Source organism: Anolis sagrei, chromosome 3, assembly GCF_037176765.1.
Source record: "Anolis sagrei isolate rAnoSag1 chromosome 3, rAnoSag1.mat, whole genome shotgun sequence".
NCBI classification, from domain to species: Eukaryota; Metazoa; Chordata; class Lepidosauria; order Squamata; family Dactyloidae; genus Anolis; species Anolis sagrei.
The window spans coordinates 15,452,607-15,740,964 of record NC_090023.1 but is presented as its reverse complement, the minus strand read 5'-3'; the positions used below and the strand labels follow the sequence as shown (position 1 = coordinate 15,740,964).

At 40.7% G+C, this 288,358-nt stretch overlaps 1 protein-coding gene across 1 annotated transcript; it reads right to left on the bottom strand.

Annotated features, from left to right (window-relative positions):
* Positions 1-65,777: 65,777 nt before the first annotated feature.
* On the bottom strand, positions 65,778-272,639 carry TMEM135 (transmembrane protein 135). Its single transcript, XM_060771135.2, has 15 exons — positions 272,320-272,639; positions 256,969-257,096; positions 251,851-251,943; positions 231,838-231,871; positions 208,050-208,115; positions 145,276-145,322; positions 94,642-94,683; positions 93,212-93,358; positions 88,434-88,503; positions 77,962-78,129; positions 75,119-75,182; positions 74,297-74,373; positions 69,133-69,231; positions 68,366-68,433; positions 65,778-66,932 (listed from the first exon to the last, which is right to left on the bottom strand). Exons 1-15 carry the CDS (start codon positions 272,458-272,460, stop codon positions 66,794-66,796), a joined length of 1,383 nt encoding a protein of 460 aa, XP_060627118.2. The 5' UTR covers positions 272,461-272,639; the 3' UTR covers positions 65,778-66,793.
* Positions 272,640-288,358: the final 15,719 nt, after the last annotated feature.

The following is a 288,358-nucleotide window of genomic DNA, read 5'->3' as shown; positions in this document are numbered from 1 at the left end:
GATCTGAAGAATGCTGGAGTAGCTATGTTTATTGCTGAACAAAATCCAAAATACATGTATTGTCACCTTGTTGTGGTGACAATCCTCGATGGGTTATCACCTTGTCGTGATGACAGGGCTTGCATGTGCCAATGAATCTGTGGGCATAACCACCAGAGTCATGTACTCCCAGAAGGGGCCACAGGGAAGGATCCAGACCAAGAACAATCCAAAGACCCAAAGATCTCAATGGCAGAGCAGGCAGAAAATAACAAATTACAACAGCTGTGAAAGCATAAGAAGGCTGCAGCAGATTGAGAGCCACCATCGTCATGTTAACCATGCCACTGGCTGGGACTCTCACGCTGTGAAGATTGTGTGTTGATCAACTGTGCACCAACCACTACACATTGAAAAAACTCACACAGACATCCTCCAAAAATAAAAATAAAAACAAGCCAACAAAAGTCACGTGGTCATCAGCAAGTGGCAACAGGGGGCAGGACTGTGAAATCTGGAAGCCCTTAATCACAGACTGGCACGTAAGCAGTGGATATGGTTTCAGTCATTCTACCTCAAGGTCTGAGGCAGTTGAGTAGTCCAGTAGTTGTATCCAAGGCTGAGCAGCCCTTTTTAGGATCCACTTTGCTCACCCCACATGGGGAAGGGGCTAAAAAAGATGCCCTAAACATAGTCTGCCTTTCTTCTCCCTGACTGGACTGCCATGTCCAGAGGATTCACCACCTGTGGCCAAAAAGGAAAAATAAACTTTGGAACATGGATCGTATGGACACTGTTGGATAACAGGTGTAACAAGAATTTCAATGTGCAGATTTGACAAATATGAATTTAATCTGATGTGTGGGAATGAATGGAAGAATGGAAGGATGTGTAGAGTTAATAATTTTGGAAACACCAGTATAATATTAAGGCCTGCAATAACTACCTGCTTGCTGGACTTGCTAATGAGAAACCCTGATAAGAACTGGGACAGTGATAAAGGAAATGTTTGCAGCCTTCCTTATCATAGAATCATAGAATCATAGAATCAAAGAGTTGGAAGAGACCTCATGGGCCATCCAGTCCAACCCCCTGCCAAGAAGCAGGAATATTGCATTCAAATCACCCCTGACAAATGGCCATCCAGCCTCTGCTTAAAAGCTTCCAAAGAAGGAGCCTCCAGCACACTCCGGGGCAGAGAGTTCCACTGCTGAATGGCTCTCACAGTAAGGAAGTTCTTCCTAATGTTCAGATGGAATCTCCTCTCTTGTAGTTTGAAGCCATTGTTCCGCGTCCTAGTCTCCAAGGAAGCAGAAAACAAGCTTGCTCCCTCCTCCCTGTGGCTTCCTCTCACATATTTATACATGGCTATCATATCTCCTCTCAGCCTTCTCTTCTTCAGGCTAAACATGCCCAGTTCCCTAAGCCGCTCTTCATAGGGCTTGTTCTCCAGACCCTTGATCATTTTAGTCGCCCTCCTCTGGACACATTCCAGCTTGTCAATATCTCTCTTGAATTGTGGTGCCCAGAATTGGACACAGTATTCCAGATGTGGTCTAACCAAAGCAGAATAGAGGGGTAGCATTACTTCCTTAGATCTAGACACTATGCTCCTATTGATGCAGGCCAAAATCCCATTGGCTTTTTTTGCTGCCACATCACATTGTTGGCTCATGTTTAACTTGTTGTCCACGAGGACTCCCAAGATCCTTTTCACACGTACTGCTCTCGAGCCAGGCGTCACCCATTCTGTATCTTTGCATTTCATTTTTTCTGCCAAAGTGGAGTATCTTGCATTTGTCACTGTTGAACTTCATTTTGTTAGTTTTGGCCCATCTCTCTAATCTGTCAAGATCGTTTTGAATTCTGCTCCTGTCCTCTGGACTATTGGCTATCCCTCCCAATTTGGTGTCATCTGCAAACTTGATGATCATGCCTTCTAGCCCTTCATCTAAGTCATTAATAAAGATGTTGAACAGGACCGGGCCCAGGACGGAACCCTGCGGCACTCCGCTCGTCACTTCTTTCCAAGATGAGGAGGAAGCATTAGTGAGCACTCTCTGTGTTCGTCCACTTAACCAATTACAGATCCACCTCACCGTAGTTTTGCCTAGCCCACATTGGACTAGTTTCCTTGCCAGAAGGTCATGGGGGACCTTGTCGAAGGCCTTACTGAAATCCAGGTACGCTACATCCACGGCATTCCCTGCATCTACCCAGCTTGTAGCTCTATCGAAGAAAGAGATCAGATTAGTCTGGCATGACTTGTTTTTGATAAATCCATGTTGACTATTAGCGATGACTGCATTTGTTTCTAAGTGTTTGCAGACCGCTTCCTTAACAATCTTTTCCAAAATCTTGCCCTGTATCGACGTGAGGCTGACCGGACGGTAGTTGTTTGGGTCGTCCTTTTTTCCCTTCTTGAAGATTAGGACCACATTGGCCCTCCTCCAATCTGCTGGAACTTCTCCCGTTCTCCAAGAACTCTCAAAGATGGTTGCCAATGGTTCCGAAATGACTTCCGCTAGTTCCTTCAGTACTCTTGGGTGTAGTTGATCTGGCCCTGGGGACTTGAACTCATTAAGAGCGGCCAGGTATTCCTGGACGACTTCTTTCCCAATTTGGGGTTGGATGTTCTCCAATCCCTCTTCCACTCCATCATGCTGAGGTTGAAGACTCTCTTTTTGTGAGAAGACTGAGGCAAAGAAGGCATTAAGTAGTTCTGCCTTTTCCCTGTCCCCTGTCAGCATTGCCCCATCTTCTCCTCTAAGAGGTCCTATCGCCTCCTTGTTTTTCCTTTTTCTACTGACATAAGAATAGAAGCCCTTTTTATTGTTTTTAATGTCCCTGGCAAGTATGAGCTCGTTTTTTGCTTTAGCTTTGCGGACCTTTTCCCTACAGGTGTTGGCTATTTGTTTGAATTCTTCTTTGGTGATTTCTCCCTTTTTCCACTTCTTGTGCATGTCTCTTTTGTGTCTTAGCACAGTTAGAAGTTCTTTGGACATCCATTCTGGCTTCTTTGCACTTGTCCTATTTTTTCTCTTTGTTGGCACGGTTTGCAATTGCGCCTTGAGTATTTCACTCTTGAGAAATTCCCATCCATCCGTAGCTCCCTTGTCTTTTAGTATCTGTGTCCACGGAATGCTGCTCAGCGTTTCCTTCATTTTTTGGAAATCAGCTCTCCTAAAGTCCAAAATGCGGGTTTGACTTGTCTTAGTTTCGGCCTTCCTTTGTACCTCAAATTGCAGGAGCACATGGTCACTTGCCCCTAAGGATCCTACCACTTCAACCGCATCGATCAGGTCCTCCGCATTTGTTAGGATGAGATCAAGAGTAGCCAATCCCCTTGTTGCCTCTTCTACCTTTTGGACCATGAAATTGTCTGCAAGGCAAGCGAGGAATTTGTTGTACCTTGTACTCTTGGCCGAGTTTGTTTTCCAGCAAATATCGGGATAGTTGAAATCGCCCATGACTACTACATCTTTTTTCTGTGCCTGTTTGGTCAACTGTTGGCAGAAGACTTCATCAAGATCTTCCTCCTGGCTTGGGGGTCTGTAGTAGACGCCTACAACGACATCTTTTTGAGTCCCAGTTCCCTTGATTCTTATCCAGATGATTTCAAGCTGGTTTCCCAGATTGCTGTCTTGAATTTCTTCTGCAGCATAAGAGTTTTTGACATATAAGTCTACTCCGCCTCCTCTCCCCTTTGTTCGGTTTCTGTGAAAGAGGTTATACCCCTCGATATCTACATTCCAGCGATAGGAGTCATCCCACCAGGTTTCAGTGATGGCTATGATATCATATTTGTGGTGTAGTGCTAGAAGTTGGAGTTCGTCTTGTTTATTTCCCATGCTCTGTGCATTAGTGTAAAGACACGTGAGCCCCTGGGATCTTCCCTTGAGCTGTTTAATTGGGATTATTGTGCTTTTGGTACTTGGTCCTTGTTGTGTTTGTGCAGCCCTCCGTTTAGCCTTCTGGCGATTCCCAGACATTATGGGTAAAGTAGTGTTCGCAAGGCTGTTGTCCCCCTCCCCCGGTGGACCTAGTTTAAAGTGCGTCTAATGAGGTTTGCGAGTCTGTGAGCAAAAAGGTGTTTTCCTACTTGTGTGAGATGCACCCCATCCCTTGCCAGTAGGCCATCCTCCTGGAATAGCAGGCCATGGTCGAGGAAGCCAAAGCGTTCCTCCTGACACCATTTTCTAAGCCAGTCATTGACCTGTACTATTTTTCTGGCTCTTGTGGGTCCGTGTCTTACAACAGGGAGGAGGGATGAAAAGACCACCTGTACATTACATTATGTTAAGAAGGAAGTCAGCACAAGCCTTGTGTTTTTCAACACCAATCAAGAAGATCAACATCTGGCCAGGAAACTGGGATGGATCCAGGATGGAAGACGTCTATCATTAATTTACAACTTTGGGACTATATCAGCAGAATAAAAGACTCAGTCTAATAATGCTGAAATTGTGGCAGACAGAGACGCTGTTCACCCGCTATGGTCTGCTCTATGGGAAGGAGAGAGATAGTGTACCTATGGATAGTGGCAGATTTTCAAGGGAGCAGTCTGGTCACTTTGGGGATTCTTTCTCAAGGGAAGAGGCAGAAGTGCGCTTTTGGAGTCTTAGATTTTGTGCAGGGAGTCAGGTTCTGTGGTATGGAAAGCAGAGATCTGGTCCTTGACATTGTTCTTGGGGAAAGAAGTTTTGGCATTTCAGCGTTTTGAAGTTTTGGTGTTGTGGAAGTTTTGGAACTATGCGTTGGCACGCTGCAGGGAAGCAGGGTCTAGCCTAACAGGTGCTTCTCCAAGGAGGAAGAAAAGGATATGGTAATACTTGAATGCAGGAGGATAAATGTGAATGTTGAGTGAAAATGTAATTCCCCTTTGTAACTGTAATTGTAAATCCAATGTAGTTGCATAGAATCTGTATGTCTGTATGTCCAATGTCATTCTTTGTCTAAATGTTTTTCTGTAATCTGGTATGCCCTCTCACACTGGAAATTGCAATAAAAAGAACCTATGCTTCAAAGTTATTGAAAAGTCATTCATGACACAGGGACAAGTACAGGAACATGTGGTGTGAGAGCACCAGGTAAAACATTGACCAGTTCAGTTAGCATGTTAAAACAACACTGCCGAGTCTTCACACTTTTTTCCTTCATTTGTTTCAAATCGGAAAATGAACTAGGAACAGCTAAGACGATGGAATGGTTGAGGATTTGACCAAAAAGACAAAGTTTTTATAATGTTTATTGTTTTTAAATGTATTGTGATGTTTTGTTGTTGTTGTTTTTACCAATGTATGTATTTTTATATATGGCATCTAATTGCTACTGACTTGTATGCCGCTCTGAGTTGCCTTTGGCCTGATATGGGTGGGATAAAAATGATGTAAATAAACAAACAAATAAATAAATAAAAACTCAGACAGCGAATGGCCTGAAAAGATCTTCATTATGCCAACCAGAAGTGCAAACCTCTCCACTCCCTTTTGTTAGATGTGAGTTTCTCCAGCAGTGATGGTTTAACAAGACATGGAAAATCAAAGTGATGTTGCTAGTCACAAAAGACTGCCAGTCTCCATCTTACGGTTTTGGATGCGAGTTTTTCATTCTAATCAAATATATGATTATAAGTAGTTGTTCTCTTAGGTTTAAAGTAAATGTTGCAGGTTGCAAGACCTATTTTATCCATTCCGCAAGTTTGTTCTCTGCTGTTACCAGACACACTAAAATAAGCATTCTGTCCTCCTTGTGTTACTTTTGGAATAACTTCATTACCTCTCCCAGAAATTTATTTCAGGTGAATATGTTTCTTTTATTTATTATTTAGCTGCTTAGCATATTTATATCCTACCCCTCAGTCAAAAAACTCCCAATGTGGATTGCAAATCATTCATTTGACATCTGTTTGCCTTAAGTCTTGCAATGTAAATAAGACATTATGTGCAAGGAAAAAGGGATGGCATTGGGAGAAAGTATTAAGTCTTGCAGTTGGTGGCTGCCTTTCTTTCCCGCGGAGGCCGGTGCAATGGCAGTTAGAACCTAAAGGGAGGGCCTCTCATGAGCCACTGGGACCAAGGCACAGTAAAAAAGGGCCAAGCCACTCTTGTCTCTCTCAGGGCCATTCTACACAGAGCCAAAACCCAGGATGGGTTCCAGAATAGCTTGAGGCATCCAAACAATATCTCAGGCTAATCTGGATTAACCCAGAGTAAACCTGGATTTAAGGGGGGGAAAACACCTGAAACGTTGAAAGGTCCAGATCTTTGCAGGTATGGGCCCTTTGGGGATTGAGTTTGGGGATTGGGGGAAGGAATCAATCCCTTGGAACCAAGATTTAAAGTCCCAGTTCCTTTCGTAATTTAGCCCTGCCTGGAAGGACACTCAGAGATTGGAGCAATGGCACTTGGGATAAGAAAGGAGAGTCTCTCATTGTCTGCTCTGTCATGATATGAAAGATCAATGTCTAACTGCGGTTCTTTCCTTTGAAGGCAAGATTAATTCCAGTTGAAGAGAGGGGCTTCTCACCAGTCTCTGGACCATGGCATGAGGGAGCTGTTTTTGGCTAGTCTTCTCTTCCTCAGAGACCATAACAATGGAATATGGAAAGAAGACTTCTCATCAGCCTCTGGACCAAGGCCTGATGGAGCTATGCCTGGTTACATGTTTCTCTCTCTGACACCAAAACAATGGCAGTTGATATGTGAGAGGAAGATTTTTCATTGTCTGCTGGACCAAGGCTTGATTGACTTTGCCTGGCTACTCCTCTCCCCCTCAGAGCCCAGAGCAATGGCAGCTAGAACATGGAGGGAAGAGCATTCACCAACCATTGGCCAAACTATATTTGGCTAGTCTTCTGTCCCATAAATGGCAGAGCAAAGTTACTTGGACCATATTGAGAGATTTGGGGGAAGGGGGGTGAGAGTGCTCTTCAACTTTGCTTGACTGTTGTTCTTCCCCTTATGAAGCCAGAGGAGAGATGTTGGTTCTCGGAAGAAGGGCTATAATGCTTGACTTCTAAACCAGTGGTCCCCGACCTTTTTTTTTTTTAACCAGGGATTAATTTGACCAGGGACCACTCTCCAACATTAGTATCAAAAGGTTTACAAATCAGTTGTTGGTCAACTTTAGATTAGGTTTGGTTATTTAGAATCATAGAATCATAGAGTTGGAAGAGACCTCATGGGCCATCCAGTCCAACCCCCTGCCTAGAAGCAGGAATATTACATTCAAAGCACTCCTGACAGATGGCCATCCAGCCTCTGTTTAAAAGCTTCCAAAGAAGGGTGCTGATTCAGAAAATTGCATTGGATAGACCACATCAGCTCTAGTTTCTGATAGAGAACGTATGCCATCCAGTAGTCATCTGCTCACCCACAGAAAACCATATCTAATAAGCCTTGGCACTATAAGAGAGTTTTGCAAGACCAGTCGCTCTTTTTGCAACAGTGTAGTCACTTACTTACTTACTTATTTACTTACTTACTTAGGCGATCCCTTGTTGCCCGAGTAAGAGTGTCCTCCAAATGCGGTTTTCTGGCAGTGGCTATGTAGGTGATTGTGGAGCCCTATTCTTGACTCACACATTCTCCTTCAGTGAGGGCATCGGTTTCCAGGTCAAAGGCAGTCCCAGTCAGGATTGGCTTGATGTGCCTTCCTCTTGGCACATTTCTCTTTCACCCTCCATTCACGCCTCTTCAAATTCACAGCTGACCTCCAGCTAGAGCGCTTAAGGGCCAGGGCTTCCCAGTTCTCGGTGTTTATGCCACAGTTTTTAAGGTTGGCTTTGAGCCCATCTTTAAATCTCTTTTCCTGTCCTCCAACATTCTGTTTTCCATTCTTGGTTTGGAGTAGAGTAGCTGCTTTGGGAGACGGTGATTGGGCATTCAGACAACGTGGCCGGTCCAGCGGAGTTGATGATGTAGGAGCATCACTTCAATCCTGGTTGTCTTTGCTTCTTCCAGCATTCTGACATTTGTCTGCCTGTCTTCCCAAGAGTTTTGCAGAATTTTTCAGAGGCAACACTGATGGAATGATTCTAGGAGTTGCATGTGATGTCTGTAGATCGTCCATGTTTCACAAGCATATAGCAGGGTTGAGAGGACAATTGCTTTATGAACAAGCACCTTGGTATCCCTACGGATGTCCCGGTCCTCACTCTGTGCTTCATTCAGAAAAACGCTGCACTCGCAGAGCTCAGGCAGTATTGTATTTCAGTGTCAATTGTGACTTTATGGAGAGGTGGCTACCAAGGTAGCGGAAATGGTCAACATTTTCTAATGTTACACCATTAAGTTGTAGTAACAGTGAGGCCATGGACCATATTTTAGTTCTTGCAGACCACAAGTTGGGAAACACTGCTCTAAACACAGATAGTTACTTACCTTTATGTATATGTATATGTCCTGCTTTTGACAGATCAGAGTATCACAGAGTTGGAAGAGACCACAAGGGTCATCCAGTCCATCTCCATGTCATGTAAGAATGCAGACTCAAAGCATTCCCAATAGCCACCCAACCTCTGTTTAAAAATCTCAAAAGATGGATCCTCTACCATACACTGAGGTATTGTGTTCCATTCTTGAACAACTCTTACCATTCCTATTGTTTAGATTGAATCACTTTTCTTGTAGTTTGAATCTATTGTTCCATGTCTTAGTCTCTGTAGAAGCAGAAAGCAAGCTTACTCCCTCCTCATTATGACATGTTTTCAAATAAACAGATCCAAATAAGTACTGTGAGCTGGCATATGCAAGCATTAAGTTGGGTTAACTTTGTTTCACTTCAGTGCAATCTCCGTTGAGGGAGTTATTCTACACAGGCAGTTTGGTTCTGATGGCCTTCCCATTGCTGCTTGTATTCATTGGGGGGGATTGGCCATCATTGCTTTCCTTTTTCATGTGGTTTTCAAGAGGTTCACCCACACACTGTCAAAATCTATAGCTGGAATCTTGTGAATGTAATAGACATAAATTGAATCTTGCTTTTAAATGCCAAGACTGAAGTAGCATCAGCTGGCATTTTGATTAGAATTTTTTTTAAAGTCACGATGGAAATATATGGGTTTCTTTGAAATCATTGTGCTTGACTAGATAACAAATACTGCAGCTATAGTACACAGTGAACATAGCAAGGTCAGCTGGATGCAATAGAGAGCAAAATGTGAACCCTGGAATTAAGGATGGGAGGCGGAAAAAGCTGGTTAAATATCTACAGTTGTCTGTCCATATCCATGAATTCAACATCCAAGGATTCATCCATCCAGGCCATGGTAACATTAGCACATAATAGTAGCAAGCCTTGATTTTGCCATTTCATATCAGGGATATCTGAAAGGTCACAGGTTCGAATCCAGGGAGCAGGGTGAGCTCCCACTGTCAGCACCAGCTTCTGCCAACCTAGCAGCTCAAAAACATGCAAATGTGCATAGATCAATAAGTACCGCTCCGGCGGGAAGGTAACGGCGCTCCATGCAGTCATGCCGTCCACATGACCTTGTAAGTGTCTATGGACAACGCTGGCTCTTCAGCTTAGAGATGAAGATGAGGACCACATGTCATGGGGAAACCTCTACCTTTTTAACAAGGATACCATTGCATATATTGGAAATGAGCTGCCATTGATATTGGTACTCACAGGGGACTCTGGAACCAACCCCAGTGGATACCAAGACCCCACGACACAATGTGTTTATGTGTCTTCAAGTCACCTGTTGACATATGGTGACCTCATGGATTTCATAGAGTTTTCTTGGGCAAGGAATACTCAGAGGAATTTTTGACAGTTCCTTCTTTTGAAATATAAGGTACAGTACCTGGTATGTACTGATGTTCTCTTATCCAAGTACTAACCAGAGCTCACCCTGTTTACCCAGAATGAATGAAAAGACACAGGCTTTCCTGCCACCAGCACAGAAAGCCAATGCCTAGCCCCCCAAATAACATCCTTATGCAACAGATGGACTACCGGTTTCTCAACCCTACTTCAGTTCTATTTATATGAGTTTTTGAGAGCTGTCGCATGTGGTGATTATGTCACCAATATCAGTCCACACAAATGGGAGCTTCAAATAGACAGAGCTGTCATTGCAAAAGCAAACATATGATTTGGATTATTCCAGCACACAAATGCAGATTGTTAGGTATGGAGAAGTTAATTTGCTGTTTTAAAATAGGCGTACCAAGCAACGCTTACGTTGCTTCGAAATCAATGGCCGTTTCTCCACAGATTTTGATAGCATTTTTTCATTTCTCTGCAGGGTAAATACTCTAAAGGCAGCAGATCCCTGCTGTTGTTGAAAGCTAAGCAGAATCAGGTCTGGTTAGTATTTAGATGGTGACCACCAGTGAATACATGGTGCTGTAGGCTGTATTTCATAGGAAACCAATGGCAAACCCACCTCTGAGTATCTCTTGTGTTTGAAAACTCTGTAAAATTAATTGGGTCACCATACATTGATAGGTGACTTCTGGGCATGTATGCATACACATACATGGGGGAAAGGGTTGGACATAGGTTGGTATCCTGTTGGTGACACTGGATTGTGCAGAACACAATCAGTGCATAGCCCTTTATGCTGGCCCGTAGCCAGGATTTTGATTCGGGGGGAGCTGAGTTTGATTCGGGGGGAGGGGGGGCTGAGTCTGAGTGAAAGAGGGTCTACCCTAGCAAACCTTTTGTATCGTTACCCCAATACCCCCATTCATATGGGATATATTGGGCATGGTGATCATATCATGATATGAATAAACATAACAGTTTAAATAATGTACCAGTAAGGCCTTCTCGCGGACCACCATGAGAGTTTCCGGGGGGTTCCCTCAAGCCCCCCCCCCCCCCCCCGGCTACATGCCTGCCTTTATGGATAGACTTACACTATGCAACATTAAGGTAAGATCTTGGCCATTTACTATTTAAAAATCATGGTCATTAACTGTGTACCGGAGCCCTCGGTGGCGCAGTGGGTTAAACCCCTGTACCGGCAGGACTGAAGACCGACAGGTCGCAGGTTCGAATCCGGGGAGAGGCGGATGAGCTCCCTCTATCAGCTCCAGCTCCTCATGCAGGGACATGAGAGAAGCCTCCCACAAGGATGATAAAAACATCAAATCATCCAGGCACCCCCTGGGCAACGTCCTTGCAGACGGCCAATTCTCTCACACCAGAAGCGACTTGCAGTTTCTCCTGACATGACAAAAAAAAACCTGTGTACCAGTAATTGAGAAGGCAATGCACCGGGACTGTGGCACAGCTGTCTGAGTGTCAGCTGCATTAAGATCACTTCTGACCACAAGGTCATGAGTTCGAAGCCAGCCTGGGTCAGAGTGAGCTTCCGACTAATTGTGTAGCTTGTTGTCGACCTTTGCAACTCAAAAGACAGTTGCATCTGTCAAGTAAGAAAATTAGGTACCACCTATGAGTGGGGAGGCTAATTTAACAAATTTACGAGGCCATAAAAAAGACTCCAGTAAAGCACTCCAGCAAAAGCATGCAGGGAATGCGGAAGTACTTCATCAGTGTCGCAGATGGACGATGAAAGTGACAGCTCCCCTGGTGGACAGAAAAGTTAAATAGCCTCTGACTGTCTGTCTAATATATATGTTGTGTGTCTTTGGCATTGAATGTTTGCCATATATGTGTACATTGTAATCCGCCCTGAGTCCCCTGTGGGGTGAAAAGGGTGGAATATAAATACTTTAAATAAATAAATAAATGTGAAGAGAGGGGGGCTCCTTAACTGTGGCACCTCAATTGTGGAATGCCCTTACCTTTGGCAGCCCAACTGGCTTCTAATACCAAGCCCCAAACATTGCTCTTAATCAATATTTCAAAGGATATATGTCTATGACTTGATATTGTCGTAGGGTTTATTTTAATTGTTTAATGTGTTTATGTCACTAATATGAAAGTTGTTTTACCTTCTTCATATTGTATGCTACACTGGCATCCTAAGATAAAGTGCTGACTAAACATGTTGCAAATAAACACCTAATACACTAAAATGAAAGGAATGCTTTTTTGAGAGGCTTAAGCACACCTCCTAGCTCTTTCCTCCATTCCAGGCAACAGCTGTACACTGGGTTGTTGTAGGTTTTTTCGAGCTATATGGTCATGTTCTAAAGAGGCATTCTCTCCTGACGTTTCACCTGCATCTATGGCAAGCATCCTCAGAGGTTGTGAGGTCTGTACTATGGATTTCAACTACTTGAAAAGACAAAGTTAAATATCAAGTACAACCCAGTATTTGAGAGGGATACATTTCTGGACTTTGCACGTATGCTTTTACAATTGCACTGAGGGAACTAGAAAATCCCAAGAAGACATATTTTGTTGGACATGGACAAAATAAAATAGTGAGTAACAATATCATAGAATCATAGAATCAAAGAGTTGGAAGAGACGTCATGGGCCATCCAGTCCAACCCCCTGCCAAGAAGCAGGAATGTTGCATTCAAATCACCCCTGACAGATGGCCACCCAGCCTCTGTTTAAAAGCTTCCAAAGAAGGAACCTCCACCACACTCCGAGGCAGAGAGTTCCACTGCTGAACAGTTCTCACAGTCAGAAAGTTCTTCCTCATGTTCAGATGGAAACTCCTCTCTTGTAGTTTGAAGCCATTGCTCCTTGTCCTAATCTCCATGGAAGCAGTAAACAAGCTTGCTCCCTCCTCCCTGTGGCTTCTTCTCACATATTTATACATGGCTATCATATCTCCTTCTCTTCTTCAGGCTGAACATGCCCATCAACAATGCAAGGCTCAAAGTGTAGCTCACATTTTTACAGTTTCTGGATAATGACTGTTGGTCACACAGTAGGGGGCTTTGTGCAATAGAGACCCCTTCTACACTGCCACATAAAATCCAGATTATCTGCTTTGAACTTGATTATATGTCAGTGTAGGCTCATATAATCCAATTCAAACAGATAATGTGGCTGTGTAGAAGGTGCTGGAGACATCTCAGTCAGGTTTGCATGAGACTATTGTACTGTTGTAGAACAGAAGAGTGTGAGGCAACACTACCCATAATCCCATGAAGTCAAGAACTCTTGTGCATTATCATGAAGGAAACAGTCTCCCACCGTCAGCACCCCATGACGTTTGTTTTGGATGGCTCTGCAAAGTTTCTTCATGGTCTCGCAATATATTCCATACCCATTTTGTCACATACTGTCTTGACATTATGACCTCTCCATAAACTGAAATGATTTTGCAATGAATCACAGCGGTGTTCATGCCCTCAGCATTTAGGTAGCGTATTACAGGATGAACTTTGCACTTGGAGGGAAACAGAATGAGAGCACTCATCTCTAACCTGCACTACAACACAAGTCTATGAGCTAATGATGTGATCTGATGGCTTCCTGCTACACGGCAGTGATACCAACTTCCCCCAAGAACATTCTCCAAGGGAGCTACATGCCTTGTAACCTTACTTTCCGGTTAACCTTCGTAAATCTATATAAATAAAAATGTCATGTTCGTTTGTGGGATTAACAGAACTCAAAAACCACTGGATGAATTGACACCAAATTTGGACACAAGACACCTAACAACCCAATGTATGTCCTACACTCATAAAAATGCTGAAAAACACAGCAGAAGGGACTTTAAAAGCCCCAAAAAGCTAAATGATGAAAAGCTAAATGACAATACAGAAAAAAGGGAAGAAAGAGAGAGGGAAGGGGAGAAAAGAAAGAAAGAAAGAAAGAAAAGACAGAGGGAGGGAAAGAATGAAGGAAAGGGAGAAGGAAACATGGAAGCAAAGAGAGAAGGAAGGAAAGAGGTAGAGAAGGAAGAAAGGAGAGAAAGAGGGAGGGAAAGAAAAGGGGGGAGAAAGGGAAGTTAGAGAAGGAAGGAAGGAGAGAAGCAAAGAAAAAGGGGAAAGAAGGAAGGAAAGAGGGAGCGAAGGAAGGGGAGAAGGTGTAGAGAAAGAGGGAGGGAAGGAAAGAAGTAAAGAGAGAAGGAAGAAAAGAGAGACAGTAGAAGAGAAAGAAATGGGGGAAGGAAGGAAAAAGATAGAGAAGGAAGAGGTGAAGGAAAGATGGGAAGGAAGGAAAGAGGGAGTGAAGGAAGAAGGGAAAGAAGGAGAGAAAGAGGGAATGTTGGCCACAGCAACACGTGGCAGGTACAGCTAGTCTCTTCATAAGGAGTTACCTCTTGACTATGGTGTGTAGCCTTTGTGTTCAATGGCAAAGTTACACAGTTGGATGCCTAGCCCATCAACAACAGCACTTCATGTGCCTCTGCACTTCCACAATATTGAACTGAATACAGATGTTTCATATCAAACAAAAATGTCCATCCACTGAAATAGGGGGATGTTCACATGTGTAAGTCGCTAACAGGATTCTGGCCATTCTGTTTCTCCAATTTCTGCCATAATAACTCTGCTTCTAGCTCTGGTGAGTTCAAAACAAGGGAGAGAACACCCATTAAGGGCGTGCTGCTCCCAGCTCACCCTTCAGCAACTAGCACAAGAAAACTCACCAATCACTCTCCAAACAAAAATTGACCATTGCGGTGAACACTGTCATAAGGCTGCTAATCAGGCTTTCAAACAATCGAGATACCTTTAATTCAAGTGACAAGATTGCAGCAGTTGCTAAGAAACAGACTTCAATCTATAATTGCCGCTGATCCAAGCACTGATGCCTTGTCACAGACAAACAAAAGTTTCCTTAGGAACACAAGTCCAGGAATCCTGTCTTATTGAGCTCAAAAATCATACCCTAATGTAATAGACTGGAAGCAAAAATAGCTCTGATCACTTGTAAGTGTTGATTTTTGCAGCTGGCAGTTTCCATGTTAGGGGGATGGGGAATCCACTATGGGCTTTAATCTGGAGTTTTATGAAAGGATCAATTCAACTAATTTAGATAGGAACTGGAATCAGTTAACTTGGATGGTCCTTTTAAAGCTGATTTTTCAAGGGATACAATTTAAAGGCAGGAGTGAGGGATGTGTGTACAGCCTCCAACATTTCATATAGTGACTGACACCAGGATGTATGTAGATGAACAACATCAGTGGCAGCATTTTGGAGTTGGTGAAGTTTCCAGTGGTTTCCAAAGGCACCCCTGGTAGAGGAGTCAGGAAATAATCAAAGTATATGTTACTATAGGCCATGGTTCTCAACCTGTGGGTCCCCAGATGTTTTGGCCTACAACTCTCAGAAATTCCAGCCAGTTTACCAGCTGATAGCATTTCTGGGAGTTGAAGGACAAAACATTTGGGGTTGAGAAGTTAGAAGCACTGCTATAGCCAGAGCAATCATCTCCAGGAACATTACTGTCTATCCATAGATTCTGCATCCACACATTCAACCATTAACAGCTTGAAAATATATTTTAAAAATCCAAAACAGTAAATCCAAAACAAGCCATTAAAACCTTGGCAGACAATGCAAAAAGAATCTGCCAACCCCACCTCCTCCAAGATGAACTGAACCACCTAAACTGGGCTCCCCAAGCCAATGGATACTCTACCTCAGACATCAGAAGAGCTTCAAGACCGAGAACAAGCCACGAGAGTAAAGATGAAGATCCACCCAGAGGAAAAGTGTTCCTGCCATACATCAAGGGAACCACTGACCGCATAGGGAAGCTGATGAGGAAACACAACATACAAACAATCTACAGACCCACCAAGAAAATCCAACAAATGCTACCTTCAGCAAAGGACAAGAGGGATCTTCTCACCTCTGCAGGAGTCTACCGTATACCATGCAGCTGTGGACAAGTCTACATAGGGACCACCAAACGCAGCGCCCAGACACGCATCAAGGAACATGAAAGGCACTGCAGACTATTTCAACCAGAGAAATCAGCCATAGCAGAGCACCTGATAAACCAGCCTGGACACAGCATATTATTTGAGAATACAGAAATGCTGGGCCACTCTAATATCTACAATGTCAGACTACACAGAGAAGCCATTGAAATCCACAAGCATGTGGACAATTTCAACAGAAAGGAGGAGACCATGAAAATGAACAAAATCTGGCTACCAGTATTAAAAAAAGTCTAAAATTACAACAGCAAAACAGCAGAGAGGAAACAACCAGGCACATCTTAACACCTCTCAACAAAAGATTTCCCCAGGCTCAGCCAGGCCTTCAAATGCTAAGGAAGGTGGTCAGTTGAAACAGTCACACCCAGCTCCAGCAGAGAAGAGCTCTTTGCCCCACCCCAGCCATTCCACAGATATATAAACCCATTTTCCTAATTCCAACAGACCTCACTACCTCTGAGGATGCTTGCCATAGATGCAGATGAAACATCAGGAGAAAATGCCTCTAGAACATGGCCATATAGCCCGAAAAAACCCACAAGAACCTAGTGATTCCAGCCATGAAAGCCTTCAACAATACAGTAAAGATTGATTTTGCCATTTTATGTAAGGGACACCATTTTGACACACCATTGTGTTTAATTGAATTTGAGCATCCACAGAGTTTGGTTTCCAAGATCTGGAGCACCACAGTCTTTGCTGAATGAAGTTTCAATTTGTTCACCCTTCTCTAATCCATTGCTGTTAACTTTGGGACAACATTGCTTCCGGAAAGCTCAAGGCTTGACAGTGCTTCCCTATCATGGGACCCTGGGAGGAGAATTTGAAGGGCTTCAAAAGGAACTCTTGATCATTTCAGCTGCCCAAATTGCATTTTGAGGGCAGTGAAGTCAATGAGAGGCTCCTAAGGTTGCTGATTTCATCCATAATGATTTCCATGTGAGTTATCAATATCTTCATCATAACTGTCATCATTATACATCATTTATGCCACATTATTCTGCAAAACTGGGACTTCAGATCACTAAAACATAAAAACAAAAACAATGTGATTAATAACACACAAAAGCTCAACATTAATAGGTAAACTGTCAATAGCACTAAAATATTTTAAACACACAATTAAAAATATAAAAACAAAGTGTTAAAACAATACAATTATAAATAGTACAGCCTCCAGTGGTTTGATCATTGGACTATGATTAGAAAACCACTAGATGACTTTCAACAAGTCACATACTCTCAGCCACAGAAAACCCTGTGATAGGTTCACCCTAGGCCCCCCATAAGTCTGAAATGACTTGAAGGCATACAACAAACAACACAAAAAGGGAGTTTACATTTGATGCCAGCTTCTCTTACTGGTTTAAGCATTGAACAGGGGTTGAATCTTTGCTTGGCCATGGGTGTTTTTATAGGTAAGTCATACATTCTCAGCCTCAGAAAACTCTGTGATAAGTGTGCCTTAATGCACATGTGTTAAACTCAAAGCCTGTGGACTGAATCTGGGCCACAATTCCTGTATATCTCACCATTAGATATCATGACTAGAGTTGATGGGAGTTATGATATAGACACAGAGTTTGACATCCCTAGCATAATGTCTCCACTGTTGAAAACAACTTGAAATAAAACAATGACAGCAAAAAAAGCCCTTCCTTTAAAAAGGATTCAAATCTCCAAATCCTTTTCTGGCATTGGAAGGGCAGCAAAGAGGAAGCTATTCTAGCCACTCCAGGAAAAGCATGTCAGAGCTGAGGGGCAGCCACCAGGAAGACCTTGTTCATATCCCTACAAATGTATTTGTCACCATACTAGATAAGGGACACTGACTTTTGAGCAGATATCTACAGGGTCCCATTGTGAACTACCATGCTTCAGGCAAGATGTGGATTAGAGCATTTATTGAACTGAGTTTCTGCCTCTGTGTGTTTATAAAGTGAGCTTGTAAAGTCCTTGGAGGCAAGGGTATCTTGCTTTATGTTTCTTGAAATGTCACTCTTGAGAATGCTAGGTACAGAAATGTCACTCTGTAAGCTACTCAGTAAAGCGCTGCATAAATCAATAGCAAGATGAGGAAAGCAGAAAGAAAAAGCACTCAAAGTGCATCATTCATTCATTACTTAAGATAAAGATGGGAATCCTATTTTGGCCAGTCCACTAGAGTAGGCCTAGTCAATCAGCTATTGAATGATAAGTAAAACTATCTATCTGGTAAAATCTTGGCTCTGGAACTTAGCATTCTCAGAATGATGATCGAGTCAATAACTGCTGACCACACTGACAGATGGTGATGAATTTGTGATTTACCTTGACGACTTGGCTTTATGTAATCAGATTAGTCTGGCATGACTTGTTTTTGATAAATCTGTGTTGACTATTAGCGATGAATCTTGCCTGGTATCGACGTGAGGCTGACCGGACGGTAATGGTTTGGTCATCCTTTTTTTCCTTCTTGAAGATTGGGACGACATTGGTATCACTGTAAGAAGGTCCTCACTCCTGTGCATGTAGTAGGGATTTGACCTCATTCTAGTAAGTGGTCTCTGGTTTGCTCTTCTCCGCACACGCATTCCGTGGACTCCACTTTGTAGCCCCATTTCTTAAAGTTAGCTCTGTGTCTCATGGTGCCAGAGCACAGTCTGTTCAGCATCTTCCAAGTCACCCACTTTTCTATGTGCCCAGGAGGGAGTTTCTTAACTGGTATCAGCCACTGATTGAGGTTCTAGGTTTTAGTCTGCCACTTTTGGACTCTTGCTTGCTGAGGTGTTCCTGCGAGTATCTCTGTAGATCTTAGAAAGCTATTTCTTGATTTAAATCATTGGCATGGTGGTTGATATCCAAACAGAGAATGAGCCAGAGATGTCACTGCCTTGGTCATTTCATTATAGGCTGCTACTTCCTGATGGATATCAGGTGATACAATACCAGCTAAACAATATAATTTCTGCAGCAGTGTAGGGTATAGACAACTTGTGATAATGTGGCATGTCTTATTAAGAGTCACATCCACTGTTTTAAAGTGGTGAGATGTATTCCACACTGGGCAGTAGAGTAGCAAAGCACAAGGGCAGATGCCTTCACTGTGTCTGGTTGTGATCCCCAGGTTGTGCCAGTCAACTTTATTATGATATAATTTTTTACTTGATAGTCAACCACCAGCATGATGTAATAGGACCTTCCTGTCTTTTTAGTGAACAAATCTTCCAGCATTTCACAAATATTTAAAAAAAAACTTTATTTATTTCATTTGCATGCCACATTTCCCCCAGAGTGGGATCCAAGCTGGCTCCTAGAGAACGGCAATGAAAACACTTTTACAACAAACATTTAAACAATAGAACTGCTACTTAAAACAGTATAAAATTATTTTAAATATATTTTTGATATTGTGTACTATCAAGTTTCTGACCTATGCCTGCCTTAAAGCATGCCTGGCCTAGGGTATCCTTGGCAAGATCTGTTCAAAGGAGATTTGGCACTGCCTTCCTGAGACTGAGGCAGTACTACTTACTCAATGTAACCCAGAAGGTTTCATGGCTGTATTGTAATACAACGCTAAAACCACTACACTGTGCATTCAAAAGTTTCAAAAGATAAGAACAAAATATTGCCTCCCCATTAGCATTCCTACTTTTAAATATTGCAAGTCCAACTGTGCTGTTATACATGGATTTATGCATTGAATCTTTTACCTGCAGCTGCCTTTCGAGACCACAGCACTTTCATTACCTGACTCTGTGCTGGACTTATTTATACAGCAACCATATTATTAGAAGAAACAGCTCAAGAGGAGCCCCACTGGATTACACGAAAGGTCCATTGACTTCTCTCTGTCTATCCTTACTTAAATACGTAGCAAGGGAATTGTTTCTTGCTTAAAGTTAGAGGTCAGAGAGACACCATTGTCATATAACATATTATGCAGAATAGACTTCAGAAGCTGAGGTTTGCATATAATAATAATAATAATCATCATCATCATCATCATCATCAGTTATCAGGACCTGAAAATCGAACTGCAAAGGCTCTGGCATAAACCAGTACAGGTGGTCCCAATGATCATGGGCACACTGGGTGCCATGCCGAAAGATCTCAGCCGGCATTTGGAAACAATAAACATTGACAAAATCACGATCTATCAACTGCAAAAGGCCACTTTACTTGGATCTGCACACATCATTCGAAAATACATCACACAGTCCTAGACGCTTGGGAAGGGTTTGACTTGTAATTTTGTGATATGAAATCCAGCATATAGATCCCGTTTGCTGTGACATACTGTGTTTTTGTGTCAGAATAATAATAATAATAATAATAATAATAAATGCAGTCCTAGACACTTGGGAAGCGACCGACGTGTGATCCAATACAACAGCCAGCATAATGTTCTTGTTTGTTGTGTACTAATCTTGTTGTGTTTCTAATAATAATAATAATAATAGTACACCTTATTTATATTCCTCTCTGTCTCCCCGAGGGGACTCAGAGTGGATTACAGTATACACTGTAATCCACAAACATTCAATGCCTTTTATACAGTGAACAATGACATAATATACGTAAACAAAGGCAAGGGTTTACCTTTCCATCTCTGGCATCTGGAGGCAATGCTCAACTTTGGCCATTAGAGGATATTCTTGTTCCATTTTCCATGCCGAGGAGCCTGTTGTTTGTAGACCTTCCTGGTCATGTTTTCCTGGCATGGCTGCATGGGCACCTTTGACCTTCCCATCGAGGCGGTACCTATTGATTTCCTCACATTATGTGTTTTCAAATTAGTAGGTTGGCAGGAGATAGGCCTACCAGCGGGAGCTCAACCTGACCTGAGTCTTCTGGTTTAACCCACTGTGCTACCACATTCCCTGCACAGACATGAACCATTAGCTTATGTTGGGCAAATCACACACTCTCAGTTTCTAAGGAACAGAATGGCAAACCCATTTTGAAGAAATATCGGCAAGGAAACCCAGTGACCGGTTTATTTATTTATTTATTTGTGTATTTATATCCCACCCTTCTCATTTCACAGGAGAATCAGGATGGATCACAATGCACATATACATGGCAAACATTCAATGCCATACACAACATATATAGACAAGATATATAGACAAACACACAGAGGCTATTTAACTTTCCAGCTTCATGAGGGCATGCTTTTGAATTCCGGCCACCGGGGGAGCTGTCGCTTCACAGTCCACTTGCTCACCTTAAGGTTGCCACAAGTTGGAAATAATCTGAAGGCACATGAAAACAACAATGACAACCTACTGTGGGATTCAACTTCCCTGGAAAGTTAAACCCAAAAGATGGACACCAGCTACTCCCACATTCAGAAGGCAAAATATTAGAGACAATTCAGGAGGAGACACGCAGAGACACACTTCACAATTTACTAATATATTGTAAAGTGTGCATGCAGCAGAGATCTTAATTTAAGGAGCAAACAGGCCAATTGCTCATAGAAAGATGTTCAGCTTTGTTCCAAAAACTCCATTCTGAGATAGGATAGTAACTCGGGATGCTTATCTAACCTAACTACATCTTGAAAGGTTGAGAGAGGACTTATGGGAAGAAGAAGTGGTGGAGAAACATCTCAAAGAGTATCAGTTTGCATCACAAAGAATAGGTAGATAATAGATAATAACCCTATCATCTACCTATTCTTTGTGATGCAAACCGATACTCTTTGGGATGTTTCCCCACCTCTTCTTCTTCCCATAAGTCCTCTCTCAACCTTTCTAAGCCTACTACAGCCACCCATTGTGAGGAATTCTTGTCTCTACTGTGCTAAGCATTGTTGTGTTTACAACATATATCTGTTTCAACGTGTGAGATGTTGATACATTATACCAATGAACACAGCAGTGGGAGTCATTGTGCTGAAATTAGAAATCAGTGATGTAGAACCATTCATCAGTACCTTCAATATAACACTCAATTCACTGGGATTACAGGCAGAATTCAAAGACATTGCTGTGCTAGTCTGGAATATTAATATGCAAAAGGATCCTGTAGCACCTTTGAGTCTAACTTCCACAGATGCACTGAATAAAGTGCCTAGGAATAGACCTTCTAAACCAGTGTTTCTCAACCTTCCTAATGCTATGACCCTTTAATACAATTCCCCATGTTGTGGTGACCCCCAACCATATAATTATTTTCATTGCTACTTCACAACTGTAATTTTGCTACTATTATGAATCATCATATAATATATCTGATATGCAAGATGTATTTTCATTCACTGGTCTAAATTGGGCAAAAATACCCCATACACACAAATTTTAATACTGGTGGGATTGGGGGGGGGGGGGGTTGCTTTTGTCATTTGGGAGTTGTAGTTGCTGGGATTTACAGTTAACCTACAATCAAAGAGCATTCTGAACTCCACCAATGACGGAATTGAACCGAATTTGGCACACAGAACTCCCATGACCAAGAGAAAATACTGGAAGGGTTTGGTGGGCATTGACCTTGAGTTTGGAATTGTCATTCACCTACATCCAGAGAGCACTGTGGACTAAAACAATGATGGAAGTGGACCAAACTTGGCATGAATACTCAATATGCCCAAATGTGAAGTTGGGAAAAATAGACTTTGACATTTGGGAGTTGTATTTGTTGGGATTTATGGTTCACCTACAATCAAAGAGCATTCTGAACTACACAAAAATGGAATTGAACCAATCTTGGCACACAGAACTCCCATGAGATTGGGGGGGGGGGGTTAATTTTGTCATTTGGGAGTTGTAGTTGCTGGGATTTATAGTTAACCTACAATCAAAGAGCATTCTGAACTCCACCAATGATGGAATTGAACCGAATTTGGCACATAGAACTCCCATGAGCAACAGAAAATACTGAAAGGGTTTGGTGGCCATTGACCTTGAATTTGGAGTTGTAGTTCACCTACATCCAGAGAGCACTGTGGACTCAAACAATGATGGATGTGGACCAAACTTGGCATAAATACTCAATATGCCCAAATGTGAACACTGGTGGAGTTTGGGGAAAATAGACTTTGACATTTGGGAGTAGTATTTGCTGGGATTTATAGTTCACTTACAATCAATGAGCATTCTGAACTCCACAAACAGTGGAATTGAACCAATCTTGGCACACAGATCTCCCATGAGCAACAGAAAATACTGGAAGGGTTTGGTGGGCATTGACCTTGAGTTTGGAATTGTCATTCACCTACATCCAGAGAGCATTGTGGACTAAAACAATGATGGATGTGGACCAAACTTGGCATGAATACTCAACATGCCCAAATGTGAGCACTGGTGGAGTTTGGGGAAAACAGACTCTGACATTTGGGAGTTGTATTTGCTGGGAGTAGGAGAAGGGCTTTTGGTGGAAGAATTTGCCGCCTGTTTCCAAAAAGGAAGAGGGCGACAGGTAGAGAGATCTTCAACCTTCTCTGCCAAAGGGGTTCCCAAAACCATCAGAAATATGTGTTTTCTGATGTTCTTTGGTGACCCCTCTGAAACCCCCCTTGCAACTCTCCCCAGGGTCCTGACCCGCAGCTTGAGAAACCCTGATCTAGCCGCTCAGTTAGGCTCCAGCACGAAAAGGGATGCAAAAAAGTCCTATTTTGTATTGGGGTTTTTGCATTGAAGCTGGGATCCAATTCATTTTAATGAATTGTTGCTCTAGGGTGGGCATCAGGGACAGGAAAGAACTACTGGCAATCTTTTTTGCTGCAAATGAAGAGTATTTGACTTTTGAAATGGTGTTTTCAAACAGTACAGCAAAGCTCTTCCACCTTCTCATTATCTGGAAGCACTCTGTTAGGAATATTGACTCAACTGGAAAAAACCCAGGTGAACCAATTAAAAGAAGAGGGTGTGTTGACTAAGCAAGCTGGCTCTGATGCATAATGCAAGTTAGCCATTTTCTTGGTAAATTGGAAATGTCTTGCTGGGTGGGAAGAGCTTCCTTAGAACAAGCAGCCGCTTCGTGTAAATGTTGGTTAATTCCATTTACCCTTAAAGAGTTCAAGAGAAACAAAAAATAGGGATGGAAAAGTCACTTGCATGCATTACATTTTAAAAAATGAATTTACCCAATATGTGGTCCAGAAGATTATCAACAAAAATGTTCTGTACCTTGTGGCTTCCTATAATCTATCCCTTTTCCATTCAAAATGATGAGGCTTCCCATGATCCTGTGGAAACCACAAACATCTGAATCTCATTTCCCCCCTTTTTGAATGTTGTTGTTGTATGTCTTCAAGGCCCCTTCCACACTGCCGTATAAAATCCAGATTATCTGCTTTGAGAATTTGGATTATTTGGCAGAGTGGTAGAGGTTCAAGTCATTTCCATCTTAGGCCAACCCTAAGGTGAACCTCTCCTGGGTTATCTTGGGAAGATCTGCTTTCCTCTGAAGCTGAGAGAATGCAACTTGCCCAAGATCACCATGGCTAAATGGTTTATTTACTGTACACATCTTGAACTCCCCTACATTCATGGTTTTGAAGCTTCAGTGTTTTATATATATGTATCTTAAGATATACATAAAAGTCAAAATATATGTGTGTGTATGTTGGTTGGTTGGTTAGTTGGATGTTTAGTTTGTACCACAAAGGCTCCTATATGGCTCATTATCCAACCTTGAGGAGTTTGAATTGGAGGTGGGGGAATCATTCCTTCTGGGCCCAGAACAGAGGGAAAGAAAAGGAACAAGGGGGATTGGCTGCTGCTAGGTGAAGTGGCCCTCAGGGCTATGGCTTCCTTCACTGAGTCTATCCATTTGGAATGAGGTCTTCTTTTCTTACTGCCTTCTACCTTATCAACCTAACTGTCTTTTCTAGTGAGTCATGCCTGCTCATGAGATGTTCAAAGTTTGACAATCTCAGTTTAGTCATCCTGGATTCTAGTGAAAGCTCAGTCTTGATTTATTTGGCTTTTTAGCAGACCACGGTATCCATAGAATCCTTCCCCAGCACCACATTTGATTTCATCTCAAATGAGTTGATCTTCTTTCTATCAGATTTTCCCACTGTCCGATGTTTACATGTTTCTTTCTATGATCTTTCCTTTGGACAGGGAGCAAGCTTGTTTTCTGCTGCCCCCAGACTAGGACACGGAACAATGGCTTCAAACTACAGGAAAGGAGATTCCACCTGAACATGAGGAAAAACTTCCTGATTGTGAGAGCTGTTGAACACTCTTTCTGTCCCAAAGTGTGGTAGAGGCTCCTTCTTTGGAGGCTTTAAAGCAGAGGCTGAATGGCCATCTGTCGGGGGTGCTTTGAATGCAATTTTTCTGCTTCTTGGCAGGGGGTTGGACTGGATGGCCCATGAGGTCTCTTCCAACTCTATGATTCTAGATAACTAGGGCTTGCTGGCTGAACTGTTGTTATTTTGTTCATTGTATTTTGCTTTTTGTTTGTTTTGCATTGCAACACCAAAGTATATATTCTATTAACTTTAACATTAAGTTTTCTATTGATTTATTTCCAAAAGCAAAAATAATTTCACTGTAGGATACGTGTGACTGCCCTAATACACATTTTTTGGGAAAACTAATAATAGTTAACGACAATCATATTAAAGTTATAATTACAAATCAAAGATTGGGTACAATGTTTCCATACAAACTAAGTTGAAGGTGATAGATCAATAGGTGTGACCAACAGTGTATGAAAGTACTTAAAAACAACTGAAGAAAGTATATATTCAAAATCCAGATCCATGGATTGTTTTCTGATCTCTTTGGGACAACATCAACACACCTAAGCTATTGATTGGTCAGAGCTGTTCATGACAATAGACTTCAAAAGGCTTCACGATATTTTGGAAAGTTGAGAAATTTTTGCCAGCAACCTCAGGAATAAAGTAATGAGGGTATGGTGACAAACCAGGGGTATATTAATATCCCCCTCCACTTGCTTTTCCTCAACCTCCCCCTCTTCCTTCTCTTCTCTTCCCTTTCTTCATCTTCTTCATGTTCCTCCTCTTCCTCCTTCCCTTCTTTTACTTTCTCCTTCCTCCCTTCCTCCTCCCTCTTCTTCTTCTTCTTTATCTATTATACCTTGCCTTTTTCACAAGACTTAAAATGACTTACAAATTGAAATGATATAATGTATTGTCGAAGGCTTTCATGGCTGGAATCACTAGGTTCCTACTTCCAACAGACCTGCATAAATCCCACTTTGTTATCAATTAGCATCTCCAAACAAAAATGAATTGGAATATTTGGATACCTAAGGTGAAGAAGAATGTGTCACTCCTTGATTCGAAATTCAGTTTTCCAAGAGTGGAGCATTGTCCTTCACTGAACCTAAATGTTGTCAGCTTGTGTAGGCATAGGCATAGCAAGACATACTGCATGTTACATAATTTTCTCCCCCAATGTTTTTTCTGTCACCTCCTGGCATCTACCGCCTGAAATTACCACCTAATTCCGGCTAATGGTAGTGCTGGCCATTTCAATTTAATGAATATTTAAACCAGCCACACTGATTAAAGCTTTGTTGAAATAGGGGTGTATCCCAGCAGATTGTGGAAACAAAGCAATTGGATCAATAACAAAAATACATTGACTAATTGTGCTCACAAAATTGAAAAAAAAAAAGACTTGTTCATTTGGGAAGAGAAGAATGCTAGAAAACCAATGCCAACCATCCATGTTGCCATGAGTTTCAGGAGAAGTGCAACAGTTTCAAGCTTATAATATCCTAAATCCACATAAATGCACAGTCCTGAGATTTAATGCTTAAACATGTAGGTTGCTGTGAGTTTTCCAGGCTGTATGGCCATGGTCCAGAAGCATTCTCCCCTGACGTTTCACCCACCTCTATGGCAGGCATCCTCAGAGGTTGTGAGATCTGTTGGAAACTAGGAAAATGGGGTTTCTATATCTGTGAAATGTCCAGGGTGGGAGAAAAAACTCTTGCCTGTTTGAGGCAAGTGAGAAACCCAATTTTCCTAGTTTCCAACAGACCTCAAAACCTCCGAGGATGCCTGCCATAGATGTGGGCAAAATGTCAGGAGGGAATGCTTCTTGATCATGGCCATACTTAGCCTGGAAAACTCACAGCAATTCAGTGATTCCAGCTATGACAACCTTCAACAACACAATTAAACGTCTACTTCTAATAGGGAGTGTAATCAAATGAATGCAATAGATCATTGAGAAATTCTTGCTGGTGAAAGTGGGCAAAGATTACCACTGATTTTCCTTTCCTTTTGAATCCCTTTTCCCATTTTGAATCCCACAACCGCAATAGATTTTTAGAGGCACAAGGTGCCACTGGGTGAAGAAGATGGTCAAGAGTAACCTCCTATTTTGAAAAAGCTCTAATAAATACGAAAAAAATAGAATAATCTCTTATTTTTGCCAGTTGAAGACTCCATGCCCTCCAAATATCCTGATTTGGCAGGGCTGGCCTTAATCAATTCTTTGCCATCCAACTTCTCAAAATGTCCCAGTTTCCTCTTGTTGGACAACTAAGCCCTGTGGGCCAGATGCTGGCAAGTTTATGTTGGTAAGTTTATGTTGATCTGGGGTGGGGTTAATCTTTAACTACGGTCTGAGCAAATAGAAGGGCGAAAGAAAGAAACCCTCTGAGAAAGTCAGTGAAACAGTCTGAATCTCCCTCCCAAAGTGTCCCCTTCCCAAACAGAGCAGCAATTTCTGCAAATAGCAATTTTCCTAAATTGTGTGGATCTTTGCCAGCCTCAGCACAAAAAGAGAGAGAGAGAGAAACCCACAGCATCTGGCTGAGGGCTGAAGTGCATCCCTTCAACCAGGGAGACATTCTTGAATGGATTTATTATCCTGGAATATAGTTATTGCACCAAGCAAATGCCAAAACAATGCAATTATGAGTTTTATTGTTCAAGCCCTGGAGCTTGTGAGCGCTTGCAGATGGAAGGGGGCAAACCTCCGCCAATGTAAATCAGCGCCGCTCCACTGACTGCAAATGTAATGCGAAAAGGGGGAGGAATAATCAGGAGAGGAGAGGAGAAGCTCCTAAACTGTGTTTTGGCCAGTGTGCGACAAACAAGGAAAACTCTCTTAGGGTGAATTATCATTATTAGAATGTTCAGATTATGAGAATTTGCAAACTCAGTGTCACCATATCTTAATCACCCATTAAATCTGTCTTCATGCTCTATCTTCATTCTCCACAAAGCTCCCGTCTGCAGACACACATGCGGCTCTTGGCTTGGTCTCATATTTCAAATGGGTTCCACAAATGATGATGGGTGATTTCTTCCCTCCTCGACAACAGAAACAGCTGGTGGCTTCCATATCAGTTGAATGGTTATTTATTTTATTTATTTCGTGTCAAAAGCATTGCATAAATAAGTATAAAACTGATAAAAATAGAAGATGCACAAGCAGCTAAATAATTTTTGATCAAAACTGAGCAACAGCAAATGCAATGTCTGTAGCTTTAAGCAATTCTTCATCTGTACAAGAGGTAGAGCATTGTGGACAAGCCTACAGGTGCAGAGTTGTTTGTTCTGCTCCATAGTCACACAAGGTGGCAGATTCTTTTAGGTAGTGCAATTTTGCCAGGTTGTCTTTTGATCTGCCCACTCTGCATCTGAGTCTGTTCAGGGACTTCCAAGTTGCCCATTCTTGGTTTTGTCAGCATGTAATGTTACCTGGAGTGAAAATTGCTTATAGTTTAAACTATGATTTCAGAAATGTATGCGTTAAAATCAGGAGACGCTTACTTCTTGGGAGGAGAGCAATGGCCAATCTTGATAAAATAGTGAAGAGTAGAGACATCACCCTGGCAACAAAGATCCGCATAGTTAAAGCAATGGTATTCCCCATAGTCACCTACGGATGTGAGAGCTGGATCATAGGGAAGGCTGAGTGAAGGAAGATAGATGCTTTTGAACTGTGGTGTTGGAGGAAAGTGCTGAGAGTGCCTTGGACAGCGAGAAGATCCAATCAGTCAATACATCAAGAAATAAAGCCTGACTGCTCATTGGAAGGAAGGATAGTAGAGGCCAAGATGAAGTACTTTGGCCACATCATGAGAAGAAAGGAAAGCTTAGAGAAGACAATTATGCTGGGAAAAATGGAAGGAAAAAGGAAGAGGGGTTGACCAAGGGCAAGATGGATGGATGGTATCCTTGAAGTAACTGGATTGACCTTGAAGGAGCTGGGAGTGATGACAACTGACAGGGAGCTCTGGCTTGGACTGGTCCATGAAGTCACGAAGAGTCGGAAATGACTGAACAAATGAACAACAACATACGTTAAAACTATAGAAATATGAAGAATTGGTAGAGTGTCACTTTGGGAGTTTCCCATGCAGACCGGAAAAGGAGATCTGAAGTCTGTAGTATGCTCCGTGCAGCTTGCAAAAAAGTAATCACACATGACCGGAGATTATAATGTATATTTTGTAAATAATAAAGATAAAGTGCTGCTTTCGGTGAAAGCTGAATTGAAGAGTCTGGTGTATTTACCACTTCCTGCCTTCAAGTAGAACTTGGAAGATCAAAGCAGCTGAGATAAGGAAAGTGATTTATCTCAATTTTCTTGGCAGGTTTGCCCCTGGAGGCAGACTCTCATGGGGGGACAACCAGTTGGGATCTCCTGTTTTGGCTCCCCAGAGGGACACTCTTGCTGTTGCTGGGGGAACACCAAGAGGAGTGGTGGTTCTTATGAAGCTCCTTCTTGATTTGAGTCTACTGGGAGGAGGCTGATAGCCATGCAGTGGGTGGCTTTCACAGTATTCAACCTTGTTTCTCTCACAGTTAGCAGGAACGTCACACATCAGGATGGGGGAGATGCTAACTAGCTTGTAGAGTCTATCAACAAGTGTAGGTTTGAGACATCCTGTGATTATTCTGCATGTTTTGTTCAGTACTATATTCACCTGCTTCACATGAATGGACTTGTGCCAAATAGGGCAGGGATACTCAGCAGTTGAGTGGGACAAGGCCAGGACTGATGTTCTTATTAATTTTGGGTCCGCTCCCCATGTGCTGCCAGTAAGTTTCCTCAGGATGTTATTGTGTGCAGCTACTTTGTGTTTGGTGTTCATACAGTGTTTCCTAAATGTTAGTGTTCGATCTAAGGTGACACTGAGATATTTAGTGTGGAAACACTTGAATGGTGAACTTGCTCTGGAATTTACAGAAAAAAACACCAAATCTGCATTGGATGTTGTGTCCAAGGTTCTGAGCCCAAATGGAACTATGGGGAAAATGCAGTCTAAAGTTATTACCTTTATTAGTAAATTTATTTTATTAATGCAGTAGACTTTCAGTTAACTGGAACTCAGGCAGCCAGAACTTTCAAGCAACATGCAAACATTTATTAGCTGCCATTCAACTAAAATTGCATATTGCATGGACAAAGCTGTTTCTGTAATACAATATAACTGTGTTATATTAAGTTAACTTTGTCTTCCTTGGCTTTGAATTATTCAATTTCGATATTAATATCAGGTAAATACAGAGTTTATGGTAGGATACAGTATAGGGTATACTATTAGTTTGGCCTATTTCAATGGTAACACTCAATCAAACAGTAACTACCTTTTCTGGCATCTACCATGAAGCCTATAGTTTGGTTTATTGTACGTATGTATATGTGGCATCGAATTGTGCCTACTTGTAAGCCGCTCTGAGTCCCCTTCGGGGTGAGAAAGGCAGGGTATAAATATAGTAAATAAATAAATAAATACAAATTCTCATGGATGCCGGTTAACTGAGAGTCTACTGTATTTATCAAAGTATTAAAATTAATAATTTATTAATGCATTAATGTTTTTATTTTGTATCAATTAATATCAATTAATAAAATGTGGTCTAAATACCTTGTGTCTATAAGATAATGTACAAATAGTATGTAATGCCTGAAATATTGTCTAAAATGTATAATGACATCTCTATAATGACATATTTGCTGAAAATGTAATTACAAAAAAGTCACATTTTACCCTGTGTGATGGACATGTGATAAAGCAAGAACTTTTTTGGACTGTGCTATATCATTCAACTGAGCACATTTTGAAGCTTTAAAATCTGTATGAAACCATAGAAACTGTATATTTATTGTATTTTCAAAGGCTTTCATGGCAGGAATCACTGAGCTGTTGTAGGTTTTTTCGGGCTATATGGCCATGTTCTAGAGGCATTCTCTCCTGACATTTCGCCTGCATCTATGGCAACAAAAAGGAGGAAACCATGAAAATGAACAAAATCTGGCTACCAGTATTAAAAAAAAAAACTCTAAAATTACAACAGCAAAACAACAGAGAGGAAACAATCTGGGACATCTAAACACCTCTCAACAAAAGATTGCCCCAGGCACTGCCAGGCCATCAAATGCTAATTAAGGTGGTCAGTTGAAACATTCACACCTAGCTCCAGCAGACAAGAGTCCTTTGTCTCACCCTGGTCTTCCACAGATATATAAACCCTTTTTTCCTAGTTCCCACAGACCTCACTACCGCTGAGGATGCTTGCCATAGATGCAGGCGAAACGTCAGGAGAGAATGCCTCTAGAACAGTGGTTCTCAACCTGGGGTCCCCAGATGTTTTTTGCCTTCAACTCCCAGAAGTCCTAACAGCTGGTAAACTGGCTGGGATTTCTGGGAGTGGTAGGCTAAAAACATCTAGGGACCCCGGGTTGAGAACCACTGCTCTAGAACATGGCCATATAGCCCGTAAAAACCTACAACAACCCTGTATATTTATTGATATTTATTGATTCAGTATAGTTACGTTCCATTTTGTTTCTCCATGGAAGATTTTGCTAATGTATCTGTATTTTTCAAACTGTGGCTGTAAAATGCCGGAGAAACAACAAGCAAACATTTTCATTAATTACTTCTTCAACCTTTGAGGATTAGCTCCTGCCCTCCCATATATTGATTCAGTCTCCAATTAGCAGTTCTTTATTTTTAACAAGCAAAAACAGGGGGCATTTGATAGGATCCACGTTATTGCCATTTGAGAGCGAAGCAACAGAACCACAAACATATTGAAGAGAGACCATGAAATGAATTGAAATGATGGGCCCATTGCTTTCAAATCATTAGCTCTCATTTTATTCTAGTCTCCTTTATTAGCAAGAGTCAGTTGCATTTATTATGCTGATCTTACCAAAAGAAAAAACATATTCAGTCATTAACCTCCTTTGGCATTATACTTTCATTTGATCTCCAGTTGAAAAGTTCAATAAAATGAACTTTGTCAACAATTGTGCTTTCAAGTCTTTAAAACACAAACGAACCAATAATCTTTAGCTGATCGTGCAGACTTTTCTTAAGGTTTTCCATTCAAAGTTGAACAGAGTCAGAAATGAATTAACTCCTTCATGAACAATAGGTGAAGAAAAGCAAGTTTCACACAAATGCTACAAAAGAAAGTCCTATAAATTGTTGTTGTTCATTCGTTCAGTCGTCTCCAACTCTTCGTAACCTCATGGACCAGCCCACGCCAGAGCTCCCTGTCGGCCGTCACCACCCCCAGCTCCTTCAATGTCAGTCCAGTCACTTCAAGGATGCCCTCCATCCATCTTGCCCTTGGTCGGCCCCTCTTCCTTTTGCCTTCCACTTTCCCCAGCATATTTGTCTTCTCTAGGCTTTGCTGTCTCCTCATGATGTGGCCAAAGTACTTCAACTTTGTCTCTAGTCTCCTTCCCTCCAATGAGCAGCCGGGCTTTATTTCCTGGAGGATGGACTGGTTGGATCTTCTCGCAGTCCAAGGCACTCTCAGAACTTTCCTCCAACACCACAGTTCAAAAGCATCTATCTTCCTTTGCTCCTATAAATTAAATCACAATAAAACTAAATTACTAAAAAATTTAAAAAAATACCAGAGTGTTCTTTCAAATTAATAACATTTTACATCTTCAACACATTTTTGGCATTGCTTGGCAACACATGTCCCAGTTTTCATCTATGAAATATTGGAAGATATGAAATTCAGATATCTGAGGGCCGGACTATAGTACAACTGCTAAATCACCAGCAGCAGGAATAAGATCTACCAACCAAAAGGTTGCCAGTTCGAAGCCCAGGTTGGAGTGAGCACCCAACTCTCAGCCCAGCTCACTATTTACCTAAGCAGTTGGAAAACAGCTTAGAGCTGTAAGTAGAGAAATTGGGTACCACTAAAAAGTGGAGGAGGTATTTTATGACACCATAGAAGAAAAAGACTAGTAAATGCCGGCGACCACACGGAAGGAGGAAGTCCTGATAGCCCTTTGTCATAGAGAATGGAGCGACAGCACTTCTCTGTGGCTGGATTTGAGCACAACCTCCAAAGGTGCCGAAAAGCTGGAAGTCGACGCAACATACCTCCTTTCTGTCTGTTCTGTCCTGTCTGTCCAAATGGCATTGAATGTTTGCCGCATATGTGTACTGTAATCCGCCCTGAATCCCCTTGGGGAGATAGGACGGAATATAAATACAGTGTTGTTGTTGTTGTTGTTGTTGTTGTTGTTGTTGTTGTTATTGTTATTATTATTATTAGGTCTCAATCAAGTGATAAGTATTGTGTTATGGAAACCAGAAACCCAAATGTATGAGTCATTTGCTTTCATTGCAGGCATTCGAGTTAAAGAAAACTAGTATGGTGTAGAAGTTTGGCGTTGGATTACAACTTGAGAGACTATGGCCCAAGTCCCTGTTTACCCATGAAAAACCACTGGGTGACTTTGGGTGAGTCACACACTCTCAGCTTCAGAGGAAGGCAAAAGTAAGCCCTCTCTGAACAAATATTGCCAAGAAACTTAGGGTTACCATAAGTTGGAAGGAACCTGAAGGCACATAAAACCAACACATAGAAACCCAAAATCTTTGCATTTCATCCGGACTGCATGTGAATGCCAAGGCCTCACCTGTATGGCATTCTAAGCAGCTCAAGAGCATCTCCTGGTAATTTGCACTCCAGTCTGAATTTCAATCCGTCGCAGGTGAGTTCCCAGGAGTTGTCACCTATCCTGCGACAGTGATGTGGCAGCTTCCTCACATTTCCCCCCTCCCTCCTTTTTATGAAATCAGCATAAATCAGTCCCTTGGCTTCTGTCAAAACAAGAAAACCGAATTAATTTGTGCGTAGAAGTCCTTCTTTATTTTGCTACCAAACGTTGCAAACTAAGTCTAATGTTCCATCTAGCGGTCAAACAGAGATAGCACAGGTTCTTTAGTGATTCACTTCATTCTTTCCTGTGCAAAGGAATTTACTGTCAGCTCTCCACATTCCCTGGGATTCAGAGTCACGAAGAAATGAAAAATTGCAAGTAAAATTGCAGATTTTTTAACTTGAGAGAATACCTCTCACATTGATGAGTCCCTGCAATATAATTTGCCAGCCTCCATGGCAAATTGGCGGGACAGCAGAGCAGTCAGGCAAACCCACCTCACCAACAGAAGCACTTCCCCATCACATGTTCTGTCACCACGCTGTTCCCATTGTTCCTTATGGAACACGGTACACCTCCCATGTTCTGGGTGCAGCATCATAGGATGCTTGCGCCATAGTTGTTCTACAGAGCTCTGCCAGAAGTGATCATGCAACATGTGATGGTCAGCATGGTTTTCCATAGATGAGCTGTGCTGTAAGCATCCTACGAGACTTGCAGCAACTTGTGTGATGAAGTCGTAGGAATCACTATGTCCTTCAGTGTGAATATGGTAAGTATCCACCTGAAGTTGACCAGAGAAATGTGCTTGTGCCATAGTTGTTCCACAGAGCCCTGCCAGAAGTGATCATGCATCATGTGATGGTCAGCATGGGGTTCCACAGATGAGCTGTGCTGCAAGCATCCTACGATACTTGCAGCAGCCCGTGTGATGTAGTCGTAGGAATCACTAGGACCTCTGGTGTGAATATGTGAAGCATCCACCTGAAGTTGATCACAGAAATATGCTTGTGCCATAGTTGTTCTACAGAGCTCTGCCTGAAGTGATCATGCAACATGTGATGGTCAGCATGGTTCTTCATAGATGAGCTGTGCTGTAAGCGTCATACGAGACTTGCAGCAACTTGTGTGATGAAGTCATAGGAATCACTTTGTCCTTCGGTGTGAATATGGTAAGCATCTACCTGAAGTTGATCAGAGAAATGTGCTTGTGCCATAGTTGTTCCACAGAGCCCTGCCAGAAGTGATCATGCCTCATGTTATGGTCAGCATGGGGTTCCATAGATGAGTTGTGCTGCAAGCATCCTATGACACTTGCAGCAACCTGTGTGATCAAGTCGTAGGAATCACTAGGTCCTCTGGTGTGAATATGGTAAGCATCCACCTGAAGTTGGTCAGAGAAATGTGATGAAGAACCTACAAATGTCTAGAGAAATTTCCATGGAAATATCTCGGTCCTCTATGGTCAAACTTCAGTGGGAAAATATAAAGGCTTCTGTAGAAATTGATAATATTGAAAGCATATACCGTACATGAAATCCAGTTTTTAAAGGTTCTTCAAAGAAACAAAAACATATAAATTATGAGAAAAATGAGTCAGCATTTAAGCACTGACACAAATTAGTCTTTGATCTTGAAAACTCCACATTCTTTCTTCCAAACTGCTAAGTCTCGGAATAAATTAAATAAGATTAAAATAGCAGCAAAACATTGCAATGCACATTGATTTGATAAAATGTAGGCACGTGCACACAACCATATGCTTTATTTATTTTGTGTCAAAAGCATTGCATACATAAGTATAACACTGATAAAAATAGAACACAAGTGGCTAAATGATTTTTGACCAAAACTGGCCAACTGCAACCAAATTGTCTGTAGCTTTAAACAATTCTCCCTCTGTACATGAGGCAGGACATCCTGGACAAGCATTCAGGTGCGGAGATGTTTCTTCTGCTCCATAGTCACACAGAGTGGAGGATTCTTTTAGGTAGTGCCATTTTGCCAGTGTTTTGATCTGCCCACTCCACTTCTGAGTCTGTTCAGGGACTTCCAAGTTGCCCATTCTTGGTTTGGCTCTGGAAGCAGACCCTCATTGGTGGGTGGGTGGGGGGGGGGGGGGCATCCATTTGGGATTTCCTGATTCTGCTGCCCAGAGGGATACTCTTGCTGTTGCTGGGGGGACATTAAGAGGAGTGGTGGGTCTCATGAAGCTTTTCCTTATCTGAGTCTACTGGGAGTTTGATGGCCATGCAGTAGATGGCTTTCACACTGTTCGGCTTTATTTCTCTCAAAGTTAGCAGCAACTTCCTGTCACACATTGGGGGAATTCTGCCAGATAGCATGTAGAGTCTATCAACAGGTGTAGGTTTGAGGCATCCTATGATTATTCTGCATGTTTCATTCAATGCTATGTTCACTTGGGTTGCTGTGAGTTTTCCAGACTGTATGATCATGTTCCAGAAGCATTCTCTCCTGACGTTTGTAGGAATGTTACAATTGGCCAACTTTATTAGCATTGAATAGCCTTACAGCTTCAGAGCCTGGTTGACTGCTGCCTGGGGGCTCCTTTGTTGAGAGGTGTTAGCTGGCCCTGATTGTTCTTTGTATAGAATTCTCCTGGTTTTTGAGTGTTGCTCTTTATTTACTGTCCTTGTTTTAGAGGATTTTTTTTAATACTGGTAGCCAGATTTTGTTTATTTTCATGGTTTCCTCCTTTCTGTTGAAATTGTCCACATGCTTGTGGATCTCAGTGGCTTCTCTATGTAGCCATTGGTAGTCTGTGTAGCTTGACATGGCAACCCAATGATTCTGGCCATGAAAGCATTCAACAACATAGGTTCACCTGCTTCACAGGTGTCTGGGGCTGTCCATACACTAGAACAATCTTTACCAAAGAGCAGCAGAGCATGAATAGACAACAGCATCTCATGAATAGTTAATAGAGGCTGCAGCAGTTTGCTTTTACCGAAATCTACTAGTGAGAATATCAAGTTTACCCTTCCCCTTTACTGAGTTTATGGAGTTCAACTACTTTTGCACTTCAAATTCAGTTTATAGCTACTTCAGTAAGATCAGCAGCACATCTACGAGGGTTGAATGAAAAGTAATGCCTCCACCTTCTTAACTCCTCAACAGATGGCAGTACTGGTATGCAGTAGGTACTGGCTTGTTCAATAGACTCTCCTCTGCAGTTCCATTTTGGTGGGAAGCCTTAGCATTGAACAGTTGTGTTGTTAAAGTGCAAAGTATAAAACCCTGTGCAGACGGTCAGTCAATGCGACTTAAGCAATGTGCAGTCATTGAATTCTTGACAGCAGAAGGTATCACCTCAAAGGAGATTCATTAGAGAATGCAAGCTGTTTATGATGATTGTGTTGATGTGAGTACTGTGCGTCATTGGGTGAGAAAGTTTAAAGATGTTGAGGTGGAAACATCTGACTTGCATGACAAACAAGGAGTTGGATGTCCTTTGACAGCAACCACTGAGTTTCACAAGCAAAAGGTTGACAGATTGAGTGTCGTATCACTCAGAGAGAAATTTCAAGCATAATTGGCATTTCACAAGAATGTGTGGGTCACATTATTGCTTTGCTTGGCTATCAGAAGATCTGTGCACAATGGGTTGAGGAAACAGAGTGTCGATTTCTTCCGTGACGGCTTCAGAAAACTTGTTCATCGTTGGCAGAAATGTATCCAATTGTCTGGTGATTATGTGGGAAAGTGAATAGTGGTAGTTAAAGAGCACATTCTAAGGATTATTTCTGCATTTGATTTATTAAAATATTCCCATCCAAAGCCAAGTAACGAAGGTGGAGGCATTCCTTTTCATTCAACCCTCATACATGGGAACTCAACCCAGGCATGGGATAGTGAGATTGCAGAGGACTCATTGGAGGTCTCACCATAAATACAGCTTTGAGTTTTTCAAGACCATACCTTTCCCATCATGAAATCAATCATAAGTAGTAAAACTTGTTCTTTGAAGTTGGCATCATACACCCTTCTTATCAATAGCATTTTTTCCCTTTTCAAAAAAATGTTGAATGGGAAGATGGCAACTTTTCAGACAAAGGTTGTAATGGAAGAAATGACCCAATCTGGAAACTGACGTATCCAGATTGGGTATGACGCGGCCAGAATTGCTGAGGTCTCTTTTCTTTGGGTCTATTCTTCTACCCCAAAAGCATAGAAAAAGAGAAATGTGAGATGACTTGACCCTCAAAATCAATTCTCTGCAACCTCGTTTTCTATCTGAAATTACCGGTCTCCTTGCCAGTAATGGGAATAACAGCTGCCGAATGAGCCCCCAGAGACCTTTTAATGATTTACTGAAGGGTCAATGAAACGCTACAATTTAGTGCACAAGGTATTCATCATAATTCCCTTGACTCTGACCAGCTGTAATTAAGCTCTTTAATATGCATGAGGAATGATGGAAAGCTGGTCAGCAGAGACTTTATGAGCACCACAGACTCAAAACTATTATTTTGGTATCCTCTTTTCTATGAGCAATCTGGGTCATCACGGCTGAGCAGATAATAGATTCCCCTCATCAGGACAAGAAGACAACTTCGCATTGATCTTGCAATACAGGCTGTGGAAATGACTTTTCATTGCTTCTAGACCAAGACTGAATAAATAGTGGCCTGTGTGGCTTCACGCAGGTTGAATAAAGCATTTTTCTGGTCTCTGAAACACCCAGTCCCTCCAAAAAGCCCAGCTCCTCATAATATTTTTGGTTTGTCATAATGCCAGGTCAATCTTACAAGATCACATTGAGTGCATGAAAACAAAATAACAACCACCCCCTCAGTAGGATCCCTTGTGCCGGCAGGACTGAACACCGACAGGTTGGAGGTTCGAATCCGGGGAGAGTGTGGATGAGCTCCCTCCGTCAGCTCCAGCTCCCCATGTAGGGACATGAGAGAAGCCTCCTACCATAATGGTTAAAATAACACCAAAACATCCAGGTGTCCCTTGGGCAATGTCCTTGCAGACGGCCAATTCTCTCGCACCAGAAGCAACTTGCAGATTCTCAAGTAGCACCTGATATGAAAAGAAAAAAAAAACTAGTATCCCAGAACTCCATACTAGCACATTACTCAATATTTCATGTGTCTCAGTACGTTAAAGCAATGGGCGTGGCTCTTAATGAGAAATGCCACATTATCACAGGATGTCTACACCCTACACCACTGGGGAAATTATACTGTTTAGCTGGTATTGCACCACCCAGGGGCAGCTCAACCCATTACACAAAGTAAACATTTGCAGTACAGTTGATTCTGCCCAGGGGCACTCTTGAGGGGCTCTTGGGGGAAAATAGACCTTGACATATGCGAGTTGTAGTTACTGGAATTGTAGTTCACCTACAATCAAAGAGCATTCTGAACTCCACCAATGATGGAATTGAACCAAATATGGCACACAGAACTCCCACGACAAACAGAAAATATATATCAGTGATTGGTTGGGGGGGGGGGGGCGCCAAAATATTGAAATAACTTCCTAAGATCCACAGAGACACTCGCAGGAACACCTCAGCAAGCAAGAGTCCAAAAGCGGCAGGCTAAAACCCGGAACCTCAATCCATGACTGATACTGGATGAGAAACTCCCTCCTGGGCACACAGAAAGCTGGGTAACTTTGAATGCGCTGAATAGACTGCACTCTGGCACCACGAGATGCAGAGCCAACCTTAAGAAATGGAGCAACAATGCGTCCACGACATGCAAGTGTGGAGAAGAGTAGACCACAGACCACCTACTACAATGCGGCCTGAGCCGGAGCTCCCAGAATTTCTGATCGTTGGCCAAGGCAACTGAGGCTTCTTGAATGTGAAGTCTAAACCTTGACCTTTGGGAGTTGTGGTTGCTGGGATTTATAGTTCACCTACAATCAAAGAGAATTCTGAATCCCACCAATGATAGAATTGGACCGAACTTCCCACACAGAACACCCATGACCAACAGAAAATGCTGTGTTTTCTGATGGTCTTTGTCGATCCCTCTTACAACCCCTCGTGCCCCCCCCCCCCCCCAGGTTGAGAAACACTGGGCTAGATAAATGCATGTGTCTGCACTGAGGGTGATGAATCTCCTTCTATATTTCTGGGGAAGTTCTCAGCAGCCACATCTCAAAGGGGAAAGAGTGGTACCTCCTATTTCCAGTATATTTTAGATTAAAGCTTACATGTTGTTGTTGTTGTTGTTGTTGTTGTTGTTGTTGTTGTTTTCCTTCAAATCCTTTTCAGACTCTCTGAGATGGCACACTTGGGGAATGCATGCTTGGGAGTTCTGTGAGTTGCAATCCAAAAGAATTAAAAATTGCAAGGTTTTGTAACTATCTGCATTTAGATAGCATCTCAGTATTAAAATCCAACATGAGGTAAATGTTTGAATTGTTTTGAAAAGAAGGCATCTTCTTTGGAGGCTGAGTGGGGAAGGGTTGTCTCCCCATCTCTTGACCTTTCTACTCCAGACCCATTAATGCTTGGGCTGCAACAGATAATTAGGCTCTCTTTTAATGTCTTGACAACACAGTGGAGGTTATTCATTTTGCCTAGGCATTTGACTGACCTTTATTCCATGCTCTCACTTATTTTTCACCTGCCCTGGCATCTGCCTCAGCAGCTAGGTCTAACAATGCATTAGTGGAGTCGTAAATATACCCTCTTTGTCATTTGGAAACTGGCTCTTTGTTGTTAGTTGTTGTTGTTTGCTTCCAAGTTGTTTATGGCTCATAGTGACCTTATCATGGGGTTTTCTTGTCAAGATTTGTTCAAAAGGAGTTTGCTATTGCCTTCCTCTAAGGCAGTGGTTCTCAACCTGTGGGTCCCCAGGTGTTTTGGCCTACAAATCCCAGAAATCCCAGCCTGTTTACCAGCTGTTAGGATTTCTGAGTGTTGAAGGCCAAAACATCTGGGGACCCACGGGTTGAGAACCACTTCTCAAAGGCATGACTTGCCCAAGGTCACCAAATGCTCTAAGTGTAATAATAATATAGCTGGAGACAGATTCAAACCAGTTGTAGCCCAGTGCTCAAAACCTGGGGCATAAGATAGTTTAGAACGACATCAAAACAGACATATAAAGTAAGGATACAAATATTATACGCCAAGATTCTACATCTGTTGTTGTGTGCCTTCAAATTGTTTCTGACTTATGACAACCTAAGACAACCCAAAGGCAAGTCTTATCATGAAGTTGTCTTGAGAAGGCTTGCCGTTGCCTACTCTTGAGCCTGAGAGTGTGACATGCCCCAAGGATACCCAGGTCCCTTCTACACTGCTGTGTAAAATCCAGATTATCTGCTTTGAACTGGATTATATGGCAGTGTAGACTCATATAATCCAGTTCAAAGCAGATAATGTGGATTTCTGATTTGACAACCTGGATTATATGGCTGTGTAGAAGGAGCCCCAGTGGATTTCTGTGGCCGAGCAGGGATTGGAAACCTGGTGTCCCACCATCCTAGTCCAGCATTCAAACCATTACACCACACCACCACCACTCTAGAATCATAGAATCATAGAATCATTGAGTTGGAAGAGACCTCGTGGGCCATCCAGTCCAACTCCCTGCCAAGAAGCAGAAAAATCACACAGCCTTTGTTTAAAAGCCTCCAAAGAAGGAGATGTCTGTAATGCAACCCTCTACCTCAGATGATAGTGCCATTTGCCTGACATCAAAGTAATTATCCTATAGAATGATGTACCTACACTACAGATTTCATGCAATGGACACCACTTGAATTGTCAAATCAGATTTTGATTGTGTCAAATGCCGAGCATCCTGCTGATAGGCATACCTCACTGTAGCCTTCCGGTATTTCAGACACTCTCCAGCACACGTTTGAGTAGTTTCCCATTCTATATAAGGGGCACAAACTTCCTATGCCATTGTATAAAATGGGGCGAGCATTAACAGATTTCGGCATCCATCAAGGGTCCTGGATCCAAACCCGAACAAATCCCAAGGGCTCACTATCTTTGTCTTTTGTGGGCTACACTTAATTAGGCACCCTATTTAGTTTACTTTTTAGTCGTTCCAGCATTAATTGAACTGTAAGCAATTACTGGAGAGTTCATTAGCTCCCACCCACACCCAGATTTATTTTGAAGTTATTAGAAAAAAAAAATAAAAAGCTCCATAGATAATCAAGCATAACCTTGCTTGACTTCACCCAGTAGTTTAAGCAACATCATAGGCCCCCTAATTTTCCATCCAATTAAAAATGAAAGCAGGGAAAACAGTGGATTCATATACAGAACACTGTCATTCTGACTGGTCTTATGGACTGCCCAGTAAATAACAGGCTGGACTATACTGCAGTGTTTCTTAACCTGGGGGTCAGGACCCCTGGGAGGGTCGCAAGGGGGTGTCAACGGGGTCACCAAAGACCATTAGAAAACACAGTATTTTCTGTTCGTTATGGGGGTTCAGTATGAGACGTTTGGCCCAAATTTATCATTAGTGGGATTCAAGGGGATCTTTGATTGTAGGTGAACTATAAATACCAGCAACAACTCCCAAAGGTCAAGGTCTATTTCCCCCAAATTCCACCAGTGTTCACATTTGGGCATATTTAATATCCATGCCAAGTTTGATCCAGATCCATAATTTTTGGAGTCCACAGTGCTTTCTGGATGTAGGTGAACTACAACTCCATAACTCAAGGTCAGTGCCCATTAAACCCTTCCAGTATTTTCTGTTGGTCACGGGAGTTCTGTGTACCAAGAGTGGTTCAATTCCATCATTGGTAGAGTTCATAATGCTCTTTGATTGTAGGTGAAGTATAAATCCCAACAAAATCAATCCCCCCCCCCCACCCCAACACCATCAGTATTCCAATTTGGTACTTGTACCAAATTTGGTCCAGTAAATGAAAATACATCCTGCATATCAGATATTTGCATTACAATTCATAACAGTTGTAAAATTACAGTAATGAAGTAGCAATAAAAATAATTTTATGGTTGGGGGTCACCACAACAGGAGGAACTGCATTACGGGGTCGCAGCATTAGGAAGCTTGACAACCACTGATCTAACCCAACTTTATACCTTCTGATTTTTTGGACAGCAGCTTCTATAATCCACCAGTCAGCTTTATTGGTATTTTAGTCCAACTCTAGGTTAGATGAAGTGCTTTTAATTTTTTTTTTCTACCTGGTTCCTGCCTCCATCCATCCATATTACATGAAATGTTTTCTTTTTCTTACATGCATCAAGATAAGTCTTATTTCCATGGAAACTCCAAGAGCAATTCTCACATGTGGGCTGAGGAGCAATTCTTCATTTTCCACATGCTAGCTGGAACTGGTGTTGCACCATTCAAGGAAGACATTTAGGTATATAAAGGAAGCTGTACTTTATAAAACCAGTTTGGAAAGACTATCAATGACTCTGCTCCCTTGTCACTTTATGGTAGAAGGATGTGATTTTCCTTCACAGCTGGTAGATGTCTTGTATAAAGATAAACATATTTCAGTAAGCCACACACTCATGACTATAATCTAGAGCCTGCACATCACTTCACCTAGGTGATCCCTTGTTGTCAGAGTAAAATTGTCCTCCAAGTTCGGTGTCCTGGTGGTGGGTACATAGGTGACTGTGGAGTCCTGTTCTTGATCTGCATGTTCTCCCACAGTGAAGGCATCGGTTTCCCAGTGGAAGGTGGTCCCGGTCGGGGTTGGCTTGATGTGCCTTCCTATTAGCAGTGCTGCAGATTTTGAAGAGGCATGAATGGAGGGTGAAAGAGAGAAACATGCCAAGAGAAAGGCGCATCAAGCCAACCCTGACCAAGACCACCTTCCACCTGGAAACCAATGCCCTCACTGCGGGAAGAGATGCAGATCAAGAATAGGGCTCCACAGTCACCTACGGACCCAACACCAGAACACCAACCTTGGAGGACCATCATCCTCAGATTACGAGGGATTGCCTATGAGGGATTGTTTTTTCTCCATTGAGCCATGTCTTCAAAGAACTATGTTGTCAACATAGTCATTTTGAATTCTAATGAAAGTTCCTGCTTTATTTGTAGTAGGCTGTATTAGTCATTTTTGTCATCCATAGCATCCCCCACAGCTCTCCTAAAGAAATACATTTCAAATCAATTTATTTTCTACCTCTCAGATTTCTCCACTGTCCAACTTTCCCATCCATACATAGAAACTATAGATACAAAATGATGGATGATTTTGGCTTTGGTATTTAATGATATATCTTGGCACCTGAAGATCTCATCTAGTTTCTTTCAGGGCTACCATTCCAAGTCTTAGCTGTTTTCTGATTTCTTCGTGCAGTCTGTTTTGATTAATGACTGAGCCAAAGAATAATTTAAAGGTTTTCATCCCCTTCTTCAAAATGGAACTTAAAAGTAACCAGTTATAAGTAATGTCATCTGTAACTAGTTCAACATCTTTATTAATGACTGAGATGAAGGCTTAGAAGGCATGGTCATCACGTTTGCAGACAACACCAAATTGGGAGGGAGAGCCAATACTCCAGAAGACAGGAGCAGAATTCAAAATGATCTGAACAGATTAGAGAGATTATTGGCTAAAACTAACAAAATGAAGTTCAACAGAGACAAATGCAAGATATCCACTTAGGCAGAAAAAAATGAAATGCAAAGAGACAGAATGGGGGACGCCTGGCTTGAGAGCAGTACATGTGAAAAAGATCTTGGAGTCCTCGTGGACAACAAGTTAAACATGAGCCAACAATGTCATGCTGCAGCTAAAAAATGTCTAGATTAGTGGTTCCCAACCTTTTTTTTTTTTTTGAACAAGGACAACTTTGACCAGGGACCACTCTTCAACATTAGTATCAAAAGGGTTATGAATCACTGGGTTGTTGTAGGTTTTTTCGGGCTATATGGCCATGTTCTAAAGGGATTTTCTCCTGACGTTTCACCTGCATCTATGGCAAGCATCCTCAGAGGTAGTGAGGTCTGTTGGAACTAGGAAAAAGGGTTTATATATCTGTGTAATGACCATGGTGAGACAAAGAACTCTTGTCTTCTGGAGCTAGGTGTGAATGTTTCAACTAATCACCTTGATTAGCATTTGATTGCCTGGCAGTGCCTGGAGCAATCTTTTGTTGAGAGGCAATTAGATGTCCTTGTTTCTTTCCTCTCTGTTGTTGTGCTGTTCTAATTTTAGAGGTTTTTTAATACTGGTAGCCAGATTTTGTTCATTTTCATGGTTTCCTCCTTTCTGTTGAAGTTGTCCACATGCTTGTGGATTTCAATGACTTCTCTGTGTAGTCTGACATGGTGGTTGTGAGAGTGGTCCAGCATTTCTGTGTTCTCAAATAATATGCTGTGTCCAGGTTGGTTCATCAGGTGCTCTGCTATGGCTGACTTCTCTGGTTGAAGTAGTCTGCAGTGCCTTTCATTTTCCTTGATTCGTGTTTGGGCAATGCTGCGTTTGGTGGTCCCTCTGTAGACTTGTCCACAGCTGCATGGTATACGGTAGACTCCTGCAGAGGTGAGAGGCTCCCTCTTGTCCTTTGCTGCACGTAGCATTTGTTGGATTTTCTTGGTGGGTCTGTAGATAGTTTGTATGTTGTGTTTCCTCATCAGCTTCCCTATGCGGTCAGTGGTTCCCTTGATGTATGGCAGGAACACTTTTCCTCTGGGTGGATCTTCATCTTTACTCTTGTGGCTTGTTCTTGGTCTTGCAGCTCTTCTGATGTCTGAGGTGGAGTATCCATTGGCCTGGAGAGCCCAGTTGAGGTGGTTCAGTTCATCTTGGAGGAGGTGGGGTTCGCAGATTCTTTTTGCACGGTCTGCCAAGGCTTTAATGGTGCTTCTTTTTTGACTTGGGTGGTGGTTGGAGTTTTTATATAGATATCTACCTGTGTGTGTGGGTTTTCTGTAAACGGTGTGGCCCAATTGTTGATCTGGTTTACGGACGACTAAGACATCTAGAAAAGGCAGTCTTCCTTCATTTTCTTTTTCCATGGTGAATTGGATGTTAGCAGACACCATTGCACTAATCAACCAGAGGTTCCCAGAAGACATCATAACTCTGTTTCACCATTGCCTCACCACCAGCTACTTTCAGTGGGACAATGAATTCTACGAACAGAAAGATGGAGTAGCTATGGGGAGCCCTCTCAGCCCAGTCATAGCTAACTTCTACATGGAACACTTTGAAAAACAAGCCCTGGAGACAGCAACAAAAAAGCCCACGATATGGTTCAGATATGTGGATGACACCTTCACCATTTGGAGCCATGGAGAAGAACTCAACAGGTTCCTGGACCATCTTAACAGCATCCATCCAAACATCCAATTCACATTCACTAATTTCTGATATAGAACATATGCCATGGTTAGCGACAAGGAAAGCGTGGCAGGTGGCATAAAAGGAGCAGAAATAAAATAAAATAAAATAAAATAAAATAAAATAAAATAAAATAAAATAAAATAAAATAAAATAAAATAAAATAAAATAAAATAAAATAAAATAAAATAATAAAATAAAATAAAATAAAATAAAATAAAATAAAAAATAAAATAAGAGGAAGGAGCCTTGAGTGCCAGATTTTCATTCTCGCAGCCCACTGGTGGTCCACGGCCCACAAATTAAGAATCATTGGTCTAGATCCAGGTAAGTCATGCTATCCCTCTATTCTGCTTTGGTCAGACCTCACCTGTAATACTGTGCCCAGTTCTGGAAACTGAAATTGAAGGGAGATGTTGACAAGCTGGAATGTGTCCAGAGGTAGGCAAATAAAATAATCAAGGGTGTGGAGTACAAGCCCTATGAGATGAGTCTTCAAGAGATGGGCATGTTTAGCCTGCAGAAGAGAAGGCTGATTGGAGACATGATGAGGGCCATGGATAAATATGTGAGGGGAAGTCATAGGGAGGAGGGAGCAAGCTTGCTTTCTGCTGCCCTGGAAGACTAGGACATGGAATAATAATACAGGAAAGTACAGGAAAGGTGATTCCACCTGAGCATTAGGAAGAACTTCCTGACTGTGAGAGCTGTTCAGCAGTGGAATTCTCTGCCCTGGCATGTGATGGGTGCGCCTTCTTTGGCGGCTTTTAAACAAAGTCTGCATGGCCATCTATCAGGGGAGCTTTGAATACGATTTTGCTGCTTCATGGCAGGGGGCTGGACTGGATGGCCCACAAAGTCGAAAATTACATTCCAAAAGCAATGAAACAAATAAAACGAAAAATGCTTTTGATGTAGTTTTGTTGTTGTTTATTCGTTCAGTCACTTTCGACTCGTGACCTCATGGACCAGCCCACACCAGTGCTCCCTGTTGGCTGTCACCACCCCCAGCTCCTTCAAGGTCAAGCCAGTCAGTTCAAGGATACCATCCATGCATCTTGCCCTTGGTCAGCTCCCCTTCCTTTTTCCTTCCATTTTCCCCAGCATAATTGTCTTCTCCAAGCTTTCCTGTCTTCTCATTTTGTGGCTAAAGTACTTCAACTTTGCCTCTAATATTCTTCCCTCCAAAGAGCAGTCAGGCTTTATTTCCTGGAGTATGGGCTGGCTTGATCTTCTCGCGGTCCAAGGGACTCTCAGAATGTAGTAGTAGCATCCAAATATTTTCCAAAATGATTTTAAGGGCATTTATAAGAGAGATTTTAACCACAAGTTTTCAGATTAGAACGTATTCTCTGACCAATTTCCAAGAGTTCGTTTTTATTCCAAAAAGGAATTGAAAATTTCAAGCTGTGGAGTGGCAAATATGAGATGTTAACTTCTTCCATTGTTACTGAGCAACAAGGATGGGTAACTTTTAAAATACTGTAATGAATAACAAAACAAATTCCTTAAGGAACTTTGCAAGTTCTCTAATTAAATAAGGACTTGATATTTTGTTGCCCTCCTGTCGTTGGTTGAACTCCAACACCCACCTTCTTCACCAGGCAAGAGCTGCAGGGATTTGTAGTCTTGCAAAGCCTAGGGAACCACATGCTTCCCACCTTGGCATTGGAGCAGTGGGTTAAACCCTTGTGCTGGCAGGACTGAAAGTCAACAGGTTGCAGGTTTGAATCCAGGGAGAGCGCAGATGAGCTCCCTCTGTCAGCTGCAGCTCCCCATGTGGGGACATGAGAGAAGCCTCCCACAAGGATGGTAAAACTGCAAACATCCAGGCATCTCCCGGGCAATGTCCTTGCAGACGGCCAATTCTCTCACACCAGAAGCAACTTGCAGTTTCTCAAGTCGCTCCTGATAGGAGTTGAGCTCCCTCTGTCAGCTCCAGCTCCCCATGCAGGGACATGAGAGAAGCCTCCCACAAGGATGGTAAAATTGCAAACATCTGGGCATCCTCTGGGCAATGTCCTTGCAGACGGCAAATTCTCTCACACCAGAAGCGACTTGCAGTTTCTCAAGTCACTCCTGATAGGAGTTGAGCTCCCTCTGTCAGCTCCAGCTCCCCATGCAGGGACATGAGAGAAGCCTCCCACAAGGATGGTAAAATTTAGGGCTGGGCGGTTTCGTAATTTCGTAATTCGTTAAAAATTCATTATTTTTTTTAATAACGAAGCGATAACGAACCATTCAGGAGCAACTAAAAAATGAAACGAATTTTTAAATTCGTTTCATAATTTTTTCGAATTCGTTTTGTATTCGTTTTGTTATCAGTTTGAAATCGTTTCGTTATTATTTCCACATGTCTGGTGCAAGTTTTATAGTTGTTGTTTGTTTAATCAGTGAAAAAAAATTATAATATCACACCAACAGTCAACAACAGAGGGAGAGGGAAGCTTCAGAAGTTCCCCCTGTCCCATTTGGAGGTTTTTTAGCGTATTTCGCGGTCGCGTCCGCCATTAACGAATTGATTCGTAATTGTTTCATAATTGTTTTGTATTGTTTTGTAATTTTACGAAATTTCGTAAATATTGAACTTTTTTAAAGAAAAATTTTGGAATTCTTTTAAAAAATGAAACGCAAAAAACCCCTAAAAACGAATCGATTTTAGAAACAAATTTTTCTGTGGTTGCCCAGCCCTAGTAAAATTGCAAACATCTGGGCATCCTCTGGGCAATGTACTTGCAGACAGCGAATTCTCTCACACCAGAAGCGACTTGCAGTTTCTCAAGTCGCTCCTAACATGAAAAAGAAAACCTTGGCATTGTAGAAAATGTCTCACTGAACAAATTATGTTGAAAACTACAGCTGAAATATTTGACAGAAATTCAGAAGCATAGCATCACATGGGGACATAAAAGCACACACATACAACCTCTCTGATAAATCTTTTGCCATGTACCCGGTGCATTCATGACCTCTGCGTCTGATGTTGCTCTTCAGTCCCTTCACCTTCCAGCAGATTATGGGTCTCCTCTCCGCTGAGGTCAGGGAACCCATTTCTGTTTCTTTCATGCAGTATTTCTTAGGTGGAAAAGAATGAAACCATCTTCAACTGCTAAAACGAAATACAGCAATTATGGAGGCACATCGCCACCATGTGGGTTGCGCAGAAAAGTCATGCAGCGAATCAATCCACAGAGCAGGGATAGAAGAGACATGTATTCTGTTTGAAGTCTGAAATGTTACTTAACCTCATTTATACTTCTTTAACTTATGCCCAAGCTGGGATACACGTTGTGCCACTGCACAACCCTAGGATTCCATAGCACTGAGCCATCACATTGTAATTAAATTAAATCACTCTTGAACCTTTATAATTATGCAGTGTGGATGCATCCACGTTGTGAGGGATTGACAGCCTAAGGTTGCCCAGACCTTAAGATTTGGGCACACTTTTCTGGTATTTAAATCTCAAGGAAAGAGAGTGTTGGAAAATGTATATGTATGTATTTATATCCCACATATCCATGGGATGGAAACCTCTGTAGGGATCTCCCAACAATTATATGGTTAATGCTTCCACTAATAGTTATCATAGAAATGACTTGGAGGACCTGACAAATTCTTGGAGAAGATACCTTGCCAGGTCGATGGTAAATCCTGGTGGGAGTCATTTATCGTCCCCTGCCCCAGCAGTTGATGAAAGGTCTCCCTCCATTTCTGCTGTCACTTGTATGGCAGTGTAGACTCATATAATCCAGTTCAAAGCAGATAATCTGGATTATATGACAATGCAGAAGGGGCCTAGAGGGAAAACAGTCAGGCAAAAGGTGCATTGTGCCCTTTTCCCAAAGGCTGGGAGAGGTTGCTTCTCCATTGCAACTGCTACTACTGTGTCTTCTGAAACCCATTCTACACTGCCATATGATACAGATTATCAAAGCAGATAATCCACATTATCTGCTTTGAACTGGATGATATGAGTCTACACTGCCATATCATCCAGTTCAAAACAGATAATCTAAATTTTATATCGCAATGTAGAAGGGGCCTGGGGGAGAGAGGAGCAGCCAGGCACAGATCCATCATGTCTTGGTCCTGGCCATTTCTAGGAGGCCCTTCCCACTTTCCAACTGCATCTACTTAACCCCTTTCTACACTGCCTTTTTAAATTTGTGTCCTTTTCTTGATTGTAAACGTAAAGAACCGTCAAATTGAGCTGAAGGGAAGGGCATAAATGCTCTAAATGCATAAATTCCCACAGTAGGTACTTGGTATCCACTGGTTGAGCTAAGCCTTGCTTTCTGCTTTCCCGGCCTCCTTAACAGTCCCTTAGAGCTATGGGAGGAAAGAGTCATGTAGACAAGCTGACTTTCATGTTTAAACAAAAATAATGTATTGTGCATACCTTGTGCAAAACATCATCTAGGCCTCCCAAGATAAAACCAAGATAATTAGATAATTATCGGCCAGTTTCCAACCTCCCCTATTTGGGCAAAATCATGGAACATATGGTGGCAACACAACTCCAGAGATTTCTGGTAGACACTGATTATCTAGATCCGGCACAGTCTGGCTTTAGGCTGGTACATGGAACTGAGACAGCCTTGGTCGCCTTGGTAGATGATCTTCGCCGGGAGCTTGTCAGGGGGAGTGTGTCCCTGTTAGTTCTGCTGGACCTCTCAGTGGCCTTCGATACCATCGACCATGGTATCCTTCTGGGACGCCTCACAGATATGGGACTTGGGGGTACTGCTCTGCAGTGGCTCCGGTCCTTTCTTGAGGGATGGTCCCAGAAGGTGTTACTGGGTGACACCTGTTTGGCCCCACGGCCTTTGTTGTGTGGAGTCCCACAGGGTTCAACATCTACATGGGAGAGATCATACGGAGTTTCGTAATGAGGTGTTATCTCTATGCAGATGATGTCCAAATCTGTCACTCCTTCCCACCTGTCACCAAGGAGGCTGTCCAAACCTTGAACCGGTGCTTGGCTGCTGTGTCGGACTGGATGAGAGCTAACAAATTGAAATTGAATCCAGACAAGACAGAGGTCCTACTGGTCAGTCGTAAGGCCGAACAGGGCATAGAGTTACAGCCTGTGTTATACGGGGTTACACTCCCCCTGAAGATGCAGGTTCGCAGCTTGGGGTGATCCTGGACTCATCGCTGAGCCTGGAACCCCAGGTCTCGGCGGTGGCCAGGAGAGCTTTTGCACAATTAAAACTTGTGCGCCAGTTGCGCCTGTACCTTGGGAAGTCGGATCTGGCCACAGTGGTCCACGCTCTTGTTACATCCCGAATAGATTACTGCAACACACTCTTCGTGGGATTGCCTTTGAAGACTGTTCAGAAACTTCAATTAGTCCAATGGGCAGCGGCCAGATTACTCACCGGAGTGTCATACAGGGAACATATCACCCCTCTGTTATGTCAGCTCTACTGGCTGCCGATCCAGTTCCGCACACAATTCAAAGTGCTGGTTTTGACCTACAAAACCCTATACGGCTCCGGCCCAGCATACCTGTCCGAACGTATCTCCTTCTACGTCCCACCTCGGAGTTTAAGATCATCTGGGGAGGCCCTGCTCTCGGCCCCACCTCTATCACAAGTGAGGTTGGTGGGAACGAGGAGCAGAGCCTTTTCGGTGGTGGCCCCTTGCCTATGGAATTCGCTTCCCGGGGAAATTAGGTCATCAACATCCCTCCTCTCTTTTAGAAGGAAACTAACAACATGGATATGGGACCAGGCCTTTGGGTAATCTGGCAGACAGACAAAGGACAATGACGACTAGAACTGGATAGGATTATGACAATGTGGAATGAACTTACGGATTTTGAGCTTGGCGAACGTTGATCATTAGATTGATTTTTATTAGTTGTACTGTAAAGCTGGATTGTTTTAATTGTTTTATAATTGTTGCTGCTATGTATTTATCTTACTATGTTTATTGCTGGCATCGAATTGTGCCTTTTGTAAGCCGCCCTGAGTCCCCCTTCGGGGGTTGAGAAGGGCGGGGTAGAAATACTCGAAATAAATAAATAATTAATAAACCAGCTTTTTAAGGACCCAAACCTAGCATTGCCTGAAGAGCCATTGTTCCTGGGATCTCCATTTGTCCTGTTATTGTTCATTTTGGAGTCACCCACTTGCTGCAAAGTTTCCCTTTCCCCCACTTTTGGCTTCCCAGGCTGTCTGTTCTTGCTGACGGAAGGTCTGCTTGCCCGGCCAAGATTCCTCAAGTGAAATTTCCCTCGTACGAGCTCACTGAGGCCCTGCGAGGAAAATGCTGTGACTCATTTTCCTGCCTGGCCACAAAGAGGTGGCGGGGAGAGGGAGAAAGGCGAGGAGGGAAGCGGGATGGGTGGATTGAAAACTTCCTGTAGAGACAAAGAAATGAAGTGTTGCTCCGAGGAACTCTGCCAAGAGTTAAACCCTCTAAATCACAGTGAAATTGCCAGAAGTCAGCTGGCATGGAGAATCCCACTTCCCCAGCTGCTCTGACTGGGGCAGCCTGAAATGGGCCCGGGGAGGCTAAGCCATAGCAGCGAGAATGTAGTGGAACTGGGATCAACACAGTGGAAACCTTTCAGCCGTTGACCCCCTACCATTTAGTTTTTTATGCATACACATACACACAACACTCTGACTTGTTTCGAGTTTCCTGCAGATTTTATCGAGGCCGAGTGAATCAGCCAAACATTTCCAAAACTGAGTGTATCAAGCAATATACCCTCCAACATTTGTCAGCTTGAAACAGACACACTCATTGTAAATCACTTGATGGAGTCAGCAAGTTTTGCATTAGTTCCTCTCCTTTTCAGACTGCGAGAGCTCAACTGGGTGATGATAGATCTTTTAAAAAATGAGCATAGCACTGGTAAAGTGTCACAGCAGTTCCCTTTCGCCTTCTCTCAGGCTTCTCCTATTGACGCAGCCTAGAACAGCACTGGCCTTTTCAGCTGCAGCATCAAACGGTTGGCTGGTGTTTGACTAAGACTCCTTTCATAAAATCCAAGAGTTGGAAGGGACCTCTAAAGGCCATCGAGCCCTGCCCATTCCTCCCCTTACCTTCTCTTCTCTTTTGGAAGAAGAAAGTGAAAGAAAGATGCTTGCATCCAAGGGTTAGCTTTAGTCAGGATGAGATGGTGGACAGGAGAGAAAAAATGTATCCATTAAACCCCATTTTGCCTACTTCTGATATAGAATCCTAGAACTAGAAGAGACCTCCAAGGGCCTTCCAGTCCAACCCCCTGCCATGCAAGAAGGCACAGTCAAAGCACTTCCGATAGACAGGCTCTGCAGAAAAGCCTCCAGAGAAGGAGACTCCACCACACTCCCAGGCCGCTGCAGAGATTCTCCACATATTCACACCAGAGTTTCCGGCAGAAGTCCTGCAGTGGCTACCTTGGGAGCCTCTAAATCTCACAATAAAGAATCAAGTCTGGACAACAGAGGCAGAAATCCCGGGACCAACAGGTCTGTATGTGGATCTCTTCTGAAGTCCCGGGATTTTTGCTGTAATACATTATCTAAATGCTAAGGGCATGAATGCCACTGCGATTAATTGCAAAATCGTTTCAGTTGATGGAGAGAACGTAATGTCAAGACAACGTGACAAAATTAGTACAGGATATATTGCGAGACCATGAAGAAACTTCGCAGAGCTATCCAAAACAAATGTTGTGGGATGCTGATGGCAGGAGGCTGCCTCTTTCATGACAATGCACATCCGCATACCGCTCATGCAACACAAAGAGTGGCGCAGTGGGTTAAAGCACTGTGCCGACAGGACCGAAGACCGACAGGTCGCAGGTTCGAATCCGGGGAGAAGTGGATGAGCTCCCTCTATTAGCTCCAGCTCCTCATGCGGGGACATGAGAGAAACCTCCCACAAGGATGATAAAACATCAAAAATCATCCAGGCGTCCCCTGGGCAATGTCCTTGCAGACGGCCAATTCTCTCACAACAGGAGCGGTTGCTCCTGACACGACAAAAAAACACACACACACAAAGAGTTGTTGACTTCATTTGGTTGGGATGTTTTAAGCCACCTGCTCACAACCCCGATCTTGCACCTAGTGGCTATCATCTGTTCACCAACTTGAAGTAACACCTTGGTGGGAAACACTTTTTTGATGAAAATCGAAGTGACAAACTGGCTGAAAAAGGCAGAGAGGAACTTCTATGACACAGTCATCAAAAACCTGTTCCACAGATGACAAAATGTGTTGGACTGAGGAGTGGGTAAAACTGCTGAGCCGCTGAACTTGCTGATCGAAAGGTCGCAGGTTTGAATCCAGGGAGCGGTGTGAGCTCCCGCTGTTAGCCCCAATTTCTGCCAACCTAGCAGTTCGAAAACATGCAAATGTGAGTAGATCGATAGGTACCGTTCCAGGGGGAAGTTAACGGCATTCCATGCAGTCATGCCGGCCACATGACCTTGGAGGTGTCTACGGACAATGCTGGCTCTTTGGCTTAAAAATTCAGATTATCACGAACTGCCTGAGTCGGACATGACTGGACTTAATGTCAGGTGAAAACCTTTACCAAATGGTGATTATGTAGAAAAATAATGTAATACCTATGCTACAATCCATGTAGGTTTTATTAAAATATATTCATTCTTTGTATGACTGTGGAGCAGAACAGACAACTCCGCATCTGTATGCTTGTCCACTATGGCCTGCCTCATGTACAGAGGAAGAATTGTTGGAGGCTACAGACAATGCCGTTGCTGTTGCCCGTTTTTGGTCAAAAGATATTTAGCCGCCTGCACTCCTATTTTTATCAGTTTTATACTAATTTATGCAATGCTTTTGGTATGAACTAAATAAATAAATTCTTTGCATTTCTAAAATATCTTATAATCTTACTTTCTGGATAACTCTTGTATATCAGGAAAGGTTTTGCATCCACACAATACAATATTATTGAGCACACTGAGGGCTACAAATAGAGCAATCCCATTTCCATCCTGAAACAACTCTCACATTTATACTCTCTATATATACATTTTAAAGAAAATGCTGTGGCTGTAGCAGAACTCCATAGTCTTGACCTCTGCTCATTGGCAATCAGGCCCCAAACTAATCGAAATCATCTTGTCTAGCTGACTGCTTGGTGAAAAGCACACTATAAATGTAATAAATAACATTATGAATAGCCCATTGGCCCAGTTTTCTGGGCCAGGATCCAATGTACGTGCTTAGAAGGCCAAAAAGTGTTCAATAATGCTCAGGAGAAAAAACTCTCAGTTCCAAAAGACGATTTTTCAAATATTGCAGGCAGAGCATTCTTGTGGCTGGGCTAATATCTGGGAGGAATTTAATAGAGGCATCATATAAAATCCCAGCCGGGATCTAGTGTCCAAGGCGCTGCCAAGATACACCATTCTGTGTATCACCATTACAGTCTTAGGGGCAGTGCCTTAAGCAACACCATATGAAATTGCGTCTGGGAATCTGCTGGCATTTTCTTGGGAAGAGACAATAAAAATCCACCTGCCAAAAGATTTATGAGGGTACGAATACATATACTGGCTGCTGCTGCCGCTGCCCATTCTAAACCTCTTGGAGAAGGAAAAGCATTCCCAGCACTGCCAAACCAGTAGCATACAGCACACATGGAGAAGCGGACACTTATAATGACTTAGAAGGAATTTTTTGACTGTCTCCTAAAAGTACTATTGCATTGAAATCAAACTGAGGATTTGGGAAAGTCTAGCTCCTCCAACTCTTCTCCTTTCTCGTTCCTTTTGGGATTGTCAGACTTTAAATTGAGGGTATAAAACCTTCTGTTTGTGTCTCCTTCTGATTGTCATTGCCAAGTCACAGGGTGCTACCCAAGGTTACCAATTTTGGTGAGTTAATTCCAGCCCTAAACAGTTTGGACCCCGCCTATCCCCGCAATCGCATCTCCCTCTATGAACCGGCGCAGACACTAAGATCCATCGGGGAGGCCTCCTCTCGCTTCCACCGCCGTCTCAAGCCCGGATGGTGGGGACGAGGGAGAGGGCCTTCTCAGTGGTGGCCCCCTGCTCTGGAATGCCTAGCTAAGGAGATAAGGCTGGCCCTATCCCTCACCTCCTTGAAGACTTGGTGGTTTCATCAGGCCTTCGTTAATGACTAGTCTCAAGTCTCAAGCCCTTGGTCCAACAGTTAGGACTTGGCCTTGTACCCCATGCATTCCTTAGTTCCCTGTCTTCTGAGGGCACATTTTCTTCTGGCCCAGACCTTTTTTATAGTCCTTTTATAGGCCAAACCCCTAGTAGGACCATTGCTGAGACTGATCCTTGCACTGTAGCATTCAGCCAGCCCCATTTTCCCTTCTCTTCACACTAGCCTTGGCCCAGCCCGTTCCAAATAGTCCAGGCCCCTTATCAAAATCTTGGCCCCTGGCAGCTTACCTTGCATGAAGAAGAGAGCAGAACTGGTTTTTAATTGATTTTAATGTATATGTTGTGTTAGCAGTTTATGCCTATATTTTTGTTTTATATTGTATGTTTTTGTATTAGGTTGTTGTACATTTTTTGGGCTATATGGCCATGTTGTAGAGGCCTTCTCTCCCGACGTTTCGCCTGCATCTATGACAAGCATCCTCAGAGGTTGTGAGGTCCTCACAACCTCGGAGGATACTTGTCATAGATGCAGGTGAAACGTCAAGAGAGAATGCTTCTAGAACATTTATTATTATTTATTTACTATATTTGTATACCGCTCTTCTCAGCCCTCAGGGTGACTCAGAGCGGTTCACAATGGCAAATACAATATTTAAAACATGATAAAAACAGTTGAGAACAATGTAAAAGAATAACATTATAACAATCAATAAACATCAAACATCTCATGGCCATATAGCCCGAAAAACCTACAACAACCCAGTGATTCCAGCCATGAAAGCCTTCAACAATTCATTGTTTTTGTATTATTTTACATATGTGGCAACCACTCCCCTTGGGGAGATAGGTCGGTATATAAAGTTTTATTATTATTTTATTTATAGGGCTTTTATGGGTCCACTCCTGGTTAGAGAGAGGGTTGCATGCAACCTCACTTCAGGCAAAGAACCTTCTAGCTGGCTATGTGGCTTGCCAAATGGTTAATGAAATCAAATATTGCAGTTTGCAAATACAATTAGTATTGTCTTCTCTGTGTGCACATCTTAAAGACAAACAGTAAGCAACTGGCATTGCTGTTAAAATCATAACATTTAATGGGATCACTAGGCAGCCCCAGAAGTCATCTTTAGGTCACAGGCATGAGCCGGAGTTGGAAACCTTACTGCCAGCTGAATATCTCACTCTCCAGAGTTTTACATACAGCTAACTGCAGCTAACTACCAAACAGATATAAAAAATCTCACTCATTTAAAAGCTCCCTTTGCTACATAAATCTATATAAATAAAAATGTAATGTTAGTTTGTGGGATTAACGTAACTGAAAAACCACTGGATGAATTGACACCAAATTTGGACACAATACACCTGTCCGGCCAATGAGTGACCATCACTCATAAAAACACTGAAAAACACAGCAGAAAGGACTTAAAATCCAAAAAAGCAAAAAGACACTACAGTGCATGTGCAAAAACGACTCCCCCAGCAAACAAAACACACACTACCATATCCACACTCTCTTCCGGACTACAGCTCCCAGCATCCCCTTTAGGAGAGGCGGATGATCCAAATGCACTGCTTCCATGATGCAAGCTTTTTCTCCTTGGATTTCTTTGAGAGCATCCCAATCCCTGCACATTTCCAATTTCCTATTCCTAGACTGCAACTCCCAGCAATCCTCCAGATAGATAGATTAGATAGAGATAGAGATAGGTAGGTAGATAGATAGATTGATCAGGAGGACAGCTGGGAATTGCAGTCCAAGAATAGGTAAAGAAGGAAGAATGGGAAGAAAGAGGAAGGGAAAGAAAAGGTGGGGAGGAAGGGAAGAGAAGGAAGGTGGAGAGAAAGAAAGAAAGAGAGAAAGAGGGAGGGAAGGTTGCCCACAGCAATGCGTGACAGGTACAGCTAGTAATAAACTAAAGATGTGCTTGAATACAAAGATGTTTGGCTATTTGCAAAAGGAAAGGGAGAGGGCCAACCGAAACTCCCATGAGAGGGAATTCCACAACTCCATGGAGCAGCCGCTGAGAAGTCTGTAACTTTGCTGGTGTATATTTACACTATATTGTAAGTATATAGGATACCATCCATAGTATTATAAGGTTGCTGGTGAAGGATCGCTGGATGCTAACCATCATTTGCGGCAGTAAAGTGATAGAAATGTGTCCATGGGAGCCTCTTGTAACTGTAGAAAGTTAATGATAGCTTCAGAATTTCCTTTCTGCTGATACTCATTCCTTGCCCCCCAGCATGTGTGCAAGCTAAGGATTTTTGCAAAATTTCTCAAGGGTTGAGCGTTCACAAAAAAAGGGGGGAGGAATTCCATGTGCCTTACAGCTGACTGATTTATATATTTGCTCTATTGCATTTGTGATTAAGTATCTTAAATACCAAACCTGGTCTTGCATATTGAAAAACCAAGCCAGCTGTCAGCGTTGTACGATGTCAGCTGCAGCCCCCACTTGCACAATGGCACATGTCCAGGGCTTTTCATGATGCGATCTGACCCATCCTGAAGTTGCCTACAGCTACGAAACCAAGCCGGGCTCATTCCAGAGGCCCCTGTGCTTCTTAAAGGAAAGGCTGTCCTAGATTAACAGCCCAGAAAGGGTTTGTGTTTTGCACTTTTCAGTCCAGAAAAATTCTCCAAAATATTTTGGGATGCTCAGTTACAGAATGAATACTGCTCAAGATTATTCAGCAGGAAGAAAACTGGAGTAATTATTCACATTTAAATGCAAGCATGAAATAATTCAGAACTTGGATTCCTAGTTGGGATACTGGTTGTCTCAGTAAGAAAAGAATGGTGTCTCTTTCTAATACCCCAGAGTTTAGGAACTCCCATGCTGCCTAATAGTATTCACCCTTCACTTCTATTCATTATTCAATATATTTACGCAGGAGCAATTCACACTGAATTTCAAGGACACCTTTGGGTCATCCCCACATCCATCTACTAGAGTAAGCAACTTGTACTTTCCCAGAAATTACTGGACTTCTATCATTCTTCTGTGATGGAGCCACGGTGGCACAATGGATTAAACCCTTATGCAGCTGAACTCCTGATCTGAAGGTTGGCAGTTCAAATCCGCACGTAAGTTCCAGCTCCTGTCAACCTAGCAGTTCAAAAACATGTAGATAAATAGGTACTGCTTCAGGTGGGAAAAGGCAAAAGATACGCTCCAAGCAATCTTGCCAGCCACACAAGGCAGTCTCTTTGGCTTGAAAATGGAGAAAAAAAGCACCTTCCCAGAGCCATAGATGAGCAATGCCTCCAGAAGCCTCTGCCTTTGTTTGTGTTTGTCTGTCCCATTGCCTATATATGTAAATGCTGTATGTAATCTGCTCTGAGTCCCCTAGGGAAGAAGGGCACAATATAAATAAAATGTATTATTATTATTATTATTATCATCTTCATAATCATTATCATCTTTCTCAACTGGCTATATTGAATAAGGCTAATAGTAGTTGCAGTCAAATACCCAAAATATAAGACATTCTTCTCCTGTTTCCTCTGTTTCAATTTTAGCCTGTAAGCTCTTGAAATGGGGACATCATATCTCCACCTATATAAATAAAAATGTAATGTTCGTTTGTGGGATTAACAGAACTCAAAAACCACTGGACGAATTGACACCAAATTTGGACACAAGACACCTAACAACCCAATGTATGTCCTTCACTCAAAAAATTGCTTTTGTCATTTGGGAGTTGTAGTTGCTGGCATTTATAGTTCACCTACAATTAAAGAGCATTCTGAACTCACTAACAACGGAATTGAACCAAACTTGCCACACACAACTCCCATGACCAACAAAACATACTGGAAGGGTTTGGTGGGCAATGTCCTTTGGTTTTGGAGTTGTAGTTCACCTACATCCAGAGATCACTGTAGACTCAAACAATGATGGATCTGGATCAAACTCTACACGAGTACTCAATATGCCCAAATGTGAACACTGGTAGAGTTTGGGGAAAATAGAATCTTGACATTCAGGGATTTATAGTTCACCTACAATCAAAGAGCATTCTGAATCCCACCAACGATAGAATTGGGCCAAACTCCCCCAAACAGAACCCCCATGTGGGCCACAGCAACACGTGGCAGGGGACGGCTAGTTCTTTATAAAATCTTAGAAGTAAGACTGCAAACTCATTTCTGAAAAACTGCATGTAGACCCTGCATTCTACTTGTTGATCAGTGGAAAACTGGGTGAGAAAAGCTAGTTTTTGCTGACTTCAAACTTTCCCCAATGAAAAATGGGGAATTGGGATTTAAAATAGGATAATTAGCTTGTAATTCAGGATTTCACATTAATGATCTCCTTACAGTAGGATGTAAAGAAACATTCTTCCACAAACACCACAAGGAGAAATGCCCGATCTAGCCTGGTCACCTGCAGTTAGATCCCTTTAGCATCCTGAAGCTGAATTGGAGACTGGGGGAAATATTCCCAACCATCCTTATGTTTGGTGTACATGCCAGTGTATTGTTGCACTGAACCCTGACACAACAGGGAAAAGGGCTGACTGGATAGAAAGGTCTCCCTACACAGTGGTACAAATGACAGGGCAAATCCATATACTGTAGAGAGGTGTGGTTGCCAGATGCCATTTTGATGCCGTACTCAGAATGGATCTTGGTGATGTCTGTAGAACTGGATGCAAAATCTTTCGGGATTTCTGTCTTAAGAAAGGATTGCACCTAGGTAGTTAGCCAGGCAGGTAAAGAGAGAGAGAGATCTAAGATATACCTCAACCAACATGCATCTGATGAAGTGGACTGTCAAACATGAAAGCACAGGCGATAATCAATATTTTAAGTCTTAAGCACATTGATCAGTTCTGTAATGGGATTCCATGGAAACTGAAATGGTGGCTTCAAATTTTAGGACAGAAAGTCTCAAGGCTGTGAAAATGGGTTCCTCAGGACCCATTTAATTAAATGAATCCAAGGACTACAAGGTGTCTGGTAACCAAAACTTTCCATTATTGGGGATGTACAGCTTCAAGGCATACTGCTTATTTCAAAGTTTTCCAATGAAAATAACATAGGCTATGTAAAATATGTTTTATTTTCATTTTTATAGTACATAGAATTGGTTATCACCGAGGAACATGAAACGCAAGAGAACAAGATGACAGGCAGACACATCCGTCTGCTTGAGATACAGTATTCAAGACATTCCAACTCCCATAGAGATATCTCATTGTTCCAGCTTAATCAAAAACTCAGAATGCACTACAACAGATTCTGAGCATGTTTAATGCAGAGGCAAGTCCCACTGGTTTCAATATAACATTTCAGGAGTTCAAATAAAGGGATTAATGAGGATGTGTGACTCACACTTTCTCCCCATACTTGCAGTTTTGATTCCTGTGGTGAGGATGCATACTAGATGCATACTAGATGCACCAGATGTGAACATAATGCTTATAATGAGTAAACAACAAGACTAAAGTGCAGGAAGATGCAGCGTAATACTCTAGTGCTTTCTCTTTCGTTTCTTCTTGCATGTATCCTTTTCTAAGCCACATATTTAATCTGAACTTTAAGATAAGTGTGGTGATCGTATGAATCGTTTGTTTTGTAGGTGTTTGTGTCCAAGAAAAATGGGGGATAGGACCATATCCTAAAGTAGAAGACTAAAGTGTAGCTGAAACAGCTATTTTAAAAGAAACATTATGTAGTCCTGTGTGAATTGTGAGCCTCTGCCAAAGGACCAAAAAGTCACAGCTTTGCAGGAAAAGATTGAGATGTATTGTCAAAGGCTTTCATGGCTGGAATCACTGGGTTGTTGTAGGTTTTTTGGGCTATATGGCCATGGTCTAGAAGCATTTTCTCTTGGCATTTTGCCTGCATCTATGGCAAGCATCCCCCAAGGTTGTGAGGTCTTGGAGGATGCTTGCCATAGATGCAGGCGAAACATCAGGAGAAAATGCTTCTAGACCATGGTCGAAAAACCTATAACAATCCAAAGACTGAGATGTCAGCTTCTTTTTTAACTCATCTGAAATTAGGCATATCCCTAAGAATAGCTCACAGTGGCAGTGAGATCAGGTTTTAATGGACATGTCTTCTGAGGATGTGGTGTGGCAATTTTCAACTTCTGACATTATTTCATTCAAGTCAAACCAAAATATCTTCTGGTGTAAGTCAATATCAAAATTCCCAGACAGAAGAGAAAGGGAGGAATTCAAGCCACCAAAGATGGAAAGGCCGATTTAGTGGTTTTGCACCCTTCTGTACCACTCGGATGAAAAGGAGCAAAGGCTAAGGGAAAGTTTGGATGAGAAAGTTTACAAAAAATCATCTTAAGTGTGTGTTCGGCCTGAATGCTCATCGAGTCTTTCAGTCACTTCATTTGCAATCTCCTACACAAGTGTACGTGACCTTGGCAGTGGTTCAAGAGTTTTAGAGAGAGATGCTTCCAGAGAATTGCCCTCTTTCTTAGTGTCCTACCAGGACAGCTGTACTCGAGTGTCTGAACACCTGTAAGAACTGAAGCAATCTGAACAGATGTTGTCTGCTGTGGTATTTTCATTATAGTATAGATCAGGCCTGGGCAAACCAGCCCTCCAGGTGTTTTGAACTTCAACTCCCAGAAATCCCAGCTAGCTTATCAGCTGTTAGGAATGGCTGACAACCAAAACACTTGAAGGACCGAAGTTTGCCCGTACCTGATATAGATCCTGACAGGTGAAATCATCCTTGACCAGTTTTCCACTCTATCATGTTATACTCTGTGCCTTCCTTTGAGATTGCCTTTTCAAGAAAGTTTATATCTATCTATCTATCTATCTATCTATCTATCTATCTATCTATCTATCTATCTATCTGTCTCACCCTACCATTACTTGTATTTCTTTTCATTCTGTAGGCACCCTGAACCCCACTTTTTGGGAAAAGGTAAAATATAAATAAAAGGATGGATGTGCTTCTTAAACCCTTAAATCAGTGGTTCTCTATTTGTAGGTGTGGTTGTATGGAGAAGAAAATGGGAACGCTTGTGACAGTTTGCCATTCACTGAAAATGCACTAGCCAAGGGATGGTAACCAGAAGTCTAAGTATACAAGCTTCTCACCATAGAAGAAAGATCTACACACAAGGATGTTCTGTGGAGGAAAAGTGCCTTGTGGCCCAAAGAAGTTTGAGTATGATTGCAACTGCTGATTGTATGGAGAAGAAAATGGGAAGCCTGCTGACAGTTCGCCATTCAGTGAAAATGCATTAGCCAAGGAATTGTAACCAGAAGTCTAAGTATACAGGCTCCTCACTATAGAAGAAGTATCTATACACAAGGATGTTCCTGAGGAGGAAAGTGCCTTGTGGCCTGTGTACGATTGCCACTGCTGATTGTAGCTTTGTAACGCTATAAGAGCTTTCCCAGCTTCTCGATAGTCAGATGAAGAGTGCACTGATATATATTCTCCCACCCTAAAAGGTTTCTTTTCTACTAGGACCAAGGACAAATTTCCCTGAGTTCAAGATCAGTCATATGCTTTTCTATGGCTTTTGGCAAGGGCTGGGGCCACCAATATCCCGATTCATTGGCCACATGTGATCTACCTGCAAGAGACTCAGAGACAATTTACCCATCTAGCCATCACTCAGTTTGCTTGAACAAGCAACCAAAAGCAGGCAGTTTATTCACAGAAGCCGAGTTAGAAGTGAATGAGATAGAAGACTCTTCTCCACCCAACCCCCTCAAAGGCAGGGATGGGCTCACAATGGTTTGGCAAACATATCAAACCTAGTGCATGAAGAAGAAAAAACAAGTAACATGATTAACATTCTCTTTAGAGATACACGTGAACAGCATTCGAGAAGACATTCAACATGGACAGAGGTACTTGGCCCATATTTTTTTTTGAAAATTCAGATAACTACAGCAGCATGGAACCTGGAATAGGACCTGCTAAAACAGTGGTTCCCAACCTTTTTTTGGCCAGGGACCACTTTGACCAGGGACCACTCTCTAACATCAGTACCAAAAGGGTTGCAAATCAGTTTTTTGGTCAACTTTAGATTTGGGTTGGTTGTTTGGGGTGCTGTTTCAGAAAACAGCACTGGATAGACCACATCAGTTCTAGTTTCTGATACAGAACATATGCCATCCAGTAGTCGCCCACAGAAGCCCACACAAAACCAAATTTAAAAGCCTTGGCTCTATAAGAAGGTTTCACGAGAGCAGCTGCTCTCGTTGCAATGGTGTAGTAACGGTGAGGCCGCAGACCGTATTTTAGTTCTTTCGGACCACTGGTGGTCCACGGACCACAGGTTGGGAACCACTGTGCTAAAATGACACAAAGTTGTGAGTGAGCATTTGAATACTCCAGAGATAGTCCTTCATGCTGGATGCTGATTTTTTTTTTAAAGGATGGGAGAACTGTTCTTAGGCATGATCTAAAATAACAACACCGTTACAGACTCATATGGTTAAAAGTTTTTTTAAACCCAACAATATATTTACCACAGTATGCAGATATATCTCTGAACCTTTACCTATATTTCATGCATTCAGACCTTTCCTCCAAATGTCATGCCTTACTCTTATCTGCCTTGAAAAAAAAAAGTTCTAATGCATTCAAATTCTCTCCCACACTATTATTTGCTTTTGTCAGTCAGGTATTGTGTTAACTTCATTTTTACAGTATATGAAATTATTCCATTGTATGAAAATATATGCAAATGTGATATACAATATTTCACATCTACACATGCACATGGTTGGGGGAAATCAGCATACAGCAATTGAATCAGCCTCTGAACTATACAGCTCATCTTTCTGATATTTTGCCTATCCAGTAGAGTCTTGCTTATCCAACCTTTGCTCATCCAAAGTTCTGTATTATCCAATGCAATCTGCCTCTTGCACGGATCCACAGCTGTTTTTCTAGGCAGCAACATGCAGCGGGTCTCTCTGCGTGCCTGGTACACACCAGGAGGGGCACAATGCGGCTGGCACAGACTTTGGGTATAGCGTTCGGCTTATACCAGCTGCATCTTGCCCATCCTGGCAGGCGCCCAGCACGTGGAGAGGCCCGCTGTGCATTGCTGCCTAGAAAAACAAACAGCACATCGCTGTAGTCAGTGTTTTCAATGCATTGAGATGTTATGCTCTGATTTTATTGCTGTAATATGTTGTCCGGGCTTGGCTCCATGTAAGCCGCTCCGAGTCCCCACTGGGGAGATGGTGGCGGGGTATAAATTAAGTTTATTATTATATTATATTATTTTGGTGCTAAATATGTAAATACAGTAATTATTACATAACATTACTGTGTATTTTCTGTTGACTTGTTGTAAAACATGTTTTGTAAAATCATAATGTAATCTGACGTTTAATAGGCATTTCCTTAACCTCTCCCCCCTTATTATCCAACGTTTTTAATTATCCAACATTCTGCAGGCCCGTCTATGTTGGAAAAGCGAGACCCTACTGCAGCTATTTCAACTTTTGGCATAGTAGATGACTCTTAAGTGATAATGCTGTTTCTTTTTCTCTTTCATATGCTGCCGAGTTCTTCACCATGGTTCATACTCAGATATAGTAAATGGAATTAAGACCACCAAGGTATGCTCGGTACATGTCAGAAAAAGAGGGAAGTGGCTTTGAAGCAATGGCCAACTTGTGCTATATGACTTCGCCTACTGGTTTGTATATATGGCTATTTCATATCTGTTACTCTTTCAACAAATAACACTTTCAGAAGGAAGCAGCATCCATATTCTTAACAAATCATTCTGTTTTATTCACCCATTACACATTGGGGTTTTCATTCCTCTCGAAGGCCATTGAATTACTGACATTGTACACAGGCTTAGACAAGTTAATTCCATATTCGAGGATATGTCCATTTTCTGAAGTCTTTTTTGTGTACATTTCTTAAATTCATCTAGTCGTTTGTGAGACTTACTCAAACATCCAAAAAATACTACATTCCATCTTGCGGTGGTCTTGCCTATTTTTTCTGGTATTCATATAAGCGTCTATAAGTTCTTTAAGAGCTATGTTATCCAGACCTAAAAAAATTTAAGTGTTTTCTCTCCCTTTCAACGTGATCCAAGATGTTCAACTAGATTTAAGAGAAGAGCCGTTGCTCTAGGAAGGCAGTTTTCAAAGCCAAACCTGAACGAAAGCAGTGCAGTCATAAACAGGGCAACAAATATTGCCTCTTTAAACCGTTTTCAGTGATAAAAGTATTTTTTTTTCTTTTTTAAAAAATCCATCTAGAACAGAGAAAAGCTTCCCCACTATAATTGACTTTGGAAATAAAATGTAGAATAACTTTAAGACCTATAAAGCATCTGTATGTGTATGTTTTTCCACGTACCATTTATTTTCTAAATGCAAAAATATCATTTTTTTTCCAAAAAAATTATCTATTGGAATGAATTAAAATGAATGTAATGTAAGCCTTTTTATTTTATTTTATGCACATTCAGGGATTTCATAAATTTTCTTTTTTGATATATTATTTCGTCGAGATATATTTATTTATTTATATATTTATATAAAACTCTATCATCAGACTGTGACAACCAGTCTCAGTGGTGCAGAAATGCTTTTTCTACTATGAGAGAAGTGGAATTAACACCTCTCCTCTCTATAACGTTTGAGTGTGTTCTGATTGGCACCATAACATAACACACTGAAACGGTGCTGACATGGAAAGTGAGTCCTCCTCAGCCTATCTGACTGTTAGATTAATTAGCTCCTCCGACGTAACCACAGACTCTTGGATCACTTCCAGGACTGCTCAACAGGGATCTCGGGGGGTACAACCGTATACCTAGGGTCGAGTTTAGGTATAAAATCCTTGAAATGCATAGATGCTTCGGTGCCAAATACATCCAAAACCTTCCTGTTCATGAGAGCAAACCTAGAAAATACAAGATATGAGAGTCAATTAGCACTTCCCTTGGAGTACAAAGTAAGTCTGAACAAGGAGATGATGCCAATAGTATGGATGGATGTCCATTCATATTAAGTGGAGAAAAGGTGAAGCAATTGAGAGAGGGGTTTTTTGCTGCTCCTATAGGATGATCCCTATATATCCACAATTACAAAACTATGGAAATATATATGTGTGTGTGTTATCATATAGGATCAACAAAAAAAACTTTATATCAGCACAAAACAAAATATTGAAGATTTCCTACAGCTTGTGGTTTCATAAAATGTTCAAATGTGATCGCCAAAATGGTTCATACAAGATGATGATGATGTGACAGACTGGATGAGGGCTAACAAACTGAAATTAATCCTGACACAATTAAGTTTCTGGTCTGTCGTGGGGCCAATCAGGGTATAGGATGGCAACCTATGCTTGATGGGGTTACACTTTCCCTGAGGAGACAGGTCTACATCTTTGGGTTCTTCTGGACTCAGTGCTGACGCTTGAAGCTCAGGTGTCGGCGGTGGCCCGGAGGGCCTATGCACAATTAAGCTTGTACACCAACTGTGACTGTACCTCAAAAAGCCAGATTTGGCCACAGTGGTCCATGCCTTACTTACATCTTGCATGGATTACTACAATGCACTCTACGTAGGGCTGCCTCTGAAGATGGCTCAGAAGCCTCATGTCCTGCCTATTTACATGACCACATCCCCCCCCCCCCCGCCCCAGTGTAAACCTGTTCAGGCCTTACAATCGGCTGGAGGGTTCTCCTCTCTGTTCCTCCTCCTTCACAAACGAGGCTGGCAGGGACAAGAGAGAGGGTCTTCTCAGTAGTGGCCCCCCAACTCTGGAACACCTTCCTCAGGGAGATTTGACAAGCATCCACCCTCATGGCATTCAGTAAGGATTTGAAGACCTGATTATTTAACCAGGCCTTTGATAGTGATTAGTTAACCTTTAGAATATGGATTTATGGTAGCAAGCCCCTTTTAGCTCAGAGGACCAACTGTGTTTTAATCCAATGTTCATAATCTTATTGTTAATTCTTGTTATTTAATTGTGTTCTATTTTGTGTTTTATTGATGTGTTATGAATTGTTTTATGATGATGATGATGATGATGATGATGATGATGATGATATTTCCGGAAACCAACTGCAAACCACTGCAGCTGGTGATATTGTCATCATGAACAGACATAAAAATGAAACTGTCAGACAAAAGCAGAGGGAATGCCAGAGAAAAGGATCAGTATGCCTCCTAAATATGAGCCTGATGCACTTGCCATTTTGACATACAGTGACCATTATCTGATCTTCTCATCATTTGCTACACAATTCATTCATACTGATCTTTTTCAAGAATTCACCTTCCGGAATTGCCATTGTACACTAGTAACCGTCACCAGTTACTCACCTTCCCTTCGTCAGCCGTAATAGGAATTTCCAATATGAAGGTCTCAAGTTCTGAACTTCCATCACAGCCTATGAAAAAGACGTTGAGTTCAACTTGGGGAAAAAACAGAATCCACATTGTCTGCTGTTTCCACTGGATTAAAATGAGAGCTATCTGTCCAAAATCCTTGCCTAAGTTACCTAACACCAAAACAAAGATTTGTTTTTAAGGTCTTCATCTGCTGATACAAGCTACTCCAAGTATCAGTTACTAAAGACCAATAAGCAAGGTCCAATTTTTTTGAGTCTTTAGAATCATAATAAACAAGTTGCTTTTTGAAGGTCATTACACTTCCAGCTCATCTTGTCAAACAGAGGTACATGGCATTGTGACACCAGTCATCATTTCTACCAAAAACTACTGATATAAGCAATCTTGGTGGGATCTGAAACAGATGAGCGATTAAACTTACATGATAGCAAATTCTCTACTCACAAAAGACCAAGGGCAAGCTCATATGGGCTGTTTGCTTATGTGAGCAATTATTTGTGGAAACAGTGGATATTTTATGTTACTGAATATATTCTCAATTACAGGAATATTTGGCAACTCTCCCCCCGTATAAGCCTAAAAGTGCCAGCAAATGTTTTAGTTGGAAAATAAAGGAGTCACCCAATCCTGCCACAAATATGAGTCACTGTCAAACCATCTCCTTCCTTCCAGATCTTTTTATTGCACTGTGATTAATCAGCATAACTAAAAGACAAAACGCAAGGTCAAATACTTACTGCTTGGAAGCATATAGCTGTGGATACAGCATAGATGATACTGTCTGCGTGTGGGAAATACGGAACTTTTCCAGCTTCGATGCCTTTGAAATACATGGTCTACAAGAGATAAAAAAGAAATATCATTCAAATAAATTATCAATTGTATGACACTTTTTAGAAAGACAAGAGGGACAAAGCAATGGAGCCAACTCAACTGAGTCAGCATTGTAGATGAGGGAAGGAGAACCAGTGGAGGAGATGGTTGAGAGTAGAAGATGCCTCCCTAGGTCACAACCTTGTGATCTTTAGGGAGAATTCGCACTTGGGGAAAGCAATAAAAATCAGTTATTCACAATCAAGCCTTTCTTAAAGATATTAACTGCATTAAGCTAAAACTATAACTTCATTAGGGATAACTACTCTTTTTGAGGTTAATTTTATAGTTACAGGAATATTGCCTAACAAAAATGGAACTTGAGGAACATCACATTGTTCCACAGGATGGATCACATAATACTGCATTTTGTCCTCTCGCATACTTGGAAAAAGAGTCATTCACAAAAATATGTATAAGTTTTCATGCTAGCTTTTCAAAACAAAGATCAGAAACTGAAACAGTAGCAGGATTAAACAAATCTAACACTGGAAAAATCAAGAAACTGTAGATCATTGATTTGTCCATATCCAATGCTCCCCAGTCCACTGATTCATTGTGCTGAACCAAATATCCTGGTTTATTGTTACCTGTGAACATAGCTGTTGTCCCAAGGACAAAACAGCCAGTTTTCCCCCAAAAAAATTTGCTATAATGCAATACTGGGCAAGCAGTGCTTAGGCAAAGAAAAATAAGTGCAAATAAAAAATATAATTATTTGTCTAATGCCAGACAAAAAGAAAACCCTAGGGAAATGTAGTGGAAAGATAATAATAACATAATAATTACACTTTATTTATATTCTGCCCTATCTCCCCAAGGGGATTCACAATACACATACACGGCAAACATCCAATGCCATTTGTTTGGATAGACAATACAGAAACAGACAAAACAGGAGATATGTTGTGTTGACATCCAGATTTTTGTTGCCTTGCAAGGTTGTGCTTGAATCCAGCCATAGGGGGGTGTTGTTACTCCAGCCTCTATGATGAACAGCCATCAGGACATCCTTTCTCCTTTTGGTCACCCGGCCTTTTCAGATCTTTTTTCCTTTATGGTGTTGTAAAATACCTCCCTCGCTTGTTTTAGTGGTACCTATTTTCACTAATTACAGCACAAGCTGTTTTTGAACTGCTTAGTTCAACAGTAAGCTGGACTTGACAGTTGACAGCTCACACCGACTTGGGGCTTCGAACAGGCAACCTTTTAGTTGATAGATCTTATCATTGCTGGTGATTTACCAGCTGTGCTAAACCCCGGTCCAACATCTAATTTGGACATACTATTTTTTTTATAGATAATGTTAGGAGAAGAAAGTTGGGATGGCACACTGATACCAGACTTTATGCTTATAAAGTGAATCGGTACATGACCTCAGCTATACCAACAAACACTAAGTCTGAAGCCATTTAATTGGTTGCAATAGTATCTACTACAGTAATTAGTTTGAGGTTTATCACCATTATCTTTAAATCAAAGAGAGATTAAAAGATTTTTTTTATTTACACCAAGTATTTGAACACTTCCAGTGAAAGAACTTTCCAAATATTGTATACTTTCCGAATATTTCCCTCCTCTTCTTCCTTTGGAGGAAACATCAGAAGTTTATTTTTATCCACATATTGTGTGTTTCCTAAGCAACATGTTCCTCTTTGGTCAGTTAACTTTGGCTGCTGTAAGAGGGTAAATCGTGCAGAGATTCTCATTCACCACTGCCACAATGCCCTGGAGAACACCCCAGAAAGAACACACAGAAACAGTCCAGCCCGGCATTATTATACAACAAGATTGAGAGTAGTAGAATGCTCTGTTTAGTTTAACAACTTTCCCGAAAGTCCAAAGGTACAAAGAAACCTGAGGAGTACAGGAAATTCTGCATTTCCAAGCTGATTCTTGACTAGTTTTTCTCAAGATCATCCATTTCTTCTCAAGGGAGGGAAAACCCTAATATGATAGTCTAACCATTTGCTTAAACATGGGGAAGCATTGCCTTGCTTTTGTTTTTTGATTTGGTTATAGTAAATATACTAACTTCAGTACCAAAGTGAGCATGCAGATACCTTTCTATTGAGACTGTTCTTCCAACAGAAATTTCTGCCATCACCACTGGATTTTCTGAACACAATGATGTCTCACGTGCAAATTTTCTGCTGTTTTATTTTCCACAGTGTCCGTCCTACACTATCCCAATTCAGTTCCAATGTGGGATCAATGGCTTAGCTTCCAACGGTGCAGCAGAACCAGGCCTCTCTGGGTTAAAGAACTGGGATTTTTATTATTATCTTAGATGAAATTCTTATAATGGCTGACATCAGAGTGTAGATTTTTGCAGCTATAATGTATTATTAAAGGACGATTCCTGCTGGAATTCAAAATATTTTACTGTGGCCTGAACTGGCTATTGGTATTTGTTTGCTTTACAAAGCAGCCAATTCCTGTTGGAGATGAAAACTGCCAGGAGTGCTCTATGGATACAGATCAACACAACTGCCTGAGTTTCTGGCCTTTTTTTCTTCTTCTGGAGACGTGGCAATGAGAAGTGTGATGACAAGCACATATGATTTACCATTTACCACTATGCCTTTGTTGCTTCGCTCCTTGTTCCTGTGAACTCCAGTGATGTTCACTTGGCCAAAGTGAAGGAAAAATGTCTCTAGACTTTCCTCTTGTTTAACATTGAGTTGAATCGAGGAACGAAAGCTGCAATGGACCACTGGCTTTTCTCTAGTTAGTGCACACCAGGTAAATGTGTCCAATTCTGGGCACCACAATTCAAGAGAGATATTGACAAGCTGAAATGTGTCCAGAGGAGGGCGACTAAAATGATAAAGGGTCTGGAGAACAAGCCCTATGAGGAGCGGCTTAAGGAGCTGGACATGTTTAGCCTGAAGAAGAGAAGGCTGAGAGGAGATATGATAGCCATGTATAAATATGTGAGAGGAAGCCACAGGGAGGAGGGAGCAAGCTTGTTTTCTGCTTCCTTGGAGCGGAACAATGCTTCAAACTACAAGAGAAGAGATTCCATCTGAACATGAGGAAGAACTTCCTGACTGTGAGAACCGTTCAGCAGTGGAACTCTCTGCCCCAAAGTGTGGTGGAGGCTCCTTCTTTGGAAGCTTTTAAACAGAGGCTGGATGGCCATCTGTCAGGGGTGATTTGAATGCAATATTCCTGCTTCTTGGCAGGGGGTTGGACTGGATGGCCCATGAGGTCTCTTCCAACTCTTTGATTCTATGATTCTATGAAATGTACACTCCATCCCTGATCTGCATAGTAAATTAACACCCCGAGATCTCTGAGGCATCTATCTATTTTACACAAGTCAAGAGATGCCAGGTTCTCTGCAAAGCAATGTGAGACACATGAGGCAGGCCTCTGGTAACATGCCGTAGTTCTCACAAAATTTCATATTTGATAGGAAAACCCAAAACCATGCAGATCTCATGATCGGAGGCCAGCCATGACGAGATGAGAACTTTACTCAGCTGTTCAGAGTCAGCCCAGCTGGACAGAGAAGAGGGAGGGCAGCACCACATCAGCTGCAATCCCAGCAGATGGATCACAGACACATGGTACCTAAAGCCTGAATGCTGCATGTATACCAAATGCAAGGGTTGGGCTGGTGGGAACGCTGTTGACACCTACTTTCAGGTTTAGGATTGGGGAATCCCATTTGGCCCCAACATGGGACCAGATTTTAGGGGCCAAAATATATGATATCCTTTGCAAAATGTCTAGGAAAACGCAGGCTCCAGAGAGATTAGAAGTAGAATTTCATGAAGTGCAAAAAGTACATGAAACACTGGGATCCGGGCAAAGCAGTAACTCCTCTGCTCCATTTTGTATTTATGTCCACACAAAGGAAACAAGCTGGGAGAAAGCTGTGCTGCCCAGGCATTAACAACTCCATTAATTATTTTTTTTCAAAACTTCATGGCATTCTCTCAGGCTCCATCTATACTGCCATATAATGCAGCTTGAACTGCATTATAATGGGTCAGTGTAGACTCATATAATGCAGACTGAACTGCACTGAATTGGGTCATATGAGTCTACACTGCCATATAATCCAGTTTAATGCAGTTAATCTGTATTCTGAAAATGGATTATAAGGCAGTGTAGATCCAGCCTTAACGATTGGTTATGAGAGTGTGGAAAAGAAGTGAATGTTATTGAAAGACTGTCAATTGGCCACTGATAAATTAGACCACGGGCACCATGTGAGATGTAACCCAATCTGCCATTAATGAGGAAAAATGAAAGATGTGCTTTTTAAAAAGTTATCAAACCCCAGGACCTCCTCAGAGCCTATAATACACTCTAAAATTGTGTTATTTTAGGTCATTTTAAATTTCCTCAAATATTCACATGTTTCTTTCTCCTGTGAATCCCATCACTGGTTATCAGTTTGAGCTGGAACCCATTAAAAACCTTTCGATTTAGGGCTCTGAACTTTAATGTCTGCCAATATCTGGCTGCCTGAACAGCATGGTACAAACCATCTAGCAACACGCAAAGGATTATTGTTTGTTCCACTGATGCGCATAGTTCGGTTAAAGCTGTAAGTTTTCAAGATCTGGCTCTGCATCTATGGAACAATGTTTGGATTTCTGTTTGGAGGAGGATCTTATCCATTATTGGTAGGGGTTGAAGATTTCCTTACTTATTCATTGGATTAAGCTGCTGCTGAGATGGGTAGTGGCTGATGGATGCTAGGAATTCTATGTATATTTATGGTGTTATGTTTTACTGTCTTTGTTTGTGTTGATGTTTTGCCTCTTGGTTGTAAGGGTGTTATAAATATTGTTATTATGAAATGACAACAAAAGCAAAATAAAATTTGGTGCTTGCATCTTATTCTCCCCCTGTAAAGAGCCCTCATACAAAAATAAAAGACTATAGAATCATAGATTCTAGGAGCTAGAAGCTTTCCTCTATAGCTCAGATGCCAAGAGCATATACATAGAAAGAGGGAGACCACGACAGACAGACAGACAGACAGAGAGAACAAGAGCACTGACTTACCTCAACTAGTTTAGAAGCCAGATACATAGAAATAGTAGTGCTTTTGTAAAACATCATTGACATTCCTGCCAGAGACCCTGCATTAAGAAACAAGTAAGTCATTTTCTTCATACTATAGAACATGGAAATATATAGTATTATGGTTGAGATAAATGGACAAAAGAACACAATATAATTGCACAGATATTCTGCAGGTATCAAGAACCACATGTTTCATCCTACTGAACCCCAGAGACCTTTATCTGCCAATTTGGCACAGCATCCAGTGTGCCGATGACCACTGGGACCACCTGTACTGGTTTATGCCAGAGCCTTTGCAGTTTGATTTTGAGGTCCTGATAACGGCTGAGTTTTTCCTGTTGTTTTTCCTCCATGCGACTGTCACCCGGTATGGCGACATCAATAATCCAAGCTTTTTTCTTTTCCACAATCGTGATGTCTGGTGTATTGTGTTCCATAATAATAATAATAATAATAATAATAATAATAATAATAATAATAATGGTGATAATAATAAAAGGCCACCTGACTTGGATATGTGCGCATCATTCAAAAATACATCACACAGTTCTAGACGCTTGGGAAGTGTTCGACTTGTGATTTTGTGATACAAAATCCAGCATATAGATCTTGTTTGCTGTGACATACTGTGCTTTTGTGTCAATAATAATAATAATAATTATAATTATTATTATTATTATTATTATTAAGAGCCCTTGGCAGGTCACATGAATTCCATGGACCACATACACACAGCATCCTTGAATTCAGGCTGATGCATAGAAAGCATTAGAGCTGGTCACCTGACACACGCAAACTGACCTGCAATAAGCGCATGGAGTTCATCGTCCAGGTTCCTTACCCACCGTAAGAAACAGCTCGTACCCTGTATTTTGAAGATAATCACAGCAACATTATTAGATGACATAGCACAATAATCTAGTGAAAAAGCTCACAATAACATCTCTAAAATTTAATCAAGTAAACAGAGAACTCTATTATAACTTCAACAATAAAGGCCATTCAGTAGCTACTCAGCACCATAATTGATAAAGTAATCTACGCACGGTATTCGGAAGTAGAATAAAAGGTAATTTTTGAGCAGGACAAAGCCTTCATCAAATCCAAAGGAGTATATGCAAAAGGTCCCTAAAAACAGCAATGACCTTGTTCTTCCCTTTTCCAAGATGTTTAAATATTGTTTACTGATAACATGTTTTGAGCTATCTTCTTCCCTTGGGTCCACAGCAAAAAGAAGAAGAAGATCACTGTGTTGAGAGGTTTGGGAAGTATACAGGTAAGGAGGGGTGATACTGAGCTTGAAAATAGTACTTGTGAAAGGTTTCTAGAAGTCTTAGTAGACCACAAGCTGAAGATGAGTCAACAGTGTGATATGGTGCTTTGGATGCGATTTTCCTGCTTCTTAGCAGGTGGTTGGACTAGATTGTCCACGAGGTCCTTCCAACTCTATGATTCTATGGCAGCTGAAAAAGCCAATGCAATTCTAGGCTACATCAATAGCAATACAGTGTGTAGATCAAAGGAGGCAATAGTACCACACCATTCTGCTTTGGTCAAACCTCACATGGAATACTGTTTCTAGTTTTTGATGCCATAATTCAAGACAGATATTGAAAAGCTCAAATGTGTCCAGAGAAGGGCAACCAAATTGGTAAAAGGTTTGGAAACCGCAGCTTATGAAGAATGTCTTAGGGAACTGGTTATGTTGAGCCTGAAGACGAAGGCTAAAGCATGACACGATAGACATATTTAAATATTCAAAAAGATCTTAAACTGAAGATGGAGCCAGCTTGTTACTCCGAGTCTAGGATATGGAGCAATGGGCTCAAACTACAGGAAAAGAGATCCCACCTATACATAGGAAGCATTTACTGGTAGTAAGAACTATTACATAGCCAAACAGACTGCTTTGGAGACGTGATAGAGTTTCCTTCTTTGGAGGATTTTAAGTGGAGGTTTGATGGCCATTTGTTGGGAGTGTATTTTTTGACTGGGTTGTTGTAGATTTTTTCAGGCTATATGGCCATGTTCTAGAGGCATTATCTCCTGACATTTCGCCTGCATCGATGGCAAGCATCCTATTTTTTGACTGTTTATTGCTAATGTCAGGGGGTTGGACTCTATGGCCCTTGTGGTCTTTTCCAACTCTTTGATTCTAATTCATAGGTAATCATTTGAGACTACTGAGACATTCCACTGAATGGAGAGATGAGCAGTTTTGGAATACCAGTGGTTGTACCACAGTGGATAAAGAGGCAATTCTTTCAAAATATGTTGAACCTGGATGAGTGGGAATACAAGGAAATCTAGATGTTCAATGTATTGTCGAAGGCTTTCATGGCCGGAATCACTGGGTTGTTGTAGGTTTTTTCGGGCTATATGGCCATGGTCTAGAAGCATTCTCTCCTGACGTTTCACCTGCATCTATGGCAAGCATCCTGAGGTTGTGAGGATGCTTGCCACCTCACTACCTCTGAGGATGCTTGCCATAGATGCAGGTGAAACGTCAGGAGAGAATGCTTCTAGACCATGGCCATATAGCCTGAAAAAACCTACAACAACCCAATCTAGATGTTAACTTGGTTGTTGCTCCATTTGTGCATTAGCGGGAATTCTGAGTTTGCTATCCTGTAGCTCCAATGGGGTATTTAGGAGAGGAAACATGCAATCACTCTCAACTTCCTGAGTGGAGAATTATATCCTGGAGTGGCATGAAAGAGGGAAACTGAAATGAGTGGGGCATGTGCTAACACTATGTACTATAACATAAAAGATTTTTCTCCATTATATATTATTATTATTATTATTATTATTATTATTAATAATAACTTTGTTTAAATACTGCTCTATCTCCCCTAGAGGATTCAGGGCAGTTTCCATGTAACAAAACACCAAAACATACTGAGTAAGTAAAACATAAGCATAAAATTATCAAAACAACACATATACAGTACATTAAAAAAACAATCTTACCCTATTATTTTGTACAAAATTACTGTTTGGGCCAGGATTTCAGAATGGGCCTAGGCCAAGTGTCCTCAAACTAAGACCTGGGGGGGGGGGGGGGCGGATACGGCCCTCCAAGGTCATTTACTCGGCCCTTGCTCAGGGTCAACCTAAGTCTGAAACGACTTGAAAGCACATAACAACAACAATCCTATCTCATCAGCCAAAAGCAGGCCCACACTTCCCATTGAAATACTAATAAGTATATATTTGTTAAAATTGTTCTTCATTTTAATTATTGTATTGTTTTTAAGTGTTTTTTGCACTACAGATAAGATATGCAGGGCCAAGCAAAATAAAATCCAATGGAACACCCCTTCCCCTGGGTGCTTTAGTGGGAGGGGTATGTACTTTTGTTTTGTGACCAATCCTCAATAAAAAGAGAAAATGTTTCCTTTTAAGTTCTCGTGTTGTTAAAAAAGCAGTTGATGACACTGATTTGTGCCCACTCCCACCCTTCTTGGAGGAAAACAAACCCCGGATGGTCAAGATGAATGCAAGTGGGAGGTAGTGTTCCTCAGGCCTTGTACAATAAAGATGTTCATTAAGTGGAATTATTGGTTTTGATGTTGCAAAAGAGTAATTGGTAGAATAATTAAATTCCATCTTTTAAAAACCCAGCACTTTTAGAAACTTACTTTGTATATACTGACAAATGACCCCAGGAAAGCCCCAAGCTGGAAATTTTCTTTGTTGTAGAAGAGGGAGAGCAGACGGGAAGGTTTTGTAAACAGATGCCGGAATGCTGATGGGATTCGAAGGCAACACTGGATCAAGTAACCAACGCTAAACATCCTAATGAAGCCCTAGAGGAGATATTAAGAACGTGACATTTAGAGAGAGAAGGAAGCAGAGCAAATAAAAGAAAAATAGCAGTGTCAGGGACTCCACAAATAAACCACGCCATAAAACAAAACCTTGGAAAAGTTTGCTTTGCAAACATTCACTGGAACATCTTGGAATCTAAAAGCACATTTTCCATTTAATTTCTCCAAGAGAAAGGATATACTGGGTTTTTAATTTATGCCTACATTTTTCAAATGGTGTAAAATATCCCTCCATGATTACTGCATTTTACACAGTTATAAAAATGGAATTCAAAGTCTTGCATAGGGTTCTTCTCCCTGCTTACTCTCTCAACAACCTTGGGGAGAAGTGACTGATACAAAAGCATTCACTGACCTCTGTGACAAATTAAGGATCTGAATCGGGAAATCTTCAGTAATACACACATAACACACTAAACACAAAATTACACTGGTACTCCCTAGACCTGGGAAATGAACTTGTGGACTTACACACAATGTTGGCCTGTGACTCACATCAGACCAAACTGACAGTTAATTGTGAAGGTTCATGGGAGCTGTAATCCAAGTATATACAGAAAGCCACACACAAACTTCCCATCTATACTAGACATTCAAATACCCGTTCCTGGATGAGCAAGTAAAGGTAAAAGTTCCCCCTGACATTAAGTCTAATCATGTCCAACTCTGGGGAGTGGTGCTCATCTCAATTTCTAAGCCGAAGAGCTGGCTTTGCCTATAGACACCTCCAAGATAATGTGGCCAGCATGACTGCAGGGAGTGTTGTTACCCTCCTGAGAGGGCGGTACCTATTGATCTACTCACATTTGCACGTTTTTGAACTGTTAGGTTAGAAGATGGGGCTAACAGCGGGAACTCACCCCGCTCCACGGATTTGAGCCGCCGACCTTTCGGTCAGCATGTTCAGCAGCTCAGCAGTTTAACCTGTTGCACCACCAGGGAGGCCCGAGCAAACTTTGTCCTAATTAAACCCAACAGATAGTATCACAGGGACAGAAAGTGAGGTGAAATCTTCTGAAGGGGGGGGGGGGCACAGAGAGCAAAACAAACACCACAGTGGTATTAACCCTTCCCTATGTTATTCAAAGCTCTCTCTCATTCTCTCTCTCTCTCTCTCTCTCTCTCTCTCTCACACACACACACACACACACACATATAGTTAGCTGGTGGTACTGCCTATACTTGGATCCTTCAGGGAGTAGACTGGCTCCATGTGAAAAATTTAAGAACATTCATTTCATTTAAACACAAAGGAACAAATAATCTTATTTTTTCTCCTTTTAACCATGCTCACTTGCAGCACAGAAAGGAAAACAATCTGGTAGGAAAAAACCTTATGCCTCACACTTAAAACATCTGGAAGAATTACTGAGGGAAATACTGCAAGTGAAGGTCTTCCTGAAATTATGGGGACCAGGGAGCTATATTCCACCTCCCCTGCCTGTTCAATCCCTGGGTTCTTTCAGCAACCACTTTGCAATGTGTCTGGCGTAGCAAGCAGTAAAGCAAAAGAGGAGCTGTGTGCTGAATTGTTAAGCGCTTTCTAGCTAGTGTTAACAGTAATGATTTGTCTCCATTTGCAGCCCACTCCAGCTTTAAGGTTTCAGGCAAGTTAGTACAAAATAAATAAGCAAACAGAGACCTTTGAATAAGATCAAGGGACCACATATATTCAAGTTTCTCCAATTAGCCATCTTCATATTGCCAGGAAGTATGCAGGAAAGATGGGAAAAAGGGATTGGTTCCAGTATCCTCATGGATACCAAAATTCAATAATGCATATGTCCATTATATACAATGGCATAGCAAAATGGCAAAATCCAAGTTTTCCTCTTGGAATAAAAAAAAATTAATGCAGAATCCATGGATACAGAGGACTGGCTGTAAAACATCAGAGGTAATCTCTATTAGATTTAACTGTGATGGAAATGGGAGATGCTGCTGTTGCGTGCCTTCAAGATGATTTATGGTGATTCTAAGATGTCCCTATCACAGGTTTTCTGTGATATGACTTGTTTATGTTCACCCATTAGGTTTTCATGGCTGAGCAAAGATTTGAACCCTGTTCTCCAGAGGGTCAAGATGGCCATCTGGGTTGCACTGATCATGACAACTGATTTGCAAAACATCTTCTTATATGAAATCATTGTCTACTTTACCATTTTTTCACTTCATCCACACACAAACATGACACCTTCACTCCCTCAAATTGTTTGCTCAATAGAACTTCAAGTTTTCCGCTTTTTATCATGTATGATGGTGTACCACTGGGAAAGCCTCTTCTAAATCCAACCATTGATGAGTTTAGGGAATTAAAGAAGTATAGACTTGAAAGGGGCCACAAGGCCCCTTTCTAGTGCCACCTCCTACCATGGAAGAATATACAACTGAAGTACACCTAAATAACATCTAAACCAGTGGAAACTGGTCGTCTTCTACAATTCTAAGTCTGAAAAGAGTTAGGACCTCATTATACTAGAGTAGTGTTTCTCAACCTGGGGGTCACAAAGGGGTTTCAGAGAAGTCACTAAAACATATTTCTGATGGTCTTAGGAACCCCTTTGGCAGAGAAAGCTTCTTTGTCTGTTCTTCTCTTCCTTTTTGGAAACAGGCAGTGAATCCTCTTCCTGCTCTCCAGATGTAGGTGGACTACAACTTCAAAACTCAAGGTCAATGCTCACTGAACCCAGTATTTTCTGTTGGTCATGGGAGCTCTGTGTGCCTGGTTTGGTTTGGTTAAATTCTATCATTGGTGGAGTTCAGAATGCTCTTTGAGTGCAGGTGAACTATAAATGCCAGCAACTACAACTCTAAAATGTCAAGGTCTATTTTCCCCAAACTCCGCCAGTGTTCACATTTGAGCATATTGGTCCAGATCCATCATTGTTTGAGTCCACAGTGCTTTCTGGATGTAGGTGAACTACAATTCCCAAATTCAAGGTCAATGCCCACCAAACCCTTCCAGTATCTTCTGTTGGTCATGGGAGTTATGTGTGCCAAGTTTGGCTCAATTCCATCATTGGTGGAGTTCAGAATGCTCTTTGATTGTAGGTTAACTATAAATCCCAGCAACTGCAACTCCCAAATGACAAGATCAATCCCCCCAACCCCACCAGTATTCCAATTTGAGCATATTGAGTATTTGTGCCAAATTTAGTATAGTAAATGAGAATATATCCTGCATATCAGATATTTCCATGATGATTCATAACAGTAGTAAAACTGCAGTTATGAAGTAGCAATGAAAATAATGTCATGGTTGGTGGTCACCACAACATGAGGAAATGTGTAAGGGGGTTGTGGCATTAGGAAGGTTGAAAAACACTGCACTAGAGCATGGATCCACTTTAAATCCAGTTTCTGTCTCCTGCAGAATTTTGGGGCTTGTAGTTTAGGGAGAGGTCTTCAAACTGCTCAGTCAGGCAGGTCCAGGGTCTCACTAAACTACAAACGCCAGAATTCTGCAGGCGGCTGAAACTGGATTTAAATTGGATCCATGCTCTGGTGTGATGTGGCTGTTAAAGTACTTTTTCGTCCTTGGATTAAAAGAGTTGATTTGTTTAATGAAACTGACACAAATAAACAAAATAATATAGGATCACCCCAACAGACCACAATCTATTATTACCAATAATAATAATAATAATAATAATAATAATAATAATGTTATTTTTTCTGTTGATTACAATGGTGAGATTTTGCATTCCCTCTCAAATGAAGACTAAAGGGCTGTTATGGTGCATGCCACTTTGTCTAGTACAAAAGATGGAAAACCAGACAAAATCAATCCACAAGAAGGTATGCTGATGGGAAGACAAGCTGTTTAGTTGGAAGGGAAAGTATGACAAATACTGTTGGCAGCTATCCATTCCAGAATTGGGGGTGGGGAGGACCTTTCATAAAGAAAAATTCAAACCATGTATTGTAGGATCTTTCTTTTCTTTTCTTTTTTTTAAAATAACAGCTCTTGCTTATTTTGTCTAGATGAAAAGCTCAACAATTCTGTCATTTTTAAGATGGCTTAAGCACTAGACCAGAGCTTTCCAAACCGTGTGCTGTGACACGTGAGTGTGTAGGTGTATTGCGCAAATCTTGGAAATATATGTTATGATCTTAGAAATAATATATTTTTAAATACATAAGTGAAAGGTTTTTATGAGATATGTTATGTTTTCATACAGTTTTTATTACAATTTATGTATGTGTCAGTATTTCTTATAAGAGGTTGAATTAACCTCTGGTTTGCTGGTAAAACTACATCACTGTCTCAGGAAATGACGGATGTCTAAAAAGTGTGTCACCAATGTGAAATGTTTGAAAAGCTCTGGGCCAGACAGAAATATGGGATATTCTTCAAGGAGAGGATAGAAAGAAGCAAGTGGTTCTGCAGCCTGCTCCTTGTTCCTTAAGCAATTTGCAAGATTTAATAATGCACAGAACCCAAAAGTGTTGCTGGACTCTAGAGGAAAATGATTTGGAGTGTTTTGCTGTGTCACAGACAGAAAATAAACTATTTACTTTCCAGTTGATGTGGAAACTTTAATCCTGTATAACCATACAAATTGTTAAGACTGATTAAAAGGTAAAGGTTTCACCCGACATTAAGTCTAGTTGTGTCCAACTCTGGGAGGTGGTGCTCATCTCCATTTCTAAGTTGAAGAGCAGGTGTCCGTAAACACCTCCAAGGTCATGTGGCCAGCATAACTGTATGGAGCATAGTTACTTTCCTGCCAAAGCGATACCTATTGATCTACTCACATTTGCATGTTTTCGAACTTCTAAGTTGGCAGAAGTTGGGGCTAACAGCAGGAGCTCACCCTGCTCCTCAGATTTGAACTGCCAACCTTTTGGTCAGCAAGTTCAGCAGCTCAGTGGTTTAACCCCCCTCAAGACTGATTATGTATGTACAAGAAGATGGATGTCAGATCACAACACTTACTAAACATTTGGTACAATTGGCTTTCAAAAATCCAGAGTCAAGTTGTCCTGTTACTACCAGATTGTCAGTGAAGGAGAGTAGGTGCATATACAGAGGATAAGATTATCCATAGCTACTACTACAACATGCCTCCAAATACAAGTTACTTGAGAACAAGAACAGGAGAAGGCTATTGCTTTCACATTCTGCTTGTGAGTTTCCACAGGCATGTGTCTGTCCATGCTGGAAAACTGAATATTGAACTATTTAGGCCTCTAGTCAGATTGATGGGACCCTTCTTATGTTCTTATGAGGGAGGTTCCTTTCTATTTTGAATATATCATTTTAAAAATCTTGATGGTTTATTTATAGTGCTGATTCCTGTCTGAATATCACTTTACGATATTTAGTATGAGAATCTGGGATACAATTAAACAGCCTAATGCGCATGGATAGCTATAACAGCAGCCATGCCGTGAAATATGCATGGGCAGTGAAATTCAAACCAAGATTATTCGAGGGAAATAATATGTCTTATGTCAAGCTTAAAGAAAATACAGTGTAGAAAGTTAGGTGACTGGAGAAAATTATTGAGTCAATGTGCAATACAACAGTTTATCCTACTGATCATTCCCTCTGATAGCCTAATTTTTTCAGAGTTAAATAAAAACACAGAGATCATGATATAATTAATGCTAACCTGCTTAGATTCCAAGATCAGGCAGGAATTGTAGGCAATGCTATCCTAATACAGGTTGAACATCTATTATCCGAAATGCTTGAGACCAGAAGTGCTCCGGATTCAGGATTTTTTTGGATTTTGGAATACATGTATTTGCACATATGTACATAATAATATGTTGCAGAGATGAGACTCAATTTATATTTTGTACTAGTTTGGAGACCCAGCAATGCCCAGGTTATTTGAAAAAGTCATTTTTAAAAGAAAATTCATACAATTGTGGGTTAACTACAACTCACATTAGGGTAAACCCCCTAATTCTCCATCAATACTTAAAGTTGGTCATGTTGGGCACATGTGGCAAGTTTGCTCTAGATGCGTCATCAGTGGAGTGTGCTCCCTGGCTGCAGGATGAACTACAACCCCCACCATGGTGGGTCAGTCCCCTCAAACCCCTCCATTAGGTTCAGTTGATTATGGTAGTTCTGTGTGCCAGGTATGATCCAGGTCCATCATCAGTGGGGGTCACAGTTTCTCTGGATGGAGGTGAACTACAACTCCCAAAATTCAAGGTCAATCCCTCCCAAACCTTTCCAGTATTCAATTTTAGCCATATCAGGTATCCATGACAAGTTTGGTTCAGGTCCATCATCATTTGGGTTCACAGTGCTCTCTGGGTGAAGGTGAACTACAACTCCCCAAAATCAAGGTGAATTCCCCCCAAAGACCTCCAGTATTTTTTGTTGGCCATGGGGGTTATGTGTGCCAACTAGAGTCCAGGTCCATTGTTGTTAGAATTCAGAGTGCTCTTTGATTGCAGGTGAACTATAAATCCTGGTATCTAAAACTTCCAAATATCAAGGTCAATTACCCACAAACCTGCAGTATTCAAATATGGGCATACAGGATATGTGTGCCAAGTTTGGTCCAGATCCATCGCTGTTTGGGTTTACAATGCTCTCTGGAAAAAGGTGAACTATAACTCCTATAAATCAAGAGCAATTTCCCCCAATCCTCTCCAGTATTTTTGTTGGTCATGGGGCTTCTGTGAACTAAATGTGGTCCAGGTCCATTGTTGGTGGGAATCACAGAGCTCTGTCTTGATTCAGGGTGAACTACAACTTCTATCATGTTGAGTCAGTTTGTGTTTCCTGCATAGTGCGAGCTATAGGCTAACAGTGAAGGTATTGGATTTATGTTTTTAAAGGTTTAATGTATGCATTTTATAACTCTGCTTTAAATGTTGTTTTTAGTTGCATATTATTGAAGGCACCAAATGGCTACCTGGCTGTAAAGCTACCTTGAATCACCTCCGGGTTGGAGAAAGGTGAGATAGAAATGTCGTAAACAAACAAACAAACAAACAAACAAACAAAGCTAGTTATTTGTGGAAGTGGGAGCTTGTCTGTGTAAGTGGACACCCCAGCCATATACACACATACATATATTCACTTTTGTTATGTGTATAGATAGATAATAGATAGATAAACCTTATATGCATAACTTGGAGGCAATCTTATGCAATATTATAAATAATTTTGTGCTTGGAACAAAGTTTAGGTACATCAAACCATCAGAAAACGAAGGTGGCCACTATCTCTGCCACCTTTGTAGGCAATTTCAAATTTTAGCATATTGGAGAATCTCATATAAGGGATGTTCAACTTCTTTTACATCTTGGTTATCCTTTAGGTTCTTCTATGTGTTAAGTAATGTGCCCAAACATCTGCTTATACCCCCATCACTATTTGCACCTGTGCTTAAAATGACTATATCTGAATAGGTCATGCTGAGGCAGTTTTTTCCCCCGTAAGCAGTTAAAACACGGCACTTAGAGAAAGTAGGATCAGCCAGTTTTCAACAATAAGGATACTGTGTCAAAATAATCAGACAACTGAACTGCACCTTTTCTTTCACATGCTGTTTTCCCCTTTCACTTGCAGTGAAAAAGCCAAAATGATTAACTGTGGAAGACTGGATGGGAAAAATATCATGGCCAATAAAACAGCAGACATTTTCTCAAAAAGCTGCCCTGCCCGGTAGACGTTCACTTTCAAAATGTAAAACCAGAAAGTGCTGGACACCCACCAAAGGAAACGTAAGCAGGTGCTCCCACCTGTGCCAGTCTCCTTCCAGCCAAAACAGTCTCCCCACAGAGTTAAATCTTCCAAATGAAAGAAACCACACACCAAACGTATTCTGGGGGAGGATAATTTATATCAGTAGACCTGGCTGGGCTGTGCCTCCTTCATGCAACAACTGCGGACTTTCTCCCATTACCCTTAAAATACATTTGCAGGCTGAGTCCAAAAAATCCACCTCGATGTGCCAAAGAGGCACAGCTGTATGGGTGCTGTTGCTCCTCAAGCTGCCGAGCACAGCACATTCCCGGAACTTGAGTTTGGGGAACGGCTGCAAGGAGGATCTGTTACACAGTTCTGGGCGTAATTCAATTAGACAAGATTCTCAGAGCCTCACTTTTCACTCTCTTTAGAAACTGACCACAGACACTCCCTGAGCACCTCTCCACACTGGCAAGACAATGGTGGTTCCAAGTAGTTCAACTTGTTGAAGCAAAAACCTTGGAACACTTTGAAATAGGTGCTGAAGGATTGGGTCACAAAAAACAAAACAAAATTATAACTCCAAATCTAAGTCCGATTAAAATTCTACAATACTGTTCTCCAGAAAGCTTCAGCAGGGTTAGGTAGCAAAAAGAAAAACAAAATCAGGGGAGAAGAATAGACGTCTGAAAACAGGAATAAATACTTAAGCTCATTAAGTATAAAGGTGGAAAGGTGGGCTTCTTAAAAAGTGAGGTCCCATCCCATGATACTGGGCTGGGAAATTGTGTGTTTCCATTTCTGAAAGTAATTGAGGAGCTGAAATGTGCACCATATTTACCCTGAGGGATTCCTGGATAGAAAACTCTGATTGACCCATGGCTTAAACATGCTGCTTAATGATGGGACTTCCCTGCTTCCTCACCTCTCTCTCTCTTTCTCTCAATCACTCAGTTGTCAATAGAGCTAGGCATTAACAACAGTCTAAAAGTCCAAAATTACTCCAAATACCTCCAAAATCAAATGACTTGCCCCTAGTGCTGGGTATTTGGGGTATTGTGAGATGACTTAGTTATTATAGCTTTTAACTTCTAATGGGGTCATTTTTAAAATAAAATAAATAAATAAATGCCTTTGCCTCAATGGAGACATTTAAAGAAGTATCTATTTAAGACAACATGGGTCTTGAACTAGGGATACTGATACCTATCTATTTGTTTATTTATTTGTTTACAGTATTTATATTTCACCTTTCTCACCTTGAAGGGGACTCAAAGCGGATCACAATGCACACATACACAGCAAACATTCAATGCCTTTTTTAGACATAAAAGACAGACAGATAGATAGAGGTATTTTGGCATTTCTAACTTTGGTGCCTGGAGGTTATGCTCAATTCCGGCCACAGAGGGGTGCTGTCCCTTCATCCACTATGATCCGTCATTTTAATCGTATTTTTTCCTTGTTCTTTGGTGTCATAAAATACCTCCCCGCTTTAAGCGGTACCTAATTTCTTTACTCACAGCTCAGCTGTTTTTGAACTGCTTTGGTGGACAGTCAGCTAGGCTTAACAGTTGGATGCTCAATCCGATTCGGGCTTCAAACATGCCACCTTCCGGTAGACAGTGATCTATTGCTGCTGGTGATTAACAAGCTGTTCTACAGCCCAGCCCTTAACACCTAGAGTTAAGAACCATATTTACTCAAGTATAATGTGCCATTGAATGTAATACACATCTCAATTTTGAAGATGTGCATTACAAAAAAAAAGATGTTGAAAGTAATGCAAAGTGCTGGTGACCATGAAAAGACTGGTGGGAAGCCACTCCCCTTCATCAGGCCTTGTAGGAAGTTGGTAGTGGCCATGAAAAGGCTAGTGGGAAGCCATGCCCTTCTGCCTGTGCCTTTTCATGGCCACCATCAGCTTCCCAACAGCCCTTTCACAAGCCATTGCTACCTCTGTCTCTAGCTGAGATCCCTTGCTCCACAGCATAGATGGGTTTTGGAGTGTGATTCTAACGCACCACTGAATCTCATGCACACTTCAATGTTATCCAAAAATGGTAAGCATTACACTCAAGAAAATATGGGTATTTCTATGGTAAAGGTAAATGTTTCCCCTGACATTAAGCCTAATTGTGTCCAACTCTGCGGGTGGTGCTCATCTCCATTTCTATGGTGTTGTCCATAGACACCTTCAAGGTCATGTGGCCAACATGACCGCATGGAGCACCGCTATCTTCCTGCTGAAGTGGTACCTATTCATCTACTCACATTTGCATATTTTCGAACTGCTAGGTTGGCAGAAGCTGGAGTATTTTAGATGTTACTACACAAATATTAAAGATGAATGTTATAATACACACAGCACTGGCACCTATTGCAACAGACACCTTGTACATGAATATACATATACACAAATTGAAGGATAGTACACATTTCCCCAGAGTGTAACATACCCATGAATATGCACCACTCACAAGGCCCCAGATAGGAAAGTTATTCTTGTAACGTTCTTGTAGCTTCTAAAACAGTTTTCTATATACATTACAGTAGAATTATTCTGCACCAGAGTATGAATGACTAATTGATTGTTTTTTGTTCTTGTTTTGCTACTCACTTTGATGCAATATGAGATACAGTTATCTTCATAATGTTTACAACATCTGTGCCTCGGCCCATGTTTGCATCTGAAAAATAAAACAAATCTGCCTCAGTTTTAACAACAGTTGATTTCTTTGTGCACACCAGTGGAGCCAATGTACCATGAATATGGTTTTCTCTTGCCACTGCATTAACCATTTTTAGCATTATCACACTTATTTACAACTCTCTCAGAATGTTTAAACACATTAAAAATGACTTCCATAAAATGCATAAAGTCAAGAGCTTTATCCTAGAAGAGTTAGTCTAATATAGCTAACAGATTGAGCTGCAAAGTGGAGAAAATATCCAATTCTATCTCTGCTATGAACTTGATATCCCAGAGAGTGAAACTATACATTGCATTAAATAACATTCATCTTCCCATGTGAGTCTTGTATTTTAAAGATAAGAATTACATCTTGTTTATGTTATTTATTCTTGGAAAAGGAAATTTCCCACTGTCTACCACACCACCCTTGGTTGGTCTCCCATCCAAGTACTAACCAAATGTTACCCTGAATAACTTTGAAAACAGACAAGTTTGGGTGTGTTCATTGGGAGACCTACCAAGGAGGTCCAGAGAGCTGGACTTCTACTGTACCACTGGTCTAACGATGCATCTACATTGTAGAATTACTGCAGTTCGATACTACTTTAACTTCCATGGGTCAATGCTATGGAATCATGGGAGATAATAATAATAATAATAATAATAATAATACACTTTATTTATATTCCACTCTATCTCTCCGAGGGGACTAAGGGTGGATTACAGAATGCATATATGACAAACTTTCAGTGCTGTTAACAAAGACAGACAGTACATAGATAGAAGCAAGGCTTCCCTCTTTTTCATCTCTGCATCTGGAGGCTGTGTTTGACTCGGCCATGGGGACGTGCTATTGTTCAATTTTTCCACGCCGAGAAGCCTGTTGTCAATGGATGCCTTCCTGATCGAATTGCTGGCATGCCTTCAGGGGTGCCTTTTCTCTCCCCACCAAAGCAGTACCTATTTATCTACTCGCATCGCTTGTTTTCGAACTACTAGGTAAACAGAAGCTAGGCTGATGGCCGGAGCTCACAACAGCCCATGGCTTGAACTGCCAACCTTCAGGTTGGTACGATTTTCTGGAGCTGGCAGTTTAACCCGCTGTGCTAACTGTGGATGTAGTTTTGAAGGTTATTAGGTCTCTCTGCCAAAGACTGCTAGTGCCCCACTAAACAAGAAACCCCAGGATTACATAGTATTGAACCATGGGAGTTAAAGTGAGTTAAAACTGCAGTAATTTTACAGTGTGGATGCATTCTAAGGCAGCTTTCTATCTTCCTATGTCAGTGCTATCCTTTTGGAGGTACTGAATTGATGCAAAAAGAATACATGCTGATAGAGGAAGGAAGACTCAGTGGGAGCAGATGGAAGTGGGTAGTAATGGCAATCTCTGCAGTAGATCTTCTTCCTTTAAATTCAGTGATTTGGTGAAAATGGGGAAAAATAAGAAGTAGCTTTGGAAAATTAATAATAATAATACTCTCCCTCTAACATGACAGCCCTGGCCATAGACTATAAAGTACCAGCAGTAGGAAAGGAGTAAGTTACACTTTACAGAAATGCTTAATCCTAGCTTCATTTCAGCCTTGGGGAGTGATGGAATCTTCTTCTTTGGAAGTCTTTAAACAGAGGCTGGATGGCCATTTCTCAGGGGTGCTTTAGCTATGTATGCCTATAAGGTAGGAGATTGGACTAGATGGTCCTAGCAGTCCCTTCTGTCTCTATGGTTCTATTTCTACAATTTCTTTTCACGAAAATGTCAACTGTTGACCAACATGAGCTCTACAGTGTGACGAGGTGTGGCAGGCGCTGATTATATGTTCTTCTTGCTAAGTTTAATAGAAAGCCTATACAGCTCACCAGCATTTGAACTCTTCACAACTCATAAGACTTTACTTTTTATGAACATTTCAACTGTTAGTGTTCAAATCTTACTGTCATGGAAACTTCAGAAAGTCTCATGGTGGACAAAGAATTTGAAAAAGATAAATACTTTTGGTAGGGCTGTCCAGTTGCTAGACATATCAAGTGGAATTAACTGCAAATCAATTTGATACTGGTTCTAGAAATTAGATTTTCTTGTAGTCAAATATTTGAGGTCTGGGCACAAAATAACATTACTCAATCTTTATATTGTGCCAAATATTTGTTGGAAGCTTTGAATTATGCGCTGCAAAAGCATATCAGTCATAAATCATCCATGAGGTCAGTTTGTGTAGCAAAAACTGTAATGAGGATGTGATCAAGTTACAGACATTTAGACTTAGTTATATCTGAAAGGAAACATATGGGATGGAAACTTGATAGAGGATTAGGATTAAGAACTCAATGGTTTTTCAGGCATATACGAGTGGGACGTTAGAAATACCAAAGGAAGTTTGTTCCTCTTATTTGTTGATTATTCAAGCCTTTTCAAGAAAGCCCTGTGGGGAGCAATTTCATTGCTGAGGCTATTGACTGGATACTGATAATTTTGTCTGTTCTTGGGTTGAATCAGAATGCAGTCTTGTTTGTTTGATGCCCTTCCTAGCACTGGGATCTTTGGTAGTGCAAAACAGGTAGGGTTGAAAATACAATTAATCATTTGAAACACAATTACATGTACATTATTTTTAATTAAAAATTCTACTAAATAAGAACAATTTGAAAACTATTGAAAAGCACATCAGGTAAATACAAGAAGCACAGATCCCCCTTATTAAAAACACTTTTCTCAGCAACTAGTTTGCTGTCCAGAGTCTGTCAACCTGAACGAAAAGGTCTTTGTCTTCTAGTGGAAATACAAGAATAAGAGTGCCAAATTAAACCAAGTTTGAATCTCTAGGTTCTCCAGCACGAAAAAGGTAGTCAACTTCTAGAGGTCAACCAGAGAGTTGCACTGGAGGACCCAAGAGATTCTTAGAGTACATTTTAATCAAATTCCACAACCTGGGAAAAATGACCAAGAAAGCTCTCTCTTGTGTCCTTACTAAACAAGTTTAAGAGAAGGGCTACATTATGTGGGGAGATGTGGTTCATAGGGTTTTATAGTTCATAAACAGCATTTTTATTTGTGTTTAACGTTATGGACTCATTGTCAATGAAGTTGTCATTATGTTCTCCCTATGTGGCTAAAACCTTCTGGATCCACTCAGGATCCCAAAGACTTTACAAAGGTGGTCCATGAACAGTGTGTTCCTTTCATCCAAATGCGACGTAACCTCCTCATCCTGTGCTAAACCAGCCATATATAAGAACAAGCTACTCAGAAGGAAACTTATGGAAATTGAGCTCTTGGCCTCTCTTACTCCTTGCAGTAAGAACATGGAAAGCTGCTCCTTGTAGTCTTGATATCAGATATTAGACTGGACTAAGGATTCAGTTGGCAAATTTAATCCCTTTGTCATTCTGGGAATAGCACAAGACATGTTCTTCACTCCACTTTCAAATAATTATTATGACTGGCCAGAGAGCATTGTGTTGAAGCTATTGCTTCAAGTGATACAGGAGGCTACACTGGACACGTCAGACTTTTAAGTTTCATTAAACTAACTTGCTATTGCTGTACATCATTATTCTGTCCGGTATCTAGACTGACTTCTGCTTCAGGAACCTATCCACCTGTTAATAGGCCTGATTATTTTATTTTTTTTGTAACGGATGGCTCTCTATTCCACTTCCTGATTCTAAATTCAAGCAATCTCTGATGTCAATAACAAACTGGATTGACTGAATTAAAGATTAATCCAGAGGAGACAGGAGTTGTCCAGTCAGTCCATAGGTTGAACAGGGAATAGAGGTTCAACTCATGGATGAGGTTATACTCAACTTAAAGAACCAAGTTCAGACTTTGGCTATGCTCCTGGTTTTGGCCATGAATCTAGATGTCAGGCTTCAGAAGTGCCCCGGAGAATGCTCACATAGCTAATGTCAGGTGTGCCAACTTACACGTTCCTAGAAATGCTTGTTCGCCTGTAGAGAAAGTTTATTTATTTAAAACATTCATTGCCTTCTCTCCAAACATTCAGAGTGGTGTTTACAATTTTAAAAGACCACAATAATCATTTTAAAACTCTGCAAACAATAATAAAAAGATCTCAAACAATAACACCACTAGTAATATTTTTATAGTATGAACTCCTGGAAACTATCCCAGAAATAGCAACAAATTGCTCATTTGAATGTGTCGTTTCTTATGTGCAATGCTTCTTAATGTACTTTCCTTTTCTCCTTTTTTCTGTGGTTGACATAAAAGGATTAATATGAAATATATTTCATTACAGATAGCATGTACAATCATTCCTCCACATTTGCTGGAGTTAGAAAGACAGGAAATTTGTGAAAGTGGGAAAATGACAAATTAAAAACCACAAAAATTTTAACCTGAGAGAACACCTCTATAGGAATCTCTTAGTCCTCCGGCACAGCTCTATGGGTTAACTTCTCAAAACAGACCATGAAATTGCATTGGAGGACCAAGAGATTCTTCGAGAACATTTTAATCAAATTTGTAAAAGTCAAACTTGCTAACTTTTCAGCTATAGATGGCAAATCTGCAATTTAGTATTTTTTTTCCCTTGTCTTCTTTTTGTTATAATAGTAAATTGATGCACTATGGATATTTTCCAGTTGGACTGTATGCAAACAAACATATTAAATAAATAAACAAACAGATGAAAGTAAGTAAGACTAAAAGTTCCTAACAAAATAGAATTTACACTCACACTTTGTCTACAAATTTCTTTGTTACTGCAATTATGTTCATTCGCTGTATGATTTCTTCATGGTGTTTTCTTTTTCTCTCTCTTCTTAGAAACACTGTTTCTGGTGCAAATGAATGTGTGGGTATTTCTTCTTTACCTACAATGAACCTGGAAGGAAGCAAAACATTTAACAGCTACTTCATTATTTCTTTCGCTTTATATAATATAGTGCAGCTGCTTTTTGATATGCAATAAGATAAAATCCCTAAGGTGAGGAAATTAAGAATATTAGAATAGTATCCAAGCAATTCATATTTGTGCCATTCTGAAATTTTATGGCATTCTTTAAAGTATAAAATCCTATTTGTCACTGCAGATGTCAATGTCTCACTAATAAATGGAATAACTGGAAATAACTGTATATGTACAAAAAATCAAGTGCTTTCTAGAGTTGTGCGCAGAATTTGGTCCTGTAGTTTATACCATTTCTTTCATGTCTTTCGTTTCTTCGGGAGCACGAAATGGGAAGCTCTTCCCCACATGAAAATCTGCTCACCACAAAAGCCTGCTTTCATCTGCAGCCAAACTTGCCCCCTTGCTTGGAAAGAGAGTGTGTGTAAGGCGGGTTTGCATGCAGGCCCGGAGCATGCCTGCAGTTGAGCACTTTTTACTCTAGAGTAACAGGCACTGGCAAGTGTGTGAGCTTCCCGGGCTGCCTGCACGTCACACCACACATACCCTTTCTTTTCGAGGAGAGTGCATGTGTGGCATGGCATGCAGGTAGGCCCGGAAAGTGTGCACGCCTGCCAGTGCCTGCAGCCAAGTGCCTCTTACTCTAGAGTAGACACAGCAGGTACCAGCTAAGAAGAACGGAAGCCTCCTTAAAGCATGTGCTCAGAAGGGGAGCCAGTGTGTGGGAAGCTCCCCCCCCCCCAAATAATGGTCCATTTTGGGGTCCCAAACCAAAAACAAGCATCTACCCTCCCGATTTTGGGAGGCCCCCACAAAACAAATCAGGGGGCCCTCACAAAAGCCAGGATATGAACTGGGGCAAGCTTTACCCTAAAAGCACAACCCTAGTGATTTCTGTCCTTCGGGGGGGGGGGGGTCATATTAATTTCAAATTAGCAACATAAGATACTTGTAATTTCATAATGCAGTAGACAAGAGAAAAAACAATTGTCCCAAATATGATTATGTAAATGTAACTACTTAAAAAGTGGAACCTTCTCATCCAGATTCCAAATCAGGATGGGTCACCATATTTTATAGTAATGAATTTTAGATAAAGGAGCAAAGGGTTGTGAGTCCTAACTTTGGAAGAGACCTTAATATTTGTTTCTTGCCTATCATTTGATATATTTTCAATTCCCGCCCTTGATGGTTACACAGCATTTCACTCAATTTGGGCTATTCAGTTGGATTAGAAAGAGATGCTCCTTGTCACTTACTTCAGTGCTGAGAATGTAAAACCTTTCAAGCCGTCCTTGCATCTGGAATATAAACCAGACATTTGGGGTGTTGTTAATATGGTGGCATCCAAGCTCAAAGAGCACTCCCACAACAGAGGCAACATACAACTCTGGAGCTTTGCCATTTTTTTCTCTCTTTTTTTTAAAAAAAAATCAGCAATTTGGTTAAGGATCAGAGAAATACATCTATGCAAGCAATTATCTGGTTGCTGTTTGCTTTGCCTCTTTTATTGGAACATGGATAACACAAACTGAACTACGCAAAAATCCCTTCCAGATGACAGAAAAGGAGCTGAAGCAAGTTTCAAACAAAATTAATGCCCGGAGCCTTATGATGGAAAATGCTGCTTTGGTTTCTCACTATGAAACTTGCCCCCCAAAAATCTACTATTCTGCCAGCAGATGTCCCTAATCGGCAGTAATTGAAAAATCCATTTGTGCCAAAGAGAAACCAAAAACAGTAAATTTGCCACTTAGATAGCTAGTTGACAGACGATTGGCCAAACAGTAAAACAGCTCATAGGATATTTTATGTTTTTAGTATACTTGAGTATACTTTTATACTCCAATCCAAAAACTGAGTTGTCTTATCCATGGGTCAATGTAAGAACTCTCTCTCTCTCCCTCTCTCTGTATATCACCCCCTTTTCCAAACAGACGGGCCAAAGGCAAGAGCTTAGTCCATTCTAGAATAACCATAACAACAACAACAATAACATATTTGTACCCCACCTTATCTCCCCAAGGGGACTCAGGACAGTTTCCAACAAAATGGCAAACATTCAATGCCGAAACAGACAATGAAAAATCAAACCAAAACAGTGGATAATTGAACTTAAATAAACGTAATATAACCCATCACACACAATTTCCACAGGCTGAAGAAGGTTTCCTATCTAGGCGAGGAGATATATATATATATATATATATATATATATATATTAAAAGGTGTACTAGTCTTCCTCCTCTCCATATGCTAAGGTGCATAAATAAGACCATCCTTTCGTGCCCGCTCGGGGACACGCTCCGCCGCGTCGGGCCCGGGGTCCAGGACGCGCCGGACCGAGGACGCGCTGGGCTGCCGGCCGGTGCCGGCTGCTGACTGCGGTGGGTGGCTCCGTGGCCTTGCTTTGCGGCCTTCGTGGCCTTTGCGGCCTTCGTTTTCGGCCTTTGCGGCCTTCCGTCGGCGGCTCGCCAGGCTGTTGTGCCGCTACTGTTGTTCCCTGCGGCTGCGGGGAGGAGGACTGTCCGGAGCCGGCTGCTGACTGCGGTGGGTGGCTCCGTGGCCTTGCTTTGCTTTGCTTTGCGGCCTTTGCGGCCTTCGTTTTCGGCCTTTGCGGCCTTCCGTCGGCGGCTCGCCGGGCTGTTGTGCCGCTACTGTTGTTCCCTGCGGCTGCGGGGAGGAGGACTGTCCGGAGCCGAGAGGGAGCGTTGCTGCTCCAGTTTCAGCGTTCTGACCAGCTCCCCAACGCTCTGGCTCTCGGTCAGCTTACAAATTTGCTCCCTCCCTACTCCTCGGCCAGCTTTCCAACGCGCCATCTTGAGGGCTGGCTTTCGGCCAGCTTTCCAACGCGCTGGCCTCATCGCCTTCCAACGCGCTGCTGCCATCTTGAGGCTTGGATTGCTTGTCCAGGACCTGGCCAGCCCTTCCAACACCCAAGCATATGACCTTTAGCAGGCCTGGAAGTGTTTTACCCTGCAGGACAATCAGATAACAGAACCAACACTAGCTGCTGGCTACGACTACCTTGCCACCACCTTATTGAAACCTGCCGCCATCGCATGAGATCTCCATCATCTCACTTGTTAACCATCAATTTCCGGAAAATTGTGTTGACCATCTTTTGGCCCCAGCATTTTGGCATTTTGGCATCTCGTTGTTTCCAATTTCAGATAGAATCTTAGATAGACTGTGTTGACCATCGCTTTTAATTCCGTCTGTGTTGACCTTTTGATTGTGTGGACCATCCTTTGATTATTGCTAATTGCTAATTAATTATAACTCCATGACCAGTTGGTTACTTTGTGCACTTTACTAATTGTTGATCTTGCACTTTATGCCATTAGCACTTTAAACTACTTTTCGGTGCACTCAGCCAACTATAGCACTTTAATCTTGATTGTATAGCTAGTACTGATGCAGGCCTCCATGACGCATTTTAGTTAACACCTTGGGTTATTAAGCCATCGCATTTATATTGTTTGTTCTATTGTATTGTGCTGAAACACCATCCGTAATTTAACAGCGTAATCCCTGCTCTAACTGTGCGTAACAACTACCACCCATGCTTCCATCTGCTCTTTGGCATCTGTTGATTTGGTTGCTAATTACATATGTGGGTAAGGAGAAATGGAATAGTGCGAGGGATCTCGAATATAGCTTAACGGGACTGAAGAACACTTGGAAGGAAAAGCTATGGCAAAGTGGAATTGTAACATGGTATGCAAACCATAACGATCCCTGGTTTATTAGTATAAGCACCAAATGCGTCATGGAGGAGGGAGAGGCTTCCGTTAACCGAGGAGCCCCCATAGAAGTCGTGGTGGGGACGGGGAGATACGGGAAAAGGAGACCTTTAATTCGGCCTAGGGAACGTGGAACTACTCTAGTAATCCCAAATCGGTCTCCTGATACGGTAAGTAGGTGTAACCAGGATGGCGGTCCCTCGGGATTGAAAGTGGTGCTGTTGAACGCCAGATCTGTCAATGGCAAAACAACTCTCATCCAGGATTTAATCCTGGATGAGCGGGCAGATCTGGCGTGCATCACAGAGACCTGGCTGGACGAAGCTGGAGGGGTAAATCTGACCCAGCTTTGTCCACCCGGGTTCTCTGTGCAGCATCAACCGAGATCCGGAGGGCGGGGAGGCGGGGTTGCAGTAGTCTATAGAGATTCCATTTCTCTGACCAGGACCTCCATCCCGCAGTCAACAAATTTTGAATGCGTCCACCTGAGGGTGGGTGACCGGGACAGATTAGGGATTCTGTTAGTGTACCGTCCACCTCGCTGCACTACAGTCTCCCTACCTGAGCTAGCGGGGGTAGTCTCGGACCTGGCATTGGAGTCCCAGCGGCTGCTTGTGCTGGGGGACTTCAATGTTCACGCTGAGGCTGCCCTAACGGGAGCGGCTCAGGACTTCATGTCTACCATGGCGACCATGAGTCTGTCCCAACAAGTATCTGGCCCCACCCACAGTGCTGGACATACATTGGACTTGGTTTTCTGTCAGGGATGGGAGGAAGGTGGCGGTGTTGAGGAGTTATCCATCTCTCCGTTGCCATGGACCGACCATTTCCTGGTCAGCTTTAGACTTACTGCGCCCCCTAACCTCCGCAGAGGTGGAGGACCTATTAAATTGGTCCGCCCCAGGAGGCTTATGGATCCAGATGGATTCCTGATGGCTCTTGGGGATTTTCCCGCCACCGCGGTTGGTGATCCTGTTGATGCCCTGGTCGCTCTCTGGAATGGGGAGATGACCAGGGCAATAGACACGATCGCTCCAGAACGTCCCCTCTCAAGTAGCCGAACTAAACCAGCCCCTTGGTTTACTGAGGAGCTGGCGGTGTTGAAGCGAAAGAAGAGGGAACTAGAGAGCGTGTGGCGTTCGGATCCGAGCGAGCCAAACCGAACACGGTTTGTGGCCTTTTTAAGGTCATATGCCGCGGCAATAAGAGCCGCTAAGAAAACTTTCTTCGCGGCCACTATTGCGTCTGCAAAGAACCGTCCGGCTGAACTGTTCCGAGTTGTCAGAGGCCTTTTAAAACCCACCACTCAGGATGGGTGCCCTGATGACTCGGCTGCTCGCTGTGAAGCTTTTGCTCGGTTCTTTACAGACAAAGTCGCTTTGATCCGCTCTGGACTGGACGCCGCATTAACGGCAGTCTCTGAGGATGTAACACGAGCATCTGCTTGTCCGATTTTGATGGATTCATTTCAATTGGTTCAAACTGAGGATGTGGACAAGGTACTTGGAGGAATGAGAGCTACCACATGCATCCTAGACCCCTGCCCATCCTGGCTTCTAAAGGAGGCCAGAGGGGGATTGGCCGAGTGGGTTAAGGTGGTGGTTAATGCCTCCCTTCGGGAAGGCATTTTTCCAGCCAGCTTAAAGCAAGCTGTGATAAAACCGCTGTTGAAGAAGCCATCACTGGACCCCACTCAATTGGTAAACTATCGGCCTGTTTCCAATCTTCCCTTTTTGGGCAAAGTCATGGAACGTGTGGTGGCCTCACAACTCCAGGCATTCTTGGTAGACACGGATTATCTAGATCCGGCACAGTCTGGCTTTAGGCCGGGACATGGTACCGAGACAGCCTTGGTCGCCTTAGTGGATGATCTCCGTCGGGAGCTCGACAGGGGGAGTGTGTCCCTGTTGGTGCTACTCGACCTCTCAGCGGCTTTCGATACCGTCGACCACGGTATCCTTCTGGGACGCCTCGCGGGAATGGGTCTCGGAGGTACTGCTCTGCAGTGGCTCCGGTCATTCCTCGAGGGTCGGTCTCAGAAGGTGTCACTGGGGGACTCCTGCTCTACCCCACAACCTTTGTCTTGTGGGGTTCCTCAGGGTTCAATACTGTCCCCCATGTTGTTTAACATCTACATGAAGCCGCTGGGTGAGATCATCCGGAGTTTCGGAGTGCGGTGTCATCTGTACGCAGATGATGTCCAACTCTGTCACTCCTTCCCACCCGCTACTAAGGAGGCTGTCGAAGTCCTGAACCGGTGCTTGGCCGCTGTGACGGTCTGGATGGGGGCGAACAAATTGAAACTGAATCCAGACAAGACAGAGGTGCTCCTGGTCAGTCGCAAGGCCGAACAGGGTATAGGGTTACAGCCTGTGTTAGACGGGGTCGCACTCCCCCTGAAGACACAGGTTCGCAGTTTGGGTGTGATCCTGGACTCATCGCTGAGCCTGGAGCCCCAGGTTTCGGCGGTGACCAGGGGAGCATTCGCACAGTTAAGACTCGTGCGCCAACTGCGACCGTACCTTGGGAAGTCTGACTTGGCCACGGTAGTCCACGCTCTGGTTACATCCCGTCTTGATTACTGCAACGCTCTCTACGTGGGGTTGCCTTTGAAGACGGCCCGGAAGCTCCAATTAGTCCAACGGGCGGCAGCCATGGTATTAACAGGGGCTGGGCGCAGGGAGCACACAACTCCTCTGCTGTACCAGCTCCACTGGCTACCGATTAGCTACCGAGCCCAATTCAAAGTGCTGGTTTTGACCTTTAAAGCCCTAAACGGTTCTGGCCCCACATACCTATCTTCAGGAGAAGCCCTTCTCTCTATCCCACCTGCTTCACAGGTGCGGCTTGTGGGAACGAGAGATCGGGCCTTTTCTGTGGTGGCCCCCCGGCTTTGGAATGCCCTCCCTACTGAATTAAGATCAGCCACCTCGCTAATGGCATTTAGGAAAAAACTAAAAACTTGGATGTTCGAGCAAGTCTTCAATTGATCTTCGACGTGATGTTGTCTGACCATGGATTAGCAATCAAGGATAACGAACTGGATTATGATTTTATCTATGAGATGTCCCGATCTGTATTGGTGGCCCAATACTATGTATGTTTTTATATGTATTCTTAATTTTAACTTTATATGCTTAAGTGAATTGTATATTTTAACATGTTGTAAACCGCAATGAGTCGCCGCACAGGCTGAGATATTGGCGGTATACAAGCGTACCAAATAAATAAATAAGTTTTTAAAAGCTTTTTAAATGAGAGGAGATCGAGGGTCATTTTTATTTCTTTAGGGAGGGAGTTCCAGAGGAGGGGGGCAACCACACAGAAGGTTTCCTCTCTTGTCCCCATCAACCATACTTGAGATGGGAGCGGGACTGAGAGGAGGGCCTCCCCTGTCGACCGCAATGCTTGAGTTGGTTTGTACACAGAGATGTGGTTTTTCAAGTATTATGGGCCTGAACCATTTAGGGCTTTATAGATAATAACCAAGACTTTGAATTTAGCTCAGAAGTAGACCGGCAGCTAGTGGAGCTGCTACAACATAGAAGTGGTTCTCTCCCTGTACGGCGCTCCAGTTAGTAATCTGGCTGCCAATCTTTGGACTATTTGCAGCTCCTGAACTATCTTCAAAGGCACCCCCACGTAGAGAGTGTCGCAGTAGTCCAAACTGCAAATAAGCACTGATCCTCTCTACTCTCTCTACCATGGCACTACTTTCATCCTCAAGTATGTGTTATTTTATGAGTTGTGAGATAACCCTTCTTTATAAATTAATAGAGGTAACACACTTTGTACGGGACACAGTATAAATGCACTTTGGATGTAATACATAGTCAATGAATGGGCAGGTCAATACAAAGAGGCGACTACTAATATTTCATATTAGGAGTATTTAAAATACCAATGTAGCACACAGGTTGCATGGTCTGAGTTAAAAAGAAATGCATTGCAATAATGAATTACTCTATACAACCCTTGTAATTCTAGAAATTTTAGTTGAAAAATAAACCCTCAAACCATGAGCTTACTTATCCAAGAGTCAATGTAAGGACTGCAACAACAACAACAACTTATTTAAATTCCGCTCTACCTCCCCAAGGGGACTCAGAGTGGATGACAACATACACAGACAGGCAAACATTGAGTGCCTTTAATACAGTGGAATAACAATGACATACAAATACACAGAAAAAAGTAAAGGCTTCCCCTTTCATCTCCAGGTTTCTGGAGGTGGTACTCAACTCTGGCCACGGGGAGGTGCTCTTGTTCCATTTCCAATCCAGGGAAGCCGAGGTGTCCATAGACACCTCCTGGCTATGTTGCCGGCATGGCTGCATGGGCGCCTTTATTGCCTTCACGTCAAAGCGATACCTATTGATCTCCTCACATTTGCATGCTTTCAAACTGCTAGGTTGGCAGAAGCTAGGGCTATCAGTGTGGTCTCACCCCGACCAACGGCTTTGAATTGCCAACCTTTAGGTCAGCAGATTCAGAAGTTCAATGGTTTAACCTGTTGTACCACCATAACCCCTTACCTTAACTCATTTCTTTAAAAAGAGTCATTTTCCTTTTCCGAGTGGTAAAAGCAAAAGCTTAGCCTTCGGTCATCCTGAGAGAACCTTCAAGAAGCACAAACTCTCTCTGCCACGACACCACTTCTGGGTGTTTTGAATGCCTGGGTGAGGAAATATTGACCACCAGAGTCTGGTGAGGTGGAATCGGTGCTTTCCCTTCTCCACAGAATAACCCTCAACTTATCTATGGTTATATCGAAGTCCCCACTTTTGCCGCCAGAATTTGCCCTCAACTTATACTTGAGGTTGACTTATATATAAGTATATACAGCATTTTGGTGGTAAGCAAATTGTAACACAACCAAATTTTGAAAATATTTTATTAGTGCAATAAGTCCTGGTTTCTAGTAACTTTCATAATTTTCTTTTAGGGGCATTTTTATAGGTCTTTTGGCAGGAAATCAAAAAGCAATTTTCCAAAGTCTGCATACAAATACATGTTTTTACAGAGTGCATAAACCCCTTTTGGTGGTGGAAGTGACAACAAGAAATCTGTAAATGCAGCTGTATGCACAATGCGTTCATTCACTGAACTAAACAAGCTCAAGTAGAAACAGTTATTTTCTAGTTATTTGTAGTCATTTCGTGCATGGTTGTAACTGTGTGTGTGTTGTGACCCTTATCCAGGCAACCTTAGCTGGACAAGGGTCATGAAAGTTCTTTTAATGAAGCTTGAGGAACCGAGCAGACTCTCTGCCATAAAGTCTAGTATGATCCACAACTCTCATAATTAATGGAATAAGCATACAGGATTTGTGAAAAGAGCCATCAAAATCACCCTGGATAGCTAACTTGTGTTCCGGGGTAGTGACACGCCAATTGGCGATTGCTTCAATCCTAAAAACATGGAAGGGATGAAGTACTTATTGAAGAAGATCCTGGAAATCAATCACACTGGATCCTGAGGAATCAAGTTGCATATTCACACAAAACGGCATAGGCTTTAACTGCATAGGCTTTAACTGCAACAGACCTCACTACCTCTGAGGATGCTTGCCATAGATGCAGGCGAAACGTCAGGAGAAATGCCTCTAGAACATGGCCATATAGCCCGAAAAAACCCACAAGAACTTAGTGATTCCAGCCATGAAAGCCTTCGACAATACATTTAACTGCATAATTTAAGGAAAAAATACATTTTTATGCAAACCGTATGTCTAACTGGGAGTCTCCTACCTCACTGTCATGTTTTATTTTATTCATATTGGAGCATGTAAAAAATCAGTTGGTATGTGTTGACTAAAAAATGCAAATCATGAAGCTGATTGGTTGGGCCATGCCCAAGAAGCTAGCTGAGCCTGGGAGTTTTGGCAACAGTTACATTTTTAGGCTTTAGCTGTCCAGGAGCTTGCAGAGACAGATTTGCTTCTGAGCTGCTGGGAGAAGGTCCTTCACATAGACACCTAAGGACATTTTAAATCTCTCTCAAAGGACACTGTGTGAGCCAATGCAACTGTTCACATGTTTGTATATATGTTGCTCTGCATTTCAAAGAATAAAGTTTCTTGTTCCTTATTGATCATCTGTGTGGCATATCTTTTCCCTGGCAAGACAGTGTGTGGACTGGTCAAACGTGAACTATGCATGATTTTCATTTCATCACAATCCAGACACATTTCTATGGAAAGTAACATTTCTTTCAGCCCTGTGCATTTGTGATAGAAATAGAAGGCATTTGGGATGCAATAGTATGAAGGTTTTGGTCTTGTGAAAACATCATTAAACTGTGTCATGTTTCAACCCACATACCTCATGAGATAAGTAAGAAATATCGAAAGGGAGTCTTTATAACCTGGAAGCCTTCACATTACTTTAAAAGACTTAAATTTATTTAACCACAATACAAAACACTATTTATGGAAATAAAACAGCTGGAATGGTTACTTATGAAAAAGGTAAATCTTTTTACTGGCTCTTACTCAAATACTATCTCTTGGAAGTGTGCATCTTTGTCAAATGAAAGAAAACTGAAGGTCTATTAACTAAGCAAATATAAACCTCTCAAAGAAAGAACTTTGAGAATTATATTTCTATAAAGAATGTACACATTTCTAATAAAGAACAGCCAGCTTTCTCAAACAACAACTGGCAGGATTTTAAAAAGAAAGCTATGACAGTGAGTTGATTTGACCATAGTTCCCATTTGTTGTGTATACATGTGTTGTTCTCACAACATGTTGTTATCAACTTCTAAATAGTTGTTCACTTGTATCACAGTTTTGCACCCTCAGAAAGATCCAGCAGCTGTTTGCTGTTATCACCACCACACCTTAAGTCATCAGACTATTTTGGCATCTGATATGATGACTGTGTATTTTCTTCTGCAGCTGCCTACAAATAAAACCCTGATGCTTCAAGAAACATACACACAAATTAAGAAACCGTATTTGGAGAAGGAAGGAGAAGAATTATGGCTTTGCTTGGCAGTATTCTGAATAATAAGGGTAATGGTTTTGGCTCAATTTACAATGACAAAGCTTACCTATGGCCATCTTTCATTTGAAATCATATGGACATTCCATTCTTTCACACACAACATTCTCTGACCTGTTAGTAATCTCTGCTGGACTATTAAAAAAGGAAATTACAAATCTGCTGAATTTGCAAGACCACACCACTACCATTAATCATAGGTGATCTTGGAGGGTTCATTTGCAAGGTTGCAGCAAACTGAAGTTGGCCAGCAAGAATACCAGGCAGTGCCTATTTTATAAAATAAAACAACTGCCAGGCACTACAGCTCTTGTGGTTTTCTTACAATTAAGGCTATAGCATCAAAAGAGTTTTGCATGTCTCTGCTCATGAGTCAGATATATCTACTCCAAATACCTAACAAACAGCCCACTTGATTGATTGCCTGAATCATGCTGAGATTCACGAGCAAGTCCATCCAGAAAAGTGAGAAAGTTTACAGTTGAATTGCAAAAGGAAAATACTAGATCCTGGGCTACCTGAGTGCAATGAAGCTACTGTATATTCTATGAGTATCTGGCCCAATTAATATTAGAAAAGTAGAGGGTGGTGCTAGAGTTGTAGAGGGCTAAGAAATCTGATGGTCATTAAGTGCTTGCACTAAAAGTAGTATCATAAGTAAAGATAAAGGTTTCCCCTGACATTAAGTCTAGCTGTGTCTGACTTTGAGGGGTGGTGCTCATCTCTATTTCTAAGCCGAAGAGTCGCCATTGTCTGTAGACACCTCCAAGGTTATATAGCCAGAATTACTGCATGGAGTGCAGTTACCTTCCTGCAGGAGTGGTACCTACTGATCTACTCACAGTTGCATGTTTTCAAACTGCTAGGTTAGCAGGAGCTGGGCCTAACAGTGGGAGCTAACCCTGTTCGTCAAATTCAAACTGCTGACCTTTTGGTAAGCAAGTTCAGCAGCTCATTGGTTTAACCTGCTGCACCACCAGGGGGGCTTAAAAATAAAGGTTTCCCCTTGACATTAAGTCTAGTCGTGTCCGACTCTGTGGATGGTGCTCATCTCTATTTTTAAACCAAAGAGTCGGTGTTGTCTATAGACACCTCCAAGGTAATGTGGCTGGCACGAATGCATGGCGCACCTTTACCTTCCCGCCAGAGCAGTACTTATTGATTTACTCACATTTGCATGTTTTCAAACTGCTAGGTTGGTAGAAGCTATGGCTAACAGTGGGAACTCACCCCGTTCCCTGGATTCGAACCACCGACTTTTCGGTCAACAAGTTCAGCAATTCAACGGTTTAACCCGCTGCACCACCGAAGGCTCCTATAGTATCATACAGGCCACATTTATCATTTCAACGGTAAACAAGGCTAAACAGAGAAAGACATTTAGATCAAGTCCAAGTAAAGCAAGCAAGAAAGAGTTTATTAACAGGATGCAGGAAAAGTAAAAAATCTTTTAGGCAACTGGCTAATTTGGCAAAGAGGGGTGAACAATCAGAAGAGCGACTTTAAAACAAGTAATCTAATGCTACTCTCATTCAAAACATAAAAGAAAAAATTGTTCCTCTGCTCCACACAGTGTAATATATAGCTTTATACGTGTTTTCATTTTAACAAGCAGGAATTACCCCTGCCCTAAGTTAAGTGTGGCAACCCTGCTCTGAACTGTCCAATTTGCGCCTTGCCACAAACCAAGACTAATTGTCCCTGGGCTGTGCATGTGGGAGTCCCTAATCTCCTCCCCCATTGTGTGGGAAGGCAAAGAGGTCTCCACACCACATTGTGGGGCTAAATGCCACCAATTAGGTTGCCAATTTTTTTGATTAGTGTTCCTTGCTGAAAACCTTTCAGAGGTTCTCATTCAAAGATTGACTGATGATCTTTCCCCCCAAGAACCCTGCTGGTGAGGTTTAATGACTAAGAGTTTAGCACAACAAGCATCGCATGGAATTGCGTTGTAAAAAATTCAAAGTTACAGAACCGAATAAAAGTAAATGGTTGTACATACATTAACTTTTCTTATAGCATCCAAATATAAATGTGTGCTTTTCTACATATAATATTAACATTTCTATTCCATTAAGGGGCAAGGAACTTTAGAGTGCATCAATGTCACATTACGGCCTTCTTGGATATTACAGTTAGTGATTCCTGAGATATTTTGATACTAATGAATGGTATCATTTAATTATTTATTATTGTTTTTATGCCCTGCTTTTCTTCCAGACAGCTAACAACAAAGCTGAAACATAAATCAACAACTAAAAACTACCTCTGTTGTTGTTGTTGTATGTCGTGAAATAATTTCCGACTTATGGTACTATCATGGAGTTTTCTAGGGCTGAGAGTGTGTGACTCTCCCAAGATCACTCAGTAAAACAGTTTCCATGGCAAAGCAAGGAATTGAACCCTGTCTTCTCATGATGTGGCCAAAGTACTTCATCTTTGCTTCTAATATCCTTCCCTCCAGTGAGCAGTTGGGCTTTATTTCCTGGATTATGGACTGGTTTGATCTTCTTGCAGTCCAAGGCACTCTCAAAATATTCCTCCAACACAGTTCAAAACCATTCATCTTCCTTTGCTCGGCCTTCCTTATGGTCCAGCTCTCACATCCATAGGTTACTATGGGGAATACCATTGCTTTAACTATATGGATCTTGGTTTCCAGTGTGATGTCTCTACTCTTCACTATTTTATTGAGATTAGTAATTGCTCTCCTTCCAAGACGTAAACGTCTTCTGATTTCCTGGCTGCAGTCTGTGTCTCCAGTCATCTTTGTGTCTAGAAATACAAAGACTGACACTGCCTCCACGTTTTCTATTTGCCAGTTATCAATCAGTCTGGTTGACATAATCTTGTTTGTTGTTGTTGTTGTTGTTGTTTAACTGCAACCCAGCTTTTGCACTTTCTTCTTTCACCTTGTTTAGAAGGCTCCTCGGCTCCTCCTTGCTTTTGGTCATCAAAGTGTGATCATCTGCATATCTAAGGTTATTAATGTTTCTTCTAGCAATTTTAACTCCATAAGATTACTATAAGTCAAAATAACTTGAAGGTAGACAACAACTTAAAAAGTTAACACTGGGGATGAATCCAATTGTGAGTTCCACACTGAGTAAACCCATTGTATCAACTAGGGTTTTATAAGTGTTGATTTAACAATCCTCGCCAATTCCATGGCTCTATTTAGTTAGGACTCTCAATTTTGCCCTTTTGCTTTGCAAGTACTTCTTTGAAAAGGATAATTTTCAAAGCTGGCTGTCTCCTTGGAATTTTAAGAAAGGTCTAATAAATAAGAGATATTAAGAAAGTTCAGAGGATACACAAAAATCCTGACTTGAACAACATGCATGCTATTACCAGCCTCATCCTAGAAAAACCCATTTGATATAAATGTTATGTACAACATTCCAGAATTCTTTCATTACGATAGCGAAGGAGTCATAAGACACAATTAATGATTCAAGTAGGAAAGATCAGCTGAGGCAATTTAACAAAACAGAAAGAGATTTTTTTTTGTTCCAAGATAGTAATCTTCCGCTTACCAAGTAAGGGTATCTTTTACATTTAATTTCTTCCTCTAATTGCCCATAGGGTTTATTGTCAAGGACATGAACAACAAAAATAGATCTTGTTCCCATGTCTATTTTATTCTAACATCTACCACATCCAAATGACACCATCCAATTAGATTTTTTTAAAAAAGGGGGGTAGTATTTGAAAGAAAAGTAGTATCGGTTCACATCAAAGAGAGTGGGTAGAAACATTGCAGCAACAAATAAGGGCAGAAGCTTTTTAGAAAATCACATTTATATCAAGTGACTTGCTTTAAAAGATACTTCTGAAAGCCAAAAGACAAAGAAAACCATTTGCATTGAAAATAGATTGTACAGATTCTTTATTAGCTCATGATTCTCCCACAGGATGCAAATTTTTGAAATAAAAGAAAGACCTAAGCACCGTAGGGAACAAAATCCCAGATTGTTCTGTGCTTCCCAAATTGTTCTATACTTGAAAACTATAAATAATGTTGAGCGTCCTCAAAGGGTTTTTTGTTTTTCTTTCACATACAAGTCCATCCTTTCCCAGATTTATGGGAGTTTTTATTTTAATTATGATGAGGATGTAATTTTCTGGAAGGAAGTAATGAGTAACTTTAGCAATTTTCTACCCATTGACATTGAAACCTGCTGCTTTCGAAGACTAGTAATAATTTTCTGGATTATTGTATATAAAATTCACACATAATTGTCTTGGACAAAGTGAAATCATGTTTTGCGTAGGAAACAGAATTGTCTTAGAAGAAAATAATAAGTTTGCACGTAAAATATAGCTGGGGACTTATTTTGCACAGAATCCACATATGGTTTTATGCACAGAAAACAGCATTTTCTGAACAGATAACAGTATTGTTTGCACCAAAAATAATACATCTTTCACACGTTCTACTTAAGGTTTTTCTGGGTGACAAGGAAAACCATGATGGCTTGCTACCGAATAAGGATGTCTTCCATCTGAACATGAGGAAGAACTTCCTGACTGTGAGAGTAAGGAAGTGAGAGCCGTTCAGCAGTGGAACTCTCTGCCCCGGAGTGTAGTGGAGGCTCCTTCTTTGGAAGCTTTTAAACAGAGGCTGGATGGCCATCTGTCAGGCGTGATTTGAATGCAATATTCCTGCTTCTTGACAGGGGGTTGGACTGGATGGCCCATGAGGTCTCTTCCAACTCTTTGATTCTATGATTCTAGAGAGTCCTACCATGTGGCATTACTTGGAACTTTTTAGAGCTCTCAAATAAGTGTTTTGGTGGCAGCTGGGTATATTCTCCATGCACCATATCAGGAAGGTTTTAACTATTGAGCCCTAGGAACACAAAGGTTTGCCAAGACACAACTGGCAAATAACATTTGATGGAAGACACTGTGGTCCCTCCCTTCCACATAGCTGTATAAAATCCACATTGAACTGGATTATTTGGCAGTGTGGACTCAGATAACCCAGTTCAAAGCAAATATTGTGGATGATCTGCCTTGATATTCTGGGTTATATGGCTGTGTGGGAGAAAGCCCTTTCAGTGGGAGAAATTCAAGGAACTTAATTCACGAATAAGAATGCTAAGTAGATGGTCTGAATGATACCTCCACAATGTGTCTAACATAACCCCCGAGTGTAGGAGAGGCCTATGTTGAACCAACCTCACTAATCTGAAACCTCAGAAAACCCAATCCAATCTGAGTCAAGTCAAAATGGCAGTCTGACTGAAACAACAATCCAAGAGGAATTCTAAATTCATAGGCAATGCAGAAGTTGAACAGAGTAAAATAAAGCTCTGAAGAAGGCTACTATTAATAACAATGCAGTGGACAAAAAGAAATTAAGGGTTTAGGCAAGAAGGTTGCTGATAGAAAAGGGGTACAAGTGTCAAAACGCTATGTAAAAGTTCTAGAAGTTTCTGAAGAATACACCATATTCGTGCAGGCAACCCATTTGTGTATGTCACAGAGATAACAAAGAAGAAATGTATTTTTCTCAGCAAAATAATTCCTGCACAACACTTCAAAACATTGAAAACCAGGAGTAAATTGTGGAAAATTCTTGCTATGCTTTTTCTCAATGGGCTTTCCCAGTTGAAATCTCATTATTTAAAAATTACGAATATTATTTCCATCTCTAGTTTATTAAAACATTTTCAATCCATATAAAACAACTTTTGATAAGAAATATATATATATATCTAATAGAAGTGTGAGAAAGAAAATACTATGTTTGCAACTGGCTAGTGGTGAGTGGAGACTGAATGTCCACTTAAGATGTCCGTTGCATAAATGTTGCTACTATGACATGGAAACTGGAAGGGAGTCATTTTAAATATAATATCCAATATCTATTTTATTCCTTTTTTAACCAGGCATATAAAGCTTTCTAACAATTTTCATCTGCCATGAAGCCAACAAGTCATAAAATATATCCTGCCTATTTCTGACATGTGAAAAGTTGAAATGTAAACATTTTTGACAGGGCAAACAATTGGCAGCAACAAACAGGAAACAATCCGTCAAGAATGATTTGTTCATGTTATCTAAATGAGGACAGGGGAGAGCAGGGCAGAAAAGTCAGGAGGGGAAAAAGAGCTTTGCAGGTCCCCACCTTCTGCCCTATGACCTGAAAGGAAAAATGTGTGAGGAAGTGGGATTGGGGACCCCACCCACCTATGAATTATACTCAGGTTTGCCAGTGGTTTCAAATGCGTAAATCTTTTTTTATGCAAGCCATGCAAAAAGTTACAATCTGCAGGTGAAGGAATAGGGACTAGGAGAACAGAGTAGACAACATTTGACATTATCCCTGTTATCCAGGGGTTTGAACCCTTTGCAATAGTGTTTGATTGCAACTCCCAATATTCCTCACTATGATATGCCTGTTCCAAGAGATATTTTATGAACATATCACTCTATTGCCCTGCTTTGTGTGTGGATGTCTGATTTTCATTCTTGCTGTAGCAGCATTTCTCTTCAACTGCTGTATTACTGCTGCACTGTGGGTCACCTTGATGTTTATTTATTTATTTACTACATTTATATACCGTCCCTCTCAGCCCAAAGGCAACTCGGAGTGGTAACAATAGGCAACAATTCGATGCCAGAACAGTTACAACAATTAAAACAATCATAAATACAATCAAAACACTAACAGCAATATAAAAATATAAAAACCATACACAGCATTAAAAGCATTATCAAAGTGTCTCCATATCAAATCATTGCCCAGTTGTGTTGTCAGTGGTCCATAATATCATATATCTATGCCGTATTTGCTCGAAAAGCCAGGTTTTCACCTTTCTTTGAAATGTCAGGAGGGAGGGGGCTGATCTTATCTCTCTAGGCAGGGCATTTCACAGTCGAGGGGCTACTGCTGAGAAGGCCCTATCTCTCGTCCCCGCCAGATGTATCTGTGAGGAAGGCGGGAGTGAGACCAGGGCCTCCCCAGAAGATCTTAGCATCCTAGATGGTTCATAAGGAGAGATACATTCGGATAGGTAAGCTGGACCGAAAGGTGGCCATTACCATAAACATTTTAATAAATAAGAAAACAAAGAAGACCAAATGAGGGATGTTCTGGTATTTAATTTCTAGTTTCCCCAACTCAATGGTTTATTTATGTATGCTCTTTATTTATATTCTGCTTCTCTCACACTGCAGGTCCTAAGGCAGCTAACAAAACAACTGCAATTAAATGTTAAATATTCATTAGATTAAATAAGCTATTCTATTAAAACAAATCAATAAATTAAAACAATTCAAAATGTTTCAGAAAAATAGTAAGATAGGGGAAAATAACACCCCAATTATAGGTGTGTTTGTAAATCTTTCATTAATAGGAGCAACCCAAGCTGCCCTACCATCTCAGGCAGGAGGATAAATCATGCTATGACCCTCTTGTCTCCGCCAACCTTTTATACCAATGGGTTTCAACCTTCCTAATGCTGCAACCCCTTAATACAGTTCCTCATGTTGTGGTACCCCCAACCATAAATTTATTTTTGTTGCTACTTCATAACTGTAATTTTGCTTCTGTTATTAATCACAATGTAAATATCTGATATGCAGAATGTACTGGACCAAATTTGGCACAAATACCCAATATGCCCAAATTTGAATATTGGTGGTTTGGGGGGGGGATGATTTTGTTATATGGGAGTTGTAGTTGCTGGGATTTAGTGGGCACTGACCTTGAGTTTTGGAGTTGTAGTTCACCTTCATTCAGAGAGTACTGTGGACTCAAACAATGATGGATCTGGACCAAACTTGGCACAAATGCTCAATATACCCCAACGTGAAAACTGGTGGGAGTTCGGGGAAAACAGACTTTGACATTTGGGAGTTGTAGTTGCTGGGATTTATAGTTCACCTACAATCAAAGAGCACTCTGAACCAAACCAATAATAGAATTGGGCCAAACTTCCCACACAGAATCACCATGACCAACAGAAAATACTGTGTTTTCTGATGGTCTTTGGCAACCCCTCTGACACCCCCTCACGTCCTTCCCAGGGATCCCAACCTCCAGGTTGAGGAACACTGTTTTATAGGGATGTAAGCATATGTATTCACTGCAGTATATCAAGATTTCCCAGTTCTGTGAATACACAAACCAACACTATCCACCTCCTCTGTCATGAAATCTTATGTCACACATAAGACATGAATTGGCCAGGCTTCTGAAGCAATGAGGGGGAATTTAATTCATGAAGTCATAAGTACAGTTTTTATCAGGAATGATACAAAATTGTAGAAGGAGTCAGAGTAGTATATTTGCAAATAAACGAATTTCTGAGAACTTCCTTTTGATACAAACTTTCAAAATTCTCAAAATATTAGGGAGATTCTGTTTTTTTTCTTTCTTTCATGAAGCACAGACTATTTTTGGTAAAAATTATGAGCCTGAAATACTGAGAATAAGGAAAGGATTCATGACATGGATTAGGATGTTACAAATCATAGCTGACATGTGAATAGCAGTCTGTTCCTAAGTATCAATGGGTATTTTAATTTCTGAATGAGCAGCTATATTTAGGGCACATTCTTTGAGAAAGAACACTCCAGGGCTGACAACCTAATAAATTATTAGTCTGAGTTTAACAAACTGTTACAGTCTTCTTATAATCATAACCATTCAAACAATTTGGGAAGCAGATTTTATGGGAGACTCTTAACCCTCTTTATTTTTAAACATGAGAAAGTGTTAGCCTATGGTTGAACAATTATTTTGATATTGCCTTTTTTTAAAAAAAAAAAGTATTAATGATGATGTTCCCAAACACAAACCAATGGAACATCCGTCTGCTATAATCCCTCCCTATTAAATGAGAACGGTGCATGTGTGTGCCTTCAAGTTATCCGTCAATTCATGGTGACCTCATGAAATTTCATAGGGATTTCTTAGGCAAGGAGTACTCAGAGGTAGTTTTACAGGTTCTCTGCTCTGAAATATATTCTACAGCAGCTAGTATTCATTAGTGGCTTCCCATCCTAGTACTAACTTGTGTAGCTCCTAAAAACAGATGGAACCTGGTGCCTTCAGGGTATATAGGCCTTGCAAGAGTACAATGTGTCCCTCCTAAGAATGTGCCCTTCTCCAGACCCTCTCTTCATACACTACGTCCCAATTCAGCAAGGGAGCAATAAGCACATGAATGTTGAACCAGATGTGCATCTGGAGGCACATTGCCATCTGCACCATAATATCAAATCAAGACTTAGTTAACTGGATGAATGTGTCTCCCAGGGCATGTCTGCCTCCAGGACTACCAGTTGTTACACATGACTAACTCCTGATGGCGGCAACCAGACTGGGGTCAGAATCCATTGCTATTCCATTCTTTATGCCTAATATAATTCTGACAAATCTCTTTTTAAAAAGCATACAAAAGTAAATCAGCCACCAGAGAGGTTACTCAACATTTCACTACGAACATGTGGGTGTCTTTCACCACTGTTGCTCTGCCCACGTAGATGCTATCTAATATGTAGACATCTTGAGGAGAAATAATAATAATATATATGGCCAAACAGCTGGACTCCAGCTTAAATAGACACAATAAATCACACACAAATGAATAGGACTCTGCAACAGCCTGATCCTTCAGTGCCGCACCGGAATCAGCCCGGGGTAATTGAAAGGGGCCTACGTCAAAAGAGGACTTTGAGGAACAAGGCTGAAGCTCTGATCAAGACTCCATACAAGTGACAAAAACAAACAAACCCCACAGAGAACATTAACATCTCCGGTAACCAATGTTTACCAGCCCTGTAGCCTCAACAGGAAAGCATGGGTTGAATAGAACTGGCTGATAAGACAACTGCACTCTTACACGCACCACAATATCCTTGACCTGAAGGGTCACAACCTTTGCCCTCAAATCAATCACATAACAGAGACAGGGGTTCTACTCCTTCACTTAAAACCTTTGCAATTATTTGCTAGACACTTCAGTAATGGAGAAAGCACACATGCAGCCTTTCAATGCTGATCATTTCCCAAATTCTCTCTCTCTCTCTCTTTCTCTCAATTGCTCTCTCACACACAAAACATTACTTTTGGGGAAAGGGGAAATAAATCCTTTGTATTTTAAATTTTAACAGCTACAGTACTCATGCTACTGCTCTAATTAGTGCATGTACACATACTCAACATATTATAGGTATAGTGTTCCTTCACTTATTGTGGGGGTTCCGTTCCAGGACCACCCGCAATAAGTAAAAATCTGCAAAGTAGGGACGCCATATTAATTTTAATATTTATATATTATTTTATATATTATTTTCTTACCCGCACTTCCTTACCTACCTCCCGGTCCATCCCAAGGGTGCCTGCCTGTCTCTCTGGCCTCCGCAGACCCCTGCAGAGCCTCCGGTGCCACGCAGGCAGCAGTAGGCCAGGGAGGCAGACCTTCCTCGCCGTGCCTCAGGCGACTGCACTTCCAGGGTCCCTGGCCTCCACTGAACGTGAATATTTTATATTAATATTTTCAAAAACCCGCGAAACAGCAAGTCCGCTAAAAGTGAACCACAAAGTAGCGAGGGAACACTGTTCCATTTTCTCTCTCTGTGTGTGTGTGTGTGTGTGAAAATTTATATTTAATGCAGGAGAGAATGGAACAAAAAAAAAGAAGAAGTTCCAGGTATACTATGCTCAAGGATTGAATTCCACAATCTGGGTGCCAAAACTGAAAAGGCTCTCTCCACAATAGCCTCTTTTGCAGGCATGAGTGTCCTGTGAAGTAGTTGGATGAGCATATATGAAAGATGTTTAACTTTCAAGTTTAACTCAGCATTTTGAATTGGGCCAAAATAAAATAAAATAAAATCTGGTTTATCAGGTCAACTCTCATTAAAGTGGCATGATACAATCTCTACATTTGGTATATATTACCTTGCACAATACACAATGCAGTGGGAAATATCATATTTTGATGAACCCATCTCATCGCAGATGCGCAGTCTTGCCCTTGGTATCTTTTGGGATTTAGTTCCATGATCATTTGTGCATACGGATGCTTTTGGATGCACACGTGCCGTTATATAAAACTGTGCAGCAAAATGGCATCCCTTATACAAAATTGCAAGATCAAGTTTAGCTTTTTGAATTTTTAAAATCTATTTCTAAATCATGGCTTCTTGAAACCATGGATGTCGAATGCGTGGATCTGGAAATGCCACTCAAAACTCATACTTTAACAATTTAGATCAACATTTCCTTAGGGAGATAGGGTGAGATGTAAGTAAAGATTTATTTATTTATTTATTTATTTATTTATTTATTGTAAAACTAAACTGGAATAATCGAGAGAAATTCAACCCAGTTTGTTAATGAAATAGGCTACATGAATAGTCTTGACTACATGAATAACAAAGAAAGCAAAGGTTTGAATTTAATGGGTGTATACTTTCTTTTCCTTAGCTTAGTAGAAAACTAACATTCTATCACAACCAATGTGCTTTTCTATCAAGTATGATTGGCAGTGCCCCAGTGAACTCAACACCAACTAAGACTTTGCTCTGTACTAATTGTTTAAAGATTTATAGGAACAGCCATTCCTATAACAATACATGGGAGCAATGTAGGAAATAAAACAGTGATTTCAGTACTCAGCTATTTGATGCTACCTTATACAAAACAGAAGATACTAACCAGCACAGGAGGCAATCTATCAGATGGCATTTGACGCTTCAAATTAGCCAAACCAGCTTTTGATTTGGGTTAGATTACCAAACACTGTACATATGGCCACTTACTAAGTTTCTAATTCAGGATCATATTCCAACTTGCCAGCAAATCAACCAAATTTCATATAGCACTACAGAGCACTGCTTATAATTCCAAGCAAAACATTCAAGACAAAAGTCATCAACCTGGCTCTGCAGCCAGATGCAAGTAGGGAAGCTCCACTGGTTCCAATAAGCAGTACATGATTGCAACCAATTTTGACAACTGTGGATAGTTTTTCCACCTTCCAGTAATTCCTTTGTGCTCAGTTCTTCCTCCCACCCAGCTCCCTTCAAAGAATAACCAGAGAAGGGAATGAAAACTATGCCTAGCACTTCCAGATCCAAAACGTTAAGCTGGGCAGAACAAAGACTGCAGGCTTTTGCTGGACCTATTTAGATCTCTGAAACCGGGACCTTTGGGGCCTGGGTGGTCTGCATAACATCCAGGAATATATGAACTGGCATGCGTGCAAAGTAAATATTTTCTCTCTTTTTGCACAAAAGAAATTGTTTTCTTCTCTGTGCAGCAGTAAAGCAGGTTACATTGAGTGGCCGACAATGCTGCTCCTGTATAAACTATCCAATGTTTAGCATAGTCCCAGTGTTCACATATCTCATCCCAAGATCTCATTTCCACCTTCAAACAACAAACCAACAAGGGACTCAAGCAAGGCTTTGAACAAAAGCCTCAGACATTACAACACCCATCTAACTTAATCAAATGGCTATGGAAATGAAATTTAAAATGTAATCTAGAAAACAGGCTTTCCACCGTTGTTTAGTTATGTCTTTTAAAGTCAACAGTCTGGTCTCTGTTTTTATGAAACTGTCAGCAAGACAACCAAATTCCGCTGCTTTTTTTTGCTGAAAAGAAGTAATTGAAATCTCAGGGAGGTGAACAGTAGCAAATGCCAAACCCACTTCCATGGCTATTTCCAAAGCTTCCTGTCCACACAATACATATGCAGAGAAATATTCAACAATCACAAAAACAAAATTAATTGTTAGGACACGCAAAGGTCTTTTCCTGTAAGAGATTACTCATCCACAGAGGTCACCGGAGCAACACTGGCTTAGATAATATAAGGTGCTTCTTACGTGGATATGGAGGACTGACAGGGTCCCCACTCTCCAACATACCAGGGACTGCCACCATATTTGTGCTAATTGATTATATCCATTTCTCTGTCCCAAGAAACTCACTATGAATTGGCAGTCCACAGTTTGTGGATCAGCATTGGTCAAGGAATCATTACTCTAAGTAGCACTACTATAGATTAGAAGAGCATACTTTATTATCGAGGTCTTTCCTAAACCACACTTGTAATTGAGAATTTGAGAGCTGGTATGATGTAGTGGTTTGAGTACTGGACTATGATTCTGGGAGACCAGAGTTTGAATCCACACTTCATCACGGAACCCCATTGGGTGATCATGGGCAAGTCTTATGCTCTCAGCCTCAAATGATAGCAACAGAAAGCCACTTTGAGTCTCCTTATGGAGATACAAAGTGGGGTCTAAATAAGCATAACAGCAGCAGCAGCAACAACAACAACAACAACAACAACAGTGCTCTTTCTGAACTAACCTCACCAAGGAAACCATGTAGGTTCACTATAGGGTCATCATAAGCCAGAAAATACTTGAAGACATACAACAACAACAACAATTTCAAATTTGAACTTCCTCAAAATCTAAGCCAGAGCATCTCCTAAAATTGTTAGGAGATGAAACTGCTAGGGGTGGCTTTTGAGAATCAATGTTAAGTCAACAAAAAGTGGGTGATTGCTCGACAGTGTTTTCATGTGCAGAGTGGTGTTTTCCTGGGGATTAAGTGCTTTTCTTACCCAACCCTTTTGGATGTGAGCAAACTATAAATAAAAAACGAAAGGACTCCAGAGGAAATGTACAATGGCAAGGTCATCAACTTTTCACATCTTTTTGGTAACCCCACTACAGCCACATCTTAGCATGACAGCAAGGAGACAAAGAAAAATGATTTTAAAATTAGTCACTTGGCAAGTCTAAAACCATGACAGATAGGCTGTTTTATATCATGATCCATTCCCATATTGCTCACTCTCCAATAATCTCATACTTATCTTCTGGCACACTGCCCAAAAACAAAAGCCACAAACATTTAACCACAAAGTTACTTTTGTTTTCCTCCTTGGGCTGAACAAGTTAGCTCCCAGAATCAGAACTCTAAGCACTGGATCATTATTCATTTTGAGTATGCTGTTTTACAAAATGTAATGACTCAAAAATTGCAAAATCATCTTGGAAAATACACTGGAAACTTGTTTATCTAAACTAGGAACAGTAAAAAAAAATTCAACAGAATATATACTACAGACAAGAATATATTCTGCTTTTTGTTATTTCCAGAATTAACAGTAATGACTTGAGGACATACAACAAAAACAACAAAACTATACCATATATACTCGTGTACAAGTTGGCCTCATGTACAAATCAAGGGAAGGGGCCAAAAATATGGATTTTGCTATTACCCATAGATAAGTCAATGGTCCTTATGTAGAATGGAAAGTCCCATTGCCAATGCAACTGCCTCCATTTTCCTTCACAGGCATTCAAAAGGGCCAAAATGAAGGGTTGTGCCCTCACAACCCTTCAATCTGGCCCTTTTGAATGCCTGTTCAATGCTTCTTCTCAGTTCTGTCTGATGGACACCTTTCACTACTCGGAGAAGCGGATGGTTCCCTTTTAAATAAGACTAAAAGTACAATACTTATATTGACTTGTGGATAAGTCATATTAGGTTATTGGGGTAGATTTTTGGCCAAAGTTTGTAGACATATGCATGAGTATACACAGTTTATTAATCTGTCATATAAAAGCAAAGTTCAGAGACTTGTTGTGCAAGTAAATAATTACTCAAGACAGCATGCATAAAACAGATCTCAAATGAAGCACATAGCAAATGCTAGACCAGGACTAAACGCAGTAAAACCAGCAAAAATGCCTAGATTACAAGAAAAATAGACCCTCGTATCTTCTTTATAGAAAATCTAATACATTTAGAGGCAGCAATGTGCAGTGTACCGAGTATTGATCAAAAACTTTCACATCCCACTTGGCCACTGAAACCCCCTTGGTGATCCTGGGCAAGTCACACTCTTTGAGCCTCAGGGGAAGGCAATGGCAAACCCTCTCTCAACAAATCTTAGCAGGAAAAATACAGTGATACGTTTACCTTAGGGTTGCAAGACTTGACAAATAAGAACAACATATACATTTAGGGAGATGGACCTATAGTCAATAACAACAAAAAAAAAAAGCCGGACATTTAATATGAACGTTTCTAGAAGTTTCGTGAATGGGCTGCTATCACTTTGAAACTGACATTTCTAAGCAAGGACCAAAGAGAGAAATCAAATCTGCAAGGTTCAATTGCTTTCCCATCATCATTGTTGTAACATCAGCCTTGTTCTCAGCCATGCCCTAGGAGCTGAAAGCCGCATGGGTAATGTACATCCTTGTTGGCAATCCCATCATACAGAAAAGCATTCCAGGCAGCTGGAACACAGAGGTCTGCTGTGTAGCCCCAAGCAACGTATTCGCTGAGGCCTGAGAACCAGAAAAGCTATTTCCCTGCTCTTTTATTTTGCATCTAAGGATGACAGGAGCATGATTAACAGCCAAAGGCCAGTCACATCAATGCATTAAGAGGACAAAAGGGCTTTGTGATTGACAAGGGGAGACCTAGAAAGGAAACTGAGGAGACCTACTCAGTCTTCCTCCGGGGATGGCTTTGGATAGAGACGCCTGAAACATTAGCCCTTAAAAGCTTCTCCTATTTCGGCCAGCTCACCTTGCAGGTAAACATCTCCCTGATTCAGAGTCAGTCACATATCTCAAATAGAACTGCCACTAAAACTGATAAGAGGAAAAGGGAAGAATTGGTGACCAGTTGCACCAGTGCACATTCCTCAATGGTTTTCGACAGTCAGCACAATTAATCTCTGGTATCAATCCTGTAGCCAGATCTGGTTAATTTTTTAGATTTTCGTTTAATGTATAGCATGCTTTTCTTTTTACAGAGGATCCAAGCAGCTGCTTGAAAAAGACCTACACAAAACAGTGAGCAATTGAGAGAAAAGGTACTGCAGCAATTCCTGGGAGCATTTGTATCAGCAGATTGGCACACTTTTCCCATTTGATATACTTTCCAGCTTCAGAAAAAGCTAAGAATATCAAAGAGCTAAAAATATGATTTGGACACAGTAAGCTTCATATCCCTAGATGGCAGCATCAAACCTTGTGGCATGGGAATAGAAGTGCAATGAAAATATTTCCCACCCCAAAGATTGGTTGGGTCATAACGTTCCTTACGCACATGGCATAGATTTCTTGCTTGTGTGACTTGAGTTTGAGATTGCCTTCCTGGGAGGGTGGACAATTGTGTATCTTAATTAGTGTTATGGCCATTTTCTGCATGGGTTTGAATGCATAACTTGAGGTCACTAAAATCAAGCTTTCTTGGCTGAACCGCAATGCTGCATGTCAAAAGCATGTGAGGGCTCAAGAAGGTCATACTCTGAATGTGAAACTCTCTAATGAATAGGCACCCTAGACACAGTCCCCACACCCAGACATTCCTCCTTTTAATCCCTAGCACTTGTAGACAAAAAACTGCTACTAGGAATGGAAAAAAGAGGGTGCACCATCATGCCACACAATCTAATTCACCTGAAAAAAATCCTTTCCTATTTTCTCTCTACACAGCCCCCAGTGGTGGGGACAAGAGAGAAACCTCCCATAGGATGGTAAAACATCCGGGTGTCCCCTGGGCAACGTCCTTGTAGACAGCCAATTCTCTCACATAAGAAGCAACTTGCAGTTTCTTAAGTCGCTCCTGACACACAAAAAAAGTTTATCTCCTTCAGAGAGCCTATTGCTAGTTAAGCCAAACAAGGAGCCAAAGCCTGACCAACTTAATGATGATCATGAGACAGTTGCGAGGAGCTTGCTCTATCCCAGGAGTTGGGTCATAAAGCAGGGGATTGTGGCCAGATGTTCTTCTGGTTCTTTTCAATATTGCAAACCGGATTTCATACTCACCCTATATTTGTCTTGTGAGAGTTTCATCAGAAAAGACATATGGAACGACGGAATACAACCGTGCTCTTTGAAAGAAGTCCAACTATAACCATCAACAAGCTGCAATAACTATTATTTACTGACTTAATATAAAATATGGAACAGAAATGAAAGTTCCCTTCTGTGTTTTATTTTTCACAAAGTTTAAGGAATGGGAGTTAGTTGGATGCAGATTAATGGTATTTTAAGATATAAACAGTTTACTCCAAATTATTCTCCTCCTGGTTTTTTTTAATAATATATGCACAGTAGCGACTATTTTCAGGAAAGTAAAAGCTCTCATCTACTGGAGTCTCAGTAAAGAAAGTGGAAGCTTATTAAATTAGAGCCTGTATATTAAAATGATCTCAGAAAATAGATCCTACCTCAAAACTATCAAATGTGCTTCTCCCTGGCACAGCTAATGGAATTACAACAGAGGTTAAATTTCATCAGTGAGACTTCAGTAATTACTGCAGGATATATTTTGAATTCATATGGTATGTTGCAAGTAATCATATGTTTTAAGAAAGCCTTTCCTTCTTAAAGAGATTCACCCTATAGAGAAACACGATGGAAATGATAATACAGAAAACTGAAAAGATTATGCAGAAACTTAAAATGATGTACCACTGCACTCTCACATGGATCTTCAAACAGGAGCTATGGCATCTTGTTTGTTTGCTAATGTAGTTATTTTCACCATGCCCAATCACTAAGGCAGCACGTTGAATGATTGCAACATTTGTAAGATAACTAACACAACTTCATCCTGTCCTAATCTTTGATATTTTAGAAAAATGAAGTATGCCTTGTACTGCTTCATTTAAATATGTACAGAAACAGTTATGCTGTGTATTTAAGTTTTGCTTTGGTGAGTCTCCAGGAGGAAAGGCCACAGGGAAAAGGACACACCCTAACTACATCTAATTGTGGGTTCCTTATTGTCGTCATCTGACAAATAATGACTGAGGGGGTACGTCTGAACTTGTGAAGTCAAGGTTAAGAGGATCTCGCTCATGTGACATGTTCAATCCACATGAAGACCTAACAAAATATGTCAGCACAAGGGATTGTCTACTGACCTTCAAAACTTGAATTGATTACATTGTGGTATTTGTAAAAATGATGACTGTATGATCCAGTGTGGGCAGCAACCCACTCTGGAACTGAACACTGATGCCCCCAAGGGAAAACAGATTGTTAACACTTCAATATTCTTGTAATGGCCCTCTTAAGCTAAAAGACAATGGACCTATGACCTCGTTGTATATAACAGGACTTGAAAATCCATGGATTTTGATATCCACAGGATGTATAATAACAACAACAACAACAACAACAACAACTTTATATTTATATCTCCCCGGAGGGATTCAGGGCGGTTTCCAAACATAAAAGGTAAACATTAAATGCCCAAATACAACAACAATACATCCATACTAACAAAATTTAGCAACCCAACATATAAACATGAATTATGACTTAATAATTAAAATTAAATAAAAAATATAGCCTGTTATATCAGACATAAGACAAAACTTCAAACATCGAACAGAAGCAACTATTTCCCAGTTCCTTGGAGCAAATAGACTGATCATTGCTCAAGATATCTATTGAACTGGTGGGGCAAGCAGGGCACGGATACAGATGGTAGATATTAATCAGAGGTATAATGCTAGTATTACCAACTCCTCCTTCTCGTAAGCTAATGAGAAAAGGTACATCTTCAGTTGTTTCTTGAAAGCAGGGAGGGAGGAGGCCATCTTTAACTCCTTAGGCAAGGAGTTCCAGAGGTGGGGGACAGCCACAGAGAAGGCCCTTTCTCTCGTTCCCACCAGCCGTGCTTGGGACAGGGGTGGGACACAGAGGAGGGTCTCCTCCGATGACCGCAATGTCTGAATTGGTCTATAGTGGGAGATGTGGTTTGTCAAATAGTCTGCACCCGAGCCACTTATGGCTTTAAAGGTAAGAATCAGCACTTTGTATTTAGCTCAGAAGCAGACTTGCAGCCAGTGGAGGTGTTGCAGCATGGGAGTGGTTCTCTCGGAATGAGACACCAGTTAAGGGCCCATTATATATGATATGCACACCACCTTATGATAAGCCTAGAATAGTGGTTCCCAACCTTTGGGCCTCCAGGTGTTTTGGACTTCAGCTCCCACAGTTCCTAACAGCTGGTAAGCTGGCTGAGATTTCTGGGAGTTGAAGTCCAAAACACGTGAGGCCCAAAGGTTGGGAACCACTGGCCTAGAAGGTAACAAAGTGTTTCTACAGATACTTCAAGGCAGGCATAATGTGTTGTAATTTGACCCGCTTCCACAATAATGTGAGCCAGCCTTTTAAAAATTAGTTTAAGCTTCCAGACTAGCTGTTACTGCTTCATGTTATGTCCTGTGTGGTACCTTGATATATCCCAGCCACTCTGCAACACTACCGAGAAGTGATTTCATAGCAGCCTTACAATAAAAAAACATGTGGAAGTCACACTCAAATTTGTGTCCCTAGAATTTAATAAATGCATATATTTTAAAGGTCCTTCTTAGCTCTTAACCCACTCACTGAAGGTCAAACTACAGGCCCAAAAAACCCACTTACAGTATTCAGCGCACTAATCTGAAATCAGAGCAACACCAATGTTTCCCACTAGGGCTAAAAATTACTGTAGTAGCCAATCCTTTGATAGAAACTGCTTTTGCAAACAATATTTCATTCCTCCCCATAGATTTTGAGCTCAGAAAATAATAATAATAATAATAATAATAATAATAATAATAATAATAATAAATTTTATTTGTACCCTGCTACCATCTCCCCAAGGGACTCGGTGCGGCTTACATGAGGCCAAGCCCACAATCAAATCCAGGGTGTTTTTAAATCCTTCTCATTTAATTTCTTTATTAAACTAATCAACATCAATCCTCATTACCCACTGCAATGAGCATTGCTGACTTCCACAAGAAGCAAAAATCCACCAATAACTCAAGTCAAGCAAAGAAATCTATTAACATTCTTTTGCCTCAAAGTATCAGGCTGATGGGTGAGAACGTGTCATTTTTTTTTCAAACTGTTGTAATCAAAGGAATGAAATTTATTCCAGAAAACTTAGAATCAGAAGTACTAAAATCAATTATATTTGTGCAAGTACTGTTGCAACTTCCATAGTTTACAAAGTGCACAATGCAATCTTCAATCTAAAAGGCAAACGAATTGAAAAGTGACAAAGTCACAAAAATATAAGCCACGTGGAAATGATTATTTTACACAACTGGTTTTTCTCTTTTTGAAAAAAATTACTATTAAAAAGCAAACACTGATCCTTTATTTAAATTGAGCTAAAGTAGTCAAGTTCACCTTCTGGATTAGAAGAAAAATCAGCAGCTGTTTCATCAGACTATCTAGTAAATAAGCAACTTCTAACCTTGATGTTAACGTAGAAGGTTACAGTGTTCAAACGGCAAAATATTTCAAGTTTTAACAAATCAGATTAGATTAAAGGCCACCTTTTCCCAATATTACACAAGGTGGTTTTTAAAGGGACAAAAATAACCAATTTCTTACTGATCATTGTGCCACTAAGCATTCCTTAATGAAAATTAGAGCATATTATTTGAGAACACAGAAATGCTGGACCACACCAACAACCACCATGTCAGACTACACAGAGAAGCCATTGAAATCCACAAGCAAGTGGACAATTTCAACAGAAAGGAAGAGACTATGAAAATGAATAAAATCTGGCTACCAGTATTAAAAAAAAACTCTAAAATTACAACAGCAAAACAAGAGAGGAAACAACCAGGCACATCTTAATACCTCTCAACAGAAGATTTTCCCAGGCTCAGCCAGGCCTTCAAATGCTAATGAAGGTGGTCAGTTGAAACATTCACACCTAGCTCCAGCAGAGAAGAGCTCTTTGCCCCACCCCAGCCATTACACAGATATATAAACCCATTGTCCTAATTCCAACAGACCTCACTACCTCTGAGGATGCTTGCCATAGATGCAGGCGAAACGTCAGGAGAAAATGCCTCTAGAACATGGCCCTATAGCCCGAAAAAACCCACAAGAACCTAGTGATTCCAGCCATGAAAGCCTTCGACAATACAAAATTAGAGACCGTTAAAAGAATTTATTCAGTTTGCACTCAATATATCCCACCATGCCATGTAATTAAAAAAACTCAAATAAATCAGGAAAGGTGCTTTCTAAATACTTTAATGCTTTCCTTTAAATGTCAAAGCAAGATGGTAACTCCCATAAAACTAAAACTACAGAAACAAATGCTAACACTTGTTGTTGTCATTGTTATTATCATCATCAGCTTGTTTTCTGGCACGAGCCTCCATCCAGCCTCACGTTCTCTCCCTTGCCCATGCGTGTGCACCATGCTGCCATGCGCCGAGCACGCCTGCTCTCCACTCCTTGCTTGGAGTCTCAGAAAAAGCCCTCATCTTGGATGAGAAGCTGGCCAATCGCAGCTTTTGATGGGAGGATTTGCTGCTTGTTTCCAAAAAGGAAAAGAAGGACAGGCAGAGAGATCTTCAGCCTTCACCGCTAAAGGGGTTCCTAAGAGTATCAGGAATGGGTGTTTTCTGATGGTCTTTCTGATGGCCCCCTTCCCCCCAGGTGTCCCGACCCCCAGGTTGAGAAACACTGCTATAGAAGAAGCAACTGTGAAAAGTGTGATTTTGAGGAGAAAATTAATAGTGGGCACCTTCGGTCCACTACAATATTTGCACAAGAAGTAAATGATGTTGCCATATTTGGGGAACTAGAATATGGCAACCTTAGCACTGACACTTCTTCAAGCAATTTTTAATGTCTAAAATTCCTTGATTTGAAAGAGAAAAGTTGAAAAACCATAACAAGTCCAGTGATGTAGTTTAGCTTTCAGACTCCATAAAACTACTGTATATAAGACAAGAGACAGTAAAAACAAACAAACCAAAACCCCAAATCAACAACATACAGTATATATTTCAGTAATACTCTTTTTATTACATTCCTCAATCCCTTTTCTTACTATAAAAACATACAGCTTTCTCTTGTCTTTAAAAAGCAATTTTCAATGATACTTTATATTACTTTCCACATTTTATATAACTTCTGTTTGCCTTGATTATCCATTCTTTAAATTTGTCTAAAATCCTCTACGTTGTATTTTCTGTCATTAATTCCTACCCTCTGATCTCAACCATTTAAAAATTTCTTTTCCCCCATGTTATAGTTTTGCCCCTTCATTTTCTCTAATTGTACTTTTCCTTTTTAATTATTGATTGCTTCTTGTTCTGTCTTACATTCATTTCCCATTCAACTGAATATACAGGGTTAGTCAAAATGCATAGGCCAATAAGCCATTCAATTGAATGGCTTATTTATTTTATTTATTTATTTATTTATTTATTTATTTTTTGCATTTATTGACCGCCCCTCTCAGCCCGAGGGCGACTCGGGGCGGTGAACAGCAACAAAAAGAACAGTGTACAATAAATCAAGACAGTACAAACCAGACAATACAACATAACATATACTTATACTAAAAATCCGCTTCGTCAAGTCCTGGGGTCATAGCCAAAATTCATAGTCCTAGTCCATTCCAGTGTCGTTTCAAGATACACTCAGTTGAAGGCCTGCTCGAAGAGCCATGTTTTCAGGCCCCTGCGAAAGGCCATCAAAGAGGGCGCCTGTCTAACTTCAACAGGGAGGGTGTTCCACAGCCGGGGGGCCACCACCGAGAAGGCCCGCTCTCTCGTCCCCGCCAGGCGTGCCTGTGAGGCAGGCGGGGCCGAGAGAAGGGCCTCCCCGGATGATCTTAAGGCCCTCGTGGGCTCATAGGCCGAGATGCGGTCTGCAAGGTATTTTGGGCCGGAACCGTTTAGGGCTTTGTAGGATAACACCAGCACCTTAAATTGGGCCCGGTAGCGAATCGGCAGCCAGTGGAGCTGGGACAGCAGGGGCGTTGTATGCTCTCTGCGTCCTGCTCCCGTTAGCAACATGGCTGCCGCGCGTTGGACTAGCTGAAGCTTCCGGGCCGTCTTCAAGGGCAGCCCCACGTAGAGAGCGTTGCACTGGTCGAGGCGGGATGTGACCAAAGCGTGTACCACCGTGGCCAAGTCAGACTTCCCAAGATACGGGCGCAGCTGGCGCACGAGCCTAAGCTGTGCAAATGCTCCCCTGGTCACCGCTGAAACCTGAGGCTCCAGGCTCAGCGATGAGTCCAGGGTCACACCCAAGCTGCGAACCTGCGCCTTCAAGGGGAGTGCGACCCCGTCCAGCACAGGCTGTAACCCTATACCCTGTTCGGCCTTGCGACTGACCAGGAGTACCTCTGTCTTGTCTGGATTTAGTTTCAGTTTGTTCGCCCTCATCCAGACCATTACAGCGGCCAGGCACCGGTTCAGGACTTCGACGGCCTCCTTAGTAGCAGGTGGGAAGGAGTGACAGAGTTGGACGTCATCTGCGTACAGGTGACACCGCACCCCGAAACTCCGGATGATCTCACCCAGCGGCTTCATGTAGATGTTAAACAGCAAGGGGGACAAGATGGAACCCTGAGGAACGCCACAGATCAACGGCTGTGGCGCTGAACAGGAGTCCCCCAGCAACACCTTCTGAGTACGACCCTCCAGAAATGACCGGAGCCACTGCAAAGCAGTGCCCCCAAGACCCATCTCTGCAAGGCGCCCCAGAAGAATACCGTGGTCGACGGTATCGAAGGCCGCTGAGAGGTCCAGGAGCACCAACAGGGACACACTCCCCCTGTCTAGCTCCCGGCGCAGATCATCCACTAAGGCGACCAAGACCGTCTCGGTACCATGTCCCGGTCTGAAACCAGACTGTGCCGGATCCAGATTATCCGTGTCTCTCAAGAATACCTGGAGTTGTGAGGCCACCACGCTTTCCATGACTTTGCCCAAGAAGGGAAGATTGGAAACAGGCCGAAAGTTGTCCAATTTAGTGGGGTCGAGTGATGGTTTCTTCAACAGCGGCTTTACAACAGCCTGTTTTAGGCTCGCTGGAATCTTGCCTTCCCGAAGGGAGGCATTAACCACCACCGTTACCCACTCGGCCAATCCCCCTCTGGCCTCTTTCAGAAGCCAGGATGGGCAGGGGTCTAGGATGGACGTGGTGGGTCTCATTCCTCCAAGTATCTTGTCCACATCCTCGGGTTTCACAAACTGAAAAGAATCCAACAAAATCGGACAAGCAGGTGCTTGTGTCACATCCACAGAGACTGCATCTAATGTGGCGTCCAGCCCAGAGCGGATCAAAGCGACTTTGTCTGCAAAGAACCGAGCAAATGCTTCACAGCGCGCTGCCGAGTTGTCAGGGCTCCCACCTGAAGTTGGGGGAGTTAAAAGACCTCTGACAACCCGAAACAACTCCGCCGGACGGTTTTTTGCAGACGCAATAGTGGCCGCAAAGAAAGTTTTCTTTGCGGCTTTTATTGCCGCGGCATATGCCCTTAAAAAGGACACAAACCGTGTTCGGTTTGACTCGCTTGGGTCTGAGCGCCACACGCTCTCTAGAACCCTCTTCTTTCGCTTCATCGCTGCCAGCTCCTCAGTAAACCAAGGGGCTGGTTTAGCTCGGTTACTCGAGAGGGGACGTTCCGGAGCGATCTTGTCAATAGCCCTGGTCATCTCCCCATTCCAGAGAGCGACCAAGGCCTCGACATGATCACCTACCGCGGCGGCGGGAAACTCCCCAAGAGCCGTCAGGAATCCACTCGGATCCATTAGCCTCCTGGGGCGGACCATCCTAATGGGTCCTCCACCCTTGCGGAGGTTAGGGGGCGCAGTGAGTCTAAATCTAATCAGGAAGTGGTCGGACCATGGCAACGGAGAGATAGACAACTCCTCCACACCGCCACCCTGCTCCCATCCCTGACAGAAAACCAAGTCCAATGTGTGTCCAGCACAGTGGGTGGGGCCAGTTATTCGTTGGGACAGCCCCATGGTTGCCATGGCGGACATGAAGTCCTGAGCCGCACCTGTGAGGGTTGCCTCGGCGTGGATGTTGAAGTCCCCCAGCACAAGAAGCCGTTGGGACTCCACCGCCAGGCTCGAGACCACCCCCGCTAGCTCAGGTAGGGAGACTGTAGTGCAGCGAGGTGGACGGTACACTAGCAGAATCCCTATTCTGTCCCGGTCACCCACCCTCAGGTGGACGCATTCAAAATTTGTGGTCTGCGGGATGGGGCTCCTGGTAGGATGGATGGAATCTCTATAGACCACTGCGACACCGCCTCCCTGTCCTCCGGCTCTTGGTTGGTGTTGCACGGAGAAACCTGGAGGACAGAGCTGGGAGAGGTTTACGCCCCCCGCTTCATCCAACCAGGTCTCCGTGATGCACGCCAGATCTGCCCGCTCCTCCAGGATTAAATCCTGGATCCAAGATGTCTTTCCGTTGACAGACCTGGCGTTCAACAACACCACCTTCAAGCCAGAGGGCCCGCTCACCTGGTTACACCAATTTACCTTCGGAGACCGATTGGGAATAGTTAATTTAGATAAGCGGTCCGAATTGAGCCGAATTCGAGGTCTCCTTCTCCCGCATCTCCTCCTTCCCACCACGACCTCTATGGGGGCCCCTCGGCTAGTGGAACACCTCCCCCCCTCCATGCCGCAGTTCCGAGCCATACGATCCCTTTCTCCTACACTTGTTGTTAGGCTTATAGGTTCTTGCCAACATCCCCTTTCCCCCTCCTCCCCCCTCCCCACCACATCTTCACTCATAGGCTCCAGAACACCACCCCTTCTGCCCCCTCCGCTACAAAAAAGCAACAGGAACAATACACAAATGGGGGCAGGGGACCACATGGGTAGCAGCAATACAGATGGTAATTGATGTTCCGACTACTACAATGGGACAGTTCATAAAGTGCTTAGAGTTGGGAGCAATTCGTCAGTGATCGTAATGATCGTAATTAGTTAGCAGCAGCACACATTCATAGAGGCACATTAACAAAGTGCAAGGTCTAAAAGCACATTAATAAAGTGCAGATCTCAATAAAGTGCTAAGTCTAAAGTGCTCAACTTAGTGATAATAAAGTGCGGCACAGAGGGACGGGGAAGGGGCGTAAGTGCTGGTGCAATCTGGCAATCGATGGCAGGCGCCTAAGTGCTCTATCCTATTACAGATGGCAAATGACAACAATGGCTGCCCGGAATGGACTGGTTGGTATTATACAACTCCTATTATGGGTGGTAATGGTGGTAATTAATTAAATTGCCATGACCCCAGAGTATCTAGACGGGTTGTAAGTCAGCGGATGGGCTTCCGGAGTTGGTGACTCGGGGGTGGGGCAGCACAGATAGACAGTCAACACTCTTGCTCAGCGAGAAAGCCGGTCTACACATAGGTGGTTCTACACAATGGTCAGGCCCCTGTAGGAGTCCCGATGAGGCCAGTCAGCAAAGAGGCCAGGCAACACACGTTGATCTCAACCTGGGTGGTTCCCCAGGGTCCCGGTCTCCGCGTCTCCGTGCCTGCAGGGCGGATTCGCCCAAGGATGGAAACTCGCCTAAAGCTGGAAGGTGGGGGCGAACTCGCTCGGCCTATGCATTTTGACTAACCCTGTATTTTAGAGAATAGGGTTGCAGGATCCCTGGGAAAGTTGGATATCCACAAATAAAGTAAAGGTAAGCCAAAGTAAAGGTAAGGGAAAAGCTCCTCAAGCTGGTAAACTGAGTCACCGAGTAGTGGGGTAGGCTCCCCATATTATTTATTTATTTATTATTTGCGGCATTTTTACAACGCCCTTCTCAACCCCCCCCCCGGGGGGGGGGGGACTCAGATCAGCTAACAAAAGCAACAATTTGATGCCACAATCAATAACACAGTATAAAATGATAAATACATACAGAGTTAAAACAATAGCAGTTAATTGTAACCAAATTATCATAAGTCATTAAAACAATACTCAGTCCACAAACCCCCTGGTAGAACCATAAAACCATATCGTCATACATATCATCTTGCCAATCCATTTCCAGTCAAAGTGCTGCTTTATGTTTATTGTCCAAAAGCCTGGTCCCAAAACCAAGATTTTAATTTCTTCCTGAATGCCAGGAGGGATGGGGTCGATCGTATTTCATTTGGAAGCGTGTTCCACAGGCAGGGGGCTACAGCCGAGAAGGCCCTGTCTCTCGTCCCCGCCAGCCATGTTTGCGATGTTGGCAGGAGCGAGAGCAGGGCCTCCCCAGATGATCTTAAGTTACGAGGTAGGACGTAGAGGCAGATGCGTTCAGACAAGTAAGTTGTCTGAATGCATCTACCCCCTACCATATCAGCACTTTTAATCTTGTACCCATCACTCTGGCCCGGCCCAGTTTTTATAGTGTCTTGATGTATTGTTTATTGCTTGTTGTTCATACTGCTTAACTGTTTTTAATTTGCTTTAGGTGTTGTATTGTTGTGTTGTGTTTTGAGGCCTTGGCCTATGTAAGCCGCATCGCGTCCTTTCGGGAGATGCTAGCGGGGTACAAATAAAGTTATAATAATAATAATAATAATAATAATAATAATAATTGGGCCATGAAGAATGCAAGCCATGTGGTGAACCCTATAACTCTACAACGACTACCTCGAAGAAGCCACATACACATTCACACAACAAATTTGCACTTCAGTGTTATGGGGCAGGAATCATCATGGTCATCAATCAACTTCTGAAGTCTGGGGCTGCTTTTGGGGTAGGCCAATAGACATATATCTGTCAGTAGCCAGAAAAGCTATCCAAACTTTGGTCCCCTTCATGTCCAGCTACTGATGTGAATTAGAATTTTCAGTTCATGCTTACACCAAAAACAAATATAGTAGTAAGTTGGGTGCCACTCTAGATTTACATATTCAACTGTCAGGCATAATGCACAATTTCAAAACAATTTTACATACAAAAATGACCCTGATTCACATGAATAGATGAACATGAAAAAATAATCAATTATATTAGGCGTAGATTCAATATTTTCTTGTACCAAAATAAAGATTTGTGGTTATATTTAAAATATTTTTCCTTATTTCCAAAGGTGCTGTGTTATACATAGCTCTCTGGAGTATATAAAATGAATAATTTTGTGGCTTTAATTATTCTTAATCAAAATCAGGATTAGAATTAGGGTTTTGTGGGGGGTAGGGAATATCTGAAGGGTTGTATGTCTGAAAAAGTTTTGGAATCATTAATAGAGAGGAAAGATGATATAGAGACAGGAAAGAACTAGAATAGAAACAGCACCATCAGCCAGAGGGGAAAACTGAATAGGATTTTGGGAGCTGCAAAGGAGTTAATGGATTACTTAAATGTGTCTTGACAAACTTCTACTTGCTTGCTATTTTTCTAAAACTTTGGCTGTTTATATTAGATTTGAAAAGAATATATGTTGGTGTTTACAACACGAACAAAGAAATAAACCCATACACTGATCCACATAGGGATTGCTGTGAAGCCCATGTACCCACTCCAGAAAGGGATCTTGAGAAGAAACGGGGAAGGTGATTGATGGGAGTCCGAATCTGGAATTGTGGGTTGACTTGAGAGATGGGATTTTCACATATAGTTTTAAAAATAAAATCTAAAATTCCTGAAAACTTTAAGAATTCAATCATCCACATCGGCAAAGTGACTAGTAAATTCATATTAATTGCAACACCCACCTTAGCTGTTCACAAGGCACTGACTTTACTAAGGAAAGAGTGATTCAGTTAAAAACAACTTGATTCAGGGGAAAATCCTACATAACTGGTTCATGGTTGGAAAATATAAAATCTGATTGTGCACTATTATCTTGGACCAGAACAGTAAGGGCATGATGACAATAACTGAGAAAGAGAAATAAATAGAGAAGGCCTGTTCAGTGTTCAGTCTAGTTAGTTTCATGTTTATTCTCAGGGGTAGAGGAAGAATCACATAGAAATATATCGTACAAAAGCTGACTGGCACAATCTGGGGATCACGACCAGACACAGTGAAGACATCAGCCCTTGTGCTTTGCTACTCTGCTGCTGAATACGCATTCCCAGTATGGAATACATCTCACCACATTAAAACAGTAGATGTGACTCTTAATGAGACATGCCACATTATCACAGGATGTCTATGTCCAACACTGTTGGAGAAATTATACTGTTTAGTCGGTATTGCAATACCTGACATTCGTTGGGAAGTAACAGCCTGTAATGAAAGGACCAAGGCAATGACATATCTGGCCCATCCTCTGTTTGGATATCAGCCTGCATGCCAACGCCTTAAATAAAGAAATAGCTTCCAAAAATCTAGAGATACTCACAGGAACAACTCAGCAAGGGAGATTCCAAAAGTGGCAGGCAAAAACCTGAAACTCCAATTAGTGACTGATACCAGATGAGAGACTCCCTCCTGGGAACACAGAAGATTGGGCGGCTGAACAGATTGCACTCTTGCACCATGAAAGGAAGCTAACCTTAAGAAACCAGGCTACGAAGTGGAGTCCACGACATGCGAGTGTGGAGAACAGCAAATTATAGACCATCTCTACAATGCAACCTGAGCTCTGCCACATGCACAATGGAAGACCTTCTCACAGCGACACCAGTGGCACTCCAAGTGACATTTAGCATAATGTCAAGTTTTTAATTTTGTGTTTTTAAATACATTACAACTGTATCCTCAATTCGCTTCTGACATGATAAATATAACCTGATTCACAGATTACATTTCATTCACTCCTCCTCAAGGAATATCTATGTACTGCTACAAACAACATCATCTCCACAATGTCAAAGGCCACACATTTTTCAAGCATCCAAGCCCAGCCCTCTATATCAAGTTCCTTTAGAATTTCCAAGAGTTCTTGTAAAAAAAGAGAGAGAACAAATGAGGCAACACAAAAAGGGTAGTAAATTAGCACACTTTTTTTTTTAGATTTCTCACATTCATTGCTGAAGAAGTAGATTTGGACTTTGATCTCTCAAACAATCGCTGGAGCTAATAGGACTCCTTTTGTAGGAGGTAGGAAGCCTTGTCGTCCCAAGCAGCAATTGAATGCCCATACAATGGACAGCAAACTGAAATCTAAGTGATTTATCTGCAAACAAATATATTTGAGATCAGGGTGACAGTTTCCTTTTTTGTCATTTCAGTTGAAATGGATAGAAACCTCTTAACGTCCTTAATAACTAGTTTCTGCTTGCAACCTGAGCTTAAACTTTCCTTTCTAAGGTTTAGTAGTGATGAATTAAGACATGTCCATTGTGAATCACTACTAAGGATTAATCACCATAGAAACCAATCTAAGTCATTGTTCGTACAACTTCAAGAAAATTGCTGGATTTTGTCAAAGGTATGCTGGAATGGGTTTGTATTTAGGTATGTGTCATGAATAGACTAAAGGGTTTAGTCTGTATGGATTTATACCAGAGTGTGCAACACATACCTTTTTGTACTCCAAGTTAATTTTACATTCTTAAGACAATATAAAGGAGCAACAAAATACTTTTGAGTGAACAATGATCAATACAAAACAAAATGTAGAATACCTAACACAGAATCTTCTTCTTTAAACAAATGAGAATTGTAACACAGTCAAAGTAAGATAGGGAAGCTTTATTATAACATTATCAAATCCTGTCAACTCATTGCAATACCCCCTTATTTGCATCATGCACATTGCCAAAAACATAGCATTGTACACGTTGCAAGTAACATCATGAAAATGTTCAATGACAATTATAGTAAAATGATATCTATATACAGTAGAGTCTCGCTTATCCAACCTTCGCTCATCCAACATTCTGTATTATCCAATGCAGTCTGCCTCCCGCCTGGATCCACTGCTGTTTCAATACATTGTGATGTTTTGGTGCTAAATTCGTAAATACAGTAATTACTACATAATGTTACCGGGTAATGAACTGCTTTTTCTTTCAATTTGTTGTAAAAGAGGTTCTTTTGGGGCTTAATTTATAAAATCATAACATAATTTGATGTTTAATAGGCTTTTCCTTAATCCCTCATTATCCAACATTTCATAGAATCATAGAATCAAAGAGCTGGAAGAGACCTCATGGGCCATCCAGTCCAACCCCCTGCCAAGAAGCAGGAATATTGCACTGAAATCACCCCTGACAGATGGCCATCCAGCCTCTGTTTAAAAGCCTCCAAAGAAGGGGCCTCCACCACACTCCAGGGCAGAGAGTTCCACTGCTGAACGGCTCTCACAGTCAGGAAGTTCTTCCTCATGTTCAGATGGAATCTCCTCTCTTGTAGTTTGAAGCCATTGTTCTAGTCTCCAAGGAAGCAGAAAACAAGCTTGCTCCCTCCTCGCTGTGGCTTCCTCTCACATATTTATACATGGCTATCATATCTCCTCTCCGCCTTCTCTTCTTCAGGCTAAACATGTCCAGTTCCTTAAGCTGCTCCTCATAGGGCTTGTTCTCCAGACCCTTTATCATTTTAGTCGCCCTCCTCTGGACACATTTTTGCTTATCCAATGGTCTGCCGGCCTGATTATGTTGAAAAAGTGAGACTCTAATGTAATATATATAATATTTAACATTCTTAAAAGTGGTATAAAATCAGGATTCACAAAACCACACTAAATCTTATTTTAACACCACCCACTATGACTTTTGGAACTATAGGTACAATATTTACTCACAATCAAAAGGAAACATTTTCTCAATATTCAGTATCAAATTACATGTTCCAAAATTATGGTGGGAAGGGGGAAGTAAACAAAACTCAATATTGTAGCAAATTGGCAGAAGAGACAGCAATAATCTAAGAGCAATTCCCATTAGCACATTACAAGGCATTACCAGATGATTCACAGAGACCAACATATTGAAGAGGAAAAAATATTTCTGAATGGACAGAGTAGAAAATGTATTTGGAAACAAACACTAGTAACAGCCAAATGGAAATGTAAAGTGCTCAGGCCAACCTAACTTTTCAAACAAAACAAAAAAGAAGGAAAGAGAGGTAAGAAGAGAATATAACACTTTTAAGAGTAATGACCGTATTTACTCGAATGTAATGTACATATTTTTTTGGCTTAATTGCTTAGCCAAAATGGAGATGTGCATTACATTTGACGAAGCATTAGAATCATAGAATCTAATGCTCTAAGGTTGTTAACTACATTTACACAATTCTGGGAGTAGAATACAATGTAATAAGTTCCAGAAGATGCAAATTTTGTATCCTGTCTTACATTTTCAAAGGGCTACATAACATCTTTTAGATATTTCCAGTGGTCAGGAAACCAATTAAGGGGTAACTGTGTTGGCCATTCAACAAAATACAATAAAACCCCCTCCAAAAAAGTGCTGCCCTATTTAAGGAAAGTGATTTTGCTGCTGCTACTGGAATTGAAATTGTATTATTTATCTTTTACTGTCCTTTGTCTCCAGTCTCAAATGGTGAAGAGGGGTAGTGGCCATTCACAACAGAGTTGTGCACAGAATTCATATCTCCCGTTTTCTTCGTTTCTTTTGTTTCTTTCGGTACTTCGGGAACATGGAATGGGAAGGCTCCTTCCAGTATGAAAATCAGCTCAACACAAAAGCAAAAAGGAGTGGGTCATTATCATTATCATTGCTATGATTATTATTTGTAATGCATCAAGATTTCATACTGCAGATCCTTCTCTTACCCTTTCCTTCAAACTGAAACACGGCCCACAGTACAAACTTACATACTTAAAGAAATAGTACTTTTTATATGCAATCTGCTTATTTTGCTTAATTATCCCTAGCCCTTTGACTCCAGTATATGCTTCCACAAAATGTATGTATCCTTATAGAGAAAAGGAGATAGATATGCATTTAATAAAAAGAAGAACATTAAGTGCTTCATGTTAAATGCATCTAGACTACTATGTCACTTTTTGACAAGGCAACATTTGTTCAAGTGTGAAGAGCTAATAGAAAGCCAGATGAGCTCTTGCTGGATGTATTTTCTGTTCCCATTGGTTTAAAACTCATTGTTTAAACTCTAGGTTAAAACTAGATTGCCCATGGCACAGATGGATTAAGGGATATGCTTGATAAAATGCCTGAGCAAAACATTTAGCGTGCATCACCACAGCCAAGTTAGCACAATGAAAAGAGCTGTCATAAAGCAAAGGTCAGCCACAAAACAATGTGATCATCATGAAAGATGCCAAGTCAGACATAAGCTAGCCAAGGGAAAGGAAGACAGAATTATGACTGCTTTGCTCCTTCACAGATCCCATGAGTAGGTTAGGAGAGGTTTATACCATTTGCTCAACTTACACCATTTGATTTGCATGCGAACCACTACATTTGGTGCCAAGATTTAGGAGGCCCCCTCCCGTTTCCAAAATCCATACAAGGGAAATGCTGAAAACCAAATACCTAGGGAAGTTCACGGGCTACGAAGAGTATGGAAAAAAGTTTCAACATTGTGCTATAGCTTCCTCACACGTTATTGTTATGACCATTATCATCATCATTATCACCACCATTTTAATGCATATCACATCTTTTCCCCCAATCAGTTTACAATTTAAAACAAATACAGTCTAGCTGAAAAGATACTAACATTAAAACAAAATTGAACTCTTCACAATATGAAAGCAGTGGAAATCATAGACTTTGAAAAGATCATAAAAATAATGTAAAGCAATTCAATACAATAAAAAGGTATTTGCTGTTTTTAAAAAATATATTATATAGTTTTATTTAAACATTTGACACATAATGCAAATATCTTATGTCACCATCTATTCTCAGTTCTATAACCCCAACCCTCCCATCACTTACATAGTATTATAGAAATACAGCACTGTCAATTCTATTACTTCTACGCTACTCTAATTTTATCCATTACATAAACTTATTGTAATGTACTCATAAATTATTCAACCACAATATTTCTAGAACATTTGATGGCTTAAATTCATCATTGCTTTCACACATGAAAGTAATAAATGGTTTCCAAGTTTTATCACATATATATTCCTTCTGCTAATCTTAATTGATAGGTTAAGGTCTTCACTTAACAAAAGAAGAAAAGCAAGGGGGTTGCATATAGATCCTATAAAACATAGTTGTGGAAGAGACCTCAAGGGTCATCCCCATTCTGCCATGGTCTCCCAGCAGATGACCATCCAGTCTCTATTTAAATACCTTCAAAGGAGACTTTGCCATACTCTAAAGCAGTGGTTCTCAACCTGGGGTCCCCAGATGTTTTTGGCCTATAACTCTCAGAAATCCCAGTCTGTTTACCAGCTGTTAGGATTTCTGGGAATTGGAGACTAAAACATCTGGGGACCCACAGGTTGAGAACCACTGCTCTAGCCAACAAAAAGTTATTCTTAATATTTAGGTGGAATATTTCCCTGTAGTTTGAATCAATTGCTCCACTTACTAATATCTGGAACAGCAGTGTCACTGGAATGAAATCCAGGGGCAGTGAAACTGAAAGAAGAGCCTCTTCTGAGGATTGCAGGGTCCAGGCAAAATCGTATAGAGAGATAAATACTTGAGCCATATAGGACTTTATGAATCATAGCCACCACTTTAAATTCTGCCCTGAAACTGATTGGCAGCCAGTAGAACAGTTGTAACAACAGAGTTCTATGGTCCATGCACCCCCATCTCAGTTCATACTCTAACATTTCAGGTGAAGTTTTCAAATGCACATAAACACCATGACACTCAGAGATACTCGCAGGAACAACTCAGCAAGAAAAAGTCCAAAAGTGGCAGGCTGAAACCTGGAATTTCAATCAGTGGCTGAGACCGGATGATAAACTCCCTCCTGGGCGCACAGAAGACTGGGAAGACTGTGCTCTGGCACCACAAGATGCAGCTCCAACCTTAAGAAATGGGGCTATAAAGTGGGAGTCTACAATAGGCAAGTGTGGAAAAGAGCAAACCACAGACCACCTACTACAGTGCACAATGGAGGATCTTTTTACAGCAGCACTAGAAGCACTCCAAGTGGCCAGCTTCTGGTCAAAGGAAATTTAGCATAATGCCAAGTTTTTGACTGTAGCTTTTTATACATTATAACTGTATTCTCAATTTGCTTCTGACACAATAAATAAATAAATAAGCCACCGTGACCGGATTAGGAGTCTATATAATGAGTGCAGTTAGCACACTAGCATGCAAAAGTAGCCACCGCCAAAACCAAAGCTTCTTCAGGATCACGCCTGATTCCAGGAGTGAAACCAATCTGTCAAGTTGTATCCAGCTCAAGTTAACTCCTTATTTCCTAATCTGCCATTTGAGTCACCAGGAGAACCTTTGTCTTGTGAGGATTAAGCTTCAGTTTACTCATCCAATCCATTACTGAACAAGATGCTGGTTTAGAACATCCCACGGATCTTTCAAACATCTAGCCTAATGAAGAAATCTGGAGAATTTGGGCAATGCTGAAACACTGGCTGATTGTAATACAATAATCTTAGTAACTTTTGGATTTTTTTTCTCCAAAAGATCAAATACAAATGGCTACAATTTTGTTTACTTTGTATTTGTTCAAATAAAACATTATTATGGTTTCCGGAATTGTGAAGTGTGTTTTTAATCTTTTTCGAAAGTGTTATATTTTATAGGAAGGAGGAGGAAGAAGCAAAAGATGGTGATAATGATGGCAGTAACAATGTTGTACCAAACTAGGAGCATCCTCTTGAGGAAGACAATAGTGGTTTACATATATGGCAGATCTTGTTAGGATGGTGTGTAAATGTAACTTTCATTTATAAGCATCATTATGTGTCTTGGAGCAGGACAAGAGAATGAAAGTAATGATACATAAATCAAAAATAAATGAATAAATGCCAAGAAAATACTTCATGCCCCAATTTGTGTTTATGTTCACTCAAAGCTATTGCTAAATTGTAGGAAAACACTAAAATAATACTGTGAAACAATTAAATGGTATATGTTATTTAATACTGATTTTCGATATATTTTTTTATGAAGTAGGTGTTCTACCATCAAGTATTATAGAAGAAATCTCCCTGGGTAATTGCAGGCTGTCAGTTAACAGTAGAAAACAAAAACAAAAACAAGCAAACATAACTATCCATTATTTCACATGTCGGTAAGGTAATGCTCAAGATCCTGCAATACATGGAGTGAGAGTTGCCAGATGTACAAGCTGGGTTTAGAAAAGGCAGAGGAACTAGAGATCAAATTGCCAATATCCGCCAGATAATGGAGAAAGGCAGGGAGTTTCAGAAAAACATCTATTTCTGTTTTATTGACTATTCTAAAGCCTTTAACTGTGTGCATCATAATAAATTGTAGCAAGTTCTTGGTGGTATGGGGATCCCAAATCATCTTGTCTGTCTCCTGAGGAATCTGTATAACGACCAAGTAGCAACAGTAAGAACACACCATGGAACAACAGACTGGTTCAAGATTGGGAAAGGAGTACAACAGGGCTGTATACTCTCACCCTACCTATTCAACTTGTATGCACAGCACATCATGTGACGCGCAGGGCTTGAAGAATCCAAGGCTGGAGTTAAAATTGGTGGAAAAAACATTAACAGCCTTAGATATGCAGATGATAACACTTTGATGGCTGAAAGCAAGGAGGAGCTGAGGAGCCTTCTAAGCAAGGTGAAAGAAGAAAGTGCCAAAGCTGGGTTGCAGCTGAACATAAAAAAAAAAACCAAGTTTATGGCAACCAGACTGATCGAAAACTGGCAAACAGAGGGAGTAAACGTGGACATAGAGACAGGCATTGTACATTGTATTTCTAGGCATGAAGATTACTGTAGACATAGACTGCAGCCTGGAAATCAGGAGACATTTAGTTCTTGGGGGGAGAGCAATGACCAATATCAATAAAGTAGCGAAGAGTAGAACATTACACTGGCAACAAAGATCCACATAAAGCAGTAGTATTCCTATAAATGCGAGAGCTGGACCATAAGGAAGGCCGAGCGAAGGGAGATGCTTTTGGACTGTGGTGTTGGAGGGAAATTCTGAGAGAGCCTCGGAGTGCAAGAAGATCAAACCAGTCCATACTCCAAGAAATAATGCCCAGCTGCTCACTGGAGGGAAGGATATTAGAAGCAAAGTTGAAGTACTTTTGCCACATAGTGAAAAGACAGGAAAGCTTGGAGAAGACACTGATGCTGGGGAAAATGGAAGGAAAAGGGAAGAGGGGCCGACTAAGGGCAAGATGGATGGATGTTATCCTTGAAGTGACTGGCTTGACCTTGAAGGAGCTGAGAATAGCAATGGCCAATAGGGAGCTCTGGCCTGGGCTGGTCCATGAGGTCACAAAGCGTCAGAAACGACTGAACGAATAAACAACAACAAAAATATCTACCCATGCCAGAAATAGAAAGTGTTATGGAACGAAGGAAAGAATGCTTTTCCAACCATTTTCTTCTCGTCTCTTACCCCATGTCTTCTCCACCCTCACCTTCGGCAAGAATGTCTGGCTACATTTGAAATTGTAAAATGTCTAGAATGATTAAAACCAAAATACAATGTGCCTGGGCTTTTGTGCCTAGCTGGAGAAGTCACAGCTGACAAATTCAGACAGCTATTGCTGCTCTCTGCAGATATCTTTTAACTCCAGGAGCTGGAAAATCACAGTTACTTTAGCAATCTAGCCAAGGAGAGGGCATAATGAAGCAATTTAGAGAAACTAAGCAGGAAGGGTCAAAAGGTGCTCTGGCGCAGGACCTCGGGGACTAAATGGTTTATTGTGCCATCAACTTTTCTCAGTTGAATGAAGTAATCCGGAAAAAATAGCAGGCATATGTACTCATATGTTATGAGGTTTATAAAAGTTTTGCCCAGTAGGTAATGACCTCTCCCTAAATTAAGAGATTTGAGTAGATTTTAAAAGCAGCGCAGAATCCTGTGGTTTCTGACGGGCATTGCTTTAGACGTAGCACCAAAATTTGGGCTAAAATGCTCTCCCTTTCTTCCCCTGGGCAGTCCTGGAAGGCTGAGAAACTCACTTCCATTTTTGATTAATCATAGTTTGCAAGGCTGTTCACACAAGACAAGCTGTATTTATAGCTATGGTTTTACTGAAAGAAGGCAACTTCATGGCACAATTTAAGCAGCTCGTTTGCTGTAACAAATCACAGTTAAAATGAATAAGAAGTCCAGATATAATAATGTAAAAGAGACATAGAAAGATCACCTGATGTCTGCAGTCTTGGATAGAAGAAAGGAGCACACAACTAGAGACTCACCTAAGCTTGTCCATACAATGTAATTTACCATAATGTCCACTCTAGACCATAGACTAGCCAAGTTTTGATAGAGTAATCAGATCTGATCCACTCCCTCATTTTAAAGGAAAGGTTTTTCCAATACAAATAACTCTATTAAGAATTTCCCCTAAATGAGAACATGTGCCTATTAAAGTCAACTTCATATTCTTGCATATAAATTTATGAAAGAGCAGGACTACATGGTAGTTGTAATTTGCAAATTGAACAAAATCTGAGAGTGTACTTTATTTGAGAAATAGGATATCAGTTTTAGCTGTATTTTGTTTAGTTTCCTTGGTAACCATTTTTTTCGGGTATTTTTTTTACCCCACTCTTCTCAACCCCCTAGTGGGGGACTCATGTTGGGAGAAAGACTGGATCTAAATTAATTAATTAAGCAAACACACAAATGCTGGTGTGGGAGCTTTACAAAACTACAGTATGAAAAAGTACTGTATTTTCTGGCGTATTAGATGACTTTTTAACCCTGAAAAATCTTATGAAAAGTCGGGGGTCGGCTAATACACCAGGTCTAAAATTAAAATAATAATTTACGGCCTGAGAAGGGAGGAAAGGAGGAGGAGGAGGAGGAGGAGGAGGGTGGAGGGAGGGAACATGGAGGAGGAGCGGCAGGCTGCATTGCCATGAAGACCGGCCGAGGGTGATGGCCCGCTGGGCTTTCCCTGTGGCCCCCACCACTCTCTCCACTCTACTTGTAAGGCCCTCCACCACCTCCAAGGGTCACCTCCTCCTTGTGCTTATTAACTCCTAGTTTCATCTCATTCATCCCGTTTGTATTCTCTGCAGATAGAGATGTTTATCTCTGCCCTTTCTAAAAGTGGATTAGAATGCTGAATGTGAAATACAAGATTTAAAAAAATCAGCTTCATCCCTGAAGACTTCATTTAAACCAGTGGTTCTTAACCTGTGGACCACAGACCACCTGTGGGCCACGAGGATGAAGATCTGGTCCATGAGCTTCCTTCCTTCCTCTTTATTTATTTAATTAATTTCCGTTCCTTTCGCACCACCTGCCTAATGCTGACCATGGCATATGTTCTGTATCAGAAACTGGAGCTGATGTGGTCTATCCAATGGAATTTTCTGAATCAACACCTCAAACCAAATCTAAAGTTGACCAAAAACTGATTCGTAACCATAATGGTTGGAGAGTGGTCCCTGGTCAAGTAGTCCCTGGTCAAGTGGTCCCTGGCCAAACAAAAGCTTGGGAACCACTGGTTTAAACAGTGGTTCCTTGTTCCCAACCTTTGGTCCTCCTGGTGTTTTGGACTTCAGCTCCCACAATTCCTAACAACTGGTAAACTGGCTGGGATTTCTGGGAGTTGAAGTCCAAAACACCTAGAGGACCAAAGGTTAGGAACCACTGACAGGACACAATGCAGATAAGGCCTGAGAAAAGATATCTCTTTATGAATAAAGGACAAATCCAAGGAAGCAGATTTCAAATTTTGGCGCTACAGCATCAAGAAAAGTCAAAAATTTGTTTGCCAGGGGAGTGTTGCTAGAATCTAGAGAAATATTTTGCAGCATTAATGATATAACATTTCTAGAAAGTTGGAGGAGGGCTGTGTGTTTCAAGTAATGCAAATAATCTAACCATCACTTTATGCATTCACTTTTGCATTCTTTTATTTACTTGTCAGGATCTCTGTTCTCCCTTCCTCCTTGTGGAAAGTGACTCAGAAGACCGAAAACAAAAATAGATCCTTTTAGAAAACCCCACTCTCTTAACAGAATTATGAGGGGAAAGTCATTATATGCAAACTCCTAGAACACATCATCCCATCTTCTCCAGGATACTCAGCATATTTTGGCTTTCTTGTGTATATAAGGAAAAGCACATGGTTTTATAACTACAAAAGAGGGAAGTGGTCCACATATATGTCTTCATTTTATTTATTTATTTATAAACATTTGGATACAGTTTAATGGTGGTAAGATCTCTAAGCAGATGACATTTAAAAGTACAGTATATACTCATGTATGCATTGACCTTATGCATTGGTGGAAGATGAGGACCAAAATGATGCATTTTGATCTGACCTATGGAGAATTCAAGGGTTACTCTGCAGAGAGGAAAAAGCACTAGCTGCCACCATTTCCCTACCCAGACATTTAAGAAGGTCAAAAGCAATTCCATTGTAAAGAGAGTAGATGGGGTCAATGTTTCTTTTAGGTTTTCCCAAGAAGGACTAAGCTCTTGCCTTTCACCACTCTTTTCAGAGAAGAGGATGGCTCCTTATTATTATTATTATTATTATTATTATTATTATTATTAGAGTTAAGACACAATATTTACATTGACCCATGGATAGAATCATAGAATCATAGAATCAAAGAGTTGGAAGAGACCTCATGGGCCATCCAGTCCAACCCCCTGCCAAGAAGCAGGAATATTGCATTCAAATCCCCCCTGACAGATGGCCATCCAGCCTCTGCTTAAAAGCTTCCAAAGAAGGAGCCTCCACCACACTCCGGGGCAGAGAGTTCCACTGCTGAACGGCTCTCACAGTCAGGAAGTTCTTCCTAATGTTCAGATGGAATCGCCTCTCTTGTAGTTTGAAGCCATTGTTCCGCGTCCTAGTCTCCAAGGAAGCAGAAAACAAGCTTGCTCCCTCCTCCCTGTGGCTTCCTCTCACATATTTATACATGGCTATCATATCTCCTCTCAGCCTTCTCTTCTTCAGGCTAAACATGCCCAGTTCCCTAAGCCGCTCCTCATAGGGCTTGTTCTCCAGACCCTTGATCATTTTAGTCGCCCTCCTCTGGACACATTCCAGCTTGTCAATATCTCTCTTGAATTGTGGTGCCCAGAATTGGACACAATATTCCAGATGTGGTCTAACCAAAGCAGAGTAGAGGGGTAGCAACCTGAGTTTCCCATTGGTTTCTGCAATGGGAAGCAAGTATTACTATTACTAAGGTCTTTGCTTCTTCTTTTAAGCAAACTGTTAAATATTTTCTTTTTCATAGAAAAAACATGGATGTATAAAGACAGGGCACTTTCCATTTCAATGAAACATCAATATAAAGAATGTAGGGCAACATACCTGAAAAAGAACATAAACAGGGCAGCTGTGACGCAGAACAAAAGGACCTATGAAGAGGAAAAAGAACACGATGTAAAGAACTGATATCAACAAGTATGCCAATTTCCATTTCTAGCAACATAACCTTAAATAATTAAGGGTTTTGATTATTCCAATTTATTTGCTTTTGGTTATGACTACACATACATTCTTTATACAATACCTATTAACAATTGTCAGGGGGTTTAATCTTCTATTAATTTCGATTTGTGAGAAAACCAAAGTTCTTTCACAGCATAATTATCCTAAATTGGGTGTTCCCAACTGCAGAAAATTCCATGAAATAGGCATGAGTCAAGATCTAAAGGGGAAAAAAATAAAATGCTTGGAATCTCTTGTTTTCTCCCTTTATTTCCAACATGTTATTTTCTGCCACTTCAACATCTGAGTTAGAATATAGAAGAAGGAAGGGACAAAGATAAAATGGGATAATGATCAATAGTTCTTTGGGAATATTGCTTGCATTTTGGTACTTTGGTACTGCATTTTGGAATATTGCTTGCATTTTAGTTAGATATTAGAGACCTTGTGTCTCTAATATCTAACACCCACCCTCCCTTGAAGAAGTTACTTCCAATTTCCTGTAAACGAATAAGTTTATTGAAATCTTGACAAGTATGAATGCTTCTGCACTTGAGTGTTTTGAGTCAATTGTGTAACAGGAATAAATTTGAAGATGAATATCTATCATTCAAAAATACCAGAAGACTTTTAAACTTGAGCAATATTAATTAAAATATTACAAGAAATAGCTTCTAGCCCACTGGGCATATATCCAATAGGTTACAAAATGAGGTAAAATTGAATCCTAGCCTGGTTTAGCGAGATCACCCTTGTTGTAGCAATATATTTCCATAACATTTATTGCCTGTTAACAAGAGACCTTGAGAGTCCTCCAGCCTTGCCAACAGCAAAATCCATCCAGGATAAATGGGACATTTGCCCTTGTGCCTGTCCCTAAATAAAGCAACAGTCGTGAGGGGATGGGAGTTAGCAACGGAAATAGAAATATGGGACAGAAATAGGGGAAAAGATGAGGAGGAAGCACTCTGAAGGGACCTGGAACCAGGCTTCATAGGGCCATCCTGCTGGGTCCATATAGCCATGGACTTTTCCTAGGCTTCCATAGAGGTAACAAACAAGGAAGTAATTGATGTGTAACTTTTTGTGTGTCAGGAGCAACTTGAGAAACTTTAAGTCTCTTCTGGTGTGAAAGAATTGGCCATCTGCAAGGACATTGCCCAGGGGACGCACAAATGTTTTGATGTTTTACCATCCTTGTGGGAGGCTTTTCTCACGTTCCCGCAAGGGGAGCTGGAGCTGACAGAGGGAGCTCATCTGTGCTCTCCCTGGATTTGAACCTCCAACCTGTTGGTCTTCAGTCCTGCTGGCACAAGGGTTTGACCCACTGCACCACCGGGACTCCTGATGTGTAACTGTACATTGGTTTAGATATCTAGCAAGATTGGGTGGTATAGTTTATCACTGTGCTGAAGTTGACAACCAGAAATACTGTTTGTAGAGACTGCCCATTAGAAGGAATTGGTATCAAAGATAAAACCTTAAATAAACACCTCATTACTACTGCCACACATAGTTGCCAAGGCCTGTCTGTGAGTCTCAGTCCTTGGGGAGAGAGAACTCTTAGGGTAAGAGCACTATTTCAAAACGGTTGTATATTTTTTGATTTTATTAGTCCTGGGGCACATTAACATGGCTAAATGGCACATATCATGAACATGCACAACAACATGCATTGGGGGCTTTACACTGGGATAAACAAAGTCATGGAATACTCCAAAATAGTGCCCATAATTCTCAACAGTGCACATAGGTGTTAACAACATTGTATGGTGAAACCAATCAAGAAATGGCATTCCAGCAATCCACACATGAGATCAATAGTGAAGAGAGCTGGGAAAAACTTATTTTCCCAAGACCATAAAGTCATAAATACTGTGGATCGTCTGTGGTGCATATAAGCACTATCCAGCTTCAGAGCTTTCCATGAAGTCCTATGTATTGAAAGCACTTCCTTCTCTGCCGGTTTCATACCGACCTAAGTGGTCAGTGTAGATGACTCCTTGGTGTTTTTGATTCCATGCAATTGTGGTCAATACTGGATAAATCATGCTCCATTGTGTCACCAAGGATGACCTCTTTGTGACTTCATCGAGCTTGTTTTTTGCTGCCCTGGGGACGAGGATGCGGAACAATGGCTTCAAACTACAGGAAAGGAGATTCCACCAGAACATTAGGAAGAACTTCCTATCTGTGAGAGTTGTTCAGCAGTGGAACTCTCTGCCCCAGGCTATGGTGAAGGATCCTTCTTTGGAGACTTTAAACAGAGGCTGGATGGCCATCTGTTGGGGATGCTTTGAATGCAATTTTCCTGCTTCTTGGCAGGGGGTGGGACTGGATAGCCTACGAGGTCTCTTCTAACTCAATTATTCTATGATTCATCAGATGATAACATGAAATGTTAGCCCTAAATCTCACATTTTAACCCTGAAATCTGTGTATCTGGGATAGCCCTAACCTAGCAACTCTATCCAGATACCCATGTTAAACACAAACAGTCAATTTCTACCATTCCTATCTGTGCTTCATTGTAAAAATATGTGGAGGAGAGACTTGCACCAGGGTTTTAGGTCAAGTGATAACTAAACGGGTGTCCCAAAAAGGCATATAAACACTGCTTGCAATGCCCTGCTGCTTCTTCCCCATGTTTTCACTGCTACCTACTGGCATAGATCCACACATAATTTCAGCACAAATATGCTGCCACAGTTGCATATCAGCATGTTGGTTCAAGTTAATTATTTTATTTTTCCAACAGTGGGTGATGTTGGCAGCAGTTCAAATTGCTACAAGGGCTTTTTGATCATTACCAGCCAACTTGGGAGCATGTGATTAGATAAAGAGTGGATTCAGACTAAGCTTACTTCACCGGGGAGAGGGGGTTATCGCACCAAAGGCAAAAATAGCCTAAGCTGGTTTTGAACTTATTACTCCAAAAATAACAAAAACATACATTAATTGTTGTTATTGCTTCTTCTGCCCACAGAGAAGGAATATGACATTCAAAAGTAACTTTACAACATTCTAGGTCATTGGCTGGGATAATAATGGCATAATCTAATCTTTGATGTTTACCAGTTTCACAAAACAAATTCTTCTCATCAGGGGGCTTGGCTAAGACATTAAGTACAGCACATTGTACAAGCAATACAATCTGGGAGGTGACCTTCCAGTAGGACAAGTTAGAAGTCATTTAAAAGAACTGAAAAAGATTTAATCTTTTACGGGAGTTTTAAATATAGCCTTTAGTAGAAAGTTTCTTACATGAATATTTAAGCCATTTTTAATTAACCAAATATCATGCTGTCTCCAGGATAGAGGTAAAATCCAATTTTGATTGCAACTTCAGAAGTATAGTGGATTTTTAATAGTACTGTATATACTTATGTATAAACCTAGACATTTCAGTCAAAAAGGTGACCCCAAAAACCTGAGTCAAGGTAACAACTGATCAGTGTAAGTTAGATATCTTAACTCCTATCCAACAAGGAACCATCTCCTTCTCTGAGTACAGTGGCGAAAGGCAAGAACTTAGTCCATCCCAGGACAACCTTAAAAAACCACTGATCTATTCTATTCTGTCCACCATAAAGTCAGGTCTGGTTTTTTTACATACCTGGATGGGAAAATGGTAAGAGTGGCTGCCAGGTTGGCTGGCTCCCTGAGGTGGCACTGGTCTTTTGTTATGGAATGAATCCTTGATGTATCCAAGATCATATCAAAATTCCCCCAGCTTACATATTAGGTTGGCTTACAGTAGATACAAACTCTCCCCTATCTTCATCCACCAACCTCCAACCCTTATTGGGTCACTACAACTTACATGCAACAGTCTCAGCACTCTGCTACCACACCCCAATTACAGGGAACCTGTGGTTAATCCTGAGACATTGATTCTGTAGGAACTGAAAAGAAGGTTCTGAGTAATGTTCACATCCTAAAAATTCAAATAATACCCATCTGGCAAGGTGTAACTTCAGAACCTGTATTCATCATTACATTTGCTTGTCTATTTTCTGTCCTCTTTTCCCATGAGAACAATCTCCACTGTAGGACTAATGCAATTTGACATCACTTTAAACCTCATAACATGAGATATGGGAAGAGGGGGAAATCGTCTTTCTAGCACAGCAAAACGTTCCATTCCAAACGTATCATTTCATTGATAGACACGTATATGTTCCCTAGCCTTCCCCCCATTGTGCCCCATGTTCGGAACCCTCACAGGGCCTTGTGTTTTACAAAAGGAATACACCCCAACCATATTCCTTTTTTTAAACACAAGGGAAATCTTCAAAATCACAAAAGCTCTGAAACCTCGCTTATCTATATATATAAATTTGTTAGGGGCATCCAACGAGGAAACAAAACTCAAAAACCCCCCAACAAAACTTAACCAAAATTCCCATGCCCATAACACAACCCACAAGGTACAAACATATCTACTCAAAATGAAAAACAACACAACAACACACCCACAAAACGGCAAAACAACAAAACTCAAAAATCCCCCAACGAAACTTAACCAAAATTCCCATGCTCATAACACAACCCACAAGGTACAAACATATCTACTCAAAATGAAAAACAACACAACAACACACTCACAAAACGGCAAAACAACAAAACTCAAAAATCCCCCAACGAAACTTAACCAAACTTCTCATGCTCATAACACAACCCACAAGGTACAAACATATCTACTCAAAATGAAAAACAACACAACAACACACTCACAAAATGGCAAAACAACAAAACTCAAAAATCCCCCAACGAAACTTAACCAAACTTCTCATGCTCATAACACAACCCACAAGGTACAAACATATCTACTCAAAATGAAAAACAATACAACAACACACTCACAAAATGGCAAAACAACAAAACTCAAAAATCCCCCAACGAAACTTAACCAAAATTCCCATGCCCATAACACAACCCACAAGGTACAAACATATCTACTCAAAATGAAAAACAACACAACAACACACTCACAAAACGGCAAAACAACAAAACTCAAAAATCCCCCAACGAAACTTAACCAAAATTCCCATGCCCATAACACAACCCACAAGGTACAAACATATCTACTCAAAATGAAAAACAACACAACAACACACTCACAAAACGGCAAAAGAATAAAACTCAAAAAAACCCCAACGAAACTTAACCAAAATTCCCATGCTCATAACACAACCCACAAGGTACAAACATATCTACTCAAAATGAAAAACAACACAACAACACACTCAAAATGGCAAAAAAACAAAACTCAAAACCCCCCCAATGAAACTTAACCAAAATTCCCATGCCCATAACACAACCCACAAGGTACAAACATATCTACTCAAAATGAAAAACAACACAACAACACACTCACAAAACGGCAAAACAACAAAACTCAAAAATCCCCCAACGAAACTTAACCAAAATTCCCATGCCCATAACACAACCCACAAGGTACAAACATATCTACTCAAAATGAAAAACAACACAACAACACACTAACAAAACGGCAAAACAACAAAACTCAAAAATCCCCCAACGAAACTTAACCAAAATTCCCATGCCCATAACACAACCCACAAGGTACAAACATATCTACTCAAAATGAAAAACAACTCACTCCAAGCCCCGTCGCGCCGCTTCCCGCACACACACAACCCCTGCCGCACACACACACACAACCCCACACTCCATCACTCCCCCCGCCGCCGCACACACACACGCAACCCCACGCTCCATCACTCCCCCCGCTGCCGCACACACACACGCAACCCCACGCTCCATCACTCCCCCGCCGCTGCACACACACATGCAACCCCACGCTCCATCACTCCCCCCGCTGCCGCACACACACACGCAACCCCACGCTCCATCACTCCCCCGCCGCTGCACACACACATGCAACCCCACGCTCCATCACTCCCCCCGCTGCCGCACACACACACGCAACCCCACGCTCCATCACTCCCCCCGCCGCTGCACACACACATGCAACCCCACGCTCCATCACTCCCCCCGCCGCTGCACACACACACACAACCCCACACTCCATCACCCCCCCACCCCAATCTTACTTCCTTTTACTTCACGCCACCTCCAAACCCCATCCTGCCCCTTCCCGCCCTGTCAAAATCTAGGAAAGACAGGAAGGAAGGAAAGAAGGAAGAAAGAGAAAGGGAGGTAAAGAAAAAGGGGGAAGGAAGGAAAGTTAGAGAAAGAAGAAGAAAAGGAAAGAAAAGGAAAGATACTAGGAAAGAAAAGAGAGACAGCAGAAAAGAAAGAAAAAGGGGGAAGGAAGGAAAGAGATAGAGAAAGAAGAGGAGAAGGAAAGATGGGAGGGAAGGAAGGAAGGAAGGAGGGAAAGAAGGAGAGAAAGAGGGAAGATTGGCCACAGCAACACGTGGCGAGTAAAGGTTGTTATTTCTATTATTATTATTATTATTATGCTATTGTTCCTATGAGACCCTTTTAGGGGGAATGGGAGAGGTGTCAGGTCCCAGAGGCAATGTATTGCATTATTGTTATTGTTATGATGGTGGTAAAATAAAAGGAAATAAAAAGTGAAAGAAGGAAGCAAACAGGGAGGGAAGAAAGGCAAAGGAAGAAAGGGGGAGGGAATGAAGGAAAGAGAGAAGGATGAAACCAAGTAGTGAAAGAAAGAAAGAGGTAGAGAAGGAAGAAAGGAGAGAAAGGGGGAGGAAAAGGGGGAAGGAATAGGTAGGGACCTCTCTTTCATAATAGCCCAGATATCTACCTCAACTTTGATAAGTTTTACTATAGGCCACAGCAACGCGTGGCAGGGCACAGCTAGTACAAGTATATAGTGTAACTCCTCAATTAAGGATGTTGGCAAAGTCCTTTTTAGTTCAACACCATAGCTGTTTTCAAATGGGATCTGCTTCTTCTTCAACTATTCCATATTGATCTATAGATCTCAATGCTATGTTACAAAACGTTTGACTTCCTGTGTGATGCAGGATATGAAGAAGAGCATGGTGTTGTTTACAGAAATGCAAGAACAAAGCCTCTTTGAATCCATAGCTGTAGTCATTCACTTCTTTGGATTCTACCAAAATCCTCAATCTAGAGAAAACAAACCAAAAACAAGGTAGGGGACCTGCTAGATAAAATCGGAAGTCCATCAAGTTGGATATATGGGGACAGGAAGTATCCAGCAGGGCAGGCTGAAATGCAAACTCTGTCCTATGAAATAGAATGGCTAGTCATCTTCAGAAGCCTCCAAGAACAAGTTTGTCCTGTGAATACATTGAAGTCCCATCCCCTCCCCCCATATTACACTGAAAGAAAAACCTGAACACTTTATTTCAAAATCAGAAACTTCTAACCACGTCTAGTTTTGCATTTGCAAGAGACTTCATTTTGGGGTGATGTCCTTATACACCAGGCTAGAAAACTGGACTCCGAAGTATCAGGACTTCTCCTGGCAATGCTGCCTTTATGTTTATCCTGTTCAAACTGCACCTTGCACTTCAAGGAAGCTCTGACAGAGTTTGCAAGGTCTAAACAGGGCTTCTGCTGACCAGATGTCTTTCATTCCTATGGTCACCATAAGCAGATTCTATTTTGACGGAAAATGGCAATAACCACATGAAAAAATGGTTGCCATTTCATACATTTATATAAATAAAAATGTAATGTTCGTTTGTGGGATTAACATAACTCAAAAACCACTGGTCGAAATGACACCAAATTTGGACACAAGACACCTATCAGGCCAACAAGTGACCATCACCCATAAAACACTGAAAAGCACAACAGAAGAGACTTTAAAAGCCAAAAAAACCCCAAACAGCAACATGTGGCAGGGGACGGCAAGTTTTAAATAAACACATTTCTATCCACAGCTTTGTCTGATATGTTCATAGATGCAAACAAATTGCTGTATTATAATTATGCCTGTTTGTTTCTATTAATATATACATTCAAGTGTTTATATTCTACTAATAGGTAGTTTTTTTGTACCACATAATTCTAAGAAGTGTGATTATCAAGGGGAAATAGTGTCCTGATTTGTGCAGTGATTCTGGAAGTGCAATTTATGTCCTTTTAAAAAAAGCAAAATTTGGATGTAGACATCAATACTCTCATTAACAGAGCATTTTACTATAACAGAAATTATCTTGATTGCATTTCAACAGTTGTAGCCTTAAGCCTACAAGATAGGGATCCAAAAATATGTACAATCTGATGAAGTTTGATTAAGTTAGCTTTCAAAAGGAACATGCTCTTGCAGGACATCAAGTTAAAGTTTTATTTAAAAGGGGGGGGGGGGGACCAAATCAAACTGCTCTTTTGAAAATAGACAAATATGTTTTCTACCATAGAAAATTGTAAATGTGTATTCAGGGGAAACCAGAGCTGTAAATTAACCTGTGCTCTGTTGGAATTCGACTCCATTTTTTCCTTGCCATGACCCATTCATGGTTGATTGATGTCAGAAGGTCAACAAACGGAGCTCTGCAACATATACAGCTTGAAACCTTCCAGCTGTACAAATAGTGATCTCCAATAGGAAGACTAAAGTATCTTCAGCAAGTGAGATAGACTCTCGAAGAGTTCTTTTTCATACTGTTAACATATGCTACCATGTTTTTACTCAATGCTCATTAAATTACCAAACGCATGTTAACTTTCAGAATACCATTCGCACATCAGCAAACCGTGATCAGAAAGACACCCTCCATCTCTCATCTCATGAAAACGGAATGACAGTAGTGGATCTACAGCTATGCTAACTGCTGATGGTTTAGTAAAACCATGGGCAGGGTTTTTAAAAAGCTGAAAGCCAGTTTGATTTTTCTAGAAGTGTGACCTTTTCATTTGTCAATCATGCAGCTTCATTCAGATGAACACTCTGAAATACAGTTTGCTCAAACGTAATCTTGTTTTATTAGGCAGCATTTAGTGGTTGCAGCCAATTTATAAGCCTTTTGCTATGGCTGAGCTTAACGAAAAGCCTCTGTGGTTTTTCTGCTGATTCCTATGTAACCTAAAAAGTGCCCCCTGCATTTCACTTGTCTGTCTCATCCACATATGGCTAGTTGTCAAAGACCAGTTCTCATTGTATACCATCAGCCTTTCACGCTCACAGGGGTAAGGGATGCAGGACCCCTGTAAAAGTGGAAAAAACTGATTTTTTTCAAAGTGCATATTTATTTATTAGCAATATAAGTGTTGCTATACAATTTGTAAAGTCAGTGATTTCTCCATATATGATTTATATCACTATATGTACCAATGAAAGCTAACTTTCCCAACCCTCCTCACTAAAAACAGTAATCAAAATAATAAATGAAAAGGTTAAACTACTTCCCACCTCCCACCGAAAAGGCACAATGCAAATATTATTGTAATCCCTGTAATCTCTTATTCTAGACAGTTTCTTCATTCTACCTTGCTACCTCAAGGGCGACTAAAATGATCAAGGGTCTGGAGAACAAGCCCTATGAGGAGCGGCTTAGGGAACTGGGCATGTTTAGCCTGAAGAAGAGACGGCTGAGAGGAGATATGATAGCCATGTATAAATATGTGAGAGGAAGCCACAGGGAGGAGGGAGCAAGCTTGTTTTCTGCTTCCTTGGAGATTAGGACGCGGAGCAATGGCTTCAAACTACAAGAGAGGAGATTCCATCTGAACATTAGGAAGAACTTCCTGACTGTGAGAGCCGTTCAGCAGTGGAACTCTCTGCCCCGGAGTGTGCTGGAGGCTCTTTCTTTGGAAGCTTTTAAGCAGAGGCTGGATGGCCATTTGTCAGGGGTGATTTGAATGCAATATTCCTGCTTCTTGGCAGGGGGTTGGACTGGATGGCCCATGAGGTCTCTTCCAACTCTTTGATTCTATGATTCTATGATTCAATGTTTTGTTCAATCTTCAAAACACACAAACATTATTACATTTTTTTTCGTGTCAGGAGCGATTTGAGAAACTGCAAGTTGCTTCTGGTGTGAGAGAATTGGCTGTGTGCAAGGACGTTGCCCAGGGGATGCCCGGATGTTTTTGTGTTTTGTCATCCCTGTGGGAGGCTTCTTTCATGTTCCCGCACGGGGAGCTGGAGCTGACAGAGGGAGCTCATCCACACTCTCCCCAGATTCAAGCCTCCAACCTGTTGGTCTTCAGTCCTGCTGGCACAAGGTTTTTACCCATTGCACCACCTGGGGCTCCTCATGTGTAATTGTACATTGATGTGTAACTGTACATTGGTCTATATATTTTGCAAGATTGGGTGGTATAGTTTATCACTGTGTTGAAGTTGACAACCAGAAGTAGTGCTTGTAGAGACTGACCATTAGAAGGAATTAGTATCGAAGATAAAACCTTAGGTAAACACCTCATTACATTTTGTTGTTGTTTATTTGTTCAGTCGCTTCTGACTTTTCGGGGACACTTGGACCAACCCATGCCAGAGCTCCCTGTTGGCCATGGCCACCCCCAGCTCCTTCAAGGTCAAGCCAGTCACTTCAAGGATATCATCCACCCATCTTGCCCTTGGTCGGCTCTTCTTCCCTTTTCCTTCCATTTTCCCCAGTATCATTATCTTCTCCAAGCTTTCTTGTCTTCTCATTATGTGGCCAAAGCACTTCATCTTTGCCTCTAATATCCCCCCCCCCCCCCCCCCCCAGTGAGCAACCAGGCATTCTTGAAGTATGGACTGTCAATAACTTGAAATTCCATTATTGTTTGTTTGTTTTGCTGCATGTAAAATTTTAAAGCCTAAGAATGTCTAGGTCTACCGCCACAAATTTACCCGAAATGTACTGGATAATTGAGATATTTTTATATACAATTTTTCATTGAATATTCAATGAACATTTACCATTGAATTGCACTGGAAATGCACTGGGAGTTGGTGACAGACCATAGTTACCCTGGAGAAGTGATTCTCAATCTGTGGATCCCCAGTGTTTTGACCTACAACTCCCAGAAATCCCAGCCAGTTTACTAGCTGTTGAAATTTGTGGGAGATGAAGGCCAAAACATCTGGGGACCCTCAAGTTGAGAACCACTACCCTGAAAGATATAGAGATTCCTAGAGGGAACATTGTAATGGTATGATACCACTAGAAGTTGATCACTGGTCATGTTAGAGGACCTAGAGATTCCTAGACAGGAATTTTATTTTTTAAATCCACAAATAACCTGGAAAAACCAAACCCACAAATATGGAGGGCCTATTGTACTTACACACAGAAAGGTACAATGTTCAAATGTCCCCTAATAAGTGTAAAAGATATGCATGAGGTGGTATCAAGTCTCCATTTTAAAATCCATCCATACAAAGACACACACACACACACACAGGGCCGGGGTGGGGGGTAGGCATGGTACCACTTGTGTGGATTTTCATAGCCTGGCTATCTGATACCACAAGCCTAGACTAGGAGAATTACACATCAGGCGCCAAATCCAATTTCTTATGACACCAATGATGGGGACACACCCCAGGTTAGTAGTGTGACTGCTTTCCAAAACAAGACAACGATGAAAGGCTTGGCTGAGACCCTGATCCATCAGCAATATACAAAAACATTTATATGCCTTCTTATCGTACTACTAAGCTGCTGAAGGTATGTCGTTTTTAATATGTAACATTAAGGAATGTTAATGTCTGTAAATGGTCGCCCTGCAGAAAACGTGGCAAATGCAAGCTCAGGTTTTGGGAACATGAAGCTGACGAATTTTTTGTTCTATTTTTTTTAATGGTCACACACTGCCATGCAGCTGCCTTGGGTTTATCATGGAACAGCTGTTTTGGATATCACTATCAGGGCCAATGCACCTCAGTGCTGAGTTTGAGGGAAGGAAAAAGAGGAAAGGAAAGAGAAACAGACATCCCTCTATGCTTCCAGCAGGCAATGAGGCAGGCAAAAAAGGAGGAAATGCCAGTTAAATGTGTAGTTTAGTCTTTCACTGAGAATGAGAAAGGAAGAAAGTGTCCTATTTATTCAACATTATTTTCATTGTTCAATCTTGTCCTTAATATATATCTATATTATTAAGAGCACTGATGACAGTGAATTGGGTATGTGAATTTTTGCACCACACTTTTTAGAGTGCATATAGATGGTAGAATTATTTCGATATTTCTTTAACTATCATGACTCAATGCTATGGGTTCACAGGAATTGTAGTTGTACAAGGTCTTCAGCCTTCTCTGCCAAACAGTACTGGTGTCTCACCATAATTCCATAGCATTGAGCCATGGCAGCAAAGTAGTATCAAACTGCATTAATTCTACAAAGTTTATCCCCCCCCCCCCCCGCCTTAATTACAAGATATAATTGAATACAATGGTACTAACAGGAGCACCAAACAGGGAAAGAATAACTCCCATGCTGCAGCAGCTTCACTGGCTTCCAGTTTGCTATCGGGCAGAATTTAAAGTGCTGGTTGTCACCTTTAAAGCCCTAAACGGTTCAGGTCCAGACTACCTAGATAAGCGCATCTCATCTTATGAGACTGCCTGGGCACTGCACACATCAGGGAAGGCCCTCCTCTCAGTCCGACCCCCGTCTCAAACCCTGCTGGTGGGAACAAGAAAGAGGGCCTTAAAAGTAGTAGTAGTAGTAGTAATACTTTATTTATAATCCACCCTATCTCCCCGAGGTATCTCTGTAGTTGCCCCTCCTCCCCTTTTCTGGAACTCCCTCCTGAAGGTGATCAGAATGGTCCTATCACTGTCCTCCTTTAGGAAGCAAACAAAAACTTTCATATGCACTCAAGCATATGGAGATGTGAATGTTTAACAATCCAGCACTATGGAATAATGAATGGAATTTAGACACAGCTTTTAATTTGCTTTATTAACATTGTGTTATTGCTTTCATGCGATTTGCTTTATTGTCGAATGCTCTGTTGTGTTTATTGTTAATTGTTTTAGTTTATTATTGTATTTTACAGCATTGAATGTTTGCCTTTTATGTTGTGAACCGCCCTGAGTCCCCATGAGGAGATAGGGTGTGATAGAAATAACGTTTTACTTACTTTTACCTCCTACCACACAATTACAGTAGTTTGAGGTCACTTAAGCTGACTTCACTCCATCTTACAGTATCCTATGGTGTGCAGTTTGGTAAATTACTTTGATTCCCTGTTAGAGAGCTTTAGTGTCTATATGTAGATAATTCGAAGTACAGTGATATCTTGACTGAAGAGCTGAATTTGTTCTGTGACTGAGCTCTTAACTCAAATCACTCTTATCTCAAAGTGAATCAAAATGCTATTAATTTGTTTTAGTGCCCCGAAAATCCCCCCTCCAATTATTTTGTTACATGTTTTTAAACAAGAAAATATGCTTTATAAGTAACACATTCACATGAAACAATAAAAAATAAAGATCAACTTTAAAATCGTAGAACAAAATTGTGACAAGGAAGCATATTTGAGGCAACAAAATGTGTGTTGCTGGCCAGTGTAACAGCAAGGCAAAATCTGCACATTCACATGGAACAATAAGAAAAGAAAGATCAACTTTAAAATGATAGAAGCACAAAGTTGTAGCAAGGAAGCACAGAACTTAATTCTCAATCTGTGGACGTGATTGCTTGTCCTTCTGGGCTGTATAAAAAGAACAGGAAAGGTACACAGCACATAGGACGGGGGATTCAAAATTCATTAGATTTAACTTTCAAAGAGCCGAGCAGAGATATGCCCATGAAATGTGTTTGTACACAAGTCAAAATTCTCAAGTAGTTTTCCACTTTGTCATCTTCTCAGCTATCCTGAAACGCTTTAACTGGTACAGAATTATAGCAAATGTTTGGTACGCCTTCTGCCTTCGGCTAACTGGCATTTGCCCTGTAAGAACTGTGAAGCTTCTTTGGACTTCTTAAGATCCACAGGCAGGACGGTATCCAGTATTTCACATACTGTTCCACAGTATGCCGAGGGAAAGGAGATACCCAAGGGACAATTCACCAGAGCTTCTTGACCTTTGCATGAAAGGCCAGCCTGACCTTCATCATGTTCAGTTCTATAATTGTTTAATTGACTTTTAAAAAAACTAATGGCTTAGTAAAGCGGAATATTCACAGCATTCATGCTTTGGTTCACTATATTCATACTCCATATTTCTCCACATAACTGGGATTCAAGACATCATACAACTTAAAAGATAAACAAAATTATGCACAGATTTATAACTATGTGTGGATATTCTGTTTCTTTCAACAGGAAATCAATTCATGTGTTTAGTGGTATTTAGATCAAGATTACAGACTGCACATAATGTTTCTAATGCAAACTATGTTGTATTATGGAACAGAAACATGCTAAAAAAATCAGACTTTGGTTACTAAATCCCTGCTCAGCCAACCTCCCCCCCCCCCCCCCCCACACTGGGTGACCCTGGCCAAAGTCACACTTTCCTGACCTCAGAAAAAATTATTATTATTATTATTATTATTATTATTTAACTGACATAAAACCACAGTATGTCACAGAAAACGAGATCTATATGCTGGATCATAAAATCACAAGTCGAACACTTCTCACGCATATAGGACTGTATGATGTATATTATTATTATTATTATTATTATTATTATTATTATTATTTACCCACCTCTCCTCATGGCTTGCGGCAGGTTACAGAACAATTAAAACACATACACATTGTAAAAATACAACAAATACACACATTAAAAATATTTTTAAAAAGATACATATTAAAATGTATTTGTATATAAAATGCGTACTAAAATACACAAAACAGAGATTAAACAAAGGAAAGACAAAGAATCTATCACTAAACAAACCTTGCCAAGAAAACCTCATTATAGGTTTCTCTTAGAGTTTTGGGTCAACATAAGTAAAAAAGAAATTGAAGGCACACCACTGTAACATAGAGAAAGATGAGCCAGATGTCCTAAGTTGGAAAGGAGGCTCTTTCTGGTATAAGATTTGACTTTACATTTTCCTATTCTCACCCCACTCGTATCCAATTTGGAGGCAAAAAAGATTAAAAGAAAACAACCCTTGGAAAATGGCACCTGATGAGACCCTTGAAGAAACTGGCCATGACACTGATGCTCATTGCACTGGATTTTCCTTTTGTTTGTTGTGTACAGAGGTTATGCTACACAATTGTTGTAATTATTTATTTTATATTGTATATTTTCTCTCAATATGAGACCAATATTTTACACTGAGAGCCAGCATAGTTTTAGCACTGGACTACAATTCTGGAGACCAGGATTCATATCCCTGTTGTTGTCATGATAGATTCATCCTAGGGTCACCATAAAACAGAAATTATTTGAAGGCATACCACACTAACATTATATGCTATGTTCAATTGGTATGTTCATATCAATTAGATTGCCTGTTGTATTTAATCTGTTCTAATCCATCTATATTATAATAAAATGTGGAAGCCACCTCCCTCCTGCTCAACTTCTTTGCTCAAGATATTGGAAAACAAGGGACACTGGCCTAAATCCAAGTAGCTTAGGTTTCTCAAGTGGTCTCTGTAGTACAGCGGTTCTTAACCTGTGGGTCCCCAGGTGTTTTAGCCTACAATGCCCAGAAATCCCAATCAGTTTACCAGCTGTTAAGATTTCTTGGAGTTGAAACATCTGGGGACCCACAGGTTGAGAACCACTGCTGTAGTAGCTCAGTGTTTATTCTTGTCATGGTTACCATAGATTTATATGCACTTTTCAACAAAGCTATCAGTACCATTTTCAGATACTCTTTGGACATCATAATGTTTACTAACCCGTAAACATTATTGCAAAAACGTCTGTTCACCATGCACTTTCTTGAATCACATAAAATACTACTAATTAAAGTGTATTAAAATATTCACTTTCTCAGATCACTCACCCTTCAAACTTGGCAGATGAAGATTTTGATAAAAGTCTACTTTTAGAACAGAATCAAAACACTTGACATACTTCTTGTACACAGACAAGTGCATAGATTCGTGATAGGCAGGTTCCTATATCTGATTGTTTTCACAAACACTGATGTTGAGAGTATAGTTGGCCCTCCACATTTGAAGGTTTGACTTTTGTGGATTGTTATTCATAGATTTGATTAAAATGTTCTCAAGGAATTTCTAGGTTTTCTGAGTCGAGCAAAGGTTGACCCATAAAGTCACACTGGAACACCTAGAGATTCTTAGAGAGGACACCTGTCTGGTATGATACCACTGGAAGTTAACCATAAAGTTGTGTTGGAGGACCTACAGATTCTTAGGTAAGTGTTCTCTTGGGGTTAAAAAAACAGCATACTTTAATTTGTCTGGTGCTCCTATCCATAGCAAATAAAGGTCTTAGTGTATAATTGTGCTTGGCTAATGTTTCATTGCGTGCATATCAGTTTTCTGTCTTATTGTTATCATTATTAACATGAAAAAAAATAGTGGGGATTTCTACAATGATTTTCAATGAACTGGTATATCTACACACAGCGAAGGAAACAATTGAGATAGTCACTGCTGGACAAACCAACCTTGGCTCCAAAGTTCTGGTTCCTAGATTTTTTGTACTTTGGTAAATATTTGTCACCACTTTTCAGATCTAAAGTAAGTAATTCAATCGCAATCCATCATTCTCCTGCCTCTTAAATTCACATGTTTTATGGGAAAGGAATAAAACAATTTGTCAGGCTAGGTTGGGCTCCCAGCCAATCTAGCTACACCTACACCATCCCAGCTGTTAAGATACTCTTGAACACTTCTGCCAACAAGCCTCAAGCAAACGGCAAAGCGATAAGATCAAAAGGATGACTAATACATGATATTAAACAAGAGATTATGAAGATTCTTGTTAAAGCAGTGTTGTCTGATCACAGTGAAATTATTAGAACTGGCAATTACAGAACATGACCAAGCCAAAATGGAGAACACCTGTCATTAGAATAGGGAGGAGGGGGAAACCTCATTCAATCTTGGGATTTTTATGGTTCAATAACTCTGTCTACATGCTTAGGAATGACATCCATTCTCTGTAAATAAAGCCCTTGTTGCCTACTTTCAAGCTCAACATGGTATGTTTTCTGGGATTAAGATAAAAATTAACAAAATAAGAGGCAGCAGAATGACGAAGAGAGCTTTTGCTGTTGCTTTCTTATGCATTTTAATGCAATGTCATGTTTCAGGCTAAAGAGATTAATAAAGGTCAAGATACCTGAGCTCAAACAGCTTTGAGGACAGGGTTGTTGTAGGCTTTTTTGGGCTATATGGCCATGTTCTAAAGGCATTTTCTCCTGACGTTCGCCTACATCTATGGCAAGCATCCTCAGAGGATGCTTGCTATAGATGCAGGTGAAACGTCAGGAGAAAATGCCTTTAGAACATGGCCATATAGCCTGAAAAAACCTACAACAACCCAGTGATTCCAGCCATGAAAGCCTTTGACAATACATTTGAGGACAGATTGTGTTTACATCCAAGTGAGTTTCCCTGTTGTTCACTTTTACAAAGAAAAATTAGGAGCCCAATAAAATACATAAATTGGATATTTACATATGATCAATTGATGTGATTCTATCCAGGTTGCATTATGACAGTCCTACACAGCCACATAGAGAAATGTGCATTTCATGAATCAGAGAAGGGATTGCATGTGATACTATGTCTGCGCCCATTTTACCTGTACTCCCTCATGTACAACATTCACACAGATCCATCCAGACTCACTACAGACAAATATTTTCTCTCACGCACACAGACTCACACATCTCACATGCCATTCACATTCCTTGCATTTGCTCAAGCTGTGATAACCCTGGCTACTCCCTTTTCTGCTTTCCCACTATCAGCATGCAGCACCTCTATCCCCAGATCTGAATGCTGAGTGCTGACAGTTTTACTTATGAGCAGTCATGAGGCCTTCTTTCAGACCAGACCACTCTTTAATATTCTCTGTTACAGCCTTGTCATCAGTTATGGCATAAAATTTAATAATTATACAGTAGACCTTGGCCTGCACTTAAATACAATCAGTGCTGACAAAATTACCATCTGTCAGCTGCAAAAGGCCACCCTACTGGGATCTGCATGCATTATTCGCCAATACATCACACAGTTGTGCTTGGAGGATGAAACATTACTGTAACTAGTATTGTATTACATGTCGTCCAGTACTAAAACAGTATTTTGTCCGGATTCAGCAACATTAAATAAATACCATATTTACTAGAGTCTAACACTAATAACACCGCTAAATTTGAGATGCACATTAGATTTGATGGTGGATTAGAATCATCTGCCTGTGCTGTTGGACAAGAGGTCCCAGCCGGGGACAGAGGAAGGAGAGGCTATGAAAATAGTGGCTGTGAAAGGGGAGCTGATGGTGGCTGCGAAAAGGCTGGTGGAAAGTCCAGGTGGAGAGGCATGACTTCCCACCAGCCTTTCCATCAATAGGAGCATAGTGTCTAGATCTAGGGAGGTAATGCTATCCCTCTAATCTGCTTTGGTTAGACCACACCTGGAATATTGTGTCCAATTCTGGGCACCACAATTCAAGAGAGATATTGACAAGCTGGAATGTGTCCAGAGGAGAGTGACTAAAATGATCAAGGGTCTGGAGAACAAGCCCTATGAGGAGCGGCTTAAGGAGCTGGGCATGTTTAGCCTGAAGAAGAGAAGGCTGAGAGGAGATATGACAGCCATGTATAAATATGTGAGAGGAAGCCACAGGGAGGAGGGAGCAAGCTTGTTTTCTGCTTTCCTGGAGACTAGGACGCGGAACAATGGCTTCAAACTACAAGAGAGGCGATTCCATCTGAACATGAGGAAGAACTTCCTGACTGTGAGAGCCGTTCAGCAGTGGAACTCTCTGCCCCGGAGTGTGGTGGAGGCTCCTTCTTTGGAAGCTTTTAAACAGAGGCTGGATGGCCATCTGTCAGGGGTGATTTGAATGCGATATTCCTGCTTCTTGGCAGGGGGTTGGACTGGATAGCCCATGAGGTCTCTTCCAACTCTTTGATTCTATGATTCATGACTGCCGCCACTACCTCACATTACATTTTGTAATGCAAACTGTAAGATACTGGCCTACTGTGCAGGGATGGTGTTTAGTTCTTTAAAGACCAAAAGCCAAGTAGCCATTTTCTTAGCTCAGAGCCAAGACGGGCGGAGCCAACAGGCAGCCTTGAGGGAATGTGTAGCCACCTGATTGGTTAATAGCCCTGGAGGAAGAAAGTGGGTGGAGCTATGACAAGGCAAGAAAAAAGGGGCCCATTCTAATGTCAGTGGGAGTTTGAAAATAGCAGTTGGAGTTTGGAATTGTCAGTGAGAGTTTGGAAATAACAATTAGGAGTTTTGGGATTTGAAAAGGGAGGAAGAAGGAAGTTTAGCTTGTGCTATATAATAGTTACTTCAGAGGAAGAACTATTGGTTTGAACAGACCCTGAAGAATTGGGCTGTTTGTTCTGAAGGAGCTGTTTAGTGGAATACTACAAGTTTTTCAGTTTAAAGGTTTTGACTAGAACCTATAATTCTAGCACTGAACTACTTCTGAAACCATAACGCTTTGTACACGTTTAATGCCACCATTAAGCTTCTGTGTCTGTTCTAAATAAATAAACATCTTTTTTTGTTCATACCAAACAAAAGCCTCTGCGTGCCTCATGCCCAAACTACACATATAAGGAAGTAGCCTGTTGAAGTGTTCTGTATTTGGTGGCAGCGTGTAATAAACTTCAAGAAGAAAATATAGCACACAGAATCCTCTACCGTTGAGGTACAGATAAGTGGGGTATTCTTAATGGCTATCAGGGTATCTCTTTTATGTTTTGGTGGCAGCGGTGTTGATGATAAAGGAAAGGTCCCCCCTTGCCTGAAGATTTGTTTTGCCCTGTTTGGTCCTTTACACAAACCTTCAAAATTGAGGTGTGCATTGATGATGCATTATACTTGAGCAAATAGGGATATATGTCAACAATATGATACAAGAACAGTTTGCAGTTTGACAGAGGACTAGGTAGACCTGTTGTAATGTAACTGGCAGAAACCTTAAGTTATTTAAGATGTGGTTCAAAGCACCACAAGTCAAATTGTTACTAGTCATGGGCCCAATATGCAGATGACATCACTTTGATGTCCAAAAGTGAGGAGGAGCTGAGGAGCCTTCTAACCAAGGTGAAAGAAGAAAGTGCAAAAGTTGGGTTGCAGTTAAACATAAAAAAACCAAGGGTCTGGCAACTGGACTGATTGATAACTGGCAAATAGAGGGAGAAAACATGGAGGCAACGAGAAACTTCGTATTTCTAAGTGCAAAGATTACTGCAGACGCAGACTGCAGCCAGGAAATCAGGAGACGCTTACTTCTTGGGAGGTGAGCAATGACCAATCTTGATAAAATAGTGAAGAGTAGAGGCATCACACTGGCAATGAAGATCCACATAGTTAATGCAAAGGTATTCCCCATAGTCACCTACGGATGTGAGAGCTGGACCATAAGGAAGGCTGAGCGAAGGAAGATATATGCTTTTGAACTGTGGTGTTGGAGGAAGGTTCTGAGAGTGCCTTGGACCATGAGAAGATCCAACCAGTCCATATTTCAGGACATAAAGCCTGACTGCTCATTGGAGGGAAGGATATTAGAGGCAAAGATGAAGTACTTTGGCCACATCATGAGAAGACAGGAAAGCTTGGAGAAGACAATGACACTTGAGAAAATGGAAGGAAAAAGGAAGGGGGGCCGACCAAGGGCAAGATGGATGGATGTTATCCTTGACATGCCTGGCTTGACCATGAAGGCGCTGAGGGTGATGACGGCCGACAGGGATGTCTGGCACGAACTAGTCCATAAGGTCACAAAGAGTCGGAAGCAACTGAATGAATAAACAACAACAACATGGACCCGAAATCTGTCCCATTTGTTTCATTCGTGTTTCTGTTTCATTCCGTCCATTTGGATGACATGAAACGGAAAGGCCCCTCCTGAAACGAAAATGAAATTGATACGAAAAGCAGACAAGCCTGCCTTTTGGGTGGATTGTGTGGACCCTGACTAGCAGAAAGCCTTGAGAACCTGACAATGCTTGCAGCCGAGCACCGAATAAGGAGTGCCTTACTCAGCACTCAGCTGTAGGAACACCAGCTCTTTGGGCCTACAGGTGAAGTCCCCCCCCTCAAATAATGTAAACAAAAACAACAATGGAAAACAAATATCTGACCTCCCAATTTCGAGAGGTTCCGACAAAACACTGAAAGCTGGACATGAAACAGACCAAGGTAAGTCCTGAATGCACATGACTAATTGTTACTAAGCTGTGTCATGCTTTTATTTATCTTGCCTTCTTTTTCATAAAATTCTGTTGCATGTCAGAACAAAAAAAATCACCCATATTTTATTGGTTGAGGAGGATTGAAAATAGTTTATGACACTTGGGAGAGGCAGGGAGAAGACAGACATTGATTATACCTTGGGAAGTCTTGTGTTATGTTCAGCAAGGAAATAATGGATTTTGACTCTTAATTTAAACTTCTTTGGATGGTAGCAGTTCTCAACTGTTTAAAATTCCTTCTTAATACTGAATGATTGATCTCTCTTTGATATATATTACAAAGTGATATACTCAGGAAATACTCAGTGAATATGTACAATTAAAAAATGATTAATACGCCTACGATTTACTGAAAAAAGGTTTTAGAGACTAAAGGAGAGACTGTTATATCTTCACTTATGTAGTTTGACAGTCAATATTACAAAACCTACAGGCATGAAAACTGAAGCGCACTACCAAAGGTTCTCAAGGTTTTCTGCTACTCTCAAGCCCAAGAGCTTTTCAGATCAACAAAGTACAGTTCATGGACAATTTTCTTTGAATAAACTTACAGCACATTCCAATCAAGGTCAGTCTAACTGTGTCTAAACGCCAATGCTGTCTGCTCAAAAAACTAGAATGAGGCAAAGAAGCAGGATCTCAGCATGGCAGAAGAACTCAATAACTTCACACCGAGATGATGATTAGGAGTGAAGTGGAGTCATATGGTCACATGTAATCCCTTTGCAAGACTCAAACTAAAACTCCCCAGCTTTTTTATCCAGCCACTGATAATAAAACAAGTCTAATTGGTGTGAAGGCTGATGCAGAGAACTACACTGCCGAACCATGTTTTGCAAGATTCTTACAACTGGATTAAAAGGCGTGCCTTTGAGAATTAGGGTTAGCAAGGAGAGAGGGAGTAACAGACCTGTCCAAAACATAGAAAGTGGGAGGGGTGGGATCAAACACAAATTAATTCAACTAATGCTTTAATGGGAAATGCCCTTGAGGAGAGCAGCTGGTTCCTGGTACACATTGTTTTGCCGTTTGGGGAGCTGCCCTATGCATGCATTCCTTCCCTCTAATGAAATTACGATGGCACTGTCAGGAGTGTAGTTGGTGCAAAGGATTTAAGTTAGAGAATCAACATCTAAACTCGATTGCAAAAATTCTTTTTGTCAAATCAGCATTCCAGAAGTAGGATCTTGGCTGAATTAATCCATGTCTATCTTTGTTATAAGACCAATCACATAGCCCCATTCCAATCATAAATATAAAGCGATTAAAGTGCTTCTGTTCTCACAACACAAAACCTATTTACCTTTTTTTAAAAAAATCACTTCCAAAAAAGCACCTCAAAGAAGAGGCATCTGTTGTGTCACCTGTACTATCTATGCAGCAAGTAGAAGTAACATCATAGATGTTACAAAACTCAGATATTGGGTGTTGACCTAAATCAGAACACTTGAGACAGGCACAGACATATATAAGGTTTTAAACTAGAAGTCAAAACATGCCAATTTGCCAAATACATCAAAGGAACTCAAAATAAAACCCCGAGGTAAATATTATTGCATGGCTTCAAGTCATTTTCAACATATCATGACCCTATGATAGGGTTCTGCTCACAAGAGGTTTGCCATTGCCTTTCTCTAGTGTTGAGGGTATATGACTTGTCCAAATTGACCCAGCTGGTTACCATGCTTGAGTAGTCCAACACACAAACTACTACACCATATTAGTTCTTGAGGTTAATATTGTTGTTGTTTATTCGTTCAGTTGCTTCTGACTCTTTGTGACCTCATGGACCAGCTGACACCAGATCTTCCTGTCGGCCATCACCACCCCAGCTCCTTCAGAGTCAAGCCAATCACCTCCATCTTGCTCTTGGTTGGCCCCTCTTCCTTTTTCCTTCCATTTTCCCAAGCATCATTGTCTTCTCCAAGCTTTCCTGTCTTCTCATCATCTTTGCCTCTAATATCCTTCCCTCCAATGAGCAGTCGGGCTTTATTTCCTGAAGTATGGATTGGTTGGATCTTCTTGTGGTCCAAGGCACTCTCAGAATTTTCCTCCAACACCACAGTTCAAAAGCATCTGTCTTCCTTTGCTCAGCTTTCCTTATGGTCCAGCTCTCACATCCATAGGTTACTACGGGGAATACCATTGCTTTAACTATGCGCATCTTCGTTGCCAGTGTGATGTCTCTACTCTTCACTATTTTATCGAGATTAATCATTGCTTAATATGTGTTGGCTAATTACATCAGAAAGCACATTGCAGGTAGTGTAGTTGAACTGCTACAATAATACAGAAACCTGAAATGGAGGTGGGATACTGAAAGGATGAGACCAAGATATATGGTAAATCACAGACAAGAAGATGGAAAAGTCTTTCAGAGACTGTGAGAATAGTAGACAAAGGAAAGTTTAGGGATGATTTATGAAAGAGAATAAAAAAAGTTTATTGAAAGAGTGGGATTCTGAAAACCTGGATACAATAAGACCTCCATGTCTGCAGGGTGTGAAGTCAGGCAGCAGTTGTTTAAAATTGTGGACACAACCAATCACCACCAAATTACCTGACCTCCAGTTGCAACATACCATAGAATTGCATTAGAGGACCTAGAGATTTCTAAATAAACAACCCTATGGCAACTTGCTAGGCCATCCAATGCAACTCTATGGGAACTTCCAGGGTAAACATACCATAGAAAAGCTGGGTGACCTAGCAAATTCTTAGAGAGACCACTTTTTCCTAGGTGAGGCTATATGATACAGGTTCCAACATTACAGAGATCTTACTGTAATGGAAAAGTCTACATGCCTAAATTGAAGATCATAGTTCTGACATCCCTTGGCACTGAATGATTTGCTTTCATGTCAACATTTCTTAAGGACAGAAATTGGTCAGTTGGGTATGTGGCGAGAGCATGCATACAGGGTTGATTTTCCAATGTGTCATCCTCCCTGAAAGCTTTCTCACTCTACCCACAAGCACCTGGAATTGTTAAAGAAACACAGTGTTTGTGAGGCAGCTCTGCTTCTGATTTATTCTACCGTATTTGATTGCATAATAATCACACTTTTAATACCTTATTTGATTGAAAGGGGGAGGTGAAAAAAATGTTCTTCTTTTCAGCTATTGTGCTTCACTCAGCTGAATCCAAAAGTTACTCAGCTGAGTGAAGTGTTAGCCAAGTGAAGCATCATAGCTGGAAGGGAGAAGGCACGCCAATGAGTGATGCTAAATTTCCCCGCGTGCCTGTTCCTCTTCCAGCGATTGCGCTTAACTCAACTCAGTGAAACGCCGGCCAAGTGAAGCACCATAGCTGGAAGGGGAGCAGGGGAGTGAATAAAGTGCGTACTTTGGGGCGATGAATTAAAAGTAGGACTATTATTCAAAGAAAACAAAAATAACAATTTGGGGGGCCACAACTATTATGTGGTGACAAATATTATGTGGCGAGATGCAGCATTTTAAGGTTTCTTAAGGTTTCTGGGAGGCTTATAATAACATTTTCTTTAAGCAATAAATCATTACAACAGATCAAAAAAATAAAAAATATATGAAATAGGTTTTTAATTTAAAAGCATATAATTTAAAATCAGGTAAAACAATCTTGAATAATATGGCGATAAAACATGTGCAGCCTGGATAAAATCCATGACGAGAAATTGAATTTTTATTATTGGTTGTTGGTTTTGATGACTATCTTTATATATTATTATAATGTTGTTGCTTTATTTTGTTTTATATTATTATGCATTTTACCGCTTATGCAGGAAGGCTAATTTAACTAATTTACGATGTCATAAAATTCTCCAGCAGCGTGCAAAAGAATGAGGAAGTACTCCATCAGTGTCCCAAGTGGACGGTGAAGCAACAGCTCCCCCGGTGGCCGGAATTCAAAGCATACCCTCATGAAGCTGGAAAGTTAAATAGCCTCTGTGTGTCTGTCTATATATGTTGTGTGTCTCTGGCACTGAATATTTGCCATGCATATGTGCATTGTGATCCTCCCTGAGTGCCCTGCGGCGTGAGAATGGTGGAATATAAATACTGTAAATAAATAAATAAATAAATAAATAAATAAATAAAGTGTTACATTTTAACTGTGTTGATCAGGCTTGGCCCCATGTTAGACACCCGAGTCCCTTCGGGGGTATGGAGGCAGGGTACAAAAATAAAGTTGTTATTATTATTGTTATTGTTGTTGTTGTTATTATTATTATTATTATTATTATTATTATTATAGTCTGGCTGGAAGGCTTAAATTTTAAGAAAACAAGATTAAACTTGGCACTGAAATAATTTTAATGTTGGTGCCAATCAGGCCTCAAAAAAACAATGCAGTGATAATGGTGTGTGAAAATATATGCTACAATTAGAGCAAACGTGTGTACAAAAGCAGATATTTTATTCAAGGCCCAATAGTCCCAATCTTGCCACCACAAAAAAAAGAAAAAAGGAGTTATTTGCTCTGTGTTTACCAGGTGATTAATGATCTATGCATATAGACCAAAGAGGAACAACAGGATAAGGGAGGTCTGTAATGAAAGGTTAAAAACACATTCTTTTTTAAAGTGTCATAATAAATGGTGCAACAAATACTTTCAAATTACTCTAAGACAACAACAAATAAAGTTTATCATTTCCATCAAAGGTTTGCAGTGACATCACAAACCACAGAAAGAGAGGTCAGAGGTATTTGGACAGTAATTGGATCCCAGAATTAGAGCCTGGAACAACAACTACCATGGATAACTTGATTGTATTTGCCCTCCCTTTCGACTTAACATAATTGCTGTACCTTACAAAAACATATTGGTTCTCAGAGCACAAGTCCGGCTGTATCAAGCAGCACATGGATTGCTGCCAGCTCAATCACAACTACGTTTAAAAGCTTAAGTCTAGGCAAGATTGATTGTTATTAATTTGACACGTTTTTCCAACGCTGGCTGAAATTAATACTGCTCTCTTTCAGAGCAAGAAATAAATCAAACCCTTAGCATAGCTCAGCATTAGTTTTTGTGTATTAACCAATGGGGTACAGTGGTTTGGGTGTTGGAATAGGACTCTGGAGACCAGGATTTGAGTCTCCACTTATCCACAGAAACCTACTGGATGACGCTGTTATGTACACACTTTCAGTCCCAGGGTCACCTTAGAGTTGGTGTAAGTGAGACAGGTACTTAACAACAACAACAGACAGAAGTAACAGTGAAGTTAGGCACAAAATAAACATTATGTGAAACTCATCAAAATAATGCCAGTTCCATTGACAAGCAGAACTAGTTTTGTCCTACTCTGGTTCTATAGTTGTTCAGGCTAAATGAAATGTGGCTTTCTGTATATGCATAGACATTCCATCTACCTTCTGCTTTAAAGAAGAATTAACCCAGTGGTTCTCAACCTGTGAGTCCCCAGATGTTTTGGCCTTCCAACTCCCAGAAGTCCCAACATCTGGTAAACTGACTGGGATTTCTAGGAGTTGTAGGCCGAAACACCTGGAGACCCACAGGTTAAGAACCACTAAGTTTGTGGAATCAGAAGGCGAAAACACAATCCTTCTGGTGCCAAATCAAGACATGCTTTTTATTAAAATCTTTGGGACTGAATTGAGTTTAAACCTGTTTACATTGTTTAACTCATTGTCATGTTGAATATATATAATCTTTTAAAGCTATGTATTTTATCAAAATACTTGAACTGTTTTAAATTGTGTATTATTTTATTTGCAAGCCACGCTGAAATCATCATCATCATTATCATCATCATCATCATCACTACTATTACCATTCTATTCATTAAGCCAATCCAACAACCCATCCTTGGCCAGTTTGACTAGCCCAGCAGGGCAAGGGTCAAGAGTAGAAGCAATTGCCCTCATGGCCCAAGGATCCCGTTCAAGTCATCAGGCAGAACAAGACGAAAAGAATCCCATAAGATCAGACAGACAGACACCTCAGTTACCTCAATTGGCATTGCACTTAAACTGGTGTCCAGCTCGAGATGTATCTGAGCGACTTTGCCTGCAAAATGGTGTGCAAAATCGCTGCACCGAGTTGCCGAGTCCTTGGGGATCCCCTCCACCTTGGGTGGGTGGAGGAGCTTCCCAACAACTTGGAACAACTCTGATGGTCTTTTTTTCTCTAGAATAGAGGTCAATGTGGTCAACAAATCATAAAATCTCGTGATAAAAGGGTAAGATAAAAAATATTTTAAAATAAATATTTGCAGCTGATGGATTTCCTTTGAGTACTTTACTTAAATTACTGTCAGCCTTTCTTATACGTCTTTGGCAAAGTATTCAATACATTTCTCTGCAACTTTAGATTTAGACTGAAAAGTTTGGAAATATTTTATTGATAGCTATCATCAACCACTAAAATAAATTAAAGCTTCTGTTATTAAAAAAAAACTTTCTGCTGCTTTGGTTTTTAACCTTTTTTGTGTGTGCCATGGATGCCTTTAAGAATCCGGTGAATTGTTCTAAACCCCTCACCGGGGAGGAACAAGGACCACTTATACACAACTCTCAAAGAAACAAAAACTGTCTCAGAAAATGGAGATTAAATGAGAACCTGATAAAAACAGAAGAAGATAAAGAATACTACAATAAAATAATCCAAAATAAAATAATCCAAGACTTTTTGCAAATAAACAAATTGGATGAAATGGAGCCACGAGTGGTGTGGGATGCATTTAAAGCAGTTCTGAGAGGACATTTTATACAACAAGGATCAAGGAAGAATAGAGAAAGGAATAAAAGAATAAAGGAATTGGCAGCAGAAATAGCAGCCAAGGAAATGGAATCAAAACGAAAACCATCGAAAAGAATAGAGAGACAACTGTTGGCACTAAAACAAGAGAAAAACCATGTGGAGTTAGAACTCCAGTCAAGACAAATGAAATTTTTAAAACAACAGACTTTTGAAAATGCGAATAAACCTGGTAAATGGTTAGCAAATCAAATCCGGAAAAAAAGACAAATAAATTATATATCTAAAATAACAACTGCAGACAAAGACTTGAGGACGGATAAAGAAATCATAGAGGAGTTCAGGAGATTTTATACTCAATTATATACAAAGGAGAATATAATAAAAGAAGACATTATGGAGTACATAGGCCAAATGAAGCTAGATAAAATAACGGATGAAGATAGAGAAGCATTGAATAAAGAGATATCTGAGGAAGAAATTGAAAAAGCAATTAATAAAATGGAGGCAGATAAGGCCCCTGGACCTGATGGGTTTACGGCGGGATTTTATAAATCCTTCAAACAACAGCTATTACCAACACTTAAAGTTATTGTAAATGAAGCGATGAAATATCAGAAGGTACCAGATTCTTGGAAGGAAGCAGAGATCACAGTGATACACAAAGAAGGCTCCCCGGAAACAGATATTAAAAATTATAGGCCAATTTCCCTCTTAAACACGGATTATAAAATATTTGCAAACATCATGGCCACAAGATTAAAACTATTCTTAAATAAATGGATTGGAGAAGAGCAAACAGGTTTTCTGCCAAATAGACATATGAAAGAAAACATACGCAACGTTCTAGATCTTTTGGAATATTATGAGATGAACCATCAAAAAGAATTCGCTATTCTATCAATAGATGCAGAGAAAGCTTTTGATAATTTGAATTGGGATTTTTTCAAGATACTAATACAAGAATTGGACATGGGGGAAAAATTTAATAATGCTATTAATGCGATCTACGAATTTCAAAAAGCTAAAGTGAAAATAAATGGTCAAATGACACAAGAATTTGAAATAGCAAAGGGTACCAGGCAAGGGTGCCCATTATCCCCATTGATTTTCATAATGGCAGTGGAGATCCTAATGAAGAAAATTAGAGAAGATGAAAAGATAAAAGGAGCAAAAATTGGAAAATTTGAATACAAGATACGAGCGTTTGCGGATGATCTATTAGGAACAATTGAGGATCCGGAGAAAAATTTACAAAATTGGATAACTAAAATAGAACAATTCGGAAAAGTGGCAGGCTTTAAAATGAATATGAAGAAAACAAAGCTCCTATTTAAGAATGTGGAAAAGGAGAAACAAGCAAAGATACAAGAACAAGTGGGGATAGAGAGTGTTAAGAAAATTAGATACCTCGGAGTCTGGATTACAGCGAGAAATGGTCAACTTCTGAAGAATAATTACGAAATAGTTTGGAAGAAAATTCAAAAAGATCTACTAAAATGGAACTCTTTAAACCTATCACTTCTTGGCCGGATATCTTTAATAAAGATGAATGTTCTACCAAAACTTATATTTCTATTTCAAAATATTCCGATAATAAGAAATCAAACCCTATTCAAAAAATGGAAGAAGGATTTATTGAAATTTGTCTGGAAAGGAAAAAGGCCAAGAATAAACTACATAAATCTGATAGATAAAAAATCTAGAGGAGGGTTGGGATTTCCTGATTTGAAGACTTATCATGAGGCATGTGCTCTGTCATGGATAAGAGACTGGATGACGTTAGACAAAGAAAAGTGTTTAAATTTAGAAGGTCATGACCTGAGAGTAGGATGGCACGCATATGTTTGGTATAATAGAGAATTAAAAGAAAAAAATTTTGGTAATCATTTTGTGCGAGCCTCCCTACTGAGGACATGGATGAGATATAAAGCTCTCTTTTACAAAAACACACCATTGTGGGTCTCAGCAATGGAGGCACATCAAAGAAGATTGTTAGGATGGAGGGTTTGGCCAAGATATAAGGACATCTTGGTAAAAGGGAAAATGGAGATTAAATCTTTTGAACAACTCAAGAACTCTTATGGCAATATAACTTGGTTACATTATTTACAAATTAAAGAATATTTCAAACAAGATCAAAAAATTGGTTTTGACTGGGAAGAAAACACATGGGATAAAGTATTAAGAATACAAAAGAAAACAGTGACAATACTCTATAATAAATTGGTCCAATGGCAAACGGAAACTGAACAGGTGAAAACATGTATGATTAAGTGGGCCGAAAATTTAAGACGACCCATCCAGTTTAGAGAATGGGAGCAAATATGGAACAAAAAGTTGAAATATACATATGCCATGGACCTGAAAGAAAATTGGTATAAAATGTTTTATAGATGGTATTTGACACCGAATAAACTTAGTCATATGTATCAAAATGTCTCAGATAAATGTTGGAAATGTGGGGAACAAACAGGCACATTCTACCATATGTGGTGGACTTGTAAGGATACAACTAAGTTTTGGGCTTCGGTCCATGAGGAAACACAAAAGATGTTGAAGAAGAGATTCAAAAAGAAACCTGAGTATTATTTATTGGGATTTACAGATTCGGATTTTAAACTGGATGAGAATGAAGACAAATTATTTACATACTACACTACAGCGGCAAGGATTGTTTTTGCCAAATATTGGAAGAATGACCAAATACCGACCATTGAAGAATGGTTGGAGAAAGTTAAAGAAACAAGAGACATGGATGAACTAACTTTTTTGATGAGAAGAAATACTGGAAAATCGCTAAAGAGAACAGACTGGACCTTTTTCTATGACTACGAAAAGAAACTTAAAGATAAAAGTTTTAGAGGACAAGAAAAGATAAGTAAGTTGAAGAAGTAGAGTGAGAAGATCCTGAGGTTGGAGTGGAGGTCATTTTAGATTAGTTTAGGTGTTTTTTGTTGTTGTGTTTTTGTGCTACCCTTCCTTCTTTTCTATCCTCTTGTTATTGTTCCCCCTCTTTCCCTGTGTTGATTTATAAAATGTTTAATAAAAATTATTTGGAAAAAAAAAAAAGAAACAAGAAGAAAAGCAACCTTTTTTTTTTCGTGTTTAGTTCACTGACCTCCTGAGGCCAATCATCCATGAACTTCCAAGGTGTCCATGGACTACAAGTTAAGAACCCCAGGGGTTCCTAATGAATGGGAATCAGCTTGCAGTTGCTGGATGTAATCTCCGTGTTCAGAACACTTGTCAAACAGAAAGTTCCCTTCACCTCCAACCTCCCTTTGCCTTAGCAAAACCAGATAGCGCACTTAAAATTAAACGTAATCCCCTACACTATCCACACAAAGGTTTTCTAGAAACCTTCACTAGTCTCTTCTAAATGTATTTATTCTCTTTTAGGTGTAGAGGTATATTAAACGTGAATTACGGAGGTACCTGATACTCTGTGGGCAAACAAACAAAGAACCCCTCTTATTTCCAATTGCTGGCAAACAGGCTCTCATTTCATGCAGCAGTTAGACCTATGATGTGACTTTTACCACCAGGCATAGAAAATAACTCTGCAACCGTTTCAAGTAAGCCTACTTTGTAACATAAACCAGATTTTTCTATCAAGCCATGAAGTCCACACAATTTTTGTTAAGTAGCAGCTTCCTGAGAACATGGAGAGCGAGGAGGGGAGGGCGGACTCAAAACGCATAGTAAGCACAAATCTAAAATACCTCTCACATTTCCCAGGACAGGAAACCCCATAATGTACAGCTGACGTTAGCTGTCACCATATGATAAAATTAACTCCTGGGGGTAATAGGGCCCCAGAACAATTAACATTTTCTACGAGCTGATCACGTTTAAAAATCCACAAAACCCAAGTAGTTACCATTTTTTTACAAAAATGAAAGCAAAGATAATTTCTCATGATGAATGACTAATTGATGAGGGTAGGTCTGTGGAAGAAACAGAGCCTTCTTTAAATGATCTGGATATTTAAATCATATATAGGCAACTATTGAGCTACAGTATGAGATAATATATTTAAAATTATATAGTGACTATTTTACAGACTTGTCTTAATTCCTGGGGAAAGAGTGCCACAGTCACAACAAAGCCTGATATGTTCATTTTTTCAATGCATTACACCATGGTATCAAACACATTTTCATTGAGAGCCACATCAGTCCTAAGGTGACCAACAATGGGTCATTTGTAATTGTAAGACTGCATAAAGGCTAATTATGTTGCCCTGACACTGAAAGTCTCAAAGGCCACATAAAATGACATGGTGGACCAGATTCAGCCTGCAAGCCTTGCGTTTGGCACATGTGCATTAGACCAACATTGGGACTTTTTGCAATATGCTCTTTCCCTTGCTTAATTCAATGTACAGAATATTTTGAATCGATTTGCAGTAAAAACAGGACAAGCTAAAACTAACTTCTTTCTTGTCTGTTACCTCCTACAAGAGAAAATAGATTGTAATGGAGATCAGGACTACAAGTGTGAAAATTCCTACGCTGGAATGTCAGCAGTTGCTGCCTGTCATACAACCAGGTAACAATTAACACCTGTTGAAGGTACTTTTATGCAGCCATTAAATGAATAGGATCTCTCAAGTTTCCATTCTGAAGATACAACAGAAATAATTATGCCACAAGTAATGTAAGGAGAATATAGGAAAGATGGGAAATGGAAAGCAGGTTTGACATTGCAAAGGTTGGCCAGTATAGGTAAACAGTTTAAAAGGACAGCTATGCTGGATCATCCCAAAGGCCCACCCAGTGCAGAATTCAGTCACCAGAGCTTAATTCTTTGTTTATTTACAGGCAGCCCCCAAGTTACAAACAAGGTTCTGTAGGTTTGTTCTGAAGTTGAATTTGTATTTAGGTCAGAATAGGGACATTTTTAAGTGTAACTTCAGCCATACATACATACATACATAGATACATACATACATATATATTAGTTCTGGACAGGATAGGGAAGGGTGAACACTCTCCTGTGGTGTTTATTTTGCTGTCTGTTCCCCTGTTCAGAAGATTTCACCACACTTTCTGTCCCTGTCATAATTGAATTTTGAAAAATTTGGTTTGTCGTGAAAACAAGGATGGTGATGAAGTTTCAGTGAAGACACCTTTTCCCCATGATAACTCTCAGGCATGAATGTCCCTTCCTAGGGGTAGATTTCCCTTCCTAGGGGTAGATTTCTCTCACTTTCTGTTGTCCCACCCCCCATTCTTAAATATGAGTAGTTTTATGTATTGTTGAAGGCTCTCACGGCCGGAATCACTGGGATATTGTATTCTAGCGACATGCTACTAGACTACGGCCATATAACCCAGAAACCACAGAACATCCCTATGAGTCCTTTGCAAGTCAGATATTGGGGACTGCCTGTAATCCTACTAGTAATGATGGAGCTGTGCCTATTTCTTCTTCCAAAAGGTCATAGAAGTGCCATTTTAGAAATAGAGAGGGCCTTTCATCTTCTGGTTGTAGGCATGGTGGAGTCATACCAGCCTCTTCTTTTTCTCTGATGCCACAGCACTGGTAGTTGAGATGGAGAGAAAGCATTTCATCTGTTTATGGGCCTAGGCATAAGTTGTGCCTGCCTCTTCCTCTCTCTTTCCCCAACTAGGACAGTGTCACTTGGGCTGAAGGGTGGTTCTTCCACTTGTTTCTGTTCTTCCTCAATCTTTCATCTGCTTAGTAGCAGAAATTGTGAGAGGCCTTTCACCTTCTTCTGAATCTAGGTAGTGATGGAACTGTGCCTGCCTCTTTCTCACTACAGCCAAAGCAACCAGACAGAAATTTGGTATCCATCAACTATTATACATAAAAGGCATGCTGTCTAAACATGTTTAAAAGTTTTTCAAGCTGGCATCACTTCATTTTGGGTCAGTGAATTCAACTATTTCACCACATAATAGTCACACTTTTCCCCACATTCCCCCCTACAAAAAAGGTGTGTCTAACTATGATGCCTACAGAGTCTCTCCTGGCCAGCATCTAAGGGGGATCCCATAGCCTCTCACACCAGTGTGTGTGGTGAGAGAGGTCTACAGGGTGCCCTTTTGCTAAAGGCCGCTGAAGGAGAAGCAAGGTTCGGGCAAGCAAGGCCCGAACCTTGCTTCATGCGTACAGGTGAAGACTCAATCGTCCTTGTCAGCCACACCTTGCCTCAACTGACGGCAGTCAAGGGAAGCCTTCTCACTCTCATGCCTTCATGCACCTGCACCTCAGAGCTACAGGTCTACTCTAAGAGGCAGGCACGCAGGCAGGGGTGTGACTATTACACAGAGAATACAGAAAGACAAAAAGTGGGATCCCCAAAAATAGGGGTGCGACTATTACGCGATGAAATATGGTATGTGCCGTGTTAAAAAGTACTGTTCTGAATTTCTATTCAATTTTGGTGCATCAAACTATGTTTTAATATTAAACTTATTCTTTCCCACATATTCTAAACCATGCATGCGTTCATAGAGCTCTAGCATGTCTCTTTGCAAGTCACCTTAGAAAGGAAGCAGTTCAAGAAGGCTGGCTTCCATCTTATCCTCTTTGTACTTGTCATAAAAACCCTGTCTTTTTAAGCTTTATATTTAGTGGTGCATTTGCTCTCGTTTGAAGTATGTAACTAGTCATTCTCTTCTTTGGCATATTCTGGTTTTGATTTTTTAATGATTTATTATTAATTTTCAATATGTAGTAGAAAAAAATGAAATATGGATATCAATCCAGAATTCTGCCTTAAACGCTTTTAACACAAACTTGGAAATCATACAGAAAACTTAATTTACTTTGATACTTTGTCTTTAGTATCCTCCTGTTAAATATCAAGAAAGAGTTTACTACAGATCATGCTGATACATAGGGAAATGTAGCCTGAATTCTGACCTGAGAGACAAACTGGAGGCTAGGCTTTACTGTATAGCATCTTTTTTTTACAATTCATATCTCATTACAAAAAAAGGAAGTTTTGTTTTCTTCTATGTGCACCTAACAACTTACAATTGGTAATACTAGGAGTCCCAGAAGTCTGACCTAGAAAAAAACCTAATTGCTTTATTTCAATGCTGTAACTCTAGATCCCTGACTATTACAATAAGAAGTTTTTTTCCCAAGCACTGCATTCTTTTCTTTGTCCTGTAGCAGGTTAGAACAATGCTAGCCTTTAAGACAGATCAGAGTTACTCCTGTATTGTGAGCATGGGGACAAAGCACTGAACATACACCATGTTTAATTATGCTATCATTTTATCGCGTTTGCAATTTGAGGTCCAGAAAATCCAGGAACTAACACAGCCCTCATAAGCATTTTCGTCCTGTAATTGAGGTTAAAAACTTTGTGTCTTTCATCAGCGAAGCTCTAAATAAGTCTGCAGTTTTCACATAATTATATTTCTGTTCTATTTCCTGTGAACTCTCAATAGACTTTCCTGTAAAACACAGCCCTAAGTTCACATCCTGTGCAAGTGAGTTCCAAACTTTCACCTCCCCCCAAAAGTAGATTTCAGGCACATACACGAAAAAACCCCTTTTAAAACTAACCATAGTAAAAGCAAGCACAACCAGCTCGCACAAAGGTAACGTTACAGCCCAGAAACAAAGGCATGCTATATCAAAATCCACAGCTTGCAGCAACTTCACTAGTAAACAGAAATATCTTCTGCTATTTCCTAGGTTCCTTCTCTGAAAATGCAATCCAATATTTAAATTAAAGTAGCAAAGAACTGTGGACAACCACTTAATCGAACACCCTAGGGAGCTATAGGTCTTTTTTTCTTTAATCCTACTTTATATATTAAGCCCTTGTTCATCAGTGAATTACCCTATTCCCTGAGAATGAAAGAATAACTGGTAGGTAATCCCAGAAAGACCACAGAAGTGCATCTCATATGGTCCAGCAAATAACTTCAAATAAATTACTATCTCAATTTATCCTGTTTTCAGTGGACTTGACATAGTGAAAGTCCACTTGCACTGTGTGTTTGTTCTACTGCAGTTTGTTGAATACAGCCCCAATTGTATTTTATTTTGAAATCTCCACTGTTTGAGTTAAGAGTTGGTATAAAAAGTATTGAAACTGAAGACTTTGTGTTGGAATGAAAATCACGAGTAGTTCACCCTTTTACTAGTCCACACACTGTCTTGCCAGAGAAAAAAAATATGCCACTGTTCAACGGAGAAAAAGTTGCGGGCCTGAAAGTAGTTGTTCTTTTATGATTTTTGGGGTGCTGAAAACAAAAATGACATTTAAAAATGTATATTGGCTCTAGTTTTTATGATATAAGTAATCACGTGATCACGTACGGTTGAAAAAATGCATGTTGCGACTTACACTATGGAAGATTCTAGAATATTCTAGAAAGTTTGATGATGCAGTATTAGTGCAGTGTGCAAAAGTCAGAAAGCCCTATATAAGGCCAGACTTTTGAACGGTGAGGGTCAGTCAGTTGAAGACTGAGACAGTATCGTTAATCATCGTTTTACATTGTTCTTTTTACTGTAGTTATGCCTCGCACATGTGTAAATAAAGCACTATGGAAAAAAGATATCAAGGCCAATGGACTCCGTCAATGCTGTCAGACTACTACTGGAGCATTGTAAGAGACAATCCTTTCCTTGAATACAAAAGAAAAGTCAAGAGAAGCAAACAGGATATAAACTAAAGTCACGATTAAAGCGACATTTAAACTTTCAGACTTTTCAACTGCATTAGGCCTACTAATATAGTTTCTTGCGGCACAAACATAAACAATAGACTAATTAAATAAATATTTCTCATGTATAAACTATTGGCAATATAATTTGACTAAAATTTAGTAAATATTCACGGTTTATATACATGAAGTAAGGTTAGGCGCATTATCATAATATTAACGAATTACCTATTGTGGAGAAAATTGAAATAGCTGTTGCATAAAAACCAGAGCCAATTAACACATTTAATTATTATATTTGAATTCAGCATGTTAAATTTATTAAGAAACTGCACATTTCGTTTCCGTAACTGAGAAAAACTGAAAATTTGTAGAACAGTGTGATCAGTAAAGAACAAGAAGTTTACTCTTTGTAATGCAGAACAACATATATACAATCATGTGAATAGTTGCATTGATTCACACAATGTCATTTGAGACAAATTCAAATGGTCTTTAGGTATCCATGTAGATCTTCTTCCTGCAGCTCATGAAGGAAGAACTCAAAACTGTCTCTCTGCTAGCTCCTACACAGCTCAAGCCTAAATATGTAACTGTTGCCAAAACTCCCAGGCTCAGCTAGTCTTTTGGGCATAGTCCAACCAATCAGCTTTGTGCTTTGTATTTTCACTATCACCAACTGATTTTTACATGCCCCAACAGACTTTGTGCCTCCAAAATGATCTCACTTGTCTTCACACAAAATCCTAATATTAAAAATTTCTAACGTTTTACTGAGGAGACCAAGAGTGAAATGTACACAACTGAAATGTAACCCATCAGCAACAATGTTTCAAATTCACATCTTCAAAATTCACCAAAACGGATTCTTCCACTGCCTTTCAGATCACTGATGCCTTCTCACCCCAAGTATGGTCAATGACCAAGTTATGAATTGGAAGTTCTTGATTTATTTATTTTTTAAAGGATGTTGCTATATAGATCACCACAAATATTTACTTACTTGTCCTACATCTTACCTACAGAGCAAACAGATCCACAGTAGTAAGATATTACCAAGATTTCCAACCACTGATCATAAAAGAGATCCCAAAAGTTCAGCTAGAGATCATGGCATTTCTGTTTAAAGATTATCCTGTTTAAAAACAAATCTGTGAACAAATTTGAATGCACTGCTCACCCCTGAAGTACTGTGTTATTTCCAGCATTACAAGAGCAAGATTTAGCCAAAGGCCAAGATCTCTACAACCATCTTCTTTGGCCACTAGCAATTCCTACCTAAGGAAAGTAGCCTTAGTTCCATTTATTATAATGGTCACCAGATAGTTCATACTCCCAATTTATTTATTTATTTACAACTTTTGTATCCCTCCCATATCAGCCCAAAGGCAACTCAGGGTGGCATACAAGTTGGTAACAATTAGATGCCATATATAAAAATACATCAATAAAAAGCAAAAACATCACACTACATTTAAAAACCATAAAAGCAATGAATAATAAAAATTATAAAAACTATGTCTTCTTGTTCAAATCCTCAACCGTTCCATCGTCTTAGCTGTTCCTAGTTCATTTGGCTCCCACTGATTATTGCAAACATGTGACAGCTTGTCATATTTTAAATTGGACAATGCAATAATATTTTAAGTCTCATCTACTTTTATGTCATATGGGTAAAGATGGCCTGGGACAGGCACAAGAATTTTGCTTTAGAATACAAAATATGTAGCTTATTTGGCCCTCAAAATCCAAACAGATAATAAAAAACTGGCTTCTGGACACTTCTGCTTCTACTATTTCTTCCATCCAGCTCTTCCTTTTTAAAATAATATATAGAAGGAGGGTAATATGTTATAGGGATAGAAAAATATCTCCAGATCGCCTGCAAGCTTACTTACCCAGCTTTTCAACTACAGACAGTACCTGAGTTGCAAACGTCCAACTTACAAACAAATGAAAGTTAAGAGCAGGTGTGAGACAACTGAAAGTGAGAGAAATCTACCACATAAAAAGGAAATTCATGCCTGAAAGAGTTATCATGGGAAAAGGTGTCTCCACTGAAGCTTTCTCATCAATCCTCCTTTCCATAACAGACCAATTTTTCCAAAGTCCAGCTAGTGAGGTGAAATCTTTTGAATGAGCATAGGCAGTAAAACAAACACCATGGGAGTATTAACCTTTCCCTATGCTATGCTATGCTATGCTATGCTAAGCTATGCTAAGCTATGCTATGCTATCCATCCATCCATCCATCCATCCATCTCTGGAGTTACACTTTTAAAATGTACCTGTTCCAACTTACATACAAATTCAACTTCAGAACAAACCTACTGGACCTATCTTGTTCATAATTTGTACATTACTTCTATGCATAAGGCTCAAATTGTAGAAAGGAACCAAAGTTCCATTTGCTGATTAAACAGCAGAAAGTTGCATTTTGGGATACAACTTTCAGATTTTTGGAGTATGGCTCCTAGAATTCTTTCAGTCACTTGGGTGCTTTTGAAAGCTGAATTCCCATAAAATGATTTTCCTGAGTTCTGAACTTCACCAGAACTCATAACCAGTACTGTCCAGCATGCATTGTGACATACGTTTCTGCTGAATGTATCATTCTACTCTAGAACACAGCAATCTCACAGGATGCTTTTTAGTTCAGAGGGCTAAAATTGCATAAAACTTCTCAGAACAGATGTGTCTGACTAAATAAAACATTTTACCCAGCCTATGTGGGCTCTCAGCGGCAATTAACCAACAATATTATTCCCAAGCTGTTCTAATTTCCTCTTCACACTATTGAACTGAGGTGCTGCCTAACTAGAAACAGGCTTGCAAACCTCGTCTGATTGAAAACATGCAAAGAAAACATGCGCCAAAAGGAAATGGGCAAAACCTACAAGGGAAACAAAAATCCCCTCCCCACATCTTTCGGAAAGTATTGGAAACAATGGAGAGCATATAGAGAACCGTCCAACAACTCCAGCCTGAGCTCAAAGATAAATTCTGAACTTTGCTCCGTATTTTTACAAGTCTGCATAGTCTGCACCATTAAAATCTCCGAACTCCAAAACATTTGGAGGAAACAGGAAACATCATATGGCTCTTCATATGTGTCATTTTTTAGAAAACAGGTATAACCTGACCTCAGGAGGACCTTAATGTTTATGGGCCAAAGGGAATAATTACCCAAAGTGAAAACAACTGAGTCAAAACCAGAACAGCCCAGCCAGGCAGCATATTGCCTTCAAACAGCCAGGAATCTGACTGTGGGATCAGGTAACACATGCTGATGTTGACATACTTCATCACTTTGCATCAGTGCAAGATATAAATTGATATTTGGAGCTATCACGTTACTGAAAAGAGCTGGGAGAAATGCAGTCTTTTCACACTAAATTATCTTTATGTCATGAGCAGGTAATTTTAAGCATAGTATGCCAGAGCACATTTAGCCTAAGGCGATTAGGCTATTATGTCATTACAGTTGTAAGAATACCAAATGCTTTTTAGTCTAAATGATACACACACACATGCATACATAGGAATGAATCACACATTCATATATATCCTCCAACATTTTATAGATGAAAACAAGGAAAGTTTTGCACATAATGATCACAGCCAGGATAGCATAGCCTTGTGGGACATGATAAACCAGGTGTTACATGTGGCTGCAACTAGGGGTACATTAATGTAGTTTGACTCCACTTTAACTGCCATGATTCAATGTGAGGAATCATGGAGCTGTAGTTTTACAAGTCTCTAGCCCTCTGCTATTTCACAAATCTCTAGCCTCACCAAACTATAACTCCCAGGATATCATAGCATTAAGCCATGCCAGTTAAAGTAATGTTGAACCACATTAATTATACAGTACAGATGCACCTTCAGAAAAGATAATGAAAGACTATCTGCATTTAACTTTTTCTTTCTCCCTAAATCCTATCAATCCATCCATAGCGATGTTTCTCAACCTGAGGGTCGGGACACCTGGGGGGGGGGGGTTGCAAGGGGGTTTCAGAGGAGTCACCAAAGACCATCAGAAAACATATATTTCTGACTAATTGTGCCCGCCATGCATTGCTGTGGCCAACCTTCCCTCCCTCTTCCCTATCTATCTCTATCTAACCTTCCCTATCTATCTCTATCTAATCTATATGTCTGGCAGATTACTGGGAGTTGCAGTCCAGGAATAGGAAATTGGAACTATGCAGGGATTGGGATACTCTCAAAGAAATCCAAGGAGAAGAAAGCTTAAATCTTGGAAGCAGTGCATTTGGATCATCCTCCTCTCTGAAAAGACCTGGTCTAGGGGATGCTGGGAGCTGCAGTCTCGAAGACAGTGTGGATATGCTATTGTGTGTTTTGTTTGCCAGGGGAGTCGTTTTTGGGCATTCACGGTAATGCATTTTTTGTTTTTGTTTTTTAAGTACCTTCCGTTGTGTTTTTCAGTGTTTTTATGGGTGATGGTCACTTGTTGGCCTGATAAGTGTACTGTGTCGAAATTTGGTGTCAATTCATCCAGTGGTTTTTGAATTATGTTAATCCTACAAATGAACATTTATTTATTTATTTATTTACGATATTTATATGCCGCCCTTCTCACATTTTTATTTATATAGTTGGTCTTAACATGATAGCTCCTTTGGCATAGAAGGCTGAAGATCTCTCTGCTTGTCCTTCCTTTTTGGAAACAGACAGCGAATCCTCCCACCAAAAGCCCTCCTCCACTGTGATTGGTCGGCCTCTCAGCCAAGGGGAGGGCTGTTTTTGAGATTCCAAACAGGGACGGGAGAGCAGGCCATGGTCATGGGAGTTCTGTGTGCTAAGTTTGGTTCAATTCCATCACTGGTGGAGTTCAGAATGCTTTTTGATTGCAGGTTAACTATCAATCCCAACAACTACAACTTCCAAATGACAAAATCAATCTCCCTTCTGCAACCTCACCAGTATTCAAACTCCCCCATGATGGAATTGAACCAAACTTGGCACACAGAACTCCCGTGACCAACAGAAAATACGGGAAGGGTGTAGTGGGCATTGATCTTCAGTTTTGGAGTTGTAGTTCACCTACATCCAGAGAGCACTGTGGACTCAAACAATGATGGATCTGGACCAAACTTGGCATGAATACTCAACATCCCCAAATGTGAACGCTGGTGGAGTTTGGGGAAAGTATACCTAGATCTTTGGAAGTTGTAATTGCTGGGATTTATAGTTCACCTACAATCAAAGCGCATTCTGAACCCCACCAACAATTGAAATGGGCTAAACTTCCCACACAGAACCTTCATGACCAACAGAAAATATTGTTTTTTAAGGTGTTTGGCGACCCCTCGTGATCCCCCAAGGGTCCCTGCTCCCAGGTTGAGAAATGCTGAGCTAAAGCCTATTAAAGCACAGTATTAAGCCACACTGGTTTTCTCAGATGTTTCCCATTTTTCTTTTTCCATGGGATTGTTTGTGATGGTGTTTTCTGCAACTAATTCTTCAAGACCTCTCAACCTTTCTGGGTGTCTTCTTCCTTTTGCATGTGAAGCCATGGGATGCTAATGGAGGGAAAAAACACCCCTCCAACAGCAGAGTGTTGACTTATCTGTCAGCAATTGATCAAGTGAGTCTAACTGGAACTAGTAACTGGATTTAGGCCATTTGGTTCCCTTCCACACAACAATCTGTTCTTCATTTTCTCCCATACTGCAACAGTTTATCAAAACAAAACAAAAAAAGCTCTCCAAAGTAGCAGCTGTTTTGGTCTGCTACAGCAACAACAGCCAGAGGTTTTTGACACAAGGCTCTGAAAAAGATGGCAGTCCCAAATGTAAGGTGACAATACTTTCTATCCATTATCAACTTTATTTGGCTGGTGGTTCAAAACTGTGTTGCTTGTTTTCACAGTAGATTAGCGACTAGGAACTTCAGATATTGTTTCAATCAGAACAATGGTACATTAAGAAGCACGATAATTTATCCTTTAGTGTTAAGCCACTTGAAGAAAGAGAAAGTTGTTGCAGTAAAGCTGCAATGGTATAAAGACTTGATCCTGTCCCAATCCAGAGTTCAAATGATAATTTCATTTATTATAAACATGTGTGGACTGCCCTCCAGTCAACAGCTCTAAGGATTATTTGATTATCATGTAAACATCTTAACAATTAAATCGATCATTTAAAACCAGGCTGAGCATTACGGAGGGTATAGGGGCTGCACCCATCACATTTACCATTCTTCTTCTTCTTCAAATTATTATTATTATTATTATTATTATTATTATTATTATTATTAGCCTTTAAATGTCAAATCCAACACCTTGTACCTTGCCCAGAAACTAATAGGCAACTAGTGGAGTGATTTTAGGATAGGTGTAATAAGGTCACTCCTAGATGTTCCTGTAACCCAGTGGTTCTCAACCTCGGATACCCAGATGTTTTGGCCTTACATTCCCAGAAATCCTAACAGCTGGTAAACTGGCTGGGATTTCCAATGCCCAAAACACCTGGAGGACCAAAGTTTGAGAACCACAGGTCCAGATTGTTTCTGGAGTATGTACTTGTGACCAGGGTGCTCAATCAACATTAAAATCAATAGACTCAATATGCTACTTGGTAGATTGTAAAGATTTCTATTTTTGAAGAAGTCACTGTATTTCTCAAAGTTTTACCATGGTCCTTTTCTGGACTAAAGTTCAGATCTGAAGAGCTATAATACAGATAGGTGAATTTTCCAAGTTCTCGCACTGTTATTTTACAATGTGGCAGGATTGCTATCTTTCAGTGTCACACCATAAACATATCTAGAATGTTATGATGTTATCAATAATTGCTATTATGCTAACAATTAAGTAATCTGAGCACTGTGCAAAAGAAACTGTTTGATAAAAGAAAGCCCTTTACAACTAGGGTCCTGAGAATGTGAAATTCCCTATCAACCACATGAGCCTGCCTGGTTTCTCAATCCTCAGAGGAGGTCTTCTCCTTCGTCTCACCATCATCACAGGTATATTGATAAGAACATATGAAAGGGATTTTTCTGTGGATGCGTCTAGGCTGTGGAACTTCCTCCAACAGGATGAAGTTTTAATCTAGGTTGTGAGGCTTTTTATTGGGAGAAAGTCAAGATGTAAGAAAATGAAAATAAAAGCAAATTAAATGGTCAGATAAAGACATATTGCAGAAGCTTTGTGTATAAAGCACTCACCTTTTCTGCCATTAAGGGTGTAGTTCCACTGCTAAACTGTGACTACATTCAACACAACGGACAAGAAAAAGCTCAAAATATAAACAAAAAAATCCACAAAAGAACTATACTTTCATTGGTCAACCAAAATGCACTAAAGACATCATGCCAGCTTTCAAAGCTTCACTGGCTTCTGCATCAGGCAAATATGTTAAAATTGTACAGGAGAAGAAATGTGATGCTAAAATCATCAGCTTGAGGCATTAGCTGGGTTTAAATCAGCAGTAAACACCAATCTCTTCCAGCAGGCCTATAAAGATTATTTTTAAATATGGTTTTAAAGGTATTTATTGATAGATTTTAATATGTAATCATTTAATATGTTTTTAATAGATTTTGTGTAATAGATGACGTATTACTTGTTGTTTTTGCATGCCAAGATCCACAGGGAGGGCTGATAGTGGTGGTGGTTGCTAATATCGTATTTGGATTTTGTTGTATTTTGGTCCATGGCCAACACACAATGTGTTTCCAGAACTTAAGTATGTTATTTTTGAATTATAGCTCCCAGAACTGTGCAGCCAGCAGTGTCTGTCCAACCCAATTCCTGAAACCATGTTCTCTCCTGTGATTCTCTGTGCTGTAATGCATTAATTTAGTTTAAAAAAACCCAACTATACTCCCTCTCTAAAGTTCTGTTTAAATGCAATTATCTAAAACAACAGGAAATTTCCCTGCTATAAAACACGACACAGTGGAACAAGATACTAAAAAAGAGCCACAGAAAGCCCTCAAAGGAGCTATTCAAATCAGGATAGCCACCCATCCATTAACAGCCATTTCAGGATAATTAACTCAATCACACAACAATGAAGGGTGAGAGGCCACCCTACTCATTAGAGGCCCACTCTTGGAATTAATGATTACATGCTGCATTAGAAGTGATGGAAAACAAGGATTTTCTCTTTTAAAAAGAGAGAGTAAGAGAACAGGAACTTTGTTAAACTAAATTGATAGTTGAGTTCTGGCAACTGTAGATGACTTCCTCTAAGGTTGAGAGAGAAAAGCAAAAGCAATCCCCCTGTGAACAATTCTTGCCAAGGAAACTATGTGATAGGATCACTATAAGTCAGAAACCATAAGTGAGGTACATAACATCAACAGAACTGGAGATAGATATAGACAGGGTGAAAACACAATTGTTTTATATGTGAGCAGCTATGTATTTTAAACAAAAAATATGATTTTAAAGAGAACACTTTGATGAATATCTGTCCTACCAGTTGGATCCTATCAGTGTAGCAATATTCCATCAATGTTGACTGGCAGTGCTTCTCCAGTGTTTCATGCAAGATATCCCTAGCCCTACATGGAGATTGCTGACATTTTCTAGAGGTAAATACTGATGGAATCATTCCAGGAGTTGCATGTGACGTCTGTAGATAGTTCACGTTCCGCAGGTATATAGCGGGGAGAACAATAGCTTTATAGACAAGCACCTTGGTATCCCTATGGATGTCCTCAAACAGAAAAACGCTGCACTCACAGAGCTCAGCCAGTGTTGTATTTCAGTGTCAATGTTGACTTTTATGGAGAGGTACCATTGCTTCGAAAAATCCAGCAAATCACTTGGGAAGACAGGCGGACAAATGTCAGAATGCTGGAAGAAGGAAAAACCACCAGCACTGAAGTGATGGTCCTCCTCCATCAACTCCGCTGGACCAGCCACATTGTCTGAATGCACGATCACCATCTCCCAAAGCAGTTACTCTACTATGAAATCAAGAATGAAAAATGGAATGTTGGGAGGACAGGAAAAGAGATTTAAAGATGGGCTCAAAGCCAACCTTAAAAACTGTGGCATAGACACTGAAAACTGGGAAGCCCTGGCCCTTCAGCGCTCTAGATGGAAGTCCAGCAGTGCTCTGAATTTGAAGAGGCATGAATGGAGGGTGAAAGAGAGAAGCGTGCCAAGAGGAAGACGCATCAAGCCAACCCCGACCGGGACCGCCTTCCACCTGGAAGCCAATGCTCTCACTGCGGGAAAACATGCGGGTCAAGAATAGGGCTCCACAGTCACCTACGTATCCACCGCCAGGACACCACACTTGGAGAACAATCTTACTCGGACAGGGGATCACCTAAGTTTCTAGAGGTCTATCATTCAAGTATTTGTCAGGTCCAACCCTGATGCAGTTTCTGAAATCAGATGAGACTGGAAGTGCCAAGGGTGGTATTTCTTATTTGTAAATTGTGGCAAAGTCAGTTCCAACTTATGGCAACTATATGAATGAGACCTGGATTCGACTTGGGAGACATTTGGACAATCCTTGCAGTTCCTTCTTTACCAATAGGGCACTGTTAATCAGGTTTAAAAAAATAAATGGTTTGCACATATTTTCTCACTGAGCTTCATGAAAGGTTGACAATTCATAGATCTCATGGTCAGTCTGGCTTTGAGTGGGTTGTTCTCCCACCCGTTTACTGGCTCTCTGAACCATTATTTGTAATTCTGTCCATTTGTGGTATGCTGGTACGATTTTTTTTTTATGATTTGTAAACATTTTGTGGGTTTTATGTTTAAAGATTTTTGCAGAAGTATTTTTCTTGTTTATTGTATTTTTTATATGCAATAATTTTGTAAATATCAAAATAGATTAAAATTAGTCTTGTATATCCAGATTCTACTAGAGATAGGCTCGGCATGGGACAAGCAACTTTCCCTCCTTTCCCCCACATTATCTCTTTCCAAATTTATTTATTTATTATTTATTTATTTCAACTAAATATTTATTTCAAATATTTGTACCCCACTCTTCTCCCCCCCGGGGGGGGGGGGGGGAGACTCAGGGTGGTACAATTCGATGCCATTACATATAAATAATACATACAGTAATTTTTACATATAAAAATACAGGAAATTAATATTAAAATTAGTTTAAAATAAAAAGTACATTAATGAAAAGTGCAATAATACTGGCTATCTAGCCTTATGTAGAAACAAATTTAGCGAGCACAAAACAATCAAAAGCCAAATAACTTCACCAATGTGGGAAGGACCTGTGCCTCAATATCTCCATTCCTCCAATGCAACCTAAGTCTTCAAGCAAAAGCAAGTAACTAAGTGGTAGCAGAGAGTCACCGTGTCGACTACCGTAGAACATGAAAGATCCATTTCATGCTGTTGCAAGGCAGCCACAACTGATTCAAAAGAAATCAGGAGCCAAGCGCATACACTGCTGTTCCTCAGAAATTAGCTCTTTCAAGTTCTGCTAGAAGAACCACCTATACATAATGGAGTCCTCTGCCTCTGCTAAAACTGTAGACTTCTGCAACACGGACAGAAGATAAGAAGATATAAATGAGGTCGGCATAAAAGCAAAATTTCCAAAGAGCTGAATCCAGAGCTCTCTTTTCAGCCAGCTCCTGTCTTCCTGAGAATTGTCCACTTTTCCAGTTCAATACAGTCAAGATGTAGAAGGTTTGTACTGTGGGTCTACAAGGATGTGTACTGCTATCTTTCTCATGCTTCTTCCAACTCCAAAATATTTTTTTCTTAACAGTCCTTGCAAAGCAGTATTTTATTCCAGCCTTTTTCATCTCCAGGCTGGCTGCCCTTAACCAAGCTGTCCTTTTTTTCCGGGAAAAAGTGGTGAGGGCTCCCACGAGGTCATGTTGGATCAGTGGTACAGAGGAAAAAGCTTCAACAAGAAGAATTCGATGTAATTTTAAACAATGCCTAATCTCTAAAACCTACAAGAGGGAATGAATTTCTGGATCTCACAAAAATACATGTGAGCAGATGTAACGTATCTGAATTGATTTAGACTCCATTCTTATTTCAATGCTTTCTGAATCTCTTAGTTCTTTTCAGCAAGAAGAGTGTTTTACCTGAGGTTTAAAGACCTCAAGAATGACCGGATGCCTTGACAACTTGCAAAACATTAAGTTGGAACAGGGCCAGTCTGCAACATTTTGCTCTCAAAAGTAAAAGTAAAGAAGACAGAAAAGGTGAATCAGATGGACAAGATCTTCCAAAACCTCTGCTAGCAAGAGGCAGACAACATGACAGACATCCCAGAGTCCTCTTAACACCACATTCCCTGTTCTACAATATCCTAACAATAGGTAGAGTAAGGTGAATGTGTAATGAAAGGACTGGTCTTGATTTGGAGGTCTACTGAAACACAAAACCACATATGCAACAGAGCAGTGGAGAAAGTGCGATGCAGAATTTGAAGAGCCACTACATTTCAGCAAGTTTCTTAAATCTAGTAGCAGCCACAGAGCAGTTCAATTCCCAGGAGCTGGAACATATGGGGGCTTCTTTTTTAAAAACCCAGCCATATTAACATTTCTATTTTTGTGTAGTGAATGGTAAGGCAGATCCACTGCTATAATAGAAGCTTCTATATAGGAAACTAATTAATGCCACATGTCTGGATAAATTACCAAACCAGATGTACTCCTTGAAGAAAAAGACAGTGTGTACATGTTCGTGTTTCCCCCCAAAAGAAACTTAAGAACAAAGAACAAAGCTGCTTACTATATTGTGGCCTACACAGCACTGGGCATTTATCACTGTTTTCTTGTTAATTTAGATTTACTGTCTACAAAATATATATAAATCACTGACACATGAATCTGGGGAAAGAAAGTTAAATGGCTCCCATGTCAGCTGTGTAAGATCAAGGCCACAATCCAGCAAAAGTCTGCAGCTAGCGGTAATAGATTGTACACATGCAGCCGGATAGTTCTGTATGCATTTTCTTTTTTTTCTTTTTTTATTTACAAATTTTTTATTGTGTGTGTGCTGTATGCATTTTCTATTTTGTCAAAAATGCAGAATGGGATTTCACATCACCATGCTTAAAATATGGCTGGTGGTTTGGCAAATAACTGCCAAAAGCAAAATGTAAACAAAGAAAAAGCCAACACATTTGTAGAGAAATGAGGTTGCTGTGGCAATGCTCTCTCTGAAGATTCCTAATTTTAAGACCCCAGAGTCAATACAGGATGGGAATGAAAGTGGGTTGTATAAATTTTAAACAGGAATCGGGTGTTTATGATACACACCGATTGTCCCATGTGGCATCAGAAATGTCAAGGGTTTAATATGGAAAGCAGTGTTTCTCAACCTGGGGGTTGGGACCTCTGGGTGGTCGCGAGGGGGTGCCAGAGGGGTCGCCAAAGACCATCAGAAAACACAGTTTTTTCTGTTGGTAATGGGGATTCCGTGTGGGAAGTTTGGCACAATTCTATCGTTGGTGGGGTTCAAGGGGCTCTTTGATTGTAGGTGAACGATAAATCCTAGCAACTACAACTCCAGTGAATGTGTATCAGATATATACCTTACAATTCATAACAGTAGCAAAATTACAGTTATGAAGTAGCAACGAAAATAATTTTATGGTTGGGGGTTACCACAACATGAGGAACAGTTTGAAGGGGTTGCAGCATTAGGAAGGTTGAGAACCACTGACCCAAACCATTTTTAGAAGGGCAAGGCCAGGATTTCAAGCATCTGGAGTAGAACTACAGTAAGACCATGCTAGAATTGGAGATCAGACAGGAACCACAGGTCAGGGCTGTCTTTTAAATTAGATGCTGCCAATTGTCCTTGATTAAGAGAGGGCTTAGCTTTTTGCTTGGCAAGAAGTCTCACTGAAAATCATAGTTGTGCTTTGTTCTCTGCCCACAATGTCTGAGAGCTTGTGGGATTGGGGGGGGGGGGGGGGTGCCTCCTGGCATGATTGTTCCTGTGGTTTTAGTGGTGCCTGCATTTGATCAGTCTCAGGTGAGTCCTGATGCATTTCTTCCTTGCTTACTATCCCTCATTCTTCCCCTCCTAAACAGTGGTGGGACAGTAGATGTTGCCACATACACGATTATTCCCAGTAGCAAAAGATTTTTACCAGCTTCTGTGGTATGCCTAAGAATTCAGTTTTGCACCCCATATACATAAACATAGATACGTATAAACATGAAACTTTGACAGATTTGTCACCAATACAGGCACTGAACCAGTGCTGGATGTTTACTTGAAGACAAAGGTACACAGCTTGGAAATAGCGTTGGTGGCTTGGGTTTCATGAGTGGCAAAGAATGGGTCAGCACAATTGAAACTAGTGCACCAAGTGCAATAGTTCTTGAAGATGTCAGAGCTCACCATGATAAAATGTGCCTTAACTGAATCTCATTCATAACATAATCTAAGTGGGGCCGCCTTTGAAAATTATTTAAAAACATCAGCAGCACAAACATTCTGCTAAACTGCTGGCGAAACTGTTGAAACAACTTCATTGGCTGTTAAGTTCCAGGCACAATTCAAAGTGCTGGTTATGAACTACAAAGCCCTATATGACTTGGGGTCCTGGCTGTCTCAATGTCCACATGTTCCTCTATGCGCCCACTCAAGTCCTTCCATGACTGGGGAGGAGTTTCTCTCTACTACTTTCACACATGTAACTGGTGGAAAAAAAATCTGGTGAAGACATGGGAGGCAGTCTTCAAGTTAGTCATTCATAGGCTATGGAACACAGTCTCGAAAGAGGTTTGACCAGCACCATTTCTTTTCACCTGCAGCAAAGACATTTCTATTCAAAGTGGTTGCAGTTGAAGGAAATGCAATGTGGTCTCTTATAATGCTATGATTCTATGAGTCTATTAAATGTGTTTAAAATACATGTGTGTGTGTTAATGTTTAATGCTTTCAAAAAACTTTTTAAAAGTTGGCAACTTAATAGAAAGAGATTCCACCTGAACATTAGGAAGAACTTCCTGACTGTGAGAGCTGTTCAGCAGTGGAACTCTCTGTCCCGGAGTGTGGTGGAGGCTCCTTCTTTGGAGGCTTTTAAACAGAGGCTGGGTGGCTATCTGTAGATGGTGCTTTCAATGCAACTTTCCTGCTTTTTGACAGGGGGTTGGACTAGATGGCCCACGAGGTCTCTTCCAACTCAAGGATTCTATGATTCTATGATCTATCGGAGGTGCATTGAATGCAATTTTCCTGCTTCTTTCCTGCTTTCCTTTGGAAGTGAATGTGTTTGAATGCACAAAGTTCTAGGTTCATTTCCTGACATCTACATGGGGTTGGAAAAAAGCACATCTGAAGATGTGGAATCACGTCATCTATGTAGAAACTACCCAGATAGCCAAATGGTTTGACTTCCTATTTCAAGGCATATTTCTGTGTTCCTAAGTGCATTGGCAACCTGTACAAACTCCTCCCTCCCCGTTTTCTTCCCAAAGTGCCAAATAATGATTCGCAGAACTGTTAAGCACTTGCAGATGTCCAGGCTCATCACAAGTTTAAAATGTCCCCACAGCATTCTGACATATCTGTTTCTAACTTTAATGTTTGGGGTCAAATAGATGGTACTACAAGTTTTCAGATTCCAGGAAATACTTTCAGCAATTGCTCCCCTGGAGAAGTAACCAGAAGTTCCCATTCTCTCAACTTACACATCCTTGTAATATCACATCTGTCAGTTTATTTCTCATTATTCCATGCCTTTATTGGACAAGCTGAATGCCAACCACACAGGCTGCTCCAGCACATTGTAAACAAAGAGAGAACAGAAAGGAAAATATTAATTTATTTTAAAGACACTTTTTTGGCCATGACTATGAAAATGATTTTGTAAATACATGCATCACTTAAAGTTTCCTATTTCATGTTCCAACCGCATTTGAGAAGGTCCTATTAATATGAGTTTCTTCTCACAAAAGGTTGTTCTTCGTAATATTTTAAGAGAGTAAACTTAATATCCTCATAAATAAAAGGGCATGACTAAAAATCTGGGAAGACCGAATGGGGACATTGGCATGTTTTGGTGGAATGGTGTGGTAGTTGTGCAATAGACCAAAATAAAAGGTTTAAGAAGCCACACCTTGAAAACTGCTAGGTCATTAAATGCTAACCAAGGTGGCCAATTGAAACATTCACACTCGCCTCAAGCAAGCAAGAGTTCTTTCTCCCACCCGGGACATTCCACAGATATATAAACCCCATTTTCCTAGTTTGCAACAGACCTCACAACTTCTGAGGATGCCTGCCATAGATGAGGGTGAAACATCAGGAGAGAATGCTTCTGGAACATAGCCATACAGCCCAAAAAACTTACAGCAACCCAAAATAAAAGTGTTAACTAACAAGAAAGTTATCAGTATTTTAATTTAATTTATGCAATTATAATGGGAAAGAAACATCTTCACAACTCAACCATTAAGGAACCCCATTCTACTCTTTCATTGCTAGCCTTGGGATTAGGTTCAATAATCGAGATAGCATCTGTGATAGATGTGTGGATTCTAAAAAGTACAGAAAACTTTACAGTCCAGGGAATAAAGGAGTTACGTGCACCACCTTGACACTATGAACTTCCTACCTCATGTCCCAATAAAGCATTTGTCTGTTTTCTGTACATATCAGTTTCCTCTTTTCAGATGTGCTATTCTGTAGACTGAGTATAATATATCAAGATAAAGAATGAAGAAATTTTAGCAGAAAGATTACTGGAGTAGCAGTAGTTTTCCCTAAAAAAAAATACAGGAGGACTCTAGTTTTGCTTAATAGGACACTTTGATCCAAATGAATCTTTAAAAAGAGGGTGTAATTCTATAAAAAAAAATAACATGGAAAGCATGATCAGTAGTCTCAATTCTGCTTTTCCCTCTTTTTGATAGTTTCTTAAAATGTCTCTTTTTAAAAACTTACAGACAGTGAAACAGTCTACTTCTTCTTTACAAGGAGTTGCCTAAGGGCTGAGAAGAGCGGTATACAAGCGAAGTAAATAAATAAATAAATATGCAAGCATTTAGAACTTAAAACATTAATTCAGAAATAAATCCAGTGTTACTTCCAAGCACAACAGACTCATCAAAATGAATGGGCATTCTTAGTCACTACTAATGTCTTTAGCCTATAAAGCTCTAAACGGTTCTGGCCCAGCTTATCTGTCCAAACATATCTCCCTCTATGAACCACCATGGAGATTAAGATCATCTGGGAAGGCCCTGCTCTTGGTCCTGCCTCCCTCGCAGACACGATTGGTGGAGACGAGAGACAGGGTCTTCTCAGTGGTGGCCCCTTGGCTGAGGGGCAAGAAAGGTGGGGTATAAATATTGTAAATAAATAAATAAATTCAATTAGTCTATTAAGTGGCATTGCCACTGGATTCAAACCTGTTCTCATTGAAATCATTGGGATTATTAAACCTATTTCAGTGTTGTTGCTGTTGTTGTTGATGATGATGTTGTTGCTGTTGTCACTGTATGCCTTAAGCCATTTCTGATTTCTGGGGTGTTTTCTTTTTTTACAAGATTTATTCAGAAGGGGTTTTACCTTTGTCATGCCCTGATGACGAGAGAGCATGACTAACCCAAGGTCAACCAGTGGGTTTCGTGGATGAGCAGGGATCATTGGAATCATAGTCCAATACTCAAACCACTATACCTGTTGCACCTCAGAATAGATTCACCTTGCTGAAATCACTAGAACTGCACACAGACTGAAGTCTTTGTAGTTTATTAAAAAGCAAAAAATGAAAAGTTTAAAAAGCAAATAATGTTCCAAAGATCAATAAAACATAGCACTATAAAGCAGAATTCCAAATGGCACCAACAAAACAATGTCCCATGAGAACATGACAAAATCCCAAGACCATGGACACAGGAAAAACGAGCACAAGCTGCTTGGTTGAGCAAGAAGTTGCTCTGACAAAGGTTTGTTTTCAAACACACTGCTTAATACCCTTTGCAATACATGAAAGCATTTCTTTGGCCTCTGACCTCCTTCTTGTTGGCTATTCTCACACTCCTTCGAACTCTGAATTCCAAACGGTCAGCAGATTCCCGTTTCAACAAGGTCAGGCTGCTCGTTAGTGTCAGCCTGGTTGCCCTCCTGCTTACTATCAGGCTGAGAACTGTCCTCCTTTTCTGAATCAATTTGCACCTGGCTAGTTTCAGTATCAAAAACATCATTCCCTGCTGTGGGAAACTGAACTTCCACACCCTGTTCCTCATTGTCTACAACAGGAACATTTTGAACCTGATTGTGAACCTGAATCCCATCATCCTCGTCAGAGTCACTCTGAGACCCTATCTGAATCACAACACTATCAGTCTGTGTCTGTGGTTCCAGCTGAGTCACAACAATACCATGCTATTTAAATTAAAATTAGCTAAATAGGATTTAGGTAAAATGATAAATTCAAAATTTTCTGAATTTGCATGATTTTTGCAGAAAAGAATTGGCACAGAGTCTAGCAAATATAAAATGACTGCCATTATTACAGACACTTGTGATGTAATCAGAAGGAAAATTCCAGGTATTAACTTGCACTTAATCTTTATTTTGCCAACAGTTAACATTCTTCAAGCATACATGCTTGACACTCTTACAGGGTTAAAAAGTTCTAGAAAAGTATTATTCATCACGCTCTCATCAGGCATTCCAGGAAATCTTTACTGTACAGTACTCAATTTTCCAAAGCTGTCAGATTAGAGGCACAACCAAGTGTGAGATGTTTCAGCTCATGAGATCATCTTCTTACACTCACAGGTTGCCAAAAATAAAATAAAATAAGAAATAAATTGTGAGCTTATCTCTACCATAAAACTAGGGTTGCTAAAATAATGCAAAATAATACTTAAAATTTACAAGAAATGATGTGTGTTCAAAAAAAGAAAATAGACTGAACATTTGTCTTCTCTACAAAATAACATGATAGCAACAAAATCATTCAGACAACAGGGATGGAAACTAGAGATGATTGAGCCATCCGTGAGAACAGAACTTTTGAACTCACAATAATAATGACATCTTTGTGATATGGAGGAGAGGGGTGAGGAGATCAGATGTCTAGGATCACATCATTATTTTGCTCTATAATATGCCTGTGACTGGGTCTTGGCATGCCCTCAAGCTGAAACTATACAAAACAAGAAAAAAGAGCATGCTGAAAACAATATTCATTAAGTCAGGTTCAGCTTTAGACTGACTTCCACTGCTGTTTCAATTTGAATAGAACTAGTTTATGACATCCAGTTTTGTCTCATATACTATTGATATTATTAAACAGATGACTATGCTCATATGGGTTAAAATTAGATGAGCACAAAGTCAGGAAATACCTTGTACAAATATCTTGTTTATATTGTATATGGCATTAAAAAATTCTTGAGTTTGGAGGCTTAAATGTTTTCTTTTATATACATCAACATTCAAGTATATAAAGTTACTATGTTTTACATATAATCATTTCCTTTTCTAAAATGATATTTCAATTCACATTTACACCTCTAATGGGTTCAAGCAGGTGTTTTCTATTTACAGCAGTGCTTTGAAGTATGGACTGAATTTGAAATTCAACAATTTGTCTAAGGACATTCAGCAAGTTTAGTAGGAGAGGGTGGCGTGACTTGTGTGTAGCTCTGGGAGCAGGTGGTTGAAGACAACTCATTTTACTGTGTGTCTTTCAATCCATCATCTTCATTCACAGTTTAAAACTCCAGGGAAGACCAGAAATGGAAAACAAATGATGATTCAGATGAAAACGTGACTGAACACATGCTTCTATTTGCTACATTAAGCATTCAGCTACATGCTATTCACATCCACCATCCCCATCCATAAAACATACCAATCCTGGCAGCCAACTAGACATACTGTGGGTGTTTGACATCTGCTGGGTTTGGTTTCAAGACTTCCACAAATACCAAAATCCACAAATGCTCCAGTTTCATTATATACGACATAGCAAAACAGGTCCCATCTATAAAATGGCAAAATCAAGGTTTGCCCCTTGGATTTTTTTTAAGGCTGTGAATGTATCCATGAATATGGAGGACCGACTGTACATGACTCCTCATTGTAATATCCTTTTGAACTATTGTTGTCATACACCACTTTCATGACACTTCCTTATAGATCTACAGATCCTTCTACTTTAATCATCTATACAAACCTTATGGCTCCGGAGAGGAACGTACAAAAAAGAACAGATTCCAGTAAGGCCTTTGACAAGCTCCCCGATGACATACTTGCAAGCAAACTAGTCCAATGTGGGTTAAGTAATATTACTATTACGTGAATCTGTAATTGTTTAAGCGTCCGAATCCAAAGGGTTCCACTTCACTCTGGAAAGAAGTAACTTGTGGGGTGTCACAGGGTTCTGTCCTGGGCCCAGTACTGTTCAACATATTTATTAATGATTTAGATGGGCCTTATACGACAGCGGCCCAGTTTATTTGTCCGAACGTATCTCCCTCTGATCGTAAACACCTCAGAGTTTGTGATCATCAGGGGAGGTCCTGCTCTTGATCCAAACAGCCTTGCAAGCACGATTGGAGGGGATGAGAGACAGGGCCTCCCATCTGTGGCTCCCATCTGTGGAATGCACTCTCCAATGAAATCAGGGTGACTTCTTCTCTCCTCTCCGTCAGGAAGAAACTCAAGCCTTGGCTTTGGGACCAAGCTGACTGAGCAACATCTGTAATGACTCATGAGAATTGTTAATTAAGAGACATTGGACTGGAACTCTGAACTGATTTTGATTTGTGGACTCAGACGTGGTTGATTTTTAATGTATTTTATTGTCTTTTAATATGTTTTTATTGCTGTTGATTTATTCATATTAATTGTTGTGCTCTGTTTCTTTGTCGGCATCTAATGACTGCCAATTGTAAGCCATTCTGAGTCCCCTTCAGGGGTTGAGAAGTACGGGATATAAATGCTCTGAATAAAATAAATAATAAATAAAGGTTTAGAGGGCATACTTATCAAGTTTGCAGGTGACACCAAATTAGGAGGGATAGCTAATACTCCAGAGAACAGTATCAGAATTCAAAACGACCTTAACAGATTAGAGAGCTGGGCTAAAACTAACAAAATGCATTTAACCTAGGACAAATGTAAGATACTGAACTTAGGCAGAAAAAATGAAATGCAAAGATATAGAATGGGTGGTGTCTGGATCAACAACAGTCCATGTGAAAAAGATCTCAGAGTCCTTGTGGACAGCAAGTTGAACATGAGCCAACACTGTGATGCATTGCAAGTTGAACATGAGCCAACAATAGGATTTGGGCTACATCAAAAAGGGTATAGTGTCTAGATCGAGGGAAGCCGTGGTGCCTCTCTATTCTGCTTTGTTTAGACCTCACCTGGAAGATTGCGTCCAATTCTGGGCACCAGAGTTTAAAAGAGATATTGACAAGCTGGAAGAAGAGGGCAACTAAATTGATCAAAGATCTGGAGACCATGAGGAGTGTCTTAAAGAACTGGTTATGTTTAGCCTACAGAACAGAAGGTTGAGGGAAGACATAATAACCTTGTATTAAAATGTGAAAGGATGCCATAAGGGAAAGGGATCAGGCTTGTTTTCCGCTGCTCTAGAAACTAGGACTTGGAGCAATGGGTTAAAATTACAGGAAAAGAGATTCTACCTGAACATATGGAAGAACTTCTTGACTGTAAGAGCTGTTCAACAGTGGAACTCTTTGCCTCAGAGTGTAATGGAAGCTCCTTCCTTGGAAGCTTTTAAACAGAGGCTCGATGGCCATCTATCGGGGGTGCTTTGACTGTGCTTTTCCCACATGGCAGGGTTTTGGACCAGATGGCCCATATGGTCTCTTCCAACTCCATGATTCTATGAACAGGTGGATCCACCCAACTGCCCAGGAAACAGAGTCTTAAGACAGTCTCCTCTGATATTTATTTATCGTGTCATCAGCAACCACTGTTTTACAATTCTAACAGAGCAAAACAAATACAGAGATTAAAATGAAAAAGAAAAAAAAAAGAAAAAAAACCACACAGATTTTGTAAATTTGGTATTTGGTTAAATGTCCTTTGACCAGTATCTGGCCACTTGGAGTGCCTCTGGGGTTGCCGCAAGAAGGTCCTCCATCGTGCATGTGGCAGGGCTCAGGGTGCATTGCAGCAGGTGGTCAGTGGTTTGTTCTTCTCCGCACTCGCATGCCGAGGATTCCACCCTGTAGCCCCATTTCTTAAGATTGGCTCTGCATCTCGTGGTGCCAGAGCGCAATCTGTTCAGCAATCTGTTCAGCGTCTCCTCTGATAATGTAAAGCATATCTTGGAGCTTCTGTCACTATTATGTCTATCTGGTAGGATGAAATTGATATTCATTGATGTTTTTGTTGTTGACATAGAAAGCCTTAAACTTCTCAGGAAAAAAAAAACCTAGCAAACCACCCTCAGTCCATCTCCGAGAGCCTCAGCATGCAGCATGACAAAGTCGTTTGAGCATTTAACAATGGATCTGAAGAATAGGGTTGAATCCCTACACAGCCATTAAAGCCCAGTAGGTGACCTCGGGAGACCACAGCCTCAGAAAATCCTGTGACAAGTTTGCCTCAAGGTTGCCATAAGTCATAAAAGACTTGAAAGCATACAAATACAATCAGCATAAATATATGAGTCTGTAGGAATGGCATCGCCCTAGAGAAGACTTGAAGCCTTGAGGTCCAAAAGAGGTGGGTTTAACACAAAAACCTGCTTAAAGCATACTTGTTTACACCACATTTCCACAGTTGACTATGACAGCTCTCTTGTGCTTGTCATAGTTATGAGGTTACCAACTGTACATTTAAAATGTTTTATCTTGTTTTATCTTTTTCTATTTGAGACAAACTACTTAGAATTTTTACTATACCAAATAATACACAATGACTGTAATTTATTTTGGGAAGCCAAATACCATTTCATAATAGAGCTTATTCAAAATATATGTATATATTAGTGGGGAAGGAAGATACAATAGCAGGTTCTATTTCAGAAGAGCAGTTTCAGGGCCTGGAAAACATCCTGGTTTTACTAACTACTTTCACCAGGTAAAATGTACTATCTACTGTACAACTACAGTCCACTCAAAATGATACATTCAAGAATTAGTATCACAGAATCATAGAATCACAGAGTTTGAAGAGACCTCATGGGCCATCCAGTCCAACTCCCTGCCAAGAAGCAGGAAAACTGCATTTAATCTAGCCCCGACAGATGGCCATCCAGCCTCTGTTTAAAAGCTTCCAAAGAAGGAGCCTCCACCACACTCCGGGGCAGAGAGTTCCATTACTGAACAGCTCTCACAGTCAGGAAGTTCTTCCTCATATTCAGATGGAATCTCCTTTCCTGTAGTTTGAAGCCATTGTTCTGCGTCCTAGTCTCCAGGGAAGCAGAAAACAAGCTTGCTCCCTCCTCCCTGTGACTTCCTCTCACATATTTATACATGGCTATCATATCTCCTCTCAGCCTTCTCTTCTTCAGGCTAAACATGCCCAGCTCTTTAAGCTGTTCCTCATAGGGCTTGTTCTCTAGACCCTTGATCATTTTAATTGTCCTCTTCTGGACACATTCCGGCTTGTCAACACCTTCCATCAATTGTGGTGCCCAGACTTGGACACAGTGTGGTTCCAGATAGGGTCTGACCAAGGCAGAATAGAGGAGTAGCATGACTTCCCTGGAACTAGACACTATACTCCTACTGATGCAGGCCAAATTCCCATTGGCTTTTTTTGCCACCGCATCACATTGTTGGCTCATGTTTAACACATGATGAGAAGAAATATTAGTCTACTGTAAGTCCCAGATATCACTCCCTTCACCAGAAATTTACAGTGCAGGCAAGGCATTTGTACATTTAGTTGAACTTGGTGGTCTCATGTACACAAAAACCATCCACCGTCAGAAAGGAGTGGCTGGATTTCCAAAGCACCAGATCATGTTACTTCTCCCTACTGCACAGAAGAGCCAGGTGACACCTACAATATGACATTTTCCCTAACAAATCTGTAATTAAGAGACGTGTGGAGACTAGATGAGCTAATCCTATCAGGGAACACTTTGCAGGCCTCCACACCATCAAATAACTACACTAGGGACTTAGCAGAAGCCCATTCAATACACTTGCCAAGCAGCTGCTGAGATATTGCTTCAGTCCTGGCCATAACCCAGTTTTCTTGGCTGCCCCAAGCAACATGATCAGGGTAGAAATCACAAAGCTATTAGAGCATTCATTAGAACACAGATGAGCAGCCAGAGAGCCCTGACATTCCGAATCCTGGAGTAGCCTGGATCCAAGCCAGATCCATCTTAACCTAATGTTGAAAACAGTGGCATTTTGAGACGTGCTTTGACCCCAGTAGGCTAGCATAGAAAGGTGTGTAAAAGCCGACCCTAGAATTCTACTTGGCAGTCTGCCCCAAGGGAAAAGAGAGATTCTGAGAAGCATGTGAAGGCCAGTTTCACAATGTTTGGGGAAACAAATCCTTCCTTACCACAGCAACCAAGTATCACTCCCTGTCCTCAGCCAGAGGACGATGTTCTTCTTCAGGAATAGAACTATCTTGTAACCTCTATTGACTACTTGTCTACAGGCAATAAACTGAGGATTCGCTGACACCATCCTATAAAACATTTAAGGAAGGGACACCAACCTATTTATGGACAATATATACATTTCCTTGTAAACCTAATTGGGGTTTATGATACACAACTGCCTTGGAAACAGATTTTTCACTTTAAGACCTTGACTGAACCAGAAGAAAATTGGGAATCCCGTTACTGAATTCAATGTAGCTTGGCAACAAATAAATTATGTGGTTCCCTGCACAAACTTTCCCAACGTTCGTACAATTTTGGGAAGCAGGAGGCCAGAAATCATGTTGACTTTGTTAAGCCAATCACTGGTCTCAAAGGTTAATTTCTGGATGATATCCAGCTTTAATACATCTGATATAATTTGGCATGAGGAACATTAAGTCATAAAGCATGGGTCAGCAATGGTAAGTATCCCAATAATAATGTCTTGGAAGTTGGACAGACTTCAGGAACATTTACTTAACTGTCTCTCTGTATTTTTCATTGTCTCTTGGTCATTTTCCTTGATACATATCTGCAACGTTATTTTTAAAAACAGAAGAATATCCCGACAGAATCAGAAATAAAAAAAAAGGGCCCATTGCTCTGAATCCATTGTTCTGAATTTGGCATGGCCCATGGTTTTCCTCAAGGCTGTACAAAATACAAGAAATCTCAGACCCTTCAGCGCAGCACCAAAGTCCTTGAGGAGCAATGAGTGACCTCTGAACTAACACAGATTTCCCAAAAATGAGCTTAGAAGGAAATGCTCCAGCAACAAAGAGTGAAATGTGCTCAGTCCTGAAAGCAATTAGATTCTTGAATTTCATTATCTCCCCTGATACGATTAGATATCTTGGAGATCAGTCAACTTCACAGCCATAACAAGTCCTGAGGTAATTTCTCACAACCCCGTCGATGTTGTTGAACAGGGAAACCATTCCAACCATTATCTGTCTCACTTGGATGAATGACACTTGGCAACCACCACTTGCAAGTTCTGTGCCAAAACCTTGTCAATAATTCTGTAATCCATATGTAAACAGCAAATAATACAGCTTTCAGCATAAAAACCTGATTACTTATGTGGAAAGGATGACAAAAGAAAACTGTATTCCTAGCCAGAAGCGACTGAGGGGAGGAATCTCCTGGCAAGGAGAATAGCTGAAAGCAGGAAGCGAGGGAAAAGATTTCCCTCAAACATTCAGCATTATAAACTGCAAATCCATCTGAGCCTGGAAACAAGCCAGACCAGAAGAGTCCTTAGTGACTCTTCACTTGGAATCGTATGTTTTAAATCTGTTTGCTAGAGAGCAACATGGGGATCTATTATTAATTCAAGACTTGTCTTGCTTTTCTCTGCCTCCCCACAACTCCACCCAAAACGTACCACGCTGACAGAAATAATAATCTTCAATTATGATGTTTCATCACTATCATGTATTATTTACTAGGTGTTAAAACCAAGCATCGGTGGTCTGCCCACAGGCCTCCAATTGATAGTCACCCAATTTTCTCCTCTTGAAAAGTTGGCACACATTCCCAAACTCTGAATCCTGGTATAGGCATCTTTTATCTATAGCATCCATCTTTTACCATTGGATTGCGAAGAGATGACGAAGGAAAGAGGAAGATCAAGAAAACAAATAGTAGCTATGGGAGGTGACAGTAGGACAACAGCTTAGACACATTTTGGTAAAACTAAGATAAAGGTTTCCCCTTGACATTAAGTCTAGTTGTGTCTGACTTTTGGGGATGGTGCTCATCTCCATTTCTAAGCCGAAGAGCCAGTGTTGTCCGTAGACGCCTCCTAGGTCATGTGGCCAGCATGACTGCATGGAGCGTTGTTACCTTCCCGCTGAAGCGGATCAACTCATATTTGCATGTTTTCGAACTGCTAAATTGGCAGAAGCTGGGAACTGAAAAAAATAAGACCCACCACAGCAGGTTTTGAAGACCAGAAACATGCCTCTTCTTCTTTTTATGCTGCCCCAAAGCCTCCCCTTATCAGTGTTATTCCTGAGTGGTAGGCCAAAGCTGCAATAGTATTCTTTAGGGCCCATGAATGAGGGTTGGTTTTTTTAGAAGGACCTGAATTTTTTTTCAAACACTTCTTTCAACTGCTGATCAAAAATGTCATTTCTATGTTTCTAGGTTATTGTTGTTGTTGTTTTTTTACTGTGCATTACATTTTATAAATCACATCTTTCACAATGATCATGGCCACATCACAGATATTAGCCATTAGATAGGCAGCAGCAACAAAACGGTGCAGAGAGGAATGTTCTAACTCCATTTTCCAAGAAGTCACTCATATTATATGAGAATTGTGAAAATAGAAGAATAATCGTGATTATTATTTCCCCTTAATTATCAGTAACTACACACATTTATTTGTCCAATACGGTGCAAAATTTTGATTCCAAGTTGTACTCTACACATAAAGACAACCAAACATGAATTTACCTCTCCATGTCTTAAAGGAGTAATTGTTCCCCTCGAGACTCCCATGCGAAACAATGCTTCTGTGGCCTGCACACAAAAAAGAGAATGTTATTTCAAAAAGGCAAAGTTGAGGTTTCTGACTTACAGATATTATTTGAAACTTGACATTTTGCTTTTTTTGTAAGTCAGGAGCGACTTGAGAAACTGCAAGTTGCTTCTGAAGTGAATGAATTGGCCATCTGCAAGGACGTTGCCCAGGGGATGCCCAGATGTTTTGATATTTTTCCATCCCTGTGGGAGGCTTCTCTCATGTCCCCGCATGGGGAACTGGAGATGACAGAGGGAGCTCATCTGCGCTCTCCTCAGATTCGAACCTCCGATTTGTTGGACTTCAGTCCTACAGGCACAAAAGTTTAACCCATTGAACCACCAGGGGCTCAACACATTGATGAAATGAGGAAATACAGGACAATCCATACTCTCAAATGTCAGATAGAATAAAATGAGAAATAATAAACAGTGTTTATTATATAAAGAAACATAGTTCAATAACGACACAGATAGTTCCTGTGCAATAAAGAGACCTGCCAGCATTTACATAAAAGTATTAAATGAAATATAAGTTTTCCAACAATTGGGAAGAACACAGACATTAAAAAAATATCTTTTTTCAACAATACTAACACAATGCAATAGTTTAGAATTGAAAACAGAGGAAAATGATAAAATATATGCTTTTTATTTTATTTAGTTGTGAATGAAAGAGCTAAATGGTTAGCTCAAGACTCATTCTCTCTATAAGAAGGATGCAAAGGACAGATTCCTTTTCCAAAAGTTTGCTGGAACAGATGAGACAACACAGGAAATTCTTCAAATGCACAATATTCATTTGTGTTTCTTCCCCTCTAATTTGTAGATAGCCAATATTTCCCTGCACATCACGTCTTAGTAGGTCTATAAGCATTTTTTTTTCATTTTTTCATACTTTTACCATCTTATTTCTAAAGTTGCAACCACCAACTCACAGGTTTCCACATATTAGCTCATTTACATCCACAAGAAGTTCAGATGTAATTCTTCTTCAACCTCTTGAAGATTAAAGGGCTGAGAATCTTATTCAACCCTTGCGCGTTTCAGAATAGATTTCTTTCATCCATTCTTTGCACCAACATTTTAAGGATGTTTCAGCCAAATAGAACATTCTGTCGATGCGGCTAAGCTCTTTTTGTTCCTATTGAGAACCAGTGGTGTGTATAACTTTTGTTCTTCGTCAGGCAGCAGACGTCCTTTAATATAGTTGCACTCACACAACTAAAATCAGTTGTCAAAGCTCCTTGGAGAGCAAGTGAGATACACGGCATTAGTGAATGTAGGACCATGGATTTCTCGATAGGATCACCACGCACATGTGCCGACTGCTGCTAAGGAGATTAGAACTATACTGAAAGTGCCCTGTTTAAATGAGTGTTGGGAAGGGAAGGATACAATGATCCCAAAGCTTTTTGATAGTAAGGCTGTGGGTTTTTAACACATACAGAGATGCCTGAGTATTTAAGGGGTTAGCCAAGTCAGGGGGAGCAGTAACTGAGATGTATAAGAACATTGTATTAACATAAAAACCCAGGATATAGTTTTGGTTGGGTACACAAAGTTAACAAAGTTTCATTTAAAAAGAGATATCAGAATGGAAATGAATGGAAATGGACATTAAAAATTATTGACACTGCTTAATTTAAAGTTATGCTATGAATGCATATTATTTTGTCTTTGGAAAACTTTACACGTAAATCTTTTTTCCCATATTTTAATATTGTATATATACTGCACAAAAAATAATTGCAGTGTATCACATTGCTATTCAAGTTTTCACTGGTGTCTTTAAAGATTGATTCCTACAATAAATGCTTAACTCTCCCTCTCCCATCCTCTCTCCTCTATATATACATATACTCTGTTCGTTTTGAGTGACATCATAACTCAAAATCTGTTTGATGAATTGCCACCAAATTTGGCCACAAGGCACCTACTATCCCAAGGAGTGACCATCACTCAAAAAAATTAATTTTGTCATTTGGGAGTTTTAGTTGCTGGGATATATAGTTAATCTACAATCAAAGAGCATTCTGAACTATATCAACAATGGAATTAAACCAAACTTGGCACACAGGACTCCCATGACCAACAGAAAACATTAGAAGGGTTTGGTGGGCATTGACCTTGAGTTTTGGAGTTGTAGTTCACCTACATCCAGAGAGCACTGTGGATTCAAACAATGAAGGATCTAGATCAAATTCGGCACCAATACTCCATATGCCCAAATATGAACACAGCTGGAGTTTGAGGAAAATACAATCCTTCTGACACCCCTAACCCTAATCCAACACCCCCCCCCCCCCAAGGTCCCAACCCTCAGGTTGTGAAAGGCCATCCAACTCCCTTCATCAGGGCAAGAAAATATAATCACACCCACACACAAAACATATATATATATATATATATATATATATATATATATATATATATGACAAATATCGTATCATAGATTTGAAAAAGACCCCCTAAAGAAGGACAACTATATGTTTCATGTTCCAGAGTAGGCAAACCAGACAATCTCTACATCAATACTAACAAAGAAACAACAAGAAATACTGTTTACCCACAAGCATAAAGAAATTACATTTATTAGAAACCAATACTTTCTTATTACTTTATTTTCCAGATCACGAGACTGGGCCACAGCAATGTGTGACAGGGGTTACTAGTGTTAAATAAATATCATTTGAAAAATGTACTTAAGTGTCAAGGAAAAAATAAGGTGCCCACAAGACTGGAGATCATCAATTCTATGATTTTTTTGTAGTTTTTTTATTTACATACCTTAACAACTTACCATGTAAACAAAACACAAACAATGAACATTTTACAAACACATAGACCCACCACCAAGGCCTGAACAAGTATTCTTTCCTTTGCCATATCAACCATTAATCATCATCATCATCATCATCATCATCATCTTTAATTACTTATTAATCGCCCTCCATCCGAGATGCTCCAGGCGATTTACACTACAGAAATTATACAGGATAAAACACATACATACAAATATTAAAATTAACATGGGTCAAATGCTCTAGTAAAAAGCCAGGTCTTAATGCTAAGATAAAATGCCCTAAGTCACGCATGGCTCTCAAATAGGGAGGCAAGGAATTCCATAAGGCAGGGGCAGAAATAGAGAAGACCGTGCGTCTGGTGCTTTCCAAGACCCGGCATATAGAGCCGGGATGGTCGTGGCGACCTCCGATGATGTTAGAAGGAGAGACGGTCTCTAAGATACAATGGACCCTGGCCATATAAAGTTTTAAAGGTCAGGACCATCATCTTATACAAACAACGATACTCAATTGGGAGCCAGTGTAGATGCTGCAGCACTGGTGTTATATGGCATTTCATGGGTGTTTTTGTGAGTAACCTGGCTGCAGCATTTTGGACAATACGGAGCTTTCGGGTCAAATGTAATAATCAAATGTAATATCCAAAATTCCTGACCAACAAGTTTATATTGTTTTCCATTTTCACTCTCTAAAGCATATTTAATAAAAACCAACCAGTATGCATCAAAATCTGATCTGTTAGTTTCCCCCCTGAATACCCTCATTTCCCTTGATAGTTTATCATTTAAGGCTACGTTCCATACTTCCCCATATCATGCTTCCGGTGTAAGATTAGTTACTATTTTCCAATTCCTTGCAATTATAATTCTTGCCACTGTGAGTAAAATAAACACCAATTCTTTCTTTTCCATTTCTAAATTCAACTTTGTGGCATCCATTAGTAATGCTAACCTAGCATCCGGAGTAATATTTAGTCCTATTATATTACCTATTTCGATAAATATATCATTCCAAAAACTCTTCAATTGGGGGCATTCCTGCCATAAATGAAAATAGGTCCCACCACATCTCCAGCAGAAGTTGCTTTGCTTGCTATCCATTTGATGTTGTTTAACTGGTGTGGTATACCGTCTCCATATAACTTTGTACACATTTTCTTTTAATTTTATTGATAGATTCTTAACCACTCTCCACTTTGGAACCTTTTTCCAATCAAAATCTGTCAGAGGTCCTAGGTCTCCTTCCCATACCTTTTCTAACACCTTAAGCACATGTGTTCATTTAAAATAACAGTGTATTTTAACAAAATAGCAAGTGGGATACCTAAACATCTCACGGCCAGCACTCAATGCAATAAATTTGGAACTAGTTCAGAGTCTATGGATTCACTATGTGAATCGGGAGATTTATACTTGAATTTTTTCCAAGTCATAATAGTTTTAAACTGGTATGATTATATCATCTTTTACATTCCCCAAAGGCAAAAAGGATTTTATACATGCAGTATTTATAAATGAAAAACTTTACTGTCACAGAAGTGGAAGTTTTTCATGTCTAATAGCAGAGTCCAATGATTTATACATGGAAAAAAAATGAAAACTGTATCTTGCCCTGATTGCTAGTAATTTATCACAACCCAACAGTAAACAATAAATATTACCCATTGCATCTCATTTGAGTGACAGACAAAGCTTTTTTGTTTCAATATACATATGCCATACAAATCCACCAAACTAATCAGAACCAGAAGAGCAAAATTTAACCTATTTCATATTTCTTAAAGCTGTCCCTCCCTTCCGTCTAGACTGATGGCTAATTAGAACAAAATCATTTCTGGTGAAGGATAGATGTAATCTGATATAGAACTAGTTAGTTGGTGCAATATTTACCTTTGGAGTATCATCAAAGTGGAACCAAAGATCTACAATTAATTGGGTGAAAACAATTAGAAGGTCAAGAAACCCATTCTGGTATGTATTATAAATGGGGTATTTGCTTCTCTAAAGCTGATCATTTTCTCTAGAAAGTACCTTGGCTACACAGCAAGGCATGAAATAAAAGGCTTTGAAGAGGCATGAATTAAAAGGCTTTGTTGTCATGTCCATGCAACTGTTTAATAGATTACAAACTATAGCATCATGCAATTGACTAACAAGGCAAAGTAAAAAAAGAAGCTAAAAATCTGCTGACTCTTAGTATTAATTTATTATCTACCTTGTACGCACAGAATTTTTAACTATTGGACAACACATCATGCAATTCTAAGGCAACCTTTCAATTTTCTTTTTGATTACCAAAACCGGGATTATTTTTATGTTTTTATTGCTTGGGTAAAACAAAACTAAAATCTCCTCATGAATAAATTACCCTATATACTTGAGTATAAGCCTAGTTTTTCAGCCCTTTTTTAAGGCTGAAAAAGCCCCTCTTGGCTTATATTCGAGTCAAGACTATTTATTATTTTACTCTGTTATTATTATTATTTTATTACATTTATTATTTTTCTCTGTTTATTACTGTTATGACTCCAAGTATAATTTTACTCAACTTATTATTATTACATTTATTATTTTACTCTATTATTACTATTGTTATTACATTTCCATTATTTTACTCTATTATTATTATTATTATTATTATTACATTTTATTTTACTCTATTATTATTGTTATGACTACAAGTATAATTTTACTCTATTTATTATTATTACATTTATTATTTTACTCTATTATTACTATTGTTATTACATTTCCATTATTTTACTCTATTATTATTGGAATGATACGTAAGCACATTTATATTGAAGAAGGTTAGAATAATGGTTTAATCAGAGTTGGCCAGTCTTATCATCAATTACAATTTTATGAAATTGACCAAAAGCTGCTGCATTTCCCACCCTTGGCTTATACTCAAGTCAAAACATTTTCCCAATTTTTTGTGGTAAAATTAGATGCCTCAGCTTATATTTGGATCAGGTTACACTCGAGTATATGCAGTATGCCCAAAAAGAGATTGCCCAAACAAGGAAAAATATTTAAACATCCCTACTATTATTGGTCCTGAGGATATGGAAGAAAAGACTGATCAATCACCACACATTCTGGCAGACCTGTCTTCTCCAAATGTGTGTGTGTGTGAGAGAGACAACACTGAAAAAGATGGGTCAGAAAATCATCACAGTTGGAAGAGATCACAAGGACCATCCAGTCCAACCCAATTTTTCCATGCAGGAACACACACGAAATCAAAGCATCCCCTGACAGATGGCCATCTAGTTGCTATTTTAAAAAAACTTCCAGAGAAAGAGGCTCCACCACACTCCCAGGTAGCATATTCCACCATCAAAGAGCTCTGGCGATCATGAAGTTTTTCCTAATGTTTAGGTGGAAACCTTTTTCCGGTAGTTTGAATCCATTGCTTCGTATCCCAGCATCCAGAAAACAAGCTGATTTCTTTCTCAATATGAAGAAGTTTTTTACACCCTACAAGATTTGATGATCTTATAGATCCAACTCTATTGGGAACTCATCACACTGGTTCTCAACCTGTGGGTCCCCAGGTGTTTTGGTCTGCAACTCCCAGAAATCCCAGCCAGTATACCAGCTGTTAGGATTTCTGGGAGTTGAAGGCCAAAACATCTGGGGACCCACAGATTGAGAACCATTGTTATAGGCTACAAACCTACTGTTCTTTAGCTCTGCAAATAATGGTTGTTAATGATGGGACTTGCAGTCTAAAACATCTGGAGGACACCAAGCTGCCTACCCTACAGTAGGCAGCCTTTAGAAAACACATTCCAGATTTTGAAAATCATGTACTGAGGTACAGATACTGACTCTGCCTACAAGTCATGAAAGTGTTCACTCCATATTTTGATTATTTTGAGGGCAAAGCTTCTCTTGTTAGTTCTAGACCCCATGCTTTCACTGCCAGGTCAAAAATAAATTGGAAATATGACCAAACTTTTTAAAGCAGGACGACTGCTCTACTCCCTACCAAAATGGTGGTGTCACAGTAGTGCAAAGACAAATCATTATTAGATTCCAGAGGCTCTGAGGCTGGCGCCCGCGGAGCTAATAATTCAGGAATGAATGAATCCCTCAGTGTGCTTTGCAGCAATTAAAATATGTATATTTTACAAACTGGCACTCCTTTCGCTTCGTTTTTGCTAATTAACCACAATGCAGAGCATTATCCCAATACACCAAACGACACACTTTAACAGCCTTATAAACAGGGCACCAGGACAGAATTCTGTGTGTGATTAGGAGCACAAAATGGGACCAGATTAATTTTGTCGCTAGGGAAAAAAAAGTGTAGGCTTGGAAAGAATCCAACACTTCTCAGTAAGTGTTGTTTTACTAGCACGGCGCTGTTGTTAAGTAGACTGTAAATGAACTTCCAGCCTGCCTAGGTGAATGCCAGGAAACAATTGTATCACTGTTCTAATAAATTGTGTAAGGTGTTTCAGTACTTAGCTCCCCCCTTCAACATCTCCCTCCAGTACTATTTCCTGCAGTAGCTTATCTCACGGCAGACGTTTATTTCAGCCACAAATCACTTAAATCCAACTTAGCACCAAGACGTATAGTTCATAAACTCTACTAACAGTATGCAGGCTTGTAGCACTCAAAGCCACAGCTCTGAAAATTTACACACCTACCAATAACTCCAGAATAAAAAAGAAGACAAATTATTTCCATAAATATGAGTGTTCTGACCAAATTCCACAGCTAAATGCAGGGTACGTGTTTAAACTGAAAAAGATCAGATTTGCAATCCTGGTTGGGTAATCTGAATCCAAACTCCAACCAGACCCAAGCCTGGTGTAGCTGGATTTTTTTAGCAACTGTCTTTCCATCTTACTTTGTCTCTGGTATCAATATTTCTGTTAAATAATAAATCTACTTCATACCTTCTTTCTGTCCGCACCCACCCACCCCTAGGATTAACATCATTACCTTCAAGACTGTTGTTAAACTAAAACATTTTTTGGCACAACATCATAAAACAAAAGCACATAGGGAACATGGAACTGCTCTAAAACTACATTAAATAGAAACAAAGCACAGTACAATCCCTATATTTTCAGGAGATACATTTATTCCTAAACATACGATGGGAACTGGGAACCACTGATAATAGTGAACCCTAGTGAAATGAATGGCTTCTGCCAGAAATTACTGCACAGTCACTCAGGATGCCCTGGAATGTCTGCCAATTTGACTTTTTGGTAACTACTAGGGAGGTGCGAACAATAAAAAAAGTTTCAAAGGTCATTATAAAATAGGGGGGCATGCTGGAGCTTCAGTTCTAAAGTATTTCTAAAGTATCATTCATGGAAAATTCCTTACTATAACGAGAGTAACAAAATTCCATTACTATTTTGTTGTAGTAAGTCCTCTTCTTTGCAGTTGGCTGCTATAGGAGGAGGGGGGGTGACAAATCGCTCTTTCCACTATCCTGATTGGTGCTTTCTGATGTTGATGCATTTTGGGAAATGTAGCTTAAGGCAGGGTATTTTGAATATTCTGTCATAGAGCTCCTCCCTTTCTAAACTACATTTCCCAGAGTTCTATGCTGTTCCCAGAAAACACTGCTCCCTCCTTCCCGGCTTCTAATGGCAATTTCCAGAAGAAGAGGAATGGGAGCTTTCCCCCCACTTTACATGCTTGCTTGCTTGCTTGTCATGAAAATGAAAATCAAGCTGTCTTTGGAAGGTAGCCTTCTTAGCTTTACAAAACTAAAATGAAAATGTATAGGATAAGTTTCGATTGGGCCATGCAAACATGTCGGATATAACTTCCGACTTCCAAAACTTCCGATTTTCTTCTGAATTCCAAGATTTTAGAAATTTTTGCATATGTCCAGTAGCTACCTGTAAAAACATACCACAGAATCGCGTGGGGGACTAGAAAATCTCGAGAGGACATATGTTATCATATGCAGCTATGTGAAACCGTGGTTTCGGTCTCATCTATACAGAAGGCACATTGTAATCAAAATTAAAATTTCATTTTCTAGGGATATAAAAAGTGCATCTCGGTGGTATGTCAGGCAACCTTGCCTGCAAAAAAAAAAAAATCATTCTAATGCTAGGTCACTACAATTGAAAAGACTCCTTTCTAGATCATAACCTACAACTCAGATGAAAGCAAAGTTTGGATGAGAATCTTTCAGAACAGTTTCAGTTGTGTTTTCCTGCAAGTTTTGGAGTAGCACTAGATTATTCTTGTGGCTCATTCCAACTGTATGATTCGAACAGAAGACATACATTAAAAAAATGATGGTGCCTCCTGGTATCTTGGATCCATGCCATGAAAAAGCTTGAAATGTCAAGGCTAACACTTCAGACTGCACCTATATGAAAAGGCAATACAGCTAGCACAGTTGGTATAACACACTCCTAGTCCTACAGAAGCGCATCTCCATTTACAAGTCTGCCCATCTCTTTAGATAGGATGAAACACATGTTCCAAGGACAGGATGTGTCAATGACATAAAACACCTTCTCAGTAATGGCTCCTGAACTACAATATACCCTCCCCGCCACAGCGTGACTAAAGGAAAACATGGAATTGTTTGGATATTAAAATCTCAGTTTTTCTTTGTTTTGACTACATCAGCTACTTTTGTATTATTAACACACTATGTGTTTATTGCTTTATTATTTCTACACTGCTAAGGTGACTGTAAGGACCAAGGGTGATTTAAAATTGTTTTACAAAAATAAGTCAATAATACCAGTCAGCAGACTGGCAGCTGCATTCTGTAATTTCAGAACTATTTGCAGTGGCTGCCAGAAGTGTGAAGTATTAATCTAACCTGGAGTTTATCAGACACTGGATAACTGAGGCAAGGATGGAACACAGCTGGCACACCAGTCTAAGTTGGTAAAGAGAATGTGTGCACGAAATACGTATAGAATCATAGAATCATAGAATCAAAGAGTTGGAAGAGACCTCACGGGCCATCCAGTCCAACCCCCTGCCAAGAAGCAGGAATATTGCATTCAAATCACCCCTGACAGATGGCCACCCAGCCTCTGTTTAAAAGCTTCCAAAGAAGGAGTCTCCACCACACTCCGGGGCAGAGAGTTCCACTGCTGAATGGCTCTCACAGTCAGGAAGTTCTTCCTCATGTTAATTTAGGAATTAAATCGTTCATTGCTTCTAAGAACCAAACGTTATATAATGCTGGTTTAATTAATTCAGTTTCTTTGTTCTGGGAAGCAACACTACAGAGCTAGAAGTTTGCACAACTGTATTCTGATACTGACATATTTCTTACCTCACTTTGATTTAAAATTATCTCTCACACACAAACATAGAATCATAAATCAGGGGTGGGAGTGAAAAGGCCTTCCACATCACTTCTACTTCTGACCTAAAACCAAATCCTCATACCAAATAGAGGAAACTCACAGAAACCATGTAATTTTTTATAATAATAATAATAATAATAATAATAACAATAGTACAACTTTATTTGTAACCCAAGGGGACTCAGGGTGGTTTCCAGCAAAGGATGCAAACATTCAATGCCATAAAACAATACAAAAATAAACAAATAACCCCAAGAACAAAATATATATAACAATTACAATAACTACTTCATAAATTTAAATAATTAAATAAAACATGTGACTCTAATTAAGTCAACTAAATAGCAACTAATTAGTTTAAAAACAGTTAAAAATTAACAAATAAATAACAATAAAACTTTATTTATACCCCGCTACCATCTCCCCAAATGACTCGGTGTGGCTTACATGAGGCCGAGCCCACAATACATCAAAAAAGCAATAACAACAACAATACAAAACAGTTAAAATAAATCTCATAAACAAAAAAACAATGACAATAGCACATTTAAAAACCTATGGCTGGGCCAAATGTAATTTAAAATTTAAAAAATAATGCTGGGCATGAACAAGGTAGGAGAGGTGGAGGCATACAAGCAATCCTAAGTCAATATAAAGTGCATTTAGAGAACATATTACTGAGAGTTTCATTGGGTAAAGTCAATGGTTTACCCAATCATTGGCTTTGTATCCAGCAGTTGATTTAATGGGAATAACCATTACAGTTGCCCCGCCACATTTGTAGCTTTGACTTTTGCAAATTTGATTTAAAATGTTCCTAGATTCTCCAATGTGTTTCTATGTCCAGCATTCAAGGGAAATTAACCACAGTCATATCGGAAGACCTAACAATTCTTAGAGAGTTGTTCTCTCAAGTTAGAAAACAAATAGCAATCTTTTTGTGGTTTTTCACTTTCACAGGGGGTCCTGTGCTTCTAATCCCAGCAAATGTAGAGGGCTGACTGTACATTTGAACCATTAATTGTGACACTTTTACATGTAGCTAAAATTCAATTACCATATATACTCGGGTATACGCCGAGTTTTTCAGCACATTTTTAATGCTGAAAAAGGCCCCCTTGGCTTATACTCGAGTGAGGGTCCTGGCAAAAAAGGCACAGGGCTAAAAGAAGCCCTTTGAGGGGCTTCTACCAGCTGCATGCCTCCTCCCCTTTCGGCACAGTAACCCAGTTAGGTCTCCGTGCCGAGAGGAGAGAAAGGTGCGCGGCCTCTCCTCTCAACACAGCGACCCAGCTGGGTCACTGTGCTGAGAGGGGAAGAGAGGAAAGTGCCATGCACCTTCCCACTGGACCATGCACCTTCCCACTGGACCATGCACCTTCCCACTGGACCATGCACCTTCCCACTGGACCGGACTGGACAGAGCCTGCCAAGAGAAGAGGAGAAGCTGCGTGGCTTCCTCTTCTTCCCTCTCAGCACAGTGACCTAGCTGGGTCTCTGTGCTGAGAGAGAAGGAGAGGAAGGTGTGCGGCCTCTCCTTTCAGCCCAGCAACCCAATTGGATTGCTGTGCCAAGAGGAGAGGAGATACTGCATGTCTCAATTACTGTAATTTTATTGATACCTATTTTTATTTTGAAATTTACTAGTAGCTGCTGCATTTCTCACCCTATGCTTATACTCAAGTCAATAACTTTTCCCAGGTTTTTCTGAGGTAAAATTAGGTGCCCCGGCTTATATTTGGATAGGCTTACACTCAAGTATATACGGTAAGTCTGTTTAAGTCTTTGCTGAGTAACTGTCTTACATATTTGCCAATACAGTTTATAGGGTGTGTGTCTTAAATGAGTATTTAACCTCTTCACAAGTATTTAATCAGTCTTGACATCTTTGCAACTAACTCAGACTAACCCTTGGCCCATCAAGGAAATAGGATAAATAATTTGCAAAAGAAGCGCGGGTAAGTGCACACAACAGTTTTCAAATCATTCTCTGGAAAGCCAGCCAGCCTGATCACTTCCCTCAAAATCTTTGAAGACAAGACATTAATAGCTGACAACTTCATCCCCATCTAGTTATATACAGGCAGAAATATCAGTCAAAACAATTTCAGTTTTTAAATATCTGGAAGCAATTAGCTGAAGGGGAAAGTTTCCAAAGGGCCACCCATTAATAAACACAAAATAATTTGTGTCTGCTGTCTTGTTTGTGATAATTTTTTTATTGCTACCTCAGTTTCAGATGTCACAGTAATTACTTCCACATTCTGATTAAAACAGGAATTGAAGCCACATGTTGAAAGACTCCCTTTCTCATCAAAAACACAGAAATAAGCCCAGTTTAAAGTTATTGAAACACTGACAGCGAAGGAAAGAGCTGCCTCATTTCTGAACTTTGTTTTTTGAAAAATTAACCCCCAGAACTCCTATGTTTCACTGCCCTGAAGCAATAAACCATTGTAATAGCTCCTAATTGAATCCCTTCAAAAGAAAATTATTTAACCCTTCGATGAAAAAGTAACTAGGCTCTCTCAAAGCTTTACAGTAATTAGAAGATTAAGAGATCTATTAAAGACAGGCAGGTCCGCTGAGACAAACTGAAAGACTCAACAAATTTCCTTAGTTTATTATATACTTATTTTGATTTACAATCCCTCTTAGCCAAAGGTTTAGGGTGCTTAACAGCAATTTTATGTCAGGAAAAAAGAAAATTGGAGCCATGTTGCCAGAGAGCTCAAGATAAGATCAACATCTTGGGGGAGACAAAAAGAAAATGAGATGCTATGTGTGTGCAGGAGGAGACTCTTTCCAAATATATCAGGCATACTTGGACCAGCTGGATTCCCTCACTTTCCCACAGGACCACTAATCTTTTGAGCGGTCACGGACCAGTCCCACACTAAAGGTTAGGAGGGCTGGCAATGGTGTTTAGGCCTCCCTACCTGCCCCCAGTTTCCTGCTTCCCTGCTGCTATTGGCATCAATTCCCACTTTGTTTGAAACATTGTTTGTCCAAAATTAATGCAAGATCTGGAAATTTAAGTAACACAAAACACTAGATCTGTCCCTATGCATCTATCCATTGCATCTACAAAATGTGCTGTAAAGCACTTTCTCATCCATGAATGTAATGTCTAAACCCAAAACTTCTCTTTCACTAGAGATCCATTCTTTTTCTGTGCTTTTCTTCAAAACCATTAACCTCTAGGTAATACACACAGATCAGGTAGCAAATGGTAGGAACGTTTTCCCTTATTAGTTAGTCTTGAAATAGCTACGATCTTAAATGTGTTAAATGTGTTGAAAGAACTGTGGGATGTTGGTATCAGCAAACAAAGAGGGTAGCATAAAGTAAAGTGTGTTTTGGGTCCTATAAAAATGTTCTTCATGAACTGAGTAACTCCATCCTATTTTCACCAAAGTTTCTGAACAGATTTAGCAATCCACTTAGGAATATACTCTTGATGAGCACAGTTACATATTTGCTTAAGAAAAACCAAACACACTAATAGTAAATCCTCTGCTAAAAGCTTCTGCAAGGGAACTGACACCAAAAACACACTGAACACCAAAACAATATGACTAGTGATGGTAATTTTATGTGGCAGTTCTGACCTGGTGAACACTTTCCTTCAAGAAATCCTTGACAGAGATCCAAGCATTAGTAATGTAGGGTGGCAATGACTGGTTTCCCAATCCCAATCTTCTCTAAGGCATTTCATGGCAAAAGCCAAATAGGAATGTTTTCAAAAGGTGATACCATGCTAATGTCAAAATTCTTCACCATTCTCTTATTTAACATTATGGGGATAGTTGACTGACCTTGGTCTCCTGGTTGATTAATTTTTGAAGACTGAATGTGCGTACACACAGGGGTGGGTGTCCCTTTACTGCATGTATAAACAGTGTATCTTCATTCAACAAGCTGGTTTACTTAAAGGTGAAAAATGCTCTTGGTCTTTGGAATGCAGAAACTCCTATTGAACCAACATTTAGGCAATTACTGCATGACCATTACTCAACTACCATTACTCAACTATTTCTACTTCTGATGGTGCTCAGAGAGGGAATGCCAAATACCATTTTGAAAAGCAAAATACTCCCTTAGATTGCTAAATAGAATCATACATTAATTGAGTTGAAAGAGACCTCGTGGGCCATCCAGTCCAACCCCTTGCCAAGAAGCAGGAAAATTGCATTCAAAGCACCCACAACAGATGGCCATCCAGCCTGTTTAAAACCCTATAAAGGAGCCTCCACCACAATCTCAGTTGCTATGGCCATTCTTGAGAAGCCCACCATTTGGGCATATTGAGTATCCATGCCAAGTTTGGTCCAGATCTAGCATTGTTTGAGTCCACAGTGCTTTCTAGATGTAAGTGAATTACAACTCCAAAACTCAGGGCCAATACCCACCAAACCCTTCCAGTATTTTCTATTGAGTTCTGTGTGCCAAGTTTCCATCGTTGGTGGAGTCCAGAATGCTCCTCTCTCCCAACCCCACTAGTATTCAGATTTGGGTGTATTGGGTATTTGTGCCAAATTTGATCCAGTGAATAAAAATACATCCTGCAGATCAAATATTTACATTACAATTCATAACAATAGCAAAATTACAATTATGAAGTAGCAACAAAAATAATTTTATGGTAGGGGATCACCATGGACTTGGATGGCTCTTCATCCCGACTCCTGAGACTAAGTCCAGAGTCATTTCAGCATATATGGTTAGACTTTTTTTGACTGCCTTTGAAAATGATCTGGACACTTCAACAGCTTCAGAATATAGCTATCTACTTGAAGGACATAGCAGAACCACATTATACTGTGCTGAAAGATCTACAAGGCCAGCCAATGTACTTCCACGCACAGTCTGGAGGACGGGTCTTAATCTTTAACTCCCTAACTGGCTTAAGTCCAGCTATCTCAGTTATCATCTTTCAACACATGAAGTGGCACCAGAGGGCAGGAAAAGGGGCATGCATGGTAACTTTTACTGGTGGCATTCTCTTTATGGAGTTGATAAGGCCAATTTTCTTCTAAGGACATAAAATGGTGACAACTTTATGTCTCAACAAAGCCTTCAAGAGGAAAAAGTAGTTTTCAAATAGAAAAATTGTCTGTCGTAATGTGCTCTTTGTCAGAAATACTAAAAATTCACTGGGTATTTTTTATTACAAAAGTGTAAGTCAAGCACTGAAAGAGTTAGTAGGCCAAATACTGTTGTTAGAGTCAATGGGCTAAAGCTAGTGTCATCCTGAGGCGAGGTAAACCTCTGTGTGAGAGAGCCTCGTGTGAGAAAGCTCTAGTGTTAAGGCTGCTGTGTGTAAAACAACTATGTATTTGTTTACTTCTGTTAAGGAAACCTTATTTTTGTAAAACAGCGCAACCTTATTATTTTACTACAAAGAAAAGCCTCCTATGGAAGAGATAATATTGGTCTGTATGTTTTTGTTCTTTTTATCACTTTGGGCTACTGGTGCTAGGTCACGCTGATGCTGCTAAGTTACACTGCTATACATTTATGAGGAGGGTTTTTTGTTAATAAGCCCACTCGCCCAACACTTTTTTTATGTTGCTCCATGATATTATTTTGTGTTTGCATTACACCTGGTTGTGTTATTTTTGCCCCTGAGAGGGCAAAGATAAATGGGGAGAAAATCCGCAATGACAAAAAAGTATGCATTCATCCAACTTGTAGACTGCATGAATAACACAAGTGTAAACATATCTTTTAGTTTCATATCAGCAGGAAGAAGCCAAATGCAGAACAATATTTGTGTTTGTGTGTGTGTGTGTGTATACACACACATAAACATGGTATAAGTGGGGGGAAAGGTCTCACGAGCTGTATGATACTTAGACAGAACAAAAATGTTGGTAGGATTCCCAGTTTAAATTGTTGGTGGAAGCCCAGCAAAAATGAAACTAACAGATCCCAAACTCAACTCCTGCCAAGGTAGAACTTTCAAACTAAAATAAAATATTTATTTGTCTGTTCATGTAGGTTGACCATCCCCACCTCACTTTCAGCATCTTTGAGTGGGCTGGGAATTCTAGAAAGTGCAAAACTGTGAGTGTAATTTCTTTGTGTGCATTCCAATACTATAATTTTGAAGTATTTCTTACTAGAATAAGCGATGATGTTGGGGAGTGAAGATTTTACAGTACAAGAATTTCCTTACATGCTTTTTTCTTTTTGCCTATAGGAATGCATCTGCACTCTAGAACTGATGTAGTTTGACACCACTTTAACTGCCACAGCTCAGTGCTATGGGAATTGTAGTTTTACAAGGTCTTTAGCTTATTTGCTAGTGTTGGTGCCTCACCAAACTACGGAGTGGCAACGTAACATTGCATGGAAGGCAAATAAGAGCCCTGAATGCTTTTGCTGGCTCCTGCCAGAATTTTCTGGGTTGAAGTGACAGATGAGGTTTCCTGGGGCTAAAATGCCAAAGCCAATTAGCCATGTCAATCCACAAGTATGCCAGCTGCCAAGGTCTAACATTATTACTATATGATTTTAAAAAGTGAAGACATCAGCAATGTTAAGAGTTCACATAACTCCTAATTTTAAAACTTGTTTCAAAAAGATTTACTGGAGTGGCAGCAACGACCTTAGACTTTGGCCTTTGAGAAGTCAATAGGAATGCTATTCATTTTCTGTAACTTGATTATACCATGCATTGTTAATCAAATTATCTTATATTACAAGCCTGAAAAAAATCTGGATTATCGCATATTTTTTGCTTATGTTTCATATAACATTTTTGTTTTTAAGGGTATCAGTTCATGGCAGTATTGTCCTTGCTATATTACAAACTGCTTATTCCACAAAATATGAGATGTCTAATATATACACAGCTAACCATTGAAGGCATCAGTTTTCAAAGGGTAAAATGCATTTTGGTGAAGTGTCTTGAGCACTTTCAATTTAACATAAAACATACTTGCTCCGTGATTGCTTTAAAACATATGCATTTGATTTTTAATGGACTCAGTTATTGTTGAGAGTCAACACTGTTGCTTGCAATGAAGGTAACAAGAGCAAATATTATTTTTCTCCAAATGTTTACCTGACTAAATATATTTACCTAACCCTGCAGAAGAAATCTTTAATGAAATAAAATACTTTGGTATGATATAATTAAACCTACACAGCTCTTTCAAGAGACATTTAGAAGTAGTTTTTGATCAATATTAGGGTTACATTAAATGAAAATTCATCCTCCATCTCAGAAAGCATCTAATCCTTTTATTTAGCAATTTATCATTTCATACATAGAGCAATCTAAGTGCTCATATTCAGGGCTGGTTTATATTTATTTATTTATTTACTTACTTACTTACTTACTTCATTTCTACCCCGCCTTTCTCTACCCCAGAGGGGACTCAAGGCAGCTTACAAATCTGGCAAAATTCAATGCCACACAGGTAAAAAAAACAAACACATTCCATCAAAATATAAACAATCTAAACACATAAGCAACTGAAACACATATCAATCAATTAAACACATTAAAGCAATATAAAATGATGACTCATAATCTCATGTCCAAATAGTTTTTAAAAATCCATAGTCTGTTATTCAAGATATTAAAGTCTCATTCCGTAGTTTCCTATTCACCAAATGCCTGCGAGAAGAGCCAGGCCTCACGTTTTTTTCCTAAAAACCAGGAAGGAAGGGGCCTGCCTGATGTCACTGGGGAGGGAGTTCCACAGGCAAGGGGCCACCACTGAATAATAACAACAACAACAACAACAACAACACCCAGGCACTAACAAGCCACACCAAAAAAACTGCCAGGCCATCAAATGCTAATCAAGGTGGTCAGTTGAAACATTCACACCTAGCTCCAACAGACAAGAGTTCTTTGTCCCACCCTGGTCATTCCACAGATATATAAACCCAATTTTCCTAGTTCCAACAGACCACACAACCTCTGAGGATGCTTGCCACAGATGCAGGCGAAACATCAGGAGAGAATGCCTCTAGAACATGGCCATATAGCCCGAAAAAACCTACAACAATCCAGTGATTCCAGCCATGAAAGCCTTCGACAATACATAATAGTCACCCCAAAGGGGACTCAGGGTGGATCACAGCACACATACAGGGCAAACATTCAATGCCGCTTTGTATAGACAATACACAGATAAACAGAATAGAAGGAGGTGCCATGGAAGGTTGGGCTTGAGTCCAGGGGGTGCTGTTGCTCCATCCTCTATGATGAAGAGCAGTCAGGACTTCCTCCTTCTTTTTGGTTGCCCAGCATTCTCTGAACTTCCTTCTTTATGGCGTCGTAAAACACCTCCCCCACTTTTTTTAGTGGTTCCTGATTTCTCTAATCACAGCTAAAGCTGTTTTTAAATTGCTTAGGTCAGTGGTTCTCAACCTGTGGGTCAGTCATACGAAAGCTGACTGGCACAACCTGGGGATCACAACCAGATAGAGTGAAGACATCTGCCCTTGCGCTATGCTACTCTGCTGCTGAGTATGCATGCCCAGTGTGGAACACATCTCACCACACTAATACAGTAGATGTGGCTCTAAATGAGACATGCCATATTGTCACGGGGTGTCTGCGCCCTACACCACTGGAGAAATTACACTGCTTAGCCGGTATTGCACCACCTGACATCCGCCGGGAAGTTGCAGCCAATAGTGAAAAGACCAAGGCAGAGACATAGAATCATAGAATCAAAGAGTTGGAAGAGACCTCATGGGCCATCCAGTCCAACCCCCTGCCAAGAAGCAGGAATATTGCATTCAAATCACCCCTGACAAATGGCCATCCAGCCTCTGCTTAAAAGCTTCCAAAGAAGGAGCCTCCACCACACTCTGGGGCAGAGAGTTCCACTGCTGAATGGCTCTCACAGTCAGGAAGTTCTTCCTAATGTTCAGATGGACATCATCTCCAGCTCATCCCTTGTTTGGGTATCAGCCAGCACGTCAACGACTTAAATCAAGAAATAGTTTTCTTAGATCTACAGAGACACTCGCTGGAACACCTCAGCAAGCGAGAGTTCAAAAGTGGCAGGCTCAAACCCAGCACCTCAATCTGTGGGTGATACCAGATGAGAGACTCCCCCTTGGGCACACAGAAGACTGGGCAACTTGGAAGGTGCTGAACAGACTGCGCTCTGGCACCACGAGATGCAGAGCCAACCTTAAGAAATGGGGCCACAAAGTGGAATCTACAACATGTGAGTGTGGAGAAGAGCAAACCACTGACCACCTGCTGCAATGCAACCTGAGCCCTGCCACATGCACGATGGAGGACCTTCTTGCGGCAACACCAGAGGCACTCCAAGTGGCCAGATACAGGTCAAAGGACATTTAATCAGCTACCAAGTTTGCAAAATTTGTGTTTTTTTTAATCTGTTTGTTTGTTTTGTTCTGTTAGAAATGTAATACAATGTTCTGGTTGCGGATGACACGATAAATCAATAAACCTGTGGGTCCCCAGGTATTTTGGCCTACAACTCCCAGGAATCCCAGTCAGTTTACCAGCTGTTAGGATTTCTGGGAGTTGAAGTCCAAAAACATCTGGGGACCCCAGGTTGAGAACCACTGTCTTAGGTAAACAATGAGCTAGGGCTGACATTTGGCCGCTCATGCCAACCTGGGGCTTCGAACTTGCAACCTTTTAGTTGATAGATCTTATAATTGCTGATAATTTACCAACTGAGCTAAACCTCCAACCCTGAAAAGGCCGTCTCTCGTCCCAACCAATTGCACTTGCGAAGAGGCTGGGACAGAGAGCAGGGTTTCCCGCACCGATCTTAAACCTCTTGTAGGCTCACAGAGGGAGATGTGTTTGGATTGGTAAGTTGGACCAGAACCGTATAGAGCTTTATAGGCCAAGACCAGAACTTTGAATTGGGCTCGGTAGCAGACTGGCAACCAGTGGAGCTGATGTAACAGAGGAGTAGTATGCTCCCTGTTTTCAAAGGCAACCCCACGTAGAAGGAAGGAAAGAAACTCAAAAAGGGATGTGTATTTTATGGTCTGCATAAATGTCTAGTGTCTAGATCCAGGGAAGTCATGCTACTCATCTATTCTGCCTCTATTAATAAATGCCTCCTCTATTCTTCCCTATAACAGCCACCTTGTGACATCACCCAAGGCAGTTTGTAATACAAATATGTCTATTAGCCCTAAAAGATTGGCAACTCTGCTAAAGCCTTTGAACAAGGTTAAAAATTATGTGTGCTCCAGATGTTGCCCCAACCACCAAAGTCAGTGATAAGGAATTCCAGATAAGGCAATCCAATCACATGTGGAGGGCTACGTGATTCCACCAACCCCGTCACAGAAAACAAAAAAGGATGCTACTATGTCTTCCCTTACAATGGAACAATGTCACTTTACCGGCTACTCAAGAGAAAGTTTAGAAATATCTACTTTTAATATTATCTTTTGAAGTGTTATTTTTTATTTCCTTAAGGTGAAGAAAGCCTTGAAATGCCTCAGGTTTAACGTCTGGGTGGAGAACTAAAAGCAAGAGACCACAGCAATAGCAAAACAGAAGTCAAAATGTAACCACAACTAAATGTGGTTTGTGGTTTTAAAAACCTAAATATTTTCATTTGTGCCTTTCCCTACATCTCTCCCAACTCTCATCTCAATTAAGCTCTCCAAGGGCATGCAACTATCTCTTTCAACACACTGTTGCAGCACCACAGCCAGCTCAGGGCTAAGATGAGCAACACACATTGGAAGGCTCCCACCAGGCTTTAACACTCTGCCCTTGTTATTAGTGGGTGAGACAGAAGGTACTCTGAGCAGTGGCAATCTTGTTGTGGAACTCATTGTCTAGGAAGGCCCACCTAGCCACCATTCTCCTATTTTTAGAATGGTGAAAATAACTCCTTATTGATGCATTTGTTCTGCCAAATCCTAATCTCACCTAGTCTAGACATATTTTCATTACAATAAAACTAGTATTGGGTTGTTGTAAGTTTTTCGGGCCGTATGGCCATGTTCCAGAAGCATTTTCTCCTGATGTTTCGCCTGCATCTATGGCAGGCATCCTCAGAGGTTTTGAGGTCTGTTGGAAACTAGGAAAATTGGGTTTATATATCTGTGGACAGTCCATGGTGGGAGAAAGAACTCCTGTCTGCTGGAGGCAAGTATAAATGTTGCAGTTAGCCACCTTGATTAGCATTAAATGGCTAATTAAATGGCTCACAACCTCTGAGAATGCCTTCCATAGATATAGGTGAAACGTCAGGAGAGAATGCTTCTGGAACATGGCCATACAGCTCGAAAAATTTACAACAACCCAATGATTCCAACCATGAAATCATTCGAGAATACATTAAAGTAGTATTGTTTTCAGTTATTACCTCAGCTCTATTACTATATTCAATTACATTTCATTCTTTTATGTGTTATTGTAGCTGTGTTACAATGCAAGTGTAGTTTCAGCTAGGAAGCACTATATCAATGAAAGAAACACAAAGATCAACTTGCATATCTCCAGCATATCCAATGCAGAACAAGTAGGATAATTTCTGAATTGCTCTTCTCTTTTCCATTAATTTTCCTTCAATTTAAGTATACTGTGTTCAGGCATGTAGCCGGGGGGGGGGGGGGGGGTTGAGGGGCTTCAGCCCCCCCCCTCCCCAAAATTCTCATGGTGGTCCGTAAGAAGGCCTTACTGGTACATTATTTAAACTGTTATGTTTATTCATATCATGATCTGATCACCATGCTCCATATATTCCATATGCATGGGGGTATTGGGGTAACGATACAAAAGGTTTGCTAGGGTAGACCCTCTTTCACTCAGACTCCCCCCCCCCCCCCCGAATCAAAATCCTGGCTATGGGCCTGACTGTGTTTTACATAATTTTGAAGTTTTTCCTTTCTTTAAAACACTTTACTACTTAGAGTTTTGCCAATACGCATATGCCTTTTGCTTTCGAGAAACCTACTTACAGGCCGTTCTCCTACCTTATTAGACAGAAATAACTGCAGTGATCACATTTCACTTTCACCCTCCAGCTGGAATCCTGGGGTTCCCTTTGATCCCAATATATCTTTAGAGGGATCGTCTTATACATACATATATGTTACCAATACATCCCTTTTACCATCTTAGAAATGTCTTGCCTTCAACATGTGCAATCCAAAATAGATCTGGAAAATCTTGTGCATGTTTGTGCAGCCTCCAGGAACAGCTACTTTCACTCTACGTTCTCTGGTATTACAGAAATGTTGATTCATTGATTGCAACTGGTTCAGATTCAGCAGCCCACATTCTCAAATACATGAAATCTAATATGACTTTGCAAACATCTTTTTTGCACCAACTTCCATTGGGATCAGTTGCCGTGTTATTAAATTTGCAAGTCAAAAATAAACCTCAATACTGCTACATGGAGATCTGCCTTCAACTCCCTTGCACTTGTGAATATACCCAACTTTTAAACTCAACCTTTTCCATAACTGGCATTTACCCAACTGTACAAGATTATTTATGGAGGTATTCATACTACGTAATAGCAGCAGTCTGTTATCACTTGAAATGTCATGGCTCTATCCATGGAACAATGGAATTTGAAGTTTTGGAGATAGTAATTTCTCTCCAGCTTCTCAAGCAGAAGCTCTCCAGGCAAGATATACCACTCTATGGCTTGAGTCAGCTTGGGAAAAGAAGGGCGCAGCTACACCAGAAATCATGCAGCCTGAAACCATTTTAACTGCCATGGCTCAATGCTATGGAATCACAAGAGTTGAAGTTTTACAAGATCTTTAGTCTCCTCTTTTAACGAGTGCTAGTGCCTCAACTACAAACCCCAGGGTTCTCTAGCATTGAGTAATGGCAGTTAAAATGATGCCAAATGCATTATTTCTGCAAAGGCAATGCACTCCAAGCATCCAAAGCTGTGTGCCTCCTGCTTCTTGTTGTCTGTCCAGCATTGCAAAATAGGTGGAATTGACCAAGCCATCAACAATGCACACCAGTAATCTAAATTCAGCTGAGTCATAAAGCTGTGCGTGACTACTGAGAACAAACCTATAATCTTGAGGAGAAACAGAACTTAACTTGCTTTAGGAGGCCACAGATTTGAGAAGGAAATAAAGGAATCCAAGGCAATCACTAAAATTCCACAGGTATCCAATTCAAAAGGCATTATACTTTGGCAAAGATTGCACTCTAGAATATTACTTCAAAGAGTGAACATCCAAGAATACAGGTTATGAGACTTGTTGATTTAAAATTATATTTATTTTCAAATATTTTCAAAATACAAGTTTTTAAAAGTAACACCAAACATTCTGTTCAGACAAAAAACCCAGTTGACATATAACTGCACAGATATTTTGACTTGCAAGGAAACTGTTGGGGGGAAGCAAAATGTATTCATTTGTGTATAATATTAAAACAGATTTTCACTTAAATTCATTCCCAACACACTTCGGCATGGCTGAATTTACTACTAAATTCTAGGTATTAGCTAAGGCAGGATAAGGTTTACATTAGTAGAAATGATACTTTTTATGATAATTAAAAAATGATAATTAAAAAAACTCTCGACAGTGTTTCTATGTTTTTATATATATACGTAATAGTATTACTTACCAAATTAGCCATATAAATTGTAAGCAGCCCTCTCCTAGAGACAAAACAACAAATAAAATAATTATTAAGGTCTACTGAGATTAACATAGGTTTTATCAGATCAAATATACTAAAATCGGCAATTTCTCTGCCAGATCAAGAAAAAAAAGCCCACAATAGCTACAACGGAGAGAGCAATCACATTTCATTTTGGAAAGTTCCTTGATATCTAGGGTCATGAGTGTTCTTTTTCATTGCTGACCTGCTTCTTGGAAATTACTAAATGACTGATAAAAGATTGGTATTTTGTTACCAGAAAGGATATATTTCTCCATCTATGATCCAACTGAGAGAAGATCCAATAATACCTACAACATATCAAACATTTCAAATCCAAATTTTTAATCAGACTCAAGTAGCTGGATGTGTGCTTATTGTTTTATTTCTGGGATTCTAAGGCTGTTTTTGATGAGGGGCCCTGGGACCTTATGATCAAAACCACCATCTCAATAATATTCCAGCAGCAGAACATCTATTTTGTTTGGTCAATATAGTGTGTGCGTGTTCTAATTTTGCCTGCAAGGGCTTCACAAGAAAAAAAAAAGGGCACGAAGGGAAAGAGAACTTTTTTTTTCTGGACCCTGTGTTTTAAAGCTAAGATATTACATCTGAACTTTAAAACTACACATCTATTAGATTTATCTCTCTATCTTCCTGCAAAGAACTCAAAAGAGTGCACACCAAGTACATAATTTTTACCTATAAAGCAGTGGTTTCCAAACTTTTTTTGACCAGGCACCACTTTGACCAGGAACCAATCTCCAACATTAGTACCAAAAGGGTTACAAATCAGTTTTTGATCAACTTCAGATTCTGTTTATTTATTTGGGGTGCTGATTCAAAAATTGTATTGGATAGACCACATCAGCTCTAGTTTCTGATACAGAACATGTGCCATCCAGTAGTTGCCATCTGCTCGCCCACAGAAAACCATATTTAATAATCTAGAGCTGATGTGGTAACAGTAATCTTTCGTGGGGAGTCAGCCACTTCCCTCCCTACAACCCAGTTTCCTCGGCACTATAAGAGGGTTTCGTGAGACCAGTTGCTTTCCTTGCCGCGTGTTTTGAGGTAACAGAGTAGTAATGCTGAGACCGTGGACCATATTTTCGTTCTTGCGAAGCACTAGTGGTCCATGGATCACAGGTTGGGGACCACTGCAGTGTAAAGGAATTTAAGCTGCAAGATGGGGATGGGTTAATTGCTAGCAAAAAGATCACACTTCCAAGTCAGAAACCATCAAAATACTGTATCAGATGGGTTTCACGTTTTACATCCTGTATTTATTTATTTATTTACTATACTTGTATCCCACCTTTCTCAACCTCAAAGGGGACTCAAGGCAGCCTTACAATGGCAATTCAATGCCACAATGTATACATACATCAATGAATAAACTAAAACATTAAACCCAACCAATTCAAACATAACATTAAAACAACAATTAAAATAACACAATCCAGGTCATATGTACAGAAAGTTATTCAGATTTCACCTGACTTTGATTTTAAATTCTGTTCTCTATGCCAGAGTCAAGCTGCTACTTCTATGTAACTTGCCCTCGACTGCCAATAGATGTTGAAGCTTTAGCATGCAACACTCTTGTGATTCTCTCAGTATACGTATAATATGTAATGTACATATAGATTAATTTTCAGTGACATTCCCCCACACCATCTTCTGGAGATGTATCTGTACACGTTTAATTGGTCAGCAAACAGAAATTCTCTTCCTACTGGATCAAATGGCATTCTCCAAAGAGGGCCAGCATTGGAAGTGGTCATGCTCTGTCTCAACCACAGATAAATGCCTCAATTAACCAGGAAGAGGGGAGAGAAATCTATGCTTGATATTTCCTCCAGCTTGGGGCGTTCTGGTGCCATCAGATAAAATATTACAACATCCCTTAGGCTAAACTGTCTCTAGAGGTTTGGTCTGCATTTAGCTTTAAGAGAATTCAGTTGAAGAGAATAAATTAAGCAACATCTCGGCCATTTATTCACATATTGTGTGTGAAGGCAAATCACTGCATGTATTAATTTAAACTGGAGGCAGTGGTAACTTGAGAAGTATTTTATGGACATAAACACAACTCCATAAAACTGTTCATAGCAGCTATCCTTCAGAAACCAAAATGATGTCTTCCTCTTTGTAAGGTTAAACCCCACGTAAGTGCCATAACTAAATCTAAAATGGATTGTTCAAACCCATAAATAAATCAAGAAATCACACATTTATCTTCTAAACAGCTGTCTAACTGAGCAGCCTACTGTTCCAGATCTAGAACTATGACGGGGGTGAAAAGGAAGTCTGAAATAACAAAGCAATGCAGTCAATGTTTAGGTTATGCTTAATCACTCACACCCACCTATTTCCTACTTTCAGTTGAAGTCTGACAGTGAGACACCAGTGCAAAAGTTCACTTAACACAAATAAGAATGTCTAACCGATCAAAAGAATAGAGAACACAAACACACAACTTAAGCTGAATGTAAAAGGAGAACTGAAATATAAGTTGTTTTGAAAGCTTGTGTCTCTCATGACATGTGGTTTCTGGATTTCCAGTTAACAATTTCAATCACCATTTCAAACATTCAAAGTAGACTAAGTAGACTAAATAATGCAGTGGGATAGAGAAATATGTCCACAGCCTGATGAGAATGGGCAAAACTTAAGATTAAGCAAGAAGGCTACTCCACAAAATATTCAAGGGTGTGTAAGTCATGTACAACAAAGTAAAACCAACAGGCATTAGATATTCTTGAGAACTTTGTCCATTGGTTTTTTTCTTCTTCTAAGAGTCACGATTATCTTTTACAGCATTGTACTGTTACAAACTCATTAACTGGGGAACAATACTTACAAACTTAGCAATCTTATTTGTCTTAAAGCTATTGTGGAAGCCTGAATTGAAATGTTGAAGAGTGCCCTTGTGATTGCACAGCTCCACTATATGATACAATCCACATTCAGCCCTGATCAGTCCAGATGCCTGAAAGAATGAAGATTTTCCTACCAAAATATTCAAAATTTAGAGTAAGAATGGCTGCCCTGGTAGAGAAGTCTGAAGATAAGGGTGACCTAGAGATAGTGTAGTCGCTGCCATCTTGGACTTGGACACAAAGGACTAATGAAATGAGAAAATAATCTTTGATACTTACACCCTAACAAAGTAGAGAATAAGAATCATAGAATCATAGAATTGGAAGAGACCTCGTGGGCCATCTAGTCCAACCCCCTGCAAAGAAGCAGGAAAATTGCATTCAAAGCACCCCCAATAGATGATGATTCAGCTTCTGCTTTAAAGCCTCCAAAGAAGGAGCCTCTATCACACTCTAAGGCAGAGAGTTCCACTGCTGAACATCTCTCAAAGTTAGGAAGTTCTTCCCCTAATGTTCAGGTTGAATCTCCTTTCTTGTAGTTTGAAGCCATTGCTCCGCATCCTAATCTCCAGGGCAGCGAAAACAAGCTTGCTCCCACCTCCCTATAACTTCCCCTCACATATCTATACATGGCCCTCATCATGTGCCCTCTCAGCCTTCTCTTCTGCAGGCGAAGCATGCCCAGCTCTTTAAGCCGTTCCTCATAGGCCTTGTTCTTCAGACCCTTGATCATTTTAGTTGCCCTTCTCTGGACACATTCCAGCTTGTCAACATCTCTCTTCAATTGCGGTGCCCAGAATTGGACACAGTATACCAGGTATGGTCTGACCAAGGCAGAATAGAGGGGTAGCATGACTTCCCTGGATCTAGACACTACACTACTACTTATGCAGGCCAAAATCCCATTGGCTTTTTTAGCTGCCACATCATATTGTTGACCAATGTTTAACTTGTTGTCCATGGGGATGCCAAGAACATCTGACTAAACCAGACATGGGCAAACTTGGGCCCTCCAGGTATTTTGGACTTCAACTCCCACAATTCTAGGCATGGGCAAACTTGGGCCCTCCAGGTGTTTTGGCTGTTAAGAATTGTGGAAGTTGAAGTCCAAAACACCTGGAGGGCCCAAATTTGCCCATGGCTGGACTAAACAGTTCTGTGTTTTACTGCTTGCGCACTGCTGTTTGTGATTCTTCTTCATAAACAGGTGACTCTTTTTATGACAAGACCTACAATTTTTGACAGAGCTTGATTCCTTGGTATCTTGGGGAAAAAAGCTTTGCACCCATATGAACCAAGGGAAACTAGCAATTTGGTTTTGTCTGTGCAGCTTCAAATAGTTTGAACGGAGATTTTATTCCTTTGCCTATGTATCTGAGAATTTAAAAACAGCTAAAATGAGATGTAAAATCAGTAGGTTTTGAGTATTTTTATTAACAAAATCTAAAACAGATAGTACAGTTGACATGATATTTAATATTAAAGCAGATAACTATACAATCAATACATACATACATATTTTACTAACTGAATCATATCCTCCAGAAATTAATGTCATAAATACCAAATGAAATTCTACTTTAAATTTTATAAGGAAGAAAATTTACTGCATAACATCATGACAGCAGGATACCTATAGACAAAACGCTTAAGGAATCTGTGTGTTGGCCAAAACTACCACCTCTTAAATAAATAAAAACTTTCTTTTTATTATGTAACTGGAAAGTAGCTAAAATTGTAGCTACATTTATAAAAAAAGACAAGACAACTCCACAAGTTTGGAATGTTCAGTCTGAATATTACTTGGTGGTCTGAAGCCAATGGTATCATTCCCTATACCAGTGGTTCTCAACCTGTGGGTCCCCAGATGTTTTGGCCTTCAACTCCCAGAAATCATAACAGCTGGTAAAAAGGCTGGGATTTCTGGGAGTTGTAGGCCAAAACATCTGGGGACCCACAGGTTGAGAACCACTGCCCTATACTTTAGCAAAAGAGTCATTGACCAACACCCCCCCCCCCCCCCCGCCCCAAACAACAGATAGTTACTACATAGAGCTGTGGTCTGGGAATGGTGGTATTTTGAGAGATCTGGAAACTGTCAGGCTGGTAAATTTCTCCCAAGATGAGACATATCTCATCTGACAATTTTCTAAATTATTCTTTTTTGCCATTGATACCTAGGTTTGGACCTGAATCTGTTTTACAGAAAATGATTTGTAATATTCGGTGGTCTGTTGCGTGGAATCCCAGAGAACAGAATGGGGAGGAGGGAAACGAAAAGCTTGGCAAAACAGATGAAGAGAGCTGGATTTATTGGCTACTAGAGAGGATGGAGTTAAGTCTGCATTATACCTGAGGCAGGGGTCTGCCACGGGGCTCCTGGAGAAGATCCTGCAGCATCTTTTCTCCCTCCCCACCATCGGAAAAGTTCCTTAGGCTCCTCTTCCAGAGAGGGCTCTGCTGGGAACTCAATTTCCCAGCAGCACTTGCATGGGGCGGGCAATGAAAATCTCTTGGAGAATGGGAGTTTCTCTCTCTCTTCCTCTGTTTCTCAGCCAATATAAAAAGCCTAGTTGTGTCCATGCTCGGATTGGCTGAGAATAGACACAACCGGCGACTACATTTTCCAGAATCCTCTCCTGCAGTTTGTCTTATTTTAAAAAATGTTATGGTAAAAACTTAAAATAGTTCTAATAATCAGTAAATTGGTGAATTGTTCTGAAACTTGGCAGGCCTGCAGTTCTAAATGGGTCTAAAACCAAGGTAGGTTTCATGCAGATAGGTCTTCAAATAACTGAGGATTGAGTGTTTGCCGAATGAAAACGGCAACATTCCTCCCAATTTGAGTAACTTCCCAGTAAACAGAATGAGGAGTTAGTGGAAAATGGGCACCAAAACGGTGTACCTTTTTGGCCAAAATGCACACCTCTACTGATTTCCATATTATCATTTTTTTTCTTAATCAATAAATCACAGTGTGCTCCCAATTAGTAAGCATGACCTACAAAGATCCGTAGTAGACCATATAGGTAATGTGTAGGAGGACAGGGATGCCAAGTTCTGTCTGTGGCATCTCCAGTTTAAAAGATCAGGTATCTAACAAGCCTACTATTCTAGGCAAAGGGTGGGAGGACATGGATTTAACCAGCTGTATCTGTCACTTCCAAGCTCCATTCTCTGAGTGTAAAGGAGGAGGGTGGATAGTAGAATAGCTGGGTGGAGACAGAAGGAAGGAAGGAAAAAGCCAAGAGAGGAAGAAATTGATGTATGAAGGTGTTTTTTAATGTAATTATTTAAGTATCACCCCAGCAATAAAAGCAGTAAAGGAGCATAAAGAGGTTCAATGAAGTTCTCTCAAATTATAATATAGAAAAACAAACCAATAAAAATATTTTTTAAAAACTCCATACAAACCAATGGCCTCCACTTCTAACAACAAAAAGGCCATGGGTATTTGAGGACCTCTTGCTGAGCAATGAAATAGCCATCCCACCATGTATTTCAATCCTCCATTCAGAAATGGTCTTACAATTTTTATTATTGATTACAACAAGCCAGCCATGATAGAACTAGGTGATGCACTACCATATATTCAGTCTCAATCCTGATTCTCCTGAAACTTTACTATCTTACTGAACTGAGAAAGGAGAGAAATGCCTCACCCCTAACATACTTTAACAGCAATATTAATAAATTTGTTAAAGTGTAGGATTACATTTGATGGTTTTCAGGAAATCTGCTAAATTCATATTATTCAGAATAAGACTAGGAATTAATTTACTTTCCCAAAATCTGGCTCTCAGGGAGACATAAACTCCAGGACATATATTGGAATCATAGAATCATTGCGTTGGGCCATCCAGTCCAACCCTTGGGCCATCCAGTCCAACCCTCTGGATGAACCAGCGTTGTCCGTAGATGCCTCCTATGTCATGAGGTCAGCATGACTGCATAGAGTGCCATTACCTTCCCACTGAAGCAGTACCTATTAATCTACTTACATTTGCATGTTTTCGAAATGCTAGGCTGGCACCATCTGGAGCTAGCAACAGGAGCTCACCCCATCTCGTGGATTCGAACCACTGACCTTCTGGTCTGCAAGTTCTTCAGTTTAGCAGTTTAACCAGCTGTGCCACTGCGGTCTCACATATTAAGCAATGCTATAATCCCAAATTATTATCTCAAGTAACTTTCTTCAAGACCATTTAATCTAACTGAATTCATTCATTACACTGGATGGGATTTGGGGTGGGATTGTGTTTAAAAATGCATTTTAACTGTATTTATTATGTTTCAATTGTATTTTTAACCAGACACATGTACACTCTCTAATTGTTTTATAATTTCTGTATTCACTTATTTCAAATTGATCAAAGTGTGTGATTGTTAGCTGCCTTAAGTCCCCTCTGGGAGAAAGGTGGAATATAAGTAAGGAAAATAATAATAATAATAATAATAATAATAATAATAATAATAATAATCCCTAGTTCCAATGATTGTACTTGCCTCTAAAAACAGTCCTGCTTTTCTTCAAAGCTTTCCTCATTTACACCCTTCTCTTTTGGCCCTCCTTCCCTGTTAACATCTCCAAAAACTGCTTCTTACAGCCTTTACCACTTTCCAAAACTTTTCCCTATTTGTGTCAATTCCATATTTTTCAACTTCCTAGTTGCATCTCTGCCGGCTCCCTTCCACATCTTCTAAAGATGTTTTTGAAGACCTTCCACTCACAGTCCTATTTTCATGCCATCACTGTGCAAGCTTCTCGGTTGTCTCCTCATGCCAGCTGATCATTCTGTCTAAAGTCACTATGGGTCCATCAGTCAACAATGGCTACAAATCCATCTCCACCAAACCCTTCAAATTCCATTAGCAACAACTAATAACAACTGGAAAGCTGAAGCTAGTTTATCAGCTCTGCATTCTAATGACAGTCATCATTAAGTTTGATACTCATAAATTACTCATAAATTAGGCAGCATTGAGAAATCGTTTGAAACATACTTCAGAGCAATGGATTTTTAGAGATTACTGGAACATGGAAGAGAAAGAGAGGGAGGAGATAAATCATTTTCCAAGGAGGCACTGTCAAAATTTGACAAACAAGATAAAAGGATATTTGAGGAAAGTTAGAAACCAAGTATGTGTGAACCAGCCTGAAATATTTATGAAAAAAACATGTACTCCCTTGTCCACCTTAACAACAGCACTGAAGAGTTCAAATACTTTCAAGATGAGACAAGTTACTCCTACATCTCTGGTACTTAAACTTTCATCTATTAATTCCCAGGACCTTTAAAAAAAACTGCTCTGGTGGTCAAAGAATTTCTGCTCTCTTCTACAGACTGAGTGGGAGAATTTCAAAGGCAAGCAAAATGGATGTAAAGCTCCAAAAACTGTCAGTTTAAAACTGACTGTGAAGCACAGTTTTGTTTCTGTATTTGGATTGCTCTCCCAGATAACCATGTCTTTTCACTTCAAGATCTATACCAGCGTTTCTCAACCTGGGGGTCATGACCCCTGGGGGGGTCGCGAGGGGGAGTCAAAGGGGTCGCCAAAGACCATCACAAAACACAGTATTTTCTGTTGGTCATGTGGGTTCTGTGTGGGAAGTTTGGCCCAATTCTATTGTTGGTGGGGCTCAGAGTGTTCTTTGATTATAGGTGAACTATACATTCCAGCAATTAAAAATCCAAAATGTTGAGGTCTATTTCTCCCAAACTCCACCAGTGTTCGCATTTGGGCCTATTGAGTATTTGTGCCAAGTTTGGTCCAGATCCATCATTGTTTGAGTCCACCGTGCTCTCTGGGTGTAGGTGAACTACAACTCCAATCAGTCAATGCCCACCAAACCCTTCCAGCATTTTATGTTGGTCATGGGAGAACTGTGTGCCAAGTTTGGTTCAATTCCATTGCTGGTGGAGTTCAGAATGCTCTTTGATTGTTGGTTAACTATAAATCCCAGCAACTACAACTCCCAAATGACAAAATCCCCACCCAATGCCAGCAGTATTCAAATTTGGGCGTATCAGGTATTTGCACCGGGACTGTGGCGCAGCTGTCTGAGTTGATTTTTTTAAAAAAACAATAAATCATGGTATTGACAACACAAATTAGGAATTGGAGATAACTGAAATACACTGAAATACAACACCATCTGAGCTCTGTGAGTGCAGCATTTTTCCAAATGAAGAAGAGTGTTTGAGGACCAGGACATCCGTAGGGATACCAAGGTGCATGTTTATAAAGCTATTGTCCTCCAAACCCTGCTATACATCTGTGAGACATGGACTATCTACAGACATCACATGCAACTCCTAAAACGATTCCATCAGCGTTGCCTTCGAAAAATCCTGTAAATCTCTTGGGAAGACAAGCAGATGAATGTCAGTGTGCTGGAAGAAGCAAAGACCAACACCATTGAAGCGATGGTCCTCTGCCATCAACTCCGCTGGACATGCCACATTGTCTGGATGCCTGACTACCATCTCCCAAAGCAGTTGCTCTACTCTGAACTCAAGAACGGAAAACTGAATGTTGGTGGGCAGGAAGAGAGATTTAAAGATGGGCTCAAAGCCAACCTTAAAAACTCTGGCATAGACACTGAGAACTGGGAAGCCCTGGCCCTTGAGCACTCCAGCTTGATGTCAGCTGTGACCAGCAGTGCTGTAGAATTTGAAGAGGCACGAATGGAAGGCGAAAGAAAGAAACATGCTAAGATAAAGGACCGCCTTCCACCTGGAAACCAATGCCCTCACTGCAGGAGAGTATGCAGATCAAAAATAACCTATGGACCCACCGCCAGGACACCGATCTTGGAAGACAACTCGGACAATGAGGGATCGCCTAACATAACACAACAGGAGATAACGTATTTTATCCAGACTGCCTTGTGAGCTTATTCTGTACCAGAGTAACTACTGCCTAGAAGCACCAAAGAACAGGAAACATTTTAATAGAATTAGGCACTGAAGTTTGAATATACCACAGCCACAAACATTAATTTGCAATAACATTTCGCGTACATACAATTTGTGTTTAAGTTGTCAAATCCACAAAAGCCACAGCAATTTTGTGGTGTTTCACTCATTGTGCCTATACTATGGAATATTTAATGGGCAGCATGCCATACTTGCTGAAAACACTATGCCATACAATCCATATCTGTAAAGAACTTGTTTTCTCCTGCACCTGGAGAGCAGAAACTCTGCACTGTTAAAATTTCGAAGTAGGAAAACTCATTACAAACACAGACTGAAAACTTTTGTAACTCTAGTACTAAAAAGGGATCCAACTCAGTTCGCACATTGCAAAAATGAAGACTCTGCTTTTTAAGACAGACTTGTGAAGTCTTTCAGGGAATTGACAGAGGCTTCATCCCACGGTCTGAAGAATTAGTTATAAATGTCCAGCTAGCGTCCTGCTCTGGGTTTCCCCTCCACCCCTTCCCCCAAAACAAAGGCTCTTGAACTGAAAGGTGTGAGATGTAGCCTAAGGTTTCTTTTTATAGCCAAATTATAAAACTTCAACTTAGAGGAGTTAATAACGGCACCAGTGACACAGCCTGCTCTACAGCAGGGAGACAGGCGCCACTATAATGTCCCAACCGCTAAGTCAATACTAATTCTGCCTAGAGGACACTTGAAGGGGGAGAAGGGGACACAAACAAACACGCCCCTTCAAAGCAACTCTGGAACTTTATTTTGATGAGTGGTAATTAGATTCCTTTACTGGAATGCATAGTAGGGTAATTAAGCAAGGGAAAGCATACAGAACTAGGCTCATTAGGCAAGTAATACAACAATTAACTTTAAATGAGTTCTAATTGCCTTTCTTACAACCACACTGAAGTGATCACTTTCCTTTTACTCAACAGGCAACTCCACTTGCTTAGGAAGGCTAATAAAGGACAATATCCTACTAACAGTTTTGAATGAAATTATAATTGTCACAATATTTAAGCAGCACAGTGATAACTTTTTCAGCAATAGTGTGTTTTTTGTATAATTATAAAACTTCTTCATTTTGGAGAAGAAAGTAATTCATAGAGTTGCCCGATATTTTACCAGAGGTCTATCAGACAATAATGTCAGGAAAATAAGGACTTGCTTCCCTTCTCTTTGACCTCCTCTTAATCATTTTCAGATAAAAATCCAAGAAAAAAGGTACTCCCTCTGTACAGCGGTTCAAACCAGTGGTTCTTAAACTGTCCTCCGTGGAGCCCTTGGGAATCTGTGAAGCATAATGAAGAGTTCCCCGTTTTCCTCCTCCTCCCAAGCTTTCCCTCCTCTTTCCTGCTCCCCCTCCCCACCTCCCTTGCCACCAAAAGCCTTTCCCCCTGCCTCCCCATCCTTTTTTTCCTCACCTTTCTCACCTCCCAGATCCTTTCCGCCATGCCTTTCTTGCTTCTAAAACCCTATTTTCCTCCCACCGCTCAGGGGTAGCTTGATTGTGTTTTTCCTGCATGGAAAAAGGGAGTTAACTGGATGGCCCCTGGGGTTTGTGCTATTATTATTATTATTATTATTATTATTATCAGTATTACAAAGGCTAGGGGGCCATCTGTTGGGGGTGCTTTGCATGGCAGAAGTGGATTGGACTGGATGGCCCCTGGGGTGTTCCACTGAAATACTGTTAAATTCATTTTGATTAAATTTGTTCTTCATTTTAAATACTGTATTGTTCTCCCTCCCTTTCTTTCTTTCTCTCTCTCTCTTTGGCACTACTAACAAGATATGTATCGTTTGCATAGAAATTTCTTCATGTTTTCTTCTATTAGTTCACACAAACACTCTTCATCCATCTGCCACTGGCCTGGACTTTCTGTCAAATTTTCAAAAGCAATGCATCAAAAAGTTTGCCCAGACCTGAGATAGATAGATAGATAGATAGATAGATAGATAGATACACACACACATTATATTTAATGTAATATAATATATAAACATTTCTTGGGGCTCCATGCAAAACATTTGCTTCAAAAAGGGCTCCACAGCTGAAAAAGTTTGAGAGCCCCTGGTCTAAACACAGTCTAACAAAGTAAAAACACTTGAGGAAAAAGTTAAAGTCCCAACTTTTTGACACTTTCCAATCATTGGGCAGAAAAAGCATGACTCCTAAAAGGGGTTAGCCTTAGTTAGGACTTCTATGGAAGACTGAAAACATGGTCACCATAAGGCAATGGCCAACATGAAGGCACATACACACACAGGGAAAGTGAGAGAGCATGCAAGGAGGGAACCAAACCAGGATCACTCAGCTAACACTTGCAAGTCAAGATTCAGCCAGTTCTCAAAGGGCTGGCCAAATACACTTTACTTTCCCCAACTACCACTATGCATAGAAAATGAGAAACTGTTGCAGTCCAGACCAGGAAAAGCCCTCTGACTTTAAACACCACACAGTTGAGTAGGGAAACATCCCTTTATTGAAGATAATTAAAGAGCTGTAAAGTAAAAAAAGCACTTTAAATAAATAGGTAAATCCAATTACGTAGGAAGATAAGCTGAAACAAAGTAGTCCAGGGTAAAAGTCCATCAAAGTCCATGAAAAACAAAGGAAAAAACTTATCTAATAAAATCCAAGAAACCAGGAAAAATGAATCCAAGGCATGAATATAAAACCAAAGAATGTAAAAATATCACAGTTGAGTTCAGGATGATTTTCTGCTTCTGTTTATAATCACTGGGACTAATGCACAATAATGGAATGATGACCAGCCTACACAGAACTTCTAGTACCAAGAGCATTACAGAATCTGCTTACTTGCCCTCTGCATAAGTATGCATATTTATTTATTTATTTACTATATTTATAGCCCGTCTTTCTCAGCCATACAGCGACTCAAGGCGGGTTACAGATTGGCACAATTCGATGTCAGGCATTCATAAAAGTGCCATTGAAAACAATCAACATTACAATATATAACATATATAAAAACCGTTAAATCATATGATCATCGGTGCCATCTTGTTAAAAATGTTACCCAATAACATCGTCTGGCCATTCCATGTTCATCATTCATAGTTCCGTGTTATCTATTCTGCTGCATTCTCAAAAGCTTGCTCAAAAAGCCAGATCTTAACTTTTTTTTCCGGAAAGTCAGGAGGGAGGGGGCTGATCTAATATCCCTGGGGAAGGAGTTCCGTTGCTGGGGGGGCACCACTGAGAAGGCCCTGTCCTTCGTCTCTGCCAATCACACTTGCAAGGCAAGCAGGATCGAGAGCAAGGCCTCCCCAGATGATCTTAAGCTCCTAGATTGTTCATAGGAAGAGATACATTCGGACAGGTAAGGTGGGACGGAATCATTTAGGGCCTTATTGGCTAGAGCCAACACTTTGAATTGTGCTTGGTAGCAAATTGGCAGGCAGTAGAGCTGTTAGAAACCTGGCTGCCGCCCATTGGACCATTTGAAGCTTCTGAACAGTCTTCAAAGGCAACCCCATGTAGAGCGCGTTGTAGTAATCTATTCGGGATGTAACAAGAGCATGGACCACCATGGCCAAGTCAGACTTCCCAATGTATGAGCACAGGTGGCACACAAGCTTTAACTGTGCAAATGCTCCCCTAGTCACTGCCGAAACTTGAGGTTCCAAGATCAGCGATGAGTCCAGGATCACACCCAATCTGCAAACCTGTGTCTTCATATTCCATTTGAACTCATTAGTAAATACTCATATTTCCTCACTAGAACCCCTGAAATGAGAGAAAAATGTTACTTTTCCCCCGGCAAAAAATATTATTTTAAACCAGCCCAGTAGATCAGACTAATATATTTTCAGAGTAATGTTAAGTGATCAATGCCACATCAGAGGAGCAGTAAAGTGCATGTTTATATTACTCTGTACATTGCTTGCCCAGAAATTCTCTATTTTTTCCATATTACACTGTCCAGAAACCATGGTGGGAAGAAGTGTAGTGTTCCTTTCCAAATGAAAATCACTGCTCATGCTATCCAAACAGAAGGACTATGAAAGTGAAAAGAGTAGTGGAAAATCTCATGCAAACTGGGACGTATAAAGGAAGGCTTGCCATGTGATCATCTGAGAGGTAATTTCAAGTAGCTTCCCAACTGGCAATCATTATGAGTGACACCACCCCAAATGTGAAATACCTAATTTGAAGTAAGAGGGGAAGTTAATTCTTCCTGTTCTTTGAATGCTTCTTAGAAGGCAGTATAAAGACCTACTGGCAAGTTTTGCTGCATGCTTAACAACTTGTGTATTTTTTGCAAGCAACACTATTTTTCCCCCAAAGTTTTAGACGTGCAAGAAAAGGAAGTTCAGACTGTCCTTGGCTGAGAGGCAAAAAGTCATCCCAAATCTACTCATGGAATGAAATCATAAAGCCAATTGAACCAATAACATCTTACAGAAACCCTATCAACTCACCATTTGAAAAGAAGTCATTAAAACTGAAATGTTGCATATATTGTAACTACAAGGGGTATTTTTTAAGTAAGGTCCATTTTGTTGTAGACACTAGTAGTTCGCACGCATACCGCAACAAGCGCGTGCGTCGTGTACCGGCATGCCTTGGGAACAACTGTGCTCAGTTCTCTGTAGCTAACCTGTACAGTTCTGTTCTGTGCTTTAAAAATGTTTAAGACTATCAACTCACCCTCCACATGTGAGGTTCGCTCAGTGATATGGTTTTTGTCAGCAAGGAACCTGCCTTCTGCAGAAATTCATCGACAGATTTGTGAAGTGTATGGTGATACTGTTATGAGTGAAAGCAAAGTGCGTAAGCGGGTACGACAATTCAAAGATGGCCGTGACAATGTCCATGATGATTTCTTTGGGGAGGGAGTTCCAGAGATCAGGAGCGATCACGGAGTAGGCCCCCTCTCTTCTTCCCACCAATCATGCTTGTGACAGGCGTGGGACCAAGAGCAGGGCCTCCTCTGTTGACCACAATGCATGAGATGGCCTGTATAAGGAGATGAGATTAGACAAATAGCCTATTTAGAAATCTTCCCCTCAAAAGGGAAATTATCTCCTGAAAGAGTTATAATCAGGGAGTCTCCATTTAAGCTGTATCACCAATACTTGTTTCCACAACAAGCCACATTTTTCAAAATCCAATTATCACAGGGCAGAAAGTGAAATGAAATTTTCTGAACAGGGGGACAGATAGCAAAACAAACACCATATGCTATCCAAATAAAAATATGCATTTTAGCTGGAGTTACACTTGAAAAATGTACCTGTTCTGACTTACATACAAATTCAGCTTAAGAACAAACTTACAGAACCTATGTTGTTCATAACTTGGGGACTGTCTGTATACGGTACAACAATGTCATGACAACATATAGCTAAAAACAAAATAGAAATACATTTGAACTAGGAATTAACCAGGAAATGAAAACATGAAAACTGCTAATCTTCAGTAGAATATACTCACTGAATAATTTCTAAATGAATGGGAAGTCAATACTTATGTAAAACTCACTGATTAAATGGCTTTACAATACTTGTGAGTAGCCACTGGTTGTAGGCCAGGACATTGCAGAAAGAAAGAAATATCTGAGTCGCCTCCGGGCTGATATGAGCAGGGTAGAAATAATGCAAATAAATAAATAAATCTATTGAATAGGTGAGGATGGGGAAAAAGACAAGAACTGTATGGGTTTGCAGTGTACCTTTTGGAGAAAAGAAACAGAAGGCACAATTAACATGCTCTGGGGAATATACCACCTCCACAATGCATATGGCACTTAATGAGCCAGTGTAGGTGGCACATATACAGTTAATAATTCCATGATAGCTAGGACTTCAAGTCCCAAGGCAGAATGTAGTCCACCTACACGGCAAGTTGTCATTATAATGTGCCTTCTCTTACTTACAACTAATCTGGCTGGTTATGTATACTGTTTATATTTGATCCTGTTTTAATATTCACTTACTAGTATATTTTAAATTGTTACGCTGATGCTTTTATGTTAAGCCGCTTTAAGTCCCCTTCAAGGAAGGTAAAGCGGGGTATAAATAAATATAATAAAAATATTAATAGAAAACATGATTCTGAACTGCCCACCATGGCTAGATCTCAGCAGCTGATGAAATCCATCCCATCTGTCACTGCTGTGACCTCAGAGGGTGAGAAGAATGGGCAGAATCTACTGAACTTCACCCCTCCCAACACTTGGATTTCCTTTTCCTTGTGTATTATGTCTTATTTAGATTGTATGAGAGCACAGATCAATCAAATTAACCCTCCTGGTTGAAGAGCATAGTATAAATATTCTAAATAAAGGCAACAGACCTAAAGGCAAGGTATAGGGTTCCACGTGGTGTTTCATTTAGGCAGTAATCAAAGCCAGACCTATATGTCTCCTCAGCTTGGGAAAGTTGTTTTTTTGGAAACACCTGCAGGTATATCACTGGTAGCAATGAGCAGACACTAATCCTGAACAGGGACAAGGGTTTAGTTGTGCTGGCTCAAGACAGACAGGTTTAGTTCACTTTCCTAGAACCACACAATGATCATTTGAGGAGGAAACTAAGCTATGTACCCCTCCAACACAGCCTAGAGGAAGGAAAAGAGAAAGTTGGGCATAAATACAGCTCACTATAGCTGGTTTGAAGAAGGAAGGATTTAGATTCCTTTCACTCCAACACATATGTATTGGGAAAAGGGAAATTTCCCCCACTTTAATATCACAGAAAATTTTTCAGCATGTCTATATTTATAAGCACATGCTTTGAGAGGTAAATAGTACAGATCAACATAGCATGAAAAATATAGCACCCAAAACTGGACTGAGGGGGGAGGATGTGGGGACAGAATGGTGCATAGACAGTCTGCCCATTTTCCTTCTCTAATTCTTGGCAACCTCTATATGCCAGCTTCTTGCCAGGCCTATTTCCTTTCAAGGAACCTAGCAGGAGTTAATGAATACTGCACCTGTTCTCACTAATTCCTTTTACCCTCTCTGGTGACTCCTTCGGTTGTCAAGAGCAGCTATGGGTGAGAACAACATGAACACAGCAGGGGAGAAAACGAAGGGCTTCATTCCTGAGGACATCTTTAGGAACCTAAGTAGATGCAGATGACTAGAGAAGGGTGTGCAGATGCCTTAGAGAAGAGTAGAGGTCAAATGGAGGAACAAGATACAGAAATGAAGGGTACTGTCAAGGATCTGTGAACTAGTGAAAGATACAGACGAGCAATGTGACCTATCAAATCATGTTGATAAAACAAGCAAACCATTTACTCTTGAAAATATTAATAGGACATGACTTCCACAGAGAATCCCTTCAAGAAACCTCCTTGCCTACTCCATCTTCAACTGTGTACACTAACCCAAAAAAAGGGGATAGCATAGGCATTTTTGGAGGAGGGAGCATTGGATACCAAGGGACAGAAAACCTCTTTCAGTCCAGAAGAATAATCTCAATTTCAGATAATTTGTTAGGGGCCATATTCCAACAGTGTGTGGTGCCAAAAACAAGAAGGTAGGATCAAAAACCTGATGCATATTTTAAGACCTTAGAGTCCTTACAGTAACTATACCATCTGTAACCATCAATCTTTTACAATGGAAAGAAAACTACAAAATCTAGGAAAACTCCAAACACTGATGCCCCTATGGACTCCAAAGAGACAGAATGACGCCGTGGGAGGGACACAGTTTGTACTGCTCTAGCTTCTATTTTTAAGCTTTTCTCCTGTAGCACTATCTTAAAATCTTTAAAATACACAACAATAGTCTTTTGCTTCCATTATTTGTAAGAGAATCTAAACAAACATCACTTTTTAAAAAAGGAAATGGAAATGAGCATTCAAATTGAGAAATGAAGTTAAGAGAGCACATTAATATCTCAGCATAAGAACCATGGCAGAATAGGCTAAATCATTGCCCAATCCAGCACCCTGTTTGTCACAGGGACCAACTAGGTGCATCTGATAAGCCTAGAAACACAACATGAGGGCTACAGTCTGCTGATGTTTCTCACCAACTAGAACTCAGAGCCATGCTGCTTTTAATCAAAGAGGGAACACATAACTTGCAGCTTTATCTCATGGGAATATGGGAAGTCGCCCTACACTGAGTCAGACCATTGATCTATCTCAGTGGTTCCCAATCTTTTTTTGACCAGGACCACTTGACCAGGGATCACTCTCCAACATTAGTACAAAAAGGGTTATGAATCAGTTTTTGATCAATTTTAGATTCGGTTTGGTTATTTGGGGTGCTGATTCAGAAAATTGCATTGGATAGACCATATCAGCTCTAGTATCTGACACAGAACATATGCCATCCAGTAGTTGCCATCTTCTCGCCCACAAAAAAACGTATTTAATAAGCCTCAGCACTATAACAAGACCAGTCACTCTTATTGCAATGGTGTAGTAACGGTGAGGCCACAGACCATATTTTAGTTACTGGGTCCACAGACCACAGGTTGGGTGGGAACCACTAATCTATCTAGACCAGTATTATTGACACTGGATAGCAGAGTTCCAGTAGGGATATTTTCTATTTAAAAAACAAGAAGGCAATTCAAGATAGCATCTAGAGAATGTCCACTCCTTTAGAAGCCCTATCTAAGGTGAAATACCTTAACAATCACTATAAATTGGACTCGATGATAGTCAACAACACATAATCTTAAATAAAATAATAGTTGAACATATACTAAACTTTGTAGTTCATAATAAAATACAAACATGGTAGACACATCTTTAAATACCATCAGACATAAACTTGGATCTCAGCAGAGGAGACAATTCATGTGGAAATGATAAATGACAACAACAGAAACTGATGAAGCAACGTCCGGCTGATAAAGCAACTAAGGGGATTATTAAACTATTGTACTACTGGAATTGTACTTGTCACTTCTTCAGTAAGGGTCAAAGCAAAACATGAAAAGTTGATTTTCTGGAAAAACACAGACATAAGGCACTGGCTTTTGCTCTCTATAAATACTAAGATTCTCCACATAGTTCTCCAGGGGGCTTTCCAACATCAACTATGTGCTGCAAAGGCACATGTTAACTTGGTAAATAAAAAAATCTGAAAAGGATTAATTTTAAGGCTGTTGTATGAAATTGGTGCATTGAGCTTTTCAGCTAATGCTTATAGTCCTTATTCTCTCTCTCTTATTTATTTATTTATATATATATCGATATATCATTTGTTTGAAACAATACTGTATGCAAATACTAAAAATAGCTACAGCTTTATCTGTTTCTTTTCCTGCCTTCTGAAATCTGAATGACTCCCACCCACAGCAATGCAGAACCCAGGTTTCAGCGGTGACCAGGGGAGCATTTGCACAGCTTAGGCTTGTGCGCCAGCTGCGCCCGTACCTCGGGAAGTCTGACTTGGCCACGGTGGTACACGCTCTGGTCACATCCCGCCTTGATTACTGCAACGCTCTCTACGTGGGGCTGCCCTTGAAGACGGCCCGGAAGCTTCAGCTAGTCCAGCGCGCGGCAGCCATGTTACTAACAGGAGCGGGACGCAGGGAGCATACAACGCCCTTGTTGTTCCAGCTCCACTGGCTGCCGATCTGCTACCGGGCCCAATTTAAGGTGCTGGTGTTATCCTACAAAGCCCTAAACGGTTCCGGCCCAAAATACCTTTCGGACCGCATCTCGGCCTATGAGCCCACGAGGGCCTTGAGATCGTCTGGGGAGGCCCTTCTCTCGATCCCGCCTGCTTCACAGGCACGTCTGGCGGAGATGAGAGAGAGGGCCTTCTCGGTGGTGGCTCCCCGGCTGTGGAACACCCTCCCTGTTGACATCAAACAGGCGCCCTCCCTTATGTCTTTCCGTAAGAGCCTAAAGACATGGCTATTTGAGAAGGCATTTAACTGAGTGTTACATTAACTGGTAATGACAACTGGAACGGAATATGGACTACGAGATTGGTTATGATTCTACGATAAGACGGAGCGGATTATTTTAGTGTAATTATATTATTGTGTATTAGTGATACGTTGATTTCTCGTTCTTGCTTTATTGTAAATTGTCTTTTATATGTTGTACACCGCCGTGAGTCGCCCTAGGGCTGAGAACGGCGGTCAACAAATGCAGCAAATAAATAAATAAATAAATAAACCAGCAAGAGAACACATACCTGCTCTTCCTCTCAATAAGAATAGCCACGTAAGAAGCTGGTAAAGCTGCACCAAGTCCAGGGGTCCAAAAATAGAATTTACCCAGGATCTTCCTGAAAGATAAAGCACATAGTTTAAAAAACGTATCGAAAAAAATTAATAAGTATTCTTAAAGGTTCATATGTTCTAGATCAGGTTAGCAAAAGTATGGCCTCGGGGCTTTAAGGATTCCACCACATGGTGGTTTTGTGGCCCTCAAGTCCACCAAGCTCTCTTTTCTGGCCAAAACAAAGGGGTGATCTGCTTCTCCTCTTTAAAATAAGGTGCAGCATTCCTCTTTAAAATAAGGTGCAGGGCACTTGCTATATTCATATATTTTTAAAAAGCAAAATCGAAACCAGTCATAGACTTCTAGCTATATTCTTTCCCCCCATTTTTTGACTCCATGCAGCTTCCACATACCCACCACAGTTGCCCACTACTGATGTAGATAAAGAGTGCAATTATTCAAATATAATGTATGGCATTCAAATGGCAGCATGTATGGGATTCTAAGGACATTAAGTGAGGCTCATGTTTCTGGGCATGAAGGCCATTCCCTCTTGAGAGTACAAGAAAAATTTGTTGGGATCTGAATATACTTTCAGTACATCTAGTTCCACTCACAAGACAATTCTAATAAATGAAAGGATGAAATTACTTTTTAAAATTCTCCCACCCCACCCAAAAAAAGCCCTTTGCAATCTCTCATCAACAATCTTCTGGAGAAGGTTAGAGGAGGTTCCAAAACAGTGTGGGAGTAGGGAAATAATTAGTAAAAATTTGTTTCAGAAGCAAATTGAGAACATACTGCAAGTTGCTTCTGATGTGAGAGAATCGGCCGTCTACAAAAATGTTGCCCAGAGGATGCCCAGATATGTTACCATCCTGTGGAATGCTTCTCTCACATCCTAGTATTTATTTATTTATTATTCGAACTTATATGCCGCCACTCACCTGGGGCTCAGAGCGGCTTACAAGAACAGGCTAAAATCGAACACAATTTAAAAACAATTTAAAACAATTTAAAAACAGCAATATCAGAGATCATGTATGGAAAGCTGGGGCTGACAGACAGGGGCTCATCTCGTCTCGTGGATTCGAACCGTTGACCTTCAGGTCAGCAATTCAGACAGTACAAGAGCTCAACCCATTGTTCCACCACGGCTGCCATATAAAATCCAGATTATCTGCTTTGAACTGGATCATTTGGCAGTGCAGACTCATATAATCCAGTTCAAAGCAAATAATGTGGATTATTTGCTTTGATAATCTGGATTAAATGGCTGTGTAGAAGGGGCCTCGGTCCTTTATGCAAATGGAAAGAACCCTTCCTTTTAAAGAAGGGGAAGTGTGGCTTCCAAGACTTGTGCATGTGCATGCAGTCTGCTTGTATTCATGCACACGCTTGCATTGCCGGCTAAATACAGCCAACTGTCATCTTCTGATTCTTCTAAAATAATACATCAAAGAACCTCATAAAATTGATAGTTTTAACACCTCAAGGAGTATATGTTTTACAGCATCGTTTCAGAGATTACTTTGATCCAAAAAAAATTATGTACATTTTCAGAGTGACAAGCTCTTCTATGACAAACTGGAGATTGATCCACAAGAACGCTTCATGTGATGGAACCCTTCAGAAGACTCCCCCCATTCCCCCGCGGAACCCTAACTTTGTCCCTATGCATTGTGGATCCACAAGGGTCTTCATTCTTTCATCTACTCCTATTGCCTAAGTGTTTTGTATAATGTAGTACGTTTGGAAATAAAGAAAAAACATTTTAAATATAACCAAAATTCTTTATTTTGGTACAGGAAAATATTGGATTCACACCTAAAGTGATGAAGAAAATTGTTTAATTTATTTTCGAGGTTTTGACTCCGGCCCTGTTTACCTCTCCGAACGTATTCTCCCCTACGAACCATCAAGACCACTAAGATCGTCTGGAGGGGCCCTGCTCTCGGTCCCACCGCCTGCACAAGCACAGCTGGTGGGGACCAGGGACAGAGCCTTCTCGATGGTGGCCCCTCGACTTTGGAACTCCCTGCCATTAGAGATCAGAACTGCCTCCTCCCTCATGACGTTCAGGAAACTAACAAAGACCTGGTTGTGGAACGCGGCATTTGACAACTGATTTAATTCTTTGCCCACATGAAAGGGGGATGATGAATGGGATTGTGATGGTGTTGGACGTTTTGGCTCTTTTAACTGTGATGATAATGTTTTAATGTGTATGGTGCTGATATTTTAATCGTGTAATGAAGTGGCATTGTGTTGTTATTGTATATTCTTTGTATGTTAACACATGTTGTGAACCGGTCCGAATCCCTCTTTGAAGGTGAGAGGGTCGGTGTATAAAACCTCGAAATAAATAAATAAAAAAATTATGAACTTAAAATAGTTTTGAAATTGGGATTTATGTCCAACAGCTAAATATGTAAATTTGGGACAACATTTATGTATTTATTTATTTACTATATTTTTATCCCTCCCTTCTGATCCCAAAAGGGAGTCAAGGCGGCTTTACACATAGGCAAAAATTCAATGTCATTAAAAAAAAAAACATACAATTAAAATAGACATTTACATAGACATCCAACTTACTCCTAACTTTGTAACTTAAGTCAAAAAGCCTACAATGTTTTTGTAGAACCCTAGGATTTTGCAGAATGCAGTTTGGGAAGTGGTGATCTACACTATGGCAAACATTTATTACCCACCCACCAGCAAAAATGGTTACAACCCAGATATATTGGTTTAAAGGTTAAAAAAAATAGGTAACTTTGACCATCTATATACATCTATCCTACAATTTGTTAAAATAGTAATACTCTGCTTGAATTATTCCATTTCATGTGTTATGAACAAAAATCCAACACATTGCATGAGAACTAAGCCACTTCAACTAATATGATCAGATTACAGTGGCTAGGATTAATATTTGAACTTAATGTTTTGTGTTTAGCATTTTCCATTTAGGTATGAAAAAAATGACATTTTTTAGAAATACAAATAAGTAGCAAAACTGAATTTTGCAAACAGATATGCTTTTTTATGCATGCTAAATAGATAAACAGAGTAGCAGACACTGGTTTAGTGTTACAATCATTTGCATGAAACAAGAAAAAGCTGCCATCAGAGAGCTAAGCAGAAAACTAGAAAAGTAAGTCTCACAAGCTTGTATCACACAAATGAGGAACTTTGGTAGAGGTGCTCAAGCAAGCTAGTAAAAATGTTTGTGAGCCAATAACATTTTTCAAGAGGTATTTACAAGTTCTTGTTTGTTGTCTGTTTGTCTGGTAAATTTCAGGGCTCATTCCAGCTCTGTGTTTCACTTGGAGAACTGATATTTCAGTCCTAAAGGTAAAGGTTTTCCCCTGGCATTAAGTCTAGTCACGTCCGACTCTAAAGGGGTGCTGTTCATCTCTATCTCTCCATGTCTAAGCCAAAGAACCAGCTTTTTCTGTAGACACCTCCTAGGTCATGTGGCCGGCATGACTGCATGGAGCGGCGTTAATTTCCCACAGAAACGGTATCTATTGATCTACTCACACTTGCATGTTTTCCAACTGCTAGTTTGGCAGAAGCTGGGGGTAACAGCAGGAGTTCACCCTGCTCCCCAGATTCGAACCACCAACCTTTTGGTCAGCAAGTTCAGCAGTTCAGCTGTTTAACCCATTGCACAACCCATTTCAGTCCAACCTAACATTAAATATTTGCATTTTCAGATTTATGTGCAATAGTTGACCATCCCATGCCTTTCCATATATTGCTGTTTTGAATGTTGTTCAAATATGTAGCAAAGAATCATTTAGAGACAAAACAGACAACCCCCTCAGAACAAAAAAAACTGTTCTTATATGGTCTTGTTCTGGACATCATTCAGAATCCCAACCACAACTGAGACATGTGGCATGCACATACAGAAATGACATCACTCTCAATTGGTGCAACATGGGTACACTGGGTTCAAACAAAATTTTAATATAGAGGGTTCATGCACACCTCCATATGTTTTTGGACTACAAGTCTCAGCATTCTTTTTTATTGTTACCATCTGGCAGACAGTATAGGATGATAAAAACAAGGACAAATAGACTGAAAGACAGCTTTTATCCTAAAGCTGTGACTATATTGTACTCCGTGGTTTCACACTGGTGTGGCATTAATGGTTGTGCAACAGCGAGTAGAACATGGAAGGACAGGTGCTTTGTTTTGCAATACATATTGTGATTGGGGATGGCATTTAATTTTGTTGTATGATGTACAGTGAAGAAAAATTATTCTATTATTCTGCAATGTGTACATACATAATGTCATTGGGGATGGTATTTAATTTTGTTGTATCATGTACAATGAGAATAAAGTTATTCTATTATTCTATGTCTCATCATGATTCAGGCTTGCTAGAACCTCTGGAATTTGTAGTCCAAAAAAACCTGGGAGGCCACATGATTCTCAACAATCCTGGCACACAGTTTGAGAATTTCAAAGTTACAAATTAATTAAGATATCATGAGGCCATTAAAAGGGACAGAAAGGGAATTAGAACTGACTGGCATTGCACAGTCGGTGCCCTTCCCACCTTCCTCAAGGGATAGCTTTATGTTCCAATTAATACAGTTCATTTTTAATGCTTGTCCAACCTACGTGCCCTAAAAAAGAAACAAATTACACCAGTTTATCAGGTAGGCTTTTTATAACATGCTGAAGTGTGAAAATGAAGAAGATAAAAGACGTTTCCTGAGAAGAGAAATAGACTTGTTTTCACTGCCCTGCAGGAAGGCCTCGGATGAAAAGCAACCAAAGTTTAAGTGGTAGGAAACAGCATTTGTCTGTCATTTCCAGAATACTAAAAATATGGGCATATTATACAAAGCTCAGCAAATAAGCCTTACAATAGGATGGAATTTGCTACAACAATATTAATAAGTAATGATGGGCCATCAAGCAGAAGTTAATTAAACGTTGTTTTTTTCCAAAACAAAAAGTGTGTCTAGCTTTGAAAAACCAAAATAGAGATCAATTTGAAATTCATTATGGAATAAGGTATATCTCAACTTCTGACAAAGACAGAAAAATCAAGTTCACTAACCTTAAAATGCAGAAAAATGCAATGTATAGACTTCCATTTGCTGTCAGAAAGGATGTTGATTGCAGGATTTCAGGGAGCAGTTTGTGTACATAATAATCAAGTTTTCTCTTTCGCAGAATTGCAGCAATCTGAAAGAGATGTGTCAGTTGGAGATGGTTTACTTATGAGCTGTATTTTTATCCCACCATTTTGCCAATAATAATAATAATAATAATAATAATAATAATAATAATAATCCAATTCAACAGCCAGCAGAGTGTCTGCTGTGGACTCGTCTTCAATGGCAACCCCACGTAGAGAGTGTTACAGTAGTCTAAACGGGATGTAACAAGAGCATGGACTACCGTGGCCAAGTCAGACTTCCCAAGGTACAGGCGCAGCTGGCACACAAGCTTTAACTGTGCGAATGCTCTCCTGGTCACCGCTGAAACCTGGGGTATAATAATAGTATACCGCCCTATCTCCCCAAGGGGACTCATTGCAGTTTCCAACATATAAGGCAAAACATTCAATTGCCAGAAAGGAAAACCATACAGACAAATTAAAATAAACATCATAAAACATAAAAATCACGAAAACATACACAAAAAGATTAAGAATAATTATAGCTCCATCAGGTGGAATCAAAATACCAATGGCCAGGATTAGAAAATGGTCATGGCCAACTGCAAAAAGGGCTGGGAAAGTGGTAATGTAACAAAGTATCATAGGGCCAGGGAAGTGGATGAAATGAAGAACAAAGTACTATCTAATGGCCTAGGGAAATGGCCAAAGAGTACAATGGGCTCAATATTTCCATGGGGATTTGGTTCTGGGACTTACCACATACACAAAAAAGAAACAGATCTGACCCATTATTTATTCTTGAAAGTTATGAAACAGTTTATAAAGATATTGACTATGATGGAAAACAACTACCATTCAACAAATGTGCTATGCTTGAATAAAGGTTAAGTTCTTGTGTGTTGACCATTTTGTCTTTGCTTTTATAAAATGTCATTCTTACACCACAATTCATGCCTGCAAGTATATGTTACTATGTGCACTCAGAGAAAAGGTTTTGTACTTCACAGTGTTTCATTCTATTTAAGTAAGAATTCCTAGAAACTCAAAGAGGAAAGGGAGGCTAATGTCCCTCTCAGGACAAATTCCAAAATAATATTTTACTGCCCTGGAATTGCTCCTGGAACAATTTCCTAAGAGACACAAACAAGGGGGTATTTTTAATCTAACTAACAGCCCAATTCTATGCATGCTCACGCTGAAGTCCTGCTATGCTCAATGACGCATACGTTCAGTTAAGAGTACAAACTTGCAACATAGTCATCAATACTTCCCCATTGAAAATTGCACAAGATTTATCCAGGAACACAATGTTAACTCACACAATTGAAATGTACCTTGTACACTTAATTCAGCTTAAATATGTCTGCATGGATACGGGAAGGCGGGGTTTATGAAGCTGCAATCCAAGTCAGATTTTAATATTTCCACCTCCTGATTAGGAAAAATTGAAAAATTCCTAAGTGGCCAAAACTCCTATCTGCTATGTTTCTCTAGTCTCTAGCTTCAAAAACTAAAGGTCCCCAAAAACAAATGTTGACATTCATATCAAATTTTTAACGGGTAGGCTTCATGACCTTGTGACAAAGATGGAGGAAATATTATTGTAGACTGCAGATTGTCCCAATCCATTTTTACTTTTCCTTCTTTCCAACTTTATTTTCTTTTTGACTTCTTTTTCTCCATCCTTTTTCTCTCACTCCATCCTTATGCTTTGTCTCAGGAGTAAATAGGACTACTTCAGGTGCAATGTGATTCTAGCATGGTTCTAGTAGAGTGACTTTTTAATGACAGATATATGTCATCAGTTGGAGACCCCTCCCAACAGCACTAACTGCTGTTCTGGGCCAGAGCGAAGAGAGAGAGGGGTCAGGGGACAGTTCCACCTTGTCTCCTGTGCTATGATAATAATATAATATAATTATTGTATATACATATATTATTTATCATATTATAGTGTAATACAATATTATACTACTAAGAATATGATATTATAATTCTATATTTTATATTACCTGTAGTACTACTAATAATATTACAATATAATGGTAGAGTACAATATAGTAATATTTAATACTGATATTGTACTATGCTAATAATATATTGTGTGTGTGTGTATATACACACATATATATATTGTATATATACACTATATATATATATATATATATATATATATATATATATATATATATTGTAAGCCGTTCTGAGTCCCCTTCGGGGTGAGAAGGGAGAAATGCCGTAAATAATTAAATAAATAAATAATATATCATTCCCAGGTATGGAGATTCCACAAAGGTTGAGATTTTGCTTGAGGCCTCTTAAGTTAGTTCAGTTTCAAGACAATGTCTTATGTGTTGAAAGGGAAAAACTATGCTGACCTAGTTCAGGATGACAATTGCTTTAAGGATTACTGAGCAAATGGAAGAAAAGTGATTTCTGTGCATGAAAAAAACCTGTAAAAAAACTCAGGCTTTCAGTTTGCAGGGGCAGCCACTGAGAAGGCCTTATACGTATTATGTTCCCACCAACTATATCTATCAAGGTATAATAGAAGTCCTACTCCCTTCTCAGGGGATGCAGCAATGCAGTGGGTTAAACCGCTAAGCTGCAGAACTTGCTGATCAGTGGTTCGAATCCACAGGACGGGGTGAGCTCCATTGTTAGTCCCAGTTTCTGCCAACCTAGCAGTTTGAAAACATGCAAATGTGAGTAGATGAATAAATACCACTTCGGCAGGAAGGTAACAGCACTCCATGCAGACATGCTAACCAAATGACCTAGGAGGCATCTACGGACAACTCCAGCTCTTTGTTTTAGAAATGGAGATGAACACCACCCCTGGGAAGTCTAACTCAACTAGACTTAAGTTCAAGGGGAAATCTTTACCGTTACCCACTGCCTTCTCTCCAGCAGTCTTGCATTCTGTCCAAGAAACACTTCCCAAGAATTAAGTAGAGGTACAAGTTTTGAACTGCACATGGAAGGGTAGATCACTCTCTCCCAGATTTAATTGTAGGAATAACTGAACATGTTTCCCATTAGATATGGTTTGGATGTTCTAGAAAGGAGCCAACGCACCCAGGACAGTAACTTCATCACCTTGGAAACAGCTTAATACTTCTTGGCTTGCACTTACTAGACCAAAGTCTAGAGAAACTCTGTGGAGAATATAGACAGCCTCCAACAGTAGCACCAGATATCAACACAATGATCTCATCTAATTTCAAAATTCAAGTAGGGCCTGTTTTGATTTTTATCTGGAAGGAAGATCACAAGGTAGGACTAGAAAGGAAAGTTGTCTAAGATACTGGAGAGGTCATGCTGAGAATCAATGCTAACAAGACTGTCTTAAAGAGATAAATCGTATGACTCAGCACAAGGCAGTTTTCTACATTCCTAATAAACAGAAAGATTGATGGCTGATATAGATCAACATCCATAATATTTGCTATTTCCGGATGGCCACAATAACTTCACATGAAAAGAATGGCTGAAATTCAAATGCCTAAAATAATATGGTTTATAGAGAAACTTTTTCTTGTAAGAGTTGCTATACAGGTTGAGAATCCCTTATCAGAAAGGGTTTGGACTAGAAGAGTTTTGGATTATTTTTTTCAGATTCTGGAATGCCTGCATTTGCTTACACACAAATAGTGGGATGCCTTTGAGATGAGACCCAAGTCTAAAGACAAAATTAACAAATGTTTCCTAGATACCTAATACACATGGCCTGAAAGTAATTTTACACACAGTATTTTTAATCACTTGGCGCATGAAACCCAAGTTTGTGTATCCTGGACCACAAGAAAGCAAAGGCATTACTATCCCAACCACCCATGTGGACAATTTTGAATTTTGGAATATTTTGGAATTCCTGATATGGCAGGCGTCATTAAACTGCGGTCCTCCAGCTGTTTGGTTCTTCGAACTCCCAGAATGCCTGATCATGGAAGAAGCTGGCTAGAACTTCTGGGAGTTAGAGGCCCAAACAGCTGGAGGGCCACAGTCTGAGGATGCTTGAGGTAAGAGATGATTAACCTACACTTTGAACTAGTCTTGTCATATTGAAAACTCAAGAGAGTTCCTCTACCCCTAATGGTTGAGAGGAAGAGTCAATTTCAGCAGGTGTTCTGATGAGCAACACCTGTTGAATGTGTTGTCGAAGGCTTTCATGGCCAGAATCACTGGGTTGTTGTAGGTTTTTTGTGGCTGTCTGGCCATGTTCTAGAAGTATTCTCTCCTGACGTTTTGCTTGCAACTATGGCAGGCATCCTCAGAGATCGTGAGGTCCATTGGAAACTAAGAAAAGTGGGTTTATATATCTAGTTTTCCTAGTTTCCAATGGACCTCACAACCTCTGAGGATGCCTGCCATAGATGCAGACAAAACATTAGGAGAGAATACTTCTAGAACATGGCCATACAGCCGCAAAAAAACTACAACAACCCAATACCTGTTGGAACTGCTTCTTCAACACAATTATTAAAGTACAAGACCCCTGCTGGATTTTACTGCAACAAACCAGTTTTAAACTGCCTTATCCCTTTTGGATCAGCCCAGAGTAGCCTATTTCCAAAAGCTAACAAACATGGAAAGCAGCTATCCTCCTACACAGTTTCTCCCAAGCAATTAGTATTCCATGGCATTCTGAGAGGTTTCATTTAGTCACCATCACTAATACCTGCCTACACACCTGATGCTGTTACATTATACACTGCAAGCTCCTACAGGTGTATGAACCTAAGGTCATCCTTGCTGAATGAGTCCAAAGGTCTACCAGATCCACATTCTGTTCCCAAAGTAGCCAATCCATTGGCTAGGGAAAGCCTGCCAGCAATGCATGGGTGAAACCATACTTTATTATCTGGCAGCTGGTATAGAAAAGCATACAAAAAATATTAAACCCAGTATAACATAAAGAGTAGAAAACAATGCCTGAGTGAACTTCTGTTACTTTTTCCAGTTTCACAATCTGTAGCACGTTGCTATGTCATATGCCTTTCACTTTGCTCATACAAAAGGTATTATCATGTCTGTTAACTACCCAAGGTTTCAAATTCAGATATAATATGGCAGTGTATTTAAGAGGCAGGTGTTTTCCATAGACTTGGAAGACTTTACTTATTTTTATCACTTTTCAAATAATTCTTATCAGACATTTTGTGTATTTCCCTGCTACCACACGCTAGATTTTAACTGAGCCATTCCACAAGATTTCTTTCTTGAGCATCTGAACAAATCACCAGTTCATGCATTCATATGTGAAATTGGGTGGGGGAAAATTACCCCTAAGAACACTATTTGAAACATGTTTCTACAATTGCCATTCTGTTATCATTTATCGAGTTCAGAGACATCAATTTGGTGTTCTTTGCAGTCAGAATCCATTTACATCTTTTCAAATACCTCAGTGTCATCTACAAACACAACTGTCAAGCTACATATCCCCAACTCCAGATCATTTACAGACAACAAAAATAGCACAAATGGCAATGTACATCCTTTGGGAACTCTGCCCCTTCCATTATTTTTATGAGAACTGTCACTTTATTCCTATTCTGCTTCCTGTTATCTAAACAGTGTCTAAACATGAATTATTTAACACAAATGGCAATTACTTGATTTCATAAACCTGCTGCAGTTCAAAAGTTAAAGAGGTTAAAACAAAAATCTGAATCTTGCTCTTGTATATTAGACCTTGAGTGAATATTGTACCTTGACTCATCCTTCATTTGAAAGTAAGTCTAATAAAAATAATAAGTGTGATAACACTGGTCAGATTTACTGTACATGTTTCTGTTACTGTGAGATCACTAAAGCAATTTAAATACTAACCCAAAACTTTCACATTTGCGCAACGTTAACTATAACGGATCCACTTAATCAAGGGTTACTGACATAATAAGTTCCTGGTAGGTCCATACGTCTACTCTACTAACAATTTAAGCTTATTGTTATCAAAACAAAACAGAAGTCATAGAAAATAATCACTCCTCAGCTCCCATTCTGCTCTCTGATCATGCATTTCTCGGATCACTGAAGGAAGGAAGGAAGGAAGGAAGGAAGGAAGGAAGGAAGGAAGGAAGGAAGGAAGGAAGGAAGGAAGGAAGGAGGGAGGTCTAAACTAATCTGGCTTCCATATTTGGATCCAAGATCAGTTTGGATACAACAACTCTCCTAAATGAAAGCAACTCTTTGGCCATTCATTAAAAACAAAAGATCACACCATGGGAGTCTTTTTCCCATGGTGTAAATCAAAGGTGACTTCATATGCAGTCTTATCCCATAAGGACAGCACAAGGACACAACAAAAGATCTTCACTTTTGCAAGCCACCCAAAATTGTCCAAATTGTTCCAAAATAGAACCAATGACTATCCCAAACAAACCAGAAAAGGACCAATTTGTAGTGAAAAATGTAATTGGAAACTGTATGTCACCAAAAACATGTGTTGTGACCTGACAGAGGACTGGAAAGGAAAACTGGACCAATGCTCCCAGTGAAGTTCCCAAAACCTGGTATAAACATATGCCACAGAACAATATGGTTCCTGTATATTGTACCCAGGGCAATGAGGCACATGAAATGTGTGTCCTTCCATCCAACCAGCATCTTCTCTCTGGGTAAAAAGCTGAACAAGAAAAAATCAGGAGCTGTTTTCTCACCATATCTCGCCTGCCTGTCTTTCTCATCAACTCATAGTACATTCTATTCCTTCTTGGCTCAAGGGTCAAATACAGTTTCAGATAAATTCTCTGGAGAAGCACCTCAGCAATGGGAAGAGTCACAGGCAAAAGAATAAGACCAAAACACCAGCAGATGTAGCTTAAAGTTCCTGTTTCTAAGAATAAACTTTAGGGGGGGGGGGTACAAAAACTGGAAACCACCTAATTATGGTATCATGGGACCTCATTCATTCACAGGACCTGAGGTCCCCATCCTTGCTCCATACCTCCTTCTGTTCATGTTTGCCCATCCCTAGGCAAGATCTTGCATAATCTTCCATTTACATCCCATAACATGCCTTTCCTTTGCCATAACACCAATAGAATACCTCCTTTTTTCCCCTTCGCAAATTTCTGCCCTCCCTCTTTTTCCTCCTCCTTCGGTTGTTGGTTTCTAATATATGTAATTTCTTTATTCTTGTGGGTAAACAGTATTTCTTGTTGTTTCTTTGTCAGTGTTGATGTAGAGATTGGTTTGTCCACCCTGGAACATGCAACATATCATTGTCCTTCTTTTAGGGTCCCTTTCAAATCTATGATACTATATCTGTGTGTGTGAATCATATCTATCTATATCTATTCCTGGATGGCTCTTTGTCAGGAGGACTTTGATTATGTTTACTTGCCCTGATGAAGGGAGTTGGATTGGATGGTCCTAAGTATTTTCTGTTGGTCATGGGGGTTCTGTGTGGGAAGTTTGCCCCGATTCTGTCGTTCATGGGGTTCAGAATGCTCTTTGGTTGTAGGTGAACCGTGAATCCCAGTGAGTACAACTCCCAAATGTCAAAGTCTATTTCCCCCAAACTCCATCTGTGTTCATATTTGGGCGTATTGAGTGCTTATGCCAAGTTTGATCCAGATCTATCATTGTTTGGGTCCACAGTGCTTTCTGGATGTAGGTGAACCACAACTCCCAAAACTCAAGGTCAATGCCCACCAAACCCTTCTAGTGCTTTCTGTTGGTCAAGGGAGTTGTGTGTGCCAAGTTTGGTTCAATTCCATCGTTGATGGAGTCCAGAATGCTCTTTGATTGTAGATGAACTATAAATCCCAGCAACTACAACTCCCAAATGACAAAAACATAATTTTTTGAGTGATGGTCACTCCTTGTGTTGTGAGACATTTTGTTGCCAAATTTGGTGTGATTTTGTTCTTTTGTTCTTAAGGTACTCATCATGCACCGAGCATTTTATATATATAGATTAGGAAAAGACCAAAAGCAATGTGCATTTTGAACTCAATCCAGAAAATTACAGGCTTTGAACTGCATAAACCCAATCTAACCACTACTTTTTCATCAAATGAATGCTATTGGGACATATTGCTTTTCTTAAAGATATGAATCAGATTCCAGTACTGAAGCAAATATGATACTGAACTTTTGGCCCTCCAGATGTTTATACATCACAATAATACGCATCAACCTCCTGCCCTTCAGATGTTTTGGACTACAACATCTATAACACGGCCAATAGTCAAGGTTTATAGCGGTTGTAATCATTTGTAAAGCACAAGACTTCCTACAACAATAGGTAAACTTAAATCTGTGCAATGAAGTTCGAAGTGGTATGACAACAAAAACATATGCTGTGACCTGACTGGACATGTTTCCTGTTTACTTTATTCAAAAAAAAAGAGCAGCACTTTACAAGCTGATCAAATATTTACGAAGCATTAAAAGTGTCAGAAAAGCTACACTGTATAAACAAAACATTGAATATGAATGTATTACAGTAGTCAAAGGCATTCTATCCTTCATTCCTTTGTAATTACATTTAGATCTTGGCTTTCCTACAGTAAGCCCCAGTACTTATACTTTGTATCAACTACATTTTGCGTACAAAGGCATTTGCAAATTCAACTTGCAAAAATGCACAACTTGCAACATTTAGACCTATGCTCCATCTAGCTCAGTGCTGGAAAGACAGGATGACCATGTCTCTTCGATTCCAGAGGCAAATACTTTACATTCTTTTAAATGGAGGTGACATGGACTACAACTAGCATTTTCACAAGTATCTGCCACCATATGCAGTGTTCAGCCTTAGGCCTACCATGGTAATTATTAAAAAGAATGCTGGTGATGAAATACTTAGAGCTTGCAAGAGAAAATGCAAGCAACTAGCCTGCCAAAACGTCTATTGAAATTGAGAGAGCCATTTTGAATTTGGGAAGGGTCTTCCACTCTGGAGTAAACTACATTATGTTTTGAATTGCAGAGTGTCTTAAGTTTTGTTGAGATACTTTCAGCTTACTGAATCAGGTCACAGAAGAGACACCTCTGCCAAAACACCATGATGCTCTCAAACTCAGAGGATACCCTGAAGATGACAGCCACAAATGCAGGCAAAATGTCAGGAGAAAATGCTGCTAGAACACATTGGCCATACAGCTCAGAAACCGTACAATACTCCCATTTTTTTATTATTATTTTTTTGCAGATGAAGACTGGGCGGTCTTTCATACTGCCTCTATATCCCAGGATCTGATCCCAGATCATCTATTTATCTCAGGTTCTCTGGCAGTATATGCTTGTTTAAGGTAATATATGCCTGTTTAAGGTAATAATCAGGGATCAGATCCTGGGATAAAGGGCAGTGTGAAAGGGCCCTGTGCCCCTCCTAAGACTTTTAATCACAACTGAATCCCTTCACTCTCCCCTGTGTTTGTCCCCTTCAAAAAAAAAACCCTCACCATAAGCTCTTCATCCCGCTCCATTCAGAACCGTTCCTATTCCACTCATGTTCTCATTCCCACCACCTTACAGCCACATAAACCCTAGATGGCTCAGGTCCAGGCTATTTGGCTGACCGCATCCCTAGGTGTCAGCAGTGGGAAGGCCTTTGCACAATTATTTTATTTATTTATTTACAACATTTATATGCCGCCCTTCTCACCCCGAAGGGGACTCAAAGCGGCTTACAAGTAATATGTAAATACAATATATTATATTATTACCATAGCACAATATTAGTATTATATATTACTATATGCAAGATGGATGGATGGCATCCTTGAAGTGACTGGACTGACCTTGAAGGAGCTGGGGGTGGTAACGGCCGACAGGGAGCTCTGGCGTAGGCTGGTCCATGAGGTCACGAAGAGTCGGAGACGACTGAACGAATGAACAATATTACTATATTGTAGTATACCATTATACTGCAATATTATTAGTAATATATCATACTTAAAACTTGTGCGCCAACTGCGCCCATTCCTTGAGAAGCCAGATCTGGCCAAGGTGGTCCATGCCTTAGTTACATCTTGTCTGGATTACTGTAACACACTATATGTGGGGCTGCCTCTGGGGAGTGCTCAGAAACTTCAGCTGGTCCAAACAGCTGCCATCAAGTTGCTCACTGGAGCTGGCTACAGGGAGAGGGGAACCCCCCTGTTGCAGCAGCTCCACTGACTGCCACTCTGTTTAGGGGCACAATTCAAAGTGCTGGTTATGAACTTTAAAGCCCTACACCAGTGGTTCCCAATCTTTGGTCCTCTAGGTGTTTTGGACTTCAACAACTAGAAATCCCAGCCAGCTAGGAACTGGGGGGACTGAAGCCCAAAACACCTAGAGAACCAAAAGTTGGGAACCACTGCCCTAGACAGTTCAGGTCCAGACTTTTTGGCTGACTGCATACCCTTCTGCGAACTTGCTTGGCCCCTGATATCTTCAGGACAGGCCCTTTTCTCAGTCCCACCTCCATCTCAAGCTCAGTTGGTGGGAATGGGAGAGCAGGCCTTCCTTCTTGGTGGCAAATGTTCCTTAACTCTGGAACTCCCTTCCTCCCAGGGAAGCCAGCATGGGCCCCTCCTAGCTGTCCTTCAGGAGGCAGGCTGAAACCTTTGCATTCAAGCAGGCATTTACAAAAGAAGGTTTTTTTGATAATAATTTTAAAAAAACCCTGGTGGCGCATCAGGTTAAACTGCTGAGCTGCTGAACTTGCTGACCAAAAGGTCAGTGGTTCAAATCCAAGGTGCGGGACGACCTCCCGCTGTTAGCCCCAGCTGCTGCCACCCAAGCAGTTTGAAAACATGCAAATGTGAGTAAATCAACAGGTACCGCAGGAAGGTAACGGCACACCAGGCAGTCATGCTGGCCACATGACCTAGGAGGTGTCCACAGAAAATGCCAGCTCTTTGGCTAAGTATTGGAGATGAGTACTACCCCCCCCCCCCCGAGTCGTACACGACTAGACATAATGTCAGGGGGAAACTTTACCTTTATGTAATAACTTTACTTATATCCCGACCCATCTCCCTGAAGGGACTCAGGCCAGCTTTAAGATCAAGTCAGGGGGTGCTATGGTTTTATATCCTTTTAATGATTTGTGTGTGTGTGTGTGTGTGTCAGGAGCAACTTGAGAAACTGCAGATCATTTCTGGTGTGAGAGAATTGGCTATCTGCAAGGATGTTGCCCAGGAGACGCCTGGATGTTTTACCATCCTGTGGAAAGCTTCTGCCATGTCCCTGCATGAGAAGCTGGAGCTGAGAGATGGGAGCTCACCCCGTTCCCCAGATTCGAACCGACTTTTCAGTCAGCAGTCCTACCAGTACAAGGATTTAACCCATTTGGTGATATTCAGTATTGTTTTAATAACTGTACATTTTAAGTTGTACTGTAATGCTTTTAGTTGTGAGTCTCCGCATGAAGAAATAAAGCCGGATATAAACATCATCATCACCATTATCACTGCATGTTCCTTCATCCCCACTCCACTGACCTTCCTCCCCTCCTTCCCACTCACTCTCATTCTCTAATTCCCACTCCACTCACCTTGTATATTTTAAGTTGTATTGCAGTGCTTTTTAGTTGTGAGCTGCTTTGAGTCTCCATACAGAGAGAAAAAGCGGGATATAAATAAACATCATTATTGTGTTGTCGAAGGCTTTCATGGCTGGAATCACTGGGTTGATGTGAGTTTTCCGGGCTGTCTGGTCATGTTCCAGAAGCATCCTCATTTGACGTTTCAACCACATATCTGGCAGGCATCCTCAAGAGGTTGTGAGGTCTTTTGGAAACTAGGCAAATGAGGTTTCTATATCTTTAGAATGTCCAGGGTGGGAGAAAGAACTCTTATCTGCTTGAGGCAAATGTGAATGTTGCAATTGGCCACCTTGATTACCACTGAATAGCCTTGCAGATTCAAAGCCTGGATACTTCTCCCATACTGGACATGCCACACATATATAAACTTGCCTAGTTTCCAACAGACCTCACAACCCCTGAGGATGCCTGCCATAGATGTTTGAAAGCTTCAAATGGTCCAACGGGCAGCAGCCAGATTGCTCACTGGAGCAGCATTCAAGGAGCATACTGATTGATGACTGGCAAATAGAGGGAGAAAACGTGGCGGCAGTGACAGACTTCATATTTCTAGGTACAAAGTCCCTGCAGATGTAGACTGCAGCCAGGAAATCAGAAAACTTCTTGGAAGGACAGCAATGACCAATCTCAATAAAATAGTGAAGAATAGAGACATCACACTGGTAACAAAGATCCGCATAGTAAAAGCAATGGTATTCCCCGTAATAATCTATGGATATGAGAGCTGGACCATAGGGAAGGCTGAGTGAAGGAAGATCGATGCTTTTAAACTGTGGTGCTGGAGGAAAATTCTGAGAGTGCCTTGGACCGTGAGAAGATTCAACCAGTCCATACTTCAGGAAATAATGCCCGACTGCTCATTGGAGGGAAGGATTGTAGAGGCAAAGATGAAGCACTTTGGCCACATCATGAGAAGACAGGAAAGCTTAGAGACAATGATGCTGGGGGAAATGGAAGGAAAAAGGAAGAGGGGATGCCCAAGGACAAGATGGATGGATGGTATCCTTGAAGTGACTGGCTTGACTCTGAAGGAGCTGGGGGTGGTGACGGCTGACAGGGAGCTCTGGCATGGGCTGGGCCGTGAGGTCACAAAGAGTCAGAAGTGACTGAACGAATAAACAACATATGTGTAATCGAAAACTGGAACGGTTTAGACTATGTTTTTGGACGACGGGACTAATAGTGGTTTTACGTGCCTTAAAAGATTTCAATATATGTATTTTATAATTCTGTTTTAAATGTTTATTGTATGTAATTTTACATTGTTTTAATGGCACTGAATAGCTGCCTATGTTGTAAAGCTGTCTTCAGTCACCTCCGGGTTTGGGAAAGCCGGGGTAGAAATATCATTCATCGATAGATAGATAGATAGATAGACAGACAGACAGACAGACAGACAGACAGACAGACAGATAGATACGGGCTAGACGTTAGGGGAGAATGTTTCTGGAACATGGCCATACACCCTAGAAAACTCACAGCAACCCAAACATCATGATTAAAGGATTCCAGCCCAGCTTACCTTTCTGAATGTATCTCCTCCTATGAACCATCTAGGAGCTTAAGATTGTCTGGGGAGGCCCTGCTCTCGATCCCGCCTGTATCGGAAGTGCGATTGGCAGAGACAAAGGACAGGGCCTTCTCAGTGATGGCCCCTGGCTATCAAACGCCCTCTCCAGGAATATTAGATCAACACCCTCCCTCCTGACTTTCCAAAAAAAAAAAGTAAAAACCTGGTTCTTTGAGCAAGCTTTTGAGGATGCAGCAGTATAGATAAAACGGAACTATGAATGATGAACATGGAATGGCCAGACGATGTTACTGGGTAACATTTTTAACAGGATGACACCGATGATTATATGCTTTAATGGATTTTATTTATGTTTTTAATATTGTTATGTTGATTGTTTTTAATGGCACTTTTATGAATGCCTGACATCGAATTGTGCCAATCTGTAACCCACCTTGAGTCACCGTATGGCTGAGAAAGGCGGGCTATAAATATCAGGAATAAAAAAATATTTATTTATTTATTTATTTTAAACATTTATATTTTGCTTTTCTCACCCCGAAGGGGACTCAGGGCAGAGCACAGCATATATACGGCAAACATTCAATGCCGGGACAAGAATTCTTATGAGTATACATAAACATTAAAAACCTTGATTAAAATACAGCATTTAAACTGTCTTGGTCATCTGCGTCAAATCTAAATTGGCCTGGTAAAGTTTCCTAAAAGGTAAAAGTTGTCCCTTGACATTAAGTCCAGTCATGTCTGACTCTGGGGTGTGGTGCTCATATCCATTTCTACGCCAAAGAGCTGGCATTGTCCACAGACACCTCCAAGGTCATGTGGCTGCAATGACTGCATGGAGTGCCGTTACCTTCCTGTCGGAGCAGTACCTATTGAGACTGGATTCTGATTCTATTGATGAGACGTGATGGATTTGTTAAATTGATGTATTGATGTTTGATGTTGAATCGCTATGCTTTTAAATGTCCAATGGTTTTGGACATTTGTGTATATTGAAACTGTGTTGTTAACTATGAGACTGGCTACGACCCCAAACGAGACGAAGCGGATTTTTATATGTTGTGTTATGGTCTTTGCTACTGTAATCTGTTGTCTTTTCTATGTTATGTACACCGCCACGAGTCGCCTCCGGGCTGAGAGTGGCGGTTAACAAATGCAAATAATAAATAAATAATAATAATAAATTAACCGCTCTGAGTCGCCTGAGGGCTGAGAAGAGTGGTATACAAGCGAAATAAATAAATAAATAAATAAAATACTCACATTGGCATGTTTTCAAACTGCTAGGTTGGCAGAAGCTAGGGCTGACAGCGGAAGTTCATGCTGCTCCCTGGAATTGAACCTGTGACCTTTGGGTCAGCAAGCTCAGCAGCTCAGTGCTTTAACCCACTTTAACCTGGTGCTCCTATCGCTGCCTTATTGCCCTGTCCTGAAAGCTTGGTCCCACAGCCAAGTTTTTACCATCCTTCTGAAGGACAGGAGGGAGGGGGCCGATCTGATCTCACCAGGAAGGGAGTTCCATATGCAGGGGGGCAATCACCGAGAAGGCCCTGTCTCTCGTCCCTACCAATCTCGCCTGTGACAATGGTGGGATGGAGAGTGGGGCCTCCCTGGAGATGGGTTATAGGGGGCCGATCTGATCTCACCAGGAAGGGAGTTCCATATGCAGGGGGGCAATCACCGAGAAGGCCCTGTCTCTCATCCCTACCAATCTCGCCTGTGACAATGGTGGGATGGAGAGTGGGGCCTCCCTGGAGATGGGTTATAGGGGGCCGATCTGATCTCACCAGGAAGGGAGTTCCATATGCAGGGGGGCAATCACCGAGAAGGCCCTGTCTCTCGTCCCTACCAATCTCGCCTGTGACAATGGTGGGATGGAGAGTGGGGCCTCCCCGGAGATGGGTTATAGGGGGAGATGCGTTCGGATAGGTAAATCTCACTGCATTTCCCCTCATCCCCACTCATTGGCTCTCCTCCCAGTACACACCACTCACCCTCACCTCCTAATTTGACCTCCACTTACTTGCATGGCTACTCCATTCCCAGTCCATTGACCCTCCTCTCATTCCCACTCCACTCATTCCCACACTATTCCCATCTGACTCATCTTCACTCCATTTGACCCTCTTCCACACTGGGGATAGGGGAGTCACACAAGGGTCTCTCTCTCTCTCTCTGCTTCTCTCTCTCTCTCTCTCACCAGGTAGAGGGTGCCGTAGATGCGGAGGGACTCTGCCAGGGCCCCTTGGGTGATGTGCACGAAGGCCCTCCCGCAGTCCGGGTGCCAGGTGTGCCCGATCTCGTAGCAGCTGTGGGGGATGGATTTGCTCAGCGCCGCCATCTTGGGTATTATTTTGAAAAGGGGAGGGGGGACTTCGGAGGGAGGGAAAACAAGAGCGCGCGCCGCCGATGATGGAGGAGAAAGGTCGCGCGGGGCGGCTCGAGCCGCCGGGGTTACTCTCGGTCAGCCTCTCTCACCCCCCTCCATCTCCGCTCGCGTGAGGCGGCTCGGCCAATCACGAAGCGGCTCTCATTCCTCGCCGAGTCATGGAAGGGACAGAGTGGGTGGGTGGCTGGGAGCGAGGGGGCGGGGTCGGCGGGAGTGCTTCTCCTCCTCCTCATCCTCCGCCTCCTCTCCTTTGAACCATCCGGGCTGTCAATCAAAGCGGATGGAACTCTTCTCCTGCTCCTTCTCTCCTCCTCCGCCTCCTCCCTCCCCTTTCACGCTGTCAATCAAGGAGGATGGAACTTTATTTATTTTTTAAATTTATTTATACCTCGCTTTAAACTCTCCAAAGCGAAACACAGTCAAAAACATTACAACTTAGAATATGCAAATAAAATATGCAACAATAATATAATAATAATAATAAAAATAAATAAATAATAATAATAATAATTAAAATGCAACAATAAAACAGTCCTTACCTTATGTCTTTGTTGTATATATCTATGTCCTTACCTTATATCTTTGTTGTTCATTCGTTCAGTCGTCTCCGACTCTTCGTGACCTCATGAACCAGCCCACGCCAGAGCTCCCTGTCGGCCGTCACCACCCCCTGTTCCTTCAAGGTCAGTCCAGTCACTTCAAGGATGCCATCCATCCATCTTGCCCTTGGTCGGCCCCTCTTCCTTTTGCCTTCCACTTTCCCCAGCATAATTGTCTTCTCTAGGCTTTCCTGTCTCCTCATGATGTGACCAAAGTACTTCAACTTTGTCTCTAGTATCTTTCCCTCCAGTGAGCAGCCGGGATTTATTTCCTGGAGGATGGACTGGTTGGATCTTCTCGCAGTCCAAGGCACTCTCAGCACTTTCCTCCAACACCACAGCTCAAAAGCATCGATCTTCCTTCGCTCAGCCTTCCCTAAGGTCCCGCTCTCACATCCGTAGGTGACTACAGGGAATACCATGGCTTTGACTAGGCGGATCTTTGTTGCCAGTCTGATGTCTCTACTCTTCACTATTTTATCGAGACTGGACATTGCTCTCCTCCCAAGAAGTAAGCGTCTTCTGATTTCCTGGCCACAGTCTGCATCTGCAGTAATCTTTGCACCTAGAAATACAAAGTCTGTCACGGCCTCCACGTTTTCTCCCTCTATTTCCCAGTTGTCAATCATGCTTGTTGCCATAATCTTGGGTTTTTTGACGTTTAGCTGCAACCCGGCTTTTGCGCTTTCTTCTTTCACCTTGATTAGAAGGTTCCTCAGCTCCTCCTCGCTTTCGGCCATCAGAGTGGTGTCATCTGCATATCTGAGGTTGTTAATGTTTCTTCCAGCAATTTTCACCCCAGCTTTGCATTCATCAAGCCCTGCACATCGCATGATACTGGGTTGTTGTAGGTTTTTTCAGGCTATATGGCCATGGTCTACAGGCATGCTCTCCTGATGTTTCACCTGCATCTATGGCAAGCATCCTCAGAGGTAAAGAGGTCTGTTGGAACTAGGAAAAATGGGTTTATATATCTGTGGAATGACCAGGGTGGGACAAAGGACTTTCATCTGCTGGGGCTAGGTGTGAATGTTTCAGCTGATCACCTTGATTAGCATTCAATGGCTTGGAAGCGTCTGGAGGGAATCTTTTGTTGAGAGTGATTTCATGTGTCTGTATGTTTCCCCTCTGTTGTTTTGCTGTTGTAATTTTTGAGTTTTTTAATACTGGTAGCCAGATTTTGTTCATTTGCTCAAAAATTACAGCAGCAAAACAACAGAGGGGAAACAAACAGGCACATGAAATCACTCTCAACAAAAGATTCCCCCCAGGCGCTTCCAAGCCATTGAATGCAAATCAAGGTGATCAGCTGAAGCATTCACAGCTAGCCCCAGCAGACAGGGGTCCTTTGTCCTACCCCAGTCATTCCACAGATATATAAACCCATTTTTCCTACTTCCAACAGACCTCTTTACCTCTGAGGATGCTTGCCATAGATGCAGGCGAAACGTCAGGACATGGCCATATAGTCCGGAAAAACCTACAACAACCCATGGATTCCGGCCATGAAAGCCTTCGACAATACAGGCTAAAGAAGGCTGAGAGGAGATATGATAGCCATGTATAAATATGTGAGAGGAAGCCACAGGGAGGAGGGAGCAAGCTTGTTTTCTGCTGCCCTGGAGACTAGGACGCGGAACAATGGCTTCAAACTACAAAAGAGGAGATTCCACCTGAACATGAGGAAGAACTTGCTGGCTGTGAGAGCCGTTCAGCAGTGGAACTCTCTGCCCCGGAGTGTGGTGGAGGCTCCTTCTTTGGGAGCTTTTAAACAGAGACTGGGTGGCCATCTGTCAGGGGTGATTTGAATGCAATATTCTTGCTTCTTGGCTGGGGGTTGGACTGGATGGCCCTTGAGGTCTCTTCCAACTCTATGATTCTATGTTGAAATTGTCCACATGCTTGTGGATACTGTTTTATTGTTGCATATTTTATTTGCATGTGGACAATTTCAACAGAAAGGAGGAAACCATGAAGATGAACAAGATCTGGCTACCAGTATTAAAAAACTCTAAAATTAAAACAGCAAAACGGCAGAGGGAAAACAATCAGGGACATCTAATCACCTCTCAACAAAAGATTGCTCTAGGCACTGCCAGGCTATCAAATGCTAATCAAGGTGGTCAGTTGAAACATTCACACCTAGCTCCAGCAGACAAGAGTCTTTTGTCCCACCCTGGTCTTTCCACAGATATAAAAACCCATTTTCCTAGTTCCAACAGACCTAACTTCCTCTGAGGATGCTTGCCATAGATGCAGGCGAAACATCAGGAGAGAATGCCTCTAGAACATGGCCATAATAGTCCGAAAAAAACCTGCAACAACCCAGTGATTCTGGCCATGAAAGCCTTCGACAATACAATAAAACAGTATATCCTTATATCTTCTTCTATAGATATAAAATGCTCTGTGCATAATGAGTACCTTAAAAACAAAAGAACCAATGAACGAAATCACACTAAATTTGGCAACAAAACGTCTCACTACACAAGGAGTAACCATCACTCAAAAATTATGATTTTGTCATTTGGGAGTTGAAGTTGCTGAGATTTATAGTTCACCTACAATCAAAAAGCATTCTGAACTCCATAAACGATGGAATTGAACCAAACTTGGCACACAAAACTCTCTTGACCAACAGAAAATACTGGAAGGGTTTGGTGGGCATTGACCTTGAGTTTGGGAGTTGTAGTTCACCTACATCCAGAGAGCACTGTGAATTCAAACAATGATAGATTTGGACCCTTTAAAATACACATATTAAAACATACCGCCATAAAATACCTATCAAAATACACAAAACAAAAACCAGGCATATCAATAGGGATGGAATATTGTGATGCTCAGTTACATTATATATTTATTTTAAGTGGGTTTTTTAAACTATTTGAGACATTATCACAAAACAGCCAAAAGAAGGGGGGAGAGGAGGGGAAAACAACATTTTCTGTAACTCAAATTAAAAATATCTTCCAGTAAACATATCAAGCAAGGAAATGAAAGAAGGAGTCTTGATTTACCTATCAAGGTATTAGTCAGAGCCTTATCTATATCTCTTTCATTTCCTTATCACAGTTTGTTTTATTATAGCTGAACTATTAATTATGACATCCATCTTGATTGTTCCTCAGGCAGTCCATTCAGTGTTTCCACTCTTCAAGTAATCTTCCTTGGATTTTTGCAAAAAAAAATTTTTCTAAACCACTGTATTATTTAAAGAGCAGGAACATCCCAGATGAATGAAACGAGTGCTTGAGGAAATAAAGGGAATATGCCCTTGTTCACACCAACGATATTCTAAGAATCTGGAAATTCTTGTTGATATTGTTGTTGTTGTTTTCCTTAACATTCCACCTTTCTTTCCATATTTATAAGTTAAAACAATATACATTAAATATATTAAAACGCATTAAGATTGTCTCCTTACAAGATTTAATTGCAACACCATGCAGCATTAAAAGCACTATCTTTCTCAGAATGCAAAAAAATCTAGCAACACAACATTTCATATCCCAGGGGTAAGAAGGATGGGATATAAATGAAATAAATAAATATGACACCGGTAGGAGTCATATTTGTATGGGAGCAACCACCAAATTGCCAGTATTTTAAGGTGGTCATGATGAGTATGTGCACCAAATTTGGTCCAGGTTCATTGTCAGCAGGTTTAACAGTTCTTCTGATTTGGGTGAACTACAATTCCCATCATCCTTTGTCAACTTCTCCAAAACCCCACCAGTATTTTAAGTAGGTCGTGATGGGTATATGTGCCAGATTCGGTCGAGATCCATCATCAGTGAGATTCACAGGGCTCTCTGGATGTGAGTGAACTACAACTCCCATCATTCTGTGTCTATCACACCACCCCAAAAAAGCTCAAAATGTTGAAGCTGGTTATGCTGGGTATGTATGTCAGGTTTGGTCCAGATCCATCATCAGCAGGTTCCACAAGATTCTCTGGATATGGCTATACTACTAGAGTTCTGATAATAATAATAATAATAATAATAATAATAATAATAATAACAACAACAACAACAATGTATTTGTATACCGCTCTGTCTCCACGAGGGGACTCAGTGTAGTTTCCAGCTTCCAATTGTCAGAATTCCAGAGTGTGCCTTGATGACTACAAGAGGGCTGGGCTAGTATAATGAAGTAGACTAAGGGTGAGTGGATAAAGTGTAAGCCTGGTCCTGCCTGATGGTCAGGGTGGGACCTGGAGCTATTTGTTTCCAAGGCCGGCTGCACAGCTATAAGAGAGCTGGGCCAGGGCTAGTACAACAAGGTAGTAAAGGACAAGGGAAATGGGTAGAGTGCAGAGTGGGGACCTAACTAATGGCTAGGGTAGGGCCTGGGGCTAATCATTTCCAAAAGCCTGTTGGAACTGATGGGATCTTAGTTGGAGATGCAATCCTTCAAATAATCTCAATCCAAGCTCTGGAGTTCTGTATGTAAAGGAAACATGAAATGGGAAACCTAGAGCAGTAAGCCACTGTGGTTTCAGTGTTGGACTAGGACAGTTGGAGACCAGAGTTTGAATACCCTACTTGGGCATGGAAATGCACTGGGTGACTTTGAACAAGACACTGTCAACCTCAGAGAAAGGCAAGGGCCAACCTTTGAGAGAGATACATTTTGCACATATTTTGGGGATAGACTTCCTTTGATAGTAAAGGTAAAGGTTTTCCCCTGACATTAAATCCAGTCGTCTCCAACTCTGGGGGTTGGTGCTCATCTCCATTTCTAAGCCAAAGAGCTGACTTTGTCCACAGACACATCCAAGGTCATGTGGCTAGCATGATTGCATGGAGCACAGTTACCTTCCTGCCAGAGCAGTACCTATTGATCTACTCACATTTGCATGTTTTCGAACTGCTAGGTTGGTAGAAGCAGGGGCTAACAGTAGGAGCTCATGCCGCTCCCCAGATTCAAACCTGCGACCTTTCAGTCAGCAAGTTCAGCAGCTCAGCGGTTTAACCCACTGTGCCACCAGGGCTACAATACCTTGGAAAGCCCAAATTAAAACTTGGATTCACTATGCAGCTGACATAGGAGGTGGTAATTCGTGCTGTTAGGTGTATGACTGAAATCATAAACTGGGCTTCTGTAGTGCAATTGTAAATTAGCATGGTTTACTGGTGCATTGAAGATACTGCCAAATGCTTCAAGAATGTGCAGCTTCATGGTTCCATTTGCAGAACTGCAGTTATTCAACTGCAAACTGAAAAAAGCATCAGATAAAAGTCAAAACCAGATACCATCAGATAAAATGCCATAGGTGGAATCTCCCTACTTTGCAACACAGAGAACCCTTTCATTTGAGATGGTTTTCATATTCCTAGAAGCCAAGATGACTAAGCTGAGGCTGACAAGATCTGTCTTGCTGGAAAAGGCAATAAAAATAGTGAGGTAGAAGGCAGAAGGAAAAGAGGAAGATTGCACTACAAACAGAACGACTCAGGGCACATCTACACTGACCATGAAGCGTAGATTGAAGGCATCTAGAAGGTATGGTGTTCCAATGATAGATATGAATGTACTTCGGCATACTGCTTCTTAAACTATAGGTTGTGATCACAAATTGAGTCCCCTTGCTTAGCTCAATGTTGGGGTCCCCAAAATTTGGCAAGAGTAAGAGTTTTCTGAAGGTCACCTAGTGGCTGTTGAGTGGTAGGTTGCTGTGAGTTTTCTGGGTTGTATGGCTGTGTTCCAGAAGCATTCCCTCCTGACGTTTTGCCCACATCTATGGCAGGCATCCTCAGAGGTTGAGTGGTCATATATCTGTGGAATGTCTAGGGTGGGAGAAAGAACTTTTGTCTACTTGAGGCAAGTGTGAATGTTGCAAATGTTGATTAACACTGAATTGCCTTGCAGCTTCAAAGCCTCGCTGGTTGATGCCTGGGGAAATCCTTTGTTGGTAGGTGTTAGCTGGCCCTGGTTGATTCTTGTCTGGAGTTCCCCTGTTTTTGAGTGGTGTTCTTTATTTACTGTAATAATTTTAGCCTTTTTAAAATACTGTTAGCCAGATTTTGTTCATTTTCATGGCTTCCTCCTTTCTGTTAAAATTGTCCACATTCTTGTGGATTTTGATGGCTTCTCTGTGTAGTCTGACATGGTGGTTGTTAAAGTGGTCCAGCATTTCTGTGTTCTCAAATAATATCCTGTGTCCAGGTTGGTTCATCAGGTGTTCTGCTATGGCTGACTTCTCAGCTTGAATTAGTCTGCAGTGCCTTTCATGTTCCTTGATTCGTGTTAGGGCAATGCTACATTTGGTAGTCCCTATGTAGACTTGTAAGTGTTCTTGCCATACATCAAGTGACCTACTGACCGCATAGTGAAGCTGATGAAGAAATGCAACCTACAAATGATCTACATTAGGGCTAGAAGGCATGATCATCAAGTTTGCAGACGACACCAAATTGGGAGGGATAGCCAATAGTCCAGAGGACAGGAGCAGAATTCAAAACGATCTTGACAGATTAGAGAGATGGGCCAAAACTAACAAAATGAAGTTTAACAGTGACAAATGCAAGATACTCCACTTTGGCAGAAAAAATGAAATGCAAAGATACAGAATGGGGGACGCCTGGCTCGAGAGCAGTACGTGTGAAAAAGATCTTGGAGTCCTCGTGGACAACAAGTTAAACATGAGCCAACAATGTGATGTGGCGGCAAAAAAAGCCAATGGGATTTTGGCCTGCATCAATAGGAGCATAGTGTCTAGATCTAAGGAAGTAATGCTACCCCTCTATTCTGCTTTGGTTAGACCACATCTGGAATATTGTGTCCAATTCTGGGCACCACAATTCAAGAGAGATATTGACAAGCTGGAATGTGTCCAGAGGAGAGCGACTAAAATGATCAAGGGTCTGGAGAACAAGCCCTATGAGGAGCGGCTTAGGGAACTGGGCATGTTTAGCCTGAAGAAGAGAAGGCTGAGAGGAGATATGATAGCCATGTATAAATATGTGAGAGGAAGCCACAGGGAGGAGGGAGCAAGCTTGTTTTCTGCTTCCTTGGAGACTAGGACGCGGAACAATGGCTTCAAACTACAAGAGAGGAGATTCCATCTGAACATTAGGAAGAACTTCCTGACTGTGAGAGCCGTTCAGCAGTGGAACTCTCTGCCCCGGAGTGTGGTGGAGGCTCCTTCTTTGGAAGCTTTTAAGCAGAGGCTGGATGGCCATCTGTCAGGGGTGATTTGAATGCAATATTCCTGCTTCTTGGCAGGGGGTTGGACTGGATGGCCCATGAGGTCTCTTCCAACTCTTTGATTCTATGATTCTATGATTCTATACAGACCCACTAAGAAAATCCAACAAATGCTCTGTTCAGCAAAGGACAAGAGGGATCCTCTCACCTCTGCAGAAGTCTACCATATACCATGTAGCTGGGGATAAGTCCAAACTGATCAATGAGGCAATACAATTGTCCTCTAACTCTGCCATCATCTCTGCATGTCTTGGTTGGAAACCATTGGAGCCCGCATGCCAGGAACGGACTCAAATTTGGGATAACATGAACACTTGCTTTACTTCCTCCCTGCCAATTTCATTTTGCATTACTTGCTTTGCATAGATGTTACCCTAGTTAAGGAAGCACAGCCCTAAGTCTAAAAGACCTGAGCAAAGGGTTGATGATAGGCAGAAGGTCTCCCATTCATAGGGTCACCATAAGTTGAAGTCAACAGCAGTTAAAACCATTTAAATGTCGTATATGCCTCTATTGATCAAATCATTGTTTGTTGTTGTTATTTCCCATCATCTTGACTTCAACATATGACAAAACTATGGATGAAAAACCTCCAAGATTTTGGGTCATCTGTAGGGCTATGGCTTCCTTGATCGAGTCAATCCACATTCCTTATGGTCTTCCTAATTTCCAAAAGCAGTGGTTCTCAATCTTCCTAATGCCAAAACCCCTTAATACAGTTCCTCATGTTGTGGTGACCCCCAACCATAAAATTATTTTTGTTGCTACATCATAACTGTAATTTTGCTACTGTTATGAATTGTAATGCAAATATCTGATATGCAGGATGTATTTTCATTCACTGGACCAAATTTGGCACAAATACCCGAGACACCCAAATCTGAATACTGGTGGGATATGTTAGACCATGAGTAACAGGAAATTCTGGAAGGATTTGTTAGGCATTGACCTTGAGTTTTGGAGTTGTAGTTTATCTACATCCAGAGAGCACTGTTGACTCAAATAATGATAGATCTAGACCAAACTTGGCACAAACACTCAATATGCCCAATTGTGAACACTGAAGAAGTTTGGGAAAAATAGACCTTGATATTTAGGAGTTGTAGTTGCTGAGATTTATAGTTCAACTACAATATAGGAGCATTCTGAACTCTACCAACAATAGAATTGGGCCAAACTTCCCACAACGAACCCTCATGCCTTGAAGGGACTTGCTGGCATGAGCCTCCCTCCAACCTTGCACGTTCTCTCTTGCCCGCACATGCGCCCCACGCTGCAATTCACCGAGCACACCTGCTTTCACAGCTTGGAGTCGCAGAAACAGCCTTCCCCTTGGCTGAGAGGCCGGCCAATCACAGCAGAGGAGGGCTTTTGGCAGGTGAATTCACCATCTGTTTCCAAAAAGGAAGAGAAGGACAGGCAGAGAGATCTTCAGCCTTCTCTGCCAAAGGGGTTCCTAAGACCATCAGAAATATATTGTCTTCTGGTGGTTTTTGGTGACCCCTCTTAAACTCCCTTATGACTCCCACAGGGGTCCTAACCCCCAGGTTGAGAAATCCTGTCCTAAAGCCTTCCATTCTACCAAGCATTATTGTCATTTCCAAGGATTTGCTTCCTCTCATGATATGTCCAAAGTACAAAAGTTTTGGTTTAGTCATCACGGTTTTTAGTGAGAGTTCAAGCTTGAAAACCACTCATTTGTTTTCACTAGACCATACTATCCCTAGGATGACTAGTTTATTCAGTATGAAGAGAGTATCAAGAGAAGAGAATATCATTGGCTTGTTTGTACTTATGATGTGGTATCTCAACATAAATGCCTGAACTCTGGGAAGTTTTAAATACAGCATTCCAGCCTGCTCTCTGAATTTCCTCTGGATTATAGCATTAAGCTGCGAAGACCTTTCACATTATTGGAAGGCAGTCATTTTCTTTTAATGTCATGTGACTCTATATGTTATTTGTTCTTTCCCCTCCCTTTTAAAAGGAGAACATGATCTCAAAATACTCTTGTGTCTACTGATATTTCAAGGTAAGGGAATTGGCTGGAGCCATTCCCATTTTCCAGATGTCGTTTTTCCAAAATAAATAAGGGGTGAATTGTTATGCACAGCCATATCCTGCAGGGTTTTTTTTTAGAAAACTGGATTTTTTCCAACAATAAATGTGTATCCTTTCTTACCAAGATATTCCGATGATTTCTCTCCTTCTCTGTTAATCATAACATTTTCCACTTCTGAAAAAATTGTACAAAGTCTTCCCTGCTCTTCATAGCTGGACTTTGTGGAACAATTCAAAAGATTATACATTCGTGTATCACGTCTTTTCTAAATAACAGAAGAAACATAGAACTAAACAACTCTTCTACTCTTAAGCAAAACAGCATTTCTTCCTATAAATCAGTGTTTCTCAGCCTGGGGGTCAGTACCCCTGGGGGCGGGGGGTCACAAGTCATGCCAGAGGGGTCACCGAAAACCAACAGAAAACACAGTATTTTTATTTATTTTGTTGGTCATGGGGGTTCTGTGTGGGAAATCTGGCCCAGTTCTATCATTGGTGGGGTTCAGAATGTTCTTTGATTGTAGGTGAACTATAAATCCCATCAACTACAACTCCCAAATGTCAAGGTCTATTTTCCCCAAACTCCACCAATTTTCACATATTGAGTATCCATGACAAGTTTGGTCCAAATCCACCATTGTTTGAGTCCACTGTGCTCTCTGGATGTAGGTGAACTACAACTCCCAAACTCAAGGTCAAAGCCCACCAAACTGTTCCAGCATTTTCTGTTGGTCATGTCTGGTTCAATTCCATTGTTGGAGGAGTTCAGAATGGTCTTTGATTGTAGGTGAACTACAAATCCCAGCAACTACAACTCCCAAATGACAAAATCAATATCCCCACCCCACCAATATTCAAATTTGGGTGTATCGGGTATTTGTGCCAAATTTGGTCCAGTGAATGAAAATACATCTTGCAGATCAGATATTTACATTACAATTCATAACAGTAGAAAAATTACAGTTATGAAATAGCAACAAAAATAATAATTTTATGGTTGGGGGGTCACCACAGCATGAGGAACTGTGTTAGAAAGGTTGAGAAACACTGGTTTAACCCATTGCACCACCAGGGGCTCAATGGAAAGCTAAATATGTTATAAAATACAACTTCCCTGATTCCATGGCATTGAGCCATGACAATTAAAGTGGAGTCAAACTGCATTCATTCTACCTCAATAGTATGATAGCTGGGACCCTACACTACGCTGCTTGCACAACGCGGGTCTGAATTAGGGGAACACATGCGTGAGTGAGCGCACCGAGTGAGAGACACAGCTGTGGTGGGGTCATTGCAATGGAAGGAAGGATAAAAAGGAGGGGGAAAATACTGTTACATTTCCTCATCCTTATCCTGTCCCTCCTGAGTTAAATTACTTCATTGCTATCCTGTTGCAGCTACGTCTTCTACCCACGCTGCTGTCTTGCGCACATGTTCCCTTCATTAATTCTGACCTGCGTTGCGCAACTAGCAAAGAGTCCCAGTTATCATACTATTGCCCATTCTACAGTGTAGATGCAACTTGTCTTCATTACTGTGACACAGTACAGCTCACATAGCTAATTATTTGTAAATACATTGTCGAAGGCTTTCATGGCCGGAATCACTGGGCTGCTGTAAATTTTCTGGGCTGCATGGCTATGTTCCAGAAACATTCTCTCCTGATGTTTCACCTGCATCTATGGCAGGCATCCTCAGAGGTTGTGTGGTTGTATATAGTTTCTTCTATGCTGTAGTTCTGCCTCCCCAGAAGCAATCTTGTCCTATTGATTATAACAGCAGAGGGCTCTATTCTCTGGCATTACACTGTTGTGAACATGTGCTCCAATAATAAGTGAGTGCACAGTATTTATACATTATCCTGTTTCCTTGCTGGTTGTTTGGTTTTGCTTTTGTCTATGACTACATAGTAAGAATTGATTTAATGATTTAATTGACCGTATAATCTTCCAGGTGCATTCCACCCTCTTCATTATTCTGTATCCCACTTCCTTGTTCTATCCATCATCCCAGCTTTGAATAATCCTCTGACCATAACTGGTTGGTTTGGTTACTTTTTAAAAACTCCTCTATTTCACTTCATGTCTCAGGCTGGATCTACACTGCCACATCATGGAGCTTGGAATTGCATTATAGAAAACTAAACTAATCATATAATTCAGTTCCAAACACAATGTTTTATGGTGTCCTTCACTTTAATAAACTCCCAAGTTCTCCATTCATCTTGTTGTCTCCCAAAAGGACAGTGGGTTTGTAGCTACTTACAGTATGGTACTACTAGCAGAATTTCATTTTCCAAAAGTGTGTCAAGAGATATGCAGTATATTCTTAAGCAATGGCTTTCACTAGGTACTACAACAAAGCTCCCCCATCCAGACATCCGAAGGGATACCAAGGTGATTGTTTATAATGCTATTGTTCTCCCAACCCTATTATACGCCTGCAAAACATGGACTGTCTACAGATGTCACACTTAACTCCTGGAATGATTATGTCAGTGTTGACTTCACAAAATCCTGCAAATCTCTTTGAAAGACAGGCAGACAAATGTTAACATGCTGGAATAAGCAAAGACCACAAGCACTGAAGAGCTGCTCCTCCACCATCAACACAGCTGGACTGACCACGTTGTCCAAATGCCCAGTTACTATATTCCCAACTCAAAAAAGGGAAATGGAATGTTGGTGAATAGGAAAAGAGATTTAAAGATGGGATTAAAGCCAACCTTAAAAACTGTGCCATAGGCACCAAGAACTAGGAAGCCCTGGTTCTTAAGCGCTCTAGCTGGAGGTCAGCTGTGACCAGCGGTGCTGTGGAATTTGAAGAGGCATGAATGGAAGGCGAACGAGGAAGGCACATCAAGCCAACCCTGACTGGGACCGCCTTCCATCTGGAAACCGATGTTCTCACTGTAGAAGAATATGCGGGTCAATAATATTTATTTATTTATTTCTAACATTTCTATCCCGTCTTTCTCAGCCTCTAAGGGGGCTTACACTTGGCAACAATTCAATGCCATTACATCTAACAATGTAATAAAACAGCAATTAAAACAATAAATAGAGCATTAATTAAAAACTATAAAATCAATAATGTCAGCCGTATCATCAATCCAGTCAATAGGGCTCTGCAGTCACTTACAGACCAACTACCAAGACACTACACTTGGACGCCCATCATACTCGGACAATGAGGAAATGGCCTAAGTAAGTAAGTACAACACTACTGTTACTAGACAAGACCTGGGTATTGTTCCATGCCCAGACTCATCCAGATACCATTGCATCATTATTATAAAAAAAAATCCGGACACCCAAAAGATAAACCCCATAGTCTGTGACTCCATAAGATTGAATTAGGGAGTCTGCATTGACTATTCCTAGTTTCAAACTATCTTTCCTTGAACCCCCTGTAATGTTACACAAGCACCACACCTCAGACCTCAGGGGATGACACATTCCTTAACACATTAGTTAGCATACTTGCTTCAAAATTCACTGGGAAGGCACACAGATTATGGGCTTATGAAAGAGCTACTGAGTCTTTTTTCCTTTTTTCTTGATATGATCTGATTTTATTCTTGGGAACGTTTTCTCACCTCTGTTGCCAAAATGGACCCCCCCCCCCCCACCCACCCACCCCTCTTGGGGTCTCCAATGAAATCGTCAAACCGTAAGCACCCTTTTGTTTGCCTGAACTGGAACCCATTGTACCAACCAGAGCAGAGATATCAAAAACCCATTCCAGTCCATTATCTCTTGCCCCACCACATTCTTTTCTGCTCATGGCAGAAGTGGCCTTGTGTCATGTGATGACTTCTGTGGGATGAGGTCCTACAAGATAAGACAATTGACAGGTGACTTTATTTGTTGTCATGATCTAAGGCAATCCTATCAGAGAGTTTGCTAAAGACCATCAGAAAACACAATATTTTCTGTTGGTCATGGAGGTTCTGTGTGGGAAGTTTGGCCCAATTCTATCATTGGGAGAGTTCAGAATGCTCTTTGATTGTAGGTTAACTATGAATCCCAACAACTACAACTCCCAAATGTCAAGGTTTATTTTCCCCAAACTCCACCAGTTTTCATATTTGGGCATATTGAGGATTCGTGCCACATTTGGTCCAGATCCAGACAGTGCTCTCTGAATGTAGGTGAACTACAACTCCAAAACTCAAGGTCAATGCTCACCAAACCCCGCCAGAATTTTCTGTTCATCAGGGCAGTTCTATGTGGCAAGTTTGGTTCAATTCCATTGTTGGTGGAGTTCAGGATGCTCTTTCATTGTAGGTTAACTATAAATCATAGGAACTACAACTCCCAAATGACAAAATCAATGCCCCTCAACCCCACCAGTATTCAAATTTGGGTGTATTGGGTATTTGTGCCAAATTTCATCCAGTGAATGAAAATACTTCCTGCATATCAGATATTTACATTATGATTCATAACAGTAGCAACATGTCAATTGTGAAGTAGCAACAAAAATAATTTTATGGTTGGGGTCACCACAGCATGAGGAACTATATTAAGGGGTTGCCACATTAGGAATATTGAGAACTACTCCTTTACAAGGCTTTTAGACTTCTCTTCTAAATACTACTGTTGCCTATAAATCCCAATAGTCCATAGCATTGAACCAAGGCAGTTAAAAGTTGTGTCAAATTGCATTAACTCTACAGTGTAGATACATCTTAGAACTACAGTCTAATATGCAGCACATTTAATATCCTGAAAACAAATCTGGTGAACAAAATCCCAGGTCCTCAGTGTTCATTTGTACAATTTTCCCAGGCTACAAAAATTTTAAAAAGATCCCCCAGAGATGTGTTTATGAGGCCAAAGTAACCAAGGAACTGGTTATCTGGCAATGGCTCCTCCATATGGGGCCGAAGTTACCGGTTCCCATATTGTTTTGGCCGGAAAGTTGCTCCCTGAAGAGTTTTCCTGTGAGAAATATTAAAAACAAACACTGAAATTTATGCACGCCATCAATATTATTCATTGCCTTCCTGGGCAGGCTTACAACATGTTTTGACAGACAAGTAATATAAATAGAGTTCCCTTCCAAATAAGAGATTGTTCAGTATTCTAAGATGTATCAACACAAATAACAACAGAAAAATGTTGAATGCTCCTGTTTACCATTAAAATATTTTGTGAAACACACAATACCATGATGAACGTGTGAAAGTGTGAACACGAAGTTAATATTGAACGCAGGGGATAGATAGGAAAGTTAATTGGAAATGATTTGTAATCTTGATAGATTACATTTAAGGTAAAAGTAAAGGTTTCCCCTTGACATTGAGTCTAGTCATGTCCAACTTTGGAGGGTGGTGCTCATTTCTATTTCTAAGCTGAAGAGCCAGTGTTATCTGTAGACACTTCCAAATTCATGTGATTGGCATGATTACATTTATATTAGCAATGAATTAACTGGGTTGTTGTAGGTTTTTCCGGGCTATATGGCATGTTCTAGAGGCATTTTCTCCTGACGTTTCACCTGCATCTATGGCAAGCATCCTCAGAGGTAGTGAGGTCTGTTGGAAGTAGGACAATGGGTTTATATATCTGTGGAATACAGATCCACCAAGAAAATCCAACAAATGCTACGTTCAGCAAAGGACAAGAGGGATCCTCTCACCTCTGCAGGAGTCTACCGTATACCATGCAGCTGTGGACAAGTCTACATAGGGACCACCAAACGCAGCATTGCCCAAACACGAATCAAGGACATGAAAGGCACTGCAGACTACTTCAGCCAGAGAAGTCAGCCATAACAGAGCACCTGATGAACCAACCTGGACACAGCATATAATATGAGATCAGAGAAATGCTGGACCACTCTCACAACCACCATGTCAGACTACACAGAGAAGCCATTGAAATCCACAAGCATGTGGACAATTTCAACAGAAAGGAAGAAACCATGAAAATGAACAAAATCTGGCTACCAGTATTAAAAAACTCAAA

Coding starts and splice junctions, on each gene's coding strand:
- TMEM135 (XM_060771135.2), bottom strand. CDS start 272,460: ATGGCGGCGCTGAGCAAATCCATCCCCCACAGCTGCTACGAGATCGGG. Junction 75,183..77,961: donor CATTTGTCAGTATATACAAA/GTAAGTTTCTAA, acceptor TTCAAAATACAG/GGTACGAGCTGTTTCTTACG. Junction 74,374..75,118: donor ACTCCATGCGCTTATTGCAG/GTCAGTTTGCGT, acceptor TTCTTAATGCAG/GGTCTCTGGCAGGAATGTCA.